The sequence below is a fragment of the Myotis myotis genome, unplaced genomic scaffold (assembly GCF_014108235.1).
Source record: "Myotis myotis isolate mMyoMyo1 unplaced genomic scaffold, mMyoMyo1.p scaffold_m19_p_1, whole genome shotgun sequence".
Classification (NCBI taxonomy): domain Eukaryota; kingdom Metazoa; phylum Chordata; class Mammalia; order Chiroptera; family Vespertilionidae; genus Myotis; species Myotis myotis.
In genome coordinates this window covers 3,168,096-3,449,506 of record NW_023416313.1, presented here as the reverse complement: position 1 = coordinate 3,449,506, position 281,411 = coordinate 3,168,096, and the positions used below count along the sequence as shown (strand labels likewise).

General features: G+C 56.7%; 4 protein-coding genes and 1 non-coding gene across 10 annotated transcripts; 3 read left to right on the top strand and 2 right to left on the bottom strand.

The window, feature by feature from the left end:
* The first annotated feature begins 5,721 nt into the window (after positions 1-5,721).
* Positions 5,722-129,848, top strand: STK32B (serine/threonine kinase 32B). Its single transcript, XM_036328649.1, has 12 exons — positions 5,722-5,964; positions 38,893-38,948; positions 52,173-52,324; positions 93,587-93,760; positions 108,654-108,691; positions 113,607-113,696; positions 115,054-115,157; positions 116,862-116,978; positions 119,494-119,619; positions 121,114-121,245; positions 123,518-123,582; positions 127,449-129,848. The coding sequence occupies exons 1-12, from the start codon at positions 5,913-5,915 to the stop codon at positions 127,585-127,587; spliced, it is 1,245 nt and encodes a 414-aa protein (XP_036184542.1). The 5' UTR covers positions 5,722-5,912; the 3' UTR covers positions 127,588-129,848.
* LOC118661342 lies at positions 54,789-54,895 on the top strand. The gene has a single exon (XR_004969303.1). It is a non-coding gene; the product is annotated as a U6 spliceosomal RNA (small nuclear RNA).
* An 11,272-nt stretch (positions 129,849-141,120) lies between the features above and the next one.
* EVC2 (EvC ciliary complex subunit 2) lies at positions 141,121-192,637 on the bottom strand. Of its 3 annotated transcripts, none has more exons than XM_036328625.1 (20): positions 192,361-192,637; positions 187,372-187,440; positions 185,188-185,374; positions 183,997-184,106; positions 182,220-182,273; positions 180,515-180,649; positions 175,397-175,536; positions 166,846-167,170; positions 164,074-164,313; positions 161,426-161,601; positions 160,260-160,419; positions 158,510-158,964; positions 155,350-155,554; positions 153,388-153,510; positions 148,274-148,501; positions 146,907-147,121; positions 146,631-146,718; positions 144,633-144,829; positions 143,094-143,195; positions 141,121-141,769 (listed from the first exon to the last, which is right to left on the bottom strand). In XM_036328625.1, the coding sequence occupies exons 1-20, from the start codon at positions 192,559-192,561 to the stop codon at positions 141,502-141,504; spliced, it is 3,678 nt and encodes a 1,225-aa protein (XP_036184518.1). In that variant the 5' UTR covers positions 192,562-192,637; the 3' UTR covers positions 141,121-141,501. The 3 variants fall into 3 exon arrangements, with proteins under 3 accessions (XP_036184518.1, XP_036184531.1, XP_036184528.1); XM_036328638.1 differs by having other exon boundaries at positions 158,510-158,688; XM_036328635.1 differs by lacking the exon at positions 180,515-180,649.
* A 1,478-nt stretch (positions 192,638-194,115) lies between these two features.
* Positions 194,116-241,116, top strand: EVC (EvC ciliary complex subunit 1). Of its 3 annotated transcripts, XM_036328572.1 has the most exons (23): positions 194,116-194,526; positions 197,232-197,357; positions 202,015-202,098; positions 204,024-204,256; positions 206,427-206,511; positions 206,923-207,021; positions 207,877-208,014; positions 210,088-210,246; positions 213,983-214,199; positions 215,230-215,378; positions 215,875-215,973; positions 223,668-223,880; positions 226,721-226,830; positions 227,730-227,940; positions 228,786-228,992; positions 230,596-230,740; positions 232,803-232,911; positions 234,519-234,689; positions 234,857-234,983; positions 236,278-236,371; positions 237,370-237,481; positions 237,596-237,708; positions 237,844-241,116. In XM_036328572.1, exons 1-22 carry the CDS (start codon positions 194,347-194,349, stop codon positions 237,675-237,677), a joined length of 3,150 nt encoding a protein of 1,049 aa, XP_036184465.1. In that variant the 5' UTR covers positions 194,116-194,346; the 3' UTR covers positions 237,678-237,708; positions 237,844-241,116. The 3 variants fall into 3 exon arrangements, with proteins under 3 accessions (XP_036184465.1, XP_036184472.1, XP_036184482.1); XM_036328579.1 differs by lacking the exon at positions 234,519-234,689 and having other exon boundaries at positions 237,596-241,116; XM_036328589.1 differs by lacking the exons at positions 232,803-232,911; positions 234,519-234,689; positions 234,857-234,983; ... (2 more) ...; positions 237,596-237,708; positions 237,844-241,116 and adding an exon at positions 230,864-231,826.
* On the bottom strand, positions 239,206-276,779 carry CRMP1 (collapsin response mediator protein 1). Of its 2 annotated transcripts, none has more exons than XM_036328600.1 (14): positions 276,317-276,779; positions 257,248-257,336; positions 255,516-255,700; positions 253,257-253,421; positions 250,150-250,211; positions 249,355-249,435; positions 247,358-247,426; positions 245,520-245,640; positions 244,651-244,807; positions 243,078-243,219; positions 242,186-242,356; positions 240,768-240,947; positions 240,280-240,445; positions 239,206-240,158 (listed from the first exon to the last, which is right to left on the bottom strand). In XM_036328600.1, the coding sequence occupies exons 1-14, from the start codon at positions 276,695-276,697 to the stop codon at positions 240,067-240,069; spliced, it is 2,061 nt and encodes a 686-aa protein (XP_036184493.1). In that variant the 5' UTR covers positions 276,698-276,779; the 3' UTR covers positions 239,206-240,066. The 2 variants fall into 2 exon arrangements, with proteins under 2 accessions (XP_036184493.1, XP_036184503.1); XM_036328610.1 differs by lacking the exon at positions 276,317-276,779 and adding an exon at positions 272,409-272,626 and having other exon boundaries at positions 239,207-240,158.
* Between the last annotated feature and the right edge of the window lie 4,632 nt (positions 276,780-281,411).

The window sequence follows — 281,411 nt, the reverse complement described above, 5'->3', positions numbered from 1 at the left end:
TAGCCGACCCTAAAAAACGGCTTGGCACAGAAGATGCCCTGCCCCGGGGATGACATTAACCTCTACAGCACCATTGCATAACCTACAGTGAGAGGTGTCAGCCGCGGTGGTTTATAGCTCCAAGTGCGAGGATGGTGGAGGCTCCATCGTGTTCCAGGGACAGGACTAGAGCCCCAGGAATCTACTCACAGCAACTTATTTCAGAAAAGAATCCCAGCTGTTATTTCTGAGCCTGTACTTGGGATCTGAGAGCACAGGATCCTCTACGGGATTCATAGGAGAACCCCTAGGACAGCGATCGCCAACCTTTCCATCCCATGGCACACCAAAACGAATTATTAAAATTCCACGGCACACCAAAAATAGATATTGTTTTGTGGATCAGACAAAAGAATAGGTTTAATTTTGATTCATTCATACCAGATGGCTATTGTTCTATTGGCTGTTGTCATTTTTCCATTTGACAATCCTATATAACAAAAGCCTATTATGCAAATTGACTGATGCCCAATATGCAAATAAAAGCCTAATAGGCAAATCAAACAACTAATGGAAGGACTGGTCGCTGTGATGCACACTGACCACCAGGGGACAGACATTCAACGCAGGAGCTGCCCCCAGCCTGCAGGCCCCAGGCCAGCCACAGTGGGTGCCAGTGGGGGTGGGGGGGCCTGATTGCCCCACCATTTGCCCCACAGATCGGCCCTGTTCGCCAGCCAGGCCTAGGGACCCTACCTGTGCATGAATTTCATGCACCAGGCCTCTAGTCTAAGAGAAAAGAGGTCTGTGCCCCTGACTAAATATCGCATGGTTAAAAATTCTTGTGGCGCACCAGTTGAAAATCACTGCCCTAGACCATAACTTCATGCTCTTCGCACAGTGAACCTTCGGAAAGGCAGGTACGCTGAGTGGAGAAGCAGGTGGCTCCTGTTTTATTTACCTATCGGTTTTACACTTAGTTAGAAGACACACAATCCTTGTCAGGCGGTGATCCTGGGGCTGGCTGCACCTGGGACACAGCCAGAACCTGGGCCAGCCATTCGCTCTGGAGGGGACTGGACGGCACGCCAGGTCCCGTGGGAGGTGAGGAGGAGTGTGCTTACTTCACAAAAAGTCAGCCAAGGCATGCCAGTGGCACCTGAGCAGCGCCTTCAGCCATGACGAGCCATGGCTAGGGCTTCTGGAGATTTCCACACTCAGCTGTCAGCCTGGGAGACCAGAGTGAGCACAGCAGGTACCACTGTTACCCAGCCACCTTTCTGCTTCTGGAGACCTTCCTGGATGAAAACGCGCCTTGGCAGGGAGGGCAGCACAGGCAGGTGGCCACATGGGATGTGTGACTGTGCCCTGTCGAAAGGGGCAGCCTCACCATGATACCTGGCAAGCTTCTCCCTGTGGGCCTCTCCTAGTTATCCGTAGGAAGAGTCAGAAACTGAACCCTTCCTTTGGAATGAAACCGTACTTGCTCTTAGTTTTTAAGCATATTTACCGCGTGTTAGCCTTAGTTACGCATCAGTCTAGAGCTCCCCATCCCACATAGCCCTGGGAGCAGTCGGCTACTCTGTATGTGACTAGGCACCGAGACCGTCAAGAAGGTTCCAGACACCTTTTATCACAGAGCGGGTGCTATACATTTCTGCCCACTGCTCCCTCAGCTCTCCTGGTCCAGAGCCTGACACAAAACACATGCTCCGGAGGCAATGGCAGAGAGAAAGCCTTTTGCCAGGAGCAGGTAAACATGACCTCGAACGAGGCTCTTACCAGATTCACTTCCTGTGCTGTCCGCACGGCCCATATAAACACGTACCGTTTGCTTATAATCTACAGGTATCCCCCAGTTTTCAAAAGTTCGCTTGACACCACTTTGATTTTACAAAAGACCTTCATTAGCCTCTGTTTTCCGCTAACTGAAAGGAACCCGAAGAGGATTTCTGCTTTTATGAATAAAGGCCAAAAGCAAAAATAGCAGCCCTGAGCCCAAAAGTGCCTGGAGCCACCAAAGCTGGCAGATGCCTGGAGGTGATCCACCTCAGAGCGCCAGATGGAACCCACCCGGCCCACACCTTGCCTTTGGACTTCCGGCCTCCAGAACAGTGAGAATATATTTCTGCTGCTGTTGTTTTAATTTTATCCTCACCTGAGTTTATGTTTTAATTGATGGGAGGGAGGGATGAATGGATGGGGGGTGGGGGGGAGGGAGGGAGAGAGAGAGAGAGAGAGAGAGAGAGAGAGAGAGATTGATCAGTTGCCTCCTATATCTGCCTTGACTGGGGATCAAACCTGCAACCTGGGTCTGTGTCCTGACTGGAAATCAAACCCACAACTTTTTGGTGCACAGATCAATGCTCGAACGAAGCCACCCGGCCAGGGCTATTCCTGCTGTTTTAAGCCACCAAGTTTGTAGTAACTTGTCACAGCACCACAGGAACTAATACAATAACATGGCATGAAGGGCAAGCCATTTGCCCCCTGAGCCTCTGTTTCTCCATCTGTGAAATGGGATGATCGTAGCACCCCCTCATGTAACTGCAGTGAAGAACTGTGAAACGGGCCTTCAAAATCAGGTGAGTTCAGTGTCCACAGATCTTCTCAGAACGGAAATCTTTATCATTACTTTTCCTGATGATTAAAATAATATATGACATAACACAAATCCCTAAAGAAAAGAAAAGAAGAATGATCTGAACTTCACAACTCCAGAAACAGCCACAGTTCCACACGTCCTTCCTTTCCGACGTGACCTCCATGGTTAACTCGCGGATTGAAATCTCAGGTCCACCACTTCTCAACCGCTTGGCCTTGGTGTGGCCTCCCTGTGCCTTTGTCTCCTTTCGTGAGGATTAAAAGGGGCGGTCCAGGAAGGCCCCTGAGATCACAGGGCTGGCGCATTATCTGTAACTAGGGAGAACAGCGAAGGGGGGGCCTGGAGGGCCTGGCACCCTGCGAAGTTCTGGCACAGAGCCTGCCACCCAGAGCGCGCAGTGCCGCACGCACTCCCCCTTGCGCTGTGGTTGCGCCCCCGTGCTGTGTTCCGTGACTTGGAACTGCGCTCAGCTTCGCACGTGCCTCCTCTCTCAGCCTCAGGGACTTTGCGCAGGCTGCCCCTCTCCTCCCACCTGGCTCATTGCTCGGTGCCTTTCCGGACTCAGCTCAGACACCATTTCTCCCAGGTGCCTTGACCCGGAGTGGGGTTCAGGGGCCTCCCTCTGTCCTCACAGCCTTTACCTATGTCCCTCTCACGCCCCTCAGAGTATGACCCATTCTGGAGTGTTGTCCTTGTCCCACACTGGACCTCTGAACTTCAACTCCATGAAAGCAGACCCTGTCCCATTCCCTCTGGGCCTGTCCTAGCACCTAGCCCAGGGCCTGGCCCACAGCAAGTGTTCAGGAAATGCTTGTTCAGCAAAGAAGGAAGGGGAGGAAACTCATGCCCCTTACTCTTCTCTGGGACCCTCTGCCTTTCCTGCCTCTCAGGGCTGGGACAAGTACCTCCTGGGATGCCTCCCACCACAGCACAAATTGCACACATGCCTGTGTATTTACTATATGTATCAGCCAGCTCTTCCTGTGATAATGCTGGGAAACAAACACACCGCCCCCACCCCCATCTCAGTGGCCTATAAAAACACACTTTTTTTTAATTCATGAGCCTGCAACGCTGCTTAGGATTCAGGTGTGGTTAAGGTCTGCTGCTTGGCTCTCTCATCCTAGGAACTGAAGTTACCCCAGGGCCAGGTCTTCTCAGGATGGATGGGAAAAGCACAAGAGTTAAAACATGTAATGTCTCTTAAGGCCTTCACTCACGTGGCATTGGCACACTGTCACTTCCTCCCATCTACCACTGGCCAAACGAAGTCCAGTGGTGAGCGCCACATCAGTGATGTGGGAGGAGGGGGAAACACCCCTCACCCCATGAGCAAAGGCAAGGACAGGGAGAGAAGGAAGAAATGTGAGCAAATAGTGCAATTCACAGAACAGCTCATTGCCGAGTATAACAAGTAACACCTGTATTGTGCTTCTTGCGTCTCAAGCACCAACATCAATTCATTTATTCCCCTCACAACCCTAGGAGGGGAAGTACTATTATCCCATTTTACAGATGAACACACTGAGGCCAGAGGTCATGTGATTTACCACATTAGCCCCTTAGGGTGGCAAAGTGGGATGAAACCTGGGCAGAACAGGGTGGGGAGCCCACGCCTGTTACCCTGCCTCTAGAGGAAGGGGCTGTGTCTCCTTTATCTTGGTCAGTACCTTGCCTGGTGTAGACCAGCCACCCAATCAATGCTTGTTAGTAGAATGAGAGGCCAGAAATCTTTATTGATCACTTGTTATATGCCTGGCACTGTTATGTTACCTGCTTTTATCAATATTATCGGATATGACCCTGACAGCGGCTCTGGGTGTGAATATCAACCTTTCCAGTGCACAGGTGAGAACTCCAAGGCAGACAGGACAGACAGGAAGTGGAATCAGGTCTGTCAGCGAGGCTTGTCTGACCCCAGGCCTAGCAGTTGGGGCCAATCCTACAACTTCCGCTGGGTTAGCTGGGTGGGGCTGTCTCCAGGTGTCAGCTCTTTTCTGTGGCGTCTGGGAGTTTTGTTGTGTTAGAGAGAGAGAGAGAGAGAGAGAGAGAGAGAGAGAGAGAGAGAGAGAGAGAGAGAGAGAGATGGGTGGGAATGGGAAATTCAAGAACAATGTTCTTCCAAAGCACAGACAGTGGCTCCAGGCGCCCAGCAGATGGCAGGATGTGGCTGAAGATTGGGCAGTCACGAGGGCGGGGCGGGGCGGCGATGCACAGCGGGGTAACCTGCGCCGTGTCTCCCGCCCTACTTGGCCCCACTCGCCTCGGGGCGCGCCCCCTTCCTCCCGTCTGGTCTCCCCACCTCCTGACGCCAGGGGCCCAGCAACCCAGAGGGGAATCGCCCCGTAATCAGACTCCGAGTCCGCACAGCCCATCCAGCCACTCCTGGGGAGAATGGTTTGGGGCAAACCACGCCCCTTGGGGGCCTATGTACAACATAGGGGCCAGGATCCTAAAAGGTCTGGACCCCACTTTAATCCATCCAACACCTGGAAGCACATTAAGAGGAGAAGCGTTGGAGAACAAATAAGGCCCAACGGGGCGTCGTGGGGACTCCCCCGGCCCCCAGGACGGACTCACTCCTGAGGGTTCAGCTCCCTCACCTCTGAACCTCAGTCTGCCGGGCTCTGGAATGGGCGCAAGGCTTTTCCTAACCGTGGGGTGCTGTTCATAGAGCGCCGAGCAGGGCCAGGGGGAAGGGCCGCGGCGGAGAGCAGGCGCTTGCAAATTGCTAAGGATTTGGAGAGAGCGCCCCACGAGGGATCTCAGCGCCGGTGGGCGTGGCGGGGGGGCCGCGCCCTCTCCTCCAGGCTCCCCCTCACCTTCCCCGCTCCGGACTGAGCTCCCCAGGTGTCCGCGCTCCCCGAGGCGCCCGCCCCACCCCCGGGACTGAGCTCCCCGGTGGTGTCCGCCACGCCCCCTCCAGGAGGTCCCCAAAGCCGAGCCCGCCGCCGCGCCCTCCTGCGGGGGTGGGGGAGGGCTGTGTCTCCGGACCCTCCCCCTCCCCCTCCGCCCCCGCCCGCCGCCCGCCGCCGCAGCGGGGGGAAGCGCCCCGTGGCGCGGCGCGGGGAGGGGGCCCGGGTCCCGGCGGGCGCGGCGGGAAGCTCGGCCCCGGCGCGGGGAGGGGGCGTGGCGGGCGCGGTCCCGCCTCTGCGCGGCGCTCGGCCCCGGACCGCTCGGCGCCCGCTGCAGCCTGGGCTGGGCGCTCGCCCGCACCCGAGTCCGGCAGCCCGAACCCCGCGCCCCGTCCGGCGCCCCGGCACCCCGCGCCGCGCCCGGAGCACCCCGCACCCCCGCGCCCGGGCATGTAGCGGGCGCCGCGCGGAATATGGGCGGGAACCACTCCCACAAGCCCGCCGCCTTCGCCGAGGACGAGGAAGGTAAGGGGCGCCGCCCCCGCGCGCGGCCTCGGCGGTCCCTCCCCCCAACCCCCTCGCCCCCAGCCTTCACCCTGCCCACCCCCCCCACCCCCCCCCACCCCCGGGCGCGGGGCTTCCACCCGGGCAGCCACTACGCTTCGGGGCCCCTGACGGCCGGTTCGGAGGGGAACCCGAAGCCCTCCCTGGGGAGCAGAGGAAGGCGTGGCCTGGCCACCGCGTCCCGGGAAGCCGGGCGCCCTCCGAGCCGAGGCGGGAGGAGGCGGCAGGGGCGTGTGTGCCGGATGCCTGTGCCCTCGGGACCGCCGGGAAACTTATCCTGGTTCAAGTGCCTGGCTCCGAGGAAGACACCCCGCGGGTGGAGAGGGGCGCTGGGGGAGAGGGGCCCTGGGGGAGAGGGGCCCTGGGGGAGAGGGGCGCTGGGGGAGAGGGGCGCTGGGGGAGAGGGGCCCTGGGGGAGGGGGGCGCTGGGGGAGAGGGGCGCTGGGGGAGGGGGCCCTGGGGGAGGGGGGCGCTGGGGGAGGGGGGCGCTGGGGAGAGGGGCGCTGGGGAGAGGGGCGCTGGGGGAGAGGGGCCCTGGGGGAGTGGGGCCCTGGGGGGGAGGGGCGCTGGGGGAGAGGGGCGCTGGGGGAGTGCGGGGCGGGGGGCGCCTCACACTTCACCTAACTCTAGGGGGTCCTCGCAGCCGGGGCACCAGAGTTCCATATCTGGACTAGCAGAACCCCATCGCCAGTGCTGTGTGTCCCTGGGCAACTTGCTTAACCTCTCTGAAACCTTTGTTTCGTCACCTGTGAGATGAGGATGAGGATACCACCTAGTACTCTGTGGGGCTGTTTGAAGCTGAACTGCTGGTAACCGTGTGAAAAGTGCGGGTAAATTCCATGGCAGAGCTGCTCACATGTGGTGGCGGTGTTAGCGCTCTGCCTCCAGCATTGGGGTTTCCGAGTGCATGGTCTCCACCGCGTCCCCCTGTGCCAGGCCCCGTGCAGCAGCCCCGGGAGCGGGAACTGTTCTCCCCCCTTTCAGAGTTGAGAAAGGGTGTCCTACTCCCCTCTCCGGAGGGACGGAGCCGGCTGTGAGGCTGGAGTCAGCACCCAGGCACAGGCTTGTGTGCCTGGTCATGGTTTCCAGAGCAGCCAGGCCTGGGGGTGGCGGTCAGATGCTTGCCCAACAGCTTCCTTCAAAGGGACACTGTTCAGTTCTTTCTTCATGAGGTCTAGCCTGGGGCACTCAGCAGTCATGACCCTCCCTGGCGATAGGGGCAGTGCCGGGGGCCAGTGCAGGGCAGGCGGGGATCCAGGAGCAGACAGAGGAGAGGTGGCGGAGGCTCTTGTGTGTCCCAGGAAGAATTAGGACACCGCGGAGCCGAATGCTTCCTCAGCCGCGTCCATGTTCACCCTGAACTTGTCACGGGAGTCAGTGAACGTGGCACGATACCCGCATTCAAAGGTCTGCTCTGCTTGGGACAGCCCGCTAGGGAGGGATGCCCCTTGGGAGCACTTCTGTCCTGAGAGAGGACGCGCAGACCCTCTGCGGAGATAGATACTCTTCCATGGACAGCTGGGAGGATGACGTGGCCAGGACCTTTCTGTCCTCAGCAACTGTTTTCCGCCTGTTTTGGGCAGGGGTGCGTGCGTCTGCTCGGGCAGGGGTGCGTGCGTCTGCTCGGGCAGGGGTGCGTGCGTCTGCTCGGGCAGGGGTGCGTGCGTCTGCTCGGGCAGGGGTGCGTGCGTCTGCCCGGGCAGGGGTGCGTGCGTCTGCCCGGGCAGGGGTGCGTGCGTCTGCCCGGGCAGGGGTGCGTGCGTCTGCCCGGGCAGGGGTGCGTGCGTCTGCTCCGGGCAGGGGTGCGTGCGTCTGCCCGGGCAGGGGTGCGTGCGTCTGCCCGGGCAGGGGTGCGTGCGTCTGCTCGGGCAGGGGTGCGTGCGTCTGCTCGGGCAGGGGTGCGTGCGTCTGCCCGGGCAGGGGTGTGTGCGTCTGCTCGGGCTACGGTAGCGACGCCGCACACATCGGAGCAGCAGAATTCGTTGGTGGTAGTGGCTTGAGCGGCAGAAATCCCATCTCTCACTGTCCGGAGGCTGGGAGCCCTAGGTGCAGGGGCCGGTGTGGCGGCTTCAGGTGGGGACGCTTCCTGGCCGCAGACGGCCCCCTGCCCTCCGGGCCCGCACGCGGCCTCTCGGCTGTGTACTGAGGAGGCAGAGAGAGATCTCTGGTGCCCCTTCCTCTTCCTTTTAAAAAAAACATTTTTATTGATTTCAGAGAGGAAAGGAGAGGGTGAGAGAGATAGAAACATCAATGATGAGAGAGAATCATTTCATTGATCGGCTGCCTCCTGCAACCCCCCCCCCCCCCCACGGGAGATCAAGCCCGAAACCTGGGCATGTGCCCTGACTGGGAATCGAACCGTGACCTCTTGGTTCATAGGTCAACGCTCAACCACTGAGCCACACCAGCCGGGCTCTTCCTCTTCTTATAAGGACACCAGTCCTATCAGTTCGGGCTCACCTTTGACCTCACGTAACATCAATGATCTCCTTGAAGGCCCTGTTTCCAAATGCAGGCCATTGGGGTTGGAGTTTCAACATAGGAAGTTTGGGGGATCCCGTGCAGCCCATCACAGAATCCCTTGATGAGAGCCATGGATACCCTTCTCTGAAGAAAGCACAGACCCCCAATTTTAGGGCTTCCTGGTTCTAGCCTGGGTCAAAGGTCATGCGTTCGGTAATCCTTTTAGCATCTTTCTCTTTATGAGCAGAGGAAATTCACCTCCCTCGGATTTACAACTTCTCTATCCTTTGTCCCAGGAAATGAGCTTAGAAATATTTATTGGCGCCCTAGCTGGTTTGGCTCAGTGGATAGAATGTCAGCCTGCGGACTGAAGGGTCCCAAGCCCAAGTCCAATTCTGGTCAAGGACACATGCCCGGGTTGTGGGCTCGATCCCCAAAAGGGGGCATGGAGGGGGCAGCTGACCAATGATTCTCTCTCATCCTTGATGTTTCTATCTCTCTCTCCCTCTCCCTTTCTCTCTGAAATCAATAAAAAAATGCTTTAAAAATATGTACTGGCAAAATAGTTATAGCTGGCGTTATTGACCTTTTGATTTTCCTGCCACAGTTCCTCATTCCAAAGGGGTCAGGGCCCAAGGTCAGACGCCCTCCGGGCTTGTTGAAATGCAAGGTTAGGACTCTCCTCCCAGTGCCCCCTGCCAGCCCAGGCAAACATTAACTCACTCGATTTTGCCAGCATGTTTCTTAATTATTTCCGTATGAGAGTAAAACGCTCTTATTTGCCACCAGTCAAATGGTAGAGAGCCAGGACAATGCAGGGAGCTCAGGGGCTGTGCTGCTCTAGAGGGGGGTCCCTAACCCTGGAGCAGGGAGGCCCGTGGGAGAAGACTTCTTCTTGGGCTCGAGTCTTGTAGAGATGGCAGGAGGTACCAGGGAAGAAGGTGTTGGTACAGGGGGGAAGGGTGTTTCAGAGGATGAAACAGAATGTGTGAAGGCAGACAGTAAAGAGTAATCATGGCTCATGGGGGAGACTGTAGGGGGCTTATCATTCCTGCAGTGTGGGGTGTGAGGCTGGACGGCACAGGGGCTGAACCCTGAATGCCCAGCCAGCTTTAAAGGGCCCAGTGGCCATGTGCTTGGACTGGATCCTATAGGCATTCTGGAGTCACTGGAGGGTTCCAAGCAGGAGAGTGGCATGGTCCAGGGAAGGGACCTGCTTTCCCCAGCCAGAGCCGGCTGGTCGTTGAAAATGCAGACACCTACCCGACCAGAATAAGTCTTGTTTGTAAGTAATTTGATGCAAGGCCAGAGCTGAAAATTTGCCATCTACATTCTGATGGCAAGAATTTAGCCTGCATCCCGCTGAGATGAACAGCAAGAGTAACTACATCACATGGACTGCGTTCTAGGCCTGCGTGGGAATGGTTTTCATGACTCAGCCACGGAAGTCCCAGAACCTGCATTTCCCTGTAGAGGTGATGGGGGCTCCCACGGCCTGTGTGGATGAGCCAGGACTCACACCTGCGTCTGTTTTTTATTATTATTACTTTTTTAAATCTTCAGGAGTGAGGATAATTTTTCCATTGATTTTTTTTAGAGAGGGGAGGGGGCAGAGGGAGAGAGAGGGAGGAGAAACATCAATGTGAGAGAGACACATTGATTGGTTGCCTTCCACATACGCCCCAACAAGGGCTGGGGATCGTACCTGCAACCTAGGCACGTGCCCTTGACCAGGAATCGAACCCAAGACCCTCGGGTGTGCAGGCCGATGCTGTACCACTGAGATGTGCCAGCCAGGGCCCTGGGTCTGTTTAACTCCGGAATTTGGGACCCGACAGTGTCCCTTGGGCTGTGTCTGGAGGCCTGTGGGACGATGCGTCTCACACAGACACCTGTGAGCAGCAGAATGAGGCGGGCATGCAGATCAGGCTCCCACAGGGTCCCTGTACAAACACGGATAGGAAGACAACACGAATACATCCTGACAACACTTGGCCCTACGTCATCATCTCGGATACCAGCTTCCAAACACATTTGTGGAGCAATCATGTCATAATACAAGGCTCGGGAACAGACACAAAGCCATCTACCGTTTCACTTTGTGTCAGCATTGCTTCTGTTTTCCCCCTCACTGCCCTGATCCATGTCTAGACATTCTGGTTGTTGTTGTTAATCCTCACCTGAGGATATTTTTTCCATTGATTTTTTTAAAAAGAGAATGGAAGGGAGGGAGGGATGAAGGGGGGAAAAAGAGAGAGAGAAAGAAAGATGTGAGAAAGATACATAGATTGATTGCCTCTTGCATGCGCCCGATCGGGCCAGGGTTCCAATTTGCAATCCAGTTATGTGCCCTTGACCATGGGCAGATGCTCTAACCACTGGGATACACCAGCCAGGGCCCATGTCTAGATATTTTTATGTAAGTATACACCTACCACTAATAAAATAATGCCTGATTTTTCTCTTAGCATCCTATTTTAAGGAATTATGTTGTTACGGTACCTTAAAAATTAACATTTTAATGGGTTTTAATATTCTATCAAATGGAACTATCATTTACTTAAGTATTTTCTTATTGTTAGAGATGTAGGCTTTCAGTTTTCCATCTTTATAAATAGTTGCAGCAAAACTTTATCTGTAAAGAATTTCTCTTCCACCCAGCCAGCGTGGCTCAGTGGTTGAGCGCCGACCTATGAACCAGGAGGTCACGGCTCGATTCCCGGTCAGGGCACATGCCCGGGTTGCAGGCGCGATCCCCAGTGTGGGGTGTGCAGGAGGCAGCCGATCCATGATTCTCTCTCATCATTAATGGTTTTCTCTCTTCCTCTCTGAAGTCAATACAAATATATTTTTTTTAAAAAAGAATTTCTCTTCTTTTCAAAGAATTCCTAACAACGAAGTGCAGGGAGTGAAATGATTGGATCAAAGGGATTGAAGACTTTTCAGGCCTCCAGAAACGTGTGAAGTTATCTTTCCAAGGGGTTTTCAGTCAATGTGGTGTCACTGTATGGCCAGCGCCCACATGGGAGGGTATCGATTTAGCAGCCTCATAACCAGCTCCGGTGTTCGCCCTGTAGTGGCACGAGTAAGAGACATTTAAAAATAAGTGTTGCTCTGGCCAGGTCGCTCAGTTGGCTGAGCGTCATCCCACACACCGAAAGGTGGCGGGTTCGATCCCCGGTCAGGACACGTACTCGGGTTGCGGGTTTGATCCCTCGTACGGATGCGTGCATGAGAGAACTGATCAATGTTTCTCTCTCTCTCCCTCTTCCTCTCTCTCTAAAAAAAAATGAATAAAAACATATATCCTGGGATGAGGATTTAAACAATAAGAATAGAAGGGAAATCTTTCTGGGTAGAAAATAAAAAATACCCCTTAAAGCTAAAAATAACAGTAAGTGTGATTTCTGTATTATCGCCGGCCAGGGGACTGCACGCAGCTCACGACAGGAGAATGTCTTCTTGGTCTAAATAAATATCCAAGGAAAGTCATTTCCTGGAGCAGTAGTCAGCTACCTAAGGCAGTTATGTAACTATCCCTAACGGGCGGCCACGCTTCCAGGACACAGTCTCCGGGACTGGGGTCCGTGTCACCGACCCCCAGAGTGGCGGGCCCCTCCCCACCGTGAGCCGGCTCTGTCAGAACTGTAGGCAAACCCGCTCCTGTCACACCTGGTTGTTCATCGTGTACCCGCTGCAACCCGTGCCTAAGGTGGAATCCACCAGGAACACCCGGGAGTGCTCGGAATTGCTTGGGAAGCGTGGCTCCTCTGTAGAGCGTGTGCCCCGAGGTGGAGGCCGGAGCGATGCCTGTGAGGGCCCCGGGTTAAGGGACTCGTTTCCATACTTGCTCGAGGCTCCGGCAAATCTAGCGCAGGCTTCTAGGGTGTAAAGCTTCGGGGTGAAGAACCACACCTCCTTGGAAAACGCGTTTTGATTTGTCTTGCATGTGAGGATTAAAAAAAAAAAAAATGGCCCGAGAAAATGGCTCGAAGTCAGTATGAGATGGTTTAGCAGAAACGAATGGCAGGATTCAGCTCTACTTTCCAAACGTTGCAGAAAGTAGGGGCGGATCGTACAAGTCTGAGGCATTGGTGGGTCATCTCTATAAAGCGAGACGCGTCTACACACTGTTGCCTTTTGTTGGTCCTGAGGCACGCGTTTTCCGTGTGTGGACGTCTCTGAGACCGGGCTGTGGTTTATGGTCACGGCTGGCCGCGGAGGCATTTGGATGTTAGTTTTATTGTTTGCATGTGGTCGTATTGTTCACATCCACCTGACAAGTGACCAGAAGGAATCACGTCCTGGACTAATGGGCAGCATTTGCTCTCAGTGGTCCATACACGAATGGTGCATCCGATGTGGCAGGCATCTGAGGTTAGATGGAACCGGCCTGGTCAGACCAGCCTCCTTCAGTTGCAAACGACAGAAAACCAACAAGAAGTTCTTTGAGAGGAATCAGTCGTCCCTGGGCCCTTCCCATCACCTCCATCACGGCCACTCTGGTCCAAGCCACGGTCACGTGACTTGCTTAGATGATTACAATGGCCTCCTTAGCTGCTCTCCTTCCTTTGACCTTTCCCCTTCAGGGTCACCTCCGTGCAGTAGCCACGGTGATTGCTAAAACGGCATAGGGACCTGTCGGTCCTCTGGTCAGCCTGCCCACACCCCACCTCCGGCAGCAAGTAACAGAGCGGGTGACAGCAGACGGCCTGGGGATGCCCACCTGCCGCCGGGTGTGCCCTCTGACCCCCCCTCCCTCTTTGCTCTTAGTTACTGTCTGTTTTCCTCCTTAAAAGCAGGGACTCGGCATTTTGTCTCCCCCTAGGGGGTTACCAGCTCCTTAGAGGGGTGTGTGTGTGGTGTGATTTACTCGCCTCCGTGCCTGCGAGGCCGGAAAGACCACCTGGAGGACAGAAGTGCCCGTGGGCTGCTGGATGAAGGGTCAGCGAGTGAATGCAGGGGGGCCCTCAGCCGTGGCTGGAACCGGGGCTCCCGAGTGAGATCATCGGGAATCGTCCTCTTCCGATGCCCTGCTGTCCTCCGTGTGGCTTCGGGCAGGCGCCCTGCTCGTGGGGCCCCCCCCTCTCCAGACTCACGGCCGCACAGCTCCCGGCATGGAGAAGGGGGCATCTTTTCACGGCTGTTGCAGAAAATCCTGGTTCTGGTCGGTCTCGCTGAAGCCCTGGGCCCTCCTTGAACCAGCCGCCGTGACCCGGAAGAAGGAGGCTCCCACTGGCCAGGCGGGGTCCGTGCCCAGGCTGGGATCCGGGGGTGCAGCTGGCTCCCCTGGAGGCACTGGGACTGAGCGCATGTGAAGACTGTCCCCAGGGAGTGGGATCATCAGAGGAAGGGCAGGCACAGACACCCACAGCTTTCACATGTAGAAACGGTGTAGAAAGGTGTTGTGTATTCTGTCATTTTCCGGTTTTGCTCAGGCGTGAGCTTCTGAGATTGATCCATGAACCGTGTGCTGCTGCCGTGTACTCACGTTCACTGCTGTGTCGTGTTCCAGTGCGTGACGAGACCGTAACCCACTCTCCTTCCTTCCGCCGTGGACGTTCGTGCCCCTGCTGGCTTTTGCCTCTCGTGAACGGTGCTGTGTGAATTTGCATGTGTCCGCTGAGCACACGTCAGAGGCCCCTGGGACACACGTGTAGGAGAGGGGCGGTTCTCAGAGGAGGTGCACGTCAGCTTTATAGCACAAGCAGCAAATGCTTTTCCGTTTACACTCTATCAGTTTCCACTCTCACAGCCGCGTGCAAACGTTGCCGTTGCTGCAGTCAGCACTGTTCTAAAGAAAGAAGGCCCCGGCCGGTTCTCAGTGGTTAGAGCGCCAGCCGCCCAAGGAAAGGTCTCAGGTTGGATTCCGGGTGTGGGGCGCACCCCTCGGTGGCAGGTTCGATCCCTGGCCCCTGTCAGAGCGTGTGTGGGATGCAACCAATCGATGTGCCTCTCTCACATAGATGTTTCCCTCTCTCTTTCTTCTCCCTCCCTCCTCTCTACTCCCTCTAAAAGTCAATGGAAAAAATAGCCTCAGGTGAGAATTCACAACAACAAAGAATAAATTCATGCCCTAGCTGGTTGGCTTGGTGGATAGAGTGTTGGCCTGCGGACTGAAGGGTCCCGGGTTCGATGCCAGTCAAGAGCTCAATCCTCAGTAGGGGGCGTGCAGGAGGCCGCTGGTCAATGATTCTCTCATCATTGATGTTTCTGTCTCTCTCCCTTTCCCTTCCTCTCTGAAATCAGTACAAATATATATATTTATATTTAAAAAACAGAATAAATCTACAAATACCAGACAGGTATGCAATTTTAAATTTTCTAGTGGTAACATTATGTAGGTAAAAAGATATAGATGAACTTAATCCATTTTATATAGCCCAATATACCGAAAATAATATGGTTTCAATGTGTAAGCAGTGCTAAATTATGCAGACGTTTTATACTTTTCTTCCTATTGGATAGTGAGTGTGTGTGATGCGCTTCCGGCAAGCCTCACTCTGGGCTGAGTACATTCAGAGGTGCCCCTGGCCGTGGCTACACGCCGGGCAGCGCGCCTCAATGTCGGTGCCGGTGTTCAGTGTCACCGCCTCTTTCAGATTTGCCGGTTGGATGAGCCTAACACGGCATTTCCTTGTTGTTTTACATCCCATGTCACTCGTCCTGACGAATGCGGTCAAGGTTTCCTCACGTGTTTCGTTCCCGCCTTCGTGACGGGCCTGCTCATAGCTTTGGGGATTTTCCTGCTGGAAGTCGGAACGGGGGACGTGTCTGCAGGTCCTGCTGCCCGTCACAGAGCGCTGGCTTTGGGCTGAGCGGTGACATTAGTAACTGGGACATATTCCTAAACGACAGTGACTCAATAATTTATTTCTTTAACGCCTATTTCTCCTGTGGGCTCCGAATCCGTGTTCCTGGGTATAATTCCACTTGGATGTCTCAAAAGATTGAATACTCACGTTCAAATGACCTCAGCCAAACTCACGCTCTTCCCGAAGTTCCCGCCGTGATCTAGCCAGAAGCCACAACATCTCGGGTTTTCCTTGACTCCCAGCTCCTTCACCCCCTCAAATCCAACCAGGTACCTGGCTGTGTCGATGTGACCCCTGCCCCCGTCTTTCCAGCCACCCCACCACCAGCTCCATGCAAGCATCACCCCGTGTGGGGACCGCCCCCCCCCCCCCCCCCACTGCCTCTGAACTGTCTCCTGCTCGGTCTCTTGCCCTTTTGGTACATCCTCCACCCAACGTCCAGGATTATAGCTTCAACTCGCAGATACGATCAGGCTGGTCCCGCTCTGCGTTCCTTAGTGGCTCCAGTGCTCCTGGGTCAAGATTAGCGCCGCGATAAGGCCTCCAGGGCCTCTGGTCTGAACCTGCCACCGTTACCGCCCCCTCCCTACCCCCCCACCCCCCCCCCACCCCGCTCCCCCCATCTCGTGTTCTCCTTCCCCGCTCGCTCAAGTGAAATGACTCCGTGTGCTTAAGTTCTAGCCCAATCCGGCACATGGTTGCTCCCTGTACCCTTAAGCTATTTCTGTTCTTACAATCAATGTTATGTGTATTCTTAAATCATGGGGGTGTCCGTTCAGTTTCTTATAAGTTGCGTGGGCGGCCCTGCCCCAGGGCCTTATGTGCTGTCCCCACCCGGCTTGGTTTTCTCCGTCTCTCCTGCTGCAAGCTGTCTTCTCCGATTCCCAGGCGGGTCAGCACCCCCAGGGACCTCCTCACGCGGCCTCGTGTGCCCTTCGTGGCGGTTATCGCGTGGCAGCTCCACATCTCCTCGTGGCAGTCCTTCGTGCATGCCTGTCTCCCCACGAGCCCCGGGTCTCCCCGAGGACCCGGCCTGTGGCTCTGGTTCCAGCATAGCCCCCTGCGTCACGGGCTCTGCCCTCCCTCCCAGCTGCTGTCCCGGCGCGTGTGTCAGAGAAGACAGAGAGAAACCACGCTGTCACCCAGGAAAGGAGCAGGCTCCCTGCTGGGATCTGAAGGAGGGAGCTGGGGAAGGGGAGACCAGATCGCACCCAGCAGCACCTGCTCCGGGCCAGCTATTTCCGTGCACAATTCCATTCGCTTGTCACGATAACGCTGTGCGCGGCCCCGGCTTCATTCTCTCCCCGGCACCTGGGGCTCTGCGGTGGACCGGGTTGTCTTGGATGCGTGGCCTCGCTGCTTTCGCTGTGACTCAGGGCAGCCTTTTCCGGACTCCGAGGTTGGCACCCTCCTGTGGAATTATTATTTCCGCAGCCGCGCATTACCTGCTGTTATTTACCTAAGACTTTCTCTGTCTTGACTGATTTCCCTTGAATAAGACCTTTGACAAGGGAACTTTACATCTCCAGCTTAAGTTGGAGACAGACTCCAGCTGCTCTGGAGAGGAGGGAGCGTAAAGGAAGCGACGCACAGCAGTGGGACGCCGTGGAGGAAGGCGTGCTGCCCTTTCGCAGACCCTTCATGGCCACCTGCTCCCTGATGCTTCACGCAGGGATTTATACCGAATGAACTGTCGGCGGTGCTGACGGCAGTTGTGTGGGTGCAGGGTTGGCAGCGGACAGGTCTGCAGGGTGCACCCAGCTCAGGGGTTGGCACGCACCGTAGCCCGAAGGTAGCGGCAGGTCCCCGAAGGATGTGGCACCACACTGTCTCCCCATCTTAGGAGCCTCATCTGATGTTCCTTTAATCCTTCTCTTTCTCCCTCAAACCACAGCCAGCCCCAGCCCAGCTTACAGGTTGGATCCAGGCCTCTGGGCCCGTGTGTCCCTGGGTTGCACCAGGCCCCTGCCCAGGTCTCTCACGGAACCTTCCCTCACGGACGCCCCTTATACAGCACAGTGGTTATGAGCAGACCCTGGGGTTCCCTGCTGGTCCTGCCATTTATTAGCTGAGCGACCTCAAGTCCATTTCTTCATCTCCCTGACCCTCAGTTTCTTCATCTGCAAAATGGGAATAAACGGTACTTTCTTCATAAATTGTTGGTTAGAGCGACGGCCCCTGGACCGGAGGGTCTCAGGTTCGATTCCTGATCAAAGGCGCCTACCTCAGTTGAAGGTTTGATCCCGGGCCCTGGTCAGTTAATGTGTCTCTCACATCGATGTTTTTCTCTCTTTCTAGCTCTCCCCTCCTCCCTCCCTTCCACTCTCTCTTAAAGATCTCTGGGGAAAAATCCTCAGGGAAGGGTCATAAAAATAAAGTAAACCCTCAAGAAAGGGCGGCGTGTCATAGGTGTGCCTCGCTGGATATATCTGCGTCCAGGGAGACACTTCTGTCTTTGGCGTTGGGAACACAGATGCCCCCACAGAGGCTTAGGGACCTTCTCGCCCCTTGATCCCATGTCAAAGGCCCCTCACAGGCAGGACAGCTGGTCAAGTTCAACAGTCATTGTGCGGCAGGATAGTCTGCAGCTCACTGAAGTGGTAGGAGACATTTATAAATTCCATTTAAAGTGTAATTATTTTTAAAGCATCTTTTTAAACAAAATTTAAAAAGTCACTTTGTGTCATCCTATATAACAAAGAGCTAATATGCAAATGGTTGTCATGCTCTCACATCGTCATGCCCTCACGCCATCATGCCGTAACTGCTCAGACACTCAACCCTGGGGAGAGAGGAATGGGGACCAGCCAGGCACAAATGAGCTCTCGAGAGAGGAATGGGGACCAGCCAGGCTGTGGCCTGGGAAAGGGACAAGCTGCCCGCTCCGTGGTCCCGGGTGCCAGAGGTTGCGGTCCAGGTGAATCCGCCCGCCCACGGTCCCCTGCGGCTGCTGCCAGCCTGGGCGAAGCCAGCCCGGGTCCTGGGTGCCTGTGGCTGGCCAGAGGGAGGGGAGCCTGGGTCCCAGGTGCAGGGCTAGGCAGAGGCAGTTAGGGGCGATCAGGCCAACAGGGGAGCAGTTAGGGGCGATCAGGCCAGTAGGAGAGCAGTTAGGGGTGATCAGGCAGGCAGGCAGGCAAGTGGTTAGGAGCCAGCGGTCCCGGATTGCGAGAGGCAGTCAGACATCCCCCAAGGGGTCCTGGATTGGAGAGGGTGCAGGCCAGGCTGAGGGACCTCCCTGCCCCCCGTGCACGAATTTTGTGCACCGGGCCTCTAGTATTCAATAAGTTCCAACACAGGACCTTACCCCTCCTCTCCAGAGTGTTATTGCTCCGTCAATCCCTGAGAATCAAAGGGAGCTTAGTAGACACACCTTTCCTGTGTTCACCAGAATTAGGCATTTGCATAGGACTGATTTGCATAGGACAGTGATTTGCATAGGACAGTGATTTGCATAGGACAGTGATTTTCTTAGAACAGTGGTTTGCACTGGCATTTTAAATACTTCTTCCAGGAAATTACAAGTGCCTCTGATCTATCTGGGGTGTCACGGTCTTTTAAACTGAGGTTATAAATCGTTCAGTGCTTCTGTTGACCAATCCCTATAATTTCTGTGGCACGATGGGGAGGCAGAGAAATAAACCTGCACTGATTATATTTTTTCTTGGCCAGCACATACGACGCAAGGTCGGGCTCTGGGAGGCAAGCTGGCACTGTGGTTTGTGCTGCGTGTGCCTCCGACGTGCCCCTGTGGGCCGGCACTCGCTGCCCATCCCCCATCGGGGTTCCCAGTGTTCATTTCTGTGAGACATGGTCTGTGCATTGCACGGTGTGCCCTGGATGTAGCCTATCTTAGATGGAATTTTGTTGGGTGAATCGGTGGATTCTTTCACTAGTTCCTCAAATCTCCCTCTATGTCTCATGGATCCCTTTTCACTTCCTGGGGCTGGAGAAGTGGCCACTGCTCATGGCCTTGTTGGGGCATCTCTGTGTGTGTCACTGCGCTGCGACCGGACCTGCCTCTGTGAAACAGACACGCCCTGGCCTGTGTGTCTCCCCTCAAGTGCTCCCCCAGCTCATGGGAAACGGGAAGACGGGCGCCCCCCGACCAGCCAGCACGAGGGATGGACTTGGGGAACTGATACTTCCCGGGGACGGAGCATTTCGAAGGCTTGCAAACAATGATGTTCAAGGAGCGTTTTTAATGGTATAAAAATAATGACAAATAAACATTACATGCACAGCAAGATGCTAAGGATGAAAAGAAAATCAGACGCTACCCAAGATGCTAGACAGAGCTGTGCTGGCAGAAGTGACTGCTGAGGGAGTTAGGTGTTTGTGTTCTATTCCTTCACAGGTTTTGTTTTCAACATTTTTTTAAACTCTGAGAACAGATTACTTTCTTTGTTGGGAGAAATAGCTTGTGCAAAAACTGAAAGAATGCTTATCTTCGGGGTGGATTCAGTTCACTTGTTCTGTGCTTTCATCAATTGTATTGTTAAGTCCCGCCTCGGGCAGAACCTCCTGGGGTTTTTGTTGCTGCCTTTGGTCCTGCCCCAGAGGAGACCCTGTGCCTTGCTGATCCGTAGTAGGCCCAAGCACTCTGCGTTCCCGTCTTCTGGCGATGGGGGCGGTAGCGAGGGTCTACAGCATGATTTACAACAGCAAAAGTGGTGAGAAAAGCAGAAATGGGTGTCTGAGTTCTTAGTGCGTCAGCTCAGCATTTTCCCGAACGTTCCCGAGACACAGGAGTTTCCCAGCATTCTCTGTGAGCAGATGTGTCTGTGGTCGGATGAGTATCAGTTAGGGAACCTCTGCTGCCGGGGTCCAACCCCAGCAGGTCCAGGGGTCCCCAAAGGTGTGGACAGAGTCGGCGAAGAAGGAATGACACGAAGACAGTGTTCAGTTGATCAGCAGCCTATCCAGGATCTCTAGCCAGGATCTCCAGCCAAGTTCTGGTCTGGATCTCCAGCGAAGTTCTGGTTTGGATCTCCAGCCAGGTTCTGTGTCCATGTTCTCTTGCTAGGTTCTCCAGGTTCTCCAGCCAGGTTCTGTAGCCATGTTCCCTCGCTAGGTTCTCCAGCCAGGTTCTGTCCAGGTTCTCCAGCCAGGTTCAGTCACCAGGTTCTAGTCAGGTTCTCTTGCCAATTTCTGTAGTCAGGTTCAGTCCAGGATCTTTTGCCATGTTCTCTCCAGCGAAGTTCTGTGTTCTAAGTTCTGTCTCCTAAGTTCTGGGTCTTGCTGTCTTATTACATCTGTATTTATACCAGTTGATTCAATCCTATCAATCTCTATTCCAAAGGTTAGGGCGTTTCTTATCTCCATTCCAGGGAGTAAAGATTATGTAGCTTAAGCATGATTGTTCATAGTTAAAGTGATTAATTACCCGCCTGGCACTTAGTTAAGGGGTTTTATTCCCTCCCTAACTTCAGGGGAAAATCCCTACCTGGGGAAACAACCTTTCTCAGAGAGGTGACCTTGGTTAAAACACATAGTGCCAAGAAGGTGAGCAAACATATTAAGAACAGTATGCCATATATGCCAGGTCCCTTGAAACAGCAAGGATGGACCCGCTCCCGGCACTCTGCCGTATGGGGTACCAGCCTAGGCCACGGGCTGGATCCTGCCCTGACCGATGTCTGACTCTGGCATTTGCTGGTTGGATCATTTCCTTCATCTCCTGTGCCCGTTTCCTGGCCTGTAGAGTGGGAATGGTATCGTACTACACGATGGTCTGAATCCGATGGGATAAGCAGACGTGTCCAGCACCATTCCTGGCCTACATGTTACCTGCTCTTATCTTTTTTTTTAATCCTCACCCGAGGATATGTTTCTTTATTGATTTTAGCAAGAGAAGGAGGAGGAGAGAGAGAACCATCTATCGGTTGCCTCCTGTATGCGCCGGGACCAGGGATGGAACTGGCAACCTTTTGGTGTGAGGGACGATGCTCCAACCAACTGAGCCCCCGGCCAGGGCCCTGCTGTTAGCATTTCTGTCCTGTATCTTCCCTCGGAGACATGCAGCGTCTTTGGATAGCGTGTTGCGGACCCCGAGACACCCCGCTGGAAGGCAAGGTGTGTGACTATTTCAGCAGCACGTCCCAACGTCACTGCCCCCGGGATTGAGAACCAGCACCGGCGTTCCGGGAACACACCCTGGCATTAGCTCTGGGTAATTCTAAGGAAGCACACGGCACAGGTCAAGTGCACCCTCGGCCATGAGCAGGACGAACGTCAGCAGGACACGAGTGGAAACTCCGAGAACGCCGGCAGGAAACGGCAGGACCCGCCTTTTGGAACTCTGGGGATGAGTCCCAGTTCTGTAGAAACCCAAGGGGTACTTACTCACTGAAGAAAAAACAGCTGCTCTTGGTCCTGACAGCAAGCTTTGCCGTGTTCCAACTCCCCCAGCCCTGTCCTGCGCCCTCCCTGGGCCACAGCCTTGGGACCAACAGCCCCTTTCCCAGCGCCCACGGGGGCCGCGGGCCCCGCCATTTGTCCGCTCCCTGCAAGAGGCCTGGCTGCGAGGCTTCCCTTCACTCCCTGCCTTGGGCCTTGCCCGTGGCACCCACGGTGTCAGTCACTGTCATTCACAGGCTGAGGCTTGGTTACTGCTGCCTGGGGCTCAGAGACAGGACCTGCTGTACTTGGTGTGGGCAGATGCTGGCGAGCAAAAGAGCGGTGCCCCTGCTCACGTGGCCCTTCCGCTGCGTGGTTAGAAGTGTTCGTGCCTTCTCTCTCCCTCTCCCTCCCCCCTCCCTAAAATCAATACAAACATACAAAAAAAGAAAAGAAAAAAGCCCTGGCTGGTGTGGCTCCGTGGCTGAGCGTCGTCCCGTGCCCCGAAAGGTCACCCTTCGATGCCCAGTCAGGGCACATGCCTGGGTATAGCTCGATTCCCTGTAGGGGGCGTGCGGGAGGCAGCCAATCGATGTTTCCCTTTCCCTTCCTCTAAGACCAATAAATACATATTTTAAAAAAATCTTCATGCTTTATGATGGGGAACGTGTATAAGATATTTCAGTGCCGTTCTTAATAGAACGGTTATGTAATCGGGGCACGATACGATGAGATGCTATGAATCATTCAAAGTAATGTTTGTTGGTGATTTTGATGGGAGATGTTCACGATGGGAGAGAGAAGGCAGGTTGCAGACGTGAACTGGACACAGTTACTGCCGGGAATTATACTGGTCCTTTCCTGGGTGGCGAGTTTATGAATGGCGTTTATTGTCTTCTCAGTACTTACCTGCATTTTCTTTTTTAAAATTATTTTTATTGATTTCATGGAGGAAGGAAGAGAGAGAGAAAGAGAGAGAGGGAGAGAGAGAGAGAGAGAGAGAGACATCAATGATGAGAGAGAATCATTGACTGCACAGGGGATTGAGCCTGAAACCCGGGCATGTGCCCTGCCTGACCGGGTATCGAACCCTGACCTCCTGGTGCATAGGTTGACGCTCAACCACTGAGCCACGCCAGCCGGGCCCCTGCATTTTCTAAGTAGGGAAATATTTGCTACAAGGAGCCTGTGCCATAACAGAGTAGAAAAATATTTAACACGCTTTCTGATCCTCCTAAGAAAGCCGAAGCTTTGGGTCTACGCTAAAATATTCTTCTAGAATTTTCAGACAGCGGATACAAGGAGCAGAGAGAGGACGATCTTCGCACTTTAGAATTTTTGTACATTCCGGTAAAAATGATAAAACAGTCTCTCCGTCTCGGCGTGGTGCGCTGTGTGTGGTGCTGGGGGAGCAGCCGGCGGTCAGCATTTCTGCAGACCCCTCACGGGAAGTGGCCACGCAATCCAGGAAAACGGACCTCCCGTGTCCTCCAGTCCAGACGGCGTTTTGACAACAGAGACAAAACATTCCCACAGTCACAGCCCACGTCCTGCGCGCCAGACTCCCCCGCCTCACCCGGACGCGGACGCGCCGACGGCTGCTTTATTCTAGAGCTTCAGGAGGAGCCTGAGGAGGGCCTTTCACCAGGCCCGAAGCCTGGGGTTTTGTCCTTCGGTGGCTTTCAGGCAGTTGGCGTCCACGGCACCTGCTGCAGCCCCATGGGAACAGCGTGAGGTTTCCCCGAGGTCATGGGAAGGGAGGGGCCAGCGACCCTGACCCCCAGCAGACGGGCACTTCTCTGCTGCCCCGTTAGGAGCCTGGGTGACTTAATGGGCAGAAAAACTGCAGCAAAGATGAACACCCACAGCCACCAAGTCACCTGCGTGGTGTTGGCCGGCGTGAAGGGGACGGGCTGGCGGTGGCTGAGCTTCCTGCCGGTGTCAGGCTGAGCCCTGGGAAGCACATTCAACCATCGCGGGGACCCTGAGAAGTGTCCTGATTTCCACGCCAGAGGCGGCGAACTTGGAGCTGAGGAAGTCGGGAACGGGCCCAGCTCCCAAGTGGCAGAGCGGAGAGGCGACCCTCAGTCCTTCCGTCATCGTAAGAAACATTCGAACCTGTGAAGAATTGGTGAGCTTATTTGAGCCGCACTGTCCACAGTGGCCGGGAATCAGGGTCTCAGCGGACGGGCCGAGATTATGCTCCGGAGAATGGCAGTTTTGTGCCTTATTTTGTCAGAAGAGGAGACGTAGGCGGGTCACATGAAATCCATTGGCGATAGATTAGGGGGCGGGAGATGCCAGGTGGGGAAACCTCTGGGATTGGATACAAAGCAAAATGATAGACACGCGCTGCTTTTACTTAGTGGGGTGCAGGAACGTACCCGTCGACAGTTAACTCAGTATCAGTGGGGGGATTTGTGGTCTCCACAGAGCGGTGCCTGTTCTGGGAGGGTCCGGGAAAAGGAAAATTACTTCGACATTCAAAGATAGGTTATCGTAGATGCAAAAAGACAATAGGCTCAGTTACGGTAAAGATTGACCTTTGTCAGGGAAGAGGCCGGCCTGGGATGCAGCTGCCCCCCCCTTCCTTTCCCGAAACTGCTTTTCGTTAAAAAGTGTTCATTTCAGACCTCCCTTTGTGGTGACTTTAGGTGTCAGATGAGCGTGTGGCTCCCTCCATCCACAGCTCTGATTCTAAAGATCTCAGTTGTTGCTTCTTGTCCTGGCTGCCGCTCCACGTATGTGGCATCTCATTGTATCAGACTGGCGGTCTTGCCCATGGTACTTGCATTGTGGGTGGCAGAGGGACATGCCAACGGCGCTGCACTCTCCAGGGAAGACTGCCTGGTGCCTGCCTGATGCCAAGCGGAGGTGGTCACACTCCCTCAGTGTTTGTTGAGTGACTGAGTGATACACTTCCCATGCACAAGCCTTAGAAATGGTACAGATGCTCCTGCTATGCTCCTGTGTCTGCATGAATCTGCTCTTATTTAACACGAGCTGTGCCTCCTTCAATGCTGAGACCACAGTAAGCACTGTGGACGCTGTGGACAGCAGACCCATGGAGCTCACTCGCCTTGCTTGACTGAGACCTTAGGTCCATGGTGGCTAACCCCCCATGTCCTCCTCCCCGAGTCCCCCACCCCCGGCCACCACCACGCCACTCTTTGATTCTCTGAATTTTTTTATTATTATTTTTTGTTGTTGTTAATCCTCACCCGAGGATATTTTCCATTGATTTTTAGAGATAGTGAAAGGGAGAGGGAAAGACAGAGAGAAACATCGATGTGAGAGAAACACATTGATTGGTTGCCTCCTGCTCACGCCCCGACCAGGGCCCAGGCCAGGGAGGAGCCTGCAACCAAGGTACGTGCCCTTGACCGGAATTGAATCCAGGACCTTTTGGTCCCCAGGCTGATGCTCTGTCCACTGAGCCAAACCGGCTAGGGCTGATTCTCTGAATGTGACTAATTTAGACACCTTATAAGTGGAATCAGTCAGGAGTTATCTTTCTGTGCCTGGCTTATGTCACTGAGCGTAACACACTCTGGTCCATCCATGTGGTCACAGGCTGCAGAAACACCTTCTTTTCAAAGCCCGAGTAATGTTCCATCGCATGTGTGGCCGCGTTTCCTTATCCATCCCCCTGCTGATGCACACGCAGGCTGTTTCCACATCTCTGCTACTGGGACTAGTCCACGAACACGGGAGAGCTGACATCTCCTGGAGATCCTGGCTGCAGTTATTTCGGATGCGTGCCCAGGAGTGGGATGGCTGGATCATGTGGAGGTTCTATTTCTCACTTTTTGAGGAATCTCCACGCTGTTTTCTGTAGCGACTGCGCCCACTTGCATTCCCGCCAACACCGGGCAAGGGTTCCAGCTTCCCCACACCCTCGCCGGCACCTGCTGTCCTTGGTGGCTGTGGTAGCAGCCACCCTGACAGCTGTGAGGGATGTCTCATGTGGGTTTGACTTACGTTTCCGTCACCAGGGGTTTATCACAAGATTAGCAACGTTGAGGATTTGTTCATATGCCTGTTGGGCACCTGCACGTCTTCTCTGGAGAGATGGCTAGGCAAGTCCTTAGCCCATTGTTAATAGGTTTGTTAGTGTGTTTTGGTTTGTTTTTCTATTGAATTGTAGGAGTTCCTTATATATTTTGGAGATTAACCCCTAATCAGATTTTTCTCCGTTCCGGAGGTTGCCTTTCTAGTGCGCTGATTGTTTTCTTTGCTGGGGCCCGTGATGAAACACCATCACCCCCACCGCTTTTTGTTGGCCAAGTCAAATCTCCAAGCCTGCTCAGATGCCAGGACTGAGGAAATAGTCTTCCCCTGGCGGGGGTTGGTCAATGGTTACAGCGTTGGCCTGCACACCAACGGGTCTCAGGTTCAATTCCCGGTCAAGGGCAGGTACCTGGGTTGCAGGTACCCATCGGGGCAGGTGCAGGAGGCACCCAATCAATGTCTCTCTCTCACATTGATGTTTCTCTCTCTCTCCCTCTCCCCCTCCCTCCTTCCACTCTCTCTAAAAAATCAATGGAAAAATACCCCTGGGTGAGGATTAACAAAAAAACACACACAGACAAGAAGGTAGACGTTACCTTTCGATGTGAGGAGCTGAAGAGCTGCCGTGCAAAGGGTGTGCGCAGAGACGGCTGAGAGAGGGTGGAGCAGAGACCGTGTTCTCCGCACAGCGGAGCGGGGGGGGGGGGGGGGTAGTAGGGTGCTCAGATCTGCATGTTTTATTCACGTGAGAGACAGGCCCGGGGAGCCGGTGCGCCACCCAGTATCGCTTGGCGAACCAGAGCTCTTCCCTGGTTGGAAAACCCGCTGTCAGCAGCAGAGAGCGGATCGAATGCGTCCTAGCGGGGTACGAGGATGTGGTGTGCGGGCGGGCGTGCGTGTGTGCGAAGCATTTGGGCCGAGTCCCGTGTGTACCAGGCACGGCTCACAGCGCTCTGTCAGGAGCTGTGCCAGTCCCATTTCACAGGCGAGGAGACTGAGCCTCGTCCGGGTGAAATCACTCACTCAGGGAGGCCATCGCTCCCAGGGTGGGCAGGCTTCCAGCTCCGCGTTCCGGAGCCACAGCGCATGGCTCTCCCACGTCCCAGCTGCCCCTGTGTTTCAGCAGGTTTCTCAGCAGCTCAGTGTGTACCCCCGGGACTTCACAGTGTGGGGTGAGGGACAGCGCATCCTGTCCTTACGTGATTCCGGGACCCAGGGAAAGAAGACGCTGTGGGATTCAGCATCGACAGGCGTGTACACGTTAGTACCTACTGTGTGAGAAGAGGGTATAGTAGGCCCCCATTTCTGCCCTAATTACCATCACCAGTGGTCTGACACAAGTTTCGTTTCTTAGCGTCTGGAGGTCAGAAGTCCCAAGTGGACTTCACGGGGCCTAAATCAAGGTGTCAGTGAGGCTGGTTCCTCCCGGAGAGTCTGGAGAGAATCATGCCTTGCCTTTCCGCATGCCCAGCCTCATGGCCTCCGCTGTTGCATCACCTGACAGACTTCTCTGTCCCCTCCTCTACACCTAAGGCCCCTGTGATGACATCGGGCCCACCAGGATAACCCAGATACGCCTCCCTATCTACAGGTTCACTGATGAGCAGCCTCCATCCATCCCTTTGTTAGGTAATGCAGCGTTCACAAGTTTCAGGAGTTGGATCATAGGCATCTTTGGGGTGGGGTGGCGGGGGGCGGGCTTATTCTGCCCATCATATGCTCAATTGGGGAACGCAGATGAATTAGGGTCTCTGGTCTCAAGAGGTTTGCATTGGCTGTGTGTGTATGTATGTGTGTGTGTGTCCCTGCTAAGGGGAGTTTAAGGCAGGAGTGGAAAGCATATGGCAGGGCTCAGTGTAGGGTTAGAGGAAGGGAGAGGAGGGGGATTGCTTCGGATCAGGAGTTGGGGGCATAGAGAAAGGCTTCGTGGAGGAGGCGGTCTGTGAACTTGGCCTCGGAGGATGGTTGCAGTTTCAGAAGGTAACGGTTGGGAGACATGGTAGGCAAAGGGAATGGCCCGGAAACACAGGCACCACCCCAGGATGAGTGTGGTGCCAAGTCATGGCCCCTCTCTGCTGCCTTCAGGGGACAGAAGTCACAGGAGTTCCGGGAGGGCCCGTCCCAGCAGCGGGGGCAGCCACCACCCAACTCCAGCAAACCGTTGCCCTGCGGGGACCTATGCTGGGGGTGCAGGCTATTGCTTTTCTGCAGAAGCCAGATATCTGGATCTTTATGTGAAATGTTCAGATTTTAATGGTTAGTGTCTAATGAAGTTAAAAAAAAAAATCACAGCATTTCCATCCACAACCTCTGATGTGAGGCACAGAGAGGGTGAGTCCCTTGCCGAAGGTCACACAGCTGGAAGCTCAGCCAGCGTGCTCGGGGACCCCTGGGTTCTTGATGCCAGGCGCTAAATCACAGGGCGATGATGTGCATCCTTGAGAGGAGGGTGGGCCACTGGCACGGGCCACGGGAGGTGTCCAAGCCGGAGAAGATGCGCTGATCAGTGAGATGGTGCTGTCGGAGGTGCTGGTGAGGAGGACAGGCTTTCTTTACACGGAGATGCTGTCCTTCCGGGAGACCTGGGCACCTCGTGGCCTCCCGGGAGGGGCTGCCCTGCTCCGCTGCGTGAGGTCTGGTGCCCTGAGCCCGGAATTCATATCTTTCTGGGAGACCAAGGGGAGGGCTGGGGAGGGAGGGCGGGCGGGAAGAAGAAGGCAAAGGAGAAGGGGGAGAAAGAAGAAAGAAACACTAAAATACCTCTTTTGTTTATGCCAATAGAAAAGGCGTTTGGCTCACGAAAGGGTATGGGTAATTGAGACCATTATTGATCTGAAAGTTCATTGGAAATTCCGTTGTTTTTTCCAAGACCGGGAGGATAGAAATGATTCCTTTGTCATCGTCTCCGACAGCATAGACGTTTTATCCCATCGTGCACCCCAATTACTGACTACAATGACTTCGTCTTCTGAAAGATTTCCTTTTTAAATACAAAGCATCCCTTTCATTTGCATTTCTACTCTCTGGGGCTGAATAACAGGCCGCAGTAATGAAATTACCACTGAAGTTCCCTCTGCAGTGAACGGCTGTGGAATTGCATGGAGGAGTTTGCTCCTTTAGCAGATGCCCACACCGTGCCCCTCCATTCGCAGACGCATCTCGCTGGGTGCCGTGTGCTGGTTAACACCCGGGCCCTCAGGGAACAGCCTGAGTTCATTCATTCCACCTCTATTGATGACGTAACCTTCCCTCCGTTTGCTGGGAGCCGTCCGGGTTTTCCAGTGCCTCCTCGGCTCAGTGTCCCCTGTATTCTCAAAAGCGTCCTGGTTCTGCCCTGGCCGGGTCTCTCAGTGGTTAGTGCGTTGACCCGCGTACCAAAGGGTCTCGGGTTTGATTCCTGGGCAAGGGCATGTACCTCGGTTTCGGGTTTCATCCCTGTCCCTGGTTATGGCACCTGCGGGAGGCAACCAATCGATATGTCTCTCACATTGATGTTTCTCTCTCTCTCTTCTCTCTCTCTCCCCCTCCTCCCTCTCTTTCACTCTTTATAAAAATCAATCGGAAAAATATCCTCGGATGAGGATTAGGGGAAAAAGTGTCCTGGTTCTAACACTCGAGTAGATGGTCGTGTTCATCGAGGGCTCACTCTGTGCCAGCCACTGCCCTTAGCTGGAGGAGGGCGGGCGGAACGGCGGACACAGCCCCGCCCTCCCCTGAGAGACCCACCTCATGGCACAGGGACCCCTCAAGTCACTGCACGCCACTGTGCCTTGGCCTCCTCGTGCTCAGGCGCAGCTGGTTGCGTCTGCCTGGCGAGGTGAGGTGAGAGTGAGGCGGCCCGTTGCCTGTGAAGTGCCCGGCCGAGTGCCCGGCAGAGAGAGAGCGGGACGCGCGGCGGTGCCAGTGCTGCTGGCATTGCTCCCGAGTGGTCAGCGCACGCGGGGGAAGAGGCTCGCTGAGAGCTGTTGGCCGGCGAGCACCCAAAGGACAGAAGCCAAAGGCACTTTTTATTCATTTATTTTTTAACAAGTAATTGACATGTTTTCTAGTGAACACGCCCAGGTTCTGATCTGGGTTCTGGGGACTGGCTGGTGAACGAGAAGCATGTCCCCGCCCCCTCGCCCCGCCTTGTCCCCGTCCCTGTGCCCGAAAGCGCTGTGGCACCGAGGCCAGCTGTGCAGAGGCAGGTCTGTGGTTTGGTGAGAGGTTAGGGCGGCTCCCTGTGATGGGTGACACATCTTGAAATTCAGCTAGTGCCGCCCTAACCTCTGGGACCTCCGGACGTGACCTGTGGAGAGAGGACCTTCACAGAGGTGATCAGGAGGAAGTGAGGCCATCAGGGTGGCCCCGATCAAGGGCACTGGTGTCCCTATAAAAAGGGACTGGACCCAGACACGCCCACAGGGAGAAGTCACGTGAAGATGAGGGCGGAGATTGGGGTGATGCGTCTACAAATCAGGGAACAGCAGAGATGCCAGCAGGTGGGGCAGAGGCCTGGGCAGGTCCCCCTCACAGCCTCCCGTTCCGCTACCTCCGCGACCTCAGACCTGTGAGAGGATGCACCTCTGTGCTCTGAGCACTTTGCTGCGGCCCCAGGACACTGGCACAGCTTCCCAGAGGACCGGGCGTGGTGGGTCCACGCCCTGGGCACTTGGCGAGCTGCTGTGGCCGGCCCCTCTCTTGTCCTTAGATACGGACGCTCCGAGCTGGATTCCAGCCCAGTCGCATCACAGGACTCCAGAGCAGTGTCACAGTGTGACAGAGAGGATGAGGCTCCAAAGCCTGTTCAGGGGGAGAAGGGACAAATGGCTGCTTTCCTGAAGCCCGTGGTCCCCGATGGGACCCTCGGGGGGAGGAAGGCGCTCGGTGCCGAGTTCTGGGCCAGCTGCCGGCGGCCACTCCGGTTTCTGTTTGCTGCCGGGCCCCGCGATGAGCTGGCTACTCGCACGCTGGCTCCCTACAGTCGTGCGGAAGTGGTGACACCTCAGGTGACCAGACACACCCACCCAGGCCGTTTGGAAGGGACACGCCTACAGTCCCTCGTGAGCTGGGCCTTCATGAGTCCATCACTCTTGTCCTTAATGACTTTTTAGTGAAATGTGTCAAACGCAGGCAAGTATGGGGGTGCTACGGCGCACAGCGGCCTCTCCTCCCCGGCGGGAGGAGGAACACCGTAGACAGAGTAGAAGCCCCTTGTCCGCCCCACCACAGGCCCTTCCGTGGGTTGTTTATGTTTTGCCTAATGTGTAGCCCACAGCAATAGGTCCTATTTTTAAACTCCACCCCAATGAAAGGAGATCATCTTGCTTTTTCACTCCCCGTGATGTTTGATGTTGATTGATCTGTGTTAGCGGCTCGGCCGTGTTCCCTGTGATTGCCACGGTTCACTGACTCACTCCCTTACGGACGGTAGGTGGGCACGCTCCAGTTTGGGTTTTCTTGTGCACACGCCTGGGCGTGTCTGGGGGCACTGGCCACGGAAGACACACTGAGAAATGGTGGCATTGCCGGCCACAGGGTGTGTGTGCGGCCTTGGAATCGGTGAGGTGTTGATTGACAGGTTGGTCCCGAGAAGAGTAACATTTGCAGATCCACCGGCGATTTTCGGCAGCTCCTGCTTGCCCACCTGTGGTCAACACTTGGTACTATCAGACTTAAAATTTTTGCCATATGATGAGGTTTTAGAATTGCGTTTCCTGGTCCTAGTGAGGTTGAACCTCTTCTGAAATATTTATTATTTGTTGAGGATTCCAGAATGGGAAAGGGTATTGGCCACACATATCTTTGGCTCATTCCCTCCCCTCCCCCACAATGGATTGAATGAATGTATATCACCAGTAATAGAAGGCATCCTTCTCTTATTCCTGTCTTCAGTGGAAATGCTTCTAAAGTTTTAAGATTAAGAATGATGTTTGTTGTAGGTTTTTGATTATTAACTACTAGAGGCCCTGTACATGAATTCGTGCATGGATGGGGGGTCCCTCAGCCTGGGCAGCGATAGGGGCCGATCAGGGCCTGGCCAGCCAGGGGGAGGGACCACGGGAGGTTGGCTGTGGGAGCACACTGACCACCAGGGGGCAGCTCCAGCATGGAGCATCTGCCCCCTGGTGGTCAGTGTGTGTCATAGCGACCGGTCAACTGGTCAGTCAGTTGGTCGGTCGGTCGGTTAGGCTTTTATACATATAGATTGCTGGGTTAAGGAAGTTTACTATATTCCCAGTTTGCTAAGAGTTTTATGAAGCATTACAAATGGGCCCTAATTTTAACTTTTTCATTGAAATATTGCAGATGTGAAAGTGCCCAAGGCCTAAGTGTAAAGGTGGGTATGTTTTCAGAAAGTGGGCGTGCCCATGTGGTCAGCAGCCAATCAAAGACCAGAACGTTAGCAGTAACCCTACACCCCTTCCTGCTCCTGCCCTGTCGTCTCCTCAGAGGAATCCTTGTCATGAATTCTAACACCATAGATTAGTGTGGCCTGTCGCAAACCTTCCATAAATAGAATCAAGGAATATTTGTTATTTTGCCTCTGCCTTCCCTTTCTCAACGTTGTTTGTAGTTTCATCCATGCTGTTTTCTGTAGCTTTATTTTATTTTTATTTTTGCTGCGTTCTATGGTGTGCACATGGTACGTTATGTTTCTCTTTTCTGATCTGGATGCCCATTGTTCACAGAATAGCGTTCATTTTGGGGTATATGTCCTAGAGGAACATTTTGAAGTCATAGGCTACCCCTCTGCTCGATTTCCCAATTGCCCAAATTGACATTCCTGCCCAGCAAGGGTCTCCTTGCTTCGAGTCCTCCCTGACAATTGTCATTGTCATTCTTATTTTAGCTGTTCTGGTAGGTGTGTCATGCCCCTTAATTGCTGTCTTAATTTACATTTCCCGTCACTAATACTGTTGAATACCTTTTCATGTGATTCTTTTCATTCAGATGTCCTTTTATGCAGTGCCTTTCAAGTCTCTGCCGATTCCTCTATTGCTTTTGTCTTTCTATTGACTGTTCTCTGCCTACTGAGGATAGATGCTTGACCATGGAGGTCTTTGCTTTGTGATAGAAAGATCTTCTGATCTGTAGTGTGCATCTTTACTCTCTTAATGGTGAATCCTGATGAACAGATATTCCTAAATTTATTTTATTAGTCTTTTATGGTTGGTGCTTAAGGGTTTTTGCCTACTCTGAGATCGTGGAGATATCCCATTGGCAAAGGATACGGCCCATTGCCCCCCAGTAGATTGAATTGTTGAATAGCATCAGTAATAGATGGCGTCCTGCTCTTCCTCCTGGCTTCAGTGGAAGTGTTTCTGAGGGTTTAACATTAAGCATGATGCATGTTTAAAGTTTTCAGTTGTTAACTATGATCACGTTAACGAAGTTTTCTGTGTTCCCAGTTCCCTCTAGAAAACCTGGGGTTTAACCACGCATGTTCAGATCTGCAACCTTTGTGGGATGGAGTTTTTTGTTTTTGTTTTTTTAAAAATATATTTTATTGATTTTTTTTTACAGAGAGGAAGGGAGAGGGAGAGGGATAGTGAGTTAGAAACATCGATGAGAGAAACATCGATTCAGCTGCCTCTTGCACGCCCCCTACTGGGGATGTGCCCGCAACCCAGGTACATGCCCTTGACCGGAATCGAACCTGGGACCTTTGAGTCCTCAGACCGACGCTCTATCCACTGAGCCAAACCAGCTAGGGCTATGTGGGATGGAGTTTTGCATACGGTATAAGAGAGAGTGAAGTTAGCAGTAGTTACTTAATATTGTTGGGTCCGTATTTAAATTTCCTCCATTGCCCCAAAATGCCTTTTGTTGACGGTTTATGAAAACAGGATCCAAAGGAAGCTCCATCCATTCTGTGTCTTCATTTCCTTCACCTCTCTAACCTGTAGTGGTTGCTTCTCTCTCCATTGCTTTTTCATGCTATTTACTGGAGAAGGAGGCAGGTTTTTCTGGAAAATGTTTCATGTACCGGATTTTATTATTGCTTCCTTATGGTGTCATGTAATGTACTCCTTGTATGTCCTGTCGATCTTAAAATGTAAAGCGTGGGCTAGATTTCAGTGTAATACTTGGGGGCATGCCCTCTTTCCTGGAGGAGCTGGGCAGCGTCTCCGATTTCAGTGTAATACTTGGGGGCATGCCCTCTTTCCTGGAGGAGCTGGGCAGCGTCTCCGATTTCAGTGTAATACTTGGGGGCATGCCCTCTTTCCTGGAGGAGCTGGGCAGCGTCTCCGATTTCAGTGTAATACTTGGGGGCATGCCCTCTTTCCTGGAGGAGCTGGGCAGCGTCTCCGATGTCGATGTTTCACTGGTGATGCGAGGATTGATCGGTGGGATGGAAGTGACAGACTGATCCCTTTCTTGTAAAATCCCTCACAGCCTCCTGCCTAGTAGTTTGCCATCCATCCATGGCCGTTGCCGGAATCAGTCGTTAACTGAGGAATTGCCAGTGGTAAATTTTAACCGTCGATTATTCTGTGTTTAATAAGTGGATGAGCGCTACCTCGTCCCCTTTGCTATGTGGTGACCCTGGAATGACACTTACTAGAGAGTAGCAGGACAAACGCTTCATTCTTTCCTGTATTCATCCGGTTCCAGAAGAGCTGGTTCCTTAGCATTCCAGTGCGATATACTGGGTTTCGTTTCTTCCTGTCTCCTTTTTTTGAAGCTGATTTTGAACTTGGTTTTTGTAAATGCCACGCATTGTGATACGTTTCGGTCTTATTTTTTTTTTTTTATCTAAGTTATTACTGAAGCATCACAGATGAACCGGTTATTGCGCCAATCGTATGACCTGTCCCAGGTAGTTGGCATAGGTGAGCACACCTGTGTGAGCTCTGCTCCCATCAGCAAACACATAACTAGGCCCCGGTAGCCCCTGTGCTCCTTCCGCGCACCTGCTCCCAGGGGCCCCACTGCCCAGCCTGCCTCCCCTGCGGCTGGTCTTTCCTGGCCCGGCTCTCATACAGGCCCCCCTGGGCTGTGTCCTTTGTGGGGACGTTTTCATTCGACATTGCTCTGCGGGTCACCTGTGCGATCTCAGGTACTTGCGGATGCTTTCTTCAGGTTGGCGCTCCGGGCTCCAGGGCGGGCGTATACCGCGGCCTCTCCGTGATGCTGCTGGTGGGAATCGGGTTGTTTCCAGGTTGAGGCCGGGACAGCCCCGTGTGTGTCCTGCACGCGGGTCTCGCTGTCCCTGCACATTTCGGATGTGGACCCGGCGTGAACGGCAGGGCCACACGGGCGTGCTCAGCCCTGATGGGCCCTGTAGATGGCTTTGCAAAGTGGTTTTTTAACGAATTGAAACTCCCACTAGCAGCATCTGCGAATTCCAGTTGTTCCACATCTTTGCCCACAGTTAGTATTCGTTATAATTCCTTATTGTCTTAGCCGTTCTGGTGGGTTGTGTGGGGACATTTCGTTGTGATGTCAATTTGTAGCTTTCTCATGTGTGATGAAATCAAGCACATTAAAAAAAAAAATATATATAATATTATATGTATATATATATTATATATATATATATATTATTGATTTCAGAGAGGAAGGAAGAGATAGAATATCAATGATGAGAGAGAATCGCTGATTGGCTACCTCCTGTATGCCTCCTACTGGGGATCGGGCCTGCAACCCAGGCATGCGCCCTTGACTGGAATTGAACCTGGGACCCTTCAGTCCACAGGCCAGCGCTCTACCCACTGAGCCACACCGGCCGGGCCAACCCAGCACATTTTCATGTGCATGGTGACCAGTTGGTACTCCTTTCATGAAGTCCTTTGCCAGTTATTTCTCAAGTTGGGGTGTCTCCCTTCTTACTGATTTCTGGATGTTTGATGTGTTTTGTTACTTGAATGTAGCCAACATAACGAGCTTGTGCTTTTTAACCGTGAGGCGCATTTTGTTTCTTGTTTCAAAATTCTTTGCGTCTAATGAGTTGCAAAGGTTTTGCTCGTGGGTAACCTTTAGGGATTTACATTCTTACCTTTCATTGTTGATGGCCCATCCCTCTGGAGTTGATGGGCTAGATGGGGTGGGGGAGAGGGACATTATTTATTTCCAGTTGACTCACTGCTGTCTGTTGAAGACTGTGGTAGCAGTTTGCTATCGCTGCGTTAACAAAAACCGCCCAAAGCTCAGTCACTCAAAACAGCTTCCACTTATTTTGGTCACAGTTGGACACATTGGCAAATGGGGTGGGGCTTGCTCAGGGCCACCAGCTTCTGAGGTGGCGGCGCCCCCTTCCCCAGGGCTTGGCATGTTCGGGAAGGGCTGCTTGGGCCGGTTCCCATGCAGGTGGGGATCTGAGAGAGACGAGGGAGCATGTCACAGTGTGAGAGCTCTTTTCACCCTCTGCGTATGTCATGTTTGCTGTCATCCCTGTGGCCAGAGCAAGGCCAGTGGTCAACCCCACGTTCATTATGGGTGGGGACTGCCGGGTGTCATGGATACAGGGAGGCGTGGCCCAGTGTTGGGGTCCATTCTGCAACAATCGACTCATACCCATCCTTTCCAGTAGCAGTGACTGCGGGTCACCCCGTCTCAAAGGCACCGACTGCGTATCTGTGAGCCTGGCCCCTCTCCCTGTCCTCAGTCCCAGGGCAGACGGTCTGCGGCCTGAATTCCCCGACTCTGTAGCTTCAGATCTGGCACCTGGACTCCTGGGACTTTGTTCTTCTTCTTCTTCAAGATCGAAGGGGGTCATTGGCTCCAGGAAGTAGGCTGCTCATCGTTCTGCCTCCCAGAATCCCAAGTACAAATCATAAGGAAAAACCGGCAGGGTGGCTAAAACAGTAATTAGGAGAGAATCGTTCTGTTTAAGTCGGAAACACTCATTAGTTTTGAAGGATGGAAACTGTAAAAGGCAATTTATATGCAAACGCTCCCAATGTCCTCGCCGCACAAGGCTGCACCCCGTCATTAGCGGCAAAGACCTCCTTTCCCTCCGGCCTTCCTAACGGCCACGCTCTCCGGCTCCCGTGTCATACTGTCGCAGGCTGCAGCCACGGTGGTATCCAGAGCCTCGTCCGAGACAGAGCCACGCGCTTCATCATGCCGCGCCCGGGGCTGCAGGACCGCGGGCTGTGCGGGCTGGAGGCGGCCCTGCAGGTGCCTCCTTTTCCGGGTGGGGGAGGTGGGGGTGGGCTGAGGCCAGGCGAGAAGACACGTGCCCAGGGCCAGGCCTTCATTCACGCATTTGCCTGTCAGGAATGAATTAAGTGTTCATGGAACAGCTACTTCACGGAGGCACAGGGGAAACGCAGACGGGCAAGTGCCCTGTTACAGACGGGCACGGAGCCAACGCGCAGACATGGAAGTGAGAGGAGGTGCCACAGCTGGGAAGGGTGTGTACAGGGTCCTGCGACACAGTGAGGCGTGTGGACGGGCTCCTTGAGGGGTTGTCTCAGTCTGGTCTCCCTAGAAGCAGACCCCGAGACCAGGCCCACGTGCAAGTCGTTTGGGTAGGAGGTGACCCCGGGCTCCCCAGCAGGGAGGGGCGGCGAGACAGGGCAGGGGAGGCGGGGGGGAGCGGGTGTTAGTGAGCAAGTTACCGCGTGGGCACCTGCGGACTTTGGGGAGCATGTGGCAGGCGCCTCATCCACTCTGTGGTCGAGGGACTTGGGGTAGTGGCCCTCCCATGCCCATCCGCCACGGGTGAGGGCTGCTCCGGGAAGTTCCAGTTCCGGGCATGCCCCACCTGGTGTGGGGGCAGAGCGGAGTCCGGGCACAGGGGAAGCCCCCGTGGAGCGATGCGGGCGCCTGCCCCGTGTGCCGCAGGTAGAAGAGCGAGGGAGGCGGGCGGGCACCGGTCAGCGGGGATGCGTTAGGACCACAGAGGAGCGGGGCCGCCAGGAGGGGTGGGTGAGTGGATGGATGCTGGCTAGAGACTTACTGTGAGTAGGATGCCGTGGGGCTGCCGGGGCAGCTGTTACCCAAGCTGCTAGCCAAGCTGCTAGCCTTCAGCTGGGGTCAATGCATACACGCTTCTCCCGAGTGCAGGCTCTCCCCGGGGAGTGGCCACTGCAGCCCTGCGTGCCTGGGAGTCTGTGGCCTTCGAGTAAGTGTCTCGCCTGGCGAGGGAGGAAGTCCCCTCCCTAGATGGGTCCCGGGGATGAGACGGATTATCTGTCTGTTTATTGTATTTTTCCGTGACAGCTGACGTTCTGTATTCTGTTAGTTTCGGGTGCCTGTCATAGTGATTATGCAGGGGCAGTGGACCCTCCTGCAGAAGGATTGGTTGTGGGGTCGGGAGAGAGGGGTCACGGGTGAGCTCTGGGCTTGGAGCCTGTGAGGTCAGATGACGCTGAACCACACATCCTGGGCCCTGCCCTGGGCCTGTGGAGGGTGGGGTGGCTGGAAGCCACCAGGAGGCGCTGTGAGGTGGGCAGGGATCCGTGGGCACAGCCTGGGGACCAGAGAAGCCTCCCAGAGCTGTGGCCGTCGGTGGGGGTGGGAGCCGCTGTGCCCGTGAGAAGAGGAAGGTTTAGGGTGCGGGCTGGATGGGCTCCGGTGGGTGAGGGTTGGGAGGAGGAGGCTGTGGGTGCAACAGGAGTGGGAAGTGAGAGGGTGCCCTGCCATGGATGCCAGGCAGGACCTTCAGAAAGGAGCGCGAGGCCAAGGGGAAGGCAGACAGGCGTCTGTGGGGTTTAGGGGCGTGGCCACGTGTGGCTGCGCTGTAGGGGCACGGCTAGGAGCCAGACTGAGCGAGGCACTGGATGGAGCGAGAAGGGGGCCCCCTCGGGAAATGTGCGTGAAGGGGGCACCAGACAGGGTCATGCCAGGAGGAGAGTGTGGGCGCAACGTCCTCACCTTCCAGTCGCCCCACGGCCGCGCCTGAGGCTGGCATCCACGTAGGAGGGGGCCAGGACGTGGTCATGGCAGTTGGGGGTTCAGAGTTTCGCGGCAGGAGGCAGGACTAGCTAAGCTGATGCTGAGTGCCAGGTGGACGAGGTGGGGAAAGGCCCCCTGGCAAAGGGCACAGCAGCACATAGAAGAAATCGGTAATGCGAGTGTCAAGTTCTCTGCCAGCCCTTCCCCTCCACACCCACTGGGGAGGCGCTCGCGGCCGAATGGATGCATCGGGGGCGGGACGGGATATGCCGAGAAGTATCCATTCGGGTGGGTGCTGCCGTGGCGAAGGTCATGCAGTGGGAACGAGAAGCCGTTGGAGTACATGGTCAGGTATGTAGGTAAGAACATTCTAGAACGAATCCGAGGTTTGGCCAGTCTGACTTGTTCTTTTTTTCTCCCCCTTTTTCTTTTGCAGTTAACTTTGACCATTTTCAGATCCTGCGGGCCATTGGCAAAGGGAGTTTTGGAAAGGTAAGAAGGATGGTTCTTACAGAATTTCATCTGCAAAGTGCCCAAGCCCCTCCCACCCATTGGGCTCGTGCGTGGATGCCTGGCTTTCTGTGGGTCGCTGGGCCCTGCTGGATGGAAAGATTTGGGCTTGCCTCGTTCGAAATGTGAAAGGAAGTCGGAATGGTTTCCTTTGGACCCGCTGTAATTTCATCCTGAAAATTAACTTCCCCGCGGCGCCCCGGGTTAGGTGAATCACAGTGGTAATTATTTCAAGATCCCTGATGCTGCTCTTCTCTCTGGGGTCTAAATAAGGAGAGTGGAAAAAACCCACAGACGGACGAGATGGCCCACATCGGCTCCTTCCTGCCCACAGGCATTTTATTTTATTTTATTTTATTTTATTTTATTTTATTTTATTTTATTTTGTTAATCCTCACCCGAGGATACTTTTCCATTGATTTTTAGGGAGCGTGGAAGAGAGAGGGAAACACAGAGAGAAACATTGATGTGAGAGAAACACATCAATTGGTTGCCTCCTGCACACGCCAAGACCAGGGCCCGGGCTGGGAGGAGCCTGCAACCGAGGTACGTGCTGTTGACAGGAATCGAACCCAGGACCCTTTAGTCCGCAGGCCGTCGCTCTATCCATTGAGCTGAACTGGCAACACACGCATGTTATTAAAAAAATTATTTGGAAAGAATACTTCGCATGGGCTCTACCCTCCCGATGAAATTGCCAGCGTGCAGTGTGCTGTGCTGACTGGGTGCACGGATGGACAGCAGACCTCTGAGGCTGTTCGTCTCGCTGGACTAACCCTTATGTCCCTTCGGCAGTGACTTCCCATGTCTCCCTCCCTCGCTCAGGCCCTGGCAAATGCAGCTCCCTCTTTGGTTCTGTGAGTCTGACTGTTTTGCACACCTCACTGACCTGTAATCCTGCAGTGTTTGTCTTTCTGTGACCGGCTCATCTCACTTAGGGTGACGTCCTCAAGATGCATCCATGTTGTAGCATCCTGCAGACTTGCTTGCTTTCTTTAAAAAAAAAAAAAAAAAAAAAAATTGCCCTAGCTGGCTTGGCTCAGTGGCTAGAGCGTCAGCCTGCGGACTGAAGGGTCCCAGGTTCGATTATGGTCAAGGGCACATGCCTGAGTTGCTGGCTCGATCCCCAGTAGGGGGCATGCAGGAGGCAGCCAATCAATGATTCTCTCTCATCATTGATGTTTCTCTCTCTCTCTTCTTCTCCCTTCCTCTCTGAAATCAATAAAGAAATATATTTAAAAAATTTTTTTATTGATTTTAGAGAGAGGAAGGGAGGGAGGGATAGAAACATTAGTGATAAGAGAGAATCATTGATCGGCTGCCTCCTGCGCGCCCCACACTAAGGATTGAGCCACAACCCGGGCATGTGCCCTGACCGGGAATCGAATCGAATCGTGACCTCCTGGTTCATAGGTTGATGCTCAACCACGGAGCCACGCCGGCCGGGCTTTCTTTCTTTCTTAAGGCTTTTGTTGTGCCTGTCGACCACGTTTATTCATTTATCTGAAGCTGATTCTCCATCCGAATCTCCACCTCCTCTCACCCTGCGGGTTGGCTCTGGGTTAGAGGGGAGCTCACGGGCGATCTGTGTTCACAGGAGCATCGCATCCTGACACCGTGCCCTCCAGCAAACAAGGGCTGCCCCGGGGCGGCTGCCATCGCTGGGAAGTCGGTCGGCAAGGGCTTCGGAGCGTGCAGGGCACGAAAAGGGACGTGTCCGTGTTTTCCACATCGGGCTGTTGTGGTCAGTAAATCAATGAGATCACATCGTGGTGCTCCCAGCACCGAACCAAACCCCGGCTCAGGCGGCACGGAGTCCCTCTCTGCTTAGGCACCTGCCCCCCCCCCCCCCCCCCCCCCCCAGGCAGCAGGGAGGGGGGAAGGGGAGACGTGAACTACGCGTGCTTTTTGGAAGGAGGTAGGAGTAGTAGCCCGTGTGGTCCATGCACGGAGGGGCCTTGGTTTGGAAAGAAGCCTCGCACGGGGACAGGCCGGGCTGTGGTGTCCCTTTAAGTCCCCAGAGCATCTCGCCATGTGCGCCATGTCCCTGTCGGTAAACGGTGGGGCAAGGCTTGGCAGGGCTCGTGGTCTGTGTGGCACTTGTTCTTCTGGAAAACCACACGGCCCTGAGTCTCACAGGAGCCTCGACGTAGGGTTCGCTCTGATTCCGTGTCCTGTCCTGTGATTGGTGGTTTGTGGAGAACTGATACAAAGCTAGCCGGCGGTCAGGGTCGCCGAAGGAGGCACGCACGAGGCCCAAGTGGTAAGGGATGATGAATTTATTAGGTCATCTGGATACCCGGGTGGGCTGAGCCCCCAAATGGCACCAGCCCCCACCGACGGGGAGTCAGCGGCTTTTGAAGGACTCGAGGCGGCTTTTTCTGGGCAGAGAATTCTCTGTTTAGGTCTGGATTCCGGGAAACTCCGGAGGGGAGAGCGAATGGTCTCGCCAAGTGGAGTGTGGTCTAAGCCAGTGGCGTTCCCTTTGTGAAGCGCCTGATGGTCGGATCCCGGGGCGAGGGTTTCGATCCAGTTATTTGATCAGACCCAACACCGGCTCAGGCTGGTTTCTTCATCCCTCCCCCATCCACCCATCCATTCCCTTTCCCGTCCCTCCCCCCGCCCGCCCCTCTGCCCGCCACACAGAGGACCATGCGGCTCTGCGTCCCGTTCCAGGCTCTGAGATCGTAACGGTGAACCAGACGTGTGCCTGCCTCTGTGCCTCTCTCAGACGCAGGCAGGAGGCGGAGAGACACACAGGTACCGTCCAGTCTGGGAAGACGATGGAGGAGAGCCCGGGAGGTGTGGGCGCACAGGGGTGAGTTTGGCAGACTTCACAGAACGCCCTTTCTGTGGAGGGCAGGTGGCCTCGATGGCGATCGAATATTTCCTGACACTTCGGTGTGGTAATTTGCCAACATCCAGCAAAGTTGAAGGGGTTTTATAGCCAACACCCATATCCACCCTCTACGTCCTGCAGTGAACATTGTCCAAGATGTATTCTATGAAATACCTGTTCTATTCATCCATCCATCTGACCTTTTATGCGTTTTACAGTAAATTGCAAATATCTGCACACTTAGCCCAATTATTTCAGCAGAGATTTGTCTGTAGTTTTTCTTTTGCTGTCAACGCACACGCGGTGAAATGCACAAATCTTAGGTTTGCATTTGTTGAGTTTTGAGAACTGCAGACACCTGTGTAACATGAGTATAGCCTAGGATATAGAATATTACCTTCATCCCCCGTTGGCCCTTTCCAGCCAGAGCTCACCTGTCCCCCCTCCCCTCCCCCCCTCGATCAATTAGATGCGCCTGTTCTAGAACGTGATGTAAATAGGACCCTGCAGTCCGTGCTCCTCGTGTAAGGAAGGCTTCAGGATGACTTGCATGTTGCATAATGTTTGTGCAGCGTGATGCTTTTTGAGATTCGTCCATCTTGCTGTGTATCAGCACTTTTTTCTTTCTGCTGACGAATAGTCGTCCATTCTCTGAACATATCACGGTCTGTTAATCCGTTTTCATCATGATGGACTCCAGGGCTGTGTCTAGGTTTGGCTGTCTGGGGAGCGTTGCTCGGAAAACTTGCAGGCTTTTTGTGAACATGATTCCGTTTCTCTGGGGATGCTATCTGGGACTGGAATTGCTTGCGTTAGAGCGGGCATTTGTTTAGTTTTGTGCAAAACTGCCAAAAGGCTTTCCAACGCGGTGGTGATGTTTTCTGCTCCTACCAAGGCCTCCATTTGCTGCACATCCGTGCCAACACATGGTGCTACCAGTCTTTTTCACGTTCGGTATTCTGAGTGTTTAGTTGTATTTCATATGGTTTTCACTAGCATTTCCCTGATGAGTAATGGGGATGGATTTTTTTAAAAAATATATTTTTATTGATTTCAGAGAGGAAGGGAGAGGGAGAGAGAGAGAGAAACATCAACGAGGAGAGAGAATCACTGATCGGCTGCCTCCTGCATGCCCCCCACTGGGGATTGAGCCCACAACCCAGGCATGTGCCCTTGACTGGAATTGAACCTGAGACCCTTCAGTCCACAGACCGATGCTCTATCCACTGAGTCAAACCCACCAGGGTGGGGACGAACATTTTTTTTCATGTGCTTCATAACCAGTCTTGTATGTCTATTTATGAAGTTTTTATTCATAACTTTTTGCCATCAAAAATTGGGTGATTTATAATTATTTTTATTTTAACAATATATTTTTATGGATTTCAGAGAGGAAGAGAGAGGGAGAGAGATAGAAACATCGATGATGAGAGAGAATCATTGATTGGCTGCCTCCTGCACGCCCCACACTGGGGCTTGAGTCCTCAACTTGTGCCTGTGCCCTGACCGGGAATCGAACCCTGACCTCCTGGTTCATAGGTGGATGCTCAACCACTGAGCCATGCTGGCCGGGCTGACTGATAGTTATTGAGTGTGGGCTACATGTCTGGGTACCCGTCCTTTGTCAGATATGAGACGATTCTCTACGAAGCGGTGGTTCTCCTATTCATTTTCCTTAGTGTATGTTCCGTGCGCAGATGTTTTCCATTTGGATGAGGTTAGTTTATCGGGTTTCTCCTTCCGGGCTATGGCTTTGTGTGTCTTGTAGAAGAAAACTTGGCTCAAGAAAACATACTCAAGTCACCATGCTCTTTTCCTGTGTTCGCTTCGTGAAAGTTTTATGGATTAGCTGGTAGGTTTAGCTCTGTCCCTCACTTTGCATTACATTTTCGGTTTGATGTGAAGTAAGGGTGAAGTTCATGTGTTTGGTATCTGGATACCCATTTCTTGAGAAAAAGCCCTTTGCTTCGTGGATCACTCCGGTGTTCATATGAAAGGTCAGATGCCTTGTACAGTGGGCGATCTTCTGGATCCTGTTCTGTTGACCTTACCTCCTATCTGGGCACCAGACTGCCTGAATGGTTGTGGGGTCATAACAAGTCTTGAAATTAGGTTGCGTGGCACTGGCCGGTGGGCCCTGGAAAGGTTCGGGGGGGGCGGGGGGGGCCCACCTGGAGGGCCGTGTCGGGGAGCAGCCTGGTTCTCTTGGCTCTGCCTCGCCAGCCTTCACAGCACACGTGGCTGAGCAGTGTCTGCCTCCGCCATCAGACTTCCAGACTCCCGAGAGTTCGGGACTGGTCCTTATCGTCCGCCCATCCCATCGGCACCTGGCTTCATGCTCAGCGCGTGGTAAAGGCTCGGTAAGCGCTGCCTAGTGCATGAGGAGGGAGAGAGAAGGAGCAGACAGCCCTGTCTATGTAGCAGCCGCTGAAGGCATCAAGCACGGAGTGGATGGCATGCTCGCTGCTTCAGATAAACGCGTCTCTTCATGCCAGCCTCTTCCCCCGGAGGCCCTGCGTCTGGCTGATGTCTGCTTCTCAGACACCCGCCCTGGCCCTCGTCTTCCTGCTCGGTCCTCTCCAGCCCTTCTTCCTGTCTCTCCAGCATGCCGGACCGATTGCTGACTCAGGGCCTTTGCACGTGCTGCGCCCCCTCCAGCGCTCCCAGTCCACCCCTGGCACTCTCTCCTGACCCCTGATGCTGGGCCAGCGGAGAGAATCCGGGGTGAAGTGTGCTCTGAGTGAACTTGGAGGAACCGGGCCTCACGCCCTGCCAGGGAGCGAGGAGGAGACCTTGGGGAGAGCATTCCGAGAAGTTTGCTTCAAAGCCGCCCTTTTTGGATTGGCAGCGGACCCTCCCCTTCAAGAGCCGGAGGGTGGGAGCCTAACTGATGGGGAGTTAATTAAAGTTCATGGACTCACCGGAGGCAGTGTGCGCACGCAGCAGCAGAAAGTGGCGCTGAGTAATAGGGTAAGAGTCCTTCACGCCCCTCAAAGGAAGCCCCGTGCAGCTGGGCAGGGGTTGCACGCACGGCAATGCCGGGCCACGCCGCCTGGCCAGGCGTGGTGATCATTTCCGAACGCAAGCATATTATGTCGTCTCATTCCACATTCCAGACGTCCACATCTGCATGTCAATTTATGGGGTGAAAGAAATAGTTGATTAATAGCAGACTAACCAATTTAGGGCCCAGACTGCAACAAGCCCACTGCGGAATTAAGCAGGGATTCGATTTTACATGCGTGTTTATCAGTTTGAATGTTCAGAAACATTTTTTTAATGTATATTTTTATTGATTTCAGAGAAGAAGGGAGAGAGAGAGAGATAGAAACATCAATGATGAGAGAGAATCACGGACTGGCTGCCTCCTGCACGCCGGCAACTGGGGATCGAGCCTGCAATCTGGGCAGGTGCCCTGACCAGGAACGGAACCGTGACCTCCTGGTTCATAGGTTGACGCTCAACCACTGAGCCACGCCGGCCGGGCATGAATGTTCAGAAACATTTGCTTGGGTATTTCCCCCCCTTAAAAATAGTCTTTGGGAATCGTTTTGATCTTTCAAGTCGCTGGCCTTCGTGGTCACGGTAGCACTCAGAAAACGCACAGCAGGATTGTGAGGTGGACGGTGGACGGTACACGTTTATGGCCGCTGCTCAGCACTGTTCCAGGCGGTTGTGTGTGACCAACAGCTGGACAAGGTTCATGATGCTACAGAGCTGACAGTCCTGTGGGGGGACAGGCGACACGCAAACAGTGAGCACACACGGTGTTTCAGCAGCAGTCGTTGCTCTGTGGGAGAGTATACTACAGTGCAGTGGCCTGGGAGGGCAGGGCTGCTTTCTTTCTTTCTTTTTTTAAAATATATTTGATTTTTTTACAGAGAGGAAGGGAGAGAGATAGGGAGTTAGAAACATCGATGAGAGAGAAACATCGATCAGCTGCCTCCTGCACACCCCCTACTGGGTATATGCCCGCAACCAAGGTCCATGCCCTTGACCGGAATCGAACCTTTCAGTCCGCAGGCCGATGCTCTATCCACTGAGCCAAACCAGTTTTGGCAAGGGCTGCTTTCTTTGATCATGTGAAGATCTGGGGGGAAGAACACCATAGACCAGTGGTCGGCAAACTGCGGCTCGTGAGCCACATGCAGCTCTTTGGCCCCTTGAGTGTGGCTCTTCCACAAAATACCGACTTCTGCGCATGGGCCACGAAGTTTCAATCGCACTGTACATGTGGGCCCGCACGTGGTATTTTGTGGAAGAGCCACACTCATGGGGCCAAAGAGCCGCATGTGGCTCGTGAGCCGCAGTTTGCCAACCACTGCCATAGACGAACGCAACAGCAGGCGCAAAGGCCCTGCGGCAGGGGCAGTGGAAGCATGTGCGGTCCCTGTCTGCTAAGCGGGGACTCAGAGTACACAGTTGCTCTTCGGGAAAGTGACGAGCTAATCAGCCAATAGCATGCCGGTCAGAGAGCCTCAGCTCGAGGCTGACACAGCTGAGTTGGAACGCTGGCTCAAGCCGGGGACTCTGGCAAGTGGCCTCGCTTCTCGGAGCCTGAAAAGGGAGCTGTTACTTTACGCAGGAACCGCTTTTAGAATTCTGAAACACGATGCTTACACTGGCAGCCTTGACTGTTCGCGCAGACGTCTCTTCCAGAGGGTGGGGTCCGTTTCCTTGTAATGAGATATTTTCTTATTTGCTACTAATGAGGTTGTGTTGGCCTGAGGCGTCCTTTGGAGGAATTTGCTGGCTCCGGGTTCGCGTTATTAAGAGCTAAATATCACCGGGAGGCAGGCTCCCTCCTGAATGGCTTTCGGCCGTAGCCTCGGCCAGAGTGGCTGACCCCTCACTGACCGATTTGACAGCCTTCATGGCTCAAGTGTGTTTCCTGTCATCTTCCCATAATGAGTCCCATCCCCTCCGCTGGGTGAGCCTTCCCAGGCCTTTCCACTGCACGGAGCATTCCAACCTCGCTTCACCCCAACGACACATTCTATCCCTGAGGGCGTCAGGAGCACCAGGCTGGCCCTGGCCCCTGGCCCCAGACTTCCTTGGTGTTTCTGACACCGTGCGTTCCTCTAGGACTCCAGAGGGGATCAATGGGTGTGTGAGCAGTGGCCTTCATTTATTTATAAAACCCACAGTCACCGCTCTTCCATCTGCCATCAGAAAGAACCCCCTTCCGCCTCAACGCTCAGATGTTCCCTGCTGTTTGTTTAGTCTTTATTTTATTTATTCGTTCACAATTGTATCCCTAGGGTCCCCTTTTAAAACCCTTCAGCAGCTCCCCAGCGCCCTCGGGACAAACACCAACCGCATGAGTTTGCTATCGCTGCCATGACGAACCCCGCAGACTGGGCATAACCGGCAGGAGTTCTCCATTGTCTCGGTTCCAGAGGCCGAGGTCGGCCACCACACCTCCTCAGAGCCTCTCTCCTCAGGGTGCGGACAGCCGTCTTCTCCCCGCGTCTTCACATCATCTTTTCTCTACGTGTGTCCACCTCCACATTTCCCCTTTTTTATACGGACTCCAGTCCTATTGGATCAGGACCCACCTTCATGACCCTGTTTTAACTTAATTATCTATTTGAAGACCCTCTGTTCAAATGCAGTCACGTTCTAAGGTAACCACATATCAGGGCTTCAGCTTATGGGTTGTGGGAAATGCAGTTCAGTCATTTAAATGTCATTAAGGCCGTCTGTCACCTGCCCTCACTCACCTTGTCTCCTCTCCGAGATGTTACTGTGCCGCCTCGGGTGAACACCAGCGAGCCTGGCCCAGCGCCGGCTGGAACGCAGAGACGAAGGGTCAGTGTGGCTCAGAGAGGAGCTGGACACACCCTGAGGGAACCTCCCCGTGGCGCTGTCCCTTTTTATAAGCTGACTGAGGACAGTTTAGAATCAAGTACCCAGCAGCTTGAGCACTTCAGGGGACTGTGGTGCCCAGCACTTGTGCATCAGATGGGCACGTGGCCAGCCGTGGGAAACAGAAAACCTGCCTTATCGTGGCTTAAACGAAGAGGGGTTTATTTTTCTCACATAACAGGAAGTCGGAAGGTAGATGGCTCCCCGGCAGCAGGTTCAGCATCTCGGAGATGCCCCTGGCCTCGTGGACATAAGGGGCTGCTGCAGCTCCAGACATTACAACTGTGTTCAGGCAGGAAAGACAAGAAAGTGGTGGAGGGGAGAAAAGTGGCTATTGGCTTCTTCCTATCCAGAAAGCCTCTAGCAGACTCATCTCTTCCATTGGCAGAGCTGTGGTTACTTCCGGTTGCCCTTATTAATGGCGCACATTGCCTCCATGAAGAAAATTGTTGTCCTGTTATAGGGGGGAAGGGAGGATGCGCTGGGCAGTTAGCAGTCTGTCTGCAGAGACAGCCTTCCTGTCGGCTAAGGACATTTGAACAATGGACCCCACAGGCTCACCGCCTTAGTAATGGTATTTAACCCTGATTCCCCCCCACCCCCAAATCTGTGGTTTTCTCAGAATCTTGGTCCTGCAAACATTAGTGCCCTTTAATGTCACACTCACGCTGTTTGTTCAATGAACAGCATTTGCTAGGCACGTGCCAGCAGTGGTGGGGGGCAGGGCCGGGAAGGTCAGCTGAGTCAGGGGAGGGGCAGCGCCGGCCGGTCCATGGGAGGTCTGGGTCCCAGCTCCACTCCAGCCTCTGGTTCTGGGGTCGTCAGAGCTGGCTTGCCTGAGCTGAAAGTAGGGGTTAGAGTCTGGCCGTCAAGGTCACCGAAGGTGCAGCCAGCCAAAGACCGTCCTGAGGATTCCAGCCCAGTGATCCCCAGCTGGTCTGCACCGCGGACCCCACAGGAAGCTTTGGAAAAGGACAGGGCTGCGGGCCCTCTGCAGCAGGGTGTGTGGCGACACCACCCTCGCTCTGAGCGTGAAGTCCGCCCAGAGACCAGAGGCCGCGGGTGTAGATTCTTGTACCCCTATTCTCCGCTGACGTGGGACCCACTCCCCGGGTTCCTATGTGAGGTGTGCTTGCCACCTGCCAGTCTTAGGTCACATGGCCGAAATCCACACCAGCCAGCATTTATTTGTTTGTCCCAATGAATTGTAATAATGACGACATCGGTCCCTGATTCAATTAGACTAATGAGGAGTGTTAATTGGGTGTTTGCCTTTCAGCAGCCTGAGTGGCTGTGGCCAGATTGCTCCTTCTCCGCCTCATTAGCTGCGAGCTCTTGGGGGCTGCCCCGCTACGGAGCGGAGGTGCCACGTGGGACCAGCTCTTCCACCGTAACGTGTGCCCCTGGGGCCGGGGCAGGGTCCCTCTGCAACACCCGTCCCGGCTCCTGAGGCTGAAAGGCTGCAGGTTCCGCAGGTTCCCGCCCTCACGTGGTTCCCGGGGACTGAGAGCCCCTCCTCCCACACTGAGTGCAGGCAGGAAGGACGCCCGCCAGCGGAGGCCACACTGGGCCGGCCGACCCAGGACCAGTGACCTTTAGTTCCCCCTTGGATTCCAGCTCAGGCCTGAGGGCCGGGCCAGGGGGCTTTCAGGTCAGGAGGAGGTGACGCCTGCAGGAAGGGTGTTGAAGCAGAGGGAACAGAATATGCCGAGGGTCCCATTCCCAGGCTGTAGGGTCAGATCTGGGCACATCCTTTTTACTTTTAAAATCCTCACCAGGGGATTGTTTCCCCCCTCCATTGCTTTTTAGAGAGAATGGAAGGGAGGGGTGAGAGAGAGAGAGAGAGAGAGAGAGAGAGAGAGAGAGATATCGAGATCGCTTGCCTCCTGCACGAGCTCTGACAGGGGCGGGGATCCAGCCTGCACCTGAGGTATGTGCCCTTGACTGGAACCGAACCTGGGACCCTTCAGTTCTCGACATGACGCTCTATCTACTGAGCCAAATCGGCCAGGGCAACCAACTACCTGTGCAGTCTGACTTCATCTCGTCCTGAAGTCAGACTTTCAAGCCTATTCCAATATCATTAGCTCTACTCTGAGCTTGGAATTCTAATTTAATTTTGAAGCATCCCATCTAATCCCATGCCTGTCTCTGAGCTGCTGTGCGTGTCACCCTCTTCCTGCCTGTCCTGGGCGGTGAGAGCCATCGTCATCGCCGATGAGGGTCAGAGGCCAGGACCCAGCCTCTTCACAGCCCAGCTGCCTGGGGCTGGACCGCAGGCTCCCAGCCCGGCATCACCCGGTCTACTGCCCATCTCTTCCACGGAGACAAATGAGGATGAGGGAGGGAGACGTGCCAATGAGCGGAACCACCAGCCCACCGTGCATCTGCCTGCGGGCGTGGGTCTCAGCGCCCAGGGTTCCAGAAGGCTCTGCTGGGACCCCCCACAGAACCAGGCACCCCGCTGCTTTTGTGCAGCACACCTTGGCCTCCTGGCATTTTCCAGGTTCAAGGTCACTGAAAAAGGGAGCTGCATGGGCCGTTATGCCATGCGTTTTACTGCCTGGAAACATGCCGCTGGAGGTGTTGTGAACTGTGCTCATTAAGGCATTAAAATTCACGTGACATTACTGTCCCCCTAATGCTGCGGGGCAGTGACACCCTGGGTCCCACTACTCTCTTTCAGTGCCGCCAGCGGCCAGGGTGGGTTTTGCCAACTCAGTGCAGACGGAGGCTGAGAGGAGGCTCAGAGGCAGAGCCGGAGCTGGAGTAGAATTCAGGCTTCCCCCTTGTCCGGTATGGGCCCCAACAGACCCACGGCCCCGCAGAGCCGACGGGGGTCCGATATCCCAGCGAACAGCAGCCCGGCACTCAGAGCAAACCCAGCTCCTTGGCCCGGCCTCGGCCCGTGGTTTCACCCGGCGCTCTGTGTCCCGGGCCCTGATCTCAAGGAGGAAGCGGCCTGGTGGAAGAGGCGGCGGAGCATGTGGGTTGAGTCCTGAGACTTGAGGAAGCTCTACCCCCCCCCACCGCCCCCCCACCCGCCTCTTCCTTTGTCTGCCAAGCGAGGCGGTGTCCCCAGAGTGCAGGAGCTCCTGGAAGCGCGGAGAGGGGCTCACTCTGAATGAGGAAAGGGGCTTTTGGATGCAGTTAAGGTGGGGTCACCCTGGTTTGGGGGGGCCGAAGTCCATCCAGTATGGCTGGTGCCCAGAGGAGAAGGTGATACCTGGACACAGACACACAGGGGAGAGGCCAGTGCAGCTGGCGGCAGAGTAACGGGCCACAGCTGTGAGCCCAGGACCCCCAAGGACCCAGGGCACCCCCAGGAGGTGGGAGGGGCGCCAGGACCCTCCCTGAGCCTTCGGAAGGTGCAGCCCTGCGACCCCTGGATGTGGGGCTTCTGGTTCCAGACCCCAAGATAGTGTGTTGTTTCCCACGCCAGCTGGTGGTACGCGTTGTGGCCGCCGCGGGCTCGCACACGGGGCCTCGCGGTTGTCGGGCGGATGGGACGGTGCGCAGGCCGTGTTGGCCCGGCTGATGCTCCGCGCCCCTCACTCCCGGCCGCGTGTCCCGGGCTCTGCCTCCTGTGTTATATGCAGGGCGCCTCTTCTTTGCCATTTGCATCTTGCCATCCTCTCATGCCCCCCGACCCCCACCCCTGCATTAATTCCTTCAGCGAGGGTCCTCTGACCTGATGTCCATCCTCCCTGCCACCGCCCCCCCCCCCCGCTGCCCCCAGTAAAGGAGTCTCTCCAAAGTCAGCCCTGGGGTTGGCACGCGGCCCTGCTATTTAGCAGCTGGTTGAACTCTGGCAAGAGCATTGGTCCGCTGGGGGCTGCGCCCCTCGCACTCGAGGGAAGATACTGGCTTTATCCGTGAGGATCTCGTGGGGACTGAGTGGTGGGGGACAGTTTGCTCAGCGTCTGGCCTACTGGAGGGGCTCCGTCCACGGGCGCTGCTGGGACTGCCGCTGCCACATCTTTGCTCCCCAGCGGCGTGAGCCTGAGCGGAGGGAGAGCGAAGGTGGCTGCGGCCCCGGGAGTCAGGGAGGGGCAGGCAGGAGGACTGCCAGCGAGGGGCGCCATCGGGCAGTGACTCCCGGTGGGCAAACTCTCTTTCCCGGGAACCCAGGCTCATCCCGCCCCATGGGCAAGCGGCCTGGGGTGTAGGCGCCCTGCTCCCAGCTCAGGTCAGGGGTCGCTCCTTCGGCCTTAACCCTCCAGCATCGCTGGCCGAGGGTCCTCAGCAAAGGAAGGAGGCCTGGTGGGTGGAAGGGGTGCCTGGGGGGGAGGCCCGGGATGCCTCCGGGTGCAGGCACAGTGCCCTCCCCGCACTCACCCTGGCCGAGCCTGAGCTTAACCGATTAGCAATCCGGCACAACCCCTCCACTCTGCAGCTGCCGCTCCACCCGCAGGACAGACTGGAACCCCGAGCCACGGGGCAGACCTGCAGGAGGGCTGCTGGCGTTCTGGCCTGACTGTCCTCTCTGCTGTCGCCAGGTGTGCATCGTGCAGAAGCGGGACACGAAGCAGATGTACGCCATGAAGTACATGAACAAGCAGAAGTGCGTGGAGCGGGACGAGGTGCGCAATGTGTTCCGGGAGCTGCAGATCATGCAGGGCCTGGAGCACCCCTTCCTGGTCAACCTGTGGTGAGTGCCCTGTACCCCCAAACCCTTCCTGGTCAGCCTGTGGTGAGTGCCCTGTACCCCAAACCCTTCCTGGTCAGCCTGTGGTGAGTGCCCCGCACCCCAAAACCACTGATGGAGCCGGATGCCCATGCAGGTCTGCCCGCCGACATCTTGTCTGTAAAGAGGAAGGAATGAGCCTTTCTGGTTCCAATGCCTTGCAGAGCACATTTCCCGATGAACAGTTTGTAAACTGCATTCCCGCCGAAGTCTGTAAGCGTGCGCTCAATTTAAGTGTTAATTCCGTTTTCTTACCTGATGCCTCTGAGGTGAGAATGGACCTAGAAGTTTTTGTCCATCTGAGGACACATGAATGCGATGAGAGTGTCAAACCCAGTCTTCTGGGGACTTGAACTTTTCAAAGCTGGTGAGAAGGACTCAGATGGCTGCCCAGTGTGGACACCCTGAATTCCAAATTCCGAGTCCAGCCCACAGGCCAGCCGGGACCAGGTTCTGGAACCTTCTTTCCATCCCATCCAGTTACTATCTCTGCTTTAAATTTGCTTCCAAGAAATGCCCCCCTGCCTCGGTGCCTGCGCAGGTGACACCCCCTCTTCCCGACACTCCGCCTCCCCTGGCTCCCCGGCTCCCTCTAACCCGGGCCTGGTGTGCCTTCTGTCCAGCTCACGAAGGCCTCGGGCCAGGAGCCTTCAAGAGCAAGGGCTGAGCCTGGGCCCTCTGCTTCTGGGAGTCTGACAGGGTCCCGCACGCCAGCGGGCGGCGCTGACCCAGTCCCTGAGCTGGGCTTGTGCTAGCTGCCTCCCTCCCCCTTCCCCCCCCTCCCGGGTGGGAGGGGCGCACAGTGAGGAATTGCCTGTCGGCTCTGGAAGAATGGGATGCCAGCTCTGCATCTCGCTGGCTGCGAGGAGGTGATTCATGGCAGCCTTGGAAAGCCTGACACAGCCCTCCTGCTTCGGCGATTTCGCTGACTTGCTCTGTAGCGGGTGCAGGCGAAGGCCGGGCATGGCTTGTCTCGTGACAACTTTCTTTGTCTCTAAAGGATGAGTGATGGGTGCTCCCAAGCCTGTGACGGCCCAAGTTGAGTTCTCAGAGCAATTTTTCACGCGTCCTGAAGCAGAGCTGTTTTGTACTCTCGGGCTTATGACAACCAGGACAAAGGAGAAAGGGAAGGAAACAATCGGACCCCGTGCTGGGGTGCGAGGGGGTCAGTGGGAACCCTGGAGAGGAGGGGAGCAGGATGGGGGCGGGTCAGCACTTGGCTAGGGGTCTGATCTCTATGCTTCTAATCCCAGCTCTGCCCCCTGCAGGCCGAGAGGCTGCTATGCGCTGATTGGTGTCCCCTCCCCCATTCCTATGTTGAAGCCCTAACCCCCAAGGTGACTGCGTCTGGGGATGGGGTCTCCAGGTCGTCCGTAAGGTTGACTAAAGGATAACTCCATCACAGGGATGCTGTAAGGACCAAAGGAGGCAATCCACAGCAAGGGCCCACACGGTCCCGGGCGTGAGGTGACCACGGCACCAGGGACCCCCTTGGGGCTGCTGTCGTGAGCACGTGTCCTTCAGGCCGGCCTCTGGCTGGACGACTTGCTGACTCATCCTCTCTTAGCAGGGAGGTTTTAGTACCAGGTTTTTATCCTGGTTAAATGGCAGTGGGTAGGTTGTTCACCTGTGTTTTCAGACTGTGTTTTCAGAATCCAGTTCTACTTCCTGACTGGTTATATTTACTAGACTAGCTGGTAAAATGTTTTGTTTAAAATAGGGCATGTGCCTGCCTGGCCGGTGTGGCTCAGTGGTTGAATGTCGACCTATGAAGCAGGAGGTCATGGTTCCATTCCCGGTCAAGGCACATACCTGGGTTTCGGGCCCCATCCCCAGTGGGAATGTCTGACTGCCAGTTTAGGCCTCACCCTGGGGACCAGGACTAAGCTGGCACTCGGACATCCCCCGAGGGGTCCCAGATTGGAGAGGGTGCAGGCTAGGCTGAGGGGAACGCCCCCATGCATCGAGACCTTTGCCTAAAGTAAGACTACATGAGGTGTTTAAAGGGGCAGCTGGGCTGGGCCGCTGGGGGCAGGAGTGGGGAGGACAGAGACCAGCAGCCCCGGGAACCGTGGAGGAAGGATACACGTCCTTCACAAATAATCGCCAGGTGCTGCTCATTCCCATGACAATAACCATCATTGGCCTTGACGATTGCTGTAGCCTCCCAACCAGCTGCCCATCGCCTGGGTGCCCTCCTCGGGTGCCTCAGTCCAGTCCGGCCACCACAACAGGTGCCCGGGCTTGTGGCTTAGCCAGCAGCCTTTATGTCTCACAGTCCTGAACCTGGTAGTCTGAGATCAGGGGCCAGCGTGGTCACTGTCTGATGAGCACCCTTTTCTGGTGTAGAGATGACTGTCTTCCTGTTGTGACCTCACCTGGGAGAGAGAGAGGGAGCTCTCTCTTATCTCTTAAAAGGGCATGAATCGTGCTCGCTTCGGCAGCACATATACTAAACATTGGAACAATACAGAGGAGATTAGCATGTCCCTGGGCAAGGATGACACACAAATTGATGAAGCATTCCATATAGATATAGATATAGATATAGATATAGATATAGATATAGATATAGATATAGATATAGATATACACACACACACACATACATACACACTAGAGGCCTGGTGCATGAAATTCGTGCACTCAGGGGGTCCCTCAGCCCGGCCTGTGCCCTCTCGCAGTCTGGTAGCCCTTGAGGGGTGTCTGAATGATGGCTTAAGCCGGCAGTCGGACATCCTTAGCACTGCTGTGGAGAAAGGAGAAGCTCCCTCCACTGCTGCTGCTGTGCTCACCAGCCGTGAGCCCGGTTTCTAGCCGAGCGAAGTGGCGCTCCCCCTGTGGGAGTGCACTAACCACCAGCGGGCAGCTCCTGTGTTGAGTGTCTGCCCCCTGGTGGTCAGTGTATGTCCTAGCAACCAGTTGTTCCACCATTTGGTTGATTTGCATATTAGCCTTTTATATTCTAGAGGCCTGATGCATGAGATTTGTGCAAGAATGGGCCTTCCTTCCCCTGGCTGCCGGCACCACCTTCGCTCCAGCTGGAGCCGCCTTTCCGCCTTTGCTCCAGCCTAGAGCTGCCTTTCTGCCTTCCCACACTGCCCAGAGGCCCAGAGCAGCTGGGGTGGTGTGGAAAGCCCCTGGCTGCTCAGCGCCTGCATATGCAAATTAACCTGCCAGCTTTGTTGGTTTAATTTGCATACTCACTCCTGATTGGCTGGTGGGTGTCATGAAGGTACAGTCAATTTCCATATTTCTCTTTTATTAGTGTAGCCTAGAGGCCTGGTGCATGAAATTTGTGCATGGGGGGATTCCCCTCAGCCCAGCCTACACCCTCTCCAATCCGGGACCCCTTGGGGGATGTCCGACTGCCAGTTTAGTCCTGGTCCCCAGGATGGGGCCTAAATGGCAGTCGGACATCTCTCTCACAATCTGGGACCGGTGACTCCTAGCTGCTCACCTGCCTGCCTGCCTAATCACCCCTAACTGCCCCCTTTGACAGCCTGATCACCCCTAACCACCTCTGCCTGCCGGCCTGATCGCCCCTAACTGCCCCCCTCCACCCTGCCAGCCTGGTCATCCCTCACTACCCCCCCCCCCCCCCCCCCGCCAGCCTGGTCACCCCACGTAGCCTGCTGTTCGGTCATCCATCCATCTGGTTGTTTCGGTTGTGACGGCCCCTGGCTTTTTATATATTAGGACTAGTAGGATAAAAAGGGCACTAATCTCGTGCTGATCACCCCCAAAGGACCTGATCACCCCCAAAGGCCCCAACTCAACTACTTTCACACTGGGAACTAGGACTCCAATATGTACATTTTTGCCGGACACAGACATTTAGTCCAGAGTACAGGGCAGATCTTACAGGTGTACACCTGAGCCCTCCCCTAGTCTGCGTAGAACCCTAGTGGCTCCCAAAGCCCATGGAGTAATGGTCTCTCCAGGCCCTGGCCGTGGACATGACATCGGTCCCTCCTCCTGACACCTGCTACCATCTCGCCACATGTGTGTCCTAGCCATCCCGCCCGGTTGGCGGCACCTGTAATTCATCTCGCTGTTGGCATCTCTCCAGACCTTTGCACATGCTGTTCCTTCTGCTGGGAACACTCTCTCCCCTTTGCCACTGTGAGGACTTCACCTCCCACGTGCTCATTCATTAAATAGGTGTTTCTTTAAAAGCTTCTGCTCAATTCTTTCTTATTTTTTTATTTTTGTTGATTTCAGAGAGGAAGGGAGAGGGAGAGAGAGACAGAAACATCCGTAATGAGAGAGAATCACTGATGGGCTGCCTCCCGCACGCCCCACACTAGGAATCAAACCCACAACCGGGCATGTGCCCTGACTGGGAAGTGAACCGGGACTTCCTGGTTCATAGGCCCACACTCAACCACTGAGCCACGCTGGCTGGGTAAATAGGTATTCATTGGGCTCATCGTGGGTGCCAGGCACTGTCTTAACATCTAAGGTCACAGAGACGAGCAGAAGTAGGGTGCCTCCTGCCTTCTTGGAGTTTTTGTCCGGGCGCCTCCTCCTCCGTCAGCACCCTGCGCACTGCCGCCACCACCGGCAGCGCCTTCTCCTGGACTCCGTGGCAGTACAAGCAGCTCGGTCACGTGTACCTGTTTGTATGTCTGTTCCCTCCCTTAGCGGTGAGCCGCGTGGGGAAAGGGACCACGCCTCATTCCTCTCTGTATTCCCGGCATCTGCCCTCAAGAAGTTAATGCATTCCCCATTTGTTAAGGGTTTACGATGCGCCAAACACTGTGGCAGATGCTGGTGCTACAACAGTGAGTGAGGCAGCCTTCCCCATCCCTACAGAGCTCACGGGTGAGGGAGGAAGACAGACCGACGGTTCGTTCTGCACCTCTGCTCTCTGACTTACATCTTGCGTAGTCACTGTCCTTGGAGTCCTGGGTACATTACAGATACACAGAGATTACGAATGTCCACCGTGCCCTGAGTCAGGCGATGCCCCGGCCCGTCTCCCACATAGAGATGGAAAATGCTTGTGGAGTTTTCCCGTTCCCGTTAGTCTCCATCGCCATGGTAACCCCCTCAAGGAAAGGGGACAGGAGGTGATGCTGTCTTGTCCGGGGTCCTTTTCTCACCCTTTGCTATTCCAGGATTTGTTGATGTCGCCGGTGACTTCAGCGTGTGCGTTCGCGATGCCAGGTTTATCTTTAAGTGACGTAGGTTTGTTATGCTTAAGGGCACAGGCACGGGGCTGTGCGTGTGGGTTATGCGATGGGTAAGCCTGCATCCTGACGTCCAGAAGGTCAGCTGGGTGGAGCGGTGCAAAAACAGGGCTCAGGGACAGCAGGGCCGGGGCTGGGCCCTGGTGCATCAGGAGATTTTGGTGGGTGAATGGGGGGCCCAACTGTCAATCGGGGCGGGTGTGGGGTTTGCCCAAGGTCATAGGGCAGAGCCAGGACTCACCTTGGACCCGCCCGCAGTCTTTCGGGTGCTCTGCTTCCCTGCTTTCTGCCCCAACGCGCCTCCTGCGTGTGCCATTGCCGTGACCGCTCCTCACGCTCTCCCGTGTGTTCTGCACTTGGACTGGGCTTGGCCCGGGAGCAATTAGGAAGTGTACCCCACACTTCCTGCTTCTTCATGGTGGTAGCACCACTGTCTATGGCCCACCACGAGGGCAGGGAGCCTGTTTCCAGGACCAGAACCACGTCTCAGCATCGGGCAGTGCTAAGCAGGTGCCTGTGGGGAAGTGCTGGCTAAACAAAGGCCTCCTTCCCCCCCACACTGGATGCGGGGGGCCATGTGGGGCTGCTCCCTGGGTCCTCACTCACACTGACCTGCACTGACCTGGAACCAAAACGCAATAGAACTGTCGGTTTCCTGAACCCAACAGAAATGATGTGGCCCATCTGGGCCCGGGCTGAGCAAGGGGGTTTCGACCCCCAAACCGCCTGACCCAGAGCACATTTGTGAGGAGAAGGCAGGAAAGTGACTGTTTTTTTCTCTTTTGTTGTTAGTTCTCATCGGAGAATATTTTCTCCATTAATTTTTAGAGGGAGTGGAAGGGAGGGAAGGGAGGGGAGGGGGCGGGAGGGAGAGAGAGAGAGAGAGAGAGAGAGAGAGAGAGAGAGAGAGAGAAACATTGATATAAGAGAGAGACATTGACTGATTGCCTCCCACATGCACCCTGACCAGGGCCAGGGATCAAACCTGTAACCCAGATCCGTGCCCTAGACCAGGAATCAAACCCTCAGCCCTTCGGTGTGGGGCCGGTTCCCTAACCATGGAGCACCACAGGCCGGCGACCTTTTCCGCGCTGGTGGTGATGGTGGGGGAGGTGCTGATAGCCCGCACTTACTGTGCACATGCTGGGTGCCTGGCACTGTGCTCCGTGCTTCCCACGGGTCCCCGTTCTTTCCTCACCAGGCTCTGCAGGTGGGCGCTTTGCTTCATCATTTCACAGGGAGACAACGGAGTGCCGCCGCCGCCGCTCCCCCTCCACGGCCACGCCGCCTGTGGCCCAGGCGCTCATTCACTCTGTTAAGTCCCCTTTCCGTGTCGGGCGCTGTCCTCAGGGCTGGCGATAAGTGCAGAGCCACAGACATGGCCTCCCCCGGGCCAGTATCACCTCTCTCAGTCTAGACAGGGAGACAGCAACCATCAGATAATGAGAAAAAGATGTGGATCCCTGACCGGTTTGGCTCAGTGGATGGAGCATCAGTCTGTGGACTGAAAAGTCCCAGGTTTGATTCCGGTCAAGGGCATGTGCTTGGTTGTGGGCACATCCCCAGTAGGGGGGTGTGCAGGAGGCAGCTGATCGATGTTTGTCTCTTATCGATGTTTCTAACTCTCTATCCCTCTCTCTTCCTCTCTGTAAAAAATCAATAAAATATATTTTTTTTAAAAAGAGAGAAAAAGAAAAAGATGTGGAATTCAAGGTCTGGCAAGCGTCAAGAATGAAGTGCCCAGGCAGGTCCGCGGCCGTGAACGAAAGGGACCTCGGCCTCCCTCTGTGGCATCAGGGAGACTCCCTGAGGAAGTGGCACCTTCCGGGTTTCGTGGCACTGATCGTGGACAGCAGATCCCCGTGGCAGGTGTCATTACAGATGGGGAAACTGAGGCTCAGAGAAGCTGAGTGAGGGATTGTGCAGGGTCCCACGGCGTACAGGGCGTGGAGCCAGGATTCGCACCCAGCTGTCTCTCGCCAGAACCTTTATTCTTCTGGCGAAGGCGGTAAAAGGTGTTGAATTGGGAAGGCATTTCAGAGTGGAGCAGACCTTCCGTGGGGGGTCTAGCCCCTTTCCTTCTGGGGCTGCAGTGAGCCACAGCCTTAGACTCTGCCGTCTGGCTCCCCAGTTTCCACAGAGCCCAGGGGGGTCAAGGGAGGTCCTGGGCGTGCCTGGGGCTGATGGGTTGACTGCCCTGGGGCCAGGCTCCTGTCCTGCCGCTCTGCATTTCCGCTGTGATGGGCGAGTGCTCCCCATCTGGTCTCCTTTAAGGAAGGGCTTTTGCTGCTGACCCATCTAAGTGGCCAGGAGCCTAGATCGCCTCCTGCTCTGTGGGTCTGAGATTCGACAGCCTCCCCCCGCCTGCTCTCTGGCTGAAGTTGCCTCCTGTATGCACCTCGACCATGGATCAAACCCACAACCTGGGTAAGTGTCCCATCACCAAAAGGCTGGGGGTTTGATTCCCGGGCAGGACACTTACCCAGGTTGTGGGTTTGATCCGTGGTCGAGGTGCATACAGAAGGCAACTAATTGATGTTTCTCACATTGACGTTTCGATGTTTCTCTCTCTCCTCCTTCCTCCTATTTCTCTGAAATCAATAAACATACCCTCCAGTGAGGATAAAAAAACACGATTGGGCCCAAGCATAGCCAAAGTTGATGAGCAGGGATGGGTGACCCAGACTCTGTGATCACATCAAAAAGATTTAGATGCTTCGTGAAAATCAACGTCAACTTGTAAAACCAAAGGTGGCACGTTCGTGGTTAAAGTGTTCCGTTCCACATCCATGGGCACGGCTGTGCCCCAGGCCATGATGAGCACCCCCGGGTATAGGAGAGGAGTCCTGGCTGCTCCCAGCACCACTCCCTCTCCCCCAGGCAGAGGCCGCAGCACCCGGGAGGTCAAGGGTTACGCATAGAAAGCAGAGCGTGGTCCCGTCTGCTCTCAGGGAGGGTGCTGCTCGGTCGACGGCCTCATGTGCTCCTGTGGTGAGAACAGTGTGAGCAGTGACGGTCAATGACGGTGTCCGTTTAAGGGCCACGTTGGTCCTGAGGGCAGAGTGGGGGATTTGCAAGGTCTTCTGTCTAAAATGGGGTCATCTTCTTAGAAAACCAACCCCAAGGGACCTCGAGGGACGTTCTTCCTGCTACTGGATCCCAGGCGATGCGTCCGCTGTGCCCAACTCCAGGGGCTGCACGTCTCATTCTCCCACCGCTCAGAAGCCTGTTCCCCGGGCCCGGGAAGGCCAAGGTGGAGCCTGTTGATCTCCCCTGTCCCCCACACCACGTTCCCTTCCTGGCTGTGCCTTCCAGGGTAACAGGGGTGGGTAGACGTTCCCAGAAATACGGGTGGAATGAACGGATGGATAACTGAGTGCAGAGGGCACGTCCCCGGCCTGCCAGGGTCACACCTCCGACCTGGCCCGTTTGGCTGCGCAGACAACTGGCGTTATCCTTTCATTCTCTCATTCCCGGGGGGTTTAAATCTTGGAATTGACTTTGAAATTGACCCGGTGCCTTTTGAGAAGTCGCCCTGATGCTCAGGTGTTTGGTTCCCTGGATCTTGGACCGTGGTTAGTGGTGCTATTCAATGTGCCAACAGTGCCTCATCCTCCCCGGAACGAATCCCACTTTGTTCTGTTTCACGGAGGAACACGTGCTGTTTTTTCAGCAAATAACGATGTCACGATGGCAGCAGCCGCAATATCGAAAGTCCACTGTGTCTTCTCTGTGAGTTGGTTTCGCTCTGCAGCGTGTGTCCTGTGCTGGCCCGTGTCACCCTAACCCAGGGGTGGGCAAACTTTTTGACTCGAGGGCCACAATGGGTTCTTAAACTGGACCGGAGGGCCGGAACAAAAGCATGGATGGAGTGTTTGTGTGAACTAATATAAATTCAAAGTAAACATCATTACATAAAAGGGTATGGTCTTTTTTTTTTTTTTAGTTTTATTCATTTCAAATGGGCCGGATCTGGCCCACGGGCCGTATTTTGCCCATGGCTGCCCTAACCGCTTCTCATGACGGACCATCCCTGCTCCACACGGTGCGAACGCCACACAATCTATATAAAGTGAGGGCGTGGTACCCAACAGGGTTCCATCTCAGATTAGCCGTTATCGGGATTATAAAACTCTGCTTCCCTGATCATTCGCTTAAGATATTAATTCCTAGAAGCCAATGCACTGGACCAGAAGGTTTTTGAGACGGACTGTGAAGTTGCACCTCGGATGGGATCCCTTGACCAGCATCTCTACGGAGGCCTTTTCTCCCTTCCTCGTCGGTCACATGATGGACAAAAAAAGATGGAACCTGTAGTCCTTCACGACACGTGTCTTTGGTTCCCAGCGAGATTGATTTATTTTATTTTTTTATTTTGTAGCAAATGATTGGCCATGAGTTCATTGAGGTCTTTGTGAATGAATGTTCGAGAAACTTACAGTCACTGTCTGGGGAAGATCGGGGCGGCCGGAGTGGCAGTAGGAAGGGACTCCGCACACGTTCAGCCACATGGTCCACACTTCATCCTGACCATCCCGGCGATGACATCATCCTGCCTCCCGAAGGAGAAGCAGGGGGTGGGGAGCAGGAGCGAGGACGAAGGAAGCAGTGGGCGGAGGGGCCACGTGAGCCCAGGAGCTCAGCCCTCACGTCCAGTCCGAACACCGCGTCCTCCCTTTGCGTGTGGGTGGCGCAGGTTTGGCGGTAGGCACGGTGGCAGCGCTGGCGTCTGTGGAGTGAAGCCCCGGCCGTGCACAGCGCTATCCGTGGTGGCTGATCCCGGCTGCCCTCCTCGTTCCGCACTCTGCACGAGGCGCCGCGAAAGAGAACCAGTCTAAACGCGCTGACGATCCCGTTCCGTCCACACCCTGGGGCCTGTACGGGGAGGAATGAGGTTTCTGACGAAGCCGGGCCAGGCACAGGCTTTGCGACTGGATGTTAATCTCGAAGGAGTCTCGGGTCTCATGCAGATCGCGCGGGGACGTTGTACTTCAGAAAAGGTGGCAGAGGCCCCTCTTCGGCCGCGAGTCCAGCTAAAGTCAGGGCGTGCGACGAGCATCTTTTCAGTTAAGGAAGCAGCTGGTTATCTGTGCAGAAGCAGCCCGGGGAGGCAGGCACAGCCACGCTGCGGAGGAAGTAGGAAGCCTAATGAGGTGTAGACGGGAGGGTTCCGTGGGGACGGGTTTAATGAATTTATTCAGCGTTTGCATTAGCATGTCTGCAGCTATGTGACGTGCTTTCCTGAACATTGGCAAACCTGTGGGTGGCCCCGGTCTTGCTTACATGATAAACCAGCTCCTCAAATGCTTCCTTGTGCCCCTGCATTACTGCGTGTTCCAAATTAGGGGAGCCCGCCATAGTCAGATTTTATTCTTCTTCTTTAAGTTATACTTCCTCTTCGCTGTCTTTGTTTTTTAACTCCACTGAGCTTTATGGTTAGTTAATTTGTTATCCTCACAGCATCCTTCCCCGGTGCTCAGCTCCTCGGGGCTCCCACACCAGGCGCTTTCAGGCCGCTGTCCAGGTCTTTGCACGTGCTGTTCCACTCTCCCAGCCCTGTTCTCCCGGTGAGCTCCTCTATGAACCACAAAACCCTGCCCACCACTCATCCATGAAGCTTTCTCTGATGCTACCGGAGTGATGCTTTGTATGAAGTTGGAGCTTTTCCTCATTCTCATAATGAAAGCTGTGTGTCTGGCTGTGTCATCCTGTCCCCTCTGGCAGAACGGCAGCTCAGAGCTGACCCCCTTTAGCGAGGCCCGTGGGGCCATAAGAATAGAGAGTCCCCCGACGGGGAGGCCTGGATTGGAGGGTCATCAGGTCATTGGCTGCTGGACTGGCGACAGCCTGTGGAGACTCAGTTTCACCATCTGTAAAATGGGACCAAGGTCTGTTTCTTAGATTAGTCTCACTGTGAGTGAGACGACGCCTGAGCGCTGGACGCATGGAAGATGGTTCGCTCCTTGGGGTGTGAGTTCATCTCCGGCTGCCTGTGGCTCTGCCTTTCCCCGCGCTGCTTTGGAAATTGCCTGGCTGTCCACTTGACGTTGAAATTCCTCGGTCCCAGATCTGTGTCTATTTTTAATCATCACTTTGTTGTCTATGTTGTAAGCCACCTACAGTCACCTGTGGAACTGGCTCAGATCTCCTGAAATCAGCTCTTCTGCCTTGAAAGTGGTTGAGACCACCACTGCTGGTCCAGGTCGGGGGCAGGGGAGAGCCAAGGCGCCCAGGCCTCCCACGCTGCCGGCCTCCTCCAGGGTCGGGTGATGGAACAGCCCTCAGGGATGCTGAGCCAGACGCGAGAGCGCTGCTTTATTGACATCTCGGCAGAATCCGCACCTCGTTGTGTGGTTCAGGTCTGGGAAGCTCGGCTTGGACTCGAGGCCGAATTGGAACCTTCTTCCTCCAGCTCAGATCTCAATGGGGGTCCACGAACCCACATGTGGCCTCAGAAATGGGAAGAGTCGTGGCGAGCAGACCCTGAGTGTACTTGCCAGCTGCCCCTCGGTGCTCTGACCTCCCCGAGGGCCAAGTCGCAGGGCCGGCTTTCCCAGTGTGGCGTGGGGACCCACTCTCCCTGTCACTGTCGAGTGGAGAGGAGGGCCAGGTGTCATCGCTGGAAAGCTCCCCAGATGGCCATAAGGTGCGGCCAGGCTTGAGAAACTGTTGAGCTGCTCAGCCCTTCGTCACCAAGCGGGCAGGTGAATGGTGCAGGGCGCGGTGGCCGGACCCGCCCCGGCCGCGTGCCTGCAGAATCGGCAGCAGGCTTGGTGTTGAGGGCCAGCGAGTGAATGCCAGGCTCTGAGGAACTGAGTGGGCGTCTTCTCCCTTTCAGGGAGATGTGGGGGTAGGGGGAGGCCCTCAGCCTTCTGCGGGGCTCTCTCCCGGGGATTGGATTGAAAATCTGTCTAGTGTTGAAGCAACTGGCTTGTGCTGGCGTGCCCCGGGCTGCTTCCTTCTCATGTGCTGGGGAGCTGGGTGTAGCCTGGGCAGATACCGTCTCCTGTCCTCATGCCCAGCAGAGAAGCCAAAACTCAGGCCAGCAAAGCCCTTTGGTTCCAGCGAGAGCCGTGCCTCCTCCTCTGGTGGTCAGTCCGTCAGAAATCCCTGCGGCCCCTGACTGTCCCTCAACAGAGAGGGCCCAGCAGGAGGGCAGACAACTTTTTGTGTGCGCACGTGTGTGTGTGTGTGTGTGTGCGTGTGTGTGTGTGTGCGTGTAATAGAGACAGAGAGAGAGAGTCTGCAGGAAGATGGTGCTCAATACTCATGCCCGGTGGCCCCTTGTTCTGCAGCTGTGCCGTGGGGCCCCGCTCTTCTTGGCACAATCATGTGGTCAGTGGTTGGTCCTGGTTCTCGCTGGGAGAGAACCCCCAGTTCCCCAGTCCTACGCTCACACAGAGGCATCTTCCAGAACACACTCACTGCCTGGCGGTGGCGGTAGCCGGTGGCCTGGCGGGTGGGGGCTGGCAAGGGGAAGCCTCGGGAGCTGAAACACGACTGGTGGTGAGTCATGCACACAGGCGCGGCGTGGCAGCGCCGTGGAGGGGGATATAATAAGGCCCATCTGTGGGGCATTTTTATAAACCCAGCTCCGTTTCCATGGAAACGGGACAGCATACGCCAGAGCTGTTCTGCAGGAGCCAGAGACCCACACCAGGAGGAGCGGAGCCAGGTGTCTCGGAGGGGACGGGTTGGGGCTCGGGCCTGGAGCGCCTTCATCTTCGAGTTCCCATTGCCTGTCTTCTCCCCCTCCTCTTCTGCTTCTACAACGTCTTCTGCTCTCTTCTCCTTAATTCTCTGTACATCATCCTCCCACCCTGGCCAGCTCCTACCTGTGCCACCACGCATCGCAGGCCCAGCCCATTCCAGCCCCGCTGATCCAAACGGCTGGTGGTGTTTCTGGTGTTCAGTCTTGGCAGGGTCTGCAAACCACGGCTGTGGGCTATACCCGGCAGGCCCCGTGCTTCTGTGAACATGGTGTTCCTGGGACACAGCCAGGCGTGTATGTGTGCAGTGTGTGAGCTGCTCTCACCTGACAAAGGCAGGGTTGAGAGCCCTAACGAAGACCTAATGGCCCACAGAACCTACAGTATTTACACCCAGCACCTGTCCTGACGCCTCTCTCCCCCACTCTGTCTCCATCACGTCCAGTTTCTTGGGGAACAAAAGCCCTTTGGATGTGCTCCAGGCCTAGGGCCTACCTACCTGGCCCAGAAGGGAAGCTAGGCCTTTGTTTTCTAGTCGATGGAAAGGGCCGGTCGATCATGGCTGCCCCAAGCACTGTTTTGAGACAGGGTTGGAGTCTGTCTTTTCTCCTCGGAAAAGAGAACTGTCCTTAGTCTCTGCTGCCTGCACGGGGAGTTCAGAGAGGGAGCTATTTGCCATATATTTATTGTCCCTCACCTGCACACTTCCTTTCATTTTCATTTCATTTTCTCTCCCTCCCCTCCTTCTTTTATCCCCAGTTTCTTTCATGTATATTTATTCAAAAAGAAAACATGTTCTGGTTGCTGTTAGGTTACAGGCACTGCTGAATCAGTCAGGACAAGCTACACCCTGCTGCAGTAACAACCCTCCCCACCCCCAATTCTCAGTAGCTTCAAACAGCAAATGTCTCTTGGCAGTTCATGCTGCAGCCCATCCAACCTGGCTTGGCAGAGGGCCCTGCTCCTTCCAGGGACCCAGACCTGTGGGGTGACGGTATGGCTTGAGCTCCGTCCAGGTCAGGGCCAGAGGGAAGCAGAGCTGAGCCCGGAGGTGACACACCCACTTCTGCTCACAACTCAGAACTAGTTACAGGGCTCCATCCAACACAAGGGGGTGAGGAAATGCATTTCCATCGTGTGCCTGGGAAGGAAGAGGAGCCAGTATTCTGCGCAGAATGAGGAACCACCCAGCACTGCTGACAGAGAGACAAATAAGAACCTGCCACAGGCTGGATTTGTTGAGTTCTTACCGACACTTGGTGGTGTTGTCACATTTGCTCTTCACACCCATGAGAGGTTTCCCACCTGCAGGTGAGAAAGCTGAGGCCTGGCAAGACTACGGGACTCGATTAGAGCCACTCAGCTGGTGGGCCGCGCAGGCGCGATGCCGGCTTTGGAGCAGGAGCTCTGTCCCACAGCAGGGAAGGGCCCGGAGAGTCATGCTGAGTGAAGTAAGCTGGTCGGAGAAAGACAAGCGCCATCTGATGTCACTTCCATGTGGGATCAACTGAACAAGATAAACCAACAAAACAGAAACGGACTCATAGACACAGAGCGCAGACTGACAGCCGTCAGAGGGGAGGGGTCTGGGGGCCTGCGTGAAAGGGCGAAGGGATTCGGCAGCACAAACGGGTAGTTACAGAATGGCCACCGAGATAGAGGCTGCAGCACAGGGAAGCAGTCAGTGATATTGAGAGACACATGTATGGGGCAGGTGGGGACCAGAGCAGAGGGAAACGGCTCTGTGAGTTACAGGTTTTCTAACCACGTGGCTGTGCATCTGAAACCCACACAGAATAATATGGAATGTGAACTGTAATTGAAAAATGCATTTTTAAAAAATTAGTTGAAAAAAGAATTCTGTCCATGATGCCACAAGGGCTCCCAGTCTTTCTCTAGCTCCGGCTTCGGATTTCTGCGTACGACGTCCCAGCCACTGGCGTGGAGGTGGGGCGGGGAAGATCCATTTAAGAGCTCACTGGCCACCCCATGATGGGGAGGAGAAGATGAGGGAGACCAATCCTGGCTTGATTCACCCAAATCGAGCCCTTGTGGTGAATCTGATTGTTTTGTCCTGTGTCGGATAAATTATCGTAATGCCTCACAAGCAATCTTCGTTCAAGGTGTAGAAACCACCTCCCCTCTCTGTTCATGACTCCCCACGACCTCCAGGAAAAAGTGCACATTTCATTGTTTGAATTTCAAAGTCCTGCCCAGTTGGACACTCATCCTCTTCCTGGCCTCCTCTCCTGGTTCAAGTGCCCCATCTCACCGAACTTGCACCCCTCGGTGCTTCTGTGGGCGCAGAGTTTCGGGGCAGAGAAGATGCACATCTGGACTGAGATCCTCACGGGAGGGTAGCGGGGGAGGGAGGGCTTGGAGACTGTCCAGGAAGTAAAATGTACATTTCTTTTTTAAAAATATATATCTTTATTTTAGAGAGAAAGGGAGAGAGAGATAGAAGCACCAGTGGTGAGAGAGAATCATTGATCTGCTGCCTCCTGCACACCCTACACTGGGGATCGAACCGTGACCGCCTAGTTCAGTGATGGCGAACCTTTTGAGCTCGGCGTGTCAGCATTTTGAAAAACCCTAACTTAACTCTGGTGCCGTGTCACATATAGAAATTTTTTGATATTTGCAACCATAGTAAAACAAAGACTTATATTTTTGATATTTATTTTATATATTTAAATGCCATTTAACAAAGAAAAATCAACCAAAAAAATGAGTCCGCGTGTCATAGGTTCGCCATCACTGTCCTCGTTCATAGGTTGACGCACAACCACCGAGCCACACCGGCCGGGCAAATGTACATTTCTTGACCGGGCCAACCAACAGACCAACTTCTGAACACAGTGAAGGCGGTAACAGTAAAGAGAGTAAGCTCATGCGTCCGCTTGATCTCCGTCCCGTTCTTATGTTCCAAGGAGGCAGGGCCCAGCCTTTTCGTCCCCTTGTCTCTGGTATGTGACCTTTTTGAGAATCAACTGCCTGGCACATGGTTCATGTCACTCAGCAGGTAGCTGTGAACCTGAACGGAGGTGATGCTGATGACACTATAATCATAGTAGCCATCGTCTATATGGAACACCTCCAGGGACCAGTCTCAGGAGAGATTCCTCATCTACGTGGTCTTACCTAACTGCCTACAATCCCTAGGAAGCGCATAGGAATAGCCCTGTTCTGTATATGAGAAATAGTTTGGGAACTTTAAAGGTCTGGACCAGAGTTGCAAAGCTACAAAAAAACAGAGATGGGAATTGGCCTCATAGCTTTGTGCTTCCAAAACTCGGACTGTTTCCTCCAAGGACAATGTTTCCATGTGCTGACAAAAGGAATTTAGGTCAAATATGTGAATTTTTAGAGGCCAACTGCCTGGTTTGGATGTAACGATTCATAAAAGGCTTAAATTATGCATCATTGAAGCTCTCCCATTGGAAAGTTAAAATGTCAAACTGTAAGTTTCTCTCTCTCTCTCTCTCTTGAGCCACGATCAGCGCAGCTAGAGAGCGGACGACTCCTGAGTAGGGGCAACGGGGGATTGAGAAAAAGGAAAAGAGACAGACACAGAGACAGTAGGGAAAGCTGGGACCAGGTGGGATGCTGCCCTCGGATGGAGAGACAGTGACTCAGAGCTGGTGCAGTGCATTTATTATATACAGCATGATTCCAGGAAGTTTTACTAGAGTTCAAGACAAAGGAAATTATGTGAAATCATGGTTAAGGATCAAGCTGCAATTCTTCATTCTTGTGGCTCCTTTGTAATTGTCACTCCTGGCTGAAACCCAGATAATTGCATCTGTTCCTGGCGCCTGGCTAAACTTAGATAATAAAACCCACCCCCTGGCACCTGAGCTAAAGGTCAGGCTGACAACATACCTGCCTCTGGCAAGGTATGTTTCCAGGACATGGCTCTGCCGACGCCACTGGACTCAGGCGACAATCAGCTCATGCGCCTTCCCAGGCACTCTCATCAAACACACTCCCACAGCTCAGCACCTATCCAATCTAGCAGCCATTTCCTCGAAAATAGCATCTTGTTACGTAGGGATAATGCATATGCAAATGCGGTTCCCTAAGTGCGATCAAGGAAAGGAATGGAGTATGGTCAGGCCCAGGCATGGGGCACTGAGGAAAGGGGCCCCATTTAGCAGTGCGCAGCTCAGTGAAGATGAATATGGGGAACCCCTGGCTCACTCTACAGGGAGCCATGTCCTTCATTTCAGGACAGGGAGCACCTCCAAACTGCTCAAGTCACCACACCACTCCGAAACCCAGTTTCCTCGTCTATGGAATGGGTACAGTAATTGTATCTGCCTCATTGAATTGTTGAGATGAAATAAATTAATGCATGTCAAGTGCTCAGGACAATAAGCAAGTTCTCAGTGGACATTAGTAATTTATCATCGTCGTCATTATCAGTAACTTTACTCTGGGATGGGCAGCGACTTTGGCGCCACGTGCCGCCTCTGCCGCTTAGTAACTGTGTGACCTCAGGGAAGTCCTTAATGCTCCTTGGCCCTGTGTTTCTCTAGTCAGTGTGCATGTATCTAATACCTTCTAAATGTCAGGTACAGCCCTGGCCAGTGTGGCTCAGTGGATAGAGGGTCGGCCTGCAGACTGAAGGGTCCTGGGTTTGATTCTGGTCAAGGGCACATGCCCGGGTTGTGGGCTCTATCCCCAGTAGGGGGTGTGCAGGAGGCAGCCGATCAATGATTCTCTCATCATTGATGTTTCCATCTCTCTCTCCATCTCCCTTCCTCTCTAAAATCAATACAAATATATATTTTTAAAAAATAATCATCAGGTACAGTGCTAAGCACTTTCCATATATTATCTGTCAGCTACCAACAACTTGAGATAGATTACAGATCCCATTTTAGAGATAAGGAGGCTGAGGTTCAGAGAAGTTAAGCAAATTGCCTGGTGTCACACAGCCAGTTAGTGGGGGAGCCAGGTTTGAGCCCAGGTCTTTCTGCTTCCAAAGCCTATACTCTTAACCACCTCCTGAAGAAACAGGTGGGTTCCCTACCTCGGAGGGTTCTTGGAAAGTCTTAACGAGGTCTGAAATGTCAAACACCCATTACAGGGGTGGGAATATAGTGGATGTTCAAACACGGGACTAAACGTACATTTTATCATTATGGTTAACAGCAGCAGCTTCTTCTCCTTCTCCTCCCTCTTCTATCCCCTCTCCTCCCCCCATCATCACCATCACATCAGCACCACCATGTCATCACCATCACTATCATCACATCACCATCAGCATCATTGTCATCACCATCACCACCATCATCATCCCATCATCACCACCATACCATCACTACCATCATCATCACCTTCATCGTCCCATCACCATCAACATCACCATACCATCATCATACCATCATCACCATCAGCACTACTGTCATCACCATCACCATTGTCATCATCATTGCCGTCATCATCATCATCATCATCATCATCCCATCACCATCATCATCGCCATACCATCACCACCATCATTATCACCATCATCATCCCCACCATCAACATCACCATTACCATCATCATACCATCACCACTATCAGCACCACTGTCATCACCATCACCATCATCATCACGGCTTTCTCTAGGTGCCCTAACCCATTGTGTATACCTTGCCTTCCACCCCGCCCCTCTCCTTTTGCCTGCACCACAGCCTGGTCCCTGCGTTCCCCGCCCTCTTGCCTTCGTCTACGCCTCTCTTTTTGCTCCACCCATCTTGGCATGTCTACCTCAGCCAGTCTTTCATCCAGATCACAAGCACTTTTCCATGGAGATTTTTCTTGTCCTGCCCTGGCCTCAAACTACATGTGAACTGTTGTGCTTTTGCATTCTTAATGGTGTGTGATATGAACTCTACTTGTGGGTTTATTGACTTGTCAGTCATTCCCTTACTGGAGCTCAGACGCCATGACGCAGGGAGCAGGTGTGGAGTTCACTGTCACGGACCCAGCCCCACCGGAGGCATAGGCAGGCATTCAGCAGGAGAGGAGGGCACTCCATACATTCCTCCGCCCGTTCCTTGAGCACCGTCACGCGACCGTGTGCAGAGGTTTCTGTCAAAAGGTTTGCCTGGCCAAGTAGGTTTTAGAAATACCTTTTCTGTCTCCACTGCTGCAGAGTCATGAGAATAGTGGTATGCCAAAGGCCCTGAGAAGGCCTGCGGCAAAGAAACCACTTTTTAAAAAAGAAATAAAAGAAATCACTTGCATTTTTTTAACCTGGTGAACTTATTTGCTCATCAATGTTCCCCTTTCCCCAAATGCCCATTACTCCCCTGGGTCTGTTGTAAGAAACGAAGGAGATAAGACCTTTCTGGTCCTAGGCTCATGGAAAAGATTTGTAATTATTTGGGGGGGGGGGGCGGGGCGGAACTTCCCGCAAGGTCCGATTTGTGGAAGTAAAGCTGCCGGTGGGGAGCAGGAGGAAGACGAGCATCCGCACCCAGCAGGAGAGGCCTTGTCAGCAATGGGCTGACCAGAAGCACTGCCGTCCCTTCAGCCGCAGAGCTCAGACCACCGGGGCCAGGGAGGAGCAGGGGACCGTGTGTCCCTCAGCTCCTGGGGCTCAGTCAGGGGCGCGGGGAGGCAGGGTTGGCCCGGTGATTTCTGGTGCACGCGTTGTGCGTTGATGTGTTTGCTTGCTTTGGGAAGGAGAGACTCGAATGTGGAGCCTCCCCCGGGCTGGGCGTCTCCCTCTGCTTCATGGCCCTGCGAGGGGGCGTCATCCCCTCCCGGGAGCAGTAACCCAAGCTGTCCTGTCTCACAGCTGAAAACACATGTCTGTTCATTTGCAGGGTAAACAAACTTGCGTTTTAAACTGTGAACCGAGGAAGCTCTAACACAGTCAGGTGGCCAGTCCCCCAGATGCGGTTTCTAGTTCAGTGAACAGGCTTTTCAAGTTCATTTTACAACCACCATGTACGCGGTACCTTCCCTGTTCCTTCATCTTCCTGATACACTTGGGAGTTCCTGTCACTACTCCCTCTGTGAGGAAACCGAGGCGGGAGGGGATGGTGACTCATTCACCGTCCGTGCGGCCAACGCCTGTCCCGCTCCGGGGTCAGGGCCGGGTGGAGTGTGCCGCCGCGGGCTTGTACTGAAGGATAAGGTCACCTGCGGGTCTTTGCCGAGCGCGTGCGGTGCGTTGGGCACTGTGCTGGGTGCTGCGGGCTGAGTGTGTGTGTCCCCAGATCCACATGCTGAAACCTAATCCCTCCTGGGCTGGGACAGGCGGTGGGGCCTTGAGGCCATGAGGGTGGCGATTGCAGGAGCGGGGTGAGTGCTCTTCTAGCAGAGAAGACCCCAGAGAGCTCCCCCGTCTCCCCTCCCACCTGTGAGGACCGGCGAGAAGACTGACATCTGTTGACATTTAAGACGGAACAACTGCAGCTCCAGATTCAGAGACACTTGTCCGAGGCCACAGCTGCCGAGTGGCCGCCCGGGACCCAGCCCAGGCCGTCGGGCCGTTTGCCCAAGAAATGCTCAGACGCGGCCCCTCTTTCCCGACAGCCTGTGGCCTCGCTGTCAGCAGCTCTCAGGACCCGGGACCACAGGAAGGGAGCGAAAGACGGGGCGAGCCCCGCCCTCCCGTGGCCCCTCTGAAGAGGCTCCACTGGCCGGTGAGCAATCGCCCGGCACCCCCACGCCCACCGCCCTCTGCACCCTGGGGTCTAATCCAGACTTTCCCAGTGTTGTTATCTCAGCAAAAGTCACCGGGCCATTTCTCCCGCATTTGTCATCGTCCCTTAAAACCCGATAGGGAAGGAAGCTGCCCTGCCCGGCTGAGGCTAGGATGGCACTTATTCACATTTAGTTTGGACGTAAATGTCGTATTGGCTCTGGGCCGGGGCTGCAGGTGGTCAGGATAAAATGTGTGTGTGACACGTGACCCACAGGGGTTTGTGAGTGAGGCGAGTGGCTCCAGGGGGACACAGGCAGGGGACCTTGATCGTGGCGGGCGGAGGGTCAGCACCTGCTCTCAGAGGCCATATGCTCACAGCCCCCCCCCCCCCCCCCTCAGTCTCTCTCTCCAAACTGCCATCTTCAGCGCCCGCTCTGCAAGCCGGCTCGGACCTGAGCAGCATTCACTCCTTACAAAAAGCAGTAAGGGGCCATTGAAGCGGCACCTCGCTTCTCAGACATTCTTATCCCTTTTTCTTCCCTTTTGATTGAATTCTTGTCTCCTGCCTCCTTCTCCTCCCCCCTCCCACCCGCCCCCCATCGGTACAATAGCAAACCCTGGTGGTTCTGCGGGCTCCTGACTCCTCCACGCCCCTCACCGAGCCAGCCTCGTGCCCTCACCGTCCTGGCTTATGGCGAAAGCCGGCTAATGATCCCTCAGCTTTCACCCTCGGCCCCTGCCGTCTGCTCTCCATGGAGCCGCCAGGCTGAACTCCTAAAAGGCTTAAGTCAGATCATGTCAGGCTTGTTCAAAACCATCCTGAATCCGATCCGGATTCCTTTCTGTTGGGATTTGCGTCTATTAATACCGCCTCCTCCCTTTACCGGCCCAGCTTAGAACCAGCTGGGGAATGAACCAGAGAGAGGCAGGCAGAGAGCCAAGTGCCATGTTTATACTGACCAGGAGGGTGTAGAGGGACGCGGCCTGGGTGCTGAGCGGTGAGCTTCTAATGCCTCCTCAGCTGGACCTCCCCTACCCACCCACCCCCCGCCCACTCTGTAATCACAGACGTTACCTCCTTGGGCAATGTTTCCTGCTGCAACCCTCCCACCTGTATTCATGCCTTTTTACTCATTTTTAACAAGATGGTCTTTTTCCTTCCGGATGTATGGGGGGATTTATAAATGTTGAATATCTTCCTGCAATTTGTAGCTGGTAGTTACATGTTATGGTGACTTCTTTTATTATTGATTTTAGAGAGGAAGGGGGAGGAAGAGAGAGAAGCATCAATGATGAGAGAGAATCATTGATCGGTGGCTTCCTGCACACCCCCTGCTGGGGATGGCCCAAAATACCCTATCATGTGCCCTGACCAGGAATCAGACAGTGACCTCGTGGTTCATAGTTTGATGCTCAACCACTGAACCACACCGGCTGGGCTGTTACGATGACTTTTGATAAAAATGATCTTAGTTTTAATGGAATTAAATTACCAATCTTTTCTCTTTAAAGTTGGTGTAGTTCATGTCTGCTTTGAAAAAATCTTTCCCAACATAAATATAGGTCATATGCCATTTCCCTATATTTTCTTCTAACAGTTTTTGAAGTTTGGCTTTTCATGTTTTATTCTTAAATCCAAGAGGTTTCTGTGTGTGGTGTGAGGTGTCGATTTTTGTACATGGTGACATTTAGATCCACTTTCATTTTGTTCCTCAGATAAAACCCGTTGTTCCAGCATCATTTGTTATCGTCCCTCACGGGTTGAACACCCCCTCCCTTTCCCCAGCGACCTCATATCTGTGGTCTGTTTCTGGGTTGTCTGTTCTGTTCCTACGGTCTGTTTGTCCAGCCACGCACCACGGTCCCACGGTGTGAATTAATACAACCCGATGATGTGTGTGAAAATTAAGAAGACATGGGAGCTCTCTCGTGACCCCATGAGTAGCAGACAGTCTGCCTTGAGCTCTCTGGCCTTTCCTCTTAGTCTTCTAAGGAGAGAACTCAGTGTTCCCTTTTCCTTCATAAGGAGATTGTTTTCACTATTCTCTTATATTTTATGCATATTTGCGAGTACGCCAAGTTTATGTGTTTATTATGAGAAATATGTGAACAAAGCGCTAACGTTTGTACAGAAAGCAAGGTAATATTTTCATCTGGGGAGACACTGTGTCTCTAAACCACGTACACACATAGTTCTTTTCCGCTTCAGAGATGAGCAGTAACAATCCCTGGGAAGGGTTGTATCCTCCATTCCAGACTGGGGCCCAGAGCCGTCGGGGAACAGAGGATGTATTTAAAAAAATGCCGAGTATTCCAGGCCCTGTGGACGGGAGCATCTATGGGATCATCATCCATACTTATTCTAGGAGCAGACAGTGACGTGGGGTGCGTGGAGTCCTTTCCTTTCTCCAGTGGGCCGGGCACTTGGGGAAATCAGGGCTCCACTGGGTTCTAAGTCAAGAGGGGCCCATCTGGGAGTCTGTCCGGGTGCTACCGCCACAAGCTGCTGCCTGATGCTAACAATAGGAAGGAGCAAAGGGGAGGCCAGACTAGAAGTGTGGCCACCTGGGCAGCTTCATCAGGAAGCTGCAACTCCCCCTCCCCAGGGAGCCTCCGGTCCATTCCTTGCACATCACAGGGGCAGGGACTGGATTGAGGGGGAAGATAGGCGCATGTGCAGTGAGGTCAGGATGGCGTAGGGGAAGTGCTTGTCTGTCAGTCTAACCTGGGAACAAAGAGATATTGGCCAGAGGGGTGGAGCCAACGCAAGCCCCGCGGACATGGGGGAACGCATCATCCCCAGAACCAAGGAATTCCCCCTCCTGTCCCTCTCGCTTTGCTCCTGCTCGCCTGCTCCTGCTTGTTCCGTGGCCCACGCTAGCCCTCCATGCTCCGTGACCCATGACCGCGCAGACCCCACATGCAGTGGATGCGGCTGGAAACGCAGGCTGAGCCAGCCCAGGACTGTGCAAATGGAGCGGGAGCTCTGGGTAGTGGCTTCCATCCCAGCCTGGAGGACAACAAAGCGGGGCTTTTCCTTGGCGGGAAGGAGGGAGAAGGGCCTTGGGAACTCAGGGGCTTGGTGCCACATAAATAAAGCTTTCCAGGATGCCTCATCCTCCCGCGGCTCCCCAGGAGCCCACTTACATCAGCAGCAGGCGGGGCACAGAGCACCCCGCGGACAGCACAGGCCGTGCAGTCCACTGTGATTTCGAAACGGGGAGTCGTGTTGATTTCTGTTAAAGATTTCCGTTACTTCAGTCAGACTTTGCCTCTTTCCCTAATTCGGCTGCCGCAGCCGACGTCATTCCATCTCCTGATGGTTGTCTGCTCAGTGGGCTGCAATCGGGAGCCGGCGCGCACGCGGGGCACCGCACACGGGGGAGCGCGTCCCTTTGATTTCCGCGAGGCGGCTTCTCCCCAGGTCGCCGGGAGACGGGAGACGGGGCTGCTCTTTGCTCCCTCAAACAGCTTCCCTCTTGGGTTTCATGGATTTCTTTATTTATAGCCGTTTACAAAGTCCTCGTGGCTCGGCTGCTCCTGCGTGGGGTGGGGGACCGCTTGTGGTTTTGATACACTTATCCAGCATCAGATCGCGTCTTACCCTGAGCCACTCAGGTGTCCGTTCCACTGCCTTCCACACCGCGGCCCCTCGGAGCGCACACTGCCGTCTCCCAGACTCTCGGGGAGGAGGGGGCTCAGCGGTCTGGCCTGGCTCAGGGGTCTCCTCGCCCGCGTCAAGTCCACATTGACTGACTGTCCACGCTAAGCCGGGAAGTGGACCTGCTCCGCGAGGAGCCACTGTGCCCGGCTCAGGTCCCAGGGCGTTCCGTTCCCGACTTCCCTAAATGTGAGGAAGTCCCCCCTGTCCCTTATTCAGAACCAACCCGCAAAGAATACCCGCCGTTGGCCCGGGTCTCGCTGCGTTGCTCATGGCGTGTGAGCACCTTACCATCACCCGTGGCTCTCAAACCACAGTTCATGACAGGGTCGGACTGGGGTGGGCCCGGAGGGTGTGCGTTTCTACCAGGTCTCTGGGGGCTCCAATGCGAAGATCTGGGGACCACACTAACTTCCGTTGTCCACAAAGAGCATCGCTTTCTCCCCGGGGTAGCTGCGGAGGGGCCGGCCATGAACCAAACAGGCTCAGCCTAACCCTCACGGAGCTTGTGTGCTGTGAGAGGGGGAGGGGCAGAAACTCTGAGAGGCAACTGGGGAACTGCATCTGGTCGGAGCGCCTCAGGGAGGCCCCCTTGCGGAGTTGGGTTTCCAGCCAGGACTTGAGAAATCGGTTGGCATTTGTGAGGCTGAGGAGAGGAGGAGGGGGTGGGAGAGGGAAGTTCTACTGAGCGCGCAGAGCCCCGGTGAAGATGAGGGCGTAATCCACACAAGACCATGGACAGCCGCCGGTGGCAGCACGTGGAAGGCAGGGCAGGGCCGGAGGAGCTGGGGGTCCTTGGGGAACTAGCGGAAGAGGTTCAGTTTGTAAAAGGAGAAGCCATTCCCCACCTGTGTGGCTAGATTGTTGAGCATCGACCTGTGAACCAGGTCAGGGCTCGATTCCCCGGTCAGGGCACATGCCCGGGTTGTGGACTCAATCCCCAGTTGGAGGCATGCAGGAGGCAGCCGATCAATGATTCTCTCTCATCATGGATGTTTCTATCTCTCGCTCCCTCTCCCTTCCTCTCCCAAATCAATAAAAATTTAAGTAAAAAAGGAGAGAAGCCATGAAAACCCCACGGGGTTTTAAACCAGGGGCAGCCGTGTGATGCTTGGTTTGTTAATTTGCATGGATTTGCTAATTTATGTAGTCAGTCCTGCTTGGAACTATTCCCGGTGCCTGTCATGGTTGGTGCATGGAGGAGCTCACATTCCCTTTGCTCTGTGGACAGCGAGCGTTCCACAAATATGAGCTCCACGGGGTGAGATTGGCTCATACACGTGTGTGTACGTGCATGACGGCAACTGGAGCTTTTTAGGACGCCCCTACGTACATGTATGCGGTGCCAGTCGATGGATAACTGGGGTGCAGCCAGCTCCCGGCTTCTCTGCGGCTGATTGTGAACAGCACCCTGCTGCTGGCCCCCTGAGCAGGCAGGAATTTAAATCAGACATTGCATCAATTTGGAGAAGGCATGATTTTGCATTCCTCCACACTTAAGCAAGATTATGATTGACTGATGTGATTTAAGGCTCATAACCACACCGCCGACCCACGGGACGCAAATATTTCTGATTCTCCCTTGCCAGGAGGCCACTCTGCATTTTATGAGGAAGAGGGGACGAGGGCAGCGAAGGTCAAGGGGCCGTGGGGGCGGAAGCACTGAAGAAAGCAGTTTGGGGAACAGTTTGCTGACGTGGAGGCGACGGGGAATGCCGGGTCCTATGTGCCTCCTTCGCGTGTCTTGAAGAGCAGTGACACTTGGCAGGAGGGCGTGTGCCCGGGGCATTGGTTAACATGTGGCTTCAGTCGCAGGGTTTGGCCCTTGTCCTCACAGAGTTTCTTGAGGCAGACAAACCTCCCAGCCACCCATTTCGGCACCTGACTTAGAGTTTTAATAATTTGGAGCAAAGGAGATCTCACAGCCATTGGACCTGGCTCCTAATTTTAGTGCCTGGACTAGGGGAAGGGCCTTTGCCAGAGCTGCCGAATAGAGGGAGGATGATGTGGGGGTTTCTCCTCCGGACGGGAGGGTAGGAGGCGCCTGAGCGTCCGCATCAGCTGTCTTCTCGCAGGAAAATAAGGCAAGGCCTCCCTTATTTTACGGCATCGTGAGGTTTATGTATCTCAGGCTCAGGCCTGCTAAGGCTTCTTTGTTAGGTGGAAGCTATTATTATTGTTGCTGCTATGTTTGAGGTTGTTACCTTTCCCTGTGCTGTATCCGTGGGTCCCGGGCCTTGTCCTCGGCCTTCCAGGGCTCTGTGAGCTGCTTGAATCTCACAGCTGTCATTCAGACCCAGCCCGGGGGTTGCATGAGCGACTTCTGCTGCATCCTGTTCGTTCACTCAGCCTGCGGCTCGCCCAGACCCCAGGGGAGTGGGATCTGGTGACACGTCCTCATGGGAATAATAGCAGACAGTTCTGTGTCCGTCTGTACCCCGCAAAGCTGAGCTGTGTTTTTAAAAGACGCCTCTGGCTGCTGCGTGAGAGAGAGATTCGGGGACAAAAGCAAGCGGCCTCTCTGGGAGGCGCCTGTGGTAGCCCAGGAAAGAGAGAATGATGTCTTCTTGGATCCGGTTTGCAATACATAAATGGGAAGTAGATGGATTTGAGATACATTTTGGAATAATGGGTTGGGTCTCAAGGGCGAGAGCTACAAAGGCTGGTCCATAGAATATGAGGATCCTTTTTTAAAAAAATATATTTTTATTGGTTTCAGAGAGGAAAGGAGAGGGAGAGAGAGATAGAAATATCAATGATGGGAAGGAATCATTGACCAGCTGCCTCCTGTATGCCCCCTCTGGGGATCGAGCCTGCAACAGGCAGGTACCTGACCGGGAATGCGAACCGTGACCTCCTGGTTCTTAGGTCGATGCTCAACCCCTGAGCCACGCCGGCCCGGCATGAATGTGAGGACTAACAGGTGAGAGTCCAGGAAAGCCCAGCCACACACCCGCCCCTGCCCCGCCACCACTCTGGAGCCACCAGAGCCAAGGTCTCCCTGAGAACTGTCCAGGGTCCTGAAGCGTTCACTCCGCTTCTGTCCATCCACCCAGGGCCTCGGGCTTGTGCCAGGCACCGTGTAAAGTGGGAGCATAGACAGGACAGGGTTCCCCCTCTCAATAAGCGTGCGGGCCCTAACCGGTTTGGCTCAGTGGATAGAGTGTCGGCCTGCAGACTGAAAGGTCCTAGGTTCGAATCCGGTCAAGGGCATGTACCTTGGTTGCGGGCACATCCCCAGTAGGGGGTGTGCAGGAGGCAGCTGATCGATGTTTCTCTCTCATCGATGTTTCTAGCTCTCTATCTCTCTCCCTTCCTCACTGTAAAAAAATCAATAAGATTTTTTTTTTTAAAATAAGCTCTCGGTTCTCATGTGGTGACAGACAGCTATGCAGGGAACCCCAGGATGGGGAGATGAGTGCTAAGACAGAAAGTATAGGAAGGGGTGCCTCACAAAGCCAGCTGAGGTACCATCAGGCTTTCTGGTGACGATGCCTCTGAACTGAAGACTGAAAGGCGAGTGACGGGTTTCCAGGCTCATGTGAGTCAGAGAGAGCAGTTTTCTATGTAGACAGCTCCCAGTAACAGAAACACAAGGGGCAGAAGGTCAAATGAGTACAGTCGAGGCTGGGGAGACAGGACAGAGCACCAGGAACCTTGTATGAGGGGCTTAGGAATTTCTGTTTCAACTGCAGACAGTGAGAGGACGCAGAGGTTTTTAAGTGGGGTGTGGGGGCATGGAATGAGTTAGGTCTTAGCTAGGTCTCCATGGGCGTGGGGTGGGGAACGGAGGCAGGGAGGGGCGTGAGGTCTCTGTTGCAGTCATCAGCTACAGTAGTGGCAGCGGGTGGAGAGTATAGGGGCAGCCTTTCCTCCCTCTCTTCTCCATCAGGTTGGTCCCCAAATGAGGATTTTTGCTAAGGTCTCATCCTTCAAGGGACTTATCGGGGAAGAAGCTGTTATCCTCGCTTCATGCCCCTTAGCGCCTCATTGGACTTCTGATGAGTGGGCTTCCCACATGCCGTATGCCTCCTTTCTCTATTGGAAGTAGCTGGCGTGTGGCAGGGAATGCTCCTTGCAGCGTTTCTGGCCCCTCTGCTCTCCAAACATCCTACCCGGAGGCTGTTGATGTCCTTCTCTCTGTTACTTCCTCCTTCCACAGGATGGTGGCGTAAGGGTCTGCTCTATAGATGCAACTCTTTTAAAAAAAACGTTTGTCATGATTTTTTTGGAGAGAGAGAAACATTGATGAGAGAGAAACATCGATCGGCTGCCTCTTGCACACTCCTACTGGGGATCAAGCTCACAACCAGGGCATGTGTCCTGACCTGGATTCAAACCGCCGACCTCTTGGTGCATGGGTCAGCGTTAAACAACCAAGCCACACTGGCTGGGCTAGACGCAGCTCTTTTAACATTGAACTTCCAGTGTCTGCTATTGCAAGGAGGTAATAGGTGGCACCCTGACTTTTGCCAGTAGAATAAACTGTATTCTTCACCTTACCTTACAGCCTTAACATGCACCCAGTATGTTTAATGGCCACGTATTCCTGAGATGTGAAGGAAGTAGCACTGGCAGGGCTTGGTGGTCAGATTCCTTCAGGAGACAGGAAGTAAGGGAAGAGGGGGAGTCGTGGGCACCTACATCTCAGGCTCAGAGGATGGCATTGTTGACAGAGGACATGGATGCTGCAGAAGGAAGCCATGTGTGGGTGGAGGGATAACTTACCCACCTGTGACATGGGCGGGCAGCAGGTGCCCTCAGTGCTTTGCCTGCGCCCCTGCCCGCCCCTCCCTTACCACTTGGCCCCCAGCGTTCTCCTTCCAGCTTGCTAGCACCTGGGTGCCATTTTTGGAGGGTTGCTCTCAGCCTTCAGGGACGACTTTGCCTCATGCACATGAAGCTGGAATTGCCTAAGAATCATACCCTCCCGGAGATGCCTGGGTGCCGATGGGGGATCCTCAGCTCCCTTGTGCCTCAATCAGGGATATTGGGGGAGTGACTGACATCATCTCCAGAGCTCCCCCCAGGGCCTCCCCTGGGATTTTGCTTGACCGCTCCTGTGTCCTTGGCCTCTTCCTTCCAGCCCAACTTCCATACTCCCTGATGGTTTTCCTTGGAACGCTGACAAGGAAACTATTTTCAGATCAAGCTCATCTCAAAATCATCTTCCGGGGAGCCAAAACCAAGATTAGGAACAATCACTAGTACTACTTCTACCACAGAGCCGTGAGGATTAAGTACAGCCATGCTTATAAAGGACTGTACAGCGGAACCTCAGATGTCTCCCATCTCCAACAATCCCCCTCTCAACCTGACAACCCTTTCATGCTGGCGCCTGTAGGATCAGCCACGCATCTCTCGGGCGGCAAAGGAGAGAATGTGCGAATCTGAGTCCGTTTCCCACTGTTAAAATCTCAGGGTATTGTGCTGTGAATATTTTCGTGTTGTTTTGTGTGTTTTTTGGGGGGTGTTTTTTTTTTTTTTTTGCTTTTGTTGCTGCTTATAATTATTGTTAAATTTTCATTTTGTACTGTGCCTTTTCTTTCCTTCTTGTTAAATTTTCATTTCCCTTTCATGTCCTTTTTGTTCTTAAAAGTGTTTATTTATAGATTAAACAGTACAGTAGACACTAAGAAAAGTTAAAACGGAATCATTTGGGGGTTTGGAACAGATTAATTCAACATACATTATTTCTAATGGGAAAAATGATTCTGTTTTGAATCATTTTCTGGAATGAATAAGTTCAAGAAACGAGGTTCCATTGTATTACTATATGCTTGACATATTGCTGACATTCAAGAATTGTTAGCTAATATTTTCTTTGAGGCGAGATTTTAGAAATGCCTATTTGAGGTGCTTGTGGTCACCCAGGTGGTTGTCAGAGAGATAGTGTAGTGTCAGCGGCCTCAATGTGCTGGGTTTCAGGACCCCCAGTGGTTCTCAACCTTCTGGCCCTTTAAATACAGTTCCTCATGTTGTGACCCAACCATAACATTATTTTCGTTGCTACTTCATAACTGTAATGTTGCTACTGTTATGAATCGTCATGTAAATATCTGATATGCAGGATGGTCTTAGGCGACCCCTGTGAAAGGATCGTTGGACCGCCAAAGGTTGAGAACCGCTGCCTTATACCCACAGAAATCATGAGGACTCAAGGAGTTTGTTTATGTGAGTTTTATCTATCAATATTTACAGTTTTAGAAATGAACACTGAGAAACTCAGCACATGTATTTATAAAATGTATTCTAAAATGACAATAATGAATCCCCTACATGTTAGCATAAATGACATTTTAATTTAAAAATACCTATTTTTTCCCCCAAAACAAAAATACGGCGAGAAAGTGCCATCGTTGTACATTTTGCAAATCTCTTGAATGGGTGGTTTTCTTGAAAACAGCGCTTTGTATCTGCTGACGCCTCAGTCTGTGGGGACGCGATGCTTTGAAGACTGTGAAGAGAACCGAACCTCACACAGACCTGTGGTTGGGGGAGGGAGGAGTATCCTGCTAGCTTTTCCCCGACGACAGTTTTGAATACTCTTCTCTCATATTGTTCCAAAACACGCCTGGGATGTCCTTAGTGATGAGCGGCGAGAGGGGACCTGGACGCACGTCACCGAACTCCTCACAGCCGTGCCTCACAGCCCTTTAGTCTGCACTGAAACCCAAGTGGACCTCTTAGCCACGAGTGATTTTGGAACATAGTAGGTTGGTAATTTGGAAAACAGTCCCTGACTTACTAGGATGTCCCAAGTGTCGGCACACCCCATTATACAAGATTTTAAAACCACATTTATTAGTTTCACGGTTGCCACTGGGTTGCCAAAGTGTCTTATTGTGTTTTGTTTTTCCGGAGAGAAGTGCTTCACGCATACTTCCCACTCGTCACGCGGGATATTAAAGAGACACGCATGGCCAAGGATATAAATATGACAAGGTTAATATTCTTTCCTGCCTCACCCGTGCCGTCCTGAGGGGAAATTGGCTCTTTAATTTGTTTCTGTCTGGTTTTGTTTTTTTAAATCATCATTAAAGGATATTTTTCCATTGATTTTTAGAGAGAGTGGGAGAGGGAAAGACAGAGAGAAACATTGATCTGAGAGAGAGACATTGATTGGTTGCCTCCTGCACACGCCCTGACCAGGGCCTGGACTGGGGAGGAGCCTGCAATCAAGGTATGTGCCCTTGAACACAATCGAACCCGGGACCCTTCGGTCCTCAGGCCGACGCTCTATCCATTGAGTCCAGCGGGCAGGGCTGAAATTGGCTCTGATTTACGTGCGGCCGTGAGAAACACAGTGGCTGCTGCGGCCGTCCGGTGCCACGTCTGTGATCTGCACAAAGGTGCCAGCGGTTGTACCCGCCGCGGCACATGCCGTCTGAGGACACAGTCTGAGATTCAGGAGGCTTCAGTAGCACTGCTGCCAGGCGCTCCCATAACGGTCTTCAATGATGAGCGGGTGCCGATGCCAGGGGACGAAGGCCAGCCATGTGCGCGGAGGCATCCGTCTGTGAAGCACATGCAGCCAGCGATCGGCTCACTCGCTGGGTACAGGGGCCGCTAAGTCTTGGGAGCTGGAACTGCTGTGGCTTCTTTTGCTGACCTGCCACCCGGCTGGCGCTCCGTGCTGTCGTGGGCACGAGGTTTATGGGACTCGGCGCGGTCGTTGGCGCCTCCCCTGCCGATGGGATGCAATCACTTATCCCGGCACTTGCTTCGGCGGCTTTTTCGTTAGAGTCTGAAAATCCGTAATAAGCAGTTTTTTGTGGTACTTTGCTAAAATACTCTACTCCCTAAAGCACAGTAAGAGAAATGACGAGTGCCTGCGGTGTTAAGGGGAAGGAACAGTCCGGTTTGTTTTCACTGTAGCCTTGTTTGTTTTCTGACTTAATTCTTTGGAGCGGATCCTTCGCTTCCATAAGTCAGAACTCTGCCATGTCGCTCTCGTCTTTTTCAGCATCTTTAGACGTAGGTGACTTAGCTGTGGGTGGAGGAGTCGAGGAGTCTAAATTTGTAAAGCTAATGATCAGTCCTTAAATATGAGAAAGAATATTGTAAATTAATGCACATTTATTTTACAGCTTGGTATTATAAAGTTGCAAAATAATGGTTTTAGGTAAGATTTAAATTGTTATATTATTTTATTTTCTAGAAACTATTTTGAATTTATTTTCTAAACAAGGGAAATCCCAGGATTTCCTGGGCGATTTACTGGGTGATAATGAGGTTGCAGATACGAAGAAGGTATAACCAAAGATGGCCAGTGAGGAATTCTAAGGACAGGCTGATCAGCTTTGAAAATGAACATGCTTATACCTCAAACCTACTGCGCACCTTAGGAAACTACAAAACGCAAGTATGCCTTTGTTTTAATTTGATGTCATCACATATAATGAGTCTCGGGGAAACTCCACTACACACTCATGAGAGTATGAAAGTTTTGGCAAATAAAGTCTTAATATTATAAAAACTAGAGACCGTGTGCACGAATTTGTGCACGGGTGGGGTCCGGCTAGCCCGCCCCAATAAGGGCCAATCGGCGCAGGTCTGGCCAGGGGGAGGGGTTGCAGGAGGTTGGCCGTGGGCCCCACCCCCTGATCCGGGTCGCGGGGGCGGGGTGGTGGGGGGGAGACCAAGCGGGGGTGAGGCCGGCTGGGGGGAGGGGCCGCGGGAGGTTGGCTGGCTGGCCCAGCCCCCAATCGGACTGGTTGGCCAGCCGCAGTGCGCATCATAGCTATTAGTCGTTCCGGTCATTCCGGTCACTTAGGCTTTTATATAGAGAGATAGATTTGGCCTATAGACACCTCACAGGGTCTTGGAGGTTCCCAGAGGAACACACTTTGAGAACTGCTGGTGTAGCCACTTGGACCAGTGATATGGCATTTGAGAGGCATCTGTATGGGTGTGCTGCGTGAGACAGTGCAGGGGTGGCAGCCTTTTATGCAATGAGTTTTGTTGCTGGAAATCTCTTCAGTGGCTTATTTTAGAGGGTTTCCAAAATCTGAATCTAAAGACCCCACGTCTTTCTATTATACCAGCCCTTGCCTAGTGTGCGCCCCTCCCCCTTCTACTGACGGTCTTCCTCATTTGGAGGGTAAGCACCATGAGGGCTGGAGTTTTATACCTGCTTCTTCCCTACAGTGTTCTTGGCCTCGCACACAGTAGGTACTCAGAAAAAGTGTGTCTGCTGAGTGGCTGTCTGGAGCTGGCAGAGTCGGGCTTGTGTCACGGTTCAGAGCCCCGAGCCTGGCTCCCAGCTGCCAGAGTCCGGTCCTGGTCCTGCCACCTCCTCACTACGGATCTGGGTCCAGTTACCTGCAGTCCCTGGGCCTTTGTTTCCCATTTGTAAAGTATGCGTCTTACGTTAGGAGGAATCTCACGCATTAACAGCTCTGAAGTCCTCAGGACGCTGCCAGGTGCAGGTCAGCACTCATGCGTGCAGCTGTCACTGTCATCTCCAGAGCCTCCTCCTGCCTTCTTCTTCCCAGTGGCCTCTGGCGTGCCGGGCGGCATAGGAGAGGCTGGGAAGAGGGGGTCAGGCACAGCCCCTCCCCCAGGAAGGCACACTGTGGGAGAGGTGGGTGCGCCCAGACTCTTTTATTTTTTATTGATTTCAGAGACAGGAAGGGAGAAAGAGATAGAAACATCAATGACAAGAATCATTGATCAGCTGCCTCCTGCAGCCCCTACTGGGGATCGAGGCCATAACCCTGGGCATGTGCCCTGACCGGGAATCGAGCTATGCCCTCCTGGCTCATGGGACCACGACCAACCACTGAGCCATGCGGGCTGGGCTAGATGTGCCCAGACTGTTTCCATGCAGAGCAGTGAGGGACGGAAGCCGAACAGCCCCGAGTGTAAACATTGATTCTCTGCAAGAACATCCGGTGAAAATGCCGCTGAGCTTTCCCAATAGTGCAGATTAGCAGCGCCTGTAACAAGTCCCATTAGGCGCCGGCACCAGGCGCGGCGGGACTTTCACACATTATAGAGAAACTGTAAGCTCCTGCCTCGTGTCAGACCCTGGCTGGGCACCGAGAGGGGGAGGTGTGGCCTGAAGGAGCCACCGCCGGTGTGGGGAGCAGGTGGCTGGTTAGGGGGTTACAATGCAGGTGACCAGCCCTGGACAGAGACACAAACAGGCCTCGCAGGGCCCAGAGGACCAGAACACAAGTGCCTGACAATCAGGAGCGGCTTCTCGGAGGAGGGGCCGTTCTAGCCGATCCTGCTGAGTTTCGAGGGGCCCCCCGGAAAGGGGGAGAAGCATGAGCAGCAGGTGGGAGCCGGGAAGATGTGTGGCATGTGTGGGAAGGAGAGACGTGTGGCCCATCAGGCGGGGTTGGGACACCGACCCAGAGAAGTACCCTGTGTCGCAGGCGGGTTTCTTGGGGCGCAGACGCTGGGTGGAAATTAGCAAGCAGGGGAGGGCCTGACAAGGGTGTGCCCTGGGGGCCAGCAGCTCGGACAGGGAGGGAAGCAGGTGGAGCAGAGGAGCAGCTGGCCGTGGTGTGGTCACAGTGAAGCTGCAGCCACCCCGTGGGCCCTCCTGCTCGTCAGCGTTATCCTGAGCGAGGGCGGCAGGGCCTGGTGTTTATACCCCAACCTGGCCGGTCAGTGGCTGGGACTGCCCCAGGCGTGAACCAGCGCACCTCTGTCTCCCTGGTGCCGGCACAGAGCTGGGCACAGTGGGTGCTACGTATTAGCGCAAAAAATCACCCTTTTCCACAGGCAGCGTCATTGTTCAGCGACGGACAGCGAGTTCCCAGGTGCTGCTGCCCATAGCCCCGGGCGGACGGGCGCCAGCTCCGTCCCGAGCTGTGCTGGACGCGGGCCGGCCCGGGGAGCCAGCTAACTGCACTCGTGTCTGCCAACAGCGAGAGTGGCCAAACGCGAGAGGAAATTGTCAACGGCGAGGAGGGGAGGGCGGGCGTCAGCCATTAGTGAGAGGCAGGGAACCAGCGAGCGAGGCTCCCGCTCACTGAGCGTCCTGGGATTGTCGCGGCCACTCATTCCGTCACGTTATTACACCTGCAGCTGGAGCCGCGTCGGAGCACGTCTGCCGCTGACATTGCCGCGATTCTTCGCTGTCAGCAGTCCTCGGGCTCTTTCTCCCAGTGACAGGCAGACCCGCCACCAGGCCTGAGTTTTATCCAGATGACGATGGCGACAGCAGTGACACGGGTGACACTAATGGCCACGCCCAGGCTGCGTGTCCACTGTGTTTCAGGAGCTGTGCGAGGGCTGCTTCCTACGACAGTGCAGGATTCTCAGCTTCTTAAGACTGGGTTTCGTTCCTGGCTTGGTTCTTGACTCCTGTGTGGCTTCAGGCAGGTTCCTGAGCCTCTCTGATCCTCAGCTCCATCCTGTGTAAAAGCGCATGCTCGGCATCGCTACTGTGAAGGTGGACACCAACGCCTCCTCTCTCCCCCGCCGGGCAGAGGCCAGTCTTCTGACCCACACCCTGCGTGTCTTTCCCACGTTCACGGACTGCTGGTGGCTCCCTGCAGCCGGCAGGACACGGTCCAGCCCCACACAATGACGCGAAGACTTCCTGCGCAGCTGCAGGGAGGGGGCTGGGAGTCACCGCCCGCCCCCCTTAGAGGACCGCAGACTCACCGCCCAGCTGCTGGGAGAGCCGATGGCAGGCAGTGCTTTAGACTGGCCTCAGCCAAACAAAGCCACCCTGGCCACAGACTCCCCTTCCGAGGAGGGAGGGGCTGTGCCTCCGCCCTGGGAGGGTCCAGCTCAGGGAGAGCAGGGGAAGTCTGGGGGGAGGTGGGGTGGTTGAGCTTGGATTATAGAAAGAGTTCACTCCACCACTTGCTAGATGATGGCATAACCTCTTTGGAGATGCACCAACCATGGGGAGAAGCAACAATAATGGGGGAGATGCACCAACAGTGGGGAGAAGCAACAATAATGGGGGAGATGCACCAACAGTGGGGAGAAGCACCAACAATAACAATAGGGGAGAAGCAGCGACAATAAGGAGAAGCAACAACGATGGGAGGTGGCAACAACAGGCCTCCCGCCTCCGTAGACAGCTTTGGGGTGGGGCAGATCTTCAATAGCTGGAGGATGAATCCTTTTAGCCCACCCTGGCCTCTGCAGCGTGTGTGCAAGCTGTTCCTGGAACGTGTGCTCAGCGCTGCCCTGGGGCTGGAGCTACTCCTATGCTGAGAGCTGAAATTGACCAAAGTTGACTGCAATTTACCATCCAAGCCTTCTCCTGAACTGAGCCCTTCAACAACCTGCAGAGTTCCAAAGTGGCCGCATCAGACGCCTCTACTGCATTTGCTGTCTAGGTGGGAGGTAGATTCCCGGTGCTTCCTGCGCCACAAGCGTCCCAGAATTTTTTAGGCTGGGTAGTGACTACACACTTTATTTAATTGTTACTTAGCAATTGTTACATATGTACATATACATATATGTGTGTGGGTGTATATATATAAATGAATATACATATATAAATAAATAGAAATATATAAATTTATATAAATATATTTCTGTTCTTTGAAATATGCTTAAATGACAAAAACGAACAAAATTAAAATTAATTCTAAAAACTAGGTTTTAAAAGGACTAGTGATCTGTAATAGAAAGGACTTAGAGAAAGGGGTGATTATCATAGAACAACTCCAAGGTCCTTGTATGTTTTTAAGAAAGAAAGTAGAGATTTTAAATTCAGTGCCTTGTTAAGTACGGTTATTTGAAATTTAAATGTTTAAGCACTAAAAGAGTAGAAATAGGATATAGAGTCAAAAGGGGACATAAGGAAACTTAGCAAATCGAATTGACAGCAGAATGAAGGGGGGATGAAGAACAAAAGCATGGTAGATAGTAAGCACTGTTCAAAAAAGGTAACAAAACATTCAGAATATATCAGCCACCATCTAGGCATAAGCACATGAGCTCACCGAACAGTACCCAAGCTCCCCGTGTGGGCGGCTGGAAGCGCTGTGTACGCCCAGCCGAGTGGCTCAGTCGTTGGTCATTGTTCTAGGCACCGATGGGTCACCAGTTTGATCCCTGGTCAGGGCACATGCCTGGGTCGCAGGTTCGATCCCCATGGGACACATAAAGAAGGCGGCCAATTGATGTTTCTCTTCTCTTCTCTTCTCTTCTCTTCTCTTCTCTTCTCTTCTCTTCTCTTCTATCCCCCTCCCTCCCTCCCCTTCCCTCTCTCTCTAAAAATCAATAAAAACATATCTTCGGGTGAGGATTTAAAAAACAGCTGTGTATAGCCTATTTACAAGAGTTACAGTGAAAAACATGAGGAGAATGACAAAACTGAACAATAATGGGATATAAACAGATATACACCCAAAAAAAGAATATAGGAAAATACTGATCTCGCAGCAAAAAAGCGTTTTTCAGGATAATGAGAATAACTACAAAATAGAAGGAAAGTTCACATTTCTGAACTCGGATGCTTTGGACATAAAACTGGACAATGTACAAAGCAAAACTCGCTGGAGTCACAAGGAAAACGAATGAATCAGACATTTGCCGGGAGCCTTCCAGCTGCTCTCATGAGCGGGCAGATCAAAGCGGCAGGAACTAACACACAAATTACAAGTCCAGCCGCTACACAGAAGTGCTCCCTGCAGGACACCAAGTGGGGAGTCAGCGCTGGGCGGGAGGCGGCGTCTGCAGCATGCACACGTGTCAGAAGATTGGTTTCCAATAAATAACAGCTTCTGCAGACTCTGAGCAGGTCCAGCAGCCCGGTAGCTAAACGGGCATCGAACGCGACCGGGAGCGCACAGAGGACAAGGCCCAGTGGCAGACGGATCTGGGAATGGACCAGCCTCTCTCATTATTATGGGCTCAGTCGTGTCCCCTCAAAATTCATATGTTGATGTCCTAACCCCGAGGACCTCAGATCGCAACTATGTTTGGAGAGCAGTTCTCTAAAGAAACAATGAAGGTTGCCCTGGCTGGTGTTGCTCAATAGTTAGGGCATCCGCCCGAGGACCTGAGGGTCACAGGTTTGATTCCTGGTCAAGGGCAGTACCTGGGTTGCAGGTTCAATCCCCAGCCCCGGTTGGGGTGCATGTGGGAGGCAACCGATCAAAGTGTCTCTCTCACATCAATGTTTCTCTCTCTCTTTCTCTTTCTCTCTCTTCCCCTTGCCCTTCCACTCTCTCAAAAAATTAATGGAAAAAAATATCCTCAGGTGAGGATTAACAAAAACAATTTTTAAATAAAAAATTTTTTTTAAAGAAACAGTTAAGGTTGAATTAGGGTCACCATGGGGCCCTAACCCCAGCTGATTGGCGTCCTAAGAAGAGGACATTAGGACACAGACGCACACAGAGGGACCGCGTGTGCAGGGGGAGGCGGCGTCCACAAGTCGAGGAGAGGCCTCAGGAGGAACCACCCTGCTGACATCTTGGCCTCAGACCCTGAATCCGAGGCTGGTCCTGTCTCTCCCTTTGCTGCGCGTGCCGGGGACGCCAGAGTCACGGCGTGGCCTGTGCCGGGAAGCTCGCAAGAACTTTGGCATGAATTGGACTGTTTTCTCCTGCTTCCATTTTCTTGAGTTCCTTTTTTATTTTTGACCTAATCTGTGGCTCACATGTTTTCAATTTTATTGCATTACTAGAGGCCCAGTGCACGAAATTCCTGCACTGGTAGGGTCCCTAGCAGCTGCCGGCTGAGTACTCACTCCCTTCCCCTGGCCGGCCCCGCCCCCTGGTCGAACTCCCGGATGACCTCCAGGTCCAGGGGACAATTTGCATACTACGCTTTTATTATATAGGATATGCATTTGCAAGTCATGTTTAATTTTTCTTGGAACAAGTTAATAAATTAATGTTTTTTATTTGTTTTATTTTTATGTTTTTAAATATATTTTTTACTGATTTCAGAGAGGAAGGGAGAAGGAGAGAGATGGAAACATCAGTGATGAGAGAGAATCATTGATTGGTTGCCTCCTGCATGATCCGGGATCCAGCCTGTAACTCGGTCATATGCCCCGACCAGAAATCGAACTGTGGCCTCCTGGTTCATAGGTCAACACTCAACCACTGAGCCACCACGGCTGGGCAATTAATGTGTTTTAAAAGCAGACATTGGGTCCTTCGTGCTGGTCTGTGTCAGTGTCCAGGCCCGGATGGATACCTTTCCCGCTCCCGAGGTCTGCGCTCCTCACGGTGAGCCTCCTCACCCAGCCACCACGCCAGCGCTCCGGGCAGGGAGGAGGTTTCTCACGGTGACCTGCCCTTCCGGGACTGCGTGCAGCACGGGAACGTGATTGTAACTGCGAATGGAGCCGTGGCACCGAGGCAGGGGCCAGCGCAAGCTTCAGCGAGAAACGAGAGGTGTTCTCTGTCCCCCGATAATAGCATCGAGTCTCTGGGGATGAATGCAGCCCGTGGCCCGGGCGGCAAGTGGGGGTGCAGCAGGAAGCAGCCGAGCCGGGCTGTGGCGCTCATCATTGCTCTGCGTCTGGCCTTCCTCTTCAGCATGCACCCAGCCTGCTCTCCTGAGAGCTCGGATGGAATGCGGATGAGAGGGGAGCGGGGAGCGGGGAGCGGGTGCAGCTACAATGTGACTGTAATGGGCGCGAGCCCGCCAGCTGCTAGAATACCAATCGAGCACCTGCGGGAGGCACGTGATAGCTGATGGCTGTCATTTCTTTGCAGCGTCTCAACACTTCTCCACTGGCAAGTGGAGAGGGGTATCAGCTCAGGCTCTGTCAGCTCCAGGGCACAGTAGCTTATGTCAGAAAGCACCGTCATGGCGACCTGGCTGGTTATCCAGTGGTTAGAGCATCAGCCCGTGGACCAAAGGGTTGTGGGTTCGATCCCGGTCAAGGGCACCAACCTCAGTTGCAGGCTCGATCCCTGGCCCCGGTTGGGGCGTGTGCGGGAAGCAACCATTGATGTGTCTCTCATGTCGATGTTTCCCTCTGTGTGTCTCTCTCCAACTCCCCTCTGTCCCTCCCACTCTCTCTAAAAATCAATGGAGAACTTATCCTCGAGTGAGGATTTTTAAAAAGCACAGACATGGCAGTCATTGCCATTTTGAGGACGGAAGAGCCCACATACCGAGCCCGAGGACAGCCTTAAACAACCGTGACATGGACTCACAGTGTCATAAAGTGGTGCCCCGTCCCAGACAGAACCGAGGCCGGGGGGCACCGCGAGACCTGATCACAACAGCGGGCGTTGTCCTGGAAACTTAGGCCCAGGTCTGGTGTCTGTCAGTTTCCTGTTGCTTTGGGGCGGGGGGCGGGGGCGGGGGGGACCTAAAACTGAATGAATGGCTTACATCACAGCCGTCTTGCTATGGTGCTCTGTGAGTGGACTGGGCTCTGCTGGGCAGTTCTCCATGTGGCATCAGTGGGGCTGCCCTGGGACACCCAGATGCCCAGGTGCTCACCCCGCGGCCGCCACCCCCTCCCCCCGCCCCCCGGCTGCTCACCTGAGGCTGTGACCAGCGCACCTTCTTCTTCTCCTGGCTTCTCCCCGGGGCTGGGGCTCTGGCCAGTTTCCGAGAGGCAGGAAGCAGGAGCTGCAGGTTCCCTGAGGCCTGGCCTTGGAATTGGAAGAGGATCACTGGATCCAGTGGTCGCAGAAACAAGCTGGCTGTGGGGAGGGCATGTGTGTGGGGAGCGTGTGTGTGTGTGTGTGTGTGTGTGTGTGTGTGTGTGTGTGTGGCGAACGCGTGTGTGGGGAGTGTGTGTGTGGGGAGTGCGTGTATGGGGAGACTGTGTTGGGGGGAGCACACGTGTGTGTGGGGGGCACGTGTGTGGGGAGTGGAGGAATTGTTGAGGGGGGGGCGTGCATCTCGGGAGACGGTGCCCGCCCATCCTGCAAACACTGAGCTCACACATCTACTGAAGACGAAGCGACTACCGACTACCATAAAGGGCCACTTGTCTGCCAGAGCCGGGACCAGTGCCCATGGCTGTCCCCAGGCCTCAGTTTGTGCAGCTGTGAAGGGGGGCACTGGCGTCCTCTCCTCCCTCACGGGTCTGCCCTCTGTGCTCCAGGTACTCCTTCCAGGACGAGGAGGACATGTTCATGGTGGTGGACCTGCTGCTGGGCGGGGACCTGCGCTACCACCTGCAGCAGAACGTGCACTTCCCCGAGGGCGCCGTGAGGCTGTACATCTGCGAGCTGGCGCTGGCGCTGGAGTACCTGCAGCAGCACCGCATCATCCACAGGTGAGGCTGCGCGGGCAGCGCCGAGGGCCTGCGGGATCAGCTGCAGGGGTGTTTTCCCACACTGGGTGTGTGGGAGCCGGCTGCAGGGGTGTTTTCCCACGGGGGGTATGTGGGAGCCAGCTGCAGGGGTGTTTTCCCACGGGGGGTATGTGGGAGCCAGCTGCAGGGGTGTTTTCCCACGGGTGTGCGGGAGGCCGCTGCAGGGTGTTTTCCCACGGGGGATGTGCGGGAGGCCGCTGCAGGGGTGTTTTCCCACGGGGGGTGTGCGGGAGGCCGCTGCAGGGGTGTTTTCCCACGGGGGGTGTGCGGGAGGCCGCTGCAGGGGTCTTTTCCCACGGGGGGTGTGCGGGAGGCCACTGCAGGGGTGTTTTCCAACGGGGGGTGTGCGGGAGGCCACTGCAGGGGTGTTTTCCCACGGGGTGTGCGGGAGGCCACTGCAGGGGTGTTTTCCCACGGGGGGTGTGCGGGAGGCCACTGCAGGGGTCTTTTCCCACGGGGTGTGCGGGAGGCCACTGCAGGGGTGTTTTCCCACGGGGTGTGCGGGAGGCCACTGCAGGGGTGTTTTCCCACGGGGTGTGTGGGAGGCCGCTGCAGGGGTGTTTTCCCACGGGGGGTGTGTGGGAGGCCGCTGCAGGGGTGTTTTCCCACGGGGTGTGTGTGGGAGGCCGCTGCAGGGGTGTTTTCCCACGGGGTGTGTGTGGGAGGCCGCTGCAGGGGTGTTTTCCCACGGGGTGTGTGCGGGAGGCCACTGCAGGGGTGTTTTCCCACGGGGGCTGTGCAGGAGGCCACTGCAGGGGTGTTTTCCCACGGGGTGTGTGGGAGGCCGCTGCAGGGGTGTTTTCCCACGGGGGGTGTGTGGGAGCCAGCTGCAGGGGTGTTTTCCCACGGGGTGTGAGGGAGGCCGCTGCAGGGGTGTTTTCACACGGGGGGTGTGTGGGAGGCCGCTGCAGGGGTGTTTTCCCACGGGGTGTGTGTGGGAGGCCGCTGCAGGGGTGTTTTCCCACGGGGTGTGTGTGGGAGGCCGCTGCAGGGGTGTTTTCCCATGGGGTGTGTGTGGGAGGCCGCTGCAGGGGTGTTTTCCCACGGGGTGTGTGTGGGAGCCAGCTGCAGGGGTGTTTTCCCACGGGGGGTGTGTGGGAGGCCGCTGCAGGGGTGTTTTCCCACGGGGGGTGTGTGGGAGGCCGCTGCAGGGGTGTTTTCCCACGGGGGGTGTGTGGGAGGCCGCTGCAGGGGTGTTTTCCCACGGGGTGTGTGTGGGAGGCCGCTGCAGGGGTGTTTTCCCACGGGGTGTGTGTGGGAGGCCGCTGCAGGGGTGTTTTCCCACGGGGGGTGTGTGGGAGGCCGCTGCAGGGGTGTTTTCCCACGGGGTGTGTGTGGGAGGCCGCTGCAGGGGTGTTTTCCCACGGGGGGTGTGTGGGAGGCCGCTGCAGGGGTGTTTTCCCACGGGGTGTGCGGGAGGCCACTGCAGGGGTGTTTTCCCACGGGGGGTGTGTGGGAGGCCGCTGCAGGGGTGTTTTCCCACGGGGTGTGCGGGAGGCCACTGCAGGGGTGTTTTCCCACGGGGGTGTGTGGGAGGCCGCTGCAGGGGTGTTTTCCCACGGGGGGTGTGTGGGAGGCCGCTGCAGGGGTGTTTTCCCACAGGGGGTGTGTGGGAGGCCGCTGCAGGGGTGTTTTCCCACGGGGTGTGTGCGGGAGGCCGCTGCAGGGGTGTTTTCCCACGGGGGGTGTGTGGGAGGCCGCTGCAGGGGTGTTTTCCCACGGGGGGTGTGGGGGAGGCCGCTGCAGGGGTGTTTTCCCACGGGGGTGTGCGGGAGGCCGCTGCAGGGGTGTTTTCCCACGGGGGGTGTGCGGGAGGCCGCTGCAGGGGTGTTTTCCCACGGGGGGTGTGTGGGAGGCCGCTGCAGGGGTGTTTTCCCACGGGGGGTGTGCGGGAGGCCGCTGCAGGGGTGTTTCCCCACAGGGGGTGTGCGGGAGCCGGCGGCGGGCGAGGGGGTTTCCCACTGGTGTTCTTTAGTCCTGACAGTGCATGGAGACCATAAAAAATAGTGCACTTCAGCCCTGCTCACCGTGACCTGCCTCGAGGCGCAGGCCCACTGCCTGTCACAGGGGGACCTGTGTGGTCCCTGCTGCTGGGCTGGTGCCTTTGGGAGGCTGGTGTGTTCTGTCCCTCCCGTCCCAGTTACAGCGACCACGTGCGGCGAGGTGGGGGGACGGGTTCTGCTCTGTCCCTCTCCCCCCTCCCCCCAGGAACCCACGCCGGGGATCTCGGAGGGTTTCTTCCTGGTGGGGAGCTGCAGGGCTGTGGGGACAGGATGATAACCTCAGGCTGCTGTGAGGATGGGAGATAACGGAGCACGTGCCTCGTTTGGGGTGTCCTGTCCCCGTCACAGGGTCCATTTGTTGTGTTTCCCCATCACTTCCCTTCTCGGAGAGTCTGGCAAGGCAGATAAAAAAGACTGAAATATTCATTAAGTAAAACCCAGTTTGTGTCCATCGGTTATGCTAATATGCATGCTTACAAGTTCTTTGGTTGCTGTCTAACGCAAACCCCCCCCCCCGCCATTTGTGGGGGCTTGCCCCGGTGGGAATGTCTGGGAGGGGGTGTCAGGCAGGGAAAAAGGAGACATATGTAAAATTTTAGACAATAAAAAAAAAGGAAAATAAAAATAAATAAAAGAGGGAAAAACACCCCCAGTGTGGAGCCTGGCTGTGCCACTTGCGGTCCGAGTCAGAGGAACGAGCTTGGAGGCCCCTTCAGGCCTGTTTCCTTGATCTTCACGACGAGACGAGCATGCGCCGCTCCCGGGCTGGTGTGGAGGCGAGATGAGATGCCGTCTAAGACGCTTAGTGGCTCGGAGGTGCAGGGGCCATGAAGGGCCTAGTCCCCTGGCCCAGGTGGCAACGCACGTGGCATCAGACGTACCTGACTTCTCGGTGGCCTCTCTGGGAAGTTTTGCGTTGAGTAGCAGGGCCTGGCATTTCACAGAGCTGGACTCGGGTGCGAGCGCTGACCTTGTCTTTGTTGAAGTTGAGGCCAAGTTCCCAGGATACTCAGTCTGGAAGGCAAATCAGGGTGAACAGTTTCGACAGTGGCCCCGGTGATGGCTGCCGTGGCACACGGACCGAGGGACAGGTTCCAGCAGGTGCCTACGTGCGCCACACCATTCACGCCTCACAACCGCCGGGTCTGCTGACCCCACTCGCGCTGCAGACGGGCGTGCAGATGCGGCAGATGGTTCGGAGCGAGAGCACGGAGAAGCGAGAGGATAGTGGACTGTCCCCATGAGAGAGAGATGAGCTCCGGAAGGGCTTGCATTCGGGGAAGAAGGACAAGGGGTTGGGAACAGGGCACCAGCAGGAGAACAGGGAGTGTGGAAGCAGAGGGTGGGGCGCGGGTTCTGGGGAGTTGGATGAATGAGTAAGGCTGGAGCAGCTGGTCCCTGGCCCCCTGGGTCCTGCCACCTCCATCCGGTAGTTCATCTCCTGGAAGCCCTGGTGCCGTCCGTTCTCTCCGCAGGAGCCTTGACGCTCGGGGCCAACAGGTGTCGGGCCCCGCGCCTGGTTCTGCATCTGAGATATTGTCACCCCGTCTGTATTGGCGTCCTACCGAGGAAATTGCCCTTAATCTAATGTTCCCTCCTCTGTGAGACCCACAGATCCAGAGTGTTTAAAAAGGAGAAGATGAGAGTCTGCTCTCGTGTTCTGGGTCAAGAGACTCTTTAATAAGATTCGGCTTCGCTCCTGTCATGACAATAATAACCGCATCTCCCCGCCTGGAGCCCAGCGCCTCAGCGGGAGAGGGGGGTCCGCAGACTCGCTTCCCGCTCTCCCCGAATCCACGTGGACCCCTCAGGCGCTTCTGCTGTGGCGCTGAGCTTCGGCCGTGAGCCCCATAAAGTGAAGGTTGGCTTTAGCACAGCGGAGCCCCTTCAGGACCTGAGACCCGAGGTCTGGACCCGAACCCTCATCCCTCCCGTCCGAGGTCCGCAGACCTCCAACCCTCATCCCTCCCGTCCGAGGTCCGCGGACCTCCAATCCTCATCCCTCCCGTCCAAGGTCCGCAGACCTCCAACCCTCATCCCTCCCATCCAAGGTCCGCAGACCTCCAACCCTCATCCCTCCCGTCAGAGGTCCGCAGACCTCCAATCCTCATCCTTCCCATCCGAGGTCCGCAGACCTCCAATCCTCATCCCTCCCATCAGAGGTCCGCAGACCTCCAACCCTCATCCCTCCCGTCAGAAGTCCGCAGACCTCCAACCCTCATCCTCCCGTCCGAGGTCCACAGACCTCCAACCCTCATCCCTCCCGTCCGAGGTCCGCAGACCTCCAACCCTCATCCCTCCCGTCAGAAGTCCGCAGACCTCCAACCCTCATCCTCCCGTCCGAGGTCCACAGACCTCCAACCCTCATCCTCCCGTCCGAGGTCCACAGACCTCCAATCCTCATCCCTCCTGTCCGAGGTCCGCAGACCTCCAACCCTCATCCCTCCCGTCCGAGGTCCGCAGACCTCCAACCCTCATCCCTCCCGTCCGAGGTCCGCAGACCTCCAACCCTCATCCTCCCATCCGAGATCCACAGAGCGACCGAGTGCTCTCCGGATGCTGAGCGTTTTGCTCGCCCGATTGGGAGACGGGACAGGAACTGAGTGGGGTCGGCCCGCAGAGCCAGGAGGTGCTTTTGGAGGCGACAGCTTTGGAGCTGAGACTTGAAGCAGGAGTAGGCGGCACCTGGGAAACGGAAACAAGACGGAACCTCCGTTTCTGAGTGCTCAGGGGTATCACTTGCCCGTCCGCCTGGGTCAGAACCAGTAGGATAGACACATGCATCGTGTACAGATTACAGAGGCGGCAGCTTCCAGGAGCTGCAGGGGAGTCCTCACAGGGGGCATCCAGAAGAGTTGTCACGTAGCTCCTGTCTAGCACCCAGCCAGCGCCCAGCCAGGGCCCAGCCAGGACCCAGCCAGAACCCAGCCAGGACCCAGCCAGCGCCCAGCCAGCACCCAGCCAGCGCCCAGCCAGGGCACAGCCAGGACCCAGCCAGGGCCCAGCCAGGACCCAGCCAGCGCCCAGCCAGCGCCCAGCCAGGACCCAGCCAGGGCCCAGCCAGATCCCAGCCAGGACCCAGCCAGCGCCCAGCCAGCGCCCAGCCAGGGCCCAGCTACAGCCCAGCCAGCACCCAGCCAGAGCCCAGCAATAGCCCAGCCAGCACCCAGCCAGGGCCCAGCTACAGCCCAGCCAGCACCCACCAGGGCCCAGTCAGAACCCAACCAGAACCCAGCCAGGACCCAGCCAGCACCCAGCCAGCACCCAACCAGGGCCCAGCCAGCACCCACCAGGGTCCAGCCAGGGCCCAGCCAGCACCCAGTCAGGGCCCAGCCAGCGCCCAGCCAGGGCCCAGCCAGAACCCAGCCAGCGCCCAGCCAGGACCCAGCCAGAGCCCAGCCAGCTCAAGACCCAGGGGGGTGGTATTTCAGTTCAAGTTCAAAGGCCGTCGGCTTGCAAACAGTTCTCTCACAAGGGGGAAGGTCAGCCCTTTTGTTCAATTCAGACCTTTCACCGATGGAGGAGGCCCGCCCACATTAGGGAGGGCGACTGCTCTACTCAGCACTGATTTAAATGTTAGTCTCATTCAAAACACCCTCACAGACATCCTGAAATAATGTTTGACCAAATATCTGGGCACCTGTGGCCCAGGCAAGTCGATGCATTAAAATTACCCATCACACCATCTACTCACAATCCCCACTAGGGTGGCTGGTCTGGGGGTTGAGCTGGAATTGTGACTGGTGGCGCCGAGATCTGAGGCGACCCCGGCTGCACAGCAGGCAACAGCTACATGGTCTTTCCTGCTCCTGATGCTTCAGCCTCGGACGGGGCCTTGCTGGGCCCTGCCTCCCTCCGACGTGGAGCGACTCCGCTGGCCAGCGATTTGGAAAGACTTACCAGCCACGCCTGCTCGGCTCTGCCCTCTGCGCGGTGCCTCTGACCCTGCAGCTCCTCTCCATGTGAACGGACCCCCCTGGCCCCGAGTTGCCCGTAGCAGGTGGCTGTCTCCTGGTTCCCAGGCCCAGGTCCCAGGCCCTCGGCCCTCCTGCAGAGCCTCGCCCTCCGACTTACCCTCTCCCAGCAAGAAAGCGGACATGTTGACCTCTAGCTGTGCTTTTGTTTGATTCCTCCAAGTCCTCTCACCCAGCTGGGAAGATCGGCGCTGTTTGCCGTTTGCTGTCCACTCAGATGGCGTTACACTCAGGTTACTAAGAGGTCAGCTGTGGAGGTTGAAGTTCAAGATACTCTGGAGAAAGAAGATTCCCAGGGCAGTGGAGAAAGTGTTGATGAAGGAAGTCAGAGGCCCAGGGCCAAGCCTGGACCTGAACCCCCGCACAATGACAGCAGCGGAAAGGGGCGGCAAAGGACCAGGCAGGGGAGATCCCGGCTGCACACACAGCCGCTCACGGGACAGGAGCTTCTGGAAGATGGGGGTGGGGAGCAGAGATCCACGTTTCCCAACTCACCACCACCCCAGGGTCCAAGCCCAGGGCATATCCTGCATCTGTCCATCCCCCGAGTGAGCCGGTCTGCAGAGAAGCAGTACCAGTAAGTCTCACACGTCTGGGCAGCCTGTGGCCCAGTCCCGGGGACACAACATTGACCGTCACAAGCCCTAAGTCCATGACTGTGTCCTTGTAAGAGACAGGAAAGGATGCATGGACACACAGAGGCGAGGAGGCCATGAAGACAGAGGCAGGGACTGGCGTGACGTGCCCACAAGTCAGGGAATGCTGGAGGCGCCAGGAGCTGGAGGAGGCAGGAAGGACCCGCCCCTAGAGTCCCAGGAAGGAGCTGGGCCTGCCCCCACCTGGACTTCGGCCTCCTGCCTCCAGAACTGGGAGAGAATATACTTCTGTTGATTTAAAACATCCAGTCTGTGACAGTTTGTCACAGCAGCCCTAGGAAATGCAGACCTTTATCATTTTCACCACATCTGCATACTCCCCACATGATCCTGTCTAATAATAGACAAATAGAAGGTAATTGACCGTACCTTCGCTACGCCTCCCATTGGCTAATAAGCTAGATATGCAAATTAACAGCCAAAAAAGATGGTGGTTAATTTGTATATGTAGGCGCAAAGCAGCGGAGTAAAGACTGAATGCGGCTCCGGCCGGGGCAGCGAAGGCTTGAAGGCGGCTCTGACCGGAGCGAAGGCCTGGGTCGAGGGTGCCGGAGGAAAACCGGTGCCGGCAGCCAGGGGGAGGGAAGGCCTATTGCACGAATCTTTTCATGCAACAGGCCTCTAGTCTATACTAATAAAAGAGTAATATGCTAATTAGATCAGATGTCCTTCTGGACAACCTTCCAGACTAAGCTGGGGCTGCGAGGGAAGCCCGGGTCCCGGGTGCCAGGGGGAAGCCGGTGCCAACAGCCGGGGAAGGAAGGCCTACTCTTGCACGAATTTCGTGCATCGGGCCTCTAGTCACTAAAATGACATTCTGGAGTAGACTCCGAGCATTTTGCTAAGATACACTGGTTTCAAAACAGCGCTTTGCAGTAGGCCTTTACAGAGGAAATAGCTTTGTTTGTCACAAATGTAGGTAACCATGAAAGTCAACACAGTGAAACCAAAATAACATTTCGAAGTGCCAGCTCGCGTGTGGCCTGCGGAAGGGAGGGCTCCCGTTCTCTGCTCTGTGAGGAGGGAGATTAGCAGGTGTCCACGTTGAAGAGACACCGGAATCCAGCTGAGACGCGGCTTGGACCTAATGGGACCCTCCGGAGAACAGTGTTCTCATCCCAGGATCCAGTGCGGCAGTATGAGGTCCCGTGTGCTTTCTGAAGTCACCACCCAACATCCGTGGTCCTCGCCATCTCACTTCGTGAAATCAGGGCGCCTGTCCCACTGCTCTCCAGCCCTCTGCCACCTCCAGCCTGCTTGTCCCGCCTCCTGGCCCACACCTCTCTGATCACATTGGCTGTCCCGCCTCCTAAGTTCTGTGCAGTTCACAGGGACATCCCTGCCCCCCCCCCCCCCCCCCCACTGAGCCTCCGCACAGCCGGGCCCAGGGCAAGTGCCTCCTCTGTGAGCACCCCCCCCCCCCGCCCCCCACACTCTCTGGACTCCCACCGTCTGGATGTTGGGTTTGCCAGCATGTCCCGTGTTTCTCCGTTTCCCTTACTTTCCGCCTCTGGGGCGTTTCCTCCACATCTGGGAAGAGTCCTGACGTCATCTCTCAAGCCCTCCGTGGATCGCTCGCTCTCTAACTGCCCTCTCTCACCCATCCTGTCTCACGGGCACAGGACCCCTCCTACCTCTCAGGACGTCCGTTACCGTTCTTTCCAGTTTCCTCTTCCCTGCGTTTGTTTCTGTTTCCTCGGACCTTTATCATGTGACTCATCTCTGGTTGTCATTTCGAAAGTTTTCCTCCAGTGGCTGCTGGTCACTGATGAGATGTTAAAGAATGAGATAGGAAAAGGCTGATTCATTGGATCCATTGGTCCGGGGGGGAGGAGGGGGGGGACAGAAGCATAGTGAGCATCAGACAGCAACAGCTGGGAGATGGGTTCCTCCGTGGGGTGGTCAGGCGGCAGCTGGCCATGCCGGCGCCTGCAGGTCTTCCCTCGGGGGCCTTCGGCGAATGGCCCTGACCTTGGCTTGGCTGCTGAGGATGTGGCTGCAGGAGAAGGGAGTTGGGGCTGGGGACACCACCAATTCTACCCTCCACCCTCTACTCCCCACCCCTCCACTTCTACTACCCTCCACTCTTCTCCCCCCACCCCTCCCCACCTTTACAGATGAGGAAATGGAAGTTCAGAGAGGGTGTGAGGCCCAGGGCTGGTCCGTTTCAGACAGACTTGAGGTCCCTTCCAGTGCTGACAGTCGGGAACTTGGCAACGTGCCCCGTGGACGAAATACAGAGAACGGGCCCTGAAAATAGCAACTCTTAAAATATGAATCCACTGTGATGCGCCACGTAGGGCCTCTTTCCAATCAGGGCGCCGCATTCCGAGTGAAATCAGGGTGGGAACTCCCTCCTGTGTCCCTGGGCCCTGCCCTCCGCCCTGGGGGTGGGGCTGGGGGCTGTTTGCGTGTGACCTTTGCAGCTGGAAGGTGCTGGGGATCTGGCTGCTTCGGATCTCTGCCGGGTTAGCACATGGGTCCCACCCCCGCATGCGTCACGCCGCCATCGGGAGGGAGTGCACCCCGGCCCCATCATGCCAGTCAGATGGCCCTGCTCTGGGGACATGGCAGCCAGACAAGAGCATGCTCTCTGGTTCCCAGAGGAATCTGAGCCCATCACTGGGCCCTGCGCTTTAGCGAAGCTCCGCCTGCATGCCCCAGGCTAAGAGTTCCCCCCAAATCCTCGGGAATGCGGGGAGCCCGTGCGGGCCTCTGTCTTCCCCTAAGCAGGGCAGGACTCCCAGGCCCCAGGGACGGCAGAATCCCAGCGGGCTGGTTGGGAACGCGGGCTCCCGGGCCTCGCCCCGAGTCTGAGGCTGCGGCTGGCCTGGGTGCTGTGGGTCACCGGGACCCTTGTTTCTGAAGCCACAGACGGCGGAGCAGCGCCGACAGGCAGGCGGAGGGGGTCAGCAGAGGCGGGCAGTCCCAGCGCCAGGCCTCATGGTGAGGATGTAGGTTTAGGTGCTTTAACAACGAGCAAAATAAACATGACTGAAACAAACGAACACATCCTCACCCTAACGCGTGGAGCATGTGATATTATCCGACTTACGGCTGGGAAACTGAGGCTGGGGGCGGGGCGGAGCCAGGGCCTGCAAGAGGCAGATTCGGGGCTGGACCTCCGCCTCTCCCATCTGCCTTCCCCCACGTCCCCCGCTACCCCCATGCACGTCAGCAGCAGCACGATTCTTTCTCTGGTGGTAAAATAGCCACCGATTTCCGTTTCACAGACGCGCCTCCTCCCCCACCAGGGTGTCTGTCTGTCCTCTTTGCTGCGTGAGATCCTCAGCATGGATCCCTCAGTGCCCAGGCCACGGGATGCCCACCCAGGCCTCTCTGGGTCCCCCTGACCGTCGGGAGCCGAGCCATTTCTGTGCTGGTTTCTAAATAGCCGAGCTGACATTTCGCGCTGAGTTTTATTTGGGGGCCGGGAATCATTCCGGAGCAAGAGCTGGTTTTATGGCCTCAATACGTCCTTTCCATCAAAGTGTCGTTTGCCCGGCTCTGACATGGTGGCCTTCCCCCCGCTGGCTGCTCCAGCGCCCTGTGCGCACCGAGCCCATTGGCAGCGGATGACGCAGGAGAGCTGAGATGCGATCCATGTGAAAAATAGAACCAGAGGACACGGCCGAGACCAGGCGGCCCCAGGGCTCTGGTAACAGGCTTTGCCGTCCAAGGCGGTTCTCATTAAATCCCGGCAGCCCGGGCTCTCCGTCACCTCGGATGGCTTTGCAGGAGCCTGTGGTGAGTCTCCCACAAAAGAGCTAAGTCATTTCGCTGAAAGCTCAAGAACCCGCGCGGAGTCCCCCAGCTCCTGGTAAAGGGCAGTGGGAGTAACCTGTCGTTTATTTCAACTCTTCTCTCGCCAGGGAGCTGTGCTAAGCCTCGTGTAAGTAGCAGCTCATTGCAGGCCCTGGGCAGCAGTCAGATCAGGGCTGCTGGTCCCAGGTGAGCAAGAGGCCGAGAGTGAGGAGGAGGCTGAGAGTGAGGAGGAGGCCGAGAGTGAGGAGGAGGCCGAGAGTGAGGAGGAGGCCGAGAGTGAGGAGGAGGCCGAGAGTGAGGAGGAGGCCGAGAGTGAGGAGGAGAAGGAGAGTGAGGAGGAGGCTGAGAGTGAGGAGGAGAAGGAGAGTGGGGAGGAGGCCGAGAGTGAGGAGGAGGCTGAGAGTGAGGAGGAGAAGGAGAGTGAGGAGGAGAAGGAGAGTGAGGAGGAGAAGGAGAGTGAGGAGGAGAAGGAGAGTGAGGAGGAGAAGGAGAGTGAGGAGGAGGCTGAGAGTGAGGAGGAGAAGGAGAGTGAGGAGGAGGCCGAGAGTGAGGAGGAGAAGGAGAGTGAGGAGGAGGCTGAGAGTGAGGAGGAGGCGGAGAGTGAGGAGGAGAAGGAGAGTGAGGAGGAGGCCGAGAGTGAGGAGGAGGCCGAGAGTGAGGAGGAGGCCGAGAGTGAGGAGGAGAAGGAGAGTGAGGAGGAGAAGGAGAGTGAGGAGGAGAAGGAGAGTGAGGAGGAGAAGGAGAGTGAGGAGGAGAAGGAGAGTGAGGAGGAGGCTGAGAGTGAGAGTGAGGAGGAGAAGGAGAGTGAGGAGGAGGATGAGAGTGAGGAGGAGGGAGGAGTGAGGAGGAGACGGAGAGTGAGGAAGGAGAAGGAGAGTAGGAGGAGAGGGAGAGGTGAGGAGGAGGCGTGAGGAGTGGGAAGGAGGCTGAGAGTGAGGAGGAGGCTGAGAGTGAGGAGGAGAAGGAGAGTGAGGAGGAGGAGGAGTGTGAGGAGGAGAAGGAGAGTGAGGAGGAGCAGGAGAGTGAGGAGGAGAAGGAGGAGGAGAGATGAGGAGGGAGGCTGCGAGTGAGGAGGAGGCCTGAGGCGTGAGGAGGAGAAGGAGAGTGAGGAGGAGAAGGAGAGTGAGGAGGAGCCTGAGAGTGAGGAGGAGGAGGAGAGTGAGGAGGAGGGAGAGTGGGGAGGAGGCCGAGAGTGGGGAGGAGGCCGAGAGTGAGGAGGAGGCTGAGAGTGAGGAGGAGAAGGAGAGTGAGGAGGAGAAGGAGAGAGTGAGGAGGGAGACAGGAGAGTGAGGAGGAGAAGGAGAGTGAGGAGGAGCACGAGAGTGAGGAGGAGAACGAGAGTGAGGAGGAGAAGGAGAGTGAGGAGGAGAAGGAGAGTGAGGAGGAGAAGGAGAGTGAGGAGGAGGCGGAGAGTGAGGAGGAGGCCGAGAGTGAGGAGGAGGCGAGAGTGGGGAGGAAGCTGGAGAGTGAGGAGGAGAAGGAGAGTGAGGAGGAGAAGGAGAGTGGGGAGGAGGCCGAGAGTGGGGAGGAGGCCGAGAGTGAGGAGGAGGCTGAGAGTGAGGAGGAGGCTGAGAGTGAGGAGGAGCCGGAGAGTGAGGAGGAGGCCGAGAGTGAGGAGGAGGCTGAGAGTGAGGAGGAGAAGGAGAGTGAGGAGGAGACGGAGAGTGAGGAGGAGAAGGAGAGTGGGGAGGAGGCCGAGAGTGTGGAGGAGGCGGAGAGTGAGGAGGAGGCTGAGAGTGGGGAGGAAGCTGAGAGTGGGGAGGAGGCTGAGATGAGGAGGAGGCTGAGAGTGAGGAGGAGGCTGAGCCGGCCAGTGTGGCTCAGTGGTTGAGCGCCGACCTATGAACCAGGAGGGCACAGTTCGGTTCCCAGGCGGGGCACACCGACATCGCCTCCTGTCATTACAAACAGCCTCCATGTGCTTGCAGGCAGAGTTACTCTTTGATAATCCGGGAACTATGGCTTTTCACTTGAAGGGAGCTGTCATTGGTCGCAGAAGTTTAGACAGTTACTGTCAGTGAGTGGGTGGGCTTGCAGTCCTAAAACCGGTGGTTTGACCTTGAGCCTTGCAAGTGCGTGCACGTGGGGGACGGGGAACCGGGTGGAGGTGTCAGTGGAGCCCTCAGTGGCCATGCAGCTTCTGCACCCTCCTCCGTCCGCTCTCGCCGTGTCCCTGGGTGTCGCCCAAGAGTCTCTCCTACACCAACCTCTGCTCAGGCCCCTCCGGTCCTGCTGCCACGGGGCCTGCACCACCGCCTCTGCAAGCCCACACGTGGCCAGGACCTCAGTCAGGTGAGCCACAGTCCAGCCTCCTCACACCGGCTCGGCCCACATGGTACCTGACCCCCGGGCTGCCTCCAGCAGGAATCCTGGGGGGCCGGCTTAGCCAGCATCCTCCTCACCCTGATGTTTCCTCGTGGTAATTTCCCCCACCCCGCACCCCCCGCCCTCCCGAGAGTGAGGAGGAGGCTGAGAGTTCCTCATGTTGTGGCCCCACTGTGCATGTCGGACGTGGAGGGAGCCTGTTCTGCACCCACCCCTTTCCCGTGTCCGTGGTCCTGGGTATGGGCTCTCTTTCCCGTGGTAACTGCTTCCAGCCCTGGTTTTCTTCGACGGCGTCTGCTAGTGATGGGCCCCGTGCTCGGCACCAAGGCCCCGCCCTCACCAAGCAGGCCTTGAGGTGGCGGCCTCTGTGCTATGGTGACGCAGAGCAGAACTTTCCGGAAGCTCCCAGCCCAGATGTTCTGCATGCGGTTCACTGTATCGCCCTAAAAAGGCACCAGCAGGCTGTCTCCCTAAAGGGCCAATAAGAAATATTTTAGGCTCTTAGGGCCACATTAGTTTCTGTTGTCCATTCCTGTTCGTTTCTGCTGCGTGTGTGTGTGTGTGTGTGTGTGTGTGTGTGTGTGTGTGTGTGTGTGTAGTTGTTTTGTTTTGTTTTTACAACCCTTTAAGGGTGCAAAAGTCCTTCTCACTCACAGACACACAAAAACCAGCTGAGAGTAGCGTGGCTGTCTCCGACGGGGACAAGTTGCTGGCCCGCCCGGAGCCCCGGTTCCCGCGGCTGTGGGGTGGAGATGTGACAGTGGGAGGTCTGTCCCTGGCCAGCGGGGAGGGCTCATTAGATCAGAGGGGAAGTGTCCACACCCGCTGGCAGGACTCGTGCTCAGCGAGCAGTCACTGGGGGAGGTGAGAGGCCAGACATTTCAGAGTTTTCCAGTCCTGGCCAGTTGCTCTGATGGGGAAAATGAGACATTTTGGGGGGCTAGCAATCTGAATCTGTGCAGTAACCTAATGCACATTCTCGATAGCCCTTCTCCACAATCTGGTCTTGCAAGACCTGTTTACCTAAGTGCTCTTCCCATTTTACAGAGGCCATGAGCCATGAACCGCCTCCGGAGGGGCTATCAGCGCTGGCGCCAGGCCAGGCCTTTAGGTGTGGTCTCACGGCCCCCACCCCAACACACGGGGCTTTTTGCAAAGCCCACAAAAGGTCCGGAAGTCCCAGCCCATATTTGGGGGGCAAAGAAACCAAAAGGTATAAAGGGAAAGCTTCCTCCATATTGGCTGGCTCAGGATTTGGAGAGAAACAGTCTCCCCTGAGTCCTGTACTAGTACATGTGAAACATCTGAAAAGAAATGGGTTTTTCCTGTGTCTCCAAGTACTCCTGTGTGTTCTTCGGTAAATTCTGTAACAGCTCAGTGGTTAGAGCAGTGGTTCTCAACCTTCTGGACCTTTAAATACAGTTCCTCATGTTGTGACCCAACCATAAAATTATTTTCGTTGCAACTTCATAACTGTAATGTTGCTACTGTTAGGAATCGTCATGTAAATATCTGATATGCAGGATGGCCTTAGGCGACCCCTGTGAAAGGGTTGTTCGACTGCCAAAGGGGTCGTGACCCACAGGTTGAGAACCTCTGGGTTAGAGCATCCGCCCAAGGACTGAAGGGTTGCAGGTTCGATTCCCCATCAAGGGCAAGTACCTGGGTTGCAGGTTTGATCCCTGGCCTGGGTTGGGGTATGTCGGAGGCAACCAATTGATCTCTCTCTCTCTCTCTCTCTCTCTCTCCCCCTCTCCCTCTCCCTCTCCCTCTTCCTCTGTCTCTCCCTCTTCCCCCTTCTCTCCCTCCCTTCCACTCTCTCTAAAAAAAATAAATCAATAGAAAAATTATCCTCAGGTGAGGATTAACAAAAAAAAAGAAAGAAAAGAAAAAGAGAAAAAGACTATTCTAGAAAAAAAATTCACACCATCTCCTTGCAGTTCCAGGAAAGAGAAGGGAGTGAGGGCACAGGCAGCCCATGGTCACAGTAGCTCCTCTCCTGCTCCTCTGGCCGAGGCTGGTGCCCAGGCAGAGGAGCTGCTGGGGGCCGCCGGGCATGTCCCCGAGGGTCCCGTGTCCGGTGCTGTCGGCGGCCCCGGGAGCCCGTCTCAGCTTCTATTTTCTGTTACAGGGACATCAAGCCGGACAACATCTTGCTGGACGAGCACGGTAAGCCCAGGCACTGCAGCGAGGAGTGGGGGGCCGGGGGCTCTGGGAAGTGGGGGGGTCCCTGGTGGATGAGCATCTGTGTAAGTTTCTGGTCAGCGTCCTGCCAGGGTGAGTGGAGTCCAACGTATTTGATGGTGTCATGTCTGGAGACGCAGCTGTTGGCTTCCCAGAGAGGAGGACAGGGCGGAAGTGGGGATGATTTGGGGCTGGCGGCCCTGGGGGTTCAACCCCAGCTCTCCAGGGGTGACAGTGACCCTGTGACTGCGGGAGAGCAACTCGCCTCTCAGCCTCGGTGTCACCTGCCAAACAGGGAAGGTGGTGCCCGGCTCCCAGATCGTCATGGAGGCCACACGGGCTCGTGGCGGGCTGGCGAGCCAAAAATCAGTCATCAGTCACCATAACCCGCTAACCCTCCCCTCGCCCAGGCTCCTCAAACATTTGCGTGCCTTCAGAGCCTGGCTGGCTCATTAACCTGACTGAGTTGGCCTGAAACGGGTGGAAGATTCTGGGTCTCACAGCTGCCAGGTGCGGCCACTTGAGCCGGCCCACGGACCACACTGAGGAGCAGGCTCCTGCCGGGCTGTCCCCCGTAGTCTTGTGGGAATCTCCAGGGAGACGTGGTAGGAATCAAAGGCCAGCCCTGACTGCTTTGGCGAGCCCGGGGCCATCCTTCTGCGTCAGCCCCAGGGAGGTGGTGCCCAGCCATGTCAGGACCACGGGCCTAGGGCCGGGCCGGGCCAGCGATGCACAGCGGCTGCCCTGAGAGTCCCCTGTGCAGCCTCCCAGGCTCCCCATGGGCCTCTGGACTGCTCCTCCGCGGTTCCTGCTTCATCAGGTGTCTGCCAGGCGCTGGACGCAGTGCTGCATGCACTATTTTATACTAGGGAGTGAGTGGCTTCCTCACCCTCCCTTTCACGCCAGTGCCGAAAGGAAGTATAGGAGCAGGCAGTTCTCCCAGGGCATGAGCCCTCCCCACCCTCATCCCCGATTTATGGCAGAGCCGCGCAGGCAGAAAGGCCATGTCCACTTGCAGCTCCGGGCGGTTAAGCTCTTGCAGGCTTGCTCCCGAGACGGAGGTCACGGAGGTCACATGCCTCAGCCAGGCAGCCCTGATGTGTGCCCACCGCCTGGGGCTGCCGGGCTGCCACTGGAACAGCTTTTCTTTGTTCCTCAGTCATTGTTGCCTCCCCCCGCCCAGCTTCATTGAGTTACGGCTGGGATTTAAAAGTTGCACCTATGAAGGATGGACAGCGTGATTTTTAAGGTGTACAACACGATGATTTAATACATGTGAGCCTTGTGAAATGATTACCGCCGTCAGGCTAATTAACACACCCGTTACCTCACACACCTTCCTTTTAAATGGGTGGCGAGAACGTGTAAGATTTACCCGCTTGGCACGTTTCCCGTAGACACAGCAGCATCATTAACGGCGGTCGCTGTGCTGTGCGTTACATCCCCTCACCATCTGCTAATGGCTCACAAACAGCTTGCAGAACAGATCACCCTGCGTGGCCATTTACGTAAAGAGTTTGATCATCCATCTCATTCAGTGTTTCCTCGGAGAACATGCCGCTTGGCTGCGTTTACGATGAAATATACACATAATTAAATAGATGCATTAATAATTCATTAATAATGTTTAAAACCTGCTGCTCGCCCAAAACCCACGCCTCTCACGGAGCTTCCCCTCCCCCAGCGTCTGCCTGGCTCTCTGACCCTCAGCTGGGCTCTGCCTCCCAGATGGCACTTCGCTGGGCTCTGGGATGTGGGGTCCCTTGGCCAGAAGCGAAAGCAGACTGAGACGGAGCTGGAGGGAGAGGAAGCATCGTAGGGAGGTGGGGAGAGGAGTTGAGGTGCTTTGGGGCTGAGGGCAGAGCCGGGGGAAGTGGAGGTGCACCGATGAAGGACTGCGCCCGCTTTCTGCTGGTCCCACGGGGCTGGGTAAGGAGCAACCCCGCGAGCCTGATGCGCAGGCAGGAAGGCCATGTCTGCTCGCAGTTCTGGGCGGTTAAGCTCTTGCAGGCTTGCTCCCGAGACGGAGGTCACGGAGGTCACATGCCTCAGCCGGGCAGCCCTGATGTGTGCCCACCGCCTGGGGCTGCCGGGCTGCCACTGGAACACCTGGGCCCGGTGGTGGCCTGGGGGCCCCCACCCTCTCCTCCTGGCCCCCCAACCCCCGGGCAGGCCGGCCTTGCATGGCCACGGTGGAAGCCAGGACAGGGCAAGTCCAATCACTCAGGCCTCCCCTGTGTCTCCTTGCTGCCGTCCCAGCGGGCCAGGCACGGCACGTGACCCCACCTGGGGCCGAGGGAGGACCCTGCGAAGGTGCACGGCCACGGGGGCGGCACTGAGGGAGAGAACATGGCAACCCACGCCCTGGTCTAACGCGGCCGGTGGAACGGAGGACCGCCTGCCAGTGGGCGGTTGCCCTTTCCCACGTGGGGAGCACATGTCCCAAAGGTGGGCAGAGACGCACCAGAGACAGGCGAGTAGCACCTGAGTGTCGTTGCCGGCCCTTAAGGCTCACTGACCTGCAGTGCTGTCCTCCGTGTCCAGGCAGGTGTCCCTGCATTTTGGGAGGCGTGGTGCCAGGCCCCCGAAGGGCACAGCGTCCTGTTGTCAAGGACCTCGGGTGCTCGGCCAGGGCTGCAGTCACTCAGGAGCTGTGAAAGGTGCTGCCGCACAGGCCCGCCCACACAGGCCAGTGCTGGGGGTGGGGTTCCTAATGATGCCGTGTTCCTGAGGGGGAGCTGGGGCTGAGGGAGCCACGGGAGAGCAGGGAGGTCACTCTGGCCCTGCAGGGTCAGTGCGGGGAGCGGCGGGGCCTGTGCGAGAGCAGCTCAGCGGGGCTGGAGGAGGGATGTCCATGTGGGATCCTGCAGCATGATGGGGTCAACACAGCGTTAGGGGTCATGCCATTCCAGAGGGCAAGAGGGCATCTCCGCCCCAGGAGGCCATGAAGACCCTCCCTCGTGGCTGTTTCTGACTTTCCACAGCTGGGCTGTGAGGTGGAGAACCACTCTATTGTCTGTATTCTATGCTTGACTGCTTCCCACTCCAGGCCACTGTCGCCTGCCCTGGTCGTCCCAGCATCCCAGGGCCAGGCACCAGACACCCAGGATAGCCCTCCCAGGTCCCCCCTCCCCCCACTAAATCTGTCAGGTACCGTCCTGAGGCCCCCACTGACCACAGCCGAGACAGGAGAGCAGAAGTGACCTCTGGGCACAGGAGCCCTCTCCTCGCCCTGCCCTGCCCCCACACGGTCTCGCACAGTTGTCCTGAGACAGGCAGTCTGGGTGGACCTGCCTCTGCTATTCACCAGGAGCTCTCACTCTCTGGGTCCGTGCCTCTAAACTTGTAATCTATAAATATTTTTATCATGCCTTCATTATGAGTAGATTTGTTTATTTATAGGTAATATGCATGAACCACTAAAAAATGTGTACTTTAAAACTTGCCCATAAAATAGACACCTATACTAATAAAAGGGTAATATGCCAATTAGACCAGACATCTTCTGGAAGTCCTTCCAGACAAAACCACGATGGCGGGGGCTGAGGCAGAGGCAATTAGGGGCGATCAGGCCAGCAGAAGTGCAGTTAGAGGCAATCAGGCCGGCAGGCAGAGGTGGTTAGGGGCGATCAGGCAGGCAGGCAGGCGAGCAGTTAGGAGCTAGCAGTCCCGGATTGCGAGAGGGATCCCGGATTGGAGAAGGTGCAGGCTGGGCTGAGGGACCCTCCCCTCCCCCGTGCATGAATTTCATGCACTGGGCCTCTAGTACATACACTGATTGGCCAGATTATTATGACCAGCCAGATTATTATGACCACCCCATCAGTACTTCGTTGGGCCACCTTTTGCCTTCAGTACTGCGGCGATTCTTCTTGGCATTGACTCCACAAGAGGTTGAAAGGTGATGCGAGGAATCGGACACCATGCCTGATGAATAGCACTGTCCAGTTCTGTGAGCTTTGATGGTTGTGGAACCAGCTGCCTGATGGCTCTTTTAACTTCGTCCCATAAATGCTCAATTGGATTGAGATCTGGTGATTGTGGGGGCCACCTAAGCAAGGTAAAGTCTCCCTCATGTTCTTGAAACCACTCCTGCACAATACGAGCACCGTGGCATGGCCCATTGTCTTATTGGAAGAAGCCATCGCCATTGGGATACGCCATCAACATGATAGGATGAACTTGATCAGCAACAATACTTAGGTATATTGTGCTATTCAGACGTTTATAATGATCTGGCCCTCTAGCAACTTCAGCGTGAAATTATAGCTAATTTGCCTACAAACGTCAGGTGGTCATAATCTGGCCACTCAGTGTATATAAACATTTAAGTTGTACTCTTAGCAATTTTCAATTATATAACTCAGTGTTATCAGTTATAGTCTCCATGTTATCCATTAGCTCCTCAGACCTTATTCACCTTAGAGCTGCCCTTTCCCAACCTCTCCTCACTTCCCCACCCCATTTCCTGGCAACCGCTTTCTACTCTCTGTTTCTATGAATTTGAATTTTGTTCAGACTCCATGTGTAGGTGATACCCTGCAGAATTTGTCTTTATGTGTCTGACTCATCTCACTTAGCATGGTGTCCTCCAGGTCCATCCCTGTGGTTGCAAATGACAGGATGTTCCTTTCTTCTGGCTGAATAATACGTCACTATATACACATGACACATCCTTTATCCATTTGTCTATTAATAAACACTTAGGTTGTGTCCATGTCTTGGCTACTGTGAGTAATCCTGGGGTCGGGGGGACGTTCTCAAAGTAGCGGATAAAACACAAGTGTAAGCAGGCGCTCTAACCGGCCGGCACCTTGCAGACCACAGCTCTCAGTCGCAACAGGAGTAGCACAGCCGCCTGCAGCTCTCGCTAATGGGACCTCTGCTTCTCTGTCTCCAGGGCACGTCCACATCACGGACTTCAACATCGCGACGGTGGTGCAGGGGGCGGAGAAGGCTTCTTCCATGGCCGGCACCAAGCCCTACATGGGTGAGTGTCCCAGCACCCCTTTGGGGTGTGACCTGCCCGGTGGCTGAGGCATCAGGATCCTCTCCTGCGTCACCCCCACCCCCAGCCATGCCCAGGATGTGCCCAGCTCTCTGACACCTCCGGGCTTCACCCAGTCTGTCTGCCCTGCCAGACACACCTTCCCCTCCTGTGTCTTCTTTAAGGAAACCTCTGGAGCAACGGTCGCCAACCGGTCTGTGGGCCACCGGTGGTCCGTGAGGTCTGAGAGGTTGGCGACCGCTGTTCTAGGGAACTCCTGCCCAGCCAGGAGGCTTGGCTCAGGCTTAGGGAAAAACCAACCAACCAACCTTTCTTTTCTTTTGATTCAAGCCCAGTAGTTATACCAGAATATAGCCTTGGTTTTGGTCAGTTGGGTCTGTATGCTAAGTACACCATGTGTGGTTTCAGACTGGATTTTCTTCATGACTTTTGATGGAGGATTATTTTTGGCAAGCATTCTGTTTTCTCTAAGGACGCCGATGATCTGAAAGTTGGGTTTCCTTTGCCACCCTTCAGTATTTGTCATTTTCGTTTCACATCTTTCTTATATCTTCCTTTATTTGTTTAAACTTTTCTCATTTTTCTTTCTCTTTCCTTTAAAGCATGATCTGTTGAGTGTATAGTCACTTTGTGTGCTTCCTGGTGAAGTATTTATTACTGAAATAGTTTCCCTTCATTTCTGACTTTTCCCCCCTGAGTTCTCTTGCCTGATTGCTGAGTTTTTAAATTTAAATGTATGTTGCTCTTTTGTCTTGTACAAGTCTATTAATGTCTTTCTTAGTTCTTAACTCTTGATGTCTATATTAGTTTCCATTTCCTTAGTAACAAACCATGTCAAAGCTTTGTAGCTTAGAGCAGTAATGACATATGACTTCTCACAGTCCTGCCATGTGGCCGGACGGCTCTTTGCTGGTTTGGGCTGGGCTCCCTCTCTCAGCCGGTGGGCCAGCTGGGGGCTCCGCCAGGAGAGCTGAGAGGAACGGGCCTCCCCCCGCATGGTCTCCGTCATCGCAGGGACCAGAGTGAGCTTGCGCACATGGTGACAGAGGCCTCAAGGAGATCCCAGTCCCCACATGCTCATGGAGACTTTGCCTGCCTCGCATTTCCCGGTGCCCAGTTGGCCAACGCAAGTCACATGACCCAGACCAGGGACCCTGTGGGAGGGTCTACACCACGGCCTGATTCACTGGGGGGGTCAGTAAGGAGCCGGTCCTCCCACTGTGACTGTACCGTGAGGTCCTTAACTTGCCACGTCTGCCAAGATGCTGCTCCCCTCTCTCAGGGGCGGTGAGTGTAAGTGAGACGCGCAGCGCCATTCTCTTCATCCTGTCTCTGGCAGCCCCGGAGGTGTTCCAGGTCTACGTGGACGGAGGCCCCGGGTACTCCTACCCCGTCGACTGGTGGTCCCTGGGCGTCACGGCCTACGAGCTGCTGCGGGGCTGGGTAAGACCTGCATCTGTGCGGCGGGCACACAGGGCCGTGGAAGTGGGGGCTCGGGGTCCCGGGCTTGGGGGGACGAGGCACACCATTTTGCTGGGCCGGCACCGGGTGGCAGGAAGGAGCTCAGTGAGGAGTCGGAGGCCTGTTGCCAGTCCCGATGGTGTGCGTGCCAGCGCTGAGGCCCCTGAGCTTAGCGAGCTTCTCACCCAGCCCCTCATTCTGCTCCTGGGCAGGGGATGTTGGGAGGGAAGGCTTGTGCGAAGGTCAGCGGCTCGTCAGTGGCAGCTCAGACGTGGGGAGCACCTGTGAGTTCCAATGCTGCCTCTTCCCTCCCACTTTTCGGCTTGGTTGGAAGCCCTTGCGGGGTACAGGCCATGTGTCCTTCACGGTTCCGTTTGTCTGTTCGTCCCGATCTCCCCTGAACACCTTAGCTCTGTGTGCCAGAAAGATGGGGCGTCCGGACGTATTTAAACGGGAAAACCGAAGATGACCCATGGAGCTACTTGGCAACTAGTGTCTCGTTGTTTTATCTGAGCAGAAAGAATGATGACAAACTGACTTGGAGGCGTGTTTTCTCTGCACAGGGATTGTTGGAAAAGGATGCCGCCTACCCCTCAGGACACGGTTTCCCCCGCGCACAGTGGGGACTGTCCCATCCTTTCAGTCTGCGCAGCCGCCATCATGGCATTCGCTGCCCTGGGCTGCGGCGTGCGGGTCACGTATCACTCACCTTCCCAGCTCCGCTGCCCGCACAGCAGGCAGAGTCCCGTTTCCCCCCCTGGCGATGCGCCCCCGCCCTTTGCGTGCAGGCACCGTCAGCCCAGCCAGCGCTCCGTGACGGCAGGGCCCGGGCATGGTGACACGAGTGATGAATGAATGAATGAATGAATGAATGAATGAATGAAGCAGTCTATAAACCGTCAGAGCTCTGAGAGTGCACATACGTATTACTAATCACCCTATAGCTCAAGCGGCTGGGATCTACTCTTGATCAGTTATTTCCCCTGAATTCCTCAGAGGAACTACTGTACGTGGTGTTTTTTAGAATGCAAAAAACAAACAAACCGATGATTTTCTCAAGCTCTGAATGAAAAGGTTGACCTCCCACCGGCATCCTCATTCCTGGTCGGTTCCTGTCGTCCATTAGTCCCACGGACACACGTACTCGGAGGAGGAGTATGAGGGCCCATCGTATCTGTAAGAACCAGAGGACACGAGCGTTTGCCAGACGCTGACTGTCTTGCACAATCAGTCAGGCCAGTGGCCGTGGCGAGCAGTTGACCTAAGCTTGGTTCGGCCTTGGCCAGTGGAAAGTTCCTCTTCTGTCCTTCCTCACGGGTCGCAACCGTCAAAGGTGATGACGTGGCCAAAAGCCCCAAGGACGGAGTGGCTCTTGCTGCTTCAAAGATAAACTCTGTCTTTTTAAAAATATATGTGTGTTTATTGATTTCAGAGAGGAAGGGAAATGGAGAGAGAGAGAGAAACATCAATGATGAGAGAGAATCATGGATTGGCTGCCTCCTGCACACCCTGCTGGGGATCGAGCCTGCAATCTTGGGCGTGTGCCCTGCCTGGGAATCGAACCATGGCCTCCTGGTTCATGGGTCGATGCCCAACCACTGAGCCACACCGCCGGATGTATTGTGGTTTTAACCCGGCCAGTACAGTGTCCTGTCCTCTCTCTGACTCCGCCCGTTGTCTCTGCAGAGGCCGTACGAGATCCACTCGGCCACGCCCGTCGCTGAGATCCTCAACATGTTCCAGGCGGAGCGTGTGCACTACTCCTCCACGTGGTGCAAGGGGATGGTCGCCCTGCTGAGGAAGGTAAGGGGCGGCCAGCCGCCGCTAGCGGGAGTGAGGTCACAGCGCAGACTCGTGCCTCCCGGCACCGTGAGGAAGGAGGAAACGGAAAGACAGGAGATGAAGAGCAGGGCTCTAAGCCACCTCCCATGCGGGCTCAGCATCTGGCATTCAGGATCTCAGGCTGCTGGCCGGCAAGCCTGGCTCGGAGTCCCGGTGGTGACAGCGACGCCAGGCCCTTTCACACCAGCACGGACTCCCAGTACATAGAGATCCTCACTGCAGGTGGCTCTTCAAAGCGTCGTTGACTCACTGGGCTTGAAGACACGGGCATCTCCGTACCTTGTGCAGGAATTGTTGCTGTTAGAATGAAGGAGAGGTTCTCAAAGTGTATTCCGGGGACCAGCAGGGTGGCACCCCCTGGGAGCTTGTTGGAAAGGCCGATTCTCAGAGTTGAGCCCAGGGTGGAGGCAGGAGGCTGGGTGCCCTCCCTTTGAGCTGGCCTTCAGCTGTGGCCACTGGGAGTCCTTCAAGATGCGTGGAGTTGATGGAGCTGGTGGTCACGTGCCAGAGCTGGTTGAGGGAATAGTAAGTCCGGGGCCATGGCTGCGTCTTCTCCCTTCATCGCTACAAGACTGTGTATTTGACCCTGAGTAGTGGTGTTGTCCCCATAGTAGAGATGAGAAAACTGAGGCTCAGGAAAGTGAAACCTGCTGTCAGTGTCACGGGGCTGCAAAGGGGCAGAGGCGGGCTCTACCCCAGCTCCCCGACTCCGAGCCCAGCACTCACTGCTCCCCCATGGATGATGCACTGAATCGCTATCCATGAACTTGCTTTGGAGTCCTCACTGGTTCCTAGGGGTTGGTGGCCCTCAGCCCGACTGGTCTCCAAATCACTGGAAGCCCTGCCACCTGCCATGCCCTCTAACCCGCCCAGCGAGTCAGACCACTACTGCCCAACCGCTGAGCCCAGGTGCAGCAAAGAAATGGGGCCTCTGTTTAAATCAGCACCCCTCGTTTGGGCGCACCCCCTAGAGACAGGCTGCTGTGACCAACAGATGACATCCTGGTAGGCGTCCCTCACCTGGTGACCGGCCCTCTCGCTGGGGACAGCGGGAGATTTCTGCAGTGACTGGGGGTACAGGCTGTCGGGGGCTCCCCTCCAAGCTCCACTGGCTGACCAGGCCCCCCCAGGGATCATTCAGCCATGAGCTGGGCGTGGAGGCTTGGCCGTCCCTCTCCAGGAGGAACTCGGGCCTCAGCTACCTAGGGCCGCACCGGTCCAGTGGCCTCCAGACCAGGACTCCTGTCCTTTTTGCAGGCAGGTGCTCCCTGCACCAGTGGAGCAGGTGACCCCCAGGCAGAGAGCCCTGTGGACACGGGGGGGCAGCCTGTGGTGGCATTTATTTATTTATTTATTTATTTATTTATTTTTAATATATTTTATTGATTTTTTACAGAGAGGAAGGGAGAGGGATAGAGAGCTGAAACATCGATGAGAGAGAAACATCAATCAGCTGCCTCCTGAACACCCCCCACTGGGGATGTGCCCACAACCAAGGCATATGCCCTCGACTGGAATCAAACCTGGGACCCTTCAGTCCGCAGGCCGACGCTCTATCCACTGAGCCAAACAAGTCAGGGCCCTGTGGTGGCTTTTACACTTACCACCCTTATTAGCAGAACTCGTTTGAGAAGAAGCTGAGAATGGTCCCCGTGGCGACAAGTGCAGTCAGCGTACCAGGCCACAGAGGTCGCCTCAGCCTGTCCGAGGAAAACTATGACACGTGGCACGTCCCATTATCGAGCTTAAAGTCCTGAGACGAGACTGCTGATTCTTTTATTTTTAATTGGCAGACTCTGTGCTACCAGGGAGAGCCAGTGCCAGGGCTGACCAGCAGCCCCTGAGTGACGGATGAATGATTACTCAGAGGCATGTTTCTGTGAAAGAGAGAGCTAAGGGACTGCCTGGCTATAGGAACCAGACAGCCTCATTCACCTGCCTCTTCAGGCTCTTATTGTAGCAGCAGTTTGGGATAAAGTTTATCTTTTAGATACAATCAGTTGGGTCGTAATCTTGGGAGGACACATGTGTCTGCAGTGTCCTTTAAGCAAGCACGTCTAAAGATTAAGCATAAAGGTTCCGGTAAACACCCGAGGGTCCGCATGTACACAGGCTTGTTTGGAAAATTAGGGGCGCCACCTTCAGCCCACTCCCCTAGGTCAGAAATTCCTCCTTACAGACTTTCCAACCAAGTCTCTTGTGCGCCCCTACAAGCCAGCGTGTCACGGGGCCGTGGTCCCCAAGGGGAGCCGGCGGCTGCAGGGTTCATCCCTGCCCAAGGGCCCCTGGCTGGATGCCCTGCGGAAGCAGCCTGACCCCTCAGTCCCTCCTTGTTGTAAAGAGGTGGGTGTTGGTGACATTTCTAATGACAGCGTCCCAGATGGGGTATGATTGGACTAGAGGTGACCCCACCCTCAGCACCCCGCCCCCCTCGGTGACGCACAGCTCAGGCAAGCACTTTGCCCTGTATCTCCAGCTCCTGACCAAGGACCCCGAGAGCCGCCTGTCCAGCCTCGGCGACCTACAGAGCACACCCTACCTGGCCGACATGAACTGGGACGCGGTGTTCGAGAAGGCGCTGACCCCCAGCTTTGTGCCCAATGTGAGTGGGGGTCCCATCTGATGGCGCGCCACCCCCCCATGGGTCCCACCCCTCCTCCAAGACTCAGCATACGCGCAGCCACTGGCCCGTGGGAGGGTCAGCACTGGTTCTGCTCTGGGGCAGCCCCCGCCTCCTCTCTGGACCGCAGCCTCTCTGCCCCCACTGGAGTGGCGCCGGGTCTCCGTTAGTGGTTAATAAGGTCCCGTTTCGGTGTCTGCCATCCTCCTGAGACTTCAGAGACTGGGGACCATGTGGGTGGGCCGGCCTCGGCCTGAGGGAGCCCCCAGGATGGGTGGCCTTCGAAGGCACCAGGAGGCCACAGGGTGTCTTCTCACATGAGAGTGGCTGCATGAGAGACAGGAGCCGGCAGGAGGCAGTGCGTGCCTGGCGTGCGCAGCCAGCATCTCAGACAAGCCTCGCCACAGGGCAGCGTCGGTCCGTGTTCTCAGGTCAGGAAACTTGGTCCACTCACTCAGTGAGAGATGGACAGAACCAGGCCTGGCCCCAGACAGTCTGGATCCAGAGCCTGCATGGGAGTGAATGAACGAATGAATGAGTGAATGAATGAATGGCAGATAAATGGGGCCAGGAAAGACTTGGGCCTGAAATCCGACCTGCTCATTGGGAGAGATGGTACCTCCGAAGCCGTGGGTGTTATAACCATTAGGCCAGGAGTGGGCAAACTTTTTGACTCGAGGGCCACAATGGGTTCTTAAACTGGGCTGGAGGGCCGGAACAAAAGCATGGATGGAGTGTTTGTGTGAACTAATATAAATTCAAAGTAAACATCATTACATAAAAGGGTACGGTCTTTTTTTTTTTTTTAGTTTTATTCATTTCAAACGGGCCGGATCCGGCCCGCGGACCGTAGTTTGCCCACGGCTGCACTAGGCTGTACTGCCCGAGGGGACTGGCCCCTGGGCTGGGTCTCAGGACAGAAAAGGCCACCTGAGGTTTCGAATCCAAGGTCTGGAAGGCAGGGAGACCCAACATTCCTCCTGCCACAGTGGGCGGGGGCCCAGCCTCCAGGAGGCCAGGCCTGGGTCCGCTGGCTCCAGCTGCAGAGGAAAGGGAGCCAGGACTAGAAACTGGGAAGAATTTGATGAGAAATGGTATTTTGCATGGAAAGAGTAAAAATGATATTTATAGAAGAGGGAGTGGTGGCATGAGGACGTTTGATAAAACACGTGGAAATGTCCGATCAGAAAACTAAACTCAGCCTCATGAATGACCATCCATCCGTAGGAAGGAGACGGTGGAGCACGTGGACGTCGCGGTGGGGCTCCCGGGGTGTGGCGCGGGGCCAGGGGGATAATCGAAGGACGTGTGCAATGGGAACGTGTTGCTTTTCATCATCAGAAAAAAATATATTCAGCAGCTGTGTCCCACAGGAGCAGGCCATCGATACTTGTTGAATGAAAGATTGAATGAGTGAGTGAATGGAAGTAAAGTTCGGCGATGGGTGGAACAAAGACAAACCCTGTTTTCCTTCAGAAAGGGAGACTGAACTGTGATCCCACATTTGAACTTGAAGAAATGATTCTCGAATCCAAGCCGCTTCACAAAAAGAAGAAGCGTTTGGCAAAGAACAGGTCCAAAGACGGCACAAAGGACAGCTGCCCGCTGGTGAGCGCCCTGGGGGGGGGGGGACGCGCGGGGGCGCACCCCGGGAGGCCAGGAGTCCTGTGCTCCCAGGGATGCGATGGAGCTAGGCTACCTTTTATTTCTTATCTATTATTTTAAAATATGTTTTTATTGATTTCAGAGAGAGAGCGCACGAGAGATATAGAAACATTGTATCTCTTATGATGGGGGAGAATCACTGATCCGCTGCCTCCTGCACACCCCCTACTGGGGATGGAGATCACAACCCAGGCATGTGCCCTGACCGGGAATCGAACCGTGACCACCTGGCTCACGGTTGGACGCTCAATCACGGAGCCACGCCAGCTGGGCGCTAAGCTACTCTTTAGACAGATGGAGGCATGTCAGTCACCAGCCAAATGCCTTCACTGGCTGTAAATGAGATGCCTCCACACATAAGTGGGCTTTCATTGCAGGAAACTGCCTGAGCTACACGTGCGCGCTCCCATCATTCACCTTAGCACCGCCCCCCGTGCAGGGACCTCGTGAGTCTCCAGTCAGGAGCTCAATGCTGAGTGACAGGGGCTCCCCTAGGTGCTGTCTCCTGAGCACCTTGTGGAAGGCCCGTGCTGTGGAGACAGCCCAGGCCGCAGGGTGACGTTCGTGGGGCCCTGGGCACGCCACGCGGGCTTTATGAGCCGCTGTATTCGTTTTCTAGGCTGCCGTAGTGTCACAGCCTTGGTGGCTTAACATAAGTGGAAGTTATTCTCGCCCCAGTCAGGAGGCCAGACGTTCAGAATCAAGGTGTGGACAGAGCTGGGCTCCCCCAGAGGCTGGAAGGCGGTCCTCTCCGGCCACTCCTGCCCCTGGTGGCGGCCGGGGGTCTCCATGCCTTGGCTTGTGGCCACATCCCTTTGTCTCTGCCTCCACGTCATGTGGCGCTTCCTCTCCGTGGCTCTGTGTCTTCACGTGGCCTTCTTGGAAGGACACCGGTCCTTGAGCTGAGGGCCCCCTACTCCAGTGTGACCTCATCTTCATGAGTGACAGCTGCACAGCCCCATCTCCACATAAGGTTCCCTTCACCTGTGGGGGGTCAGGTCGTCAACGTATGTTTTAGAGGGAGGAGCAGATTTCAACCCACAACCGGCCCTTCCGCCAGAAAAGCATCTTAAACATGATGTTTAATGATGGCAGTGGTATGAAGTCAGCTTTCAATGCTGGAAGTTCATTTTTTCCTGCTTATTTTTTAAACATATTTTTATTGATTTCAGAGAAGAAGGGAGAGGGAGAGACAGAAACATCAATAATGAGAATCATTGGTCGGCTGCCTCCTGCACACCCCCTCCTGGAGATCGAGCCAACAACCCGGGCATGTGCCCTGACCGGGAATCGAACCGTAACTTCCTGGTTCATAGGTCAACACTCAGCCACTGAGCCATGCGCCCCTCGGGCTTTTCTGCTTATTTTAAAGAAAGTGAAACATCTTTGTAGACCCTAACAGTATGGTGGGCCCAGGCCCCACGCCCAGGCTCCACGCCCCATGCCCAGGCCCCACGCCCCACGCCCAGGCCCCACGCCCAGGCCCCACGCCCAGGCTCCACGCCCAGGCCCCACGCCCCACGCCCAGGCCCCACGCCCCACGCCCAGGCCCCACGCCCAGGCTCCACGCCCAGGCCCCACGCCCCATGCCCAGGCCCCACGCCCCACGCCCAGGCCCCACGCCCAGGCCCCACGCCCAGGCCCCACGCCCAGGCCCCACGCCCCACGCCCGCGCCCAGGCCCCACACCCAGGCCCCACGCCCCATGCCCAGGCCCCACACCCAGGCCCCACGCCCAGGCCCCACGCCCCATGCCCAGGCCCCACACCCAGGCCCCACGCCCAGGCCCCACGCCCAGGCCCCACGCCCCATGCCCAGGCCCGGCGCCCAGGCCCGAGCTCTGCCAGGGGTGCAGCAGCAGAGCCTCGGTGAGGCAGGTGGCTCTCAGCGCCTGTTCTTGGCGGGAACAAGCACTTGCAGGATGCCTTGCCTTTCTCCCCTCCCCCTCACGCTTTATTAGGCCTGACAGACATTGGAGCCATCAGGAAGCCACGCCCAGGATCTTCTACCCACAATCCCCCTACTATCGCTTTCAGGTTGGATTTAGTGGCTTCAAACTGAGATAAACATCTTTGTCTGCCAAGCTCCCTGGCACAGCCACGGTGCCAGCAGGGCTGCTCCCTCCACTTAGCTGGTACCCAGCCCCGGGCAACTGGTCTCTGTTGGTCTTGGCCCTTTGTCCAGCACTCACAGTCACCTGTCTGTACCTTTGACAGAACGGACACCTGCAGCAGTGCCTGGAGACCGTGCGGAAGGAATTCATCATATTCAACAGAGAGAAGTAAGTCCCCCCTCTCCCCCAGCTGCTGCCGGGCAAAGCCCTTCAGAACCACAGGCTCCCGGGTGCCAGCCATGACCTGGGAGGGGACCAGCTCGCCCACCCGGCCCAGGTGGCTGAGCGAGGCACTGGCTTCCCTCCCCTGGGCCTCAGCGTCTCTGTGTGAAATGGGGAAGCAGGTGGGAACTGGCCAGGCACGCTGGCACGCACAGGCAGGGTCACAGGTGGTGAGGGGCCCAGGCTCGGGAGTGTGACTGTCTGGACCCAGTCCTGGCGCTGAGGCTGCCAGAGTGACCTGGGCCGGTGCTTGCTTCCCGGGCCTCACGCCAGCTGTGGACGTGAGCTCTCTGCCTTGCCTGTGGCTGGTCTGAGACTAAATGAGGCTGTGGATACGGTGCCTGGCGTGGTAAAGCCGATTGCTATGGTCATCATTATTTAATGGGCGTGGGCTGTGCTGGACCCCAGCGTCTCCGGCTGTGGTTCCAGAGGTCCTTCCCGCTCTGCTGGCCAGAGCAGGGGCCTGGAGACTCAGCCCATGGGTGAGGCTTGCTGGCCGGGCCTCATGTGTGAGTCTGGGTTGACCTTGACCCCCACCTGCCCTAGAGCTGTGGCCACCCAGGATGAGTGACAGGCTGCTGCCTTCTTCACCCTCCCCAGCCCCAGTGGGAATGGGGCCCTGCCTTGCCCACCCACCCATGGGCCAGAACCTGGGCAGCCTGCCCGGGTGGGTCCCTCACCTCCACCACGGCCCACCTCTACGCATGCCCCGGGAATGCAAACTCCTCAGCCAGCCGTGGGCCCCACGTCTGCCAGCCGGGTCGCTTCCCCGTGTCATCCTCACGCCTGGGATCCCACGCCCGTCCCCTCGCACCCTTTAGGCCTGGGGGACCCTCAGGAAGCTACCCAGAGCCCTGGCCGAGCCTGGCACCTGCTGAGAGCCACTGCCTGGGCTGCCCTTTGCCCTGGCATGTGCCCTGTGCTGCTGGAACGCTGGTGGCCGAGGAGGCTCAGCCTGATGTGTGGAACAGCTCGATCTGCCGTCAGCCCGGTGGCTGGCCGTTTTGTGTTAGGCCCACAGAGTGCTTTGCCTTCGAAAAATGCCTCCGGCCGATCTATTACGGATTTTGACAGGTGTCCTCCTGCCGTTGGCCGGGGCTCTGTGTCACAGACCCTTCCTCCGGCGTCAGTCAGCCGACCTCGGGAGGTAGAGAGGGCCCACGTCCGTCATCGGGATTCTGCTCATGACACTGACAGTTTGATAAGGTGGCTGAGGAATGAAGTGCTGCTGCCATGGCTGAGATAAGAAGCCAGTGCGCTTCCCTGGCCTTGAGCTGCACCTCGTGGGAACGTACAGCCCTTTTCCATTTCCTCCTGAGCATAGATAACTGGGCGTCATACAGGTGCGCGCTCGGCCAACCGTGACAGTTTCATATCTGTCTTGGTTCAAGGGTTCCTATTGGAGCAATGTGAGCCTTTTCGGTTCCTTCAGGGCGTGGAGAAGGCATTCCCTGCCCCCCTTTCCCCACGCCCAGATGGAAGGGCACGGGATTCAGTGGGGAGAGCAGAGGTGTGGGCGGCAGGCAGCCCCTGGGTTGGAGTCTGGTTCCCCAGGTCACACGGCTAGAAAGTGGCAGCCCAGGGATGGAAACAGCCTGGCTCTCAGCCCAGGCCCTACTGCTATGCCACCCTGCCTCCTTCCCGCAGAGACGGGTACTCTAGGCTTTCTGTCCTCCCCAGGCCCTTCAACTGTGAGCCTGGCACTCGGAGCCTGGCACTCAGAACGTGCTGGTGGAAAGGATGAGTGGAAGGATGGGGGATGGGTGGGCACTGGTCAGATGGGTGGGTGGCATAGAGTGGAAACGTGGGAGTAGATGGCTGAATGGATAGGCAGAGGGTGTGGATGGATGCATAGATGGCTGGGTGGGTATATGGGTGGATGATGACTGGACGAGATAAACAGATGGATGTGGGGAGAGGTGGGTAGGCAAGTAGGTGGAACGGACAGGTGGGGTTGAGGGTAGCTGGATGGACATTGTGATTGGGTGGATGATTGGATGGATCAATAGAGCAGAGATGGATGCATGAGTGGGTAGGTAAACAGAGGGTGCATGAAGAATCGATGGATGGGTGGATAGGAATAGATGAAATGGACAAATAGTGGGTAGTTAGATGAATGAGGAGAAGATAGGTGGATGTTGAATGGATGAGGTAGGTAGATGGATGGGTGTGTGTTTGGGAGGTGGATAGGTGGGTGGGTGAATAGGTAAGTGGGTGAAGGGTGGACAGGTAGGTGAGTAAGGGTGGCCAGGTGGAGGTGTGGGTGGGACAGATGGGTAGACATGGGAGTGGATGAATGGACAGTTGGTGGATGGGGTAAATGCATGGGCAGATGGCTAAGTCAGTGGACGGGTAGATGGTAGGTAGATAGAAACGGTGGGGGGACGTATTTATGATGAGTAGATGGTGGGTGGTGGTGAATGGGGGTGGGTGCGAGGGAGTGCAGATGTGGTGGGCAGAACGCCGTCTGCGGAGCCTCCAGAGTGATGAGCATCCCAGCTCTGTGGGCAGTGGGCGTGGGCGTGGGCAGGTGCCCAGAGCAGGGTTCCCCCTCCCCGATGCTGCCTCCGCGCTCCCTCTGAGCCCAGGGAAGGTGGAGGGGCATGAGCCACACCTCGAGGAGCGCTGCTCTAGGCCTCAGCTCTCCTGGTCAGTGTTCTGTGACCCCCACAAGAGGGGAGACTTGAAACAGCTAATTCTATTCAAGGTAGTCTGGCCAAAGGGGGACCAGAGAGGACTGGTCCACGCTGCAGTGTCTTTCTTATTTCCGTGTCTTACCTCACGGGTGTCCCCTCATTTCAGTTCTGCTCCCTCCCTCCCTCCCTCCTTCTCTCCCTCCCTCACTACCTTCCACCCTCCCTCCCTCCCTCCCACTCTCCACATTCCATACCAATCCCTAAAGTCCAGCTCAAATGCTGCCTCCAGGAAGCCGCCCCGATCCACACAGGATTTCGGGATCCACGTCTCCCTCACCGGGGCTCCCTCGTCACTGCCCCGCTCTTTCTAAGCAGCCTTTGCAGTTACATTTTGTGCTAAAATGGGAGAAGGCCGGGAGTCTAGAGATAGCAACGCTGGCTCTCAATATAGCCACCCTTGGGCACGGCGCTATTTTTAAATACACACTCCCCGCTTGGGGCACTTAAATGAAAATCTTAGAAGGCTCCCTCCTCATCCTGGGAGAGCCCCAGGGACTTGCGACGTTAGAGATGCCCTAGTTTGGAAGTAAAAGCGTTTCTGCTTCACTCCCATAGGTTTCTTAGGCGTTGGAGTTTCCCTGGCTTTGACATGATTTTCTCTCCAGAGGAGCTGTGTCTCTTGAGAGGGGGTGGGGGAAGGGGACGGAGGGGGAAAGAAGATCCTTAGACACCTCTGCAGCCTTGCCTAGAGGGTCCGACCACACCTCTCCTCCCGCCCAGCCCCTGAGGACAGAGACAGGCTTTGCTGCCAGGGCTTCTTCTCCCCGCACGGGGCTGGTCCGTCGGTGGGCACTGGATGTGAATGTGTGGATGAGTGATGGGTGGGCCTCATCACCTCACGTCCCATCTACGGCCCCCATACACGACACGAGGGGCCACGAGTGGGCGTGATGGTCTCCATTTCACAGGTGAGGAGGACACTGAGGCTCTGTGTGCGCAGAAACTCACCTGCCTGCACCTGAGCCACAGGCCCACCTGCCTCCAGGCCTGTGCTTCCCTGGCCAGAGGAAGGTGTGGGCTGAGGGCCCCGCGTCTCCCTCCTGCGCAGGGGTGTCCGGGGCACCGCGCCGTGCCCGCCCGTGGCACTGACTCCGCCTGCGCTCTGCTTGTTTGCAGGCTGAGGAGGCAGCAGGGCCCGGGCATCCAGCTGCTGGACCCCGAGGGCCGCGCCGGGAGCCAGGCGCCAGGCAAGCTCCAGGACGGTCGCAACAACAACGTGCCAGGCCCCGCCTGCGCCCACGGCTGCAGCAGCTAAGCTGCCCGGCCGCCCAGCAGGACTACACCATCTCCGCCCTGCCCACCGAGCCCCTCTCTGCCGCCACGGTCCCTGCCTCACCCCCAACGTTGGATACAGAGAGAGCCGGGCTGGGAGCAGGGAGCCGGGGTGGGACCGCTGCCAGAAAGATCCCCTGTGCGACCTGGATGAGCCTTGCCCTCCTGTGCCTCTGCTTTCTGCATCTGCCGAAGGGTCTCTCCGCCCACCTCTGATCGCAGGCCACTGGGAGTGTCCGGCTGGGTCGCAGACACGCAGGACATCTGACGTTTACAAAGTGGTTCACACGGGCCAGCTTGAACGGTGATGTCGGACACGCACTCCCACCCCAACGCGATCGGACCGTCACAGCTTTGCCATTTGACTTGTCCTGGCTCCTTAGGCGGGACTTGCGAAAATGCAGCAAGAAGGCAACACCAACAGGGGCGCGTTTGCCCTTCCTGGGGAGGCGCCGTGCCCCCCGGCACGCAGAACCTGACGTGTCCCCGTGGCGCTCTCCGCTGGGCCGGTCTCGCTGGCCGTCTAAGGTGGCGTGGCCTGCAGACCAGCCCGGGCCCAGGGTCTTGGGCTGTAGATGTACTTCTCCCCTGACTCACAGAAGACTGCCTCACCCCACTTTTCATTCCAGCAGGCCCCCAGCCTGGTCACTCCGATAGAGTGTCCTCGGTCCCCAAAAGCACGTCCCGCGGCAGAACTCGGACTGGCCCGCCCTGCAGGGTGTCTCCCGGGAGGGCGTGAGATTGTCGCGTCAGGATTGTCTTCACGAGGGTCCTCGGCTGCCGCTGCCGTGGACCGGGCACCCAGTGTGGATACGTGAGGAAGCAAGGGTCACCGTAGACAGTCCACTCGGGGACACTGGGTCCACGCAGAAAACACAGCAATTCCTGACCTGCGCCGGGAGCAGCCTGCCTGCCGTGGATTCGGTAGATACTGTCGCACCAGGGATGCACTTGGACTTGGAACCCGATCCGTGTGCAGAAGCTGCCCCTGCCCTGTGCTGATGGAAACCCATAGGCAAATCGTGTCATCTCTTGAGCACCTGTTTCCTCGCTTTAAAACGGGGGTCATAACCCACCCCCGGGTCCTGTGTGTGCAGCGGCGAACCCTCCCGTTGCACGCGCTCGTCTGGTTGGGTTTCGGTAGAAACAGGCGCGGTGTGTGGCTTATTCAGTGCCCGTGTGTTCCTGTCGGGGGTCAGTTCTGTTTTTATCTTTGCACCCAACTCCTACTTTTCGCTTTTACCTCATGAGCCAGTCCTCGTGGCTGCCGCTGTCATCTCTTAGATTCCTTAAGAGAGTGTTAGTGTGGGGTGTGGTTTCTTACTTTCATTTTTCTGAACGGCCATTGCTTTCCTCCTTTGAGCCAGGGCGACGGTGTTGCCCATGTGCGTCCACTTGGCTTGCACGCTTTCCATCCTCCGCTCCCGCCGGCACCGTCCTGTCCCCTCCGGGTGTGGCCCGGCTGCCGCTCCTGCACCGGCCCCGGCAGCGGTTAGGGCTCCTCGGTGCCTCCCATGCTGGGCCCAGAGGCAGGGGCGGGGCTGGAAGCGGCCGTGAGAGGCCGGCCTGGCTCTGTTTGAGTCCGCGCTGTTTCTTGCTCAGAATAAATGATTTCCTGGGCAGCCTGCCCTCGACGCTGCTCTTATTCAGGGTGGGGCGGGATGGGCGTGTCCTCCTGGAGTTAAGACCTCATGTTTAATGAGAAACGTAGAGAAGGGGGTGGGGGATCCCAGCTCAGTGATATGTTATTTGGTGTGTTTACCAGGGAATAAAACCACACTCGGCAATGCAAGGCTCTGTCTGCCTTGATCACAACTTGTATTATGGATTATATGGTTACTGTTAATCGTCTTCATTATGATTTTATAGATAGGAACGTGCAATCTACACACCAGGGGAAATACACAAAACGCTCCACCCAAAGAAGAATACTCTTCTCAGATGGTGTGGCTCAGTGGTTGAGCATCAGCCTATGAACCAAGCGGTCCCCGTTCGATTCGCAGTCAGGGCACATGCCAGGAGGCAGGCTCGCTGCACATTGGAAAACAAGGGGGGTACAGGAGGCAATCGGATGTGTCACATTGATGTTCCTGTCTCTCCCTCTCCCTTCCTCCCTCTGAAATCAATAAACATTTTTAAAAAGGAGAAAAGAAAAATACTCTTAAACTTTCCACAAATGGTGGGTCAGACCTTACCCCATCCCCATGCAGGTGCAGAGGGACCAGAGTTTGCTTTCTGGGAGGGACATCGAACTGTCTCTCCTACTCCAGGTGTCTGTCAACTACCATTCCTACATATTAGAAATAGGTGTGTCTCAAAGAAAAACTCCAACTCCTCCACAATGCTCTAACCCAGGGGCGGGCAAACTTTTTGACTCGAGGGCCACAATGGGTTCTTAAACTGGACCGGAGGGCCGGAACAAAAGCATGGATGGAGTGTTTGTGTGAACTAATATAAGTTCAAAGTAAACATCATTACATAAAAGGGTACGGTCTTTTTTTTTTTTTTAGTTTTATTCATTTCAAACGGGCCGGATCCGGCCCGCGGGCCGTAGTTTGCCCACGGCTGCTCTAACCCTAATGCAGGTCCAACCCTAAACCTAACACTATCCCTAACACTAACCCTAAGGCAGGTCCAACCTTAATCCTAAATTAAACCCTTACCCACAATGCTCTAACCCTAATGCAGGTCCAACCCTAAACCTAACACTAACCCTAACCCTAACACTATCCCTAACATTAACCCTAAGGCAGGTCCAAATCTAACCTTAACCCTAACCCTAACACTAATTCAGGTCAACCCTAACCCTAATCTGAAACCTAACCCAAACGCAAACCCTATCCCTAACCCAAACGTTAATGCTAACACTAACCCTAGTGCAAGACTAACCCTAATCTTAACCCTAACCCTAATACAGGTCCAACCCTAACCCTAACACTAACCCTAACCCTAATACAGGTCCAACCCTAACCCTAACACTAACCCTAACCCTAATACAGGTCCAACCCTAACCCTAACCCTAATGCAATTCCAACACTAACCCTAACTTTAACCCTAACACAGGTCCAAACCTAACCCTAATCATAACCCTAATCAGGTTCAACCCTTGCCCTAACCCTAACAAAGGTCCATCCCTAAACATAACCCTAACTCTAACCCTAAACCTAACACAGGACCAAGCCTAACCAACTCTAAATCTAACCCTAATGCAGGTCCAACCCTAACCCTAATCCTAACCCTAACCCTATCCCTAACCCTAAGACTAACCCTAATGCAAGTCCAACCATAACCCTAACCTTAATCCTAACCCTAACCCTATCCCTAACTCTAAACCTAACCCTAACACTAACTAACCCTAATGCAGATCCAACCCTAACACTAACCTTAATGTAGGTCCAACCCTAACCCTAACCCTAATGCAGGTCCAACCCTAACCCTATCCCTAAACCTAACCCTAACCCCAACCCCAACCCCAACCCTAACCCTAACCCTAATCCTAATGCAGGTCCAACCCTAACCAACCCTATCTGTAACTCTAACTCAGGTCCAACCCTGACCCTACCCCACTCCAGGCCATGAACTCCAGCAGAGCGCACGGGCATAGCTGACCCCACCCCTGCTGTCTGGCTGCCCCTTGATGGACGTGGAAGGAGTGCAGACACTCCCACTTGTCCCCCAGCTTGGGCCACGCTTAGGGAGCGCCTGTCACTTGGAAGATGCAGCCGCGGTGCCTCTCACTGTTTCCTCCTCCCGCCTTGAGCATGAGTCATGGCGAGGCCTCTTGTGTTTAATTGCCAACTGTCACCAAGAACAAGTAGCTTCTTCCCGGGAACAGACAGGCGTGATGCATGGGTTTCCCCCTCGGGTCTGGGCTCTGTGTGTCTATCCCATCCCCCAAGCACCCCCTTCTATCCTTTCCTCTCCGCAGAGGGAGGAGGTGGGGGTCACACCCAGGTACTTCCCAGCGTAGGGGCTGCCATCCTCCACCGTCCTGACGCTAAGACTCTACTTGTAGAACCATCTTCTGTGCGTCCTTCACTGGCCTCGTCTGAATAGGAATCCATGTCACATGTCATGTTTAGTCAATGCTAAGCAATGAAGGGTGAGAGTGGGGGCTTCGGATGGCATTCTGGACGGATGAGAACATCTTGGCTCCCCATGCCAACCTGCCCTCCCCTCTCCCCAACTCCGGTTGTTGCCGGTGGGAGCAGGGCTCTGCCTCAGGGTCCCGAGGAAAGCCTGCTGAGGACCCATGCGTGGGGGACGGAGGTGCGGCAAGATCTAGTTGGTGGAGATAGAAGCTGCCCCGGGTCCCATCTCTGTCTGTCCCCTCGTGGAAAAAGTCCAACCTTGTCTTCATCGAGGCCAGAACAAAGGCCAGTGCCCACATTTCTGTTTCACATTTAAGCTGAGTGCTTCGGCCCTAGCCGGTGTGGCTCAGTGGATAGAGCGTCGGTCTGCAGACTGAAGGGTCCCAGGTTCGATTCCGATCACGGGCACATGCTCAGGTTGCAGGCTCAATCCCCAGTGTGGGGTGTGCAGGAGGCAGCTGATCAGTGATTCTCTCTCATTGATGTTTCCCTCTCTCCCTCTCCCTTCCTCTCTGAGATCAATAAAAACATATTAAAAAACAAAAACAAAACCCTTGGTCCTTTGGAGCCCACATGGTCAGCAGCAGGCCCTGGCTGGCCAGTCCATGCATCATGCCTGTCTGTGCTCAGCATCCTCCGCCCAGGTGATCCCCGTGGGCCGCTCCGGCCCTGCCCCCGAGGGCAGTGCTGCCTGCAGGCGCAGGACCTGAGCGTCCTGCCTTGGTGCCAGTTCTCAGGGGAACCAACGCTCCCCGCCCAGATACGCACCAGGTCCAAGCCCCTCTGTCTCCTGAGAGCTCGCCTTGAAGAAGCAGGGTTTTTCTTATGTTTTTGTTTATGAAGTTTTCCTTTTGTTCCTGAGAAAACAACTGAGCATCATCAAAAAGCTCAAGGCGACAAGCTTAGGGTGACAACTGCCGTTTCCCCGCCTCGGGGCTTTGCGAGGAACCGCGAGACGGAGGATGAGCCACCAGAGGAGCTGGGAGTGGGGGGCCGGACCCTCACCTCCCCCCGCTGGTTCCGCGCACGGTCCGATTTGACAAGCTGTCTCCCCATCTGGGGGCCCACGGGAGCCCGCCCCGCGCCTCCCACATGGCCTCGCTGAGCCCTCACAACAGTTCTAGGACCCACGTGATGTTTTCCCCCATTTCGAGATTAAGAATGGGAATTCGGGGAGGTCACCGAACTTGCGGTTGTTCAGGTGATCAAAGGCCCTGGATTGGAACCCGGCGCCGTCCGCCTCCAAACCCGCGCTCTGTTCTCCCGGCCGTCAAACATCTCAGGGTCCAGGTCCATCCGCAGTCTCTCCCAGCCCAGCTCCCCAGGCAGGCCCTGTGAGGGTTGTGAGACGGTGCATGTTAGCAAACATGTTTCCTTGGGCCTGGCGGGGGAGGGGGGGTCTTTCTGCTCTTAAAGTGTGACTGAGCCTCGTCCCTAACTGCCCCCTGGGGAGCCTCGCCACCCTCGTGTCAGGAAGGGCCGCACCCTCCCACTGCACAGAGGAGAAAGCAGGCTGAGCCTTGTTCACTGTTCACGCCGCGGCTCTGCCTGCCGTGAGCCCGTAGCCGAGGTGCAGGAACGAGTCCTTTCCCGTGGAGCTGTCGCTGTGGTGGGGAGAGACAGACCATCAGCAAGCAAATGAGTCACTGACACAACAGGCTCCGAGCTGGTGGTGCCACGGAGAAAACCAAGCAGGAAGCGAGGGCGGGCGGGTAGGTGTGGAGGACGGAGGGGTGGGGTGGCCATTTTCAACCAGGGAAGGCCTCGCTGAGATGGTAACATTTGAATGAAGGCTTCAGAGAAGCAAGGAAGCATGCCATGTGGGCGTGGAAAGAAAAGCATTGGGGAGAGAGAGAGAGAGAGAGAGAGAGAGAGAGAGAGAGAGAGAGAGAGAGAGGGCACATTGGCGAGTGCAAAGGGCCTGTGACAGCCACGTGCCTGGCCGAGCAAGGGCCAGAGCGGCAGAAGCCGTGAGAGGGGAAGGAGAGGGAGGAGGGCGGGCAGGTGACGGACAGTTGGTGTGGCTTCCAGGGCAGAGGAAGGAGCCACCCCTCACGCTGTCTGGGCCGCGAAGCCCTGGGAAGGTGGAGGACGCGCACGGCCTGCCTTCCACCTTCATGGGATTGAGATGGAGACGCTGACCCAGGCCAGGCAGCTGGTAGGGACAGGGGAGCAGGCCGGGGTGTCCGACCAGGAAGCTGGACTCCCCTCCACCACCCATTGTGTCAGCCACGTCCATGTCCATCGCTCGTGGCGGAGAGCGCCAGGGGAGATGAGGCAGAGCCGGGGACACTGATGGCGGGAAGGCCTCTCTGAGCAGCTCATAGCAGAGCGGGAACCTGGACGGCGGAGAGGAAACACCCGGCGGGGGGGGGGGGGGGGGCTGTTCAGGAACCGAGGTGCCAACCACCCAAGACAGGCCCAGCTCAGCACGTTGGAAGGACGGAGAGAAGACAAAGGAGCTGAGTTAGGGGGAGCAGGGGATCGAGGCGGAAAATGAGGTCAAAGAGAAGCCAGGCCCTCGGGGCCCCGCAGGCCGCGGGAAGGAACCTGGGGCGCATTCTTCGGAGGAAGGTTTCTCAGACCTGCCTGGCTGCTCGGAGAACAGGCTGGGGCCGGGCATACGGGCCGCCTGACATCCATGGCAGCTTCCACATAGAAACGGTGCTCATTCCAGAGCCTTGCGGGCGGCGCTGCGTGTGAGGTGTCACCTCCATGGACGGTGGGATCTGCTTCTAGAATCGTGCCTGGCACGCAGCCGCTGTTCCGCTAGTCTTGGGTGAATGAGTGAGCGAGTGAGCGAGAGAATGAATGAGTGAGTGAATGAATGAATGAGCGCATATGGTTTGAACATTGGGAGGCACCACAGAAAGCCGAGAGGCTGGGGTTTCGAGCCTTTCCCAAGAGAGCGTAACTGTCAGCAACGGGAACCGAAGTGCCAACAGCCACTTCGGAGGGTTTTCCCTCCATCGAGTACCCTCATGGGTGCTGACAAATTCCCTGTAATCCTGCTGCGGGGGGGGGGGGGGGTAGCCGCCTGCTAGTCCATCCAATTAACACCCTTGGGCTTCCTGTTAGGTGACTTCAAACGCCTCAGCCTGCGCAGCCTGCAGGGTTATTTTCCAGACAGACGGACAGACAGACAGACGCGCCGAGAGCCGAGGCTGCTGTGGCTCAGATCCCCGCCGGGCGAGGAGTTTGACACCCTGGCTTCCCTCTGCATCTCACGGTGACGGTCACTCAGCGAGCACCTGGCGCACAGGAAGGGCTCGACCCCCACGTCCGCGAACACAGGGACGGCTGTGGCCGCAGACATGCTTTCCTTCCTCTCGCCTCTACTGTCTAAGGAAAACACGGAGGATTTTTCCTTATTTAGCTCCTTTTTTTTTCTTTTTTGGTAGCTGTGATGAAGCTGCACGTCCGCTGCACGTCCGATGTCTCCTTCCCGACAAGCCTTCAGTGACGGGCACAGCCAGAGGCTTTCCGGCATTAATTAGTTAGACGATAGCAGGGGCCCGAGGATGAGGGTTGGTGGCCACTATCCAGGAACAAGGTCCATCCCCCGGCTGGCCGCCTCCAGGGACGTCCTCCCACTGCCCCTGCCGCCGAGCTCAGACGTCCGTCCTGGCTCCCGAGGCCGATTGGACCCTGGCCCGCCTGCCCCTCCGGACCCTGGCCCGCCTGCCCCTCCGGACCCTGGCCCGCCTGCCCCTCCCCTCCGGACCCTGCCCCGCCTGCCCCTCCGGGCCCTGCCCCGCCTGCCCCTCCGGACCCTGCCCCGCCTGCCCCTCCGGACCCTGCCCCGCCTGCCCCTCCGGACCCTGGCCCGCCTGCCCCTCCGGACCCTGGCCCGCCTGCCCCTCCGGACCCTGGCCCGCCTGCCCCTCCGGACCCTGGCCCGCCTGCCCCTCCGGACCCTGGCCCGCCTGCCCCTCCCCTCCGGACCCTGGCCCGCCTGCCCCTCCGGACCCTGGCCCGCCTGCCCCTCCGGACCCTGCCCCGCCTGCCCCTCCGGACCCTGCCCCGCCTGCCCCTCCGGACCCTGCCCCGCCTGCCCCTCCGGACCCTGGCCCGCCTGCCCCTCCCCTCCGGACCCTGGCCCGCCTGCCCCTCCCCTCCGGACCCTGGCCCGCCTGCCCCTCCGGACCCTGGCCCGCCTGCCCCTCCGGACCCTGGCCCGCCTGCCCCTCCGGACCCTGCCCCGCCTGCCCCTCCGGACCCTGCCCCGCCTGCCCCTCCGGACCCTGGCCCGCCTGCCCCTCCGGACCCTGGCCCGCCTGCCCCTCCGGACCCTGCCCCGCCTGCCCCTCCGGACCCTGGCCCGCCTGCCCCTCCGGACCCTGCCCCGCCTGCCCCTCCGGACCCTGGCCCGCCTGCCCCTCCGTGGGGCCCTCAGGCAGAAGTGGATTTTCCCACATGCTCGCCCCAGCCAATCATTGCTCTCTTCCAAACCAAGGTTTCCTACGAGTGCGTCTGATTGGTGGAGCCTGAGTCACACGCCTGCCCTGAGGCGCAAGGGAAGCTGGGAACGCGAGTTATGACTTCTGTGTCAGGGCGGCAGGTCTCACAGGGAGGGAAATTTTTCACATTTGGGACGGGAATTCCGAAGCCTAGGCAGGACAACAGGACGATAGCCACTGCCGGTCTCCTGTACAACAGACTGTTTTCTTCTCTGCGTGCCCAACACAGAGCAGAGGCTCAAGACACGAGTGCTTCTTCCCCGGCCATGCTTCCCTGCTGGGGCTCCTGTGAGGCTTTCTGCTCGGGCTCCTGCGCTTGGAATTTCCTCCCAGGGACCATGTCAGCGTCACCAGCGCTGAGAAAGGGGGGACGGCCCAGTTAACATGCAGACGTTTGCCTTACTCAGCTGCAGCAGCTGGTTTCTAACACGGATACTTGCACGTATTCAAGTGGATTTCAAAGATGCTATTCTCTAAAGCAAAGCTGGGTGCGGACAGTCACTATTATGTCAGGATCTTACAGTCCCTCACCCAACGGATGCTGAAAGACTGTATCTGTTTTGCCTGATTTCCATCCACCTCATGTGCCTACTTATGCTTTTTTTCAAGAAACACATTGAATAATTTAGAAGCAATAAGGGAAATTTTTGTATATAAAAATTAAAAACATTTGCATGACAACAACGTAAGAATTAAAGTGATAAATGTTACCCTTGGAAAATATTTGGAATTTAAAACACAGTGGCAGTGGCAGTGGCAGTGGCAGTGGCAGTGGCAGTGGGAGAACACCCCTGGAGGTGACCAGCGGGGGCAGGGGGGTGGACATTGTTCCTGGCTATTGTGGCCACCAACCCTCATCCTCAGGCCCTGTGGGGTGTGGGAGGTCCCTGATATTGCTTAATGCTGAAAAGCCTCTGGCTGTGCTCATCGTTGAAGGCTGGTCGGGAAGAAGACACTTCGGAAATGTGCAGCCGACGTGCAGCTTCAGCACAGCTACTTACAAGGAGTTGTTCTTAATATGTAAGTTTCTATAGAGTGTCCTAAAATCATAGGAGAAAGAAAAACTCTAGGGAAAGGAAAATGAGCCAAGAAATGACTAAGCAAGTCACAGAAAAGAAAAATCTAAATTGTATGAAAGAGACATCGCCTTGCTAATACGAGAAAACTAAATTATCTTTAAAACGACTTTAGCTTAAAGCTTATAACCAAGACCAGATTTACCCTCTCACTTGGATAATAATAAAAAAAATAGACAAAAGGTCCACAACAGTCACTTTCAAGACATGGAGCATCATGAAGGACAGGGACCCTGAAAGGCGGACACAAATGAGGTGAGGCCCACAGCTGTGCACTTCCTGCCCAGGAGGCCTCCTAGGCCCTGTTGTGGGGAGGGGAGCGGGGAGCCTGGAGCTCCTGGGGGCGAGGCCATGCAGATGAGAAACTAGAGTCCAGGTGGCCAGAGTCTGCCAGGCAGAGTGTGGAAGTGGACAGGACAGCAGGGCAGGACGCAGAGTCCTGCAAAGGGCCACCCTCCACCATCCAGGAGACCACGGTCAGCACATGCGTGAGAGCAAACAGTGCTGAGGCCAAGGAGAGAGCCCCCTGGAAGGTGCAGACTGGAAACCCTCATTGGTCAAGAGCATTGTCTCAATAATCCTATATAATAAAGATGTAATATGCAAATTGACCATCACACCCTCGCACAAGATGGCTTCCCCCAAGATGGCCAGCAGGGGAGGGAAGTTGTGGGTGATCAGGCTGGCAGGGGAAGGCAGTTGATGGCAATCAGGCCAGCAGGGGAGCAGTTAGGTGTTGATCAGGCTGGCAGGGGAGTGGTTAGTGGGTGATCAGGTTGGCAGGCAGAAGCAGTTAGGGGCAATCAGGCAGGCAAACAGTTAGGAGCCGGCAGTCCTGGATTGTAAGAGAGATGTCCGACTGCCGGACATCCCCCAAGGGGTCCCATATTGGAGAGGGTGCAAGCTGGGCTGAGGGACAACCCCCTTCCCCCTGCATGAATTTCATGCACTGGGCCTCTAGTGGGTTATAATGGTCATAGACTAGACACTGCCCTGGTCCCAGCTCACGACCTGACAAACCACACTCCAACGGATCAACATGTTTCTAAGTGCATCCCTGCACACCAGGGCACAGCTCAAGGCTATTTATAAGAAATGCAAATATATCAGCTCCTAACATGCTCATTGGTATTCAATTAAGAAATCCCAGGCATGTACAGAAGCAGAAAATATGATGCAGAATGAAAGAGGAGTCATCGACTGAACCGAACCCAGGGCTGACACTATGGAAATCTGTGGGCTGTTGCGAACACATTTCCTTGAGGGACATTTATAGCACTAAGTGCCTGTGTCAGAAAAGAAGACAGATTTCAAGTCTATGACCTCAGATTCCCCCTTAAGAAACTTGGAAGCAAAGAGGAAATTAAACCTGCAGTGCATTGAAGAAAGAACATAAGGAAGATAGAAGCAGAGATCAATAAGAGGAAAAACAGTGGAGAAAGCCAATGAAACTGAAAGCTGGTTCTTTGAAAAGGTAAATAAAATGGATAAGCCTCCAGCCAGGTTAATCAGTAAAAACCGTAATCAATGAACACAGATTATGGAGACCAGGACGAGAGCAACGGTATCGCTACAGATTCCACCGAAATGAAAAGGGTGACAAGGAAACGCTATGCACAGCTTTATGCCGATAAAGAACAGCTTAGACAACATGGAAACGTTCCTCAAAAGACATGAACTACTAAAGAGCATTCAAAAAGAAAAGGTAACCTGACACATTCTATATCTTTAAAGAAATGGAATTTTTAGTTGAAAGCCTTCCATTAATGAGAACTCCAGGCACCAAAATCCGCTGGTGAATTTGACCAATATTTAAGGCAAAAAAATAATTCCGATTCTCCTCATACTCTTCCAGAAAAGTGAAGTCATAATAAATATTCCAACTCATTTTATGTGGCCAACACCACCTTGACTCCAAAACCCAAAAGACATTTACAAGCAGAGACAACTACAGACCAATATTCCTCATGAACTTAGATGCAAAAGTTAACGAAGTTCTAGCAAATAGAAATCAATAATGTATTTAAAAAGGATAGTACTATATCAAGACCAAGTTGAATTTATCACAAGAACACAAAATTGATTTAATATTTTATAAAATCAACCAATGTATTCATCCTATAAAAGAATAAGAAAACCACATGATCATCTCAGACGAAAATCAGGCAGACTGGAAAACCTTGTAGGTCAAGGTTTTCATTTGAACAAATCCAACATTAATTCCTGATTAAACCCATCAGCAAAGTAGGACTAGAAGGGACACTCCTCCATGTGATAAAGGGCATCCATGCAGAACCTAAACCAACATCAGACTTAATGGTAAAAGATGCAACCGGGAAGAAATCAATTACATCTGTGCTAACAACATCTATTAAACATTGGGCTGGACACTAGCCAGTGCAATAAGGCAAGCTAAAAAAAAAGTGTCCAGGTTGGAAAAGATAAAAGCTGTCCTTACTCAAAGACTCCAGGATTGTCTAAGTGGAAAAACTGAAGAAATGTATAAAAAAGCCACTAAATCCAATGAGTGACTTCAGCAAGCTTGCAGAATGCAAGTAAACAAACAAAAACCATTGTATTTCTATATGCTCTCCATGGAAAAAACCAACAATCCAACTTTAAAAGCAATATGATACACAATAGTATTAAAATAGTTGAGACTTAGGATTGCGCTTCTATGTGGGAGAGAAATCTGAAACTCGTGGACACAAACAGCAGTGTGGCGGCCACGAGAGGGAAGGGCTGGGTGGGGGTGAAGGGGCCTCATATACCGCGGCGGATGATTTGACTTTGGGTGGTATAGCAAATGCTATACAGGATGATACACAGATGATGTATCATAGAACTGTACACTTGCAACCGATGTGATCCTATGAACCGTCACCCCATACATTTAATAAGAAATACTTGATATTTATGGGTAGACCTGCCAAAAAGCCACTGAAAACTGTAAGCATCACAATTTGCACCTGAGCTGTAACCGTGGCCATGGATGCACACACAGCATGTCCACAAAGACAGGTCACCTGTTGCCTGGAAACACACCCCCAGCCAGGTCCCTGTCCACCACGCTGCATGTACACTGAGGGGAACTGCATGGAAGGCCTGGCCTTCACGCCACCAGAGGAAACGGGGTGTCTTGGGCAGATGAGGGTTTGAAGTTGGGAGACCCGGGTTCAAAACCAGGCCTCCTCCCTCACAGGAGGTGTGACTGCAGGCGAGACTTGCTGGGGCAGGGCCGCCTCCTTGCTGGGGGCAGAGAGGGGTGCGAAGTGGGCGCAGCAGGGAGGGCCCAGCGGCTCGCATGGAACAGGTGCTTCCTCAGAGCCCTCGCCTTCGCTTCGCTGGGGACGGACTCCTTCCCAATCACCTCCTACCCACAGGAAGGGCCCATGGCGATCGCCTTTGCCTGGCTCTCGGGATGCTCACCCCACGGTCTGGTCCAGCCCCTGTGAGGCCTCAGGGGCCCCAGGCGCTGCTGTGAGGACCGGATTCCCTCATTTGTAAAAAGGAGAAAGGGCTCAGCTGCGTGGCTCAGTGGTTGAGCATCGACCTATGAACCAGGAGGTCACGGTTCAACTCCTGGTCAGGGCATGTGCCCAGGTTTCCAGCTCCGTCCCCAGTGTGGGGTGTGCAGGAGGCAGCTGGTCAATGATTCTCTCTCATCACTGAGGTTTCTCTCTCTCCCCCGCACCCTTCCTCTCTGAAATCAATAAAAATATTTTTTTAATAAAGAAGGAAAAGTAACTCTGATTTGAATTGGAGACGTGTCCTGGCCACTGGAACGAGAGAGGGCAAATCGCTGTGGGACAGGTCGCGTGGCCAAAATGCAGACGCAGTGAAAAGTGGGCGTTCCCACCTACAGTGGAAAGGAGTCCGCTGGGAAGCGCTTTGTGTAAAATACATTTATTCTTGAAAATTCCCCCGACAAACACAGAATATGTAAGAAGAGAGAGCCTTGCCTTCCACACCCAGCCCTTTCCGCAGCCGGACACTGGGGGACGTGCAGGGGGGCTGGTCACCGCAGGCCCTCGGGGTGCGGGGACCGAGAGCTCACGGCCGGTCCCCTCTCACCACGTCCCTCCAAAGGGAACGGGCCCTCTTGGAATTCATGAGAACAGAGCAAACTGAGTCCCTGAAGGTCGGGGTTTGTTGGGGTGTCTGAGTCTGCCACCTGCAGTTGACTTCTGCAGATTGTGGCCCATACCCAAACAGGTGGGCAGGAGAAAGCACGTCGTCCCGTCGTCAGTCCCTGGCGCCTTCCTGCTGGCTAGTCCACGCCCGCGGCCCAGGCGGCCTTCTTGGCATTCAGGAAGTTCTTCTTCTTCCTGGGAGGAACGCGCAGCGAGATCTCCGGCTCCGCGGGATTTCTGAATATAAAGAGCTTCTCGCCCGTGTTCAATAAATCAATGGCTTCTGCCCCGACGATGGGCACGGGGACCAGGTCGCCGCTGGACTCCAGGGACAGGTGTGGCCAGCCCCCTTTCCCTGAGCACACCGTCCGCTCTCTGAGAGGGGGGCACGTCTTCCTCAGTATGCTGCAGACAGAACGGAAGATGACATGAGTGTCCTGGGAGCACCCCCTTCTCTGTCCCTAAGTCCCCAATGAAGTACCATTGTACAGAGAGGCTTTCTTGTTGGTCACCAGATGGCCCCTGAAACTGGCTGCAGATTACCTGACTGACTCACAACCGTTCCATTTTCAGGAGTTTCACCTGTTGCCATCCTGTTGTTCGCTTGCAATGAGCCACGGTGGGAGTATTTACACCATGGAAATTGGCACATGCTACACATAGAGCCCCTGTCCCCCTCCCAGGACACCCCTGACTGTGGCCCTCACACTAAAAGCTGGTGGTAACACCTCATTACAACGCAACAGAAGTTGGGGAAAAGGTGCCTGAAGCAGGAGAGAGACACGCTTTGGGAATGCGGCCCAGGATGCCTTCGCTCGCCCATCCTGATCCCACGCAATCGACTGTTCTCTGGTGGAGCCCTTCACAGTTGGAACAGCTCGAATCTCCTTCTCCTCCTGGTTTGGGCTCAGTATCCGGATCTAATGTCTCGGGGACTAAGTTCTGCTCTGCAGCCTACCGCCCACGTCTCTGAGGTATTTCTCGGGGACACTGAGGGGCGCGGTCTCAGCACCTGCACCGGGGCTCTGAGAAATTAGGGAGTGGACACTCCCCTTGGGTTCCCACTGTTCCCAGGGCCCACGCTGGAGACCACGTTCTAATCTAGCCCATCATGAACCAGCTGGTGCTCCTTTTTCTCCATATCTTCTCCCGTGGGCATCACTGGAGACACTGGTCAACTGTTTGCAGCCATCTGCAGCCACTCCGCCCGCTCCCCTCTGCTCCCCGGGGTGTGGGCACAGTTAAAGGAGAAAGACACTTGGTAGAAAAGAAAGCACTGGCCTGGGAGTGTAGGGAGAAAAGGGGCCAGTTAGATGTCCCAAGTCCCAGGGCCACTCCTTACAGCGCAGACCGGGGCCTCTTCATCTGAGCTCCCTGAGCTCTGGGGTTACCGTCCCCACTTCCTGGGAGGCTCAGTGCAATAAGACGGGCTTCTCCAACCAGAAAGTCAACAGCTGTGAGGAGTTACCCTCCTTCTAATGATATCCCACTAAAAAAGGTCCACTGGTGAAAAGGCGTACAGTAATCCAAGTGCTAACGCAGGATAAGCGAACACCCCCCACTAGCTGGCGGCTCACCCTCAGCTCCTGGAGTAGGAGGAGACTGTGGTCTCTGGGAAGGATGGCCCCTTCTCGTCCGTGCCCCTTCCACCAGCTCCCAGGCTGCCCTCCGGCTCCCAGGCTGCCCTGGTCCCCGCCCCCCTCCCCCTGCAGCCGGTGCCCGTCATTACCTCTCCTTCCTCCGGCGCGCCCACAGCATCTTGTCCAGGCCGCTGCTTCTCAGTTCTCCGCGCAGCCTGCTTTCTAAGGCCTGCCACCAGCCCTGGTGCTTCCTGAAGGCAAGAAGGAGCGTCTATGTTCTCAGGAAGAAGAGACTCTCCCAGGGAGCCGTTACCCCGGCCTGAGGGGAAGGGGCCCCACTACAAGCCCAGTAATAGGGTCCCAGAGCACATGCACCTGGGGGAATATTAGGCAGCCGGTAAAAATAATACCTACAAAGGTGTTTCAACAACTGTGAAAAGCATGAATTTAAATTGTGAATAAAATAACAGAAAATATAGTCTAAATAGTGTGATAATCTATATATATAAAAGCCTAAGCAACCATTTGACCTTTCGACTGGTAGCTATGACGTGCACTGACCACCAGGGGGCAGATGCTCAACACACAGGCATGGAAACATGGAACAGGCGGATGAATCTCAGAGGGAAGCGGAGAGGGCGGGAAGAGAGTAACCAAAGATCTTATATGCATACTAGAGGCCCGGTGCACGGATTTGTGCACCGGTGGGGTCCCTCAGCTTAGCCTGTGGGGATCGGGCTGAAACCAGCAGTTTGACATCCCCCAAGGGGTCTTGGATTGCGAGAGGGTGGAGGCCAGGCCAAGGGACCCCACCAGTGCATGAATCCGTGCACCGGACCTCTAGTTATTATATAAAGTGACTTTGCACATCAATCAGAGTTGGAAGAAAATAAGATCAGCTTCCGCCTGAGGTTCTGGGAAGCAAGAGGCAAGGCTGTGCACATGGGATTACCACACACACATACACAGGCATGCACACATGCACACACACACATGCATGTATGCAGACACATGTGCACACATGGACACACAGGCACACACACAACCCAGCAGAGAAACACACGTGAGGGAGGAAGAGCTGCAGTCAAATCCCACCAGCCCTTTCCTCCAGCTGGTGGGGCCATGACTTTCCTGCTGTGTTTTCACACTGTTTCCAGTATGTGTGTGTTTTACATTGTCATTAACGTGTGTCCGGCACATCTACAGCCCAGAAACGTACTTTCTTTTTTTTTTTTTTTTTTTTTATTGATTTCAGAGAGGAAAGGAGAGGGAGAGATAGACAGAAACATCAATGATGAGAGAGAATCATTGATTGGCTGCCTCCTGCACGCCTCCTACTGGGGACTGAGCCTGCAATCCAGGCATGTGCCCTTGGCCAGAATCGAACCTGGGACCCTTCAGTCTGCAGGCCGACGCTCTAGCCCCTGAGCCAAACCACTGAGGGCAGAAACTTACTTTCTTAAGATCCTACTTGAAAAGTAAATTGGTGACAAAAGGAGAAAGTATGGACAAAACATGTGGGACCACCAGAATGGGAAAACGACCCATGACGACGGTCCTGGCAGCCCCTGCTCTGGGCAATGGCGTGCCGGCCAGGGAAGGCTGTGCCATGGGCCTCGCACCCTGCCCTCCATCTGTTCTCCTGACTCTTGCTCACTGCTCCCCAGGGGTGGCAGATGCTGACTCACCCCCTCCGGCCCAGGTCGGCCTGCTCCCCGCCGCCGTCATGCTCCACCGTGGGGTCCGGCTGCTTCTGGCTGAGCGACTCCAGCAAGGCCAGCAGCTCAGGCTGTGGGGCTGCGGGCAGAGCCACGCTCAGGAGGCGGCGAAGCGTGCCCACGGGCACCATCGTCAGCTTGGACAGGTACGAGGCCAGCCGCAGCTCCTGGGGGGTAAGGCAGCGGCTCAGGCCCCAGCTCCCAGGGGCTAAGGCAGCGGCTCAGGCCCCAGCTCCCAGGGGCTAAGGCAGCGGCTCAGGCCCCAGCTCCCAGGGGCTAAGGCAGCGGCTCAGGCCCCAGCTCCCAGGGGCTAAGGCAGCGGCTCAGGCCCCGGCTCCCAGGGGCTAAGGCAGGGGCTCAGGCCTCAGCTCCCAGGGGCTAAGGCAGCGGCTCAGGCCGCAGTTCCTAGGGGGTAAGGCAGCAGCTCAGGCCTCAGGGCAAAGCCTGATGAAAGGCAAGTTCTAATGGATCACAGGCTTAGGATGCCTCCTCCCAGGGAAATGCATAGCCCAGTAGCTCAGTCTTAGAAACCTGTCCTCAAATTGCAGACCTGGCTCCCCATGACATTTGCACAGCCTTCGCCCATCCCTTCCGAGGACCCCCAGCTCACCCGCCGCTAACGCCCTGGCCTGCAGCAGCGACAATTACTAATGTCCCTTCTCCTACTCATGTTTGCGGAGCCAGGGTGGGGCCAGCACAGGCTCCAGAAACAATGGAAACGTCCCAAAATTGCAGACAGTTAAAGAAACACACTGTGGCCTCCACGGGAACAGCACCGGGCGGTGAGGAAGCGGGTGGATTCGGGGCCGTGCACTGCGTGAAGAAAGCCAGGTTCTGCGGGGCCAGCCTGTGTGACTCCCTGTGTGTGACATTCCAGAACCGAGGAGCGGCCACCAGGGCTGAGGGATGGGTGTGCCCACCCGGGGCGGCACAGGCAGACCTTTGTGGCCCTGGGACAGTTCATCGTGGTGTTGGCTACGGGACTCCACATGTGATGATGACAGATTGTGTGACAGATTCTGGCCCAGGTGTTGTGTTGGGTTTGTGAGGTGCAGCCACTGGGAAAACTGAGGGAAATGTGGGAGGGGCACGGGAACCCTACGGGCTACCTTAGCAACTTCCTGCGAATCTAATATTATCTATACTAATAAAAGGGCAATATGCTAATTAGACCGGACATCTTCCGTACATCCTTCCGGACAAAGCCATGGTGGCAGGAGCCAAGGCAGAGGCAGTTAGGGATGATCAGGTCTGCAGGGGAGGGCAGTTAGGAAGCAATCAGGCCAGCAGGGGAGGGCAGTTAGGGGTGATCAGGCCAGCAGGGGAGGGCAGTTAGGGGTGATCAGGCCAGCAGGGGAGCAGTTAGGGGCATGAGGCCAGCAGGCAGAGTGATTAGGGGTGATCAGGGAGGCAGGCAGGTGAGCGCTTAGGAGCCAGTGGTCCCGGATTGGGAGAAGGATGTTCGACTGCCGGTTTAGGACCGATCCCAGTAGTCGGACATCCCCTGAGGAGTCCCGGATTGGAGAGGGTAGTGGCCGGGCTGAGGGATACCCCCTTCCCCCCGACCCCGTGCATGATTTTCATGCACTGGGCCTCTAATTTCAAAATAAAAGGTTAAGAGGGAACAGGCTCTGCATCCCAAAAGCCTGGGCCAGCCCTCAGCCCCCCACAGGAATTGCGCGTCCTCGGACAGCGTCCTTACTCTCCTCAGTGTGAACCTGGACAAGTGTTGCCTCCACAGGACCTGCCTGGAGGGGCGATGGCAGGACCGGCCCGACAGTGAGGTCCTGAGTGTCCAGTACTCGCTGGGTCCTGTCCCAGGGCAGGTGGCCCCTCCTTTAACCATCCCCCAGCTCTTCCCCCGGTTCCTGCTATCAGCCCGGTCCTCAGGCGGGAAAGTGGGCTCTGAGCACAGGGAGTGACGTGCTGGCAGGAAACGGAGCCAGAGCTCGGCCCACGCGCCCTCACCTGGCTGTACAGGCCCACGAAGGCGTCCGCCTCCATGCGCTCCAGCAGGTCTTCGAGCACGACGCTGAGCTCCTGCTCCTCCCGCAGGCTGCAGGGAAGCGACACCCGCGTGAGCCGTTTTATGACAGAGCGACCCCGTGAGATCGCTGGTTATTTAACGAAGAATCGCCATCCAACCCACGCTGTACTGTGTTAAGGCCATGGAGACTGGGCCAGGGAGGAGGGGCTGCCTCTCCTCGCCCAGCCCGCTCCCCACTGATGCACCCGAGGGCTCACCTCTGCTGCTGGCGCTCCAGGAGCTCCTGGCTCCGGCCCAGGGCCCGCCGCAGCGCCGCGGAGACCTGCCCTTCGGAATCCGCGTCCTCAGGCTCGGTCAGGAGCCCGGGCCCGTCCTCTGCCCACTGCTGCCGCCTGGCCAGGGCCCGCTGCCGCTGGGCCGCCTCCTGGTGGGCCAGCTCCTCCTCCAGCTTCCTCTCCAGCTCCTGGAGCTCCTGCACGTCCAAAGTGTATGCAGCATTCATTTCTGCCCCACACAGAGGGGCAGGTGGTGAGCACGACGCAGGGAGGGGGCATGGGGGGAGAGGATCAGACAAAACCCCACCTGCTCGGCCTCCCCATCCAGCCCTGGAAAACAGTGCGATGAGGCTGCCCCAGATCTCACAACCCCTGGCTTTTGCACATGCTGTCACCACCGCCACCCCCCCCCCCCCCCGGCCCCTGGTAGAGCCTTCCCTGTTTGCCTGGCTAATTCTGGGTCTTCCCTCCAGCCCTGGCTTAGGAGAAGGGGCCCCTCGGTGCGAGACACAGATGCCTCCTCACGTGCCCACTCCCCACCCATGCCTGTTACAGAATGAGTGCTCTGCCGCCCTCAGAATCCAGGTGATGGAGCCCGAAGCCGCAATGGGGTGGGATCGGGGGGCGGGCCTTTAGGAGGTGAGCAGCTTCACTGAGCTCACTGATGGCGGCGGGCCCTGGGATGGGACTAGCGCCCTGTGAGAAGGGAGGAGACGGCGCTCCCCCTCCATGTGGAGGTGTAAGGAGGCAGCGGGCTGCACCAGGGAGAGGCCCGCACCACACACAGACTCTCCTGCAGGTCAACTATGAGCATTAGTGCGATCTCCAGGTCGCGATGCCTCAGAGCCGTGAGAGAGAGAGAGAGAGTTCAGACGGAATGGACAGATGGGTGAGGAGCAGCAAGTGGGCAGGAGCCCGAGGGGGAAGAGGAAGACACGGTCACAGCTGGGGAGGTGGACGCCAGCAGCGTGAGCCGCAGTGCAGACACGGGGTGCAGTCCCTTTGGCCACATGGCCCGCGGCACCAGCCCCACCGCCTTCGTTTGCCCATCACTGCCCGTGCCCAGCCTCAGTGACTCCTCCGCACACGTTCCAGTTCCACAAGACCCGCGACATCTTTTGTCAAACGAGGTGCACTTGGTAGTTTTTCCAGGAGTCGTTTCTTCCAAAGCGTTTCATTCATGCTTTGCATCCTCCCAGATGCTGAACAGCGTGAAAGCCGTGCAGTGCCATGTGCTCCTGGAAGTTACCTCCTGAACCCTCACCACGGCCCAGGCCCGCCCACTGGCTGGTGGGGAACCCGGGTGGGCCGAGGGGTGACGCCCGCCCCGCCCGCCCGGGCGCACTCACGGGGCTGTGGGACTCCAGGATCTGGGCGCAGGCCGCCGTGGTCAGCGTCTCCGACTCGCTCAGCTCCTCCAGGAGCAGGTGCTGGACGCTCAGGAGGGCGGTGTAGGCCCACAGCGTCCGGGCGGCCCCCGCTGCCTTCTGGAACTGCAGGGCGACCAGGGACTCGGCGAAGCGGCCCTCCTGGGCCTCCAGCTGCTGCACCCGCTCCCGCAGCAGCTCGGCGCGGACCTGGGAGGGCAGGGCCAGAAGCCAGAGGGGTCAGCGGCCGGAGGGGCAGCGAGAGCAGCCGCTTCCGAAGAGCAGGCGTTAGATTTCCATCTTTAGTTCAGGACCCTACGCAAGGCCTCCAATATTTGCTGAGACACGGGCCTGGAGTCTGCAGTTTCAGACCCCGGGGCCTCTCCGATGACCCCCCAGGGGCTTTGGGGCCTGGCTGCTCATTCCACGCTGACCACTCCTGAAGGTAAACCCAACCTCGCTGCCATCTGGCACAAAACCCTCCACGGCTTCCCACGGTAGAGGATGCGGTTCAGGCTCCACGACCCCAGCCAAGGTCACCTGGGGGGGTGGGGTCTGTTCTGCACCTGCACCCACACCTGCGACTTCCACCCTCGCCGACCGCTCACAGCCTCACACTCCATGCTCTGCCTCTACTGATGGCGGACATGTCCCCCCATCCTCAGCCCATGAAGCGTGCTCACTCTGCACGTGTGTGTCACTCTTCTCTGTGACCCCACATTCCACGCTCTCCGCCCAGGGGGACCCTCACCACACCGTTCACCCCACCAGGACACGAGCTCCCCTGGAGGAGCTGGCAGCCAAGGGGCTCAGTAACTTCTAGATGAGTGAACCCATTCCCTCCACCCACACCCTGGGGGCATGGCAGCCCCCATCTCCTGTGAGGCCTCGTCCCCGTGGAGATGCAGGGCAGCTGGAGTGACTGTGTGGGCTACCTCTCAAGTTTATTTATGCAGATGCACACCTAAAATGGGGGAGGGGGGGCCTAAAGCCTTCCGTATGTGCTTAAGAACGTGGACCGTGAGATTAAGGGAAGAATGGTTCTTGAAAGCCCTTCCTTCCCCTTCTCCCTGGGAAGCTTACTTAGTGAATCCCAGCGCCGGGAGAAGGTGCGCCTGAGGGCTCATCCGGTCGGAAAGAGCTCCGGGGAGAGGGGCAGACCTGCCTTCCCATGCGGCAGGTCTAGACGGGCTGCCTGAAACAGCCCCGCTGCCCGCAGCAATGAAACCGCATTTCCCGCACGTGCTGACCCTGATCCCTACTGGGAGGTCCCAACGCCTTCCGCACCAGCTGCCCTGGGGACACTCCTCAGAGAGCAAAGCAACAGAACAAAGGGCAGGCACAGAGTGAGAAAAGAAAAATATGATTTAAGAAAAGTTCCCAGGATTCCAAGATTGGCCAAACTCTCTGCCCTGTAAGGGGCAGATGAAAGCACGGCAGCCTTAAACACTGCCAACTGTCCAATCGCCCATGTGCCCTTCCTAGGACACTCCCGGAGCGGGTGCGTCACTCAAGTAAGAGACGTCGGGAGAGCAGGTGAGGGGGTCCCAGCGTGACGCCGGAGGGCTGTGCACAGGCTCCGTGGGCACCGTGCAGGTGGGGGCGCAGCGGGCACAGGCGACGTCCTCCCGACCACGTGCCCCAGGGGGCACGGCCTGTGTGCGGTCCCGGCAGGATATCTGGTCAACTGTCAAGAAGTGGATGGAAGGACGGATAACTGTACAGAAAAGTGACCAGGAAGAAACCAAAGGATAAGAACAACTCCAAGAAAAACAAAAGGCTGCACAGGGGAGAAATGAATCTTGGTTTTTTTGTGGCCCAGATGTGAATGATATTTAAATAATCATCACAACAGCCATCTTAACTACGGATCTAACTGCATCAGGAGTTGGGTGACAGGAGGCCTGTGTGTTTGCAGGTTGAAAGAAGGTATCGAAATCTTATCTCCCATAAAGAAAGTAAATAGGTTATGCCAAAGGCAAGAAACGGAGAAACAGCAAGACAAGTATATCATTTCGAGACATGGAAGTCAACATGAAAAGGTCAAGCCAAACACTGAAGAGTCGTTACCTCTGTGGATTTAGAAACGGGGGTGTCTGTGGCCGCAGGAGCCTCTGCTTTTGAAAGCACAAAACTGTAGAGCAGTGGTTCTCAACCTTCTGGCCCTTTAAATACAGTTCCTCATGTTGTGGCCCAACCATAAAATTATTTTCGTTGCTACTTCATCACTGTCATGTTGCTACTGTGATGAATCATCATGTAAATATCTGATATGCAGGATGGTCCTAGGCGACCCCTGTGAAAGGGTCGTTCGTCCGCCAAAGGGGTCGTGACCCACAGGTTGAGAACCGCTGCTATAGAGCTATTTGGCTCTCGAAAAGCATGTGTGCACAAGCGCAAGAGTGTGAAAAGTAGAATTTTCTAGTGGACAACGTAAAAAAAGTTACTGCAGTGAAACCAGGCAGACAGCCGTGGTGCCGTTCAGTGCCTGGAAGGTGGGCGTGAACTCGGGGTTAGAACGGGACGCTGAGGCTGACGGCGAGGCCTTGAACGCTGTGCTTAGGAGTCTGGATTTTGTTTGGGGGCAGAGGGAAGCCAGTAGATCTCCCTCCCAACTACGCTACGTCCGTCGGAGACCACCTGGACAGAGGCTGCCTCGGGAGAAAGCGGGGCAGGAGACGGGGAGAGACCCGTGGGATGGATGGATGGACAGAGCCGCCCTCTTCCTAGAGCACCTTCCCTCCCACACGCCTGCTAGTCCACGCTGCTCCCTCTTGTGAGGTCGTCCGAAAACGAGCACATTATCCTCATGCGTCAAGTCTAGTCACTTCTGAAATGACGCAGGGGCAGCAGCCACCTCCATGTCATTGCCAGGGCGGCGGAGGCATCACAGCAGGACGGCGGGCTGGCAGCGGCTGTGGCGCTGAATGAAGGACCGTTAATGAGCCGTGCAGGCCTGGCTCATCCTGGGACCGGCACGCGGGGACTGCATAATGAATGAGAGCTCGGACATGTGGCAGACATGCCACCCAGGCGCAGGGCAACGCCATTAAGACCATCCGGAAAGAGCGGGTGAGTGGGGAATGCGGGCATGTCATTTTCACTTACATTTAAATGCTGTTGAGGAATATTTATGAGAAATGTAGATGTGCCTTGTGCACAGACAGCAGGAGACTACCGCAAAGACGCACTGAAATCGCCCCTTCGTTTCTGGGTTCATCAAGCAGATCTGCTACCTGAACACAGGACCTGCCTGTAGGCCCCTCCGCCCGCCAGCTGCGTGATGGTGGCCTGGCCTCTCCGGGTCTCAGTGTTCCCAGCTCTGAAGTGTACGCAGCAGTAGGGGCTCTGCGAGCCTCGCTGCAGAAGGCTGTGGGGTACGGGCAGACTCCCCAGGTCACTGCAAATAGGAAGGCACCGGAAAGCCTCAGGGCTCCCTGACGGAGGGCTGGCTCAGCCTGTGAGGACCACACGTGCTGTGCCGTGTGATGCTGAGAGAGACGCTAGAGGAAACCCTGCACCGAGTGGAATCCTCACGTTTCAGTCCTGAGTGAAAAGCCGACGGATGAGCGGATGGGCGGGTGGGCGGATGGGCACGCAGACAGGTTTCGGCAGATGGACAGAACATCTCTAGTAGCTGGAAAGCGAACATGAGCCACATAACCTGCGTGGTGTCTGCACTGCCTCTCAGGACAACGCCATTAAAGCTGACACCTTCCTCCATCAGCTCCGAAAAGGCAGGAAGCGCACGCTGGTCTATGCGTCTGTCTGCCTGTCTGTCCTTCTTCCCCAAATCAATCACACAACCGTTCATTCAGGGAAGGGCTCAGGTCGGTCAGGCGGATGGGACATCAGACGGCCGGATGTAAACTCCAAGATGCCGAGGCGCACAGCAGCCGCTCTCTGAAACCGTGAACACGCCAAGGGCGTGGATCTAGAACAGCACGTAGATCAACCATGGCCCAGAGAGCACGCCCCAAAACGCCCCTGTCCGTGCAGGCACTGATGGCGGTCTGTCACTTTAAGGCAGCGGTTCTCAACCTGTGGGTCGCGACCCCTTTGGCGGTCGAACGACCCTTTCACAGGGGTCGCCTAAGACCATCCTGCATATCAGATATTTACATGACGATTCATCACAGTAGCAACATGACAGTGATGAAGTAGCAACGAAAATAATTTTATGGTTGGGTCACCACATGAGGAACTGTATTTAAAGGGCCAGAAGGTTGAGAACCACTGCTTTAAGGGCTTCTTGCCCCCCTCCCCAGCTTGAACGTGTGCGCTGTGAGAGCAAGGACTGAGCTCCTCAGCAGAACCTGGGGCACGGCTGCCTCCTCGGACACGAGAGGAATGAGTGACATGCACAACGCATGTTACCACAGACAAGAAAGGGAGCTGAGGGTGGGGGAACACGTGGGAAGACCGGGTGTTCCGATAAGCCTTCTTGAAAGAGGGGCCCCCCCCGAGGGCAGAGGCCACGCCTGAGGGCAGCGGAGGATGAGTCATCTGTCCAGGTAAAGGCAGGCGGGCAGGGAACCCAGGAGAGGCAAGGTGGACGGTAACACCAGGCTGCCGCGCGTGCCTTCTGCAGGGACAGGAAGCCTGACCGGGGGCGGTGGGAAACGCGTGAGGGACGGAGGCCAGGCTGCTGTGGGAGCCGGAGGGCGAGGAGGGTGCGGAGGGTGAGGAGGGTGCGAGGAGGGTGCGGAGGGTGCAAGGAGGGTGCGGAGGGTGCGAGGAGGGCGCCTAGATAAAGAGCAGACAGAGTGATGCATCCCATGTGAACACCTCGGCCAGGCTCAGGGCCAGGCATCAAGGTGGCGGCAACCTCGGGCAGCGGGGACAGCAGCTGGGGGGGCCTGATGGTGACCCGGAGACCTCCGGGCGCACAAGCGGAGGAAGAAGGTTCCAGACAGAAGGAGCCGGGGCAAAGGCGTGCGGGAAGGGCAGGTCCACCTGCGACAGTTTAGAACCTCGGCGTTTGGTGGAGACGGACAGCCGCAGCCGGACAGTCGCAGCCGAGGGCTCCGTGCGCCCTGCGGACAGCCGCCGGCCCTGCCCAGTGCCACGGGCAGCAGGCGAGGGGGAGCACTGACCTTTTCCAGCAGGTCCTCCGGGGCCGGGCATTCAAAGAGCTGGATTTTATCTTCAATGCACTTCCTCAGAAGGTCGGTCTTGCTTTTACTCTTGGTGCGTGGCTTCCTCGCCTTGGCCTGTGGCTGGAGAGGGGAGAGAAAGCACGTGGGCACATGCATGCAGCCCGCCTCCCAAAACCAGGCCCCGAGGGCCGAACAAGCTCGGGGGCTGGAGGGGACCAAGGTGAGGTCACGGTGCTCAGCAAATTGTGATTCGGTTAATGATCGAGGGTAGCAGATGAGACCCTCTCTGAGCCTCACTTTGCACACCTGCAAAATGGGTATCTGCCTCATTAGATGACTGCAGGAACCTAACAACACTACATAACAACATAAAAACAGAAAGTAACACAAGACAGCATGACATAATGCACCGCAGCATAACGTAACAGCACGACATAACACAACAGAATGTAACATAGCATAATGTCAGGACTGGACATGAGAACATAGCAAAACACAGCCCAGCCCAGCCCAGCACAGCACAGCTGCGAGGCTCAGTACAGTACTACCCATGACCGCTGGCCTCCTTCCCCTCCCAGCTCGCCCCCCTGCCCTTCCTCCTCCCTGTCACATCCCTGGAGGTCCCATGATCTCCTCCTCAGGACGCGGACACAGGCCTGCCCACCAGACTCGGCCCTGGGCTCCCGAACAATCTCTCTGGCTGGCCATGGGATGGTGGCCCGTCCCCATCCCCTCCGAGGAAGAAGGCACAGACCCGGAAATTCACGGAGTTCAAAGCACCCCCATTTGACAGAGGAGGAGACTGAGGCCAGGAGAGCAGACTCGGTGGCCTCAAGCCACATCATGGGGGCCCTGAGATCTAGGTCTCAGGTTTCCTGACTCCTGGGCTCAACTCTTTAAATACTCAGGCTGGACTCAGCTAATCTCATGAGTTAACTATAGATTTCATTTCCTGATCTAACGGGGATAATACAAAAAAATAAGTAATTGTGGGTCAAGGCCTCTTAGGAACAGAGCCAGGCTGGTAGGGAAGACCTTGGAGCCCAGAGCCTGGATTGGGGCTGGGAGGGCATAAGGCTGAGAGGAACAGGGGAAGGGGCAGGGGAAGGGGCGTGGGGGTGGGGGAGTGAGGGGAGTGGTGATCCTGTGCATCTCCCCAGCCCCACGCCCAGTGATGTCAAGCCGGCAGATTGAAATTGGCCTTAGAAGTATTTACACCAGGGAAATGGGCAAATGCTACAAATCGGGACAGCCCTCCCCGGCATGTCCCCGAACGTCCGCTGAGAGCCGGTTCACCAGCATGTGCCTGAGACCGTGGCAGAGTGTTTATCCCGGCAGAGAGCCACGGGAAGGCTTGAAGAAGGGGGGGGGGGGGGGGGGGGCAGAATCTGACTTAAAGACGGCGAGGTCCTCAGGAACTCATTTATTAATAAACAAAATGTACTGCACACCTGCCAGGCGACAGGCACTTTCTAAGTTCTAGGGTCATGGCCGCTGGCGGACGGTGCAAGGATCCGGGCAAGGGGATCTGGGCTGGGCACCAGTGTGTGCACTACAGACCTTGAGGTCAGGAACAGCTTGGCGGTTCCAGGAACAGCCGATGCCAACACGGCTGGAGAGGAGGATGGGGGCCAGTGAGGTGCGGTGAGGCCAGGGTGTGCGTTGGGGCCGGGCCCCACGGCATCAGCAGGAGATGCACCACCTCTGCCATCAAGAGGCCACTGGCCAGCTGGCTCAGGTGGGTGGAGCATCGTCTCATGCACCAAAAAGACGGGTTCGATTCCTGGTCAGTGCACGTGCCTAAGTTACAGGTTTGATCCCCGGCTGGGGAGTGTACAGGAGGCAACCGATCGATGCTTCTCTTCCCCCCTCTCTCTCTTCCCCTCTCTAAAAAAAAATCAATGAACATTTCCTCCAGTGAAGATTAAAAAAACCAATCCACCAAGATGTCCATCCTACCTGCAGCTCGGGGGCAGCCAGGGCCTGGTCCAGCTTCAGGAACTCTGCCTCCCGCCAGGCCGTGTGCAGCCGCTGCAGCAGGACGCGGGCCCGGATTCGGGGCAGGGCCAGGCTCCTGTCCATCTGAGCGAAGCAGCTGTGCACGTCCTGCCGTATCCGGAGCAGCTCCTCCTCGGACAGGGAGAAGGGGGAGCCGCAGAGCCTCCTGGGGGGCAGGGACAGGGCGTGGCTGGTGACATCCCCTCACACACAGACCACGCATCTCTACCCACTCGTCATCGTGGGACCCCGATGCTTCCCTCCCTGGCCTTGTCGGTAACGGCGCCGTGAACTCCTGCCACCCAGAGGGTGTTATGTTCCAAGAAATAAGTCAGACAGAGCAAAACAAATACTATGCAATTCCACCTATATGTGGAATCTAATAAAACAAACAAATAAAACAGAAACAAGCTCACAGACACAGAGAACAAACCGATGGTCGCCAGACTGGATGGGGTGGGGGACGGGTGAAAAAAGGGAAGGGAGTTAAGAAGTACAAATGACCAGTTATAGAAACAGTCACAGGGATACAAAGTACAACTTGGAGAACACAGGCAATAATCCTATATAATAAAAGGCTAATATGCAAATTGACCGAATGCCGGAATGACTGGTCGCTATGACGGACACTGACCACCAGGGGCAGACACTCAACACAGGAGCTGCCCCCTGGTGGTCTGTGCGCTCCCACAGGGGGAGTGCTGCTCAGCCAGAAGCTGGACTCATGGCTGGCGAGCACAGCGGTGGTGGCGGGAGCCTCTCCTGCCTCTGTGGCAGTCAAACATCCTCTGAGGGCTTCTGGGCTGCGAGAGGGCACAGACCAGTCTGAGCCTCCCCCCGCCCCCCGCCCCCCCCCCTCCGCCACCCCAGTGCACAAATTTCGTGCACCAGGCCTCTAGTACTGTAATAACTACGTGCGCCGTCAGGTGGGGACTAGCCCTCTCGGGGCGGCCATTTCATAAGGGATGTGAATAGCTAATCACCATGTGGGACACCTGAAATGACTATGATATCGTACATCAGGTGGAACTGACAAATAAATTTAAAAAAAAATAAATATTATACTTTTTACTTTAAAAAAGAACAGAAGTGTGTTCTCATCCATAGAAGATAGCGGGGTTGTGCTGGGGGTGGGGGAGCTGAAGATTCAAAGGGTAAGCGTCACTAGTGAAATTCACGTCTGCAAATGACCTCATGTCCTTCCTCACGCCTGTGCTCTGCACGGATTCCCTGAGCACCGCACGCCTGTCTGAGGGACGCGCCATCACACCGGGCCGGGAACCCAGCGTCCAGTGCGCGAGGCCCGAGGCTGCCTGTGGACGGGCAACCGGCTCCCGGCGTTCATGACCTGGCGGATAACAGACATGGGAGCAGAGGCTGCCCACTGACCCCGGCCAGCAGTTCCCTGCAAACGGGACGAGGAGCCCACCTCCGCTCCGGTGGGCCAGGGACGGGGGTCCCCCGCCTGGGTCCTAAATGCTGATGGTCACGTAGAGCAGTGGCTTTCAACCTTCCTAATGCCGCAACCCTTTAATACAGCTCCTCATGTTGTGGTGACCCCCAATTTCATTGTTACAAATTGAACATAATGAAAGCATCGTGATTAATCACAAAAACACTATGTAATTATATACGTGTTTTCCGATGGTCTTAGGCGACCCCTGTGAAAGGGTCGTTCGACCCCCAAGGGGGTCGCGGCCCACAGGTTGAGAACCGCTGACGCAGAGGAAGCTGTTCCGCATGGAAACCTCGCTGAGTGGCCGACTGTGATGGGTTGACGTCTGTGGCCCCTAAAAGGTGTGTGTTTGAGTCCTAATTCCTATTACCAGGGAGTCTGACCTTACTTGGCAATAGGATCTCACAGATGCAGTGGAGCAGTCAGGGAGGAGGGCGGGCCCTTAGTCCAATAGGACTGGTGTCCCAGTAAGAGCAGACAGACAGACAGACGCACAGGAAGACAGCCATGTGGTGACAGAGGCAGGATCAGAGCGATGCGTCTGCAGCCACCAAATGCTAAGGATGCAGCCACACAGAAGAGGCAGGAAGCGACCCTCCAGGAGCCTGGCGGGACCATGGCCCTGCTGACACCGCCCTTTAGACCTCCGGCCCCAGAGTTGTGCGAGGAGCCATCTCTGGCGCCTTTTTTGATGCTTTTTTCTTTTTTAATATACTTTTGTTGATTTGGGAGCGGAAGGGAGAGGGAGAGAGAGATAGAAACTATGATGAGAGAGAATCCTGGATCGGCTGCCTCCTGGATACAGCACACTGGGGATCAAGCCCGCAACCCAGGCATGTGCCCTGACCAGGAATGGAACCCGGGACCCTTCAGTCCGCAGGAGGACGCTCTATCCACTGAGCCACACCAGCGATGTGCGTTCATTTCTTTGTTGTGTGTTAACCCCCACTTGAGGGTATTTTCCCATTTGCAGACCATACACAATATCCACTTAAAACTCAGCCTGCTGTGTTTGGTCAAACAGTTAATGAACTCACCCCAATGCCTTGGCAGCGCCAGACCACATGACTCCGAGGGCCTTCTTCATACAGCCCGCGGGCCGGACGCCCCCCCACCCCTACTCCGCACCAAGAAAAGAGCAGGGGAAGGGTCTTGGTTTTGTTTCTTTGCTAAATGGCGTTTTTTAGGTTGACGGTTGGTCCGTTTGTTGAAAGAAAAAGCAGCTTGAAGGCATATTGATCGGTAGGACCACAGGTTACAGGACAAAAGGGCTCCTGTCCCTCATCAAACATCAGTTCTCACCCAGGGAGCAGGCGAGGTCCCTGCGTAGCCATCCGTCCTGGGTTCAATTCCCAGCTGCCCACAAACTTATTCAAACTCAGCAATCACACCTCCCGTGGGAACGGGCACTGCACCCTCTCGTCACTACCAGGCCTGCCTCCCGCAGCCCCGCTTGTTCCGTGCAACCCCCACGCGAACGAGTGGCCCTGGGCGTCGCGCAGGGTCCTCCTCCCTGGGCTGTGAGTCATGTGACTTAGAAAGAGCTGTCCATCTCGCCTGTCCACCGCCAGAGGTCGGGTGCCCAGCGTCCCATCACCCCAGGGTGAGCCCCTCCCTCACCTGGCAGGACGGGACCGTGACCGTGGGGACAGCAGGGGGACTCACAGGAAGACCCAGCGCCCCCAGTGCCGCAGCTCCGCCTGCTCCTCCGCCGAGGCCTCCAGCGCGTCGTCCTTGAGCCTCTGCCGCACGCTCCGGACGCCCTCCTGGTCCCGGCCCCGCTCCTCGGCCTCCAGCTGCTCGGCGCGGGCGGCCAGCTCCCGGGCGTGCTCCTCCAGGATCTGCTGCAGGAAGAGCCAGGGCACGCCGCGCCTGAGCAGCTCCTGCGTCAGCGCCGAGCTCTGCAGGCGCCGCAGCCCCTCCGTGGCCTTCTCGAACAGCGACAGGGTCAGCGCCCGGAGCTCGTCCAGCGCCGCCTGGTCCAGGCGCTCCTGCAGCTCCTCCAGGGCGGCGCCCTGGGCCGCCACCAGGCTCCGCCACTGGCCCAGGTACTGGCCCGCGTCCTCGGCCGCTCGGAAGGCTTCCCCGAGGGACAGCTGCTCCCTGCGCTGCTCCTTGTGCTGGCGGGAAGTCAGGGGGAAGGACGGGGGACACGCTCAGCCCAGAGCCCTGTGGGCAGGCACCGTGGGGTTTGCTGAGGAAGCGGAGCACGGGGAAGCCTTGGTCTCCACAAGCTCACGGGGAGAAAACTGTCCGGAAGGAAACACCCCAAACACAGTGGAGGCTTCATTTGTCCCACGTGCAGCAAACCCTCGTCTATGGACTTGGTGACGCCCAGGAGGCAGACCGGGTCCCGATCCTGCTTCTCCACTGGCAGGCGGGGTGGCGGGAGCAGCGTCTCATCCTCGCCGGGACCCATTTCCTCGCCTGTGAAGCGGGGATTACAGCGTCCCCCTCGCAGAGTGGTTGTGAGGATTCAATGAGTTGTTGAACACACACAAACTGAATCCGGGGGACAAGCAGGCATTTGCTGGGCCCAAGGCCAGGAGGGACAGGCAGGCAGGGGGGAAGTATCTTATTTAAGGTGAAGCACTCAGACAGCAGGGACCTGAGAATGTGAGAGCTGGGGTGTGTGGAGGGATGAGGGCAGGGCAGAGGGGGAGTGCCCAGGACTGAGGGCATAGTGTGCCAGGACACTATGGGGTGTGGCAAGGTGGCTCATCTGCATCCTAGGACAGTGGGGTACGGTGAAGGGTTTTTGAACTCACTAGAGGCCAGGTGCACGAATTCGTGCACCAGTGGGGTCCCTCAGACTGGCCCGCGGGATCGGGCCGAAACTGGCTCTCTGACATTCCCCAAGTGGTCCCAGATTGCGAGAAGGCGCAGGCAAGGCAGAGGGACCCCACCGGTGCACGACTGGAGCCGGGTAGGGACATGGGAGGTTGGCCAGCTGAGGAGGGACCGTGGGAAGGCTCCAGGGCGTGTCCGGCCCGTCTCACTCAGTCCCAATCAGCCAGACCCCAGCAGCAGGCTAACCTTCCAGTTGGAGTGTCTGCCCCCTGGTGGTCAGTGCACATCACAGCAACCGGTCAACCAGTTGACTGCCCTTAGTGGTCAGTGCACATCATAGCGACTGGTCAACTGTCTGCCCCCTGGTGGTCAGTGCACGTCATAGCGAGGGGTTGAGCTGCCTTAGCATATCATTAGCATATTATGCTCTGATTGGCTGAACAGCCAATCAGACGACCGGACACTTAGCATATTAGGCTTTTATTATATAGGATGCTCGGTAAAGCCTTCCCCTGCAGAGAGTAACTCCTGTCTGTGCTACTGGAGTGCACCGCGCAATTACATGTTTTTCGGCAGGTGTTCAGAATGGTTGCACGAAGAGTAAGTGGCAGAATTCCTTACGTACCTTTTGCAGCATCTCTCGTCTTCTCTTAACGATTAATTTTTGGTGGAGCTTTTTCTTTTCCTGCTTTAGGTCGTTGTCCAACTTCTGTTTAATGGAGAAGACTTCCGTCTGAGCCCGCTCCATCAGCTCCTCCGTCTGCTCTTCATCCAGGTACCCTGCTCTAGGCGAAGGAGACGCGGGGTTAACGCCGCCTCCACATTCTTACTTTGGGTTGAATAAGAGTCTTTACCCTGAAGGAGCAGGAGGTGGGTAGAGAGACAGTCCTGAGATACAGGAAGGGCAAGGTCGGCATCACCGTGGACCACGGCGGAACTCAACACCAGGAGAGATCGCCCGGGAGGCAGAAACTGGGCAAGACCCCCAGGAAGTCAGTCTGCCTGTGTAAGGCAGGATCTCCAAGGAGATGGTGGGCTAGGAAGTCCTGGTGACAAGCAGGGCACCAGCAGAGTCTAAGAGGTAAGCGTAAGGAGTACTCAGTGAGGGTAATTCTATGAGTCACCGTGACGGGCCACGGTGCTGGTTACACATGGATCTGGGGGTGTCTGTGAGGCTGTTTCCGGATGAGATTACTCCCCACGCACAGTTGTGTGAGCTCCACCACCCATTTCCCAGTGAAATGTCGGGATTTGCTTTAAAATAACCCGGGGTGGAGCTGTAGAGCCCCGCTGGCCATGAGTTGGCACCTGTGAAGTTGTGATGAGCATTTGGGTTGTCTGAACTATTTCGCATATTTTCTTGTGTTTTTGTTCATCCTCGCCCAAGGTTATTTTTCCCATTGATTTTTAGAGAGAGTGGAAGGAAGAAGGGAGAGAGAGAGAGAGAGAAACATCGGTGTGAGGGAGACACATCGATTGGTTGCCTCCTGCACGAGCCCCATGGGGGGCCAGAGATCAAACCAGCAATGTAGGTACATGCCCTGCATCAGGAATCGAACCCGAGACCCGTCAGTGCATGGCCGATGCTCTAACCACTTAGCACACCGGCCCGGGCTATCATGCATGTTTTTAAATCCTACAGTGAACCAGAGTCTTACAATCAGAGGATTTTCTTAAGACATAAGCAAGGAGCGGACGGTGCCTTTGGTGAAAGAACAGAAGCAGCGGCCTCGGGCGAGGAATGCGGGGCAAGGCGGCTCGTCTGCATCACTGGGACACTCAGGGGTTTACCTCTCGTGTTTCTGGATGAGGAGGGTCAGCTGAGCAGCGGCAGCGCTCAGCAGGCCCTGCACGCGGGTCTCCGCCGACTGCATGTTCTGCACCAGGTACTCCCTGTGGCCGAATCTCTTACTCAGGTGGTACCTTTTACTGGCCTGGAAAAAGTCCATCAACTCTTCCACTTCCTCCTGCTCGAAAAGGAAACCAAGAGCATTTGCCTGATTAAAATGTAGAGGAAATGCTTTCTAGACGCTTAAAATAGTCCATTTCCTGTTAAAGAGAATACACCTGAGACAAACTGTAACCCTCTCTGCCCTTAACCAAGGCTTAGAGCAGCGGTTCTCAACCTGTGGGCCGCGACCCCTTTGGGGGTCGAACGACCCTTTCACAGGGGTCGCCTAAGACCATCGGAAAACACATATATAATTACATATTGTTTTTGTGAATAATCACTATGCTTTAGTTATATTCAATTTGTAACAATGAAAATACATCCTGCATATCAGATATTTACATGACGATTCATAACAGTAGCAACATTAGTTATGAAGTAGCAACGAAAATAATTTTATGGTTGGGGGTGACCACAACGTGAGGAACTGTATTAAAGGGTCGCAGCATTAGGAAGGTTGAGAACCACTGGCTTAGAAGGAAACGAAAGACGACTAAGAAATGAGGACTTTGAAAAGTGCCCTGGACCCCGATGTCATCAAACATCCTGGCCGCCCTGAACTTGACTCCACCTGGGATTCACCTTCCCCACGCACACTGCGCACCTGAGGCGCTCCCAAAGCTGCACCGGGACAGGTGTGCAGCGCCGGAGCAGTCAGCCACCGGCCCGACCCCGAGGCCCCACACTCACGGCGACGAGATGAGCTCAGTAAAAAGCACAGCAAGAACTCTTCCTCAGTCTATGAAATGAACAAACCCCAGCAAACACAACGGTGTGGCATAACCTCGCTTATGCTGGTGTCCTTCCTGGGCCCAGCGCATTTCTCACCGTTTCTACCTTCACCTCGGGAGAGAACGCTATTATTCCCATTTCACAGATGAGGAGACTGAGGCCCCCTGGCATAGCTGGCAAATGGCTGAGCAGGGATGTGAACTCAGCAGTGTAACTCTGGGGCCTGTGCTCTGACTTCAGGGCGGGCTGCCACCAAATGCAGCCTTAGCCCCCGGCATAGTCATTGGATCAGCGGGAACGAAGCCCTTAGCCTCAGTGGCATCAGTGCACTGATCAGCTCGGCTGGCTTTTCCATCCGGGGAAACGTGGTCCATGCAACGGGCACCGAAAACATCAATGCTGTGTTCAACAAGATACACCTGGTGCCATGGACAGTCCCCTTTCCGCACAAAAGCTGTAACGTCGCCAGTTCCCGCCACCTGAGAATTCGCACTGTCCCGACAGCAGAAGCTGAATGGTCGTCCCATATGGCCCCATAACAGCATCTCCCAGAGAGGTCCTGTTCCATGGTCCTGTTCCCTACGGAACTGGACCCACGTGAGCTGTTGATGGGGCCACCAGGTAAGGAAACTCATTGTTACTCTAGCAGCTCCGGTCAAAGTCGTCTACGCCGTGGCACCTGATCGCCACGGTGGTTACTTCTTTGACCCCAGGTGACTGACAGTAACGTGCGTCCTTCCTAACGCGACCGTCCCAGCCCTAACTCAGCCCCGGCTCCATGAGCAGGAAAAGGACCGCAAGACCTGTCACCATCCAGGTGATGCCACGCGTCCGAACAGCTAGCGAGGAGGGGGATGGAATTCCTGCTTTCTCCCTCTCACTGACCTTCTGGTGAGAAAACCTAGAGCAAATGGAGAGGCTGGTTGTTCTCCTCCAGTCCCAGTGCCTGCTGGGAGTGGCCTTGTCCTCCCACAGGCTCAGGATGGTCACCGGTCTCCTCCCAGCGCTGTCCCGTGCTGTCGCAGCCTCATGCACTGGGCCTTGCCAGGACCAGAGCCTGGTGTGTGCCTGCACATGGTGACTGCACTGTGCGTGTGGGTGCGTGTGCGTGTGTACCTGTGCTTACCAAGTACCTCCTGCCGGCCTCATGAGGAATCCCACAGCCATGTCCAGTCTCAGATAAACCACCTTCACGGTCGTCTGGAAATGTATTCGGTCTGCACCAATGGCATTCACACTCAAACTGATGTGCAAAAAGTGACACAGATTCTCCAGGCACATCTGGACACAGGTCGCAAACCCCACACGCACCAAGTTTACGCACACATACCCTCATGTTATCTTAAACACTGTGCCGTGCATGGCTTTCCCGAGTCAGCTCGCTAAGCCCCCGCCACTCCCCTGTGAGTGCGGGTACTCTGTTACCCATTTGCAGATGAGGAAACCGAGGCTCAAAGAAGCTGGGCAACTTACTTAAATTGGCACAGGCCGGGGGCGGGGGAGGAGGGGGACTGGAATTCACATTCGGGTCAGCCTGAGTCCCAGGCCTGTCTCCAGGCCCCCACTTCCCGTGCTTTCCGGAAACTCATGCAGATGTTAGTAGTTGGGGGGGGTGGGGGGAAGGAGGAGAGGCGGAGGAGGGCCCTAGCTCCTCATCCATAGCAGGAAAGAGGCATGGTCTCAGCTCAGAGAGGAGACATTCACCAGGTGGCTCAGGAAATGGCTCCCCGCAGAGCGAGCCTGCCCGAGGCCTTACCTGTATTCTGGAGTAATCTTGCAGCAGCATTTTGGCGGCCTCTGGCTGCAGGTCTCCTTTGAAAATAGCACTTTTGATCTGGGCGAAGAAGATGCTGTGCAGCTCGCTCCTCTGGAAGACGGCCAGCTGCCTGTGCGCCTTGGCGACGTCCTCTTCCTGCTGCAGAGCCAGGGAGCGCCGCAGCTGCTCCTGCTCCAGGCCGTGCAGGGTCCGCAGGAGGCTGCTGCACTCGCCCGCCGACTGCGGAGAGGCCACGTGAGAGGCTGACCTGCCAGGCAGGCACGCACAGGCAAGTGCACACACACACACATGTTTACACATGCACACACAGCAGACATGCATGCACGCAGCCACCCACCATGCACACACGTGCACATAGCATATGCACACACACAGCAGACATGCACACACGCAGTCACCCACCATGCACACACGTGCACATAGCATATGCACACACACAGCAGACATGCACACACGCAGTCACCCACCATGCACACGCATGCACATAGCATATGTACACACACGTAAGCACACAGCATATGCACACACACAACCATCCACCATGCACTCTCCATGGACACACGTGTGCACAGGGCACGCGCACACTATGTCCCACGCTGACCATGATGAGACTGCTCAGCTGGGGATATGCTGTTGCAAGCTCCCTGTGATCCTAACGTTTCCCAGAGCCACCAGCGGAGAGCGTGCACAGGCAGGAACCTGCAGCTCACATGCCTGAGAACAGCTGCAAAACGGAAGCTCCAAGGGCTGCTGCCGGGCGCTCAGGCCTGTCGCCTCGTCTTTCCTTCTAACTCAGGCGGAGAGCAAAGTGCCAGCAGTCAGGCCCACACAAAGCTCAGCTGGTGAAAGGGCGGCAAAGAGGAGGGACGACGTGGCCAGGTGATGCCTGCACGTTACATGGGCCGCGCGAGGAGAGGAAGGAGACACGTGGCTGAGTCCTGAGGACGCACACCCGCGGAGGGGTGCTCTCCATCCCTCGGGGAGAGACGGACTCTAAGGCAGCCCGCCAGACTCCTGCCCCCGTGCAGAGTGGAGTGTCCTGGAGACGTAAATCTCCGCCCGGGTGCGCATAAACCCTGAATGTGATGGGACTGTCACTCCTGAGACCAGGTGATTATGTGGCAAAGCAGCGGGGCCTTCATGATGGACATACAGTCCCGAACCCGTGACTCTGAGTAACCAGGAAGGGGAGTATTCTGCTGGGCTGACCTAACCAGTGAGAGTCCTGAGAAGAGGGACGGGTGCTCCTCGAGGGAGAGACTCCCTCCCACGGGCCTTGAGGGTGACAGCAGTCCTGCTGTGAGCTCCTGTGGGGGAGGGATGCCTGTAGGGGCAGAGGGTCTCCCTTCTGCAAGTGCAAGGACGTGGATTCTGCCAGCGACCGAATGGAGTGAGCTCCAGGGAGAAGGCAGCCCAATCGGGACCTGGATTGCAAGGTGGGGGTGGGGCCTGAGACTCGCTTCACAGGAGCAGAGCAGGAATGTTCTAGAACTGGAGGCCCAGTCTGTCTGACTCCCGAGTCTGTGCTGGAGAGAGCTGTGCTCTAGCGACTGCAGTCGAGGGACACACGTGCACACCAGCATCGCGACCTCGCTGTGGGTGCGACCTCCTGGGAATGAAGCCTTTCTATTCCCCTGGTCCCCCCAGGGCACAGTGGACATAGCTCTACCATAACACAGTGAACGATGTCTCATTTTTATACGTAATGATCCTTCTTAAACCAGACTTCTTTAATGCAAAACCCATGTCTCATTTCACTCTGTACCTTCATGGCCTATCCCAGTGCCTGAAGACAGTAAGAGATTAATAAATGCTTTCTAAATGAATTCTGGATGGATGGGTGGTGGGTGGATAAGCATGTGGATGTGTAGACAGACAGATGGACAGATGGATGAATGAATGGATGGTGGGTGCCTAGATGCACACACGGTGGATAGATAAATGGATGGGGAGATGGATGCATGTGGAGATGGACAGGAAGATAGATAAATGAATGGATGTGTAGACAATGATGGATGGATGGATGGGTAGATGAATAAGTGGATGGATGGGTAGATGGATAGATGGGTAGGTGGATAGATAAATGGGTAGATAAATGGATGGGAGGGTGAGTGGATGGATGGATGGACGGATGGACGGACGGGTGGGTGGATGGAAGGACGGATGGACGGACGGGTGGGTGGATGGATGGGTGGATGGATGGATGAGTGGGTGGATGGATGGATGAGTGGGTGGATGGGTGGATGGATAGATGGATAGATGGGTGGATGGATGGATGGATGAGTGGGTGGATGGATGGATGAGTGGGTGGGTGGGTGGATGGATGGATGGATGGATGGATGGGTGGATGGATGAGTGAGTGGGTGGGTGGGTGGGTGGGTGGATGGATGGATGGGTGGATGGATGGGTGGGTGGATGGATGGATGGATGAGTGGGTGGGTGGATGGATGGATGGATGGATGGATGGATGGATGGATGGGTGGGTGGGTGGATGGCTGGCTGGCTGGCTGGCTGGCTGGCTGGATGGATGGGTGGGTGGATGGGTGGATGGATGGATGGGTGGATGGATGGGTGGGTGGGTGGGTGGATGGCTGGCTGGATGGATGGATGGGTGGATGGGTGGATGGGTGGATGGATGGATGGATGGGTGGATGGGTGGATGGGTGGATGGATGGGTGGGTAGGTTGCTCGCTGAATGAATGGATAAATGATGATTCCCCAAGAGGAAGGAGAGAGGTAGAGCTGCCTTACCCTCTCGCTAACATGCTTCAGCAGTTCTTCCGCCTCCTCCATCGCCGCTGCCTCCCTCTGGAACTGGTTTTCTGTCCTTTTTCTTGTTTCCAGGTCGCATTCAGCCGTCAGAGCCACCATCTTGCGATCATACTCCTCTTGTATTTCTTTCTCCAGCATCAGAAACTGCTTTTTAAAGGCGGCGCCCATCCTCCTCTCCACCTGAGGGGCGAGGTGGCCCCCGCTGCTCAGACCTCTCAGCAGAAGGGCGATGACGTCCTTGCTGATTTGGGTCCGACAAGCCTCCAGATCTGCGTCGGCCCGATTCAGGGTTGCAATCTCCAACCTGGGAGACACACAGGTCGGGAGAGTTCCATTACCTAACGTCCGACAGAAGCCAGAGGCCCTGGTTGGGAAAGCTCTGCGGTTTCCAGTTATCCGTAGATCAGGCCTTCCTCTTTCCCTTCCCCGCCCCCCCCCCCTCCTCCTCCTCCTCCTCCTCCCCTCCTCCCTCCCTCTGCCCCATCCAGTGACTGAACACCAGTGGCTGAGTAGCAGATTCTTTTTTAAAAAAATGTTTTTTATTTATTTTACAGAGAGAGGAAGGGAGAGGGAGAGAGAGAAGCATCGAATGAGAGAAGAGAGAAGCATCGAACAGCTGCCTTCTGCACACCCCCTACGGGGACTGAGTCCACAACCTGGACATATGCCCTGACCAGGAACTGACCCCAGTGTGGGATGTGAGGAGACAGCGATCCATGATTCTCTCTCATCATTGATGTTTCTCTCTCTCTCCCTCTCCCTTTCTCTCTGAAATCAATACAAACATTTTTTTAAAAAGAGAGAAAAGGACATCCGTGTTTTTTCATATTTATTTCATATAAAAATTAATCACGTTTTCACCAAATGGCACGCAAGGTGTCAGAGCAGCAATCGGACAGGATGTCATGCTCGGGGCAGTAAATCTCCCTGAATGTGAACTGTGAGCGAAGGTCGGTAATCAGGGCGATGGAGGAGAATTAACTCCGAAGGGAAGTGAAAGGGCCCTAGCCACGGTTTACAATACACATCTCGCGCCCACGAGTCAGCTCTGTGCGTGTATTAGACCCACAAAAGCCATCTCCGTGGCAGTGAGCGTGAGGTTTGCCTCCAGGGGCCGTCTCCATGGAGACAACCTGCGGCGAGGCCCCAGGTGGGGGCTGTAAATCATATTTACATACTGTCCTGTGAGGGGCTGGACAGTGGAAATTCCCCCTGATATCTTCACTGTCACAACTGTAACGGAGGAGAAATAGTTACTGTATGTGAGCAGAACATCAGTGAAAGTTAGGATAAGCCGTAGTATTTAGTTTTGTAGAAACTCAAATGTACTGTAGGATACAGGGTCAGCCATCTAGATCCTTCCTCCCAGACGGTTTCCTCTTACAGATCTTCGTTTACGCCCGGCCAGCTTGGCTCAGTGGATGAGTGTCAGCCCTCGGACTGAAGGGTCCCAGGTTCGATTCTGGTCGAGGGCATGGACCTAGGTTGCAGGATTGATCTCCGGACTAGTCGGGGGCCAGCCAGAGTCTCACATCGATGTTTCCCTCTCTGTGTCTCTCCCCCTCCCTTCCACTCTCTCTAAAAATCAATGGGAAAATGAGGAGTAACAAAAAAAAGATCTTTGTTGAGAAGGCACATCGGCCCCTCTCCAGCCATGAGCGACTCCCTGAAGGGGCTGCAGATGCAAGAGAGGCGCTCACTCCTGACCCGGGGCTCCCATGTCACTGCCCCCTACGACCCCCCTCCCCCACTTGCTGGCCAGGCCCGAAGGACAGTCAGCTCTGGAACAGACAGGAAGGCGTGGGAGCTTCTCTCCACCTCAACCCCCGCCCCCCTCCCGCTAACTTCCTCCTGCCTCCCTTCTGACTCTGACCTCACGTCATTGCATCTGGAAGCATAACAGGCCTGGAGTCTCACACCCCAAGTTTCCAATCTGGCTTCGCCCTTTCTGAACTGGGCGCCAGAGGTGTCTGCTGTCTGAGCCCCGTCCCCCGACTGGCTAACGGGAACCCCGTCCCCGACTGGCTAACGGGAACCCCGTCCCCGACTGGCTAACGGGAACCCCGTCCCCGACTGGCTAACGGGAACCCCGTCCCCCGTGTCAAGTGCAGGTCCCTGCGGAGAGGAACCTGCCTCTGCGCGCCGCTCTGCTTTGGCAGCTGTCGGACTCTCAGGCCGCTCACCCCTCCTGCTCAGCTGGGGAAACCGAGGCACAGAAACTGCCATTCCTTATCCAAAGCAGCGGGGCTGTTCAGGGGCAGAGCTGGGATCTGAAGCCAAGACGTGTGGCTCCAGGGCCTTTGCCCTACCCTTCCTCCTACCGCCTCGCGCCAACACGCTCCCGCTCCCGCTCCGCCTCGCAGAACTGGCTGTGGGTCTGTCCCTCCATGACCGGTGAGCACCAGCAGCTGGAGCACTCCGCACCTCCTGGGCACCCGCACCCCCTGGGCACCCGCACCCCCTGGGCGCCCGCACCACCTGGGCACCCGCACCTCCTGGGCACCCGCAGGCCTGGGCACCCGCACCCCCTGGGCACCCGCACCACCTGGGCACCCGCACCTCCTGGGCACCCGCAGGCCTGGCCCATGGTCCTGGGCACCCGCACCTCCTGGGCACCCGCAGGCCTGGGCACCCGCACCTCCTGGGCACCCGCACCCCCTGGGCACCCGTACCACCTGGGCACCCGCACCTCCTGGGCACCCGCAGGCCTGGCCCATGGCCCTGGGCGAGCACCTGCTCAGGGACAGTGGCTGGCGAGGGAACAGAGGAGCGGATGCAGGAGAGGGCGGCGCAGGGCTGACCTGGCGCTGTCACGGAGGCACACTGGTCACCTTCGGTGGCAATACACCCACTGGACCGCTGACCCCCCTGGCACCAGATGCCCGTGACAGCTGAGGCATCTCAGGCTGGCGTCCCCGCCCACTCAGACCGCAGTGGGCAGGAGGGGCTGTCCCCCAAAGACACCTGAGCGCGTGAGCGTCAACCACACATCTCGGATGTTTTTATGTGTTCGTGAAAAAATAGAAAAAATAGCAAAAACAGCAAAGCAAAAGTTTTCCTGGAAGCAAAGACATCGGAACTGAACCCCTGGGTGAGTGAGCGCTCACAAGGAAAGGAGCCCAGGGTCCCGCTGGAATGGAAGCGGCGAGGGGGTGCGAGCAGGTCTGATCTCGGCGGCAGCTGCCAGACCCCTGTCCAAATCAAAGCCCATAGCCCACACCTGGCAGCCCAGCCCCACACCTGGCAGCCCAGCCCCACACCTGGCAGCCCAGCCCCACACCTGGCAGCCCAGCCCCATCCCTGGCAGCCCAGCTCCACACCTGGCAGCCCAGCTCCACACCTGGCAGCCCAGCCCCACACCTGGCAGCCCAGCCCCCACACCTGGCAGCCCAGCCCCACACCTGGCAGCCCACCCCCACACCTGGCAGCCCAGCCCCACACCTGGCAGCCCAGCCCCACACCTGGCAGCCCACCCCCACACCTGGCAGCCCAGCCCCACACCTGGCAGCCCAGCTCCACACCTGGCAGCCCAGCCCCACACCTGGCAGCCCACCCCCACACCTGGCAGCCCAGCCCCATCCCTGGCAGCCCAGCTCCACACCTGGCAGCCCAGCTCCACACCTGGCAGCCCAGCCCCCATACCTGGCAGCCCAGCCCCACACCTGGCAGCCAGCCCCACACCTGGCAGCCCAGCCCCCACACCTGGCAGCCCAGCCCCCACACCTGGCAGCCCAGCCCCCACACCTGGAAGCCCAGCCCCACACCTGGCAGCCCAGCTCCACACCTGGCAGCCCAGCTCCACACCTGGCAGCCTAGCCCCATACCTGGCAGCCCAGCTCCACACCTGGCTGAACCCCTCTCCATCTCATCCACCCAGCCACACACAATGACCCCCCTAAAGTTACCTGAAGTTCGTGCCTGTGTCTAAGCCACTGCTTCCCTGATAGCTGACCACACACGGAACCTCGGCCTGCAAGTCTCTCTGGGCAGGAGGGGCCCTGTAGGAGGTTCCCACGGCACCATTTGGTGAGACTGATCTAAGGGGCTCTGCTGGGAGGTGGTGTGCGCCCTCCCTCCTCTGGCTCCGGAGGACGAGCTGAGGGCTGAGGGCTGGGGGCTGGGACTCAGCACAAGCAGCCGTGGGCCTGGTGGTCGGGGAGGCCTGCAGGGTCTCGCTGTGGAGCTATGCCTGCAGGCAGGGGCCACCTCCACCAGCCTGGCTTTTCTGAGCTAGAAAGCGATGGCGGCCAGGTTGGAGAACGTTCCTGCTCTTTGTCTGTTTCCCAGCTGGCCCAGAGCTCAGGGTGGGGGAGAGGAGAGCTCTTTATGACCCCCTCGGGCACTCCCAACAGCTGAGGGGGTTCCTTTTATTTCCAAGAAACCGCTAAGAGGAGGATGAACCTCAGGGTCTAGATGGGGTGTGTGGGAGGGGAGATGCCAAGTAAGACAGAACATCCGTCGGCAAAGGTCACGGTGCACAGCAGAGGGGCCGGTGGGGGAGGGGGTGGGGAGGAGGCATTAGTCCAGCTCGCGCTGTCTCACTGCCCCGTGTGTCTGTGTGCGCTGCTTCTCCTGTGGGCGATGGGCATCTTGGGGGCCTTGCTTTTCTCAGCCTCCTCCCTGGCACCGCGCACAGCGCCAGGCGCTCGGCGGGAGCTCAGGCCACCCTTGCTGAGAAGACAGGTGTTCACTGGACACAGGACTGCTCCACGAAGCCTTCCCTTGCTGGGAAGATGACAGTGCGGGTTGCCATGGGAACCAGAGGCATCACAGCTGCTCTGCTCTGGAGCGGTCCTCTTCTGTCCCCCATAAAAATCCCTCCTGGCTGGTCAGACACGCAGGAACCCACACCCTGCAGGGAAGCCAGCGGCGAGCGAGGCCCAGGTGTGAGGAAGGGCTGCTGCCCACCTTCGCCGGACAGCGGAGCAAGGACGCTGTGTTGGCCGTCTGGTGGTCTAGGTCTGTGGTCGGCAAACTGCGGCTCGCGAGCCACATGCGGCTCTTTGGCCCCTTGAGTGTGGCTCTTCCTAAGCCTTAGGAGGACCCTAATTAAGCTAATCACAATGTACCTACCTATATAGTTTAAGTTTAAAAAATTTGGCTCTCAAAAGAAATTTCAATCGTGTACTGCTGATATCTGGCTCTGTTGACTAATGAGTTTGCCGACCGCTGCTCTAGGTGAACCCTGATGTCGATCCTCCAGAAACTTAGCAATGACCTAGACACCTGTCATCCATCTGATGGTCACACCGCTCCACCCCTGCTCCCCCATGGCGATGCACCTTCTAACAGCAGCCCCCACCTACTGTCACCGTCACTGCTCCCACCGCCTGCCCCTGCCTCCCCCACACCTGCTCTGGTCACCCATAGCGTCCCCGTCATGAAAATCAAGACATTCCTCCGGCCTCAGGTGACTAAACTCCAGCAAAGTCAGGCACGGCTGCCCACCCCTTCTTCTGGACCCCCTTCTCTCGCTTTCCTGACTTCCCCGCCCTCCCGGGTCCCCGACTTCTAAATGTGGGAATTCCTTAGGGCCCCATCCCGGTTCCCTCTCCTCTCTGTCCTCTCTCGGAGGTTCCTCCCTCAATCCCATCTGCAGCCCAGAACTCTCTGAGAACAGACCCACACGCCTGCCCACTGACACCTCCATTCGGGGTCTCCCAGGCATCGCCACCTAAAGCCCGACAAGAGTGGCTCCCCCCGCGCTCCCCCAGCTGCTCAGCCTGAAACTCAGGGTCAGTCATGCCGGCTCGCGAACCCGCTCCCAACCATCGGCACGTCCTGCTGACTGTCCCTCGATCGCCTCGATTCCACCGACACATATGAGCCCGTAGATGGATGCCAGACAGGCCTACATCCTGGGGGACCCTCCGGGAGGACGGCCGCACTCCACGCCGAGCAAGGGGCGAGGGAGCAGCCGAGGGATGGACAGTCGCGGGGGGGCGCCGTGTGTGGGTGGCAGAACACCCGCCCTCCCCCCCCCCCCCGTGAGGGTGTCCCCAGACACGGTGACGTCCTCGGGCGAGCGCTGAGCCACCTGTGAGGCCGCGTCACACCTGGGACATGCTGGGTTATCTTCTGGTTTGAGAAACCTCAAAGCTTCTCGCAACCTTCGCTGTCAAAGTCACCGGACAGTGACTGTCCATCACGGCCATCACTGTGGGTGTCTCCCACCCCTCAGGATCCCACTGTGCGCCAGGCACCGTCCGCGGCATCGGGGACACATCGGAGACCCGTCCGTGTGAACGGACTGCCTGGGCGGGCAGCCACATTACAACAAGCAGGCGGGGTGCCTTGGACAGCCTGTGCGACGCGAAGAAAACTGGTTTTTAGGATAAAGACCGGAGGCGGGGCTGCTCCAGGTAGCACTGTGCACTGGCTGTGCGACCCTCCAGCCACCTCCCCAGGCTCCTGCCACCGACCCTGGCTTCTTAATTTTCTTTTTTTACTATATTTTTTAAGTTGATTTCAGAGAGGAAGGGAGAGGGAGAGACATATAGAAACATCAATGATGAGAGAGAATCATTGATCCGCTGCCTCCTGCACGCCCCACACTGGAGATGGAGCTTGAAACCCGGGCATGTGCCCTGACTGGGAATCGAACCGTGACCTCCTGGTTCATAGGTCAACACTCAACCACTGAGCCACACTGGCCGGGCTGTCCTGTCCTCTTTTTGATCGTCAAATGCCTCCCCCTGAGCTCTGCACATGCTGCCCCCCACGGAGTGCCCGTCACTGAAGCCTCCATGCAGCCGACCTCCCTTGGAGGGTCCTCCCCGAGCTCCCGAACTAGAGCGGCCATGCCCGCTGCTGCCCTGCCCTGGCCACGGGGACGCGTGCGCAGCTGCCGGGGACGCGCCTGCATTTTGTCGTGAACTTGGTGGGGACAGAAGCCAGGACTCTGGAGCACCCGCAGCCTGGCACCGCGCCCACGCAGAAGGGGCCCCGGGAGCTGCTCTGAGCGATCCACTTGGAAATCACCGCACCGCGAACCAAGAGCCCAACCAAAGGACAGGCGAACAACGGAGACCTGGGCGAGCGGCCTCAGGTCTGAGAGGAGGAACAAAGCCACAGCTCGGGGTGCTTCTACAGACGCAAAAGAGCGGTCACAGGAGCACAGCCCACGGGCGGCACAGACCCGTTCCCAACAGGCGCCGTTCAGCAACGGCGCCCGGAACCCCTGCTTTGCACGAAGCACAATTCTGAGAGCTCAGAAGGCGGTGCTGGTCGCATCAAAAGACAGCGATAAGCGTGTGATACAGGCCTCACAGAGGAACAGGAAACAAGCGGGCCTGGAACTCCGTTCTCATTTTCCTTGCCTCGCCGGGAAAACCTAAGTTCAGGCTTTTTAAAAAGCTGTTGTATCAGGCCGGGGCCCAAACCCATGACCACGCGTGTGACCTTGGGCAAAACCAACAAACCTTTCTGAGCATCAGCTTCCCCCCGAGAGTTGCTGCCAGAATTAAGGAAGATCTCGGGCTAGCGGTGCTTGGTGGTGGTCAGGCCAGAGCGAGGCCCGAGCTCAAACCCTGCTGGGACCAGCCAGTGCGCCCCGTTCCTCCTTCCTCCTGTCCCAGCATGCCTGGGGCTGAGCCACCTCCATCAGGGCAACAGTCAGGGAGCCTAATATAAATTTCAAAGGAGCCCGGGCTGGTGTTTCTCAGTGGTTAGAGCATCGGCCCTCGCAACCTAAGGGTTACAGGTTCAATCCCCGGTCAAGGGCACGGACCTGGGTTGCAGGTTCAATCATGCGGGAAGCAACCAATCGATGTGCCCCCTCCCCCCTCCCCTCCCCTCCTTGCCTCCCTTCCATTCTCTCTAAAAATCAATGGAAAAAATATCCTTGGGCGAGGATTAACAACAACAACCATCTAAGGAAATATCCCCTCCTCGTGTCCTCTCCGCAGAGCTGGCCTCCAGAGAAACAGCCACGCAAGCCAGCAAATGCCCTTTGTCAAAAATCAGCCAGGGAGCCTGGCCAGTGTGGCTCAGTAGTTGAGCAACGACCTATGAACCAGGAAGTCATGTTTCGATTCCCAGTCAGGGCACATACCCAGGTTGTGGGCTCAATCCCCAGTGTGGGGTGTGCAGGAGGCCGCCGATCAAAGATTCTCTCTCATCATTGATGTTTCTCTTTCTCTCTCTTCCTCCCTCTCTGAAATCAATAAAAATATATTAAAATAATAATAATAATACCACCTGCTCCGGGGAGCATTCCCGTGACCCTCTCAGAGGCAATTACTTCTTTGGGCTCAGCTGGCCCTGGTCTTCCCCGTAGCGTGCTGCTCATCAAACTCCGACGGGCACTAGGTCAGCCTGTCTCATAGCACAAACGATGTCTTATTCACCTCTTCTCCCAAGTACCAAGCATAGCGTTCAGTGCATGGCAGTTGCTCGATTATGACTACTGAGTAATGAGTGCCTGCATGAGTTCATGAATGAATGAAACGTGCCCAGCGTTCGCTCTCATGCCTCTCCCGTTAAGCCACTCACCACAGCTAAGAAAGCATCATGGGATTAGAACTCTTACTCTTCCAGGGCTTGCAGCATGCTCCCGGGGTCCTCTGAGGACAGGATGCCGACCACCTGGTCATTCAGAGCCAGATCTTCATTCACACCGTCGGCCGCCGTGAACTGGGAGTGCTCCAGCCTGCTCTCCTGATGCCGAGCCTTCGGGAGAATTGCAGAAATAACTGAGTAGGCCTTGTCGCGAATGTCGCGTGTGGAAAGTCAGGAGGGAAGGTGGGGACTCATAGGCCTCACCTCTGTGAGCAGGGTAAACTCATCAAAGAAATGGGATCATAATTCCAGGAGCCCTGCACAGAGTGACGTGGCTAAAACAAAGCAATGAATGGATAGACCAGTGGTCGGCAAACTGCGGTTCGCAAGCCACATGCAGCTCTTTGGCCCCTTGAGTGTGGCTCTTCCACAAAATACCGACTTCTGCGCATGGGCCATGAAGTTTCAATCGCACTGTACGTGCGCGCCCGCACGTGGTGTCTTGTGGAAGAGCCACACTCAAGGAGCCAAAGAGCCGCATGTGGCTCACGAGCCGCAGTTTGCCGACCATTGGGATACACCATTGCAACCAGTCAAGACCTATACAAATACTTCACCATCACCACCATCACCATCATCACCATCACCCACAGCACCACCACCATCACCATCCTCACCATCACCATCACAATACCACTATCATCACACCACCACCATCACCACCACCACATTATTACCATCCTGTCACCATCACCACCATCATCATAATCATCACTATCACCATCATTTCCTCACCATCACCACCATCATCGGCATCACCATCAGGTAGAGAAAAATTACAGATGGCAGATGGACTTCAACATCATGAATCTGCCACGTTTCTAATCAGCATATACAATTGTAAGATTGAAGTGACATCAGAAATAATTAAGCCCAACCCTCTGATGGGATCGATGACACGTCTGTTTTGTCCCTGCCGGGGTTCTTGTTCCAGCATTAAGACGGGTTCATCAATCTGGAGAAGGCTGTGTGTAACTTAGAGTCCAGAGACGAAGCATAATTTTGAAAGGCGTATGGGGGTCAGAGGAGCTTAGCTAAAAGGAACTAAGATCTCCTTGTCTCAGGACCCCATGGTTTTTATTAACACAAATTGTCCTGAAGCGAGGTGGAGGTACACACTTCAGAGGGTCAGGGTTGCGTATACAGAGTCCATTGTCAGAATGGGGAGAATTAGCCTGGCTGTTCAGGTGTTTGGCCAGTAGGAGGCAATAACATATAGATTAAGATGCCCTGAGCTGTCTGGCAGCAAACAATCATTCCTCTTCACGTTTGGGGAAATGCCATCAGCCATTCCCAACAGGTGACAACATATGTGACTCAGCCCTTGTTGAGTCCCCAAGTTCCATCAACCTTTTGATGAAACTCTTGCAATTATGACCTGCTGGACCTGGCTTCCAGCAGTCCCCAATATTAATTCTGCAGAAATGGGTGATAACTATAGCTAACATTTAACAATAACTCCTGCCCCTGTGCCTTGTATGTGTTATATCATGAAACTATCACAACAAAATAAGTGTTGTCGCCCCCACTTTACATATGAGGAACCTGCAGCTCAGAGAGGTGAAGTAACATTATATGAGTTGACACAGATCATAAAGGGCCAGGTGGGTATTTGATCCCAAGACAATCTAACCCTAAAGGCTTCTTCTGTTTTACATAATGCTGTCTTATCGGTTGCCACCACGCTGGCAAAAACAGAGAAAAATGTGAAAAGATTTCATTCTGTGCTGCAGGAAAAAAAAAAATACCGCAAGTGTTTTCAACCTTAAATCAAATTCACACTTTGCTTTCCTCTCCGCGGTTGTAATGATCAGCCTTTAATCTTCAGGAAATGAATCCTGCTCGTACATCAAAGTGAAGGATGAGTTTTGTTCTTCTGTGACTGATAACAGCTTCGGGAGAGTGAGCAGGACGCCTGATGAGATGGCCATTTTTCTCCTCACTCTTGCTGCCAAGGAGATTGTGGGCTGACCTCACACTGAAACGACAATTCTCTCCTCTGGGGAAGCAGAAGCAAATTGAACAAGGGGGCAAGCCTTCCAGCCTCCAGAGAGAGGGGACCTCCAGAAGCCAGCCTACATTTGGCCACTTAAAGCAAGTTGTTTAACCTCACGGGCCTCAGTTTCCCCAATATAAAGGGAGAAAGATGACAGCTGTTCCTTCAAGTTGTTGGGCCTCTGGGTAACAGCAGCTCCAGCCCTCATGGCCCTGAAGAAGCACTGACTCCCAGCAGTGCCTCTGGCAGCAGTCCCACAGAGCTCCTCTCACTCAATGAGTGCTGTCCTGCTTTCCCCAACACCACCAACAGCATCACCATCATCACCATCACTACCATCACCACCACCATCACTACACCATCACCAGCATCATAATCACTATCACCATCATCATCACCATCACTACCATCACCACCACCATCACTACACCATCACCAGCATCATAATCACTATCACCATCATCATCATCACCATCACCATCACTACACCATCACCAACATCATAATCACTATCACCAATCATCATCACCATCACACACATCACCCGCATCATAATCCTTCCCCATCATCATCACCATCACTACCATCACCACCCACCATCCCTACACCACACCAGCATCATAATCACATCACCCATCCTATCATCACCTCATCACGACCATCACCAACATCATAATACTATCACCATCATCATCATCCACCCTCACTTACCATCACCACCACCATCACTACCCCATCACCAGCATCATAATCACTATCACCATCATCATCATCACCATCACTACCATCACCACCACCATCACTACACCATCACCAGCATCATAATCACTATCACCATCATCATCATCACCATCACTACCATCACCAACATCATAATCACTATCACCATCATCATCATCACCATCACTACCATCACCACCACCATCACTACACCATCACCAGCATCATAATCACTATCACCATCATCATCATCACCATCACTACCATCACCAACATCATAATCACTATCACCATCATCATCATCACCATCACTACCATCACCACCACCATCACTACACCATCACCAGCATCATAATCACTATCACCATCATCATCATCACCATCACTACCATCACCAACATCATAATCACTATCACCATCATCATCATCACCATCACTACCATCACCACCACCATCACTACACCATCACCAGCATCATAATCACTATCACCATCATCACCATCACTACCATCACCAACATCATAATCACTATCACCATCATCATCATCATCACCACCATCACCACCATCACTACCACCATCACCAACATCATAATCACTATCACCATCATCATCATCACCATCACTACCATCACCACCACCATCATCATCATCACCATCACTACCATCACCAACATCATAATCACTATCACCATCATCACCATCACTACCATCACCAACATCATAATCACTATCACCATCATCATCATCACCATCACCATCACTACACCATCACCAACATCATAATCACTATCACCATCATCATCACTATCACCAACATCATAATCACCATCACCAACATAATCACTATCACCATCATCATCACCATCATCATAATCACCATCACCATCATCATCATTACCATCACCAACATCATAATCATTATCACCATCATCTTCATCACCAACTTAATCACTACCATTATCATCATTACCATCATCAACATCATAATCACTATCACCATCATCATCATCACCATCACCAACATCATAATCACTATCACCATCATCATCACCACCATCACTACCATCATCATCACTGTCACTATCACCAACATCATAATCACTACCATCACCATCATCATCACTAACTATATCACCACCATCACCATCGTCATGTAAAGGAAAATATAGTCGGCGGATGACTTCAACATCAAGAATCTGGCAGGTTTCTGATCAGAATACAGAACTGTAAGATAGAAGTGACTACTTGCCTGAGGCCTTATTCATTCCTTCACACATGTACTGAGTGCCTTCTAGGCACTAGGCTCTGTTGTGGGCAATGGGGATGTAGCAGACACCATCTGTTTTCTGCCCATATTCCCTCACCCTTGCCACTTCGGTGCCCACCAGCCCAAGATCCACCAGCCTTCAGACCCATGCCTGGGAAATACCACTCTTCATCTTGCCCCCCACTGTGGCCTCAACCAATAACCATTGGGCCTTGGTGGATAAATACCCCAGCTCCTTCCCTGAGGTTCATTCCACTGTCCCCAGAGTTCCTGAGCACAATAAAGCTCCAGGTGCCCACAGAGGTAACTGGATTGGCTGCCTTCCCTTCCTGCCTCACTCCCCCAGCCTCACCATTATTCCCTGGGGTCCCTTCACATATAAACTACCTGCATTTGGATCCTGGTCTCAGGATGTGCTTCTGGGGGAACCCAGACCAAGACAGGAATACGGAGTCTGAGGAGTTCAGAGGGGCCCAGCAAATGAGGGAAGTGCTGCATGGGGTCTACAGAACCTAGTGTGGGAACCCAGGGAGAAGCCCCTAACTCAGCCAGGAAGTGGCCAGTGCTGACGTCCAGGGACAGGCAAGGCCCGAGCTGAGTCTTAAAGGACAGGTCCAAATGAGGCTCAATGAGGGGCAGAGACCGAAGAAGCCCTGAGGCGAGCTGGAGGGCTCGGCACTCCCAGAGAATGCCAAGTCACGGGGGGAGGGTTCGGCTGCAGTGTGAGGCGGAAAGTGGCAGGAGCGGTGGGCAGAGGCAGGGCCCGGGGGCTGTATAAGCCGTGCCAGGGAGCCCGGCTTCCCCGAGGATGAAGTGAGTCTCCAACGGCATTTCAGCGGGGAGTGTGGAACAGGACCTGAGTTAGGGTGTGGCAAGACGACGGAGCTGGCCACACAGGCGGGCACTCGGTTACTCAGCCAGCCCGCAGGGGTTCTCCACACTGGCCACTCGCAGGGGCCTGGACATGAGCGCTTGTCCGTAGGTCCCCAGGGGATTCTGATGTCCACCAGGACTGAGACCCACTGAACTGGAGGATAAACTTCAACTTCACAACCATCACCAAGCAAACGACCCCCCGGGAAGAAGATGCGCGCGGAGAGCCACCTGATATCTGGTGAACATGCTTCTCTTGAAACACTGATAGCGAACCATGAAGAAAAGCGTGACCCAGGTCAGCACAAGGGAGACGACGAAGGCCACGAAGAAGCCGGCTGCGTGAAGGCCATGGTTTGGTAGAACCTACGGGGACAAGAGCACGACAGGGATTCATCTGCGGTCATACTTTACATCTTTCAAGTTGAGCTACAACTTACTTATAGCAAAACAAGCATGGAGTCAGCGAGACCAAGCTGGGGTTGGACCCAGCTTGCCACCTACTAGCTGGTGCCCTTAAGACAGCGGTTCTCAACCTGTGGGTCGCGAACCCTTTGGGGGTCGAACGACCCTTTCACAGCGGTCGCCTAAGACCATTGGAAAACACATATATAATTACACATTGTTTTTGTGATTAATCACTATGCTTTAATTATGTTCAATTTGTAACAATGAAATTGGGGGTCACCACAACATGAGGAATTGCATTAAAGGGTCACGGCATTAGGAAGGTTGAGAACCACTGCCTTAAGAGAAGTCTAGTTTATCGATTTTTCCTTTTGTCGCCTGTGCTTTTGGTGTCATAGCCAAGAAATCATTGCTAATCCAATGCCATGAAGATTTCCCTCTATGTTTTCTTCTAAGAGTTTCATAGTTTTAGATCTTACATTTGTCTTTGATCATTTCGGGCTAATTTTGGTAGATGCCGTAAGGTTAAGGGCTCAACTTCATTCTTGTGCATGTGGAGATCCAGTTTCCCCAACACCATTTGTTGAAATGACTGTCCTTGCCCCCACTGCATGGTCTTGTCGCTCTTGTTGGAAATCATTTGACTATACATGAGGTTTTATCCTGGGCTTTTGATTCTATTCCATTGGTCCATGTCTGTCTTTATGCCAGTACCCTGCAGGTTTGATGACTAGCTTTGTGGTACGTTATGAAGTCAGGAAGTGTATGACTTCCAGTTTTGTTCTTTTTTAGATTATTTTGGCAATTCAGAGTTCCCTGGGAGTCCATATGAATTTTAGGATGGGTTTTCTTATTTCTACAAAAAGATGCCATTGGCATTTTGACAGAAATTGCATTGAATCTGTAGATCAGAACAACATGAGGTCTTCCGGTCCTCATGCAAGGATGGTTGTGTCTCCTCTCATTTCCCGCAGCGGCACTTTGTGGTGCTCAGTGTACAAGTCTTTCTCCTCTTGGTTAAGTTTCTTCCCCAGTACCCGATTCTCTTTGATGCTACAGTAAATGAAATTGTTTTCATAATTTCCTTTTTGTATTGTTCATTGTAAGTGGACAGACATGCAACTGATTTGTGTGTGCTGGATTTTTAATAGCATAATACTTATGTCCTAATGTAACATTTTTAAAGAAGATACAAAACTATATACACAAGAAAATTCCAATTTCATTAAAGTAAAAATAATATCTATGCACACAGACACGCATGTAACCCAGAGCTGGTCCGCAGTGGGCCTGGGATGCACAGCCGGCAGCCTGGCTGTAGTCTTCGTGCCACAGCCACCTCTTGGGCTCCGGCCTCAGCGGACCTTCCCCCAGGAGCCCTGCCCCTGGGTCCTCAGATGCATGCAGCCTCAGCCTGCTGTGGGGCACGGCCACCCCCACCCCCCCCAGGTTCTGCGAGGGGACTGCACCCCGTGGGCATAAACACACCCAGGGCAGCAGGAGCGCCCAGGCTGGAACTTCCTCTTACCGTTACTGTTTCCTCTGCTGTGATGGTGAGCAGGGCTCTCAGCTGTGTTCTGTTCTAGAAAACAAACCAACAAAAAACGTGTCGGTCAGCGGGTTTTGGAGTCTGACGCGTGGGGTAACGTTTGGTGTACTTCCCACCCACTGTGCCCAGAGCCCAACGGGGCCTGACTGTTGGGGTGTCAGAGTGTGCAGGGGTCTTAGTCCCGTCAGGGGGGGAGGTGGGACCTGGGAAGCTGGCTGCTCTCCCAGAGGCGCTGTGGCTCCTACCCCGTGTCCTCACTGAGACACTGGCAGCCAGCTGCGGCCGAGCGCGACGGCCAGGTCCTAACCGGCTCACACTGCGCGCTCCTCTCCCTCGGGCCCGCCCTGTCTTCCCACACCCAAGGCCCAAGCAGACAGGAGCTCCAAGCGCCGCGGAGCTGGTCTTCGCCCTGCAAAACGTCGGTCCTCACCCGGGCTCACGGCAAACACTCCGGGCTGGGAAACACGTCGGTCAGCGCGTGAAGTCAGAGGCGCGGCCGGGGCCTCCCTGCAGGACCCGGGGCTGCGCTGCCACTGGCCCCAAGTTGCAATGTTGGCTCTGACAGCCCTGTCATCTGAGACTTGATTTAACCCACCCGGTTGCCAGGCCTCTGACATCGGGAGTGCTTCTTCTAGGCCGTTTTATCTCTATTTTTTACTCTTCTCTGTCCTCCGGCCTTGACTTTGTACTGAATTATTTTCTGAGAGATCTGTCTTTTCACACGGTTTCCTATCGTTTTCTTGTATCCGGCCCTTCCCTTCTGGAATCTTCCCCCTTTGCAGCAGCAACGCCACACGCAGGTCCGTCAGCCTCGGGTGCGAGGGCCTGGCAGCTGTGGGTCTGAGTCTGCCGCTGCCGTGACCTGGGCGTCCCCTCTGGTCTTGTTTCCCAGGCCCATGAATATCCTTTCTCCAGGGGCTGACGCCAGAACTGAATGGCCAAAGCAACTAGCACGGGAGCTGCTTGAGGACAAGGACGGACCCTCCCCCTCCCCGGCCCCCAGGGTGTGCACAGCGCCTGCCACACGCCACACAACCAGAAAGGTGAATGCGTGGGCTGAATCGTGCCCCGCCCTCCCTCCTCCCCCAAATCCCCAGGGTGAAGCCCTACCCCAGTGAGACAGGATGTGACTGTGATTAGAGATGGGGTCCTCTCAGGGGTCATTAAGGTCATCTGAGGCCATCAGGGTGGGCTCTGTCCAGTGGGCCTTATGGGGAGGGGAGGACACAGAGGGACGGCCCAGTGGAGACCCAGGGGACAGGCCTCAGAGGGAACCACCCTGCGGACACCCTGACCTCGGACTCCAGCCTCCCGGTGTGAGGGCGTAAGTTGCTGTTTTAAGCCATCTCATCCGCTGCACTTGGTCACGCAGCTCCTGCAAACCAACCAGGGTGAAGGCCACTGGCTGGATGCTCGTTCTGCACACGGCACGGCACGGCACGAGCATCAAAATCTAGTACTAGTGATCCTCCTAAGTCTGCCGCAGGCCCACGGCGTTCAGTGATCACTCGGGGTCATTACGAGGGGCTCAGGGCCCAGGCTCGCGGCAAAGTGTGTGAGATGCCTGGGCCTGTGCACTTATCCGGAATTTGATGTCATTGAAGGAGGAAAGCAGGAGGGAGGGAGGGAGGCAGGGAGGGAGGGGGGAAGAGTCAGGGGAGGGAGGAACAGATCCTGTGCTCTATGTGTGGATGTTGCTAAAACCACCTCCCGGGCAGTGAGCAGGCAGACAGCAGAGCGACGCAGCCATACGCACCGCGGAGGCACTCTGGAAGGTGAGCAGGGCCGGCAGCACCAGGACCTCTCCATGGCCAAGGTCCCCGGCCTCCAGCGAGGCTGTGTAGCTGACTGAGAAGGAGTCTCCGACTGCTCAGAGAGAAGGCACAGGGGTCACGATAGGGTCTCTGCCACGCAGCCACGTCCACCTCACCCCAGACACCCATGTCCCACCACCAACAGATAGCCACACCCAATACCCCGACAGCCACGCCCGACACCCCCAGGCACCCATGTCCCACCACCCCCCAGACACCCACGTCTTCAAGAGGAGGTGGCCACCGAGGCCCACGTGGGCAGCAGGGGAGCCTTTGAGACTCCCCCACCTGTTAGCGGGGAGAGCATGCCCATCCTTGGCGCCCTGGCTTTTCCTTGGGAGGGGCTGTGGGCAGGTGCCAGGGGCAGGAGCCCCTCTCTGCTCCTGTGATGTCATACCTGCCCCTCCCCCCCAGCACTGCCTCAGACGGGGTCTGTCTCCCGGGGTCTGCGCACAGCAAGCGGCGCCAAGCCAGGGCCTGCAGGTCTTACGTACGCATGCCCTCCAACTTCGCCTCCCTGTGCGACAGGCTATACCAGCCTAGCATGGGCTCCACCTCTCTGTACTCACACCTCTCTCCGGCATATCCCGGGACGGGCTCCGCTTACTGGGTGATGGAAGTACTGGGGTTCACTATAAATCCATTTTGCTCATGTTTGAAATAAAAATGAAATATAGCCCTGGCCGGTTTGGCTCTGAATAGAGCATCAGCCTGTGGACTGAAGGGTCCCAGGTTCGATTCCGGCCAAGGGCACATGCCCGGGTTGCGGGGTCGATCCCCAGTGGGGGGTGTGCAGGAGGCAGCCGATCAATGATTCTCTCTCATCATTGATGTTTCTATCTCTCTCTCCCTCTCCCATCCTCACTAAAATCAATAAAAATACTTTTTAAAAAAAGAATGGAATATATATAATACTTTAAAGACCCTTTCCCCAAATCCTCTCTCTCTGTAAGTGAAGTAACAAATCCAGCCTATCAGATGCTGATACTGGAAGGCGGTCCCCTCCTCTGAGGGCCCAGCCGCAGGGAGGACTAACTGGGAGAACACGTGTGCCGTGTCTAAGCGCACGCCTGTGGACGACCCCGTGCTCCGCGGGCCTGCCGTTCCCTCCCTGCCCGGCCCGCTGCCACCACCTTGCAGAAACCGCCGCCTGAAGGCCTGCAGCCCTGCCGACGTCTTGTTTCCCGCTGACTCCCTGACGGCGAGGCCGGTGATGTTGTCGAGCAAAAGCAGATCCGACAGATTGGCGGCCCCCGGCGCCGCGGTGTTGTTCACCAGCAGACGCACCTGGGCCGTCTGCGCCACGCTCGGTCCCGACACCTGCGGCGGGATGGAGGGAGGGCAGATTCAGCGACAAGGCCCTCTCCCTAAAATGGTGCTCCGGCTCGACTTGGGCACGTTAGGTCAGGCAGAGGTCCGTGTACGCATGCACGTGTGTATACATATGTGGAGGGGCACACACATGTGTGCACTGCTCATACTTGCATGCACATGGCACAAAACGCCCCTAGGACAGAGGGCATGAGGGTCTCACATTCCCCAGGCTGATCTCAGAGGCCCCGGAGAGTCCTGGCACAGCCAAGCTGTGGCCTGGTGACAGTTTGCAGTAACCGGGACCATGGGATGCGGTGAAATTGTCCCTAGGGAGAAAGCATCCTGGCACAGAACCAAAGTCAGGCTGGGGAGAGCGACACTGGGTGCCACGAGAGAAGCAAACAGTGGGCTGTCTCACTGCCTGATTTTGAAGAGTTGGCCCCAGAGCCCGCCTGGGGCCTCTGCCTGCCATCTGGTCTCCAGCATCGCCCGACCTGGGCTCCTGCCTGCAGGCCTGTCCCCCTCCAGGTTCTACCCGGCCATGTCTGGCGTGGCTGTTGGAAGCAGCCAGTGCCCAACAGCTGGGCTCCCCACCCGGGCTCTGCAAGCTCACCCTGCTCCCCTCTCTAACTCATCTGCCACCCTCCCTACCCCTCCTTTGCCCGGCATGTCCCCAGGAAAGTGACTCAGGGATATAAGCGCAGAAAGCAGGTTGGAGACTGTGTGCCGTGCACGCCACCTGTGTAGGGGGAAGAGAAAGGTGTGTGTCCAGATACACACAAGTACACACATGCACACTTAAGATTGCATGCACATAGAGAAAACATCCTAGGACACGGAGGGACTGGAGCACTCATTGTGGGGGCCGGGAACAGGACACCCGCGGGCCTGGGACAGGATGAGGGCTGTGCACAAGGGTTCGCTCAGAGGGCTCGGGCTGCCCCACCCTGCACATCCCAAGGGAAGGCTGGTCCGGGACCAGCTCCTGCGGGACTGACCTCCAACGCCCTTGGAACACCGCCTGGAAGGGGGTGCTCACACACCTGTGGACACCTGTGGCCTCGGACTACAACAGGGAGTGCGATTCCTGGTGGGGGCCTCGGGCCACGCTGTGTCACGATGACCTCTGGGGGGGGGCTGGAGACTCAGTAGCTGACCCACCCCAATATAAATCCGGGACACCAAGGCTCAGGTGAGCGTCCCTGGCTGACGTCACGCTTCACTGGAAGATTAAACACTGTCCATTCAATTCTCCAGGAGAGGACAGCGGGCAGCTATCCCTCCGGAACGCTGCCCCACGTGTGTTTTCCTTTGCTGAGCACAACCTCTTTGCTGAGTTCTGTGAGGCCTCCTGTTTGTTTTGTTTTGTTTTGTTTTGTTTTGTTTTGTTAATCCTCACTTGAGGGTATTTTCCCATTGATTTTTAGAGAGTGTAAGGCAGGGGGAGAGACAGAGAGAGAAACCTAGAGGTGAGAGAGACACATCAACTGGTTGCCTCTACACATGCCCCGATCAGGGCCGGGGACCGAGCCTGCAACTGAGGCACATGCCCCTGAATGGGGAGCGACCCTTCAGTCCGGGAACCAATGCTCTAGCCACTGAGCAAACTGGCTAGGATGGTAATGCCTTCTATTGAACCACTGAGCCTGAGGGTGGGCTTGCAGGCCCCACCACAGGATGATGCAACAGCCGTCTCGTAGGATTAAAGACCTAGAAGATGGTAAATAACTCTTTAACCTGTCAAGCACCACAGCCATGTGAAAACCTACGCTAAGCGATCCCAGTGGATTTTCACTAACAATAATTTCATCGTCACCAAAAAATTTAGCCCTGGTGAAATAAGATGCAAATCCCTCGTCACGTCAGCTCATCACTCACGTGCCCAGACCTGGGTAGCTAACCCTGCGGTCTCCCCGTTCGTAAATGCGTCACCTCGCTCATCGATGATGTGGGCAAAACCCAATTATCTTCCCTCCGAGTGTGAGCCCCCTCCGAGCACTCACCACCGCACATTTCTGAAAAACCACTCCGTCCTCAGAAGTTCCTTGAGTGTCTCTTGAAATGTCTCCACGCTACAAGGAAATACAGAAATTATTAGGGAATAAAAAACCATGTCATGCCGCATGCATTTAGGAAAAGTGCAAGGTGCACTTTTGAGGGGGTAAAGAAATGCCTTCTGCTAGTCCAGCAACTGCCTTATGTAACCTCAGAGATTTCTTTTAAAGAGCAGCAAAGGGTTGGAACCTAAACCAAGGAGGAAAGAGGAATGCGGGCTTTTCCTGGTCTGGGTGCATGGGAGCGACACCCGCTGTCACAGGGACGCCACAAACCAGGGCTGGCATTTTAGCTGGAGGCATTAATGACTGCTCACGCCTCCTGAGTGTTGGCCCACGGGACACACCAGCCCACACAGCGGTGACGGAGTGGACGCGGGTCGCTGTGCACTGGGCAGCCTCCCGTCAGCTGGTCCATCATCCACGTAGAGAAGGCGCCCAGGTCTGGCCCCCTCCAGCCCTGCCATGGCTCCCCTGGAAAATCCCAATGGAGAGCCCGGGCTCGCCCACCAGACGCCAGCCCTGCCGCCCCTCATCCTCACAATGTGTTCATTCTGCCCTTGCCACTTGCCCCCTGACCCAGGCCTGGCCCCCATAAGGACACACCCTTTACCTACACACTCTGAATCACAGACCGGGCAGGGCAGCTCTCAGTGAGGTCAGTAACTATAATAATGGCTATTATTTCCCTTGTGCTAGGTGCATGCCCATCACTCTATATACCCAAATTCTTTTTATTTAAAATACTAGTGGCCCAGCACGCGAAATTGCGCACAGTATGCCGCCCGCCATTTCCATGGGAGCTGGCAGGAGCCAGAGGGAGGAGGTGCCGGGGGAGGGACCAAGAGGTGCTCTGCGATGAAGCCAGTCACGCACACAGCCCCACCCACCCACACACGCCTGCTGCACACGCAGCCTCCTGCTGACCGGTCGTTATGCGTGAGGGCATGGCGACTATTTGCATATTAGCCTTCTATTATATAGGATATTTTTATTGATTTCAGAGAGGAAGGGTGAGGGAGAAAGACAGAAACATCAATGATAAGAGAGAATCATGGATTGGCTGCCTCTTGCACACCCCACACTGGGGATCGAGCCTGCAACCCGGGCATGTGCCCTCACTGGGAATCGAACCGTGACCTCCTGGTTCACAGGTTGATGCTCAACTACTGAGCCACACCAGCCAGGCCGTACCCAAATTCTATTTCTCCCATTTGAGAGATGAGGAAACTAAGGCTCATGGATGCTAGCTCACCTGCTCAAGGTTGCACAGGCAGGAAGCTTGGACTCTACCCAGGCCTGTGTGACTCCACACCCTATGATCCTTCCACAATGCACACCCCCTTTCCAGAGCGTTGCCCTCCCGCTGCCCAGGGGCACAAAGATGCACAGAGGAGAAGCGATGCTCCCGAGGATGCCTGCACGTGCAGCAGCATCAGCCGCCAGGCCTCTGCCCCACCCTATGCTCCCAGCTCTGTGACATGCCAGCACCCCAGCCAGTCTCTGAGCCCTCACGCAGGGTCCTGGCTGGCGAGTCCTCTGATGCTCACATAGCATCCTGCAACCAGCTAAGAAACACAGCTTGGCTGGGCCAACGTGGCTCAGTGGTTGAGCGTCAACCTATGAACCAGGAGGTCACAGTTCGATTCCCAGTCAGGGCACATGGCTGCTTCGTGGGCTTGATCCCCAGTACGGAGCATGTAGGAGGCAGCCAATCAATGATTCTTTCTCATCATTGATATTTCTCTCTTCCTCTCCCTTCTCTGAAATCAACAAAAATCTATACAGTGGGGCCTTGACTTACGAGTTTAATTCATTCCGTGACGGAGCTCGTAACTCAAATTACTCTTATGTCAAATCAAAAAGTGAACAAGTGAGACATGTGATGCTGGGCTGATGTTGTGGCGTTCACTGTGGCATTCGCTGCGCCAACTAGCGGTGGGGTATCTGAAGCTGGCTCGTAACCTGAATTTTAGCTCGCAACTCAAAGCAAAAAACCGGCCGAGACGGCTCGTATCTCGAAAAACTCGTTAGTCGGGACACTCGTAAGTCAAGGCCCCACTGTATATATAAAAGGCTAAACGAGCAGCCGACCAACTAACCGGCCAGTAGGTATGACACACACTAACTACCAGAGGGTAGACACTCAAAGCAGGAACTGCCAAGCAACAACAATTTTGCAGAGTGCCCGCTCACACTCAGGGACCCCTCAGGGGATGTTGGACTGCCGGTTTCAGCCCGATCCCCATAGGCCGGGCTGAGGGACCCCACCTGCCTAAGGGACCCCACTCACTCCGCAGACGCCCTTCAAGCCCCAGTCCTGCTCCAGGTGTGGCCGGCCAGGGAGGGACCGAGGGAGTTGGCTCCAGGGCCGAAGCAGCTGCTGGGGCTACTGCCTTGGCCTGAGGCAGCCGGGGCTGCGAAGGCCTACTCTTGCACAAATTTCGTGCATCGGGCCTCTAGTCTATAATAATAAAAGGGTAATATGCTAATTAGGCTGGATGTCATTCCAGATGAAGCTGGGGCTGGAGGGAAGCCGCCTGGGTCCCGGGTCCCGGAGGGAAGCCGGTGCTGGCAGCCGGGGGAAGGAAGGCCTACTCTTGCACAAATTTTCGTGCACCGGGCCTCTAGTATATTTATAAAAGAAAAAGAAACACAGCTTGTAGAACAAATACGCGCAGGGGGGGCAGCTGAGCACAGAGGTGCTGATGCAGGAGGGTGGCAGACATGGAGGCGCTGCCGTGAGGGGCTTCTGCAAGTTAGCTGAGGACTCCCCAGCCTTCCATCTGCTCAGGCCCAGGTCTTCACTTATTAGTACATCCTTGACCCTTCTCTGTCAACCCACACCCACTCCCAGCAAATCCCACTGCCTCTACTCTACCTTAAAAGCATTCCCACAACTCAGCACCGCTCACCGCCCTGTCCAGCTCGTCTCCATCGCCTGCCTGGTCTCCACCTGCCTCCTCTCTTGGTCTCCTGGCTCCCTCCGCTGCCCTGTGCTCTATTCTCACCCCTGCCATAGGGATGCTTTAATAGGACGGCTCAGAGCACGTCACGTGCCGGCTCCCATGGCCTCCATCCTACTCAGAGTACCAGCCGGAGGCCTGACCACTGGCTCTACTCTTCCTGTGGGGCCTTTTCTGGGCCCCTCCTCACCCTCTGGCCTCACCACTCCCCTCCCCCTGCTCTGCTCCTGCTGCACAGGCCTCCTTGCTGGCCCTGGACCACACCAAGCAGACCCACCAATGGCCTTGGTCTCACTATTATCTCAGCCTGGAAAGCTCTTCTCCAACATGACCTTGACCTCATTCATCCCATACAGGGAGGGCTCTGCTCAACGGGCCGCCTCCTCAAAGCGCCTCCCTGGCCACCCTGTCTGGAGGGCACTCGTCGCCCTCTCTCGATCCCCTTTGCCCGCTGTATTGCTCTGTCGCCTCAACCACCATCTGTCACATCAGGGCGACAGCATTACCTAGTGTCCTTCTCCTGCCCCGAGAAGGCAGGTCTCCTACGAGCAGGGACTGCCCTGTGCTCTTGTGTCCCGAGCCCCCAGAGCCCCCAGGGGGCCCTCCGGAAGCACTGGGGACGAATGGCCCTCTCGAAGCCCCTTGTCCACTCCGCCCTTCACCCTCTCTCCTTCCAGCAAACCTGCAGGAGAACTGTCCTTGGGGATGGGAACATTCTATGGTCCGGGCTTCCAATACATCAGCCACCAGCACAGGGGCCACCGAGCACTTGACATGTTTACATTTAAACAGCCACACGTGGCTCTGGCTACCGACGTGGACACAGCAGGTGGTGACCGTGTGGGAAATGGGGTGAGTGCCTATTGGCTCACCTCTGCAGGAGGAGAGAGAGGGAGGATAGGTTAACAGGGAGCATTTATGTTCAGGTTTTCAAAGCACTTTCTTGCAGAGCCGAGCAACAATCTTCTATCAGAACGTTCTGGCACTGGCTTCCCAAGGGAGGAGCAGGTGCAGAACAGCAAGGAGGGGGGTAGAGGGGGCAATGCCTCTGGACCGGGGCCAGGGCCTGAGCACAGGGCTCCCTGCAAAGGCAGGCCACCTCCTCAGTGGCAGGAACAGGCAGGGGACCTGTGGAATGTCTGGCAGGGTACTTTTTAAAAGCTCAGTAATTGACACCATGGTATCACCTTTGTCTTCTCTAGGAAAAACCTGAGAACCAATATTAGAAAGTGAAGGAGACCTCATTAAGAGACCTGCTATCTGTAGCCCCCTCCGCAGGTGCCCTGGGGCAGCAGGTAGAGACCCCTCCTGGACCAGGGGGCTGGGTGCAGGAGGGCCGAAGGACCCCAGGGTGGGGATAGCTCCTGAACCCACATTCCTGGGAACAGAGGCTGGGGTTTGCCATGAACCTCGGGGTGTACACAGGGGAGGGACGTGGTCAGAGGTATACACCTGGACAGGTCACCTAGAGATCTGGGGGAGACGGGTGGGAGAGAGCACAAATCAGGGGGCGGGGGAGACCCAGAGAAAACAGTCCCGGAAGGCCAGAGGGGAAGGGGTGGGGACTGAACCAGGGCAGGTGGCCCTGCGGGAGGGGCAGACATCTGGCCTGATCAGGAGAAAAAGGCAGCAGAACTAGTGACCATTTCGGGGAGAAGAGGTGAAATCTAGGGTGACAGGGCTTCGCGCCTTCCCAGTTTGGGGACCGCAGAGGGAGGAGCAGGGTGGAGAGGGAAGTGGCTAAATCCATCCACCAGGAGAGCGGTCGGTCGGGCACAACTCCAGCCCGTGGTCCCCAAACTGTTCTCTTGGCAACCGGCGCTCTTGGTGGAGCGCTCCCTCCCTAAGACGCTCTGGGCCGTGAACTCCCCAAACTCTCACACTGCCCCCTGCGCCCTCCCTTTCTGCTCAGATCCCGGGCTCCACGGAGCCCAGCCGCCCGAGTCAGACCGGAGACGGGCGCCCTCCTTACCTGCGCCGCGCGCTCGGGGCCCGCCCCGCGGGCTGCGCGGGGACCCGGGGGCGCCTGCGCGCCGAGGGGATGCTGGAGGGGACCCGGGCCCGCGGGGAGCCGGCCTCGGACCCCGGGCACAGCGGGCAGCGCCAGGGCGGCGACCAGGAGGCCCCCAGCCAGCACCCAAGCGGCGTGCCCCGGGGAGGCCGCCCAGCCCATCGCCGCCCCGGCTCCGCGGCTCCACGGTGGCGGGCGCGGCGGCGTTTTGTCCGCTTCCGGCCCGGCCCGCCCCGCCGCCCCGCCGCCCCGCCGCCGAGCATGCCCAGTGCGCGCCCAGCCCCGGGAAAGTTTTCGGAGACGCCAGGGGCTGGGCTCGGAGGGCGGGAGGCGGTCCCGGCCGAGGACGGGGTGGGAGGGGCGGGCCTGGCTGGCGCGGCGGCGCCGGTGGCCACACTGGGGTTAGCTCACGCCCACCCGGGGGCTCGGCACTACCCACCGCAGACCCGGAGACCCCCCTGCTCCCGAAGATTCCAGGGGCTCCCAGTGCCCCTCCACGAAGGCCCACATTGTTCTCTAAGTGTGGGGCGTGCAGGAGGCAGCCAATCAATGATTCCCTCTCATCGCTGATGTTGTTTCCATCTCTCTCTCTCCCTCTCCCTTCCTCTCTGAAATCAATAAAAATATATTAAAACAACAACAAACTAAAGCTTGGGTAACCAAAGAAATAGCCCCCACAAAGCAAGAACCCCAGGTTATTGCCCCCACAGACCTCCCCAGGAGTCTTGGAGATGCTTCTAAGGACGCATTTAAGAAGTGCTACATGGCATCATGCAAGCCCTGAAGCCAGACAGGACCAGGCGTCAACATACCTGTCCCATCGCTGCCTGGCAACACCTGGGGGAGCCACTTTCCCCTCTAGTGTCAGTTTCTCCATCTATAAAAACTGAATCTGGATAATAGCTCCCAGCCTGCCCCGCGGAAGGGCTGATGAGGAAACGATGAAAAAACTAGAAGTTTGAGCTGCACGTCCAGGTTAAGAACACGGAAGCCATTCTCTGCTGTAGCAGCTCCCGGTGGTCCCCTGCCCCAGCCCGCCTAGGGAATTAAGCTCCAACCTGTAAGAGTGTGTATGTGTGTGTACACACGTGTGTTCCCCGCTGTGCCCCCCGCCCCAGGACAAGACTGGCACACAGCAGCTGCTCAGCTAATGTTTGCTGCGAGAAAGAGCAAGCTGGACACATCTGGTTGTTTCTCCCCACACAGGCGTGCGATCCTCCAGGCCCTGGCCTTGACTGGGTCCTTGCTGGCCTGGTGCTGGTTGGAGCTGCGCGTTTGCTGTAAATGCCCAGGAATGAATGCCCAGGCTGCCTCTGGTTTCTCCAGGGGCTGGCTGGGAGCACACTGTCTTGAGGAAAGAAAAGGCATTGAGACCCGATTCTGAAGAACAAGTTCAGAGACAGCGGTGGCCTGTGCCGCCCAAGGTGGCCAGGCTGGAGTCACGTGGCTCTCACTTTGTGCCTCCTCCATCCCCAGGTTTGCTGAGAAAGTTGGAGACCCTCAGACTGAACGCTTGGCGGACTGTAAGCGCCCAGTAAACTTCTCCAAGCAACGCCCTCCTCCGCTGCAGGGCACCCCTCTCCGCTGAAGTCCGGGGGCCCCGGGGAAACCAAGAACCCTCCCAAAACTTCTCCGGCTGGAAAACGGCTCCCTCCGGGCATGCTCAGTACAAAGGCAGGGCTGGGGCGGGGGCGGCTCAAAGTTTTGGGCGGAAGATCCAGGCTCCTCCCTCCGGCTCAGGCAGCGCCGGGACCCGGGGAAGAAGACCCGGGCAGGAGACTACACAGGCCGGAAAGTCCGGAGAGCGCGCAGCGCCCCTGGCCCGCCCGGGCTCCGGGCTCCGAGTCCGGCGTCGCCGACCTGGCGGAGACGGTGCACCGGACGGCGGGCCGGAGCGGTGCCTGCCGGCCGGCGGGATGCGGCCGGGCCGCGGCCTGAGCGCCCCCGATGGCCCGCGGCGGGGCGGACTGCGGGAGCGACGCGCGGCTGCTGCTGGGCCGGGACGCGGTGCAGCCGGTGCCCGCGCTGCTGGCCCCCGCCGTGCTGCTGGGCGCCGCGCTCGGCCTCGGCCTCGGCCTCGGCGTCTGGCTTGGCTGCCGCGCCGCGCGCCCGCGGCCCCGACACCAGGTAGGTCGGCCGAGCCGGCAGCCAGAGTGCGGGGCGCACGGGGCGCACGGGGCGCGGGCTTCCTAGGCCCCTGGGCTGCGAGCCCGGGCTCTGCGTCCCCTGGACGGGATGGCGGGCTTCGCGCGCAGCTGGTCCTTGCTCGGGGCTCCCTTTAGGTCCCGGAGGATGCGGGAGGCGGTGCCTGCCACGTGATGTAAACAACCGCTCAAGTCCTCCGGCCTCGGCCTGGGCCTCCATCAGTAGCACCCGGGGCTTCGCCTGGAGCTGGCAGGGGCCCCGCGCGGCGTGGAGGACGGGAGGGCTGGGGAATCCCCGCCCGTGGATCCCTCTGCTTCCTTGCTCTGTGCGTCACTAGTTCGCCTCTCCTGAGTGCCCGCTGCTGCCTCAGGCTGCCCTCCTGCTGTCATCCATGCACTCACTCTTGCACCTACGGTAAACGTTTCGTGGCACCGCTCTACTGCCAGCCCGTGGCCGGGTCTTAGAGCCGCCTCCGTGAGCAGGGCAGGCCCTGCCCTTGGCTGGGAGGCCCGCAGCCTCCAGGAGACAGAGGACAGTAACATCCGAGTCTGACAGCCCCCTGAGCTCCGGGAGGGAACAGGACCTTCACACTGAGTGCCGACTGTTCTTCCCTGCCCTCAGACGTCCCCTGCTTGTCCCGTCCTGTTCTTTTGTGAGTGTGACCGTTTCTCACATCTCTCTGAGCAGCTTGTCGTGGCTTAAGTTTTCTTTTCCCCCGGGCAGTGTCTGCCCTGGTTACTTCTTCCTCTTGTTTGTTTGTCTCTCGTGGAAGTCTGTAACCCAGTGGCTGGTGACGCTTGGCCTCCTGGTCATTTCTAACTGAGGAGCAAAATCTTGATGTTCCCCTGTGGGGAGGGTGAGACTTCCTCCTGGAGCAGTGCTGTCCCTGCACAACCCCTTACTGGGCCGCTGTGACTGTTCAGCAAACGCCCCTACATCCCTGGCTTCATCATCTGCCCCCCCTCCCCGACCCACCCCCACCCCGCTATCCCTGGGCATGCTGAGCATGCTCCTGCCTCGGGGCCTTTGCACTGGCTCTGCCCGCTCCTTGTCCCCAGGGTACCTGAAGGGCTTGCTGTCTCACTTCCATCAGGTTTCTTCTCAAATGCCATCCTGTCCAAGAAGGCGTCCTCCCATCGCCCATCCATTCCTTTCTCTACAGCACCTGTCACCTCTGACATACTATTTACTTATTCTTTGATGACATCTCTCTTCTGCCGCTAGAATGGGAGCGCCAGGAAGTCAGGGGCTTTGTTTTGTCCTTTACTCTCTTCCCAGTGACCAGAGAGAAGAAGGCTTGACACCCGCCAGTGTTAGATGTTCCACAGCAGTAGCTGACTAGCTCAGTGACAAACAGCTGATATTTCTTATTCAAAGATGGTCTCCGTGAGCAGACAGTGGTCCAGGAGGGACTGGGTCAGTGTCTCTGGCATACTGGGGTTTAAAATACATCGGTGCTTATGTTCCCTGCAAACACAGAGTTAGCAAAACTGAGTCAGTGCCCCGAGAGGATGGACAGGGCGAGGCCCCTGCGAGATTCTAGTCATAATGTTTTTATTACCGATCAGTACGTGGCCTTGTCTTACATGTGCTTCTGAGTAAAGACATGCTCTCAATATGTATTGTTGGTAACACTGAACTCCTGGTCCACAGCGCTGTAATTCAGGCCTGCGTGAAATTTATCTCACGCATTTTCTCTCCGAAGCACGCCACAGCCTTCTGGTGCTCTGGGCGCTAGACCACACTGCAGCCTGCACTTAGAGGTCACTGCAAACAACAGAATTGCTACAAAAAAGAAAAAGAAAAGGCACTAGGTCAGCCGTGGGCAAACTACGGCCCGCGGGCCGGATCCGGCCCGTTTGAAATGAATAAAACTAAAAAAAAAAAAAGAGACCGTACCCTTTTATGTAATGATGTTTACTTTGAATTTATATTAGTTCACACAAACAATCCATCCATGCTTTTGTTCCGGCCCTCGGTCCAGTTTAAGAACCCATTGTGGCCCTCGAGTCAAAAAGTTTGCCCACCCCTGCACTAGATAGAACACAGAAAGGACGCTTGTTTGCAGTCTGAGCTGAGCAAGAGGCGGTTCATTCTCAGGTGGAAAAGGCACGCCAGGCGACTCGAACTTTTCACCGCCCCGCACGCCCAGGGAGGACCGCAGCAGCACCAGGTGTTGGTTTTGGGTTACAGATAAAGGTTAGCAAGCTCTCGAATCTGCAAATGCAGAATCTGCCAAGTGCGGTCACCGGCTGTTCACATAAAGCCATTCTGTGATTCAAGGCAATCTAGCATATTTTCTGAAAAGTCATCCCGTGACATCACTGGGAATAACAGGAAAATTGATATTTAGGTGCCGTTTCCTGAGTTAAGCGGCTAAGCATTCAGGAGCGCCCAGGTTACGGGGCCACCGCCCTGAAGGACGATGGAATGCGCTTTGACCCAAGTGTTGCCTCCGGGGCCTGAGGACATGCTGAGAGGGGGTTCCGGGGCTCCTCAGGGTGACCCCTGGACAGCCTGGCAGGATGCAGCTGCCCCCGAGTGGGAGTGAGAGACGGGGCAGTGCGCACAGGCCAGGAGGAAGCCCGGAGCCGAGCAGGCATGACCGCTGGGGGTGGGGGCCTGATGGCCACCGTCCCTGGGGCCCTGGGCTGCGCACTTCACCCCGTCCCCCACTTTGGTTTTAGGTAGACGACGTGCAGAGTCTGCTCAAGAATTTGGAGTCTAGAGCACAGACCCCGTCCGAAGCCGGCTCCCCGCCCAGGAGGAGGAAGAGTGGGGCGCGGACCTCAAAGGATGCAGAGGCTCTGGACGTAAGTGGGGTGTGGGGTGTGTCTGCCCAGGTGCATGCTGGGGTCCTCCGTCCCCCCTGCCAGCACAGGTGTCCTCCAGATGACCCTCTGACAGAGCTGAGGTCCCAGTGGGCTTCCTTTTGAGGCATCATTTACACACAGGACCAGGCAAGGTTTTCAGCTTAGTTTGATGAGTGACAGCTGTGTACACCCTTGTCACCGATACCCCAGTCAGAGACGCTGCACCCCCTGGAAAGCTCCCCAGCACCCTGCGCCCCTTTCTGGGCTACCCCCCACCCCAGCCCCTTCCCGAGGCGACCACTGCAGCATTGCCAGCGCTGTCGCTGGCCTCGCCGTTCCAGGCTTTTACACGTGCGTCTGGTGCCTGCGTTTCCTCGTGTCTCGCCTTCGAGATGCAGCCTTGTCCTTGCACCTGTCAGTCGTTTGTCCTTTGGTCGCGTGGCCCGTCGTGGGGATGTGCCGGGCGTGGCGCTGGCCGTGACCGCCATTCCGAATAAGGCCTCTGTGAATGAGTGTGTATAGGTTTGTTTGTTTTCCTTTAGTTTTATTTCTTTTAAGTAAAAACTAAGTAAGCATCTAGGAGGTGGAGTCCTGGGCCGTGGACGGAGATATTCAAAGATGGATTTTCCCTGGACCCCCTTCCTGGCCCCACACTCAGTCCAGCCCACGCCTCCCGGGGAGCCTGGAACCCAGGCCCAGCTCTGCCACCGGTTTGCTGTGTGAGGTGGGGCAAGAAACATACCCTCTCTGAGCCTCCGGTTTCTCAGCGTTACGAGGACGGTGATCCGCCGGCTCCCGGGGTCCCCGTGAGTCGCCTGGGATCATTCCGGCCGCGGACTAGGGGCTGAAGCAGCGTGTGCAGGGAGCGGCGGCCTTCCCCCTCCCAGCAGCGTGTGCAGGGAGCGGCGGCCTTCCCCCTCCCCGGAGGCACGCTCATGTTTTCTCCCTGCGGACTGTTTAGCTGTGCCCAGGCCACGCCCTTGCCAGGCTAATGATTGCCAGAGCTGAGTTAAAGATCTGCCCGCTCCGGGGACTGGCTGCCCGGGTGCCCCTGCCCTCTGCAGACAGCGCCTCAGAGACTGGGCAGGGGACTGACTCTGACAGGGCGCGTCCAGCTGTGACCCCCGTGTCCTCTAAGGCACAGAGGACCGAGGCACGGTGCCTCCTGTCACTCCTGGTCTGAGCTCCGGAGAAATAGCTCACGTCAGCCCAAAGCAAACACAATCCCGCGGGCTCCGGGCGTGCGGCCCCCAGCCCCGGCTCGCTGCTCTGCGTCCCGGCCTGGCAGTGGGGAGAGGGCCTCTCCGTCCCTCAGTCCTGCTCTCGGTCATTTCTGAATAATGGCATTGCTTTGGCGGAAGAAGTTTTACATTGAAATTTGCGCTGCATCCAGTTTCCTGAATGACCGCGTGGCTGCCGCTGGGAGGTCGTCAGAGCTGGGGGGAGCTCTGAACTGGGGAGCCCTGACAGCCCACACAGCCGGGCCCCTCAGGCTGCGGATGCCTGTGCTCTGCCCCAGGCCATGCTAAGTGCTCTGGGCCTCCGTCCGCCCTGGGCCTGCCCTCGAGGGGATGGTGCACCCAGGGGACAGGACAGAAGAGCCACAGCAGTCTCAGGTCTCCCGCGTGGCTGGGGTCACACCATCAGCTGGGACTGTGTTTTCCTGCACAGGCCCGGGCGCCCCATCCTCTGGTCCTGCTTCCACAGGTGTCAGGTGGACCAGCCTCTACATCCTTTTCTTCTCATAACTATGGGTTGTTTTTATTGATTTCAGAGAGGAAGGGAGAGGGAGAGAGAGAGAAACATCAATGATGAGAGAGAATCATGAATCGGCTGCCTCCTGCACACCCCACACTGGGGATGGAGCCCGCAACCCGGGCATGTGTCCTGATCAGGAATCAAATCGAGACCCCCTGGTTCATAGGTCGACGCTCAACCCCTGAGCCACACCAGCCGGGCAATGCTTTCCACAGGAAGCGCAGTTTTTGCTTTGTGTCTCCCTGCGGAAGATGAACCCCCGGGAGGCAGGGGCCAGGCCTTCCTCCCACTGTTCACCTCTTCTGTTCTGTCCTCTCGCTCGATGAGAGGAGGTTAAAGTGCCGCGCCCTCCCTGCTTTCGCGTGGAATTCTCAGCAAGGGTGTCTCCTCTTGTACGCCAGCCAGGCCTGTGCCGTCACGTGGCCGCGTTCCGTCGGGCCTGCCCCTGCTTCGCAGACTCGGCTGTCTTGAACTTCTTAATCGTTTCTGAGTAAGACCCCCCGTATTCATTTTGTACTGAGCCCCGCAAACTATGTCACCAGTTCCGAAGACAGGCTTTTCATCTTACTGCCCTTCTTCGCTTTTGTCCTAAAAAAGCAGAGAGCGAGACTGGATGCTGGGGGCCGGGGGGCGGTCCTCCCCTGGGGTCAGCGGGCAGCCAGGAGGGTTGGCAGCTGGGCAGTGGTGGGAACGGCATGTTTAAAAGGCCATCTGATTGCCCAGGAGGGTGAAATGGAGGGTATCAACCTCTCGACCTTGGTTTGCCCCTCTGGAGCCAGGGATCTGAGTTCAAATCCCAGTTCTGGCATGTATTAGCTGTGCAGCCCTGGGCACATGGCTTAACCTCTCTGTGCTCATCTCTCCTGTGTGAGAACTGGAGACGGAAACCTCTGTCGCCAGACCCTTGGGAGCTTGAGGAGGAGGCACATGTGGGAGGTTTCCCATTCTTGTCACCTAAGCCTATTTCTGCGAGTCGTAAGGGACGAACAGAAATGACGAGAACCGGGCCCCTGCCCCTCCCTGCCCTGCTCAGTGGGGCAGCATGGGGAACCCTCTCAGGAGACATAAGGGGCCTGGTGCTGGCTCGGGCAGGTGCTGTTCCAACCTTCCACGTTGTGAGGAAGCGGAAAATCTGTATTTTTCGCTCGTTGTCATGGACCTCGTTCTTCAAGATTCAGCTGAGAAGCAGGGAAGTAGGAGTGGGTGCGGTTTTCCCCCACCAGCCTCTTCGAACTGGTGGGTGGAGATGGCTCGAGGTCTGCGCGCCAGGCTCCTGACTTAGCTGCCTGCTCACCTTCGTCCACGTGCTGGTTGTTTCCAGAACATTCATTCAGCACCGACTCTGCCACGTGCAGGGGGACGTGCTGGCAGGGGAGAGACGTGAGAGACGCGGGATGGAGAGCGGCTGGGAAGAGCCGTCCAGCTGCGGTCAGGAAGGCTTCCCGGGCGGTTCCTGAGCAGGGCCTCGCTCACGGGCTCCTCGCCGCCCCTTCCAGCTGCGTGGTCTCACTTCTGTCCTGCGCGGCCACTCGCTGGGCGCTTCACCTGCGCGGTCCTGGGGTCAGGCACCCACCTGGGCACTGTCCGGGAGGACCAAGGCTCAGAAGAGTGAGAAGACCGCCCACCTCTGCTTTTTGTGTGAGGGAGGGTCTAACCCCAAGTCTTGCGTGAATATTGCCGCGTGTAAGTGTTTATGCCGGCGGCACAGCTAAAATTATTCTGTCGGACTTTTCCACTAAAATTTGCAGTTTTAGGAGCGCTCTTGTTCATTATTGTCATAGTATTTAAATCCTGATTTCTTCCAAAGGTGAAGACTTGGAATTAAATGCATGTGCTATTTAACATCTGTCTGCCCCTCCATCACCTGTCAGTACATCCATCCCTCCCCATCCAGCCATCCACCATCCACCCACTTGTCTATTCATACCTATCCATCCATTCATCTGTCCATGTACCCACCCACCCATTTGTCCGTCTGTCTAGCCATCATCCATCCATCTATTCATTTACCTGCCCATCTATCTTTCCAGCTGTCTGTACATTCCTTTACCCATTTGCCCATTAATTCACTCATTCATCCATCTGTCCACCGACTTATTCACCTGCCCATCCATCTACCCATCTATCTGTACACTCATCTGTATACTAATCTATCCACATATTTGTCCATCCATCCATCCACTCACCTGCCCATCTATCTATCCATCCACCATCCATCCACCCATCCATCCACTCACCTGCCCATCCATCTATCCATCCACCATCCATCCACCCATCCATCCACTCATCTGCCCATCCATCCATCCACCACCCACCCATCCATCCATCCATCCATCCATCCATCCACTCACCTGCCCACCCATCTATTCATCCATCCATCCGTCCATCCATCCACTCACCTGCCCACCCATCCAACCATCCATCCATCCATCCATCCATCCACTCACCTGCCCACCCATCTATCCTTCCCATCCATCCATCCATCCATCCACTCACCTGCCCACCCATCTATCCATCCATCCATCCATCCATCCACTCACCTACCCATCCATCTATCCATCCACCATCCATCCATCCATCCGCTCACCTGCCCATCCATCTATCCATCCACCCATCTATGCATCCACCCATCCATCCATCCACTCACCTGCCCATCCACTTATCCATCTGTGTGTTCATCTGTCCATTCGTCCATCCACCTGTTGTCTGTCCATTCGTCCATCCACCTGTTCCCCCGTCCATCATCCATCCTCTGCTGAGGGCGTGCTCACTTTGGCCTGTGTGAGCCTGTGGTCCCTTTGCCAGGCGGCTGTCACAGCGCGGTGCGGCACTTTGGAAACCCTTGGCGTTTATCCTCTGTCTCGCGGAAGCTCCCCATGCCGTTTGTTCTTCTTCCCAGGAACGCGAGCCGTCCTTCAACAGCAACGTCACAGCATTCGCACTGAAGGCGAAAGTGGTCTATCCCATCAACCAGAAGTTCCGGGTGAGACACCCACGCTCCATCTCGGGAACCAGTCACTCAGTGGGTGGAGGTCGGGGTGGAGTCGTGGGGTTCGATGTGCAGCTCAGGCTCTACTTGCGGGTTTATGGCAGCCTTTGTCATAGGGTGAGCGTGAGGCTTTGTCACCGAGCAACACTTAGGGGTGTGATGGCAGTGTGGTCAGGGCCAGGGTGCGCCTGGTGTATCAAGGTAAGGAAATACCGTGGTGTGTTGTACCCCAGGCACAGCAGGGACAGCACAGTAGGACGGCGCCCACCCCGCTCGTGCAACACTAATACAAATACCGATACTGACACGGCTTCCAGCACCTCGATCCCAGACCCTGAGGCTCACGCCAGCAGCCGACACTCCTGAACACTTGCGGTGGGGCCGGCCTGGTGCTAAGCGTTTGTCGTGCATCCGGCATTCCAGCCTCACAGGCTCCGATGAGATAAATAATACTGTCGTCTCCACGTTGCGCAGAGGAAACTGAGGCCCAGAGGGGCTAAGGACCTCCCGAGGTCGCTGCAGAAAGAGGCGGGCCAGCCACCCCCCCACCTGGCTACAGGCCTTACACCGAAGGCCGGCGTTCATACCGCAGCCGGCCGGGAGCTTCGCAGAGAGCGGGCTATCCCCTGGCGCCTCAGGAGCCCCCAGCCGGCGAGATGCTCTGTGGGAAAAGGAGTTTCCTGGTCAAGAAAGTTGAGGAAAATGCTGGCGGGAAAGAGGACAGGACCCCGACTCAGTCCCAACTCCCCCCGGCCCGCCCCCTCGCTGTGTACTGCAGGCCGTTTCCTGACTTCTGGGGCCTCAGTTTCTTTATCTGTGAAATGGGAGCAATGGGCCCTCCTGCCTCACCCAGTAGTTTGGGTTAAATCGGACAGTAGACGTAAGGGCTGAGGCCCGTGTGTGACAGCTAAGCATGCACCCGTTCTGTTCCTAAATCAGCACTTGCCTGGGAACAGCCAGAGCATATCGAAGGCTCTGAGAATTCCCGCACCGAGGAAACTAGTCCACTCTGGCTCATGCAGACTCTCCCAAATTAGATTCTCCGGGGAACCCTTACGGTGAACAGAAACGGGTGGCAGTTCATGGACCTGTTCCCCGGAACACACACTGGGAACCACTTCCTTCCTTAGCTCTGTGTGTGGTGGGGCGGGGGGGTGGGGGTACACTCCCAGAGCAGGGGCCTTTCTTCAGCACCACACCCACGCTGGGCCGCCTCCCCAGTGGCCACTGGGCATGGCTGGGGTCAGGGGAGCATGGTCCTCACCCTGGAGGCTGCCCCCGTCTGGGAGGGACACGGTGTGGTGTCAGGCTGCACAGAGAGGACAGGGGCCTGTAGGAGCTGGTGTGGGCTGGGCGTCGGAGAAGGTAGGCTCTGGGCTCTGTGTCTGGGGTACAGCTGCTTCTGCCCAGCAAAGGACAGGGAGAGGGTTTCAGCCTGGGGGGCAGAGCCCTGCTCAGGCTGCGCCCTCTTGAGGTCATGGCAGGAACTGCATTTCTTTGAGCCAATTCCAGGGCCATGGCAGGTCTGGGGAGAGGAGGTGGCGCCCATGTCAACGCAGGTGAAGAAGAGCTAGGTGGTCAGCGGGTTAGTGGACAGAGCTGGCCCCGGGTCTGAGACAGCAGCAAGAGAGGTGGGCCAGGGCCGGGGGGCTGCTGTGGAGAAGGGCAAGTGGGCAGCCGAGTGCCAGGTGCAGGGGTCATCGGGGCAGAGGCAGGCTCCTGGGTAAGGGGTGGGAGCCTGGTGCAGAGCCTTGGTCTCTTGGGGACAAGAGAGCTGTGACACGGGTCCACTCCCACCCCTGCCCAGCCTGCCCGCCTGGCCGCCCCGGGAGCCGCCATTCTGTGTTGCGGGTGGAATTACCGCGTCAGACTCCTGATGGTCACGTGCACTGAGTCCCATTTCTCTTCTGCTGCCCCAGCCTCTGGCCGACGGCTCCTCCAACCCGTCTCTGCATGAAAACTTAAAGCAGGTAGTTCTTCCCAACCAGCCGGTGGAGGCGTCGCCTTGCAGCAGCCTGGGGAGCCTGAGCCAGGCCGAGAAGGACGAGTGCAGCTCCTCGTCCAGCATCCACTCGGCCGCCAGTGACGACAGGTTCCTCCGCCGCACCTTCCTCCGCGTCCACAGCTTCCCCGAGGCCCTGACCTGCGAGAGGTGAGGAGGGCCGAGGGAGGACGCGGGCCCATGAGGCATGTGGTTGTCAGAGGAGGAAACAGAGAATGGAGGCCCAGAGAGGTTAAGCAACTCAGCCAGGGACACACAGCCGCCCCGTGTCAGAGTGGGACCCTGTCTCCCTCTGTCACTTGCCATGTGGTATCGATCCGCATAGGAGTTACGGAGTCAGGCTCCAGCCACGGAGAGACTTCAGGGGACCCTGATGCGTCACCAGCATGCCTGTGCATGGCATCGCGGCCAGCACTGAGCAGGCGCCTTCCAGAGTGTCTTTGCATGGCATCGCAGCCAGCACTGAGTAGGCGCCTTCCAGCGTGCCTGTGCACGGCATCGCGGCCAGCACTGAGTAGGCGCCTTTTAGCGTGCCTGTGCACGGCATCGCGGCCAGCACTGAGTAGGCGCCTTCCAGCGTGCCTGTGCACGGCATCGCGGCCAGCACTGAGTAGGCGCCTTCCAGCGTGCCTGTGCACGGCATCGCGGCCAGCACTGAGTAGGCGCCTTCCAGCGTGCCTGTGCACGGCATCGCGGCCAGCACTGAGTAGGCGCCTTCCAGCGTGCCTGTGCACGGCATCGCGGCCAGCACTGAGTAGGCGCCTTCCAGAGTGCCTGTGCACGGCATCGCGGCCAGCACTGAGCAGGCGCCTTCCAGAGTGTCTTTGCATGGCATCGCAGCCAGCACTGAGTAGGCGCCTTCCGGGTGCTGGGCAGAGTGCCGGGCAGTTTGCAGGGGGTACTTACTGCATGAGCACAAGGATCAGTCGGTCCCGTCCCCTGCCCTGTCTCTTCCGCCAGTGGGAGCCTGGGACCGGTTCAGTGATGGTAACTATTAGTCAATGAACTAATTTCTCCTGCCAGCCTTATCAGGTGGGGGCAGCTTTGCCCCATTTTATGAAGGAAATGTGCCCCGACCAGGAATCGAACCATGACCTCCCTGTTCATAGGTAGATGCTCAACCTCTGAGCCACACCTGCCGATCAATGATTCTCTCTCATCATTGATGTTTCTATCTCTCTCTCCCTCTCCCTTCCTCTCTGAAATCAATAAAAATATGTATTTAAGCAAGTAATAAAAAAAATAAAGTGAGTCTCAGAGAGGCTCAGTGACCTGCCCAAGGTCACACAGCGGATGGTGATGGAACCAGGTTTGACCCCACCACCTTATCCCCAAAGCCCACGCTCAGAATCTTCAAACTGTCCAGCCTGGAGGAGGGCTCACCTCGTGGTCAGTGGCCAGAAACTCACTCTGGGGCGGGGTGGGTGGGGGCATCGCAGCCAGCACTGAGCAGGCGCCTTCCAGCGTGCCTGTGCACAGCATCGCAGCCAGCACTGAGCAGGCGCCTTCCAGCGTGCCTGTGCACAGCATCGCAGCCAGCACTGAGCAGGCGCCTTCCAGCGTGCCTGTGCACAGCATCGCAGCCAGCACTGAGTAGGCGCCTTCTCAGTGCTGGGTGTGGGGGTGTGGGGGCCGGTCCTCAGGCCTGTCTGCTCTGACGTTCGGTGAGCTCGAGGGGTCCTGGATGTGGCCCGGGGCTGTGGCATGAGTGGGCTCAGAACCAGAGTTTGGTGGGGACCCCACAGGTGGCCCACGGCGGGAGGGATGTGGCTGGACTGGAGCCCCTTTCCTCACTGGGAGAGGCTGTGTCTGAGCCTTGGACTTAGAGGACGTCTAACCGTTCGGGGTCAGTCATTCAAAAGGCCTTTGCCTGTGTCGGAGAAAAGGTAGAGCCTTTCCCTGCACCCTGCCGCTGACCTGCCCCGTGACGGCCACCAACACTGATTTCTCCGGCCCTCGATGTCCTGCGTCAGCGTCGTCTGTACAGTGGTCACAGGCTGAGCCCTCAGAAAGGCAGCCTGTGATACAGGATGCCAGTGACCGGAGCACGTGCCAGTGTCATTTCTCCCACCTGCCATCTTCCGGCTTTGTCCTCGATGTCCAGGCCAAGTCCCCTCTGGTCACGAGTGGGTCGCAAAGAGCTCCTGACACTCCATCTCGTAGACCGTGTGGCCGTTGGGAATCTCCGTGTGCGCACACGCTGCGGATGTAAAATCTGGGGGCAGGACCCGCGAGGCTGGTACTGAGCAGGGACGCCCTAACTGTCACCCCCTCCGCACCTCAGACACTAAAGGTCTCTCTTCCTCTTGCGACTTTGCAGTGCCGACCTTGACCTTTGCATCTATCACCTCCACTTAAAAGACCTGCTCCAGCTGGACGCGGCGCTGAGGCAGGACGAGCGCTTGGTAGGTGGCGAGGCGGCTCGGCACCCCTCAGGGCTCCGGCACCGTGACCCGGGCTCTGTGCGCCGGGACCCCCAGGAGGCGGGTGTGGGGAGGGAGAGCCAGCACCTCGGGAGGGAGAGCGATCTTAGGAAGAGACACCAAGATGGGAAGGCAGCTCCTGCCTGTGGGTGGGCGCCGGCTTCACTTTACCCAGAGAGGGAGGGAGAAAGAGAAAAAGAAAAGGAAGCAGAGAGAGAGAGAGAGAGGCAGACAGGGAGAGAGAGACAGAGACACAGAGAGGGGGAGACAGACAGAGATAGAGAGAGGGACAGAGAGAAACAGAGAGAAGCAGGAGGAGGGGGGAGGAGAGGAGGGAGGGAGATTCTGTTGTTTAAACCTTTATTTCTGTTATGTTCCCTTCTTTGGCAATAGATGTTTATTCAGATTTTTAAAATGTGCCTCCTTGACCTCCTTCCAAGAAAGAAGCCTGATGACGAATTCTACCAGAAGATTCTTTCAAAACAGGAAAATGTAAGTCTTCAATCTGTAGTTCCAGGTAATTGGAAAATAGCTTATTACAATACTGGAGGCCCAGTGCACGGATTCGTGCTCTGATGGGGTCCCTCAGCCTGGCCTGCGGGGATCGGGCTGAAACCGGCTCTCTGACATCCCCTGAGGGGACCCGGATTGCGAGAGGGCAGTTCTCGGGTGACACACCCCGGAATCGGGCTCCCTCCTCTCTGGTTCCTGGTGCGCCACCCAAGAACCACTGCTGCCAAGTCACCACAGCTCGGCAGCTCCTGCATTGAGCATCTGCCCCCTGGTGGTCAGTGTGCCTCATAGCTACTGGCTGGTCAGATGGTGGCTTAGGTTTTTATATATATAGATACACTTTTAACGTAATACAGAGATACAGGCGTGAGTACAGATGTAAAAACCACAGTGTGGACTAAAATGGGAAAAAATATTGGAGGCAGAGAGGTGAGAAGAATGTCGGTCATGTTCTCTGCCCAAGAGAGTCACTGTGGGCGGGACTTCCTGTTCAGGCTGGGGCGTTTTTAAATATCTGATTTCCCAGAGCTGCAGAAGGAGTGAAAGATGCTGTTTCATGGCTTTCTAAGCCCAGCTTACTTTTTGTGGGGGGTGAGGACTATAGAAGAAAATAATCCATCATTCTCGAGGCTCTGCGTTTAGGGAGAAAAATCGATTTCTATCATCAAACCTTAAATAGGACAAAACCCATAGCACCGACGTTTGGTTAAGAAATATTCCCCGGGGGGAAGAAATTAATATTCCATGAGAATGTGAAAAACAAAAGCATTTCTTATGGCAGAACTTAAGACACATTCAACTTGTTCTTTATTTTCTCTCTTTTGCCTTTTGCAGGATTTGGAGGAATTAGAAAAGGGACTTCGGGCCAGACTGTCAGACACGGAGACGCTGGGCGCCGGCGACTCCCAGTACATCGCGCTGGCGGACGTGGAGAAGAAGGAGAGGGAGAACGCCGAGCAGCTGATCGATAACGTAGGTGATGGGCTTGTTCCTGCGTGAAAGCCGGGGCTTCGGGGCGGCCCAGCTGGGAGGTTGGAGAGAGAGTGGATGCGCCTAGAAACGTGTTTAACACTGGGGTTCCCTGCTGGGTCGGCCCCGGAGCCAGGGGTCCGTCTCCGAATTGAGCGATGGAGCAGGTGTCACTAAGGGCCAGGATTTTCAGAGGGAGGCGTCTTATTTTATAACCGATTCCTCTGGCTTAAGTTTTAGATTGGCCTTCGTGTCATTCAAAGCAGAGGTTGCTCTGACCCTGTGTGGGTGTGGCGGGTGCTGGCTGCCATCTCCTCATCCCCGGGCATCGCTCTTAAAAGCAGGTTTTAAGTTCCAGAGAGGAGGGCTTCCTTCAGGTATTTATCTCTGTTTGGCTTTTGGGTCCCATGACCCGCTGTTCACGTATTCTGTCTTAAACACACGTTTCCTTGGCGCCCAGGCGCTGTGCTGGCGACAGGGATTCAAATGAACTTAGACCTGGCCCTGCCGGAGAGATGCTCAGGCCAGCGCGGGGCCCGGGGAGGGGGAGGGGTGACAGTGACAGGTGAGCAGATGAGGTTTACAAGTGTGACAGATGGGGACACAGGAGCGCTGAGGCACAGGGGAGAGAGGAACTGTTTTACCCCCGGTTAGGAAAGTTTTTGGAGAAGAACGGACCATCGAGAGGCTGCCTGGGAGAGGTGTGGTGCTGGCCTGCAGGCGGCAGAGAAGGCAGCAGGGAGCCGAGAAGCAGGCAGAGGGAGCTGAGCAGAGCCTGGACGAGGGGCCTCCTCTCACCAGGACGGGGAGTCGCTGAGGGTTGCAGCAAAGGGTGGCTGGGTTCCCTCCTGCTTTGAAGGGCTGCACAGGCTGCTGTGTGGAGGCCAGTGTGAGCTACGGGGCTAGTGCAGTGGGGTTTCGTGAAGGCATTTGCAGTGGGTGGAGGGCAAGGAGAAGTGGGAGCCGATAGGATGGGATGTAAGGAGGGGCGGGGGGTGGTGGTGCAGAGAACTGTCTACAGAAATCAGGACCCAGATTGAGAACAGGCTGGGAGGGGATGGTGGGGCGGGGTCTGACCAGGCCCAGGGGGAGGACGCGGAGAGCGAGCTGCCCGGAGGCCCCGAGATGGGACAGGAAGCTTCTGAAGAGGCGCCAGTGCCTCGGGGTGATGCTCTGTCCCAGCCGAGCCCAGCCCCGACGGCTGGCAGGGTTCAGTGAGCCTCAGCTTGTCATGATCTCCACCTTCAGCCAGAGCAGCCAGGTCAGTGTGGGCTTCTGGGGCCACTGACCCCTGACCCCTCCCATGCGGGTCCAGCAAAAAGTGTCCCTCTCAGCCTCAGACGGGCGCCAAGGAGAAGCTCCAGCTGGAGCTGCAGGGACCTGCCCCAGATCCGCTGCCTCTGCCTCTCGCTCGGGGGCCAGGGCCCGTCCCCTGCGCCTGGTCCTCGTCCTCGTCCGCTCCAGCTGTACTTTATCTGGAAGGAAACTGCGTGCCGCACGCAACCTACACGTCATAAAGCAAAAGACGTCGCTGAGACCTGGGGTCACTGTCCTCGGTGCTGAGGCCGCAGGGACAGCCGAAGCCCGGCATTCGCAGCCACTCCCGTCCCAGCGCCGCGCCCGACGAGATGGGGCAGGAAGGAGGGTTTCAAGGAGGACGTTCCCACAGCATCGTCTCTGCCGCGCTCTCCCTGGTGCTTTTGGAACAAGAACTGACATTTCAATGGCCGTTCGTGCTGTTATTTCCAGGACACGTTCAATCTCTTTTAAATCTCTGGACGATTCCGAGAGGGCACTGGAATTCACGCACTCCTCCCCCGCGGGCAGGACTCAGCCTGCTGGGTGTCTCCGCCTTTAAGCTGGGAGGTCCCGGGGTCTGAAGCTCATCGCTGTTCACTGCAGTGGAACAGGAGGCACCGCTGGAGAGAGTGACGCTGCGAGGCGAACGTGCTCCGGGGTAGAACTGTCGAGAATCTCGGTCTGTGAGACGCAGTGATGGCAGTTCCCACGCCTGACCATGTGGCGTTACACTTTCTTAACCAAGTCTCCTCCCCTCCCGCCTCTCCCCCGTCACAGATGGACGCCTTCTGGAGGCAGATGGAGAGCATCCCGCACCACCTCGTGGACCAGTTCAAGTGTCCCAGCGCCAGAGCACGCCAGCTCGGGGCGGCCCTCACGACCAGGATGATCGCCGTGGAGGGGCTGCTGCGGGACTCCCAGGACCTGCAGGCGCTGGTAATGCGGGGGGGGGGGGGGGGGGGCGCAGGAGGGGCACGGAGGGGTTCACACAGAGATGGAATCAGGAAGCTCCAAGTGCTGTAGAGGTTGTCCAAACACCTTCGTATTGTGGATGGGGAGAGACAGCCCAGAGAAAAGCAATGAATTCGTCCTTCCATCATCCATTCAGTCCTATCCAGTCCTTTTTTCTATTCTTCTTTCCCTTCCTTCCTTCCTTCCTTCCTTCCTTCCTTCCTTCCTTCCTTCCTTCCACCCATCCATCCCATCCATCTATCCTTCCATCCCATCCATCTATCCATCTACCACCCATCCATCTAGTCCTTCTATTCCATCCTTTCTTCCTTTCATCCCATCCAGTCCTCCCTCCCTCCCTCCCTCCCTCCCTCCCTCCCTCCCTCCCTCCCAGGTGTGGAGGTGCGGCCAGCTCCATGTCCCGCAGCTCAGAGCACTGTGTCTCCCCCGGCTGCACACTGACATGATCTGGGAGCTTTAAAAGGCACTGATGCTGGGGTCCCAGATGAGCCTGAGTTACTCTGCCTGGGTTGGAGCTCCGGTGACCACGGCGAGCAGTCGGGTTGACGCCCACTGGTGGATGGAGCTTTGGTTTGCTCTCCTGCTGCCTCCCGAGTCACCGAGGGCGCTTCCGGCAATGTCTGTGCCTGGGCCTCGTGCCCAGCGGCCCAGTCTAACCCGTGCGAAGCAGGGGCCCTGGTTCTGCTGGTTGTAAACTCCCCAAACAATTCTGATGTGCAGCTGGGGATGCAAAGCACTGGGGCCGAAGAAGCTGCACATCCACCTCCTAGGCCCAGCCCCTTGCAGCTGTGTCACCTGGCACTGGTTACTTAACCTCTCTGAGTTCCGGTTGCTCTGTTTATAAAAGGGTGGTCCTGGGCCTTGTCACAGACAGGCCCGGGGAAGCGCTCCGTGACCTGTAACACGTTAATCACCAGGGGGTTTCTCTGCAGAGGATTTGGGCTCACCTGCTGTGTGCAAGGCCCGGGGCACTACCCACCCATCTCCCCGCCCTCTGGCCTTGGGAACGCGGAGGTTACATTTCAGACCCGTGCACCTGCCCAGGTCACACGCGGCTCAGAGCCCTCTAGCGGCCGCCCTGCCCCCGGCGCAGACTCAGCTCTCAGACCCGCGAGCAGGCCCTGAGGAGCCAGAGCGACTCCTGCCGCTTCTCCACAACCCACAACCTCCACAACCCACAACCGTCCGCCCCGAGTGTGGTGCAGACCAGCGGCTTCCGCGTCCCCTGAGAGCTGGTTAGAGACGCAGGTCCTCCCCGCACGCCCAGATCCACGGTGCGCGCTAACAGACGCCCGGCGCACGCTGCACACGGCCGCCGGAGAGCACTGTGTGCTTCCGTCCTGTACACAGTCCCGTCTCCGCCTGGGCCCTGCTGGCAGAGGCAGGAAGCGGCCGGTGTGGCGCACCTGGGCCGCCCTGCCTGACGGCGCCCCCGGCCTCGGCTTGGCCGTCCAGGCCCCTCTGAGCTGGACTTTAATTTGATCCGGCTGCTGATAGGGACGCTCAACAAAGGAAAACGACTTTCCTTTTCTCCTTTTTCTTTCTTTAATTATTATCCTGTCAGCACGATATGGATGCAGAAACACACACACACACACACACACAAAACACAGTGTATCCTTAGCTGACTCTGGCCCAAGAATTAGCCAGAAACTTCCAAGTAGGAAGGAGGGAATGAATTATTCGAGTTCTCAGTAGGCTCTTCCTTCAGCCAACATTTAATGAGCACCTACTATGCGCCGTGTCCTGTTATAGAGACCGTATTGCAGACTCGAGCCAGAAACCTGAGCTCAGACCACAGTCCTGCCGCTTCCTAGCCGTGCGACCTCGGCAGTTACTCAACCTCTCTGTGACTCAGTTTCATCATCTGTAAAATGGGATCAGAGTGGCACCTGCTCTGAGAGTGTTGGAGATCAGACAGGACGTTGATCTCACGTGGGAAGTGCGCATGTCCAGCCACATGTCAGCAGGCAGAATGGACAAAGAAGACACCGCAGTGCTGCCTGGGAAGGGGGACGGTTAGCTCCCTGCACCCACTTCCCCCCCCTCCCCCACCCCGTGACGTATCTAGGAATGTGCTGTGATAAACTCTGGAATTTCAGTGCTTGGGCTGGTGTCTGAGCATTTTGGCCTGGGCAGGGGGCCCTGGAACATGGCACTGGCCTCGGGGACTCTCAGAACAGAGCCCTGGAAGAGGCCGTAAAGGTTGTGCTGCCACTAGGAGCCTGGAGGGCCTCCGTGAGCTAAACCAGAGGTGGCTGTCCTGGCCGCCGCCCTGCCTGGGCGCTGCCATGGGGAACCTGGCGCTTATGCTCCTGCGCCCTCTAGTGGCCATGGGCCCTGACTGCTGGCAGGTGTTGCACTGAAGGAGGCGGGTTCCCAGCATTGTCCCTCGGGCTGGTTATGTGGCCTTCCGGGATAGACCTCAGCATCCTTGTCCAGAATCGGGGGATCACCATCCGTGCCCCATTCACACGCTGTTAGAACCCCCACCAGTGCGGCTCAGCCACAGTGAGGCCAGGCTGGGCAGTGGGTGGCTCAGATACGCTCCTGGCGTCAGGGCTCTCCAGTCGGTTCCTTCGATCAGAGCCTGTTGGGCGAGCAGGGCCCGGCCAGGCCGCGGAGTGAGTACGAGGAGGCAGGGAGGTGGCCCAGGAGGAGGCCCGTGTGCGAAGGCCTGGCGGAGCTGCAGGCCGTGTTCTGGGCAGCCAGGAGTCGGCAGGGCTGTGGGGCCAGGCTGGGGACGAGGCCAGGCTGGTCCTGAAGGCCATGTGCCCCAAGCTCGGGAGTTTGGACTCGGTCTGGGGGCAGTGAGAGAGGGTTGGGGCCAGGGGACTCGGGAGCCACGTTTACGTCTCAGAAAGGCCCGCTGCCGTGCGGGGCCCAGTGTGAGGGGACAGGTGGAGGCCGGGAGGCCAGGCTCGGTCCCAGGGCAGGAGTGACTGTGAGTCGGCGGGAAGGGAATAGGGAGGGGGATCTGAATGGGGCAGGATTGCCGGCGGTGAAGGGGCCGGGCTAACTCAGGCCTCCCGAGCCGGGTGGCGGGTGGGGAGGGACGCAGCCCTGCAGCTCTCACGTGGTCCACATGTCCAGCATGGTGACGCTGCTCCTTCCGGTGCCCTCACTCTCATTCGACAGCCCCACTCATTGGGCGTCTCCTCTCTGTGATAGAAGGAGCCCTGGCCCTGTAGTCCTCATTTCCTGCGTGGGGTGTGTGGGGAAGTGTCTTTCCCAGTAGTCCTGCCCTAAGTCACCACCACGCGGCAGAACAAGGTGGGCGGTCCTAAGGTCTGACACTGGGCATCGCCCCCTCCGTCTCTGAGTCCCAGCACCCGGGCTCTGAGCGCAGAAGCCCTGGCTCCTGTGACCTTGACTCTCCCTGTGCCGCGCCGGCCGAGGCCCGGTGGCTGCGGGAGGCGTGGCTGTGATGATAGGCGTGCACTGAACTCCTTCCCGGAAGAGCGACCCTCGGGGGAGCACTCAGTAGATACGAAGCGCTTTGCGTGTGCTCTCCGTGTCTGCCTCGCCACGTCCCCACGAGGGACCACGGGGTCCCCATCTGAGAGGCAGACACAGGAGGCTCAGAGGGGAGCTACTCCTTCTGTGCTCAGCACACAGCGAGGTGTGGGGCCAGGACGCAGCCGTGACCGAGCGCCGCCCCAAGATGGCCCCACCTGACGCCTGGTGCCTCTCCCCTCAGGACCTCCTGGAGAGAACGATGGGCCGCGTGCACATGGCAAAGACGATCGAGTTCCTGAGGCTGCAGATCCAGGAGGAGACCAGGTGCCGGCTGGCCGCCATCTCCCGCAGCCTGGACCTGCTGGTCGCCCAGGGCCGGCTGTCCGCGCGGCAGAAGGAGGAGCTGCTGACCCAGCAGCACAAGGCCTTCTGGGAGGAGGCCGAGCGCTTCAGCAGGGGTGAGCGGCTTCCGCGGGGCCAGGGGGCCGGGCTGGGGGCAGCAAGAGTCCCAGTTCTGCCTTTGGGGACCAGCCCCTTATATGCTCTGCGCTCGCTTGCCTTCCCCGTAGATCGGGGTAAACAGGGCTGCCTCCCTAGCAGGCTCTCCTGCTCCATTTCCTCGTCGGTGATTCCAGCTCACGGGAACCCCAGGGTCTCTCGGCAGAGCCACCAGGAACGTGCAGAGGGCAGGAGGGCGGAGGTGCCCAGTGCCTGCAGCCCTGCACCAGCCATGGGCCCTGAGATGCCGGGTGGGGTGTGCGAGGCAGGAGAGGGCACCCGCCGTGGCCGATTCCCACACACGCCTGCTGCTCGGCCGTCTGGGAAGTGGCAGGTGGGGGCTGAAGACATCCAGGCACCCGAGGCTTAGTCCGGGTCAGACCTTTGGTGGGGCTGCAGGAAGCAACCTGGCCTCCCTGCAGGGCGGGGACCCGCTCTGCACCCGCTTCCTCACAGCCTGGGCGAGAGAGCCCGTTGGTGCTGACCCAAGGCTGAGTGTGCCGGGCCCCCTCGGGTCTCGTCGGGACGTCTGTAGGGCATCTGTGTGCCTAGCGAGTCCCCCAGCAGGTTCTGACCCCCACACTGGCCTGGATCCTGTAGGACCGGGGAGTCTCCGGGTGTCTTAGCTCGGGCCACGGTGACAAGATGCTGCACACAGGGGCCCCGGAACAGCAGGCATTTGTTCTGGAAGCTGGAAGTCCGACTCAGTGTGCCCAGATTTGGTTCCCGGGGAGGGCACACTTTTGGCAGGACGTGGCGGAGCGCGCGCTCACATCTCTTTGAAGGCCTCTCTCCCCGCTCCCTCCCTCCCGCCATCTCTGATGTGGGCCTCCGGGCTCCTGACGCCTTTGGAGCACGTGTGCCCGAATAATGAAACTGAAATAAACTGGGTTTGCCCCTCAGTGGCGCCCCTCTTGGTGCTGGCAGAAGAAGCCAGGGAGGTTCTGCCGGGAGAGCCGCCTGTGAGGTCCTGGCTTATTCCACTTTCAGAGTTTGTGCAGCGAGGCCAAGAGCTGGTCCAGGCGTCGCGGGCTCGCCAGGCGGAGGGCACAGCGCAGCTCACGCGGGCCCAGGAGGAGGAACGGAGGGCCTTCCTGGCGGAGGCGCAGCTGACGGCCAACCCCGAGGAGCTCCTCCAGGTGACCCTGCGCGACCCCCGCTGGCCTGGCGCGGCTCAGGCCCTGTCCCGGCCTCCAGCAGACGGGGGCGCTTCTCGGCCTCCCGTGGGTCCGCCCAGTGACCGAGGCCTCTGAGCCTGCATCCCCCGCTCCCGGTCTGCACACCGGTGACCAGGGCTCCGCGGGGCCGGTCTCCCAGGCCTGGGCAGGGCCTGCAGCACTAAGTCAGAGGACGCTGTCCGGAGAGAGCAGGCAGGGCGGCCTGCAGCACCTCCGCCTTCTGGCTGGACCAAAGCTCAGTCCATGGCTTTCCTGGGGTCCAGGCTCGCTGGTCCCTGCCGTGGCCTCAGCCTGCAAGCCACAGAAGCCCCGTGACCACGTGCCTTACTTTTCTCAGATATAAACCAAGGATGAACGTCCTTTTGATCTGAGAGTTGGGGGCAGGTGGAGAGAACTGTGCATTTTGGGGGGGGGGGTGCATTTTTCTGTCCGATTCAGCTCCTGCATTTACTCTCAGGCTTTTCACGGGGTCCTGGAGCGGCAGAGGGTGACGTGCAGTGACCTGGAGCAAGAGGAGAACTTCAGGGCCACCGAGGCCGTGGCGGCGCTCTGCCAGGTACGTGGCCCCCAGGCGGGCCGGGCTGAGAGCCCTCAGGATCTGAGTGTGCGTGAGGACCGCACATCCTCCTGGGCCCCCGGCCCCAAAGGCGGAAAGTGACTCGCCTTGCTTTCCGAGGCCTGTGCAGACAGTGGCCTGCAGGGGGCAGCGCTGGGAGCAGGGAGACGGGGAGGCATCATGGAGAGAGAGCTGGGGCCGGGTCTGTTTTGGTGGCCAGCATCTCAGTCTCCTCCGTGAAGATGGGGTAGTGAGCTTTCTTCACAGGACTGTCCGGCGGTTTAAATAAGCTTCCACAGGCAGAGCACAGAGGTGCTATGGGCACAGAGTGAGCATCATACAGTGTTATAAGCATTCTCGTCCTCTCTGTCTAGGAGGGTGCGTGTGCACAGGATATGCTCACAAGGTACCTCGTCCTGTAGCCTGGCAGGTTCTTTCCCAGACCTTTTCTTTGGGTGAGGCACCCACCATGATATGGTGGGCACGGGGCTGTGAGAGAGACACCATCATGGTATGGTGGGCACGGGGCTGTGAGGCACCATATGGTATGGTGGGCACGTGGCTGTGAGAGAGACACCATCATGGTATGGTGGGCACGGGGCTGTGAGATAAACTGACGACCACCTCGCGTTCTCAGGCTGCTGAGAGCAGCATTTTTCAAATGCCCGCTGTCTCCTGACCTGTAAACAAACAGTAAGGTCCCAGCTTGGCTGACGCGGATGCCGCTAAATCCCAGAGAGAGGTCTCTGAGCCCAGCCCAGCGCCACCCGCCCGTGGGGACAGGCGCAGAGCCGAGCGCCACGCGGGCCTGCTTGCTGCCCGTCCTGCTCCGGTGTCTCTTGAAAGGCTCCGGGGCGGGTGGTGAAACAGACCCGCCACACTCCGGCTTCGCGGCCGCGGTTCTCACCAGGAGTCGGGGCGGACAGTGAGAGAAATGAACCGTCCTCAGAGAACACAGAGACAGTAGACACGGGTGATGTGCCCCCGCCCCCCGAAGCGTCTCCGGTTCGATTCTCGGTCAAGGGCGCGCACCTGGGTTGCAGGGTCACTCCCCGCCCCCGTCAGTCGGGCGCATGCGGAGGTAACCAGTTGAGTCTCACAGTGACGTTTCTCTTTCCCCTCTCCCTCCCCCCTCCCCCCTCCCTCCCTCCCTCCCTCCCCCCTCCCTCCTCCCTTCCACTCCTTCCGAAAAGCAGTGGAAAAACTATGCTCAGGTGAGGATGAAACAAAAACGTAGTCCCCACAAGATGCCTCACTGACACCAAACGCAGTCCCCAAGACCACCCTCGGCTCTTCAGTTCTCTAGAGCAGCGGGCGCCCGCCGGTGGTCCCTGAGGCCGAAAGGGGGGCGCCCGCCGGTGGTCCCTGAGGCCGAAAGGGTGGCGCCCGCTGCTCTAAAGGACTCGCTGCAGCTGTCCCCACGGCGGGTGGTTGCAGCGGGAGCTACAGACCCAGGTCGGCCAGAGGTCCCAGGCAGAGGCCTCCAGCGCCCTCTCAGGGGCGTGGGCAGCACTGGCCTCCTGACAGCGCTGTTGGCATCACACGCCGGCCACTGCCCACACGGAGGCTCCCGAGCTCGGCGTCCAGTTTTATTGGGACGCAGTCACACAGACGTGGGCGGCCGCCAGTGTGGCCGGCCTTAACCCCGGCCCTCTGCGGGATGGGCTGATAGCAGGCGGCCCCAGGCCCCACCCTGATCACATCACTGTCCCAGCTCCCTGACGGGGCCCAGACTCCCCCGTAACCTGAGACCGTTGTATCCGGGAGGACATTCCAAGAACAGGGAGGTCCCTTCGCAGGAACCGGGGCAAACGGGCCTCTCTCTCAACAAGGTCGGTTCTTGGCTGCCCAGCGGTGAAAGGTTAAGGTGTTTTGTTTTAGGAAACTCAGCTGGGAGCCTGGGCTTCAGGCCTGGGGCTCATATTCAAGGAGGAGGGAGAAGTGGGCTGGTGAGCAAGAGAAGGGAGAGGCGGTCAGGCAAAACGGATGAATAAACGCACGAGGGAATCGAGGAATGAGCGCGCAACTGGAATTCTGGCATTCTGAAGGCGGCGTGGTCGTGTCCGATGAGAAATAATTAACACAAACTCTCAACAAATTAACACAAACTCAGTGGCTAAAGACAACTCGGTTATTACCTTGCAGTCCTGGAGGTCGGACGTCCGAGGGTGGGCTGGGTTCCTGCTGGAGGCTCCAAGGGAGAATCCGTTCCCTTGACTTTCCCGGCTGCTGGGGGCGCCCATATCCCTGGGCTCGTGGCCCCTCCTCCGTGCCAGAGCCAGAGACCTGGTGCTCCCACCTGTTCCCACCATCCCGTCTCCGCTCACCCTGACTCCCTGCCTCCCTCTCACCCGGACGGGCCCTTGTGCTTACATTGGACTCACCTGGGTCTCTTCCCGTCTCAGACCCTAACGTGCGTCTGCAGAAGCTCTTGGACCAGTGGTTCTCAACCTTGGCTGCACTTTCGAATCACCTGGGAATCTTTTTAAAATCCTGATTTCTGGGCCTCATCCTCCGGAAATTCTGTTTCTTTGTTATGGGGTGAGGCCACAACAAGGTGAGAACCACTGTCTTGGACCCTATAAGGCTGCATATTCTGGGGGCTCGGACATGGGCGACTTGGAGAGACCTTATTTTGCCTAACGAGACAGGAAGCACTAGGTTTCCAAAGAGTAAAAGAAATTGGGTTTTGGGGAAATGCCAGAGCAATGGTTTCCTGGGCCGTAGTCTATTCAAGGTAGGTCTGGAAGAGTGAATGGTAGACGTGTGGCACCCTGTGGTCCGTGTCCCTGGAAGGAGGTGTCTGTGGGGCGGTAGGGCGTGAGCCAGTTTGCCTGGTCCTTTAGCAAGGTTAAAGGGTGACAGGTCGTCTCCAAGGGCGCAGAGTCTGAGAAATACAGACTGGCACGTACAGGTCTACCCCATGGCAGCCGGCGAAGGGAACCCCCGTGGCTCTTTGTTGTGACTTAAAGCCACGGGAGCCGTTAATTTATGTTTTCTTTATTTGCAGAAGTAAGACTCGCCAGTGCCTTCATGGTCCTGCATGCTAAGTGGTTATAGCCCCTCCTCCCTTTTAGTCATTTTCCCAACCAGCTGACCTCCCTGCGAAGAGGCGCAAATTTGCAAAGTAGAGAAGAGTCGCTTGGGAAGCAGACAGAGCAGAGCAGTGTGGCCCTTGCTGGCTGTGTACCCACCGTGTGCGGCCCTGTCCGTATCGCCCGACCTCTCTCACCCAGGAATTCTTAGCTGCCCTCCATGTAGACTGAGCACATGAATGAACCCACTTAACACCCAAAATGCCACCCGTAGCCCCCAGGCTGAGCTAACACCCCTCATCTGGTCCGTGATGACCACCCAGGCTGGTCTGTGATGCTCCCATATGGCCTGACCCACGAGACCCACCCCGTCTGACCCAGAGACCTGCCCAGCCAGGCCCATAAGCTCCCCTATTGTGGCCCACCAGGCCCACATGACCTGGCCCACCCACCACGTATCTGGGGTCACGTCCCTTGCTTGTTTCCTTCCAGACATCCCTCAGTTCTGCCGAGATGCCCCATCCCTCCTACCCCAGTGCCTTTGCGTGTGCTTTCTCACTGCCTGATACTCGGTCCCCTCCCTTCCCTCCGTTTTGCTTGTTCTCATTCTTGTCTCAGTTAAACGTCACTTCCTCAGACCAGATTCCCTGGTATGTCCCTAGGGCTGCCACCCTCGTGGCCATCGCACTTGTCATAGTGACCCCTGACCCCCGCTGGGCTGTGCACTCCCTGAGGTCCAGGTCCACATCTGCCTGTCACTGCCATGTTCCTGGCACAGAGCCCATAGCAAGGGCTCGAGAGACGGTTGCAGAGTGAGCCTCTGAGCTGTGAGCATAAGCCACTTTTGTCCCTTGGCTGTGAGGGACCCGCCCCTGCTGTGGTGGAGGTCACGTAACCATGACCACGTAATGTCATGCAGCGAGACACCTCGGAACCCAGTGCTGGAAGCGACAGTGACATGTGCTTGTGGTCTGCACTGGCCGGAGGAGGCCGACCTGGGCCGGACTCAATGGACACAGCGTGCTCCACCTGCCTCATGTCCTCCCGAGGCCGTGGGCTTCCCGGGGATGTCTCCCACTGCAGAGGTGGAGGTCTGGCCTGCACTCTAGCCACGGCACACCACCTCATTTTATGGGCTGACACAGGTCACATGACTGGCCCCAACCCCATAGGACAGGAGGGTCCTCCCCTCTCTCGGGACAGAAAGCCGGCCCTGTGCCAGGTGCTGTGTGTCATTGCAGTCGGCCCCCAAAGCAGGTGCTGTCCTCACAGTCCTCTGCAGGCGCAGGTGCGAGCACTCCCCCCGCCCCAGCATTGCTCCCGAGGCGCCAGGCTGCAGAGGGGACACGGACACGAGTGAAGGCCCGAAGTCAGGGAATTCCTGCCCTCGCCTGGCTCCCTGGGCCTCTGTCTGAGGGAGAGTGCAGGGCTGAGGCCTGGGGCCGGCCTCTCTCCCCACCAGGTACACTCCCCGCCCCCCCCCCCCCCCCCCCCCCCCCCAGCTGCCCTGACCCGCACACGCACAGAGGAGCACCACGAGCCAGTTTGGTTCTGTTCCGAGCGCAGCATCGATCAGTGTCTCCCAGATGAAATGGCGTGAAGGGGTCACAGGGATGTGGGCTGTCGGAGCCGGTGACAGAGGCGGAGGAAGTGACCACAGGAGCAGGCAGGACCCAGCGCGGTCTCATTAGAAAGAGCCTGGGCTCGCGGACCGTGGCGCTTGTACAGAGTTCGCCTTTTGTTGAGTTTTAAACAGCTTGAGAGTCAGGAAGGAGAAAGAAAAAGGTGTGTCCCAGCCACTGCTGTGCGATCACAGCGTCCAAGGCAGGAGGACCGATTTAAAAACCTGTCTCCTGGCAGAAGGCTGGGCCGGCAGAGGCTGGAGGGAAATGTAAACCAGTCCCGTGGTTTCAACCCTTCTTCACTGTGAATTGAAACAGCCATAAATACGTGGGCAGCACAGACGTATGGACTAGCAGATGGTTATTAAAAACCATCTCTGTAACCATCACCCAGATGAAGAAAGATCATGGCAAGGACCCTGGAAGCCCCCTCACACCCCCTCAATCCCAGGATCCTCCTTGCTCACAGGACCCATATCTGGCTTATTTGACGAACATCAGGTCCTTGCTTTTCTATAAACTAGAGGCCTGGTGCACGAAATTCATGCAGGGTTAGGCGCCTAGGCCTCGCCTCCCCTCCCCTCCGCCTCCTTCCCTCACTCTCTCAGTGCCCGCAGCTGCTGGTTGCCCCCCCCCCATGTTCCACACCACCCCCTGGTGGTCAGCGCACATCATAGCAAGCAATCGAACTCCCCGTCAAACTCCCGAGTGGAAAATTTGGATATTAGCCTTTTATATATATAGATGGAACCATGTGACACATGCTCTTGTGTGCCAGGCTGCTTTCACTCAGCTTTATGCTTAGGAGATTCATCCGTGTTGCATGTAGCAGTTCATTCTTCCTCGTCGGTCTGTATTATCCCGTGGTATAAATACATCACCATTTACCTATTCTACTGTTGATGGGCATTTGTATGGCTTCTTAGTTTAGACTGTTATACTTTCTGCTGATATAAACTTTCCTGTAGAAGTTGTTTGAAATGCTTGTGCATGCATTTCTCTTGGGCAGAGACCAAGGAGCGGAATTGTTGGTGAAAGAATATATGTAGCCTGGCTGGAGTGGCTCAGTTGGTTGAGCCTCGTCCTGTGCACCAAAATGTTGCTGGTTTGATTCCTGGTCAGGGCACATTCCCAGGTTGTGGGTTCTCACACTGATGTTTCTCTCTCTCTCTCTGTCTCTCCCTTTCTCTCTAAGCATGTCCTTGGGTGAGGATTTTTTTAAAAAGAACATATATAGGTTCAATCCATATTCTCCATAGTTATTGATATAGCCACCAATTTGATCAGCATTAGTAATTTATGGATATTTTGGTTAGAATTAACATCTTTACAATGTCAACCTTCCAATCCAGAAAAAAGGTATTTCCTTACATTTATTTCAGTCTTATTTAATTCTTTTAATATTATTTTACAGTTTCCACCCTTAGGTATAATTTTGCTATAGTGTTTTGGGTTTGTTTTTTTTTTCAGATTTAAGAAGTTTCCTTTCATTTCTGTTTTGCTAAGGGTGTTTCTTATGCATGGAAATTAATTTTGTAAAATGTTTTTTCCTCATCTAGTCACATAGTCATCACGATATTTTTCTGCTCTACCAGGTATACTGTTAATGTGTCAAACTGCACTGATGCATTGATGTGGATAATGCCATGAAGTGCATACGAATTTAGGTTTTCACATCTTTCTGTTGAGTTAGATCTTTTAGCATTATGAAGTAAACCCCTTTATTTCTAGTCACCCTTTTTTCTCTTAAAGACCATTTTATCTACTATTAATGTAGCAGAAAGTGACCCTATGTTTACTAGATTCTGGTTATACACTCATTCATTCACTTTCAAAAAAAGTTGCTAAGATCCTAGGTGCCAGGGCCTCCTATGTAAACTTGTGCAATTTATGGAACCACCCTTTTACTGTGCAGATGAAGCCTTCGTTTTCTCGGCTGTAAACTTCTTCCATCAGTTTTGGGAAATGTCTAAGCCATCATCACATCAAATATTGCTTCTCCCTAGGCTCTCCCTTCCTTTCTTTGGAGACTCCAATGAAAAATGTTAGATTTTTGCCCTGCCCAGTGTCCTCAGTGGTTAGGGCGCATGCCACGCACTGAATTTTGTAAAGTGTTTTTTCCTCATCTACTAGTAGTCACATTCATCATGATATTTGTCTGCTCTATACTGTTCATGTGTCAGATTGCATTGACGCATTGATGTGGGCAATGCCATTAAGTGCATATTCCGGCCAAGAGCATGCACTGGGTTGCGGGTTCACTCCCCACCCCTCATCGGGCATATGTGGAAGGCAGCCAGTCGATGAGTCTCACATCGATGTTTATCTCTCTCTCTCTCCCTTCCTCCCTCCCTGCTACTCGCTCTCTGAAAAGCAGTGGAGGGAAAAAATCCTTGGGTGAGGACAAAATAAAAAATATGTTGGGTTTTCTCATTGCATCTTCCGTGCTTTTATCTTCTCCATATTTCCCAGTGCTAGTCTCTCCTTACTTTGTTGTGGATTTCCTCCTGATCTGTCTTCCAGCATACTAACTCTCTCTTAGCTGCTTCTAGCTACCATTAAGCCTATTCATCACTATCTATACTAATAAAAGGGTAATATGCTAATTAGACCAGACGTCTTCCGGATGTCATTCTGGACATCCTTCCTGACAAAGCTGGGGCCCAGCCCAGGCGAAGCCACCCAGGGTCCTGGGTGCCTGTGGCCAGCCCAGGCAAAGCCAGCCCAGGTCCCGGGTGCCAGAGGAAAACCAGTGCCGGCAGCTTGGGGAAGGAAGGCCTACTCTTACACGAATTTTCGTGCAACAGGCCTCTAGTTAGGTTAATAAAATTGGACCACATTCTTCAATTCTGAAAATCCTAACTGGTTCTTTTAAACTAAGCAGTGTCACTCCCAGCTCCTTGCTTAATGTGTTAAGCGTGGCTCTGGCCGTCATGAGCACAGAAAGCATCCACTCTTCGGAGTCCAGCCTTGTACTCAGGCTCTCTGGACGACCTGTGGTCTGACGGGAACCCCGCCGTGTGGCTCTCGGTTGCAGGAGCTGTACCACAGCACCATGGGAACCTTCCAGACGCTTGTGGACGTCCTGTTCCTGCAGACGCTGCCCGATGTGACAGGCCTCTCGCGGGCTGAGTGCGACTCCGTGAGGCGGGAGGCCCAGGAGGACGCCGCCCTGCAGCTGGGGAACGCGGATCGCTTCCGCCGACAGCAGTGGAGGCTGTCCCAGGACCTCCTGGAGCGCGAGCAGCAGGTGCGGCGCCTGTGGAGCGGCCCAGAGTCGCTCTTTTTGAAACTTAGGAAGAATAAGGAGCGTTTTGTTCCCTGAGCACCTCCCGGGGTCCTGCTGGGGGCTTGACCAGGGTCCTGGTGGCCAGCCTTTCACCTCAGCCCTCAGGGGGGTTGGGGGAGATTGCAAAGCGCTCCTGTCCCAGGACAGGAAGTCAGCGGTCGATCCCTTCAGCCAATCCAGCGAGAAAGAGCAGCAAAACCCGTTCTTTAGAGAGAAAGGAACGGCAGAAGGTGGCTCCCAGGGCTGTGGGCTGGGGTGGGGTGGGGGCTGCACTCACGGGACACCTGCTTTTCAGTGAGTCTGTTTCACCATTAAAACCTCATCCATATGCCGGAGGTAGAATAATGGCCCCCAAAGATGCCCACGTCCTAACCCAGAATCTGTCACCTCACGGGGCACATGGGCCTTTGCAGATGCCGTTACGGATCTTGAGATTTGGAGCTCATTGTGGCTTCTCTGGGTGGGCCCAGTGCCATCACGAGGGGCCTTATAGGAGGGAGGTGGGGAGGAGGCAGAGGGAGACTGTGCCAGAGCAGAAGCTGGCGTGGTGGGGCCAGGAGCCGAGGGATGCGGGGCTCCGGGCGCTGGAGGAGGCCAGGACAGGGTCTCCCCTGGAGCCACCCCAGGAGCCAGCCCTTGACGTTAGCCCAGGGAGACCCGTGAGCTCTGACCCCCAGAGCTGTGAGATGATGTGTGTGTGGTTGGCTCCTCCTCTCACGCCCTGCATCCAGCTGGCAGGAAATAGTGTCCGTTCCACCTTCACTCCAACCCAGACGGTCGCCCCCTCCCATCGCCCACACGCTGAGCACCCTGGGCAGAGCCACCTCTTGTCACTGAAGGGTGCCCCCCCCCGCCCCGGACTCCCCGCGGCCACCCTGGCCCCTGGCCTATTCTCGACCCCCAGCCAGAATACATTTAAAATACTATAGGCCACTCATTGTTAAGATCTTAAATATATATTTATATATTTTAAATCCGTTTAAACGTCCCCCAACCCATTTAAAATGTATCTTAACCCCCTGGGAATGGAGAAGCAGCTTCCTGTAATTAGCAGCGGTTTCTCCCTTAGTGAGACCCAAAGTGACGGTGCATCTTGTCATCGCTGCACCTTCGACTGGACAAGACACCACGTCGCATCGTGTCACTTCTCTGCTCAGAACCCCCCACGGCTTCTCCTTTCACGGAGCGTAAAAGCCAGAGGCGCCACCAGGCCCCGCCAGGACCCGGGGTCGGGGCCCGGTCACCCTCGCCCTCCACATCCTCTCCCGGCTCGCTCCGCGCCTGCCTCTCCGGCTCCTTGGCGGCTCTGGCTCGCTGGGCACGGTCCTGCCTCAGTCGTCCCGCTTCAGGTCTTTGCTGCCTTGCCCTCCCCAGCACCCCAGTGTCTGCATAGAGCCCGCTCCCCTGGGAACCACCTGGGACTAGGAGGGCTGTCAAGCAGTACCGGGCACCCTCTGTTAGCTCCCTTCCCCTCTCTCCTGAGTCAGTGAAAGTCTGAGACAGAGTAAACTTCTCTGAAACCACTGACTGGCCCGCACAACCCCCAGGGCAGCACCTGGCCCCTGAGCAGCTGGCTGCCTCCCAGTGTCACACCCCTGAGCCTGCCTGGGATAACGGCAGAGAGGTCGGAGGGACAGTGCAGGCACCCCTGGTTGGTGACCTTGGTGCTGTGGCTGGTAGTGTCTGCATCCTCAAAACTCACACCAAAGACCCCATAGGCTTTAGGGACAAAGCCAGTTTACCTTTCAGAGAAACAAGACTAGAATTTTCTGTGTCATGGTTTCCTGGGCACTTTGTTCCTGTAGACGCCTCACTAGCGGAGCCAGAGACTGTCCGTAACAGGAGATGAGACGCAATGCGATTTTGTGACATTAGGTTTAAGTGCTACAAGTCACAATGCCCAGAACGAAGTCTGGCTGCGGTGCTTGGTGTAGGCCTGTTCTACCCGAGTTCTGTGTGCAGCGGGCGCCCTCTTCAGGCAGCTGAGGGTAGCGCCCCTTGAGCAACCACAAATGCTGGAAAAGTGAAGGTCTCGCTCAGGCCTGAGACCCCGGCTGTAAGTCCGTCTGCCTGGGCGCGTGTGCCCCTGGTGACACAGACTAGTCGGGGAGGAGCAGGGCAGGGCCAGACAGGACTCGGCTCTGGAGAAAGACAGGCCTAGATTCAGTCCCTGCCCCACTCTTTAAACTTACTAGCTCTGTGGCCTTGGACCTCGCAGGAGTGTACACAGATGTAATCCAATCAAACGACAAGAAAACGCAGGGGGAAAAAGCTGTTTTTCCAAAACTTGCTAAAATCCATGGGAAAGGAAGAACAACCAAGCGTAGCTAATAGTTTTGTGCACGAGAACATGGGAGGCCCTGCCCTGGCAGCCTGAGGCTTGCTGTGAGTGGCAGCTGAAAAGCAAGTGGTGTGATACAGAAACGAACAGACCACAGACTACAAGAGCATAGAAGGAGGTGCATGTATCTATGGAAACTGCGCACCTCTGGAAACTACCAGATCCAAGGTGGCATGACGGCCAGTCATAGGAAGATAACGGCTAACAAAGGGTGCTGGCACAATCGGTATCCATCCATCCACAGAAAACCAGATCCCTTCCTCACGCCGTAGGAGATTCGTATTAGATGCTTTACCATGCAAATAGGAAAACATGTAAGTCTTTAGAAGGAACTATAAGAGAAAATGATCGTGAAATCAGGGGAGATGTATTTTAAACAAGAAACAAAAGGCAGGTTCCAGCAAAGCAGTGATGGATGAGAGGAGCTTGAGGTGACCGTGTCCCTCTCTCTGGTGTCCAGGTGTGGATGGAGGAGCACGCCCTGTCCACTGTGCTGCAGACACACCTGCGGGACGACCACGAGAACGCCATCCGCTGCGTGCTGGGCCGGCTCGGGGGCCTCAGTGAAGAGTGAGTACGGCTTCCTGAAGGGCCGGGCCCTGTCTCCTGTGTGACACCCACACCAGTCCTCACCCGTGAGGTGGGCACATGGACGCCCGCCTCTCAGTGCGGTGTGACTATTGGGACATTTGTTGGTAGCTCAGTGTATTAGGGTTCTCCAGAGAAGCAGGGCCAGCGAGGGGTGTGTGTGTGTTCATCTATCTATGTGTCTATCGATGCATCTATACCTGTAGAGACAGAGGAGAGGAGAGAGCAGCCGAGAGGTTGCAGTATCTGCCGGTTGGCAACCTGGAGACTCAGGAGAGCCCACGCACATCCCCGTCCGAGCCTGAAGGTCTAGAACCAGGAGAGCCGGTGGGGCCAGCCCGTCAGAAAGCCGCCGGCTCGAGACCCAGGAAGAGCCAGTCTCTCAGTCTGAGCCCCAAGGCGGGGAAAGGTGTCCCAGCTCAAGGCGGGCCGACGGGCATTCCCTCTTGTTTATAGAGGGTCGGCCTCTTCTCTCTTCAAGCACTCACCTGATTAGGCAGGGCCCACCCCATGAGGAAGGGCAATCTGCTGTCTTTGTCTACCATGTCAATATTGATCTACCCAGAAGCCCCAGAGCAGTGGTTCTCAACCTTCTGGCCCTTTAAATACAGTTCCTCATGTTGTGACCCAACCATAAAATTATTTTCATTGCTACTTCGTAACTGTCATGTTGCTACTGTGATGAATCGTCATGTAAATATCTGATATGCAGGATGGTCTTAGGCGACCCCTGTGAAAGGGTCGTTCGACCGCCAAAGGGGTCGCGACCCACAGGTTGAGAACCGATGCCCCAGAGAATGTGTGAGCAGCTGACATAAGAGTAACCACCCGCGGCAGAGAAGCCAAGAGCACTGACCCCGCCCCACCCGCTCTCCCCGCAGGTCTGCACGGTGCCTCCTGCAGGGGCACGAGCTGCTCCTGCGCTCCGCCCTCCGGAGGCTGGCTCTCCGTGGCCACGCCGTGGCCGCGCTGGCGCAGATGCGGCTGTCGGGGAAGAAGCGCCTGCTGCAGGAGCTGCGCGAGCAGCACGCCCTGGAGCAGGGCTCCTCCCAGTGCCTGGACGAGCATCAGTGGCAGCTGCTCGGAGCCCTGGTGAGACCGCTGCGCGGCCCTAGCCCGTCCCAGCCAGGCTCCGGCATGGTAGCCAGGACCCAGCCCTGCCTCCCCGTGGTCCCGGGGGGGGGGGTGGGGGGGGTGATGGCCGCCCTGTCCGGGGGCTGCCCAAAGGCTCCAGTGCATGCTAGGATGAGAATTGTACTGAAAGTGCATTTGAAATCAGAGCGCAGATGGGCACAGTCATCCCTGGGAAGAGGGGGCCCTGTCATCTGAAGGGGTTAACAATCGGAAGGAAGAACGTGTAAGTTACAGGGCTGCGCTATGGGAGCAGCCGGCGTTTTCTGGCCCGTTGGTGAGGGACACGCTCACTCTCACTGCCCCGGAGGCTCCGTGGGAAGCAGGCTGCTCTGCCTCTGACTCCCCTCGCCTCCTTCTCTGACTCGTGTTCCCACGAGGAAAGCCGTCCCCAAGGGCCCATATGCCCTGCTGTGGCTTCGGTGATGTCCCAGATTCCTCCCAGACCTGGATCTGCTGTGTGACTTTTAGAAAGTTACTCAACATCTCTGAGCCTCTGTGTCCTGATCACGCCTAACGTTCAGGCTCACAGTGTTCAGGAAGAATGAGGAAGTGCTTGTGTATGTGATGGCACTGGGCGTGCAGTTGATGCTCACTAAATGCCTTGGGTTGAAGGTACCTTCAGCAGACACCTCACTCGTCCATTGTGCTGGGGTTTGCAAGCCCAGAGGCCCCCACTTTCTGGCCCTTCTCCCTCCCTTCCCCAACCCTCCTGGCCCTGGGCAGGGCAAGCCCACGTCCTGGTCCTGCCGATCTGGTGCAGGGCTGCAGCGTGGCTTCTCCCTCTGCCTGCCCCGTCCTTCCAGGAGGCCCGGGTGCTGGAGGAGACCTGCCGGCTGGAGGAGGAGGCGCAGCTCACGCGGCTGCAGCTGCAGCAGCAGCTCCTGGCAGAGGCGCAGGAGGTGGGCCGGCTCCTGCAGCAGCACGCGGAGCGGGCTGTGGGGCAGGCGCTGCTGGGGCACGCGCGGACCGCCGCCACCAGGAGCCGGACCAAGGACCGGGAGGACTTCAAGGTGCGTGCCAACCCCATCCCTGGGAAACACGAGGGCAAGAAGGATTGGGGAGAGGGGCAGGGGCAGACGAGGGGACGGACTTGGACAGAGCGGCCTTCTGGGCGCTGCACCTGCTATCCCCACCCATCCCCACCCGGGAGCTATGGCCTTGCAGAGGGTGTCCATTATTTTAAGTGGAAGGATGGTAACCGGTAACCCTGGTGGACTGGGCACCCAGCCATCACGTCTCCAGCCACAGGCATCTCAGCATTTCCTCTCCTTCCTGCTTTGGGTCAGAAGCTGTATCACTGAGGAATGCATACAACTCACGTCACCAAGTCCTACTGAAATGACTCCAATAAACGAGCCACTCATCCCACATAACGAGCCATGTGGAGGCGGGCGGGCCCAGGCTCAGAGGCCCTGCATGGCACCACGGCCCAGGCTCTTGCTTTCTGATCCGCATTCTTAGTGTTAGTTTGTTGCCTCATGGTCTCAGAACAGCCACCGATCCTCCGACATCACATCTGCATCCCAGGAAGGGGGAGGAAGACGGCCAAGTCTCTACTCCCGCTGGAAAGGGAAGCCCCGCCCCAGCAGACTGTCCCTAATGGCGCATCTCATTGGCCAGGGTCGTACACCAGCCTGAGACCATACCTGAACACGGAAAATAACACAGGGTGGGCAAGACTAGGCTCACAGGTGCAAGTCCATGAAACACAGAGTTTATTGTGTTAGTAACTAGAGGCCTGGTGCATGAAATTTGTGCACTGGCGGGGGGGGGGGGGGGGGGGCGGCGTCCCTCAGCCCAGCCTGCACCCTCTCGCAGTCCGGGAGTCCTTGGGGGATGTCCAAATGACGGCTTAGGCCCGCTCAGCCGTCAGACGTCCTTAGCGCTGCCACGGAGGTGGGAGAGGCTCCCGCCAACACCATTGTACTCGCCAGCTGTGAGCCCGGCTTCTTGCTCAGCAGCGCTCCCCCTGTGAGAGTGCACTGACCACCAGGGGCAGCTCCTACTTTGAGTGTCTGCCCCCTGGTGGTCAGTGCATGTCATAGCAAGTGGTTGAGCGGCCTTAGCATATCATTAGCATATTACACATTGATTGGTGAACAGCCGACCGGATAACCAGACACTTAGCATATTAGGCTTTTATTATATAGGATTATTATATATTTTCTTTTTTTAGGTTTTTTGTTGTTTTAAATACATTTTTTAATATATATTTTCATTGATTTCAGAGAGGAAGGGAGAGGGAGAGAGCGATAGTCACATCAATGATGAGAGAGAATCATTGACCGGCTGCCTCCTGCACCCCCCCCACTGGGGATCAAGCCTGCAACCTGGGCATGTGCCCTGACCGGAAATCAAGCCATGACCTCCTGGTTCATAGGTCAGTGCTCAACTACTGAGCCTTGCTGACTAGGCAATTATTGTATATTTTCTGTACGAACAACTGAAAACCTACTTTTGCCCCACCCCATGTTATCAACTGGTTTAAACCAACCACGCACTCTCTGCCCGCTCCCTGCACAGTCGAGGTTGGGAGTGGGCGGAGGAGGAGGGCCAGGGCCAGGGAGGTGGGGGCCGCGTGTGACCTGCTCAGTCCTTCCCCTCCTCCCACAGAGGACGCTGCTGGAGGCGGCCGTGGAGAGCGTGTACGTGACCAGTGCGGGCGTCGGTCGGCTGGTGCAGGCGTACGACCAGCAGGTTGGGAGGGCCATGCGGGACCACGCGGAGCGCAGGCTGGAGCACCTGGAGACCCTGCAGGGTACGCGCCTGGGGAGCCCTGCCGCTGGGAGCTGGCGAGCTCGGAGTGCTCAGATTTCACTTTTGGAAATCTTATCTCTTCAATATTTCGTTTCCGTATGTGTCCCCTGCTCGTCCCCAAAAGGCCGTTTTAGAAGGCACTGAGAGAAACGTATGCATGCAGCACGTTGAAGCAGATGGATCGGGACAAGAGCAGTGAGGTGGAGTGGGTGGGCTCTGTTCCGGGGACCTGTGTCACCAGACCCCACTGGGTGGCGACATGGTTTGGCTCTGGCCTCCTGGTGGCCAGAGAGATGGACACGCCCTCAACCCGAGCTGAGACGGGGCCGAGTGAGAACAGGCCAGTGGCCCCTACGCTGTGCCCAAGACCAGGGAGTTTTCCCCGGGGCTCTCGTAAGCGGTGAGTGGGGAGCGGCATGGACGTGTCCCCAAGACCAGCGTAATCACAGGTAGAGCCGCTGCTGTAACGTCCCTCCCTGCACCGGGGCCTCGGGGCAGGCCCGCGCGCTGAGGGCTGCGCTCGGCTTGTCCACGGGCAGAGTCGGAACGGGTCCCCGCTGAACGCGTGGCAGCGGTCGGAGGCAGGCTCCTGTGATATGATTTCTCTCAACCAGCTCAGCTGGCCTGTCCCCCCTTATCCTGGGAATTTGACCCTGGATTCAAATAAAACCTGGGACAAACCCAGAAACGTGCCGGCCCCGCGGACCCTTCACCGGGGTTTTCCAGAGCCAGGGTGGGTCTCGCCCGGTGGGGGACGGCCGGGGCTGGGACACTCGGGACCGGGGAGCTCACTTCCCCTTTCACGGCCTCAGTTTCCCCACCTGTGGGACGAGGGGTCCGTCAGCCCTCCTGCTTCCTCTCGGCTCGGACTTCCCGCTTCCCTGACGCCCAGCCCGAGTGTGGGGATCGCCCTGTCGGTGAATGGAAACAGTGCCACTGAGCTTCACGACCACATTAACGTCACCGTTTCCTCATTCCGCAAATTCCTTTCTATTTAAAACTCGCAGAGTGCCATAGCCCTGGAGGTCACCCAGGTAAACCTCCCTTCAAGGGCTAGAGCCGTGGTCGGCAAACTGCAGCTCGAGAGCCACATGCGGCTCTTTGGCCCCTTGAGTGTGGCTCTTCCTAAGCCTTAGGGGTACCCTAATTAAGTTAATAACAATGTACCTACCTATATAGTTTACGTTTAAAAAATCTGGCTCTCAAAAGAAATTTCAATCGTTGCACTGTTGATATTTGGCTCTGTTGACTAATGAGTTTGCCGACCACTGGCCTAGAAGCTCAGGTCCAGCCAGGAAGGTGGCCTATTGGACAACCCACAGCGAGGCAGGTATGGTGGCTAGTTAAGTGTGGCAGCTAAACTAACAACTAGGGAAGTGAAGCAGCTAGCTAGGCATGGCAGCTAGTTAGGTGCAACTAGTTAGGCATGACAGCTAGTTAGACGTGGCAGCTAGTTAGGCGCAGCTAGTTAGGTACAACAGCTAGTTAGACATGGCAGCTAGTTAGGCACAACTAGTTAGGCATGGCAGCTAGTTAGTTAGATGTGGCAGCTAGTTAGGCACAGCTAGTTAGGTGCAACAGCTAGTTAGACATGGCAGCTAGTTAGGCATGGCAGCTGAGTCAGTGTGCGTCTGTGTGGACACGCAGTCCCGTGCACCTCAAACTCGGAGGCCAGACTCCCCAGATCCTTGGAAAGCAGCCACCTCAGCACCCACGCCCGGAGGGGAACGCTGTCTGCACGCCCACAGCTCTGCATGTCGACCCCCTTCTCCTTTCTGGGGTGGGTTGTGGCCGTGTGGTGGCCTCTCGGTGTGAAATCGTTCTTCTGCCTCCCCTTCCGCCTGGTACAGGGACTCAGGCCTGAGAGGTCGGAGGGAGAGCGTGGTTGCTTTCCCGCGGGGCTGCCTTATGTGACGGAAGCCAGGGCATCCATCCCCCAAGCCCTCCCGGGGGGGAGTGGGACAGGGGGGTCGTGTCACTGGTGCTCCGCCAGCACCCGCCCCGACCCGGCACAGAGTCAATCCCTCCAACGCGTCCGTGATCGCTGTGTGTTACCGTTCTAGGTGAGAGAAGGGACAGTTACAAGCTGCGGAAAAAGCAGGGACTCGGCGACCCTCCGGAGGGCAAGGAGGCGGGTGGAACTCATGAAGCACCCCAAGGCGTCCACCAGAGGTGAGGCCCCACTTCGGGCACGCTTGGCCCGCACTTCCTGCTTCTCCCCGTGGCCTGCAGGCATCTCCTGTCCACGGGGGCCCGGCCAGGGCCTGGCACAGGGCACGCGCCGTCAGTGTGGCCCTGGCTGCGTTCCTAGTTCTAGGTCGCGCCCACAGCCCTGACACAGCACCCCCCCTTCTCCCTCATACCTTGGGGTCCTCCAGAAGCCCGCTGGGGCTTGAGGATTGGGAGGTGGGTTTATGGGCGGTGACCCCAGGAGGCGCAGTGAGGGAGCAGGAAGCCAGGCAGCCGGGGTCTCGGCTGCTGCCTCCCAGGGGCCCGCACAGACCCCGCAGGTAGCCGATGACTCACGGTTCCGCGGTCAGGTGCCTGGGCACTGCTGCTACTTCCCGAGACCCACGTGGCCACATCAGGTGAGGGCGGGCCGGGCCCTGATGGCGGGCTCCGGGTGGGCGCTCCAGGCAGTGGCCCTGCCTTGGAGAACGAGGTCCTGTTTCCTTGTGGCTGTGAGTGGGGGTCCCCTGACCACCTAGCGGCCTCTCTCTGCTCCCTGCACGTGGCCCCCACATCCGGGGCAGCAGGTCCCGGCCACACCTGGGACTCCCTGCCTTCTTCCCCCTGGTCTCTGGCTCCAGCTGGAGAGACCTCTGCTTTAAGGGCCCCGCTGATTGAGGCACCTGTAGCCCAGGTCCTCTCTGAATCCCACAGTCATGCCCTCATCAGGACCACCAACCCCCACGTGGGGTAACCTCTTCACGGGTTCCAGGGATTGTGGCGTGGACGCCTGTGGGGACACTGTGTGACCGACCCCCACGGGAGCACGGCCAGCACCACCTGCGATAAGGAGGGTTTCCAGGGCAACAGAGGCCGGAGCATTGACCTCTGGGTATCACAGCCAGGTGTTCCATAGTGATCCCTCGCCCCCCAGCTTAAGGGGGGGCTCCGGGAAGGCAGGGGCTGTGAGTCTCGCTCACACCTGCATCTTCAAAACCCAGCACAGAACCTGGCAGCCCCGAGATGATTTTATGAAGGAACAAAGGAGTGGATGGGTGGGTCCATGCAGAATGGGTGAACAGATGACGGGGTCTTGTAGGATGAATAGGAGTTTGCCAGGCAAATAGAAAGAAAAGAGCATGAAGCAAAAGCCAGGTGGCATTTTGTGCCTCAGTGCACTTTCTGGGCCGCTGCCTGCGATGCAGAAGGCGGCTTCTGCCTTTAAGTCTAGAAATTCTGCAAATCAGACACAAAGGACAGAGAAGGGGGCAGAGAGTAAGCCTGGAAGCAGGGTGATGGGATTGCAGAGGCCAGAGGACCATGGGCCAAGGAAGGGAGGGAGTTCATACAGCCAGGGGAGGTCTCAGTGCCTGAAAGGGCTGGGGGGAGGGGGGGCGGCGGGACCGGCGGGGGGGTGGGGGAGGAGGCGGGGGCGCCTTCTCAGGTCGGGGACCGCTTCCGGCACAGCTCTGTCCTCCACTCAGAGGGACTCGGCTTCCTGGGAAAGGGGCTTCCTGTTCCTGGGGGGCGGGGGGCGGGGCCAGGGCGATCCTGCAGTGTTAACAAGGAGTGCGCCCCCACCCGGGCTAAGATCGTTTTCTCACACAAAGACATCACCTGCTGCTCAGCCACTCTGCCGCTGCAGGATCCCAGGGACACCTGCCCTTCTGGGCTTCTCCTGTCCCCAACTTTTCTGACCTCTGTCCGGCTGATGTCACCAAGCCACTCAGTACAAATGTGCCCGAGAGATTCCGTAACCCCCAGAGGGAATCGCTGTCGTGGTGAGCCAGCCTGTGGGCGGGGGGCCCTCGTGTGGCCGCAGATCGCGGCCGTTCTCCTCTCGCTGCCGTGGGTCACGAGCCTGCAGGACGCAGCGGGCCCCGGGGGTTGGCGCTGGGCCTGATGCTCCTGGCGCCCGGGCCGCGCTGACGGCCGTTCCCTCTGCCAGGATGCGGGCGCAGCAGAAACGGTTCCTGGCCCAGTTCACGGCCCACCAGCGCACCCGCCTGGACACGTGGCAGCAGAGGGCGCGGGGCCTGGACCTCCTGGAAGCCCAGCTGGAGACGCAGCTGCAGGTACAAGTTTGGAAGCAGGCCTGGGCGGTGCGGGCAGGGCTTAGCGGGTGGCCACAGCAAGGACTGGCCCTGCCATCGAAGGTCAGCGATGGGGTCTTGGTGAGGGGACCCCGGCCCCCGCTGACTCTCACCGCTGATGCCGCATCCGCCTCGCCGAGCCTCTGTGAGCCTGGGGCCCCTCAAGACTGCAGCACCCGGCTCACCAGGCCGGTCCTGGGCAGGGAGCGTCTCCCTGGGCGGGGTCGGCCAGCAGGTGGGCTGCTCCTGTCAGGGCTGATCGGCACTTTAGGCAGTGTTGCTGGGGACTGAGGTTTGTCCTTGACGTAGAACATCCCGGAAGCTCAGCGCTTGTGCTGGAACGTGGGCGTCTCAGCACAGAAAATCCTCATTGGCATGTGATTGTGAATTGTGGCTAGAAAGCGAATTGGCTGCCTTTAAAGCAGCGGTTCTCAACCTGTGGGTCTCGACCCCTTTGGGGGTCGCCTAAGACCATCGGAAAACACATATAATTACATATTGTTTTTGTGATTAATCACTATGCTTTCATTATGTTCAATTTGTAACAATGAGATTGGGGGTCACCACCACATGAGGAGCTGTATTAAAGGGTCGCGGCGTTAGGAAGGTTGAGAACCACTGCTTTAAAGGAAGTCAGATATTGGAGGCAGTTGTGAGCGTGTTGGGCCCGGCACAGCACAGGCCACCAGAGCGGCAGTGACGGCGGTGACAGCGATGAGGATGGAGAGGGCGCTCAGTAACGGAGGGTGAGTGGTGGCGTCCCTGGCTGGGCCACCTGTGCCACCTGATGTCGCCCTCCAGCCGAGGAGGAGGTTCCTGATGGGATCCCAGCTACAGATGGGGAAACTGAGGCTCCCAGAGGTTGAGTCACGGCCAGGGTCGCACAGTCAGGAAGTCGTGGAGCCCAGGTCTGTGTGGTTAAACCACGGGGCTGGCATCACAAAGAGACTGGAGTCAGGCAGAAGCGGGCAAGATCCTGGACCAGCCGCTGCCACCTCCGTGGCCCTCCCTGAGCGCCCCTCACCTCAGTGTTCCCACCTGTAGAATGGGGCGCATGGCTGGTGTGAGGGAGGAGGGACAGCTACCTGGCAGGAGCTGGCTCATGTCAGCTCCCTCCCCCAGGTGCCTCTGCCCTGCTCCTGGCCTCCCTGGTGCTTCGGGGAGGATTCTCCTCCCCGCGGGGCACGCCCGCCTGGCAGCTGCCCTGGAGCGAGTCAGCCCCTCCTGGCGGAGGGATGGGGAGGAGGCCCTGCTGATCCTCTCGCCTTACATTCAGGAAGCAGAGCAGAGCTTCATCGCCGAGCTGGCGGCCTTGGCCCGGGTGCCCCTTGCCGAAAGCAAACCGTCTTCGAGTAAGCGGGGCCTGCCAGGTAAGGTGTGGGCGAGGCTGGGAAGAGGGGGTCCAGTCCTATGTCTCCCACACCTGGCGGTGTGGCCTTGGGAACCGTACGTGCCCTCTCTGGGCCTTCGTGTCATATCTGTACATGAGCAGCCTCCGTGAGGACACCCGGGGGCCCCCTTGCTCTCCATGGGTCAGTGATTCCCCTTCCGGGGCCTGCTGCTCACCAGCTGCGTCCGAGCTCTGACTCTGTTTCCCCATCTGTAAAATGGGGATGATTAACTCCTCTCCTGCTGGAGACAAGTCAGTAGGGTCACCGGCAGTGACAGCCTGCTGACGGGAGAGTGCGGAGAAGGCGTGTGGACAGACACGGCTTCTTAAAATACCGTCTGGGTCCTGGGCTGTGTGCTCGGGGTCCTGCTGCTTCGGGGCCTTCCCACCAGCTGGCGGCTGGAGAAACAGAGGGAACCTGGTGGCCCCAAGTTCAAATCCCGACTCCGCCACGGCGGGCTGTGCGGCTCGGGAGGGCACCTAGCCCGTTCCCTTACCCGGTAAGCGGGTGTGAGACACTGAGTCCCGAGTGCATCCTGGCCCCGAGAGACTCAGATCAGGCTGGCGGGAGCGAGGCCGAGGCTGCACGTGCCTGGGTCACAGCCCTGCCCGGTCACACCCTGCCCGGGTTACACCCTGCCCGGGTCACAGCCACACCTGGGTCACACCCTGCCCGGGTCACACCCTGCCCGGGTCACAGCCACACCTGGGTCACAGCCACACCTGGGTCACAGCCGCGCCCGGGTCACACCCTGCCCGGGTCACAGCCACACCTGGGTCACACCCTGCCCGGGTCACAGCCCCGCCCGGGTCACACCCTGCCCGGGTCACAGCCACACCTGGGTCACAGCCACACCTGGGTCACAGCCATGCCCAGGTCACAGCCCCGCCCGGGTCACACCCTGCCCGGGTCACAGCCACACCTGGGTCACAGCCGCGCCCAGGTCACAGCCCCGCCCGGGTCCTGTGTCTTCACAGAGAAGCCCCTAAGGACCAAACGGAAGAAGCCGGCGCTCCGGGACCGAGGGGACCTGGGGGGGCCCAGCAACGACGAGCCTGCCTCCGGGGAGCACCCCTCAGGATCGCTCAGGTACACAGGGTCCCCGGCTTAGTGCCCGGATGCTCGTGGACCACCTACTGTGTGCGTCGGCCTGGCCAGACGCACATCAGCCCTGACGCGGCCTCTCTTCCATGCTTCACGCAGCCCAAGGCCCAGCCAGCAGGAGGGCGACGCTGGTGCCGGGGAGGACCCCAGGAAGCTGCTGAAGAGAAGGAGCAACTTGTAGTCTAAGGCCTGTCCGTGGGGCGGAACCTGAGGTCTGAGTGCCTGCCCCGCCCCCTGCCTTGTGAGACTGAGAACGGACCCCCCACCTGGGGGGCTCCCCGTGCTCACAGGCCTGGTGTGGGGGGTGGAGATGGATGCTCATGTGCCTGAGACAGTGCGTGTTTCAGACCCTGTTGCTCGGACAATGAGACGCCCAGGGCTGGACGCCGCCTGCGAGTGTGTGTCTCTGTGGCTCCGTCCTCCGTGCTGTGCCTCCCACCCAGGGTCCTGCTGCCGGCACCTGCCTGCCCGGCGTGAGGCTCTCCCTCGCGCCCTGGCCCTCTCTCCCTCGCGCCCTGGCCCTCTCTCCCTGGGAGGCTCTGTGGGAGGTCGGACGTGGCTGCTGTTTCCTGGGAGGAGGCTTTCTCCTCCACATCCGTCGCCGACTCTCTCTGTCCCGGGAACCGTGGCCACCGGCTGCCACGGGGAGCTCACCTGGACCCACTCCCGCCCTGGCTCAGCCAGAAGCAAAGGCCTGGTCACCGAGGGTCTGAGTCTCAGGGTCCCTGGACCCCGACACAGAGGTGCAGACTGCACCCCTCCCTAGGAGGAGTGTCCGCCCAGGGGGCACCGCTTCCCCAGTGGACGGTGAGAAGGCCCGAGGCTTCCAGACCGGCCCACATCCACCCACCAGGAGAGGTCTTCCCACGAGAAAGGAAACGGCTCTTCTCGGCCAAATCCTGGATTTCGACCTCTGCACGTGGTCGTGTTGGGTGAGACCATTCTTGGGGGGCCGCCCTGGGCATTACGGGGTGTTTGGCAGTGTCTGGCCTCTCCCCACCAGATGCCAGGAGCATCCCCCGTGTGACAACCAAAAACGTTGCAGACACTTCCAGATGCCCCGGGCGCATCCCCGTGACCTGAGGCCACTGGGTGGAGAGCTCAGTGCTGCCACGAATCCCCGGAATAAGGAGGGCTCTGGGCTCTGGACGCCATGTCTCGGGGATATTCTAGATCGTTTATGACCCGAGTGTTTATTTCTTAAAACCAGAACTAGACTCTCAGGCAGGAGGGTGGCTCCTTAAAGAAGTGACCCACACCAATGACGGGGTTTAACCATCCTCAGAGCATCCGCCTGTCCCGACGGGTCAGCAGACAGACGGGATTCCCCAAGCCGGCCAACAGCGCCCTCTTGTGGCCAAAGCGCCCCCTTATTCTGCAGCGTCTGGAACACAGCTCCTTGGAGCAGACTTAGAACCTGGTTCACAGAGAAATCATTTCTTTTCGTCCTGTGGGTCCCGCACCGAGGCCTTCGGGCAGCAGGCTCCAAGCCGGGACATCTGATTGGGTGACGGGGTCAGGGTAGAGGCCGCTTGCTGGCGGCCTCACCCCCACCCTCTTGCACTGACAACCGTTTCACTCCCTCAGTGCCGCTTCCTTAGCCCGAGCGGGAGGGGGTGTCACAGGTCCCCCGCCTGACCCCCAGCTGCTGCACGGGCAGCTCGGGCACGGAGCTCTGAGAAAGCGTCAATGACGACACCCCAGGCAGGCCAGGGGCCGTTCCTTTTATTTTCCACAAGCTTTGAATTCAGAAATAAGAGCCACGATAAGTCGGTTATTAAGTAAAAATGGGGGTGATTACAAAGGAAAACTCTGTACAAAACGTTAAAAATCTGGCTGCCCCATCAGCCTCCTCAGAGGGACGAGGGCACGGGCAGCCGGAAGCAGCATCCCCCACGGTCGTCGGCCCTGCATGGGGACGAGGGACCCCGTTCTGAGGGTGAGTCCGGCGCGGCCCGACGCCCAGAGCTGGCTGGGAGGACAGACACGCTGACCGAAGGCGTCAGGGCCAGGGACACGCGCCACGGAGGCCGGGACACGGGACGTGGATGGCAGACGTTGCTCAAAGCTCCCCGCCTTCCGAGAGCTCACAGGTCCCGGGGGTCGGGGGGTGCGGGCTCCTCTTGTGCCCACTGAGGTGGGGGCGATGAGTAAACACCTTCGCGTGGAGGTTGGGACCCTGAGGGCCCGAGGCCGGACCTTGTGTCCGGTTGGTCCTCGTGTGCCGTCAGACGCTCGCACAGACTTGCATACGTAACTTAGCAACATGCATCAACTACCCTAGAACAGCTACGAGGGTGCAAGGGAACCACTCGGGGACCGTGAGCCGGGACAGAGGTGGGAGGGGCGGTACAGACGGCTGGACACACACCTGCGGGGCGAGGGATTTCCAAGCAAACAGACCACACTAGTACCACGGCTTCCTAAACGTCAGCAAAAGGAAAGAGCATCATCCGATGTGTCCCCCGTCAGGACCAAATGAAACACCGGGCTTGGAACACACCCACGGGGGAAGGAATGGACATGATTTTCCCAGAATCCTCCACTCCAGCGCATCCGCTCCTCTGTGGTCAACCGAGGCTGGTGATGTTGCAGCGGCCACCAGGGGGCGCCACGATGCGGTGGCCCGTGCGCCTGGGGTTGTTGTCATCTGTCTGGGCACCTGAAAGAGACCGCCGGTCACTTCTGTCACCAGCGCCACTCGCTGCCCCTGAGGGCTGGGTGCCCCCCACGTCCCCTCCCCATTGTGTGCCGGATCACAGGAGCGCGGGCCCGGCCCTTACCAGACAGGCTGAAGTTGGACTGGTGCAGGTTCCTGAAGGGCGGAGGCTGGTGTTTGGAAGGCGAGGATTTGGCAGAAGGAGCGGGAGTTGCATATTTGGGCGTAGCTGGCACCTCGTACACGGGACCGTCGTACATGCCCCTGGGGACCCCTTGCAATCCAGAGACCTAAACGGGGAGGGGGAGCGCGACTGATGGGCAAGGTGCACGCACACCTTCCTGTTCACAGGCCTGTGGGCGGGACAGTGGCCTGAGGTCGCCTCGGGACATGCGCACACACACACATACACACTACAAGGTGCCTGCTCACTCCACACACACATGTGCACACCCCTCTACAGTCGGCAAAGCCCTGGGACCTCCTGGTCGGTGGTGACTCCAGCCTGAGGTGCAGGCAGGACTGTGCCAGAGCTCCACTGACACACGAGCTCAGGGAGGCCCCTCGGCTGTGACGCCCGCTGGCGCCGCACACGGGGACCTGGGCACGCACCTTGCTCCTGATCCTGACGCGCTGGTAGAGGTGCTCGGGGAAAGGCTTCCGGGGGATGAAGCGGCCCATGCCCTTGCTGACGCTGATGGTGCCGTCCTCGAAGACGATCTTGCCCTGGCTGATGACCACCAGCGGGGAGCCGTGGCACTCCATGCCCTCGAAGATGTTGTACTCCACGGCCTGCCGGCGAGAACCACACTGTGCCTCACGGCTTCTGCACGGCCCCATGGTCCCCCACAGTGATTCCACGCCCCCTCAGATCACAAGCACTTCCCCGGTTCTTCTGGAGACACTTTTTTCAAGGCTGTGTAATATTCCACTGTGTGCTCCTCCATTTGCATGACCAACCCCTCGCTATTGGGCATTTGGATTGAGGGGGGTTTTTTATGATCAAACTAATGTGGTCTGAGGCGTCATGGACGTGAAGGGGCCCCTGGGGTTAGGCATGTGGCTGCGCTGACTAGAACAGACATTTCTGGGTCTTTTCAAAAATATTCTTTCTTGCCCGGCCGGCGTGGCGCAGTGGCTGAGCATCAACTTATGAACCAGAGGTCATGGTTCGATTCCCGGTCAGGGCACATGCCCGGGTTGCAGGCTCGATCCCCAGTGTGGGGTGTGCAGGAGGCACCCGATCCATGATTCTCTCTCATCATTGATGTATCCATCCCTCTCTCCCTCTCTCTTCCTCTGTGTGAAGTCAATAAAAACATTTTCTTAAAGTGAACCGGACAAAATATTTTAAAAAGAAAAAGGAAAACAGCATCTGACTGGATTTGCACCTGGTTAATTACCAGTGAGACCGGGTCTGTTCTCAAGTGAACACAAAGCATTCGCCATTCCTTCTGGGTCCCAGTTTTGTGTTTCTGCCCACCCTTCTATCTACCAGGTTCCCAGATAAATGCCCTTAGGTTTGCCGGATGCATGGAGAGGTCAGAGACACGTAAGGCACAAAGCGCAGAGGTAACTGCCCGCCACGGGCATGGGGCCTGGGACCCGGGAGCGGCCCCTGGGGCTGTGCGCAAACAGACAGCTCCAGGCCCAGGCCTCTCCGCTGCTGACCGTCAGCAGTGGACACGCATCGGAGCAGGAGGTGTCTAAACCAGACCTAACGCTCTCCAGCTCCACAACGGGAGGAAGGTTCTCGGACCCTGCACTTGCCATCCTTGCCTCTGTGCGCGAGAGCCAGAGATGGGGGGGGGGGGGGGGCGGAAGGAACAGCCGGCGGTGCCCCTAACAGCGCGAGCCCAGCTGCCCAGACCCCGTTCCCCCAGGAGGAGGATGTGAGCGGCCGAGCCAGGCAGACAAGCAGAGCACACCCTGGCGGAAGCCCCGCGTGTCATTTCTACCCAGAGGCCCCTCCGTGACCGCGGAGCACGACTCGCTGGCCCGGCCAGGAGTGTCTGGGGAACCAGACTCACCGACTTGTGGCTCTTGGCCGTGATGGTCTTCACCCTGTCGGGGTCCCAGATGACCACGTCAGCGTCCGAGCCCACAGCGATCCGCCCTTTCCTAGGGTACAGGTTGAAGATCTTGGCCGCGTTGGTGCTGGTGACTGCCACAAACTGGTTCTCGTCCATTTTGCCTGTGGCCTGAAGGGAGGCGAGACCCACGGATGAGAAGACCGTCCCATAAGAGGGCCGGAGACGGCAGGCGGCACAGACCCAGCCCGGGGGCGGGCGCCCTGCAAGGAGCCTGGAACGTTCTCTCCTGGCTGAGGGCCCCAGGGCCGGGCACCAGCGGAGGGAAATGAACCGACTGCCCACAGGCGCCTGCGTCCGAGCCTCACGACGTCCCGCCACCCCTGGGCCCGGGGTAACACAAAATAACAGCCTTTGGTTTCAGGTCAGTGAAGCCACCTCACAGGAGCTAAAATGTGGTTACAAACAAAACAAGACAGCCCGGTCGGCATGGCTCAGTGGTTGAGCACCGACCTATGAACCAGGAGGTCACTGGTTCGATTCCCGGTCATGGCACATGCCCAGGTTTCGGGCTCGATCCCCAGTGTGGGGTGTGCAGGAGGCAGCCGGTCCATGATTCTCTCTCATCATCGATGTTTCTATCGCTCTCTCCCTCTCCCTTCCTCTCTGAAATCAGTAAAATATACTTTTAAAAAAACAAGCACGTTTGTCATTCCTGAGGAGGAAGGACAGCTGCCAATGTGAGGGCCCCGGCCGGGGCCACTTCCTCTGCTTGGCCTTGGCCCCCACGTCATTGAGGACGGCGAGCTGAGGACCACGGCACGCTGGCTTTTGACGGCCAGGAAGGGTGCTTCTAGGACGTTCCTGGGGGCAGGAGCGGGGGCCGCCTTACCACCGCCTTGTCCCAGACAACGGTCATCCGCTCCTCGATGCCGTTGACGCCCTCGGGGATGAGGGTGAAGTTGTCCTTGCCCACCGCCTTCTGGGCGGTGCTGTAAGGACAGTGGCCGCTGCCCGTGACCTGCAGGTCCCCGCTGGGAGGAACGAAAGCGGGTGGGGCTCAGAGCTGAGCTCAGGTTGAAGGGCAGATCCCTGCTTCACCTGACACGTGCTTGGACTTGCAACCCCAGGGAGCTGCTGGGAGAGGGCTTGGAGCACATCACGGGCACGTGGGGGATGTGACAAGGCCCTGTGGCTGCGGGCGTCTTGTTGAAGACCGGGAGGAGCCACAGACACGGGAGAAGGTCCTAGGTTAGTGTGGGCTCCGGGCTGGTCTGGGGAAGGAGGGCTCCCTGCCGGCCTCCTCTTCCTCACCTGAGAGAGGGGTCGGCCAGAGGGGCCGGGCTCTGCTGCCCTAAAACGCTCTGGTCTCAGGACAGCTAGGCCGAGAGGGGGTTGGCGGCGGGGTGAGTCGGGGAGTGAGGGCCTGGTTGGGTTCTGCCTGCGGGACATCATGGGGACTCGTGCTTCTCACTCAGAGGAGGGAACTGCAGGTCCCCAGGGGGGAAGGGGCTTGGTCTGACTCAGGTTTTAAAATATCTGGGCGCCCGCTGGGAGTGACTGACACGTGGGGCGGGGGTGGGTGGGTGGTGTATGGGAGTGGGAAGGCCGGTCGGGAGGGAGGGAGAGGCAGCGTGAGCCCAGACGGCCACGCCACGGGTGGGAAAAGGCCCGTGTCCTGCCCTCGGTCCGTGTCCTGCCGCCCGACACAGGCAAGGCTGTGGGCGGCGGCTCTGGGGGAGGGTGGACCCACGGGTGTCGTGCTGCGGGCGGCAGGAAGCTGCTGGCTGTGCCAGCCCAGGCTGCACATCTTCGGGGGAAAGAGAGCTCCATGGCGGGCACACACCCTCAACCCCCATGCTTCCTTCTGACCAGAGCCCCATCTCCTCCTCACCCATCCTGCAAGCTGCTCCCATCCCAGCATCAGGCCCGCTGCCACCTCCTCCCGGAAGCCCCTGCAAGCCTCCTGGCACATGCTCAGCACCCGCCTCCTCTCAGCCAGAGTGGCCCCTGCGCCTGGCTAACGGCACGGAGGCGGGGAGTGGCTATGCTCCTACTGTGTGCACGTCGCACAGCTCAGCCCAGCGGCTGCGTAGGGAACCGGAAATGCCAGCTTTCCCCCACTGCCTCCTGCCCAGCTCTGCGGAGTTTCCACATTCTCCCCACTTCCCAACGCGTAAACCGAGGCAGAGAGACATCCAGGCTATGCGACGTGCCCAGGGTGACACCGGCAATCAGTGGCTGAGGCAGGATTTGAACCCGGTCTCGCCTTCCTAATCCTGGCTGCTCCCCAATATCCACAATGCGGGGTGGGGGGCACACAGGAGGTGCTTAAACAGTGGGAGCGGGCCGGGGAGTAAAGTAGACGCTGGGCCCTGAGGGTGCCGGAAACACTCATGTGCCGAGGCCTCCATGCCGCCAGCCTGGCTCCCCTCCGCCTGCCGCCCCCAAGCCCCCGCCCTCACCAGGCCAGCAGGGAGGTCAGGTAGTCAGGGGTGGTGGGGTCCGGGCTCAGGGGCGGGGAGGTGACGAAGGCCGCCGCCTTGGCCCAGTTCTTGCTCCAGTAGTGGGTGCCGTCCGTGCCCAGGCTGGCAGCGATGGGCTCGCCGAACACGAGGGGGCCTGGGGGCAAACGCAAGCGCGCGGTTAAGAGGGAGTGGTCTCCATGCGGATATGGTTGCAAAAACATAGAGGAGCTCAGGCTGGAGAAATAAACCCGCAAAGGCTTCCCCCTGCGCCGGCCCCGGCTGGACCCCCGCTGCCCGCCATCCGAGCTCAGTGCTCGGGCAGGACTGCCCTCTCCTGGCGCAGGCTGGTCCTCTGAGACCGAGCCTGACCGGCTGCCCCGTTAGAGACCTGCCAGCAGCAGATGCTCGAGGAGGAGTCAAGGTCAAGTGTCACAACTGGGAGGTGATGCCGAGACACACTGGCTGGGGACTGAGGACAGGACGCACGGGGGCAAAGCAGCCACGAGAAGGTGTGTCATCACCGAGTCATGGCTGTGGGCACCTGGGCTCAGAGCATGGGGTCCCCCCACCTTCCAGGGAGGGGCTGGGACAGTCTTCGCATGAGAGACAAACCCAACAGCACCCCGAGGATCACCCCAGACTCCCTGAGGCTCAGACGCCCTCACCCAGGGTCACACAGGGCCCACGGCACCCAGGAATCGCCTAAAACCCGCCTCGCGTCTATGACCTGCCACCATCCCATCTCCCTCTCCCAATGTGCAGGGGCCCGGGGGGCCCAGGCTCCTGGCCGGGCAGAGTCAGTGACCTTGAACCTGCCGGCACCCCTGCCTTGGTCAGAGCCGCCACGGAGGCCAGCACGGGCGCACCTCTCTTCCTGGCCAGGGCGATGATGTCGGCCGCACTCTTGCTCATCACCTTGGTGATGTACACGGGGCAGTTGATCTGGCCGGCGATGGTGATGGCCCGGAACACGGCCTCGGCCTCCAGCTGGGCGACAGCAAATCCGAGGTCACAGGAGGGAGGGGCGAGGGCAGCCACCCCCTCCCAGAGTTCCCCGGCTCTCCCTGAATCAGTCCTCCGACCTTCCTCGAGTGTGGCCGGGAAACCTACCGCCTCAAAGGAGGACACAGTGTAGACGGAAGACAGGAAAGAGCCCTGGCCTGCGGCTCCGAGGGTCGGAGGGCCATCCGTGTGCGAAGGGCCTCGGGTTTGATTCCCGTCAGGGCACATGCCCAGGTTGTAGGCTTAAAACCCATCCGAGTGTGTAAGGGAGGCAACAGATGTATCTCTCTCTCCCTCTCTCTCTCCCTGTCCCTTCCACTCTCTCTAGAATCAATGAAAAGCATATCCTCAGGTGAGGATTTAAAAAAAGAGAGAGAGAGAGAGAGAACATTAATCAAAATGCATTTGGGTGGAGGGCTGGAAGGCAGGATTACCTTTCTACGCTGCATGTTCTGCTGGGAGGGGATACGCTGGGCAGAGCAGGGCATCAAAAGGCCATAAAATGGTCTGTCATTTATAAAACGCCTGACGCAGTGACCCCCGGCGTCCACCACGCCTACCTGCCTTCCCTCCCCTCCTCTCACTTTCCTTGCCAGGTGACTGCCTGCGGTGGCTCTGGTCTCTGCCCCTGAGCCCAGGGCTTCTTGAACAAAAGGTCCAGCTATGTTTCCTATAGTTTTGTTTTTAGTTTCCAGTCTGTGATGCCCCAAACGGGGTGCTGCTGCCTGTGGCTGGCACGCAGCCCTGGCGGTGACCACGTGATATGAAAGTGTGTGAACAGAGTCTGCGGGTCTGTCCTACCTCGCCAGGGCCCAGGAGCAAACAGCTGGCGGGCCTGGGAGGGGCAGGGCTCCGGGGCAGGAGCCTGTCTACTGTGCTGTGGCCCCAGAGTTCTGGCCCGGGCCAGGCCCAGAGCAGGAATCTGGGAGGACGGGTATGAAGTGATGAGGACACAGGGAACATACGCAGCTCGAAGGCTTCTAGGGCGCCCTGCTTGCCTTCCTCTGTCCCCACACATACACACATGCACACACGCACACTGTGCTCTCACACATGCTCATATGCACACACACGTGCTACACGTGCTCGCTCACACACGCACACATACGCACCCACCCAACCCACATTGTGTTCTCACACATATGCATACATGCTCATGTGCACATGCACACACACACACACACACGTGCACCCACTGTGTTCTCACGTGTGCGCACATGCTCATGTGCACATGCATACACGTGCTCACACATGTACACCCATGCACACATAAGCACCCACACACATGCCTGCTCCTATGCGCACACATATGCACACAAGCACACACACGGTGCCACTCCAGGGAACTCATCCTTTCTGAGTCTTGGGAACACAGTGGGAACCACGTCATAAGCACGAGGCCTGGAACACGTGGCTGCACTTCCCTGTCATCAAATCTGCCAGGTCCTGCACCAGGGACTGGACATTGGGCTGCCCGTGGGGCCTGGTGTGAGCGTCTGGCTCCCTGGGCTCTGGGGCAGCGCCTCTCCCTGCTCCTTGGTTGGCCTGTAGCCCCAGGGCTCCCGATCAGAGGGCAGACCCCGGAGGGCCAGGCGTGCAGGGGGCATGGCAGGGGGTGGAGGCTGGCTGGGCTGTTCCAGCTGGAAGGGCATGGGGTAAGCTCAGCGGCGTCAGAGTCATGCCCAGTGCAAGGCGCCTTTACCTCCTCGGGTCTGCTCAGCACGTGGCCCTCGGGCCCGGTGATGCCCATCTCCAAGATCCGCTTTTGTTCCTGCAGGACAAGCACAGTGAGTCGGCGTCACCGAGCATCTGAGCTGGGGAGGCCAGTCCTCCAAACTCCGCCCTCAGACAGAGAATAGCTGAGGACAGGGGTGCAGGGCCGAGCTGGGGCTGGGCCCATCCAGCGCTCCCTCTCCTTCCAGACACCTGCCCACCTTCCCTCTGCAGCCCATCACTGCAGCCCCACCTGCCTCTGTGCCTGGCAGGGGCCAGCCCCGCCCTCCCAGTCCTGGGCCTGCTGCAGGCTCTCACCGGGGGAGACAGGTGCTGCTTGGATATGGAAATCAAAGCCTCTGAGCTGGGAGCTGGGAGCCCGGTGCCCGGCTCCCGGAGCCCATCCTGTGACCGGACAAGCCTGTCTTCCCTTCCTCTCTCTGGGGACAGAGCGCCTGCCGCCTCGAGTGCCCGTCTGAGTGAGGCCGCAGGGCCAGGGCCAGGAGGTGCCCGGCCGTCAGGCTCCTCACCTGGGAGCCGGCTCTCATGATCTCGGCGTTGCCTCGGCCCGGCACCTGCCATCTTCCCAGCAGGAAACCCTCCTTCAACCTTGAAATGGCCCTGAGCCCATGGCCCAGATTCAAACCCGTTTGCTCTGCACTTTCTCGCCCCAGGAACACGTTCATTTCTCAGAAACCATTTATTTTTACTTTCCCCGACGTCAGCTGTGCTGCTGCTGCTTTTCACTCCCGCACGCAGTTCCTGTACCACCATCCTTCTGGGGAGCCCTGGGCCGTGTCACCCTAAAAATCACCACCTCCACCGCGTCTACGGCTGTGACGCTTGGGCTCCTGAGAGGGCCAGGCACTGGAAACGATTTCAGGACGTGGCAGCGGGGGCGGACCTAAGTCCACAACCGAATCACTTGGGCTACTGAAGGTGATGCTGACAGAGCACTTTTGTAAACTGTTTACGAAGAGATTGTAGGTGTGGACACGGCCCCGTGCAGCACTGTTTAAATGTCAGTTACTCTTTCTGAGGGAGGGAGGGAGGCAGGGAAGGAGGGAGGAAGGAGAGGGGAAGGATGGGGACAAAAGTGACGATGGGGGAAAGCACAGGTCACTGGAGACTGGAGTGGGGGGTCGAGATGAAGATCAGGGGCTGGCACTTGCATTACTTTTGCTCCCCCCGAAGCCCCGTCAAGTGACAGGAAAAGTCCACAAAAGCCGAGAGAATGCTGAGAAGACCACAGACAGCATGGTGGGGCTGCAGAGCGGATGTAAAGGTGGCAGGTGCACGAGCGGGGAGCGCGGAGACGTCCCCGCTGCGAGGCCGAGGACCGGGCTCCCACCGGTCTCTCCCGCTGCGGGCGGAGTGGACGCCTGATGCTGAACAGCGTGCGGCCGCCTGCAGCCCCGCCCCGGGCTGTGCTGCGGGAACGGGAGCCCAGGTTTCTCGGAAGCCTGACCCAGACTCACGGAGCTTCAAGCACAACAGCCCCAAATCGGAAACTATCCGAATTCCCCCCCCTGGAGGATGGTGGTGACAAACTCCCGCAGCGGATTCCACATGGGATGACAAAGAGGCTGCTGCTGCGCGGAGCCAGGGACTGTCTCAGACTCGGCACTGAGCCAAAGCAGCCGAGAGAGCGCACACCGTGCGGCTCCATTGTTGCCAGTTCAAACCCGGCAGAACTGAGCGGCGGGTGGCGAGCCGCCTCCTGGCCTCCACGCCCTTGTGCCACCCCCGGTCCCTGTGGAGCAGGCAAAGGACCAGGCCCTCCCGGGGCTGCAGGGCAGTGGTCACCCCCATTGCCCGCTGCAGATGGCAGGCGCGTGCCTCATGCCTGGAGTGTCTCATCCGCCGCCCAGTCCTTGGCCTGGTCTCGTTGCCCTGTCACCTCCCTGCTCAATGCCTGCACCGCCTTTGTCAGGCCTTTACAGCAGAAGTGACTGAGGAGGAAGGCTGGGGACGCACACCGCTCACCTGAGCTATCAAGTCTCCGTTCTCCGCGTGGACCAGGCTCACAGCTCCCAGCCCCTTGAGGAAGGTGAAGGCTTCGTAGAGCTGAGGGGGGACACACAGGGGTCAGTGGGGTAAGATTAGCAGCGGTGCCGCCAGCTCTGGGCCCGGCGGGGGCCTCACGGCCGCTCCGCCGAGATCAGGGGATGTCACACAACAGGTGAGCCTCCGGCAGGGTCTGCCCTTGACCCTGAGAGGCTGGGCGGGCGGAGCTGGTCCACGTCCCAGCAGGGACTGCACCCTCCGTCTCCGTGCCTTCTGCTTGGAGTTCTCCATCCCAGCGCTTGAGAAGCCAGTGTGTAGTTTTACTGAACCCGTAACTACCCTGCTAAGCCCTGCAATCACCTCACACCTCAGGAGTCCTGTGCCTCTTTGCAAAGCTGCAACCCGTGTCATTTATAGACCTCGCAGGCAGGGGGCGTGCTCTCCCAGAACTGTGACACTCAGATGGTACACAACCCCTGCATCCCCTGGCCTTCCCGCTGCCAGGTCCTCCTCCCGCCCGCCCGCCCACGAGGGAGCTGCAATCGACCTTCGTTCGCACAGTGAGGACCAACGCCGCCGTCCCCCGCTCCAGGGCTCTCGAATCCCAGCTTTGTTCTCCGCGTGTGCAAGACAACCCCCACCTCCCCGGGTGCGTTCAGGGGCAGACGGCAGGGGGCACCGGGAGGCGTGAGCACTTTCGAGGCCCCGGACCCCGAGTCCGCTGGACTCCCTCTGCATCCGGGGCTGCAGAGAGAAACGGGGTGGCGGGCCTACCTGGCTGTCGGACATCTGGTAGCGGTCCTTATAGGCCATGTAGACCTGGAAGGAATTGACGCCTGTTGAAGAGAGAGAGGAACGCAGGTGAGAAACACGGAGGTGTCTTTCCTGCAGGTCGGGGTTCACAGCGCGGGGTGGGCACGGCCCGGACGGGACGCGCCGCGGAATTCACAAGGGGGCGTGCCCCGCTGCGCCCCAGCCAGTGCCCGTCCACAGCCGTGAGCAAGCAGCAGCCGCACGCTTTTATCCGTTGTGGGAAAATACACAGACCAGAACATCTGCCACCCTAACCTGCCGACGTAAGAGGCGTCCAAACCTACGGCACATTCTTTATGAGCTTATGTGAGCCAAACGGACGACATGCCAGGGAGCAAGATCTCAGATAAACTCTTATAAGAATTCCCTACAGGTCCGGGCATTTCTTACGCTGAAATGTGCTTGGGGCGGTGGCAGGAATGGTTCCAGGATGGCTGGCCAGGGCATGTGCTCCCTGGGGGCGGGCCTGTGGAAGGTGACTAACCTGGAGGCACAGACAGGGGCGGGGCTGCTGAGGGCAGGGACACGCCTCTCACCGCAGCAGGAGAGGCGTGCAGGGGGAGATCCGCGTCTGGGCCGATGGAGGGGACTTCACCACGCTGCTCGGAAGAGCACACTTAAAACTCAGGAACTGCTCATTTCTGTAATTTTCCACTTAATATTTGTGGGCCCTGCTTGACCGCACAGAGCTGAAACCCTGGGAGGTGAAACTGCAGAGAAGCAGGGCTCCTGTGCAAAACTGCAACCTTCCCTGGACCATGACTGTGGACAAAGCCAGTGTGGCTCTGGGACTGCGCTGGAGGGCGATGCCTTCCTGATACAGAGAATCGGACACACAGACGCCCTGCCTGACAGGGGGCTAAAGTACCATCGGACACGCACACAGGGCAGCACATGCACAAAGCATTCAACATCAGCCATTAGAGAACGGCACGCACAAGGGGAGACGGACCCTCCCCTCAAATCCGCAAGCGGGCCCCAGAAACAGCCACGCCCCAGGGCGCAAACACGCAGGGAGTGAGCGTGCCAGTGGGCGTACCTTTCAGAAAAGCGATTTGGCACTATGTTTCCTGACCCTGAACAAGGTTAAAACCATGACCTCAGCCCTAGCTGGTGTGGCTCAGTGGATAGAGCGTCGGCCTGCGGACTGGAGGGACCCAGGTTTGATTCTGGTCAAGGGCACATGCCCGGGTTGTGGGCTCCATCCCCAGTAAGAGGCGTGCAGGAGTCAGCCAATCAATGGTTCTCTCTCATCATTAATGTTTCTATCTTCTCTCCCTCTCCCTTCCTCTCTGAAATCAATAACATATATATATATATTAAAAAAAAAACGAAAAACCTTGACCTCTTAATTTCACTTCTGGAAATCGAAGGAAACAAGTAGAAATCCAAGCAAATGTTCACATAGGAAGACGTTCTCCATGTCATGGAGTGGTTCCCAACCTTCTGGCCCTTTAAATACAGTTTCTCATGTGGTGACCCAACCATAACATTATTTTCATTGCTACTTCATTAACTGTCATGTTGCTACTGTGATGAATCGTCATGTAAATATCTGATATGCAGGATGGTCTGAGGCGACCCCTGTGAAAGGGTCGTTCGACCGCCAAAGGGGTCGCGACCCACAAGTTGAGAACCGCTGGCTTAGAGTGACGCAAACAGAAAACCCAGGTGCCCAATAAAAACGGAACAGCTACACAGATGAACCGGGACCCTGTACATCACGAGCCATTAAAAAAGTCATTAATGAAGAGTAACGATTACTCATCAAATGTGAAGTAGAAAGAGGATTCCAAGTGACTGCTGTCACATAACCACGTAAGGAGAACCTCGTCTCCACAGACGGGATGGAGGGTAACACTCGTTACCGTGAATGGCAAGTGGCAATTGGGAAGAGGACAAAAGGAAAGAAGATGTTGCCGTCTCTTCATTTTCTGACTTTTCTGTACGTGGTAATGGTACTTTCATAATGAGAACACATAGCATATCTACCTAAAAACTGAAAACAGCCCTGCCGGTGTGGCTCAGTGGTTGAACGTTGACCCAGGAACTAAGAGGTCACGGTTCGATTCCCAGTCAGGGCACGTACCCAGTTTGTGGGCTCGACCCCCAGTGGGGATAGGGGGGCCGTGCGTGAGGCAGTGGATGGATGATGCTGTTCCTCTCTCATCGATGTTTCTGTCTCTCTCTCTCCCTTCCTCTTTCTCTAAAAATCAATAAAAACATTTTTTTAAAAAAAGGTTGACTTAAAAAAAACACACCAAAAAACTGTAAACACCCGCTAGCTCTCCCTGAAGAATCGCATTCATTTCAGGCGGCCTCCTCAGGTGGCCCCCAGAACACCCCTCTCCAGACTCGTGCCCTGGTGCACCCCTGTTCTCTTGCTCTTGGCTTCCACGTGTCTTCTGTTCGATGCCCCTCCACACGGTGGAACGCACACTGTCAGCATCTACACTGTGCAGAGCCACCTGGCGGAGCCCAGAGGGGACTGGAGTGGGATGCCGAGATGTGGAGACTCACCCCCTCCCTCACAGAGCTCAGGGCTCAGTGGAGGAGCCAGGCGGACAACCAGAGTCCTGCCATCCAAGAACAATGGAAACGGTGCCTCAAAGAAGCCCACGTAACCTGTTCTGGATATGCAGGAGGTGAGGCCGTCCTGACTGGGGAAACTGGAGAGGTGAGAGCTGAGCTGGGGAGCAGGGTAGAAGGGCATTCTGATGGGAGCAGCGTGAGCCAAGCCCCAGCGGGTAGAGGATTTAGGCGATGGCATCCAGGACAACAGTGCCCAGATGAGTTTATGGTGGAGAAAGAAGAGCAAGGCCAGGTCAGCGAGGCCTGTGTGCCAGGCGAATGCAACCGGGAGTTCTTCTATGAACAGGGGTCCCTCCAGGGCCTGAGGGAAGACAGGCTCCTTAAAGGGGGCCCTGGTTCTCCAGTTTGTCGCAGCACACAGCGCAAAGTTGGGCTCGTGGCACGCAGATAAAGGGATTTTAACTCCATACAATCAGATCCACCGTGGAGCCAGGGATTCCAGAACTGCGTCCCCCATCCCCAGGGCGTGAACTGACCTTTGTCCTGCACCAGCACCTCCAGCTCCTCCCGAACGCCATCGGACCAGCCTGTGATGTCCACGTGGAGGGAGTAGTCGCAGCAGGATTTGGTGTCAGCTGCTTCGTGCCACTTCTCGAAGGCGGTCAGCAGGCTGGACCCAGGTTCAGGGACCACATGGTCAACTAGGACAGAAACATGTGTCACATTCTAAGATGCTTAGGACCCAACTTGTTCCAGTGGTGGCCTCCTCAGCATTATCACCACCACCACCACCACCATCATCATCGTCACCACCATCACCATCATCACTACCATCATCACATCATCATTATCACCATAATCAATATCACCATCATTATCAGCATCATCACCACTACCATAACCACTATCACCACCATCACCATCATCACCACCACCACCACCATCACCACCATCATTGTCACCACCATCACCATCATCACTACCATCATCACATCAACATTATCACCATAATCAATATCACCATCATTATCAGCATCACCACTACCATAACCATCATCACCACCATCACCATCATCATCATCACCACCATCACCATCATCATCATCACCACCATCACTATCATCATCACCATCATAATCAATATCACCATCATCAGCAGCATTATCATCACCTGCAGGAAGCCTCCACTTGCCAATACTGCCACAGGAATGCACCAAGGAACTCGGAAGGCCAATGGACCTTGGGCGTTAGCAGGGCTGTGTTGAGATAGTGGTGGCTCAAGGCAATTCCCTAATCTGATAATCCTTTTACTGTTTACCAAATTTTACCTTTGATATGCCTGTATGCATTACTAAAGGGCAAGTGTGTATTTAAGTAAGTAGCAGACCAGGCCAGAAGTCAGTATGTCTCTTCAAGAAAGAGGCTCCCCCAGGCCCCCAATGCCTTCTAAATTCATATTTCTTGTATAGCATTTTCATTTGTGCGTTGGCCCCTCCTTCAGATCCTGAACCCCATTGCGAAGGTCGTGGCATCCACCACCACAACCATCATCATTACCATCATCATTCACCATCATCACCATCATCACCATCATCAGCATCATCACCATCATCACCATCACCACATCATTAACATCACTATCATTATCATCATCACCCTCATCATCATCATCACCATCATCACCATCACCATCATCACCATCATCACCATCACTGCATCATTAACATCACCATCATTATCATCATCACCACCACCACCATCACTATCATCATCATCATCATCACCATCACTACCATCATCACCACTACTTCCATCATTAAGATTAACATCCTCATCTTCACAATTCTTTTCATCAACACTCCCACCATCACCACTGTCAATATTGCCATCATTATCACCATCATATTATAATCATCAGTAGTGATACTTCAGTGAGTCTTTGTTACCACCATTGTCATCACCATGGTTACTGTTGTCATCCACAGCATCAGCATCACAACTATTTATTGAATGTTATTTATGTGTCAGATACTGCCACAGAGGCTTTACATAAATTATCTAATTAAATCCTCACAACCATCCTGTAACATTTTTCAGATGAAGAAAATGAGGCTCAAAGAAGGTAAGGAACTTGTCCAAGGTCACACAACTAGTAAATGAAGGCAGGGGTTAGATTCCCAGAGTCCTGTGAGCTCAGAGTCTGAACTCTTTCCCACTACTCCACACTGTGTCTGTTGGAGGGAACTATTTGTTATGCAGCATTGTGGCAGCAATACTGACTAATACAACCACTTCCCAGCTGTGTAATCTTGAGAAGGTTACTTCACCTCGCTGAGCTTCTACTCCTACACGTGACATAATAATACATATGTCACTGGTTCTAAAACTTTAGCCATCAGCAAGCCATGTTTAGGAATATTTTGCTTTATCTCCCTATAATCCACATCACTGTTTACTTAATGCTTTTCTTAAATCAATTCACAGTTTCTAAAAGTCTAAATTCTGACTTCAGTCTCAACCTAAGCAGTAATATCCATGAGGTGCCGTTGATTTCATTTCCATATGCACTAAAATACTTTACCATTTTCAATGCCTATATTGCCTCTAAAGTCACTTTGTGCACCACCAGTGGCACGTAACATACGGATATACATTAGGTATAAGGCAGGGTTTAGTGACAATCGCGTTAAACGGTTCCCTGAGCTAAGTGCCTGGTACACTGAGCACTGTGCTGCTGCCGATGCTGGTGAAGGAGAGAAGTCACGGCCTATGTCCCTGAGGCGGGTGCAACTCACTGATCATCGTGGTCCCGCCCGCCAGTGCTGCCCTGGTCCCTTGGAAGAAGTCATCGGCGGCGGTCATCCCCTGGGACGGCTTCTGCAGGTACGTGTTGACGTCGATGCCCCCGGGAATCACCATCCGCCCGTTGGCCTCGATGGTCTTCACTCCACCAGGAACGATTAAGTTCTCTCCTATTTGTCTGGAGACAAACAACAGAGAAGGCGTCGGGTCTTTGAGAGAGGAAATGGTAGCCAGCCACCTTGCAGCTTCAGACCATCAGGGAGACACTTCCGAGCCAGGCCCCATCCCGGGCACTGGGCGGACAGAGACAACGCAGGCAGGTCCCTGCCCTCGAAGGGTCAGGTCTAAGGAGGAGGCAGGGCATGTCGGCAGATGATCACGATCCAGTGCAGCAGAGGCTGGGTCACGTCAGTAGCCTGGTTATCTGGGAAGGCTTCCAGGGGGAGGTGGCGGCAGAGCTGAGACCAGCATCGCCATCAAGTGGTAACGAGTTCCCTGCACAGCCCGTCACTGCAGAGCATGTCACACACCTCTAGCAGCTGGCTCGGGACGGAGGGGAGTGTTTGCAGCGAGACAGTGAAAAGCCCCCTTGGCCCTACGAGCTTTCAGACAGTGTGATGGGCTGAACTGTGCACCCCCACATTCCTAGGTTGAAGCCCTAACACCGGGCCTCAGAATGTGACCGTTTGGAGACGGGGCCTTTAAAGAGGTCACCAGGGCACAAGGAGGCCGTAGGGTGGGCCCTGACCCAGCAGGACCGGTGTCCTTATAAGAAGAGGAAGCTACGCGGAGCCCACGTGCCCAGGAGCAAGGCCATGTGAGGACACGCGAGCAGATGGCTGTCACAGCCGAGGGAGAGGTCTCCCTAGGAACCAGCCCCGCACACGTCCTGGACGTGCAGCCTCCAGAGCGTGAGAAACAAGTGTCCGTGACTGAGCCTCCCTATCGGCCTGGGGAATTCTGTCACAGAGGCCCGAGCAGACTAACACCCAATGTCTCCGGAGGGTGGAGAGGGGACCGATGGGGAGAGAGTGGAGAAGGACTGCAGCCCAATGCACGTCTTTCCTGTAAGTGCCCAGGCGCTGTCCGTAGCCAGACAGTCCTCTCTCTCCCGGCCCCTCACCCAGCCCTGGAGATTCCGAGCAGCTGGAAGAAAGCTGTGAGCTCAGTCAGGTGTGCGAGGCTGGAACTCACGCAGCCCCTCACTGGGTCTGTGACGCGGGACAGACTTCTCCCTGCCCGCCTCTCCCAGGAGGTAGAGCAGGGACCATGTGTTCCCCAGCTTCCACGGGAGCTGCAAGAGGCTGTGGCAGAGCCAGGCACGGGGGTGGGGGCACTCAGTAAACACTAGGACCGCCTCCACCCGCAGTGTAAACCTCCCCAAATCTCTCCAGCCCTGATAGTCACAGCAACACGGCACAGTCACAGCACAGATCCCAGCCTCCCATTCCCTCCGAGACTGGCTTCTTAACAGGTCTGTTTGGCCCAGTTGGTGTGGCTCAGTGGTTGAACATCAACCTATGAACCAGGAGGTCACGGTTTGATTCCTGGTCGGGACACATGCCCGAATTGTAGGCTCGATCCCCAGTGCGGGGCGTGCAGGAGGCAGCTGGTCAATGATTCTCTCTCATCATTGATGTTTCTATCTCTCTCTTCCTCTCCCTTCCTCTCTGAAATCAATAAATATATACTAATATATATATATTTTTAAAAAGGTCCACGCACTTTATAAGCCCATCTTCCAGGTAGACGTCGGCATAGAAGGACTGGTCATCGTTGATGATCCGTCCACCTTTGATGAGGAGCCGGTCACTCTGAAAAGAAAGCAAAGTGTTAAGTGTCACTGGGGAAAAGCCAGGAGGTCTTTTTGTTCGCTTTTAACTTTTAATATAAAATTATTCAAACATTTTCAAAAGTAACAAGTGGCGTAAAAAAGCAAGGCCCGACAACCTGGAATCTCGAGCTCTTGGGAAAGTTTGCTCTCCCACTTGCTTTGGGTCTCTGCTCAGCATCGCTTACCTGAGAGCCCTCCCCCAGCTGCCCTCTTCGGATCACTATACACCGCTTCCTGCCAGCCGACCCCACACCCCTCCCCCATTTATGGTTACACAGCACTTATTGCAGTGCGTCTGACATACTAGGTATTTACATGTCTGTCTGAAAGGTGACTCCCCACGGGCATCAGAGCTGTGGTGTGTTAGTTACCCCACCGGCTGAGTCCAGCGCATATCACAGAGGGTCAAACACACATGCGTGGGTGTGGATGGATGGCGCCACCTAGAGCTGAGCCCTGCACTTGTCCTTACGAGACTGTCAGCTCCAAGGGGGCAGAGATTTCATCCATTTATTCACAGCTGCATCCCCTACACCTTGGACACAGCCTGGCCAGATGGGTGCATGAAAGGATGGGTGGATGGATAGAAGGAAGAAAGGAAGGAAGGAAGGAAGGAAGGAAGGAAGGAAGGAAGGAAGGAAGGAAGGAAGGAAGGAAGGAAGGAAGGAAGGAAGGGTAGATAGATGGATGGATGAATGGATGGACGACTGGGTGGGTGGGTGGATGAATGAGAAAATGGATGGATGAATAGATGAATAGATGGATACCTTGAAGGACGAGTCGGTGAAGATGGAGAGAAAGGCATTGCAGCCACGAGACAAGAACTAAGAGCCATGATCCAAGGAGGAGATGTGTGAACCAGCACGTCCTGTCCCCCTGCAGGAGGGTCTCTGGAGGGAGGGGCTCCAGCTCAATCAGGGCCCAGCCCAGGGAGAGGCCAGCCAAGACGTGTGCGTCCCAGGGAGGACGCCCTCTGGAGGGCACTCCAGGACCAAAGGAAAGAGGAGGCGCGGGCTGTGCACATGCAGATGCAGAGACAAGCTCCGGAGGGAGCAGGGAACTAACTGAGAGTCACAGGCAGCTGGCGCGCGGCTTCCGGGACCCGGCCTCCCACAGGCAGCCGCCTGCCTTCACGTCTAAGAGAGGGCTCTCAGGCTCCGCCTGCAACGTGGCATAGATGTGCTGCGAGCCGAGCACCAGCCCCACCTGCTCTGCTCTTCCTGGAACCACGGTGGAGCTCGGGCTCACATCACCTCCCCCCTCCCCACCCCCCCAACTACCAGCAGGTACAGAGGCAGCTTCTGCAAAAGGGCCCATGCTCCTGCTGTCCTCAGGGGCCAGCGTTTTCCTTAAAATATAAGCCCATGACCCGGCAAGAGCTTATGTGACTTTCTCATTATCTGTGTCTTTGCCTTTTAATTGGCATTTTCCGCGCCATGTTCCTTGGGTCCCTCGGTCACAGGGGTTTTAGCAGCTGGTGTCCCAGAGAGGGAATCCCAGGTGTCGTGAGCTTAGAAAGGTCTGGGTTGAACAGAAGCCAAGGCTGTCTGTGACGGGAACTCCCAGGTCCGCTACTCCACGGTGCGATGTGCATATTCACGGGGGAGCCGAGCTCACAGCTTTCCCAGCGGATCCTTTTGTTTCGCGGGACGCTGACCAGGAGACGTTCCCGCAGGAGGCGTCGGGGATGTGCTCCAGAGACCGAAGGCCCTGCCTGCGCGGACCCTCATGGCGCGTCCGGTCCGACCGAGGCGGGAGCGGGCTCAGACGGGTGACTCCCAGGCTCACACACAAACACGGGCGCAGGTTGCCTTTCCTAACTTCCTCCCCAGCATTCGCTCCATCAGACACACTCTGTCACATCCTAAAACATTTTCAAATCCATCACACCCCATAATCAGGTGCCAGCAGGAAAAGCCCAGGGCTGTGGTCCACGGGCCAGTTCCCTGCGGCTCTGCTTCTTCACTCAGCAAACTACAGCAAGAGCCAATCGTATATGGGACACCAAATTTTAAGAATTTCGGAAAAGTCACACATTTAAAAGAAAAATAATGATACCCCGCCTCTCCCAGACCACCACGAGGGACAAACAAGATATGTGAGCGGGGACAAGCTCTGTATAAAAATCGCTGTTTAAATACTCTGAAGAAAATAAAACAGCTAATTAAAAATCCAACAAAGATCTGACCGTCAGGGTGTGCCGGAGACGGCCAGTTCAGGATTACGACCCGCTCAGCTCGTGTCCCGGATCAGTGTGTGTGAGAATGAAGTGTCCAGAGTCAGACAGGTGTGGGTTCCGATCCCTACCCTCTTCCCATCCAGGTGACTCAACCCCTGCTGGCCTCAGTTTCCTCATCCGTAAAATGGGGATAAGTGTCCCTGTCTCCTAGGGCTGCAGGGAGGACTCCTGGGGACAGTTCCACAATGATGGGTGCTCTGTGCTTAGCACAGGCCCGGCTCACGTAAACCGTGGGGACAGTTACACACCGTTAACTCCTCACCGTTCTCTGTAGCAGGAACTCCACTCCATACACAGCTGTTTGAGGAAGGAGGGTGCAGCTAAAAGAAGCAGTTCTCAGGCCAGTGGGGGCACTGAGTCGTAACCCGGCCTTTGCACCCAGGCTGGGAGGGCTGGCAGAGATTGGCAAGGAGGCCTCCACACCAGCCCTCCCAGGGGAGAAAAGCTTACTTTGGACTTGAAGAATGAGTAGGACTTAGCCCCACAAAAAGGAACAAAGAGCCTGCAGAGAAGGGGAGAGGCGCGGAGGCCGCAAGGCACCTGGTGGGCTCAGAGATCTGTCAGCGGTTTCCTCTGGCTGTGGTGTGGCCTCCGAGGGCACCTAGAGAGGTACACAGGTGCCAGCTCACGGGGACCCTGAGGGACTCTAACATCCTGGTGGGAGGAGCCTGGGCCAGCGGCAAAGTAACTGCAGGGCTTGCATCAGGGAGGAGCTCAGACACAGAGGGCCCTGAACGAATCCATGGTGGGAACCCTGGGCAGAAGGGGACGAAGGGACACTCATCACCTTCACACCCTCCTCAGAGCTGGCCTTTCTCAGTTAGAACAAGTGCCAGCCAAGTTTGCAAACGGTGTCAAGGGCCTTAAAATGGTTCATGACTTGACCTAGAAATTCAGCGCCGGAAACTCGTCCTCTGGAAAATGTCCTGACGAAGGGCAAGGAACTGTGCACTGAAGTGTGATCCTGAATTAATTCCCATCGCACGACCGCACCACCAACGGGGTATCGTTCAGATACTAAAATGCTCCCCAGGGACTTCTGAGAACAAACAGAGGCACTGAGCAATGAAACGTTAGGTGAAAAAATAAAATTTCTATGGTGGTATTCTGGGGTGGGTAGATCTTTCTGGCAGTAACTGACTCCCCCCAACAGAGAGTTTGGGGTGCCTCCCCCATGTCTCTGCTGCCCATCCCTCTCCCATTACAGTCATCACACTTCATGGTTGCTGTTCACCTGACCCTCCCTCGGGTGGACACCTTCATGGCCAGGAGGGCCTGTGCCATTCATCACTGTGTCCTCAGGGACCCGCCAGGGGCTGCGAGGACACCGTATTTAGCAAATGTTTGCTGAGTGGGAAGAGAGGGGCTTGACAGGCAGGAGGCAAAGGAAAAGGGAGGAGAAAGCAAGAGAATATTTGAAGAGAGTGAGAAGGAGAGTGATATAAAAATTATGAAGAGCCCGGCCAGCTTGGCTCAGTGGTTGAGCATTGACCTAGGAACCAGGAGGTCAGAGTTCGATTCCTGGTCAGGGCACATGAGCAGGTTGCAGGCTCGATCCCCAGTGTGGGGAGTGCAGGAGGCAACTGATCCATGATTCTCTCTCATCATTGGTGTTTCTATCTCTCTCTCCCTCTCTCTCCCTCTCTGAAATCAATAAATATATATTAAAAAATTAAAAATAAAAAAGCTCCAGGCATTGCCCAGCTGGTGTGGTTTAGTGGTTGAGTGTTGGCCCATGAACCAGGAGGTCAAGGTTTGATTCCCAGTCAGGACACATACCCGGGTTGCAGGCTCGATCTCCAGTAGGGTCGTGCAGGAGGCAGCTAATCAATGATTCTCTCTCATCATTGATGTTTCTCTCTCTCTCTCTCCCTCTCCGTTCCTCTCTCTGAAATCAATAAAAACACATTTTTTTTAAAATGTCAGGCACTCCTTCCCATACAACAGCAAAGGAAACAGCAGCCTCGGCTTGGGGGGAGGGAGGGGGAGGTCCAGATCACAGTGCATTTCTTGCGTCACCGTCGATCCCTGAGCAACATGAAACCTCCGAGTTGTGCTCCCCTACTGCATGGTGGGAAGAAAATCCATCATCTCCACCAGAGTCAGAGGAATTAAACATCCGTTGCGGCCTGAAGATCCTCAGGGGAAAAGAGAAGTGCTTTTCACATCAAACCCACACGTAACCCATAATCACACGCTTAGCAACCTTGGCTGTCTGGTAAACAGCAGAGAACCAAAGCTGTTATTACAGAGACAACAGGGAGAGAGAGAGGCTCTGTCATCAGGAGGGGGCGTCTGAGCTGGGATCTGAAATATGAGAAGTTCAAGCAGCTGCAAAAAGGAGGAGAAGGGGCACATTGCAGCCAGGTAAGCAGTATATGCCCAGACACACAGCATGCTGAGAGATCCAGGTAGAAGAATGGAAGGCGGGTGTGTGCTGTCCATGGTCCTGAAACGCCCCTGGGTACCCAGACAGTGAGGTCTCTCCAAACCCCAGGATGCTGAAGTTCCCTCTCCTACCTCCCGCACACTCCCCCCCCACCACCGCCCCCCATATTTCCTCACTGCTTTTCTTTCTCAGCTCACTGGCATGTCTGTAATCTTTACACTCCCGCAGAACCAAAGCAACCATGGCTTAGAGTCGGTTTCAAGTCCTTTCAACTCTTAGTACCAACCCTTCAATACTTTACTTCTCCTTCCCCAGGAAGGTGGGGGAGGACATGAATCCCCTCTCCTACAATGCTTCACTAATGCAGAGATTGGAATCTGCAGCTAATAAATGGGTAAATGTCAAAAAAAAAAAAAAAAAAAAAAAAGGATCACAGCCCAGCTATGCACCAGGAGGTCACGGTTTGATTCCTGGTCAGGGCACATGCCCGGGTTGCAGGCTCAATCCCCAGTGTGGGGCATGCAGGAGGTAGCCGATCAATGAATCTGTCTCATCATTGATGTTTCTATCTCTCCCTCTCCCTTCCTCTCTGAAATCAACAAAAATATATTTTTAAAAAAGGGATCTCAGAGATTTGGTCTTCACACTGGGAAGGCAGCTCCAGCCGGGGCTGCTGGGACACACGGATTCCAGTGGGGCATCCTGGGAAGGGGCTTGGAATAACTAAAAGACCCGTCATTTCTGGAAAGATGAACAGCACATTCTCTCCAAAGGGCAAGCACGGAAACGAGTCTCAAAAAGTTCAGGGAAGCCCTGTTTTTGTACACACGTGCTTGTCTGTGCATTAAATGCTGATAGAACTTCTTTCTCTTCAGACAAAGTAAATGTCAAGGTAAGCTTTGCAAGTTATGAATCCTTCAAATCCTACAAGCCATTGATGGTGAGCTCATGTTTGCAACTCAAAAATTCAACAGGACCAAACCCCACTCGTACAGGTACAACTCACATGGCACCGTAGTGTTGGTGAGCGAGCCTCAAGTCCTTCGGGATGGGCTGCGAAAATTCCAGGCCAGCTCTGGTGGGCCAGGAATTCACAAACACCCCAGGTAGTGCCCACGGGGACCCTCCGTGGTAGATTGGGTTCCGGTTTCACAATCCCACTTGCCTCCGCCCACATGACTTGCTTTGACCAATAGAATGAGAGCGGCATGACCGCACCCTCTGAGCACAGGCTTCCCGAGGCTGGTGGGTTTCAGCTCAGGCTCAGAGAGCCCACCCTCTGCCAGGAAAACCACACGACCCAAGAAATGGCGTCTCCTTAAGTCTGAGTCCCAGGATGAGAAGAAAGGCGGGCAGACCTGACCCAGGCAGAAGCCCAAAGACAAATCTGGCTGAGCCCCCTGAGCCTCGGCCCCTCCCAGACCTTTCGCTGTAAATAAATCATTGGTGCCGTGAGCCAGGGCTGCGGGGTTGCCTGCTGCTGGGCATCGCTGCCATGGAAGAGAACTGGCACCCAATCGTGTGCCACAGCCAGAGGTCGATATCTGGCCCAGAGACTTCATAATTCCATGACTCGGTCACGACCTTTAGTAGCCTGAGCCGCCTGCCTCCAGCTCCGGGCGCCATCCCACCCAGCCTCCTATGGCTGCAGCACACTCCTGTGACTCACAGAAAGCCAGCCCATTGCCTTTGCCTCTGCCTCGGGGGATGGCCTGTCAGCTGGAGGCCCTCTGTCACTTCCCAGGAAGGCAGCCCTGTCGGTGACAGGCCTGACACCGAATCTAATTAACACACATTGTACTCCACTTGCATGAGCAGGGGACACGGTAGCATGGCATTCTCCTCCTCCACCAATCAGAACCACAGGCAGTCCCCAGGCTGCAGGCCTTTTCTGCGAGCTCAGGCCCATTTCCATGACAACTGCAGTTACAACACAGAGATCGCAAGTCCCATGATACCTGGCAGGTACTCAGGAAATCCTCCCTGCGGGACTGAGCACCTGGCTTTAAAACGACACCCCTCTGTGGTGCCCCCAGGAGTGGGCAGGGCCTCAGGCTGCCTACAGGAGGCGGGCCCAGCTGTGTGGGCCTCTATGCCTACACCCACTTTTGTGTGTCCTGTCTGCTTCTCGCCTCACACAAAGCACTCTAAACAGAAGCCCGCCGCCTTTGAGAGACTCACATTCCCGAACGCAGGCTCGGTGTCAGCTCTGCATCCCATGGGTTTCCAGTTTCAATTCTTAAAGAAGTGGGTCTGATTGCTACACAGGAGGAAACAGAAGTGAAGCCATTGGCTCCAGGTCACACAGCCAGGAGCCGGTGGAGACACTGTAACCTACTGCCCCCTGCTGGTTAGCCCAGGGTCCTCCTCCCGGGACCTGATCAGCAAGTGTGAGCCTCAGTTCCTTCCCCTGCACAATGGGGACAGGTGAGGACAGACAGTCCGCACCTACTCGGCTCCTATCCAGCCCGCCCCCAGGCGCGTGCACCTCCTCCTCCCTCCCGGTAGCGTTGCTGCAATTATGGCCAAAAGGGAGGAGGCAGAGCAAAGGCTCGGAAAGTTGCCACGGGCTCTCCAGAGGGAAGAAATCAAATGTGAGACCCGATCAGCTAATGAACATCGACAACACCCCTGGGAGCCAGGTGCGTTCACCTTTATCACCGCGGCTGGTTAGGACAGGGGCCCGGCCAGCCGCCTGCAGCCTCCCCGGCCCCTCAGGTGCCAATAACCCCAAGGCTCAGGCAGGTTGCCTCTCTGTGCGTCAGTTTCCCGTCGTAAAGCAGAGGGCGGTTCTGAGAGTTAGATGAACACGGGCACAGCGTTTAGAACGGGGCCTGGTTTTTTAATGTCCTTGCAACCTGGGGGGATGGATCGCATTCAGATGCTCAGTCCATCCTCAACTTCTCTCTAACCCCCCAGGTCACCCCCACCCCCTCCCCAGGACAGCCCAGGGCTGACACACAGGTACGCGTCAGCCCTCCCTTTGAAACCCGTCCCCAGCTGTCCTCACGCAGACAAAGCTCATCCTCCTGCCTCCTCCCGGCCTGGCTGCCCCCCTCTCCTGGCCTTGTGCAGCCATACTGGTCTACTCACACGGCACTGTCACAGCCTGGGCCTCCCTGAGGCCTTCCTGCCTCCTGGAGGTGCTGCCACACCTGCTGCCCCCCCCCCCCCACCCCATCTCCAGCTCACCTGCTGGGCACCTGCTCTAATGCCAGGAACCTGCTGTCTCCCCCTGGAGTCCCCACAGCGCGAGGCGCACACCTGGTTAGCGCTGTGTCCTAACATCAGGATGCTCTGTCTGCCGGCTTGTCTCGATATGTATCTTCTCCCCGAGACTGTGAGATCCTTTCCCCCAGGGACCGCACCTCAGCCCACCAGCCGCTCAGCAGGGAGGCCCAGGCAAGGCCCTCAGCTCTGGGAGCCTCCGGTGGAACTAATCACAGCGCCTCCCTCCCGGGGCTGGTTCAGAGCACATATAGGAGCTCTCAACACACTCAACACTGGCCTCTGAGAGCCAACGCTTGAGGCCACGTGTCTGCACTGGACGTTTCCACCGCTTGTATCAGCTCTTCAGAGGAGTCTATGACCCGGGGATGTTTTTAAGTCAGTTTAAAAGGTGCCCAGGAATTGAGTTTTATTTTGGATCCATTTTGTTCTGCAGGCTCAGAAACCAAGGACAGCAGAAGGAAGAAAAAAATCCAAACATTGTACCTGGAAACTGTGCTGGGTGAGGACTAGAGAACTGGGGACAGAGGAGGTCCTGGGCCTCGGTGAAACAGCTTCCAGGAATATCCGTGTGGAAGAGGAAGGAACCAGGACATTCTGAGGGCACACATGGGGCAAAAGGCAGACCCTCAGGCCACATACAGAAGAGCTGCCCAGCCCTGACCGGTTTGGCTCAGTGGATAGAGCATCAGCCTGCGGACTGAATGGTCCCATGTTCAATTCTGGCCAAGGGCCAGGAGGCAGCTGATTGATGTTTCTCTCTCATTGATGTTTCTAACTCTCTATCCCTCCCCCTTCCTCTCTGTAAAAAATCAATAAAATATATTAAAAAAAAAGAGCTGCCCCACAGCAGAGCTATCCGAGAGTAAACAGGCTGCTGGGTAAGGTGGTGATCTCCCCATCACTGGAGGTATGCAAAAGGAGGGTTTGGAATTCCTACACTAGAGGGGAGATTGAAGTGGAATAGATGCAATGGACACTTTCAGCCTCCTTAAATGCACAAGCACAAAAAAATACATATGTTAAAAGGTTCCTTCCAATTTTGAGGTTGTATCAATCAAATATTTGCAGAGATTGGGGCTGAAGGCCTGAGGGTCTACAGATACGGTGTGACAACAAATACATGCAGCATAATTGGGGTCAGGTCCAGCCTCGCCCTCAAGCGGCCACCTGGACGCTCAGTGCATTTCTGCTTCATAACCACGGAGTCTTCCATGGAACCGACCCCAAGTTCTGACACCAAGCAGTTACTCAGTGGAGGTCCTGGTAAGGATGTGCCACAATGACCCAGCCTGTCTCTGGAAGGTTCTTACTGTAAAGCTTGCCTTTCAGGGTGACATGCAGCGAAGCCCATTAGTAAATCAGATCCACCCTCTCCCTGCTGCCCACGCACCATACAGAGGCTTTCGCTCTCTCCAAAGCCCTTCATGCCACCCTGGTCTCCTTCTGGGTGGCAACCACCTAAATGCTAGCTCTATGGATAGGACATTTGTTACGGGAGTCAGACGCAGGAGGGGCTGGGACCTCGCTCAGCGAAGAAGCACCGTTTGCCACCTCCTCTTCATTCATCCCCTCACACGACACGGCGTCCCAGCTATGAGTCACCAGTGCATAGCGTGCTCCTGGGGACGCGCCAGGGAGAATCAGACGCTGCCCCCGCCCTCCAAGCACATGCACCAGAGTGAATGGAGTGGGAGTGCTCACAATTCCAGCCCCGGGAGGAAGGAATCCCTGCAGGGAACGGGCACGGCTTACACGCAGGCCAAGGACCGCAAGGGCGAGCCTGGTCAGGGAGAGTGGCCGGTGCCTGGGCTCAGGCCTAGGGACGGAGCAGGACCTGCCTCATCGTGTGTCCACAGCCATCACCCCCCTCCTTCTGGCTGCTTATTTTCCAGACCAGCCACCCCACGGTGCATCCTGGACTCCATGCCATTTCCGAGGCCACCAACTGTTGGAAGCTACCCGTTGTCTTCACTATCAGGAAAGTGTAAACAAGGAGCCTGGAATGCTGGTGGACCTTGAGCTCTGGCAAGGGCCAAAGCTATGCACTGACTGTTCAGCCGAGACAATGGTGGCTCAAGCAATTTCCTGACCAAATAGTCTCAGAGTAAATATTTACTAATATTTACTGAGCTTTAAGATAGTCTGTCTGCTACCAGAATTGACTGCCTAAGGGCTATATCTAAAACTGAATAAAAGGTTGGCAGGGCCTTGAGGAAGACTCTCTGCCTGGCCCTCCAATTTCCAAATTATTTCTTGTCTCATCTCATCATTTGCCCGAGGCCCTTCTCCAGGTCCTGAACCCAAGCCACGCAGGATGTGGCCATCAAAACTCTCGCAACCAACAACAGTTCAACACCAGTTCAGGGCTGTCGGCTTGCAGAGCAGTTATGATCTGGCCATTGCCTCTCTCCAGGCAGTGACCTTTCTCTGTTCAGGTCATACTTACAAATACAGTCCCCTTTGTCACGGTTTCACTTTCTGAGGTGTCAGTTACCTGTGGCCAACTGCGGTCCAAAAGTATTAAACGGAAAATTTTAGAAATACGTAAACAACGCCTATGTTTTCAACTGTGCGCCCTTCCGAGTAGCGTGCTGAAATCCCGCTCCATCCCGCCTGGAACGCCAATCATCCCTATCCAGCGTATCCACCCACACCGTATGCACGGCCCACCTGTCAGCTCCTTAGTAGCTGCCTCCGTTATCAGATGGCAGCATCGCAGCGCTTGTGTCCAAGTCACCCTCATTTAACTTAACAACGACCCCGAAGTGCAGGAGTGGGGGTGCCGGCAATGAGGACATGCCAGAGAGAAGTGGTGAGTGTGTGCATCTACCGGAAAAATCACAGTCTACATAGGGCTCAGTACTATCCGTGCTTTCCGACACCCACTGGGGGTCCCGGAACGTATCTCCTGGAGATGGGGGTTTGGGGGGGTGACTGTGATGTAAAAATTGGCAGCATCATTAAACACCACCACCAAATACGTCAGCCATCGTTACCAACCAGCCCTTCTACATGGGGCCATGTCTGTCTCAAGGGGCCTTTAATAAAAGCTCCTTAACTGCACTTGCTTGCTCGTCAGCACCAGGCGCTGTCCGCTGCCCGCACTGCTTTTTCTGTGCTCAAGGGGCCAAGTCCTCTGAGGTTCCCCGCCCAGGGCAAGACCGGTCTTTTACTCCCACAAAAATGAGACTCCATTCAACACCGTTCTGCTTGTGCGTGCTCAGGGCTCCAGCCAAGAGGTGTGACTAGAACACTCTGTACACTTGGCCGTAGCAAACATCAATGTTAACTGCTGGTCACGTGTAGCAGCATACCCTGGAGGACTGCTTCAGTGCACAGCACGTGGGCGGGGCCCTGGGGATGGGACTCCTGCATTCTCCTGGCTTCAGTACTCGGCTCCCTAATCTCCATCTCTGGCCCCATACCTCTCACCCCCATTCCATCCGATTTCACTCTGCAACAAACCGCTACAGGCATCTCAAATCCTCTGTGTAAAAGGGCAGGGAATAAACGGAATATGTATAGACAGGCTGAATGCCACCCTCAGGAGCGCAACAGGCCTCACACGGCTTCTGCATATTTGCACGTTAGAGCAACGACTTCCGTCCCATGTGACTCTCAGTTGATCTCTTTCTCCCCGGCTCAACGTTCCTGACTGTTTTGCACACCATACAGTATCACATCTACACTCATACACTCAATTACACACACACACACACACACACACACACACACACACACACACACTCTGAAACACACTGTAACACACACAGAGATTTCAAATCAGATAGTGATTGCTGAGCCGGCAGAGCAGCCTGTCGGCCCTCCTGCTTCACTCTGAGTTCTCCATGCCTCCGCAGGGCACGGCAAGAGCCTGCACACACCACCACGTCTCTGTGGGCCCCGGTTTACTCTTTGGAACATAAGGAGGACACATCCAGGCTGTTTCCCTCACAGGACAGCTCTGCAAACCAAATGAGAGGTCATGGAATTCCTGCTGGATTCCTGCTGGGATACTCGGCAAAAGCGGAGATGATCAGGACTCAGGAAGTATTATTTGAGTATTAATGCTTAGCCACCATGGCGGACACTCTGTCTCCCCCCACAAGAAGCAGGAAGCCCCCTTTAGTGGCTCGGTGAGAGCCAGGAGGCTTGGCAGGGCCAGGAGGCCACGTGCCTTTGTTTGCCCAGAGCCACGCCCAGGACCTTCTAGTCACTTAACCACAGCACTGGGCGCCCAGTGCGAGAAACAGCTTCTGCTGAGTTAATCCCCGGCTGGTCATTAATTTTTAAAAGCCACACATGAAACAGAGCCTCGTGAATATTTTAAACCCTTGGGGGCTGAAGCTAAGTGGTTCTGCTTTCCCCTTTTTCACTCCCACGCTATTGTATTTTCTCAGGAAAAGGCTGAGGTGGAAAAAAGAGGGAAAAGGCGCCACGATCGTAATCAACAGGAGCAGAACGTTTCATAACCCGGCCGTGTCCCTACCTGTGTCCACACTGCGCCCCGCCTGTGCAAGTGTCCACTCTCCTAGCTCTGCATTCATTGGCAAAGCTGAGACCTTATCCCCATTGTTCAGATGAGAAAACTGAGGCTCACAGGGGCACAGAGTGACCCACCATCAAGCAGGGGTGACTTGAGGATGCACCTCCGAGCTGTAGCTGGTCCTTTCTGAAGCCCCTCCAGGCACCAAGGCCACACTCACCCTGCCTGCCAACTGCGTTTTACTGTTTCCAAGATTTGCTCGAAGTGTGCGAGAAGCTGCCTGGGGAGCAGAGGCTGGGCTCCCATGATGCTGGCTTTGCTGGCTTTACTTCAGTCTCTCCAACATGCCACACTTGGAGGGGAGGGGCGGGCTCCTCCCTGCGGTGTCTCCTCCAGCCTCCCGTACTCCCCCTTACACCATCCCCTCCAATGGGTTGTGATTTCAGGCTGAAATGTCAGCCTCTGCTAAACTCTGGGAAGGTAAGGGCCAGGCTGGCTCCTTCCCACGTTCCCTAACCCCCAGCGCGCCCCATCAGATCAGGTGCTTTAATTTCTGGTAATTACCAACTAAGAGCTATTTACCAGAGTGAGGGTGCAGCCCTGGGAAAGCCACAGCCCGCCCACTTAACCACTCCTGCTCCTGGGGAAGCTGAGGGGCCCAGAAAGGAGCTCCGGCCAAGGCCACCCTCTCAGGTTCACTGTTTCTCCTTTAAACCATGGTCTCTCTGGCTGGGATGGGCTTGAGGACCCAATGAAACACAGATGCCTCCTCAAGGGCGGCTTCCTCGGAACCAGGTGTGATTCTCAGCATCTCCTCCCTCGCCCCAGGCTATGGAAGCCCTTAGGGTCCCTTACACGGGGATCACAGGAAGGACTAAAGCAGCAGGACCAGCCAGCAGTTCTGAAGCCCCTACTATGTGCTAGCACGCACTGGGCGCTCAGCCAGGGTCCTCTTAGATGCTCAAGGGGCCTGGGAAGCGGCCAGTGTGATACCCACTTTGGAGAGCAGAGCTGGAGGTTCAGCGAGGCCACCAAGCAGGATGCACCCAGACATCTGGCACAGAAGCTGCCCATCTCCACTCCAGATTGTCACGAGGGAAGGCTGGCAGGGTGACTGCTGTGAGCAGACTGAGACCTGTGCACCCCCAGGGGTACCACTCCCCCTGACCCGCCTCAAAGACCATCCTGCTAAACTTCCTTCTTGGAAACTGGGGTCCTGGGAGGGGTACAGATCTGCCATGGGCCACAGTCACAAAGGGACTCGGGGCTCCTAACTTATCAGTCACTGCATCGCCCTCCCCATCACCTGCCTCAGTTCCCCTGGAGGGGAGGGTTAGAAAGCCCCAAGAAAGGGACCTGCTCATACAAATACCCCAGACCTTCTTACCACTGGGCTCAGCCTGAAGCAAGCACACTCCTGCCACGGATTCTTAGCCAACAACACTTGGAAGACATCGGTCACTGTGCCTCCTGGTCCCAGGGCAGGGACTCAGGGTGGGGAAGTGGGGGTCCCCACCCTCAGGAGTTGCATCTCTGCACAGAACGCAGCACAGGCCCGCTGGCTACACCTGCAGCTGGCCCGTAGGAGGGAATTTCTCGGGGAAGATTCAGCCCATCGTTGGGTAGGATGCAGGGCTGTTCTGGGGGATCAGGGGGCCCAGGTCCCTCCCAACCTCCCTCCACCTGCACCCCGGCCAGCGCACAACGCCCCCCTCAAAGGACTTATTGGGAAGATTCAATAAAACAAGGTCTGCAATATGCCGGGTGGGCGGGCGAGTGGGGACGCCAGCTGCCTCCTCCTCCCAAGGCGGCCCCCCCGCAGGGACCCTGGGGTCATCCCTGAGCCCGGATTTTGGATCTGTGAGGATGCTGGGTCTCCCGTCCGCAAACCTCAGGCATCACCCTGGAGCATTCCTCACGCCCAGAGTCCCCTCTCCCAGCACCCAGCTGCTCCCGCACCCACCACCCCAGGCCCGAGGGCCCCATCCCTCAGGAATGGTCTGGTTCCACTCGGATATCAGGCAAAGCCCTCAGCGCCCCACCCAGAGACAAAGCTTAAAGAAGTGGGATGCTTTGTTTCCGGCCACACCCAGGGACCCAGGGACTCAGGGACCCAGGGACTGATCGGCGCCCACGCCCCAGCGGTAACCCTTCCAGGGCCACAGCCCCCAGCGCTGCCCTGGCGTTTGTTTTAACTGCGGCGAGGAATGGGAGGGGCCCTCCGTCATGGCGCGGTCTCCAGGTGCAGACTTCCACCCCACGGTCTGGGAGCAGACGGGCGGCCCTGGATCTTTTTCCTTCCTCTGTGCTAGAAGGAACTTGGCTGCGTGGTGTGGGCAGTGTGGGCCGAGGTGCGGGAGGCTGGGCTCCAGGCCGAGCGAGGAGGTTCGGACCCTGCGCCCCTCCCTCTTTTGTTCAGCTCAGCATCCTTCCTCCCAGGCCACGCCAGCCTCTGGCACATCCCCTGGGGAGGCGGGGGCTGCAGGCCTGGGGACCCAAGCCTAGCCTCCAGCCCCGCCCCACCCGCCCGCCGAGCGGGGCTCCCCACCCATTGTCCCCCGAGGCTGGGGGGAGGGGGCTGCAATGCGAGACCCGCCCCGCCCCAACCGTGTCGCAGAAACCCTCGGGGCCGCCCCTACTTTCCCAGGCGGATCCGGACCTGGTGGTGACCACCCCCACCCCACAAAGGGGCGGGCGGGCGGCTTACCGTGATGTGCGGGATGCTCTTCTTGCCCTGGTAAGACATGGCCCCGGTGGCGCCCTGGGCCTGCTGGCGGACCTGGGGCTGTCTTCGCACTGCCGGGCTCTCTCTCGGTCCCACTCCCCGCGGGCGCGGTGACAAATCCCGGGAGGGACGCAGAGGCTCGGAGCTCGCGACCGTTGACGCGCCCGCTGCCCGGCTCCGGCCCGCGCACCGCCGCTCCGGCTGCCAGCACCGCCCGCGCCGCGAGGGGGCGGGAGGAGGAGGGAGGGCGCGGGCGGGAGGAGGGCGCGGCAGACACACAGCGCCTCCCGGCGGCGCGAGCCGAGCCCTATTCGCCCCGCGGGCAGGAACCGGGAAGCGCTTCCCTTCCGATCGCCCCCTCCGCCTCCGCCCCCCAAATCGCGCCAGCTGGCGGACCCCCGCCCGGTGCGCACCGGCGGCCTCGCTCTCGCGATGGGGAAGGGCCGGTGTGCAGGGTTCTCTTTAAAGCAGGAGTCGGCCTTGCGATGCGCAGGCAGAGCCGGGGCGCGGCGCCGCCGCAGCGCGCAATGGTGGCCTCCCCGCCACAGCCGCTTGGGGGAGGGAGTGCGCGCCGGTGCCCAGGACCCGCCCAGGCTGCTGGAGCTTTCAAAGCCCCCAGAACCGGCTCAGAGGCGGCCCCCTCCTGCCTCTCTCCCTCAGATCCCGTTTGTCCGCCAGCCATTCCCTGAATAGACCCCGCACTTTCCCATCTCCAACTCCAAGCCTTTCTTCAAGCTGTCCCCTCTCCCTGAATAGCCTGCCCGAGACAAAAGCTTACCCATCCTCCCAGACTCATCCCCAAGGCTTCTCAGTAAAGCTCCTTCCCATCACCCTCGCCACCTGTCACCGAACCAGCCTGCCTGAGGCCTCAGCAGGGCCTCCTGCCTTCGGAGAGGGGGTAGCAGGGACCCACAGACAGGGTCCTAATTCATGGCTGCCCTGCTCCACCCCTGCATCCGCTGAGGCGTCAATGCCAGGCCATCAGGGCTCCACCACAGTCTTGCCTACCAGACAGTGACTGTTTCCAGGGCCAGACCATTGGCGCTAATGTCCCCACAGCCTCCTGAGCAGACGGGAGGCAGGAGGAGAAACAGGACCTCCTGACTCCCAGGGGAGAGGGGACATTAGCCCAGGACTCAGAATTGCTCCAAGGAGGGAGGCAGGAGGCCAGGGCATAGCTGGCTAGACTTCATGACAAGGGAGGAATAAAAGATACAAAGGAGAAAGGAGAAAGCCCCAGCAGGCCCCAGAACACTGGACAGAATAAAATGCTGACCTGCTCTCTGCCTATAAAATCCCAGCCCGCGGGGGCTGTACAATGACCCGTCTCCTTTACTTTCCAGTTGTCACCCAGAGGCGTGGTGAAGCACCCACGGGCAGGCTGGGGCTGAGGCCTCACCGTTACCCCTCCTGTCCAGGACAGGAGGCCAGAGGTGCCTAGGCCTTCGAATGGAGGTGGGTTGGAGCTTTGCAAATTCCAGGAACACGAGGCCACACTTTCCCACGTTGCAGGGGGGAGCTGAGGTTTACAGAGGTCAAGTATCTCAGTGCGATGCACATGCGCTGCAGCAGAGCAGAACCTGGGAGCCGGGTTCCTGCACACCTTGGCCGAGCTCAGTCCCTCATCTAGTCAGCCTCTGCCCTGAGCTGGGTGGATGCCTTATCCATGACGGGACACTGTGAGGACATGCTCCCCCTCCCTCACCCCCCCCCCCCCACACACACACCTCCATTCTCTCTCTCCGCTTAGTTAAATCCTTGGACCCACGCTGGAGGGCGTCCCCGGTGCTCAGCCTGGGCAGGGACAAGACCACGTGTGTATCGGGGGAGGGGCACCGGCCAGAGATTGGCCAAACAGACAGCTGCTCCCAAGCAGACTTCCCCGGTACAAAGCCCCGCAGTAGCTCAGCCCTGGGCCTCGGAAGATGCTGCGCCTGCGCCGCAGAAACCCCTCCTCCCTCCCCAGGGAAGAGCTGGATGGGTGGGGGGAGGGCTGGCACCCTCTGCAAAGCGCAGGAGCAAGAAGGCCCGCACGAACGGAGCTCCCCGGCTGCTCAATCCGCAGAAAGTAAAAGGTTGCCCCCAGGGAGACCCGGAGGCCCTCTGGACTCAGTCTGGAACCTCCAGGGCCTCCAGAGCCCTCAGCTGGCTGGAGGCGCCGCCTTTTGTCCTGCCCCCTGTCCCGGAGAAGCCGTGGAGAAAGGGGAGAGGGAAGGGGCGGGGGGGGGGGGAGCAGGCTGCGATCCGGCCCAGGCGGAGCCCCGGGGGCCATGCTGCTGAGGGTAAAACTGACCGCAGCTCCTCCAGGGATTCGCTTCCTGCCAGCTCCCAGCCCAGCACAAAGCGCCCTGGCCTCCGGGGCACTCCACCGCGCTTGGAGGGGGCCTGGAGGAGAATGTCACCCGCACTTCCCATATGGAGCAGCTGAGGCTCAAGAGGGCGAAGGGCCCTGGTTGGAAACCAGGGTTTCCCAGTATTGACCCCGGCTTCTCAGTCTGTGGCCCTAAAGCCTCCCTTTTGGACTCGGAAGGCTGGATCCTAAGTGAGGTTGGCCACCAGAGAAGAGAGGTGGGCAGGGGGAGAAAAAGGAGTAGAAAAAAGGAGATGGGACGCTCTCAATATCACTTTCCCTGGCTCCCACCCCGTTCACACCCCCTCAATGTACACCTTCCCTTCACGGGGCGCCGGCTTCAGAACCATGGAGAGTTCCCGACTTATGGGGACAGAGTCGCAGGCAGGGGTGGGGGGCAGAAGGAGACTCACTACTGCGCGGTAGCAGCCAAAGGCCTGCCTAACCCTATTCCTCCAGGAAGCCCACCCAGATTTCTGTCCTGGTCAAGCTCTGACTCCTGATGGCTCACTTTATGCCTCTAATAGCATTTAAGGGAAGGGCGAATTAAAATGATGATGATGATAAAACTAACAACCAGCCTTTATTGAATGCTCACTACTTACTTCATTCTCACAAGGAATGTTTCCCAATCTGGCCTGGGGTGGGGCTGGGGTGCTGAGCAGTGCTCGGACGTCTACTTCCGGGGCTAAGCCTACAGGTCGCCGGCCCTCTGCTGCTCCAACTTACATTGCCCAGACACCTGGCCCTGACCCATATATCCCAAAGCTGTGCCCTTATCCATCCATCGCCCCCGGTTCCCTGGCGACCTGCAGCTCAAGGGAGGTGGGCCCTCGGGCCAAGGCCTGGTGTTCCTTCTCCACGGTGCTCCCCCGCTTTGGCAGAGGGGGCTCCGAATCCAGGAAGCGAGCGGCTCGGGTTCAGATCCCCAGTCGGCCACCAGCTTGCTGGGCAGCACACTGAAGCCAGCACCCCAGGCCGTGCTGTGGGGCTCGGGAGCAGCCCCTGGGAATGCCTGCGCTTGGGGGTTCGAGGTTTCCCGTTCCATCTAAATCTTTAACCAAATCCTTCCCGCGGAAAGCCCCCGGGGCGAGGCTTCCCTCCGCTGCCAGCTGTGTGACACGTCCCTGACCCTGTCCCAGAGCCGCACACAGCAGGCGCTGTGAAATTCCTAACCAGTGAGCGAATACATGCGTGGACCAATGCGGAACCGAGCTGCCCTGCTCCTGCAGCGGAGAATGCGGGCCCCGGGGCCCATGTGGCCGCTTAGCTAACTTACTTCCCCTCTCAGAACCTCCCGCTCTTCCTGCAGAGGAGGGTGGGAGCCGGCTCTCACCGGCCATGCTGGCCACCCTGACCTGGCGCGCAACCTCTCGGAACCTCCCACAGGACGGGCGGGGGAGGGGCCTTCCACAGCTCTCCCCAACCTGGCGGCGGCGGCCCCGGCACTCAGGCCTCCGCACTGCCCTCGGGCGACCCCACTCCCCGCCGCCCCGAGGCCCCGCCCCCTCCGTCCGGCCCACGCGAGCCCCGAGGGTACCTGGCCATTGTCCCGGCCGAGGGGCAGGTCGCGGGGCGCCGGGCAGCGGATGCACAGCGCCGGCGGCCGCTCGTCGCGCTCGCCCGGGGAGCTGATGGCCGAGCCCGAGGGCTCGCTCACGTCGCTGGCCGTGTCCTCGCTGCCGCCGGGGCCCGGCAGGCCGACGGCGTCCAGCTGGCCCGCACCGCGCGGCGTGCGCGCCGAGCCGCGGCGGCCCACGCTGTACGCGTCGAAGTCGATGGTCTTGTTCTCGTAGGCGCCCTCCACCGCGGCGAACATGCCGCCGTACTTCTGGCGCGGGGTCTGCGCCGCGCTGCCCGGCCGCGCCAGGTACACGGGCAGGTCGTCCTCCGTGTTCCACGCGCGCCGCCGGTCCGCCATGCCGGCCCCAGGCCGCCCGCCCTCCCGCCCGCCGCGGTCCTAGCCACCGCCGTGCGCCGCGCTCCGCGTCGGGTGCGGGCCCGCGGCGGCCCAGGCGCGTCTGCGGCCCGAGGCGGGCGGGGCGGGTCGCGCGGCGCGGCGGGGCGGGGCCGGGGCGGGGCCTCGGGGCGGCCGGCTGCGGCGCTGTCGCTGGCTACAAAGGACCGGGAGGCGGGGACGCGGCGAGGGCGGGGAGGGACGATGACGTCCCCGAGCCGCAGCGCCGAGGGGCGGCCGAACTGCGGTACCCTCCTGCACCCGCTCCCCGCCCGCAGGCTGAGCGCCGGAGAGCGAGGGTGGGGTCCCGTGCATCTCACACACACACACACACACACACACACACACACACACACACGAGTCACACACAGGTTGGTACTAGCACAGCAGACAATTAAGGCCATACAAACACGTGAAAGATGCACAGACATGCTGGCACACGCGAGTCGATGACACGCAGTCTCCCCAGACACACACAGGCTCGGTCACACACACCATAGACAATTCTGTGCACACACGCACGCTCGCACATATTCCAAGCCTGTTACACACAGACCAGAAATTCTCAGTCACCCAACCCCGGGCGTGCACAGCGTCCCGCCGAGATGGATTGCACCATCGGAGAGACGCGTACATGTTGGACGCCGCATACGTTTACTCAACACTGTCACACCGAATGACCTGGCGCCTGGCAGGTGTTTTGGTGCTGGGGACAGAGCCGTGCACAAAGTAAACCGAGGCCGGCCCTCCAGGAGAAGACATTCTAAGGAGGGAGACACACACACATAACGTTCCAGGAAGGACGAACAGCAAGACAAGACACGTTCGCGCAGACAGAGAAACACACTCTTGCTTGAGAGCCAGTGACTCACACGTAGATGATGCTCACGCCTGCAACACCCACGCAGCAGAGAGATTTTCACACCCTCATGCCAAAGACAAACTCACAGGGTGACTCCACCCACACAAACCCCAACAGGACCCCCCCCCCCCCCACACACACACACACAAATCCACAACAGATAGAAGGGAAGCCAGAGCTTAAATAGAAACGCTCCAGAAATGGACAAAGAGTTAGATCACCCCCCCCACCCCCCCCCCCCCCGCCACACACACACACACACACACACACACACACACACACACACACACACACACAAATCCACAACAGATAGAAGGGAAGCCAGAGCTTAAATAGAAACGCTCCAGAAATGGACAAAGAGTTAGATCACCCCCCGCACCTCCCTCCCCCCGCCACACACACACACGCACACACACACACACACACACACACAGAGAATCCTGTCAGTCGCCCAGACAAATATTCTCCATTCTGGGGGTCACCTCTCAGGAATCCAGTGCAGCCTGTCCTTGCTGAGCCTTGGGGTGCCGGGCTTGCTGTGAGTAGAGCCAAGGTGGAAGCATGGGCTTAGGGTCTCTCTGCTGGGGCTCCCCTCACCCTCTCTTCAAGCCAGGAGCAGGGTGTGTCCCCTAGACGCCGTCCCTCATTTTTCCATGATTATTACAGGCAGAGGGGCCTGCGGGTCTCTGGGGACCTGGGGGTCCCAGATGCTCTTTCTGGACCGGCAGAATCGCCAATGCCAAACCCTTCTGCAGCAAGTCCCGACACACAGCATAGCAGCTGGTGGGGACCAGGGCCAAGACCCTCAGTGCCTCCAGGCTCTGTGCGCCCACCCCAGCACCCCTCCCCGTGCTGGGAGCTGTCCCTTCAGCACCGGCCAGTCCTACAGCCCCTGGGAGTCCCAGACAGACAGCAGGATTCACATGATTCTTCTTGTGACTGGGCCTATGGGCTGAAGACTGGGGATGTGGGCTCCATGGCCTCAGGGACACCCCTCCCCCTGCCCTTCCTGTTATTTCGCCCAGGAGCAGGCTGGTCTGGGCAGTGAGTGGGGATTATTTCCTCCCCACTGGGCGGATGAGGAAACGGGAGAGAAGTAAAGCAGCCGGCTGCCTGCTACCTGGGATCCCGCGGCCTCTCAGCCTGGCCAGGGGCACAGCAGGCGTTTAGCAAGCCCCTTTTCTGTGCTTGAGAGAGAAAGTAGTGCTGGGACACACAGATGACTATGTATACAGCCCCTGCCTCTGAGAAGTGTCTGTTATAGTAGGAGAGAGAGTGCTAAACATAAATGAGAACAGAGACCATCACCACCACCACCCCACTCGGCCCACACACCCCACCCGGCCCGGCCTCCTTCCGTGTGTCCCTGGGCACCCTGCACAGACTCTCCACAGAGGGTCCTGCTGAGGTCGGCAGGACTCCGGGCTGCAAGCGTTTTCAATTTTTTAATGAAAACTTCTGTCCCGGAAATACCGATACCAGCACATTCCAGGCAAGGACATTTCACTTTTTTCAGAAACTTCTAGAGCAACACCCAGGCAAATTACTTATCTCTCTAAGCCTCAGCTTTCTCATCTGTGAAATTCATAGTTGACTAAACCCATAGAAATACCAGCGAACCCGAGAATCGGAGTTGGACAGAACCTTTGCGGTCAGCTCTCATTCTGTGTACCTGAATCTGCTCTCGGCACCTCGAGGAGACCGTCTCTCGGGCTTTGCTTAAATGCCGCGGGGGGTGGAGGCCTCACTACTTTGCAAGAAACCCCTTCTCACTGTGAGAAAGGGCTGGGCAGTTGTCAAGACGGGGAGGGAGCGACACAAGGAAAGAGGAAAGGAGGAGCTGTCTTCAGAAAGGATGCTAGTCCCACTCAGAGAGCTTGCTGTGTGCCGGGGGCATTGCAGGCCCTTCACAGAGTCCCTCCTTCACAGAGTCCCTCCTTTAAGCCTCCCAGCAACCCTCGAAGCAGGTGTCATCCAACCTCATTTCACAGGAGAGAAAACTGAGGCTCAGAGAGAGAAATCATTCGCCGAGGGTCACAGCTGGCGAATGGTGCCACTGAAGGGTTAAAACAGTAGCGTGGTCCCAGTGTCTGTGCCTTACTGGTCTCCTTTAGCCCCTCCACACACACACACCCCCCCCGCACCCCGCCCCCGGAGCCTGGCAGAAGGGGTCCCGCTGGGAGAAGGGCGATAAAGGAATGGACTAGATTGTTGAGTTGGAATCCTGCTCTCCGTGCAACCTTGGACAATGCTTCCACATTCGTCCAGCACTGGGGGCGCCCACCGGGTCTCAGGCTTCCTCACGCCTCTCTTCTTCAGGCAGGAGGGGATCTGACTTGGTTCGAGCGCCTGCCATGCGTAAGGGTCTTTGCAGACGCGGTTTCTTTCTACACATCACGTCCTGCCTTCAGCAGCCCCGGGGCAGGCAGTGCCACCTCCGTTTCCAGGCTGGAGCACGGGGAGGCCAAGGGGGCAGCCTTGGCTGAGGCCAACAGAGGAAGAGCCCAGGGAACCTGAGCGAACCCCACTCTGTCCAGAGGGTGGCTGTGACCTTCCCCACCCGGCCCCCCGCCGCTGCGCCCTGTCCTCCAGGGAGGGAGTGCTCATTCGCGACTCCAACCAGGACACTTGGTGAAGGACAAGCGAGAGCTCACCCCGTCCGCCCGAGGCCTTCCAGGGCGAAGCACGGAAGGGAGGGCTGTGTCGGGCGGGAGCGGACCTGGGGCCACGCAGCTCCGATGCCTCTTCTCCATCGCGGCCTATTTTGGGGCGAACAACAGAGAAATATTTTTTCAAAAAACACCAGTTGTGCTCGAACAGCATGGCTCACGGTTCGAATCATGGCCAGGGCACATGCCTGGGTTGCGGGCTCGGTCCCCAGTGTGGGGCGTGCAGGAGGCACCCGATCAATGATTCTCCCTCATCATTGATGTTTCTATCTCTCTCTCCCTCTCCTTTACTCTCTGAAATCAATAATAAAAATATATTAAAACACATACACACACACCCCAATAACAACAAACATCAGCTGTAAAAAGAAAGTTTCCCAAAAGCAGGGGAAGGGAACTGTGCTTTATTGTGGGTGTACAATCCTCTCGGCAAACCTGTGAGGCGAGGGAGGGCCTGCTGCACTCGTTTTGGATGGAAGAGTCAGAGGAGTTTCCCGAGCTGCTGACCTGCAGGGCCGGCCAGTGGCAGAGGCGCAGCTCAAGTCCGGGCCTGCTTGGTGGTAAAATGTCTGTGCGTGTGTTTTGCTGCCCCCGAGTCAGCTCCCTACGGGGTGTGGGGGGCAGAGTGATGCCCCTGCCCTAGGCGTCCAGTCCTAATCCCCGAGCCCGTGCACAGGATGCCTCTCACGCCAAAGGGGACTTGCAGGTGTGGTAAGAGCAGGGCCTGGAGCAGGAGGTTACCTGGGCTCACCGGGTGGCCCGATGTCATGGCGAGGGTCCTCACAGGTGAAGGAGGGGGGCAGGAGGCTCAGAGTCCAAGGCAACGTGCGTGACCCCAGATCAGTGAGGGACCGGAAGGAGCTGTGCCGTGAGGATGGAGGAGGGGAGCGAGAGCCTCAGGAAGCAGCAGCTCCAGAAGCAAGCTCTCCCCGGGGGTCTCCGGGAGGAGCGCCCTGGCCCTGCCAACACCGCGATTTCCGCCCAGGGACACCCCGCTTGGGCGTCTATTCTCCGAATGGGAGGTCATAAATCATGTCTTGTCTTAAGCCACCAGCTCATGGCGCTTTGTTCCGGCAACAATAGCAAACGGACCCAGGCAGGAAATGGATCCCTGAGGAAATCTCTCCTCTCTGTGCTGAGTGGACTG

Coding starts and splice junctions, on each gene's coding strand:
- STK32B (XM_036328649.1), top strand. CDS start 5,913: ATGGGCGGGAACCACTCCCACAAGCCCGCCGCCTTCGCCGAGGACGAG. Junction 119,620..121,113: donor CCCCCAGCTTTGTGCCCAAT/GTGAGTGGGGGT, acceptor GTTTTCCTTCAG/AAAGGGAGACTGAACTGTGA. Junction 123,583..127,448: donor ATCATATTCAACAGAGAGAA/GTAAGTCCCCCC, acceptor GCTTGTTTGCAG/GCTGAGGAGGCAGCAGGGCC.
- EVC2 (XM_036328625.1), bottom strand. CDS start 192,561: ATGGGCTGGGCGGCCTCCCCGGGGCACGCCGCTTGGGTGCTGGCTGGG. Junction 185,375..187,371: donor TTTTTCAGAAATGTGCGGTG/GTGAGTGCTCGG, acceptor ATCCCGCCGCAG/GTGTCGGGACCGAGCGTGGC. Junction 161,602..164,073: donor AAGATTACTCCAGAATACAG/GTAAGGCCTCGG, acceptor CTTTTCGAGCAG/GAGGAAGTGGAAGAGTTGAT.
- EVC (XM_036328572.1), top strand. CDS start 194,347: ATGGCCCGCGGCGGGGCGGACTGCGGGAGCGACGCGCGGCTGCTGCTG. Junction 204,257..206,426: donor GAGGCCCTGACCTGCGAGAG/GTGAGGAGGGCC, acceptor GCGACTTTGCAG/TGCCGACCTTGACCTTTGCA. Junction 210,247..213,982: donor CCCAGGACCTGCAGGCGCTG/GTAATGCGGGGG, acceptor CTCTCCCCTCAG/GACCTCCTGGAGAGAACGAT.
- CRMP1 (XM_036328600.1), bottom strand. CDS start 276,697: ATGGCGGACCGGCGGCGCGCGTGGAACACGGAGGACGACCTGCCCGTG. Junction 253,422..255,515: donor GGGCGGGACCACGATGATCA/GTGAGTTGCACC, acceptor TTTCTGTCCTAG/TTGACCATGTGGTCCCTGAA. Junction 240,159..240,279: donor GTCCAACTTCAGCCTGTCTG/GTAAGGGCCGGG, acceptor GGTCTCTTTCAG/GTGCCCAGACAGATGACAAC.